The sequence below is a fragment of the Rhinolophus ferrumequinum genome, chromosome 12 (assembly GCF_004115265.2).
Source record: "Rhinolophus ferrumequinum isolate MPI-CBG mRhiFer1 chromosome 12, mRhiFer1_v1.p, whole genome shotgun sequence".
Taxonomy (NCBI): Eukaryota; Metazoa; Chordata; class Mammalia; order Chiroptera; family Rhinolophidae; genus Rhinolophus; species Rhinolophus ferrumequinum.
Genome location: NC_046295.1, coordinates 80,050,687 through 80,276,015, shown reverse-complemented (window position 1 = coordinate 80,276,015; position 225,329 = coordinate 80,050,687). Strand labels below are relative to the sequence as shown.

General features: G+C 47.1%; 3 protein-coding genes and 1 non-coding gene across 13 annotated transcripts; 2 read left to right on the top strand and 2 right to left on the bottom strand.

Moving 5' to 3' along the window:
- Positions 1–7,410: 7,410 nt before the first annotated feature.
- On the bottom strand, positions 7,411–124,663 carry CFAP77 (cilia and flagella associated protein 77). Its single transcript, XM_033123366.1, has 6 exons — positions 124,272–124,663; positions 60,492–60,591; positions 59,723–59,951; positions 34,680–34,785; positions 30,007–30,108; positions 7,411–8,823 (listed from the first exon to the last, which is right to left on the bottom strand). Exons 1-6 carry the CDS (start codon positions 124,458–124,460, stop codon positions 8,701–8,703), a joined length of 849 nt encoding a protein of 282 aa, XP_032979257.1. The 5' UTR covers positions 124,461–124,663; the 3' UTR covers positions 7,411–8,700.
- A 2,919-nt stretch (positions 124,664–127,582) lies between these two features.
- Positions 127,583–154,089, top strand: TTF1 (transcription termination factor 1). Of its 3 annotated transcripts, XM_033123145.1 has the most exons (11): positions 127,583–127,624; positions 132,552–133,600; positions 134,834–135,057; positions 136,384–136,569; positions 137,479–137,557; positions 139,707–139,837; positions 141,386–141,620; positions 143,416–143,505; positions 144,671–144,736; positions 147,986–148,071; positions 149,536–154,089. In XM_033123145.1, the coding sequence occupies exons 2-11, from the start codon at positions 132,570–132,572 to the stop codon at positions 149,715–149,717; spliced, it is 2,310 nt and encodes a 769-aa protein (XP_032979036.1). In that variant the 5' UTR covers positions 127,583–127,624; positions 132,552–132,569; the 3' UTR covers positions 149,718–154,089. The 3 variants fall into 3 exon arrangements, 2 of the variants coding, with proteins under 2 accessions (XP_032979036.1, XP_032979037.1); XM_033123146.1 differs by lacking the exon at positions 127,583–127,624 and having other exon boundaries at positions 131,994–133,600; XR_004424672.1 differs by lacking the exons at positions 147,986–148,071; positions 149,536–154,089 and having other exon boundaries at positions 141,386–141,613.
- A 1,796-nt stretch (positions 154,090–155,885) lies between these two features.
- SETX (senataxin) lies at positions 155,886–215,886 on the top strand. 8 transcript variants are annotated; one of them, XM_033122369.1, is made up of 28 exons: positions 155,905–156,026; positions 156,954–157,050; positions 163,816–163,999; positions 164,980–165,190; positions 167,075–167,184; positions 168,424–168,643; positions 169,420–169,539; positions 171,736–171,907; positions 172,039–172,126; positions 172,628–174,997; positions 175,802–176,794; positions 183,011–183,110; positions 187,429–187,602; positions 188,182–188,414; positions 189,324–189,491; positions 190,027–190,183; positions 195,493–195,594; positions 195,778–195,893; positions 196,289–196,360; positions 197,626–197,697; positions 199,400–199,549; positions 200,624–200,731; positions 202,403–202,593; positions 203,191–203,283; positions 205,303–205,470; positions 206,521–206,619; positions 207,628–207,715; positions 212,868–215,880. In XM_033122369.1, the coding sequence occupies exons 3-28, from the start codon at positions 163,823–163,825 to the stop codon at positions 213,597–213,599; spliced, it is 7,284 nt and encodes a 2,427-aa protein (XP_032978260.1). In that variant the 5' UTR covers positions 155,905–156,026; positions 156,954–157,050; positions 163,816–163,822; the 3' UTR covers positions 213,600–215,880. The 8 variants fall into 8 exon arrangements, with proteins under 8 accessions (XP_032978253.1, XP_032978258.1, XP_032978255.1 ...); XM_033122362.1 differs by having other exon boundaries at positions 155,886–156,031; positions 172,628–176,794; XM_033122364.1 differs by having other exon boundaries at positions 155,904–156,026; positions 172,628–176,794; positions 212,871–215,881.
- Positions 180,716–180,788, bottom strand: TRNAT-UGU (transfer RNA threonine (anticodon UGU)). The gene has a single exon. It is a non-coding gene; the product is annotated as a tRNA-Thr (tRNA).
- Positions 215,887–225,329: the final 9,443 nt, after the last annotated feature.

The following is a 225,329-nucleotide window of genomic DNA, read 5'->3' as shown; positions in this document are numbered from 1 at the left end:
GATTAGCTGAGGGGGGGCCGGGCCGGCGGGAGGGGTCCGGAGCCGGCTGCCGCGGTCGGTGGGTTGGGATGGGAGGTTTTTAAACTTTTCCCCGACCCTTTCCCACAAGTATTCAAATTATTCGTCCGCGGGGCTGTTATAGATCGTTTTTCTTCGCCACCCCCGTTTTTTCCTTCCTCCAGCAACAGAATTGACTAAAACCAGCAGAGAAAGGAGTGCGTGTGGAGAAGCCCTGTCCTGATGGGGGAAAGATTTTAATTTAAGTTGCGTTGTTTTCGGGCGTTTCCGTTGGGTTCTAGATATTTCGAATGTAGGACAATTTGCAGCCCTGTCTCTGCCCTCTTAGGACCCCGCGGCCTGGCAGGGGTGGGGAAAGCCTGGTGGTTGTCCCGAGAAGGGGCCGGAATGATGGCTTCACTGTGGGACGAGAGTGGAGAACGTGGGAAGATCGTGTCTGGGACGTTGGGGGAACCTCGATAAATTCGTGTGGCCCGAGGGAGGAGGCACAGCGCACAAAGAAGGCAAGGACCCCTCCCCCGCCTGTAGCCCCTCCTGTGGCGCGGGGGCCAGGGTCGGGTGTCTTCGTACCTCCGAGCAGGAATGCGCAAGAGCTTCCGAGGGCGAGTGTAGACGTCTGCAAACGGCTTTAGTCCACGCTGAGCCGGAGCTCGCCCCGGGATGTATTTTCAAGGCAGCGCTGGAAACACGGTCTTTTCATTGTGAATAACGCGCCCCCTTGCCCTCCCCACTCCGCCACGGTCTAGTTCCGCGTCTTTTGAGGGTCGGCCTCCGGTGCCCGGGCCCTGCGCGTCCCGCGCCTGAATCCCCTTGACACGACCCCCGGGATCGCGATCCGGGCCAGCGGTCAAAGGGCAGAAGGAGCGGAGCCCGCGGGCCTTCAGTCTCGCCCGCGTACCCCCGGCGCCCGTCGCCGGCCCCAAGCCCGGACCGAGCCCAGGCCTTCCGAGGAGGGCCCGCGCGCTCCTGTTCTCCTCCCCACGGGCCCCTAGAAAACTACCCGGGCCCCGCGTCGAGCTCAGAGTCCGAGACCGCAGCGGAAAGTGAGGCGCCCGTATCCCCCCAAACCCGAGACCCAGGCGGGGGAAGCCCCGCGCGGCCGGGCAGAACAGAAACTTTCTTCTCCCTCGGGCGAAGTCGGCGGTGGCCTCACGCCGGCTCCCCACTCTCTCCCCCTGTGCCCGCCGGCAGATTGGAAGCGGCCCCGCCGCCGGCGGAGTTGGGGGCGAGGACGGGCGGCTCCCCGGGGACGGCGGGCCCGGCTCGGCTGCAAGCTGTCGGGGAGGCAGGAGGGCGGGCGCCGAGGGGCCTAGAGCGACAGGCCCCCGCCCTGGCTCGGCAACCGCTGAAGTGGGCGCCTCCCGCAGCGGGGCCGAGTCCTGCGGTAGTTCATTTTCGTTTGGTGGAAGGGGGAGGCGTAAATCAGGAGGACCCTTCCCTGCCAGCCCCCAGCTTGGGCATGTTCCTGCTCTGGCCACCTCTGGAGACTCTGAGCCTCTCTCCACCCTCACCCCACCCCTGCTTCTTAAGTCCTGGGCCTGCGTCGTCACCTCCGGAGGAACTTCATCTCCGGAGCACCCGAGGTCCCAGCTTGGGTCAACGGGACTCCCCTCCAGGGCCTGTTAGAGGCCATGAGACTCCGGGCCAGGATCCGTGGGATCGGCCCGGCCGCAGGAAAGTCTGTATCCTGCTCTGCCCGCCCGCGAGTCCTGAGCGGCCCGGCCCTGGGCCGACGTGCATCTGGCAAAGCAGAGACCGTTTCTGGCCGGCGAGGTTTTAGGCTTGGGTTTGGATCCCGGACCCAGCGAAAGCAAAGCCTCGGATGGTGCAGAGCGCTGCGCCAGGATCAGAGTGGAGCGAGGGTTTGTGTGTGGGTGGGGTGGGGGGGGCGAACTTCAAACGGAGGAAAAGAACAGCGTGAACCCCAACCCCTGCAGCCCTAGCCGGCTTCGCCCTGCTTCTTGGAGCCCAAGAATATTTAACAGGTTGTTAGTATACCATCATTAGTATTGAATTATTGCCTCTATTACAATATAAGACATTCTGTGCTGTTTGTTTCATTTGAAATTTACTGGAGGATCCAGCCCTCTCTCACTAACATGGTGTTACTCCTGTTTAGGGATTTCCAGCCGCACCACCTGCCTCCTTTCTCTTTTCTCCATCACCTGAGTGGTTGTTGCATCTCAGCTTGTCCACAACCCGAGACGTTTGTGTGTGCTCACCTGGGCTCTTGTTTAGCTGAGAGGAGCCCAGGAGTTAGCAGTTTACTAAGCATCCAGGGGATCCTGGGTGGGTGACCCATCCTCCCTTTGAGAAAGGAGCCTGCTTGGTTCTGGAGGGGTGTAAGCTTCAGGTCCAGCAAAGCTGGGTGTGAACCTTGGCAAGTCACTCAACCTCCCAGAGCTCCATTTACACAGCAGGAGGCAGACCTCTCTCCCCCTCCCCAGCCTCAGCCCCCTGCCCTTGGCTATCTTGGCCCCTCCCCAGGGAGGAAACCGGGCCTGGTGGGAGGGGCTTGGGGGGGGGCCTCAGGAGAAGGAAAGGGATCAGTGTGACAAGGGCACTTCCAGGATCAGTCTCCCAGAACCACTCAGTCTGAACTGAGGGCCCAGAACTGCCACCCCAGCACCCAGGACCCCTTTCAGGACTCCTCCTCCCCAGCCTCCCTTTCTCTCTTGGAAACTCTAGCTTCAAATTGCAGCCCCTGCCCCTCCAGGCCTTTGAAATTGCTCTTTGAAACCTTCAGCCTCTTGATGGACATAAAGCCCTAGAACGTTCTCCTCTCCCCCGCCACCCCGCCCCCAAACACACATAGAGAAGGAGCCCAAGCTCTTCTCCAGGGGCAGGAAGGGCCACTGCGTGGACCAGCCTGACCCCCAGGAAGGCCTGGGCTCTGGCCCTGCTCCCACGTTCAGCAGTGCGTCCCTCTCGCCTGGACCTCAGCTCTCCCTTTAGTACAAAGGTGTCAACATCAGAGGTTTGTAGCCAGGGCAGAAGGTGGGAGAGGCCCAAGGCCTGCGAAGAAGCCAAGCTGCCTGGCTGTTGAATCACATCCTTCTGCAGCCTTCGGCTCTTGCCTTGGGTTTGGCTTTGGGTCAGGAATGGGCCTGGGAGTGCCGGCTTCCTGCCTCCCAGCCCCACCTCCCTCTCCACGCGAGGCCACTCAGCACTGGAGCACGCAGAAGGTTGTTTTGGCTGATTCTGCTCACCTGGCTTAGCTGGCAGGGCTTTTTGAGAGGGATCCTCAGGTCTTGTCTGCTCACAAGTGGGCTGTGCCTTGAGTGCCTGCCTTCACAGTTCCCAGTAGCTGGGCTTCCGTCTCATGCTGGCGGGCGGGGTGGTTGAGGATACAGACTCCAGATCTAGCCAGACTTGAAGTAGGATCCCGGTTCAGAATCTAGGGCTGGGATTCAGGTGAGGCCAACGAGGTGAGTCCCACGAGGCTTGTTTGAAACTTACTGTTTTGTCCATCAGGGATTTTGAAATGTTGATATACAAAATATTGCATTAAAACACATTGTGTGCCTTGGTTACCAAGTTCTGGGGGCAGCCCCGTACATTTGGTGCCTGAAGCCAGGCCCTGAGCTGCCTGGCCAAAGTCCCAGCCCTGCTCTGTGACCTCCAGCAGACACTTCCAAGCCAGGGTTTTCTCAGCTGTGAGACGGGCATGGTGTTGCTCACTGCACACGTCCCTGAGGGGCCTCTGCCCTGGGCTCGGTCCTGGGGAGTGGCAATGACACCTTTCACAGTAAAACTACTGCTAATAACAGAGCGTTTTCTCTGGCAGCTTAGAGCCCCCAGGTTTGTCTTCCAGCCCCCACTGGAGAGGCCAGCTCCCTCCTCTGCTAAGGGCCTCCCAACCCGAATCAGTTTTTAATGTGGGTGGGTAGGGGATGTGGATGACATAGGCCAGGCCTGCGTGCTCATATGTCTCTGCGTTGCAAACAGAGGGGTTGGAGAAGGATTTGGATAATTTGTGGGCTTTGAGGTCATGCTGTTCTCAACCAATTTTGTTGGTTTGGCTCAAAACTCCATGGAGCTCCTGAAACCAAAAAGAGAGCTTGTGTTTTCTTTTCCTGTCTTCCGCCTTTCTTCCCAACTGCCTCACTCCCTCGCTCTCATCCTTCTTCCTCCTCTCTCTCCTTTCCCCTCCTTTTTCTCCCCTCCCTCCTCCCTCTCTCCCTCCCTTCTGTGGCACAGTCTGTCCCATGCTAGATGCTGGCAGTGTCAAGGACAGTGTGACAGAATGGAGCCCCCAGAGGCCATGGTACCCATCAGTCTAATACCGCTTCACCCATTATTTCCGGTTTGTGGCTTTAAGTTTATAATTCACCTGCATTCGGTCCTAGGGAGCTGTGTAAAAAGCCAACCTAGTTTTATTTTTTTCTTTCAATGATTTCAGACATCAAAGGTTTCCCACGTAAAAAGAAATGCAGCAAACGGGCTGTTTTGGTCCATAAGGAGAAATGCAAGAGCTGGTACGTGTGCCATTGGAAGCACAGGCCCACCTTGGCACCCGAGCTGCTGGTCTGCTTGCTGCTATGGAGATGTGCTTTCTCGGAACCCCTAAATCTGTGGTTTCTAAACCAGCACTAGTTGGGGAGCTGGGATGAGGGAACCAAAAAGCCAAACCATCTCTAGCTGGGTCCAGGGACCTCCTGGGGGAATGGATTTGAGTTTGTGGCCTATGAACAGGGCTTCCTCTTCAACTTCTAGTAGGAGCCCCCTGCCAGGCAGACAGCAGAAATTGCCACCGTCCCTGATAAAAATCCTGCACAACAGCCAGACTCCAGAACCCCTCCCCCACTTTCTTCTGCCAAGATAATTATTAATTTTCTGGTTCTATGGCGGGGTGGGGGTGGGGGGGGAGGCAGTAAGAGAATGAATGAATTTGGGTTTTGGTTGAGAATCTGGAAAGAGACTGAAGTCATTGGGGGTTCAGCGTACACAGAAAGCTGGACCTACAGCTAAGAGCTGCTCTAGTCCTGGCTGGGCTGCTGTGTAACTCCACAGCCCTGGGTCTTCTCTGGCAGGACTAGATCTTTCTTGGGCCCCTCCCAGCCCATGAACCCTGCTTCCAAAGGCTCGGTGCAGCACTCTGGTGCCCAGGCCTGCTCTGGCTCCCTGCTCCTGCCAGGTGCACGGCCAGCTTCAGCACCACCTCCCTTCCACCTCACAAAGGACTTGCAAGAATTGCAAGCCAACCAGGGGAGGGTCCAGACCAGCTCTACACCCCCACCCCCACACATACTCTTGGGACTCTTTGTTTGGTTAAATCTCTGATGGGGTGTTGCCAGGAAACCCAGCCAGGAGGTGGAATGTCCCCAAATGCCAAGCAGCAGGGAAAGGAGAAAAACGGGGGCGCAGGCCACACCTCTGGCGATGACCGTCCCCACAGGGCATTTATTGGCGCACAATTAGGAGGACTTGGGATGGAAAGCTAAGCTCTCCCCATCAACGCCCGTCTTTGCGAAGTGGTTTGGAGGGGCTGGGACTTGCAGTAGCACCTGGGTCACTGGCCTGGGCCAGCTTCATGCCCTCACTTGTTGAGAACTCAGGCCTCTTCACCGTGTATTTTCCACATGAGAAGGGGGTGGGGATGGAGGCGGAGGGAAGATAACAAATGATCCCCAAGGCCCCTCTGGGTTGGAACCTTCCAGGACTCTACCCTGGGTCATGAAGGGCAGTCAGAGGAACCCCAGTTGTGTGGGGGGGACCCGTCCGCCAGGGTCAGCTCAGGTGGGGAAAGGTGTTTGGCCGATGCGACAGGATACCTAAGAAGGTGGAATCCGACCTGGGGCTTTGTGCAGGCACAAATAATTAATGAGGAGGGAAGAGCCAAGATGGGGGAGGGACAGAGGGAGGAAAGCCGCGAGGGGAGGGCCAGGAACCTCCCAGGCCTGGGACTCGGACTTGCCAGCGGGTGGCGCTGTAGGACAAGGAGCTGAGGGACTGTCGGGACAGCCGCCTCCATCGGGGCGGGGAGCACCCAGAGGCCTGGTGCTCCGAGGGTGGAGGGTGCTGCCCCCCCTGCCCCCCAACTCCCCACCCCCCTGGACACCTGTCACAGCCCCAGCAAGTCCCACAGCACGCTGTCTGCCTGCTGGGGCGAGAAGTGACGATAAGGCGTACCAGAGGTACGAGAGAGCTCTCCGGCAGCGTTTTCTAGCCAAGTCCACATTTCCCCTTGGCCCAGGTCCTGGGAAAAGCCGGCCTGGAGAGCCCCATACTGTGAGCCTCTCTCTCCCCCTTTCTCTCCGTAGGAAAGCTTGCCTCACCCTTCTGTGGACAGAGCCTAATTTCAGGTCCTTCAGGAAATTCTGTGTCCTAAGGTGCCCCCTTCCTCTTTCCATTGGGGATTTCCGAGCAAAAAAAGTGGGTTCAGTTCAAAATATTAATATTTCTGTCTTGATGCTCCTGCTCACACAGGCTTTTGTTCCTTTGAACGTCCCGCCCTCACCCCTCAATTGTTCCCAGGGTCTGGTTGCCCCTTTTAAGTGCATTTTATTAATAAGAAAATAGTAATTCACATTTATCGATTGCTTAGAAGAGCTACACTCTTTGCTGATCATGTCATATACATTCTTTAATGGAGTCATTATCTAATTTAGCTTGAGCAGACATCCTGTACTGTGTCAGGATTCTGCTCACAGAGGAGGCACAGAAAGGTTAGGACACTTGTTCAAGGTGACTGAGTGGAGCTGGCTTCATGCTCTTGACCGGTGGAGTGGCTGCCCCGCTCAGTGGCCAGGCCCGCTGGGCGCTTGGTGCTCTCACACCAGGCTGGCTCCTTGCTCCCTGTGGGTTGGAAGGCTTCAGGTGGCTTTAGCCAGGATGAGATGGGATGGTTTTTCCCTCTGGCTTGTGTGGTGGGAAGGGGATTTCAGGCCTCTGGGATGGGTTGGCATCTGGGAAGGCCCTAGCTGAGCGAGATTCCTGAGGGGGACAGTGTGTGTGGCATTTTTACGGACTCGGCTTCTAAGGTGCTGCAGTGTGTGCATGATGAGGGGCTGCTGAAGAAATTCACTCCGATCTCTAACCAGCAGACTCAGCTGTCTCCCTACCAGGCTAGGCCTGGAGGGGGGTGAGTCACAGCAGACGTTCAGGAGGTGGGTCATCCCACAGGTATCACTGGGCACTTCCCACCGCTGGGCCTGGATCTGAGACCCCTGACCCCAGGCAACTTCCCTCCTCTGGGTGAAGACAGGCAGTAAACAAGGGATCATTGTTTCGTAGAGAAAACAGGTTGCTGTGAATTTAACCAGACACCATTTCAGGGAAGGCCTTTCCAGTAAGGGGCTTGACTTTTGAGCTAAGACCTGAAGACAAGAAGGGGAGGGCCGGTGGCAATTTGGGACCCAGGTGTCCCAGGTGTCCCAGGCCTGGGCAAAGCAAGCAGAAAGTCTAAAGCAGGAGTGAGCGCTGTGGCTAAGGGACTGCTTGGTGGAGGAGATTGGACTGTGAGGCTGAAGCAGGGAGATGGTTAAGGAACCTTCTGTAATTCTCCAGACAGATGGTGCGGTTCAGAGAGAGGCTTGTTGACGGATCAGGTGTGAGAGGCGAAGGAAACAGAGTAATGAAGGGTTTTGGCTTCCACAGCTGCGTCGATGATGGTCTCGTTTATGAGATGGGAAAGACGGAGGGAGAAGCAAGTGTGGGGAGAATGAAACCCCACCAAGTGTCCTGTCTTCCCTGTGTTGGTTTGAGATGACTACCTGACACTTGAGTGGCAGCCTCAAGGGAGCAGTTGGATAAGTGAGTCTGGAATTCCACGCAGGAATCCTCAGACTAGAAATGGGGTTTAAGATCCAGGAAATGAGCCTGACTGTCCAGGCACCGTCGGGATGTGTTGGAGGAGGTAGGCTACCTTGAAGAGTCTCCGTGTGGTGACGGCGTCATCTGAAGAGTTTGAGGTGGGTTCTCACACCAAGTAAAGCTTCACTGGTTCAGATGACAAATAGCATTTTAATTTAAAATAGATCAGTGTGTAATTTGTGGGGAGAAGCCAAAGAACGTGCAGAAAGATGGAGGTGAGAACTGCCCCGGAGTTTGGCTGAGAAGTTCCTCAGCCAGTGCCCTTTCAGACTGCCCACCACCCGGAAGGCTCAGTCTGAGCGGAGAAGCCCAGGTTGGCCTGCCTGATTGACAGGGCAGATATGGAGGAGGTAGGGGCAGGCCCCCAGGGGGGATAGTGTGTGTGGCATTTTGGTTTGTGAGCGTTAGGTTTTCCTGCCTCCGAGGTCCCAGGGAGACATCAGGCGTCCCCAAAAGAGCCATTAAAACTCGCGTTTGGAATATAAAATAAGGATTTTCAGAGCGTGTTACTGTCGTGCTTTCTGCAAGAAATACCCGGGTTGTTCTTAACACTTAATGGGTAGAGCCTTGGAACCACCCCTTAGCCTGGAGTCTAAAATCTGCCTTGGAATTTGGGTTTCTCTTGTCAGGTGAGGGCTTATGAAGACAGGGTGGGTAGCCTGCCTTAGGAGGTACAAGTTGCTGGGGCTAAGGTGAGCTAGTGTTGGCTAACCAAGGAGGGGGACTCTTAACAAAAATAATTAACCTAATACCTAAATCTGAGGTCCTGGCAGAAGCAGAACCTTTGTAAAAATAGGGGAATGTCTTATGTCATTTGGGGCCAGAAAAGTGAATCCTTCTGGAATTTTCTACTGTGCCAAGAAGGCTTTAGGGGTGGGTGTAGGTGCCCATCCGCAGGGTCCCCTGGCGCACGGCACGCTCTTCCCGGAGAGCTTTGAGTGCTCTCTGGCGATCAGCCTCGGTGGGGAAGGTATCGAGATGGGGGCCCACCTGTGGACAGAAGACAGAAGTAGGTCAGCGGGCAGGAGAGCTCTGGGGGCTCGTCCCGCCTGCCCCCTTCCCCTTCTCTCCCTTGTCTACCCTGCTTCCACTTAGAGTAATAATAAAACAGCTGCAAGGGAAAGAAGTGAAGAGGAAGTGCCATGAGTGTCCTGGCGCTGGGTGGTGACGAGCTAGGGGACAGAAGGCAGCCGGAGCGCGGCTGTCCAGGTACCACGGCCGCAGCGTCTTCCCTTCTACCAGCACATTGCCAGAGAAGACTGGTGCACAATAAATATCGCCTGCTGGGACTGGAGTCACCATGCCCTGGGACCCCATAACCAGTGTCATCCTTCACATGCTGACTTTCCACCATTAACCGCCCCCAACAAGCCGTCCTCTGCCCCGGGGGACTTCCTGGCACTGTCACGCTCCTTCACAGGAGGGAGGCAGTCCCCCAGGAGCAAAGGGGCCGACACACAACAGTACCAGAACCAGGGTTCCGGAACATTGTCATGTCTCCCTCCCAGAGGACACGTGTGAGGGAGACACATCCAAGGAGTGGGAGCCTCTTCAGTTACAATTTTATCCAGTCGGTATTTTAGCCAGCGCTGCCCTCCCTGGAAGTGGTGGTGGGTGAACACCCCCGTCTTCTGGGTCTGTTACTCACCTCCAAGTGTGAGGAAAATGCCGCTAAATGGCATTTCTCCTTTAGGATAATTCTCCTAAGAGAGGCGCAGGGTGGGAAGGGTTCAGGCTCACTTGTTTGTTGACTCCTTCCTTCCTTCCTTACTTCCTTCCTTCCCTCCTTCCCACCCTCCCGCCTGCGTAATGTCTCTACTGAGGCCAGGTGCAGAGCTGATGTAACCTCCTGGTTCCCTGACACCTGCATCTGCTGCCTTGCTCCTGGACACTGTCAGTCCCCTTGCCCCCCTCCCCCCTCCCCGCCACCAATACAAGGTCTGGGCCACCGCTTAGGGTCAGTGAGACCCGTACCTCAGGTCCTCACCTCAGGTCCAGGGAGCCATGCTCATCGTCAGGGAGAGCAGGCACATCGGGGCGCCTCAGGGCCCAACGGAATCCAACATGACAGTTCACCATTTTACAGATGAGGAAACTGAAGCCCAGAGAAGGTTTGGTCCAGGGTTGGCCAAGAAATTGGTGGCAGAGAAACTCTGTTTTAGCACCGCTTCCCACCAACCTCTGGGCACTAAGTTCTAGATTTTTTCTAGAATAATCTGCCGCAGCTGCCACTTTGGCTGAGGGGACAGGGGGCTACAGAAGCTTGTTAGAAACTCGTGAAAATCAACTGATGATGAGTGGATTTAGTTAGTTATTCAGGGACATAAAACCACGTTCTTCATCTCTGGGGGATGTAGACCCTTCCGAGACTGCACAAAGCCTTGGACTCTCTCCTCTGGGGGGAAAGAATACAAGTCCTGACGTACAAAACAGTGCAGACCAGTTTGGGGGGTTCATGGACCCTTCACAAGTCCCTCCACTGACCCACCCTCCATGGCAGCATTTCTGGGAGTCCTCCCAGCCCCAGCCTTAGGTTTCGGGTTTCTTGGACATGTATCAGGACCATCGAAGAGTCTGGAAACCCCGGGCAGGCCCCACCACAGTCTGAGCCCACCCAGACCCAGGGCTCAAAAGCAGTGTTCAACCCATTGGATCGATCGAAACATGATCCTGGTCTCAGCTTAATCTCCAGTTTCAGAAAAATTCCCAAGTGGCCTCTCAAAAGTGATTGAGAAGAAAGGAAAACAGCCAGAAAACAAAAGGCTCCCAAGGTACACCTCTGTGTCCCCTCTGGCAAGGGATGGCTTGATTTTCACACTGTGACATGATTTTCCTGACACCCGTGGTTCCCAGAAGGCAGCGAGAGATGCTCGGTAAGGCTGGCGTATCAGGTCTCCCGGGGCCTCGTGGCCCCCGCCTGACTCGTACGCCCGGCCGTCTGGGACTCCCAGGTCTCCGCCGTCTTCTGTAGCATCCAGAGTGGCAATAGCTCTGTCCCTCCAGTGGCTCTTAACAGGGGAGCGCAGGGCTGTGGTCCTCATCTCTGCCACGTCCACACACCCTGACCCTTGGAGTGGACTGAAGGGTGAGCCCCGAAAGACATGTCCACTTCTTAACCCCTGGACTCTGTGAATGGGACCTTATTTGGAAAAAGCGTCTTTGAAGATGTAATTAAGGATCTTGAGATGAGCACATTCTGATTTATTCAGGTGGACATCCTGACAACCATTCTTATGAGACAGAAGATACAGACAGAGGAGCAGTTCATGTGGAGATGGAGCCATGATTTGGAGAGAAGGATCACCAAGAGCCACCAACAGTTGGAAGAAGCAAGGCGATGGTGGGTGCTGGGTGGTGTTGATTTGGTGCTGATGGTGGGTGGTGGGTGGTGTTGATTTGGTGCTGATGGACTCCTCTAAAAGCTGATTCAAACAGAAGCTTACCCTCATGTGGGACAGGTCTTTAGAAGGAGAAGAGAAATTGGGCCTATTCTGTACCCGTGAAATCCCTAATCCCCAAGCAGAACACGGGAGTCCGTTGAGAGGGGAGTTCCGGCTCTCAGAATGCCACGCACCCGCACGCCCCTCAGCACGATTTGTCCTGGAGGTCCACGGCTGGGGTCCTCAGCCGCTCCCGTCAACAGCGATGTTGTTTCCCAGTGCAGGGCATTTATTTCACACAAGCCTCAGAACATCCAGACATTGTCTCCATTTTACAGATGGGGAAACGGAGGCCCCAAAAGGTTGAGTCACTTGCCCCAGGTCGCACAGACTGAACCCAGCGCGGTGGGACTCTAGGCACAGATCTTCATGCCTAAACTCACTGCCTCCTAACAAATGCTTACGAAACAAGTCGAGTGAAAGTCAGTGCCGGGAACGCTGTGGCTCCTGTCCCACAGGCCCGCTCTCCCCTCCTAAAATAGCAGCTCAGCCAGAGAGAGGATCCTAATTACAAGTCAGGCCTCAAGCTGTGTGTGGTCACGACCTCGTGGACCCCCGGAGTCAAAGGATGAGAGCTGTGGAGCAAGGAATTCCTTCGGAGATGCTTCTAAATTAAGCCATCTGCAGTCTGTCTCCGCCTGGAGCTAAGAAATTGTAACGGCTTTGGCAGGAGACAGCTTTGCTGAATGGAGCTGAGTTGCTCTAAGGTCAGTGCAGGTAAATAAGAGACGAGCGCCAGGGCCGCCAGCAGCCCTGGGAGCAGGACGGGCGGGGGTGGCTCTACCCAGGTTGGCCAAGGCGCTGGTCCGGTTTGAACAGGGGGCATCTAAACAGCATCGCCCAGCTCAGGACCCAGTGCCTCCCCACTGGGGACACACCAGTGAGTAAGACAGGCTGAGATGCTTGTCCACATAGAACCTGCAAGAAGGCACAGGAGGCGGCCGCTAAACACACTCTGCCTGTAATTGTTTCATTCAATTTAATAAGACTGTGGGCTGAGGAACTCCAACTCCATCTGGGGGCAGGAAGGTCTTTCTAGACACGATGAGGTTGCTGGCCAGGGGAAGAGAATGGGAAGAGTATCCTGGATGGTAGGAACCGGCCAAAGCCCTGAGGTGGGAAGAATTGGGGCAAATTAGAGGAAATGCAAGCAAACCAGTGTGGCTGAGGACCAGATAAGGCAGGGGAGGTGAGCAGCTGTCAGATCTTACAAGAGATCTGTAGTCACCCCTGCTCCAAGGAATCCTAACCCCCTCCCTCCCTGGATACTGGATTGGAATACAAGCTTCCCAGGGAGCTAGAGATGGGAGAGGCCTGGGAGATCACTGAATCCCACTCTCCCATCCTACAGATGGCCTGAAGGTAGGAAGCAATTCTCCCAGGGTTTCCTGGAGGCAGAGCTGAGACCTGCAGCCAGCTCACTGCCTTTTCCTCAGGTCCACTCCCTGCCTACTTTTGGTCCCCACTTCGCTGCTGGAACCTGGTTACTAGATTCCATTTCCCAATTGATTCGAAAGCATCTGCACTTTTCTGATCCACTTTCAATGAGCCAACTTTTCATTTGATTGATAACCTTAATTGTGCCTTTGACGTTTTGTTAGTTTTGCTCTTGACTTCATCGTTTTCTTCTTTGAGGTTACTCTGTTGCTCCTTTTCTAGCATCTAGAGTTGTCTGCTTAGCTAATTACTTTTTAATCTGTTTTTTTCCTGTCTTAACACTTATAAAACATGGCATTAGAAACCAAGTGGCCCTCTGAATGTTCTTTTATCTCTCCTCAAGTTTTGAGCATAATTTATTTTTGTTCAGTTCTCTTTTCATCTAATTTCTAAGAAATTTCTGTTTGGATTTCTTCTTTGGTCCTTAAGTTATTTATAAATATGCTTTCAAATTTCTAGGCAATTTTCTAAGTTACATTTGTGACTGGTTTCTAATTTAATTTCTTTGGTGCCAAAGTAATCTGTGTGAACTAGACGCCTTTGTTAATATTTGTTGAGTTTTTGCTTTTAATGCTTGTTTGGAAAGTTTGATCTACTTTCAACAGAAAATCCCTGTGTGGAACGAACGGCACGTGAAGGTGCCCATGTGATCTGGGTTAGGGGATAAAATGTGGCCGTCCTTTCATTTATGTATTCATTATTTCCCTCCATGAATATTTATCGAGTAACCGCTCTGTGCCTGACTCCGTGCCAGGCACTGGTGCAGTGAGAATCTGGAAAGCTTCTGCTATTCTAGAACCAGAAAACTAGTGATAGAAATACAGTTACATAACTAATTATTCAATTATAGTTGTGCTGAGTATTAATGGTACCTGATTCTGTAAGAGCTTATGATACAGAGGCTAAAACTTTCATCTGGGGGCCAAAAAAGGCTTCCTGAGGAAATAACCTACAAGCAGAGTCACAAAAGATAAGGCAGAGATGGCAGGTGAAAGTGGCCTTGGGGTCCCACGGCAATAGAAAAATGGGCAGCTCGTGGAGGGGAAATCTACAGGTCAGCAGTGCAGGAGAAGAGGCTCAGCCTGCCGTGTAACCAGGAAATAGCACAAGAAAATACCATTTCCCACCCATCAGATTAGTACCAAGGGTAGTAATGAGTAAGAACGGGAACCTCATACGCTACTAAGCAGGGACTCGTTGGTTCACGGTGTGGTGTGCGTACGACCAGACTTTCCAGTTAATGGCAAATCTCCCTCCGGTGGTTGGTAAATCCATACAGTGCAATACTCTGTTTGGTTTAAAGTGTGCCTTCCACAGAGGCACTGTCCAACAGGGCAGCCACTGGCGACCAAAATGAAATCAAATCCAACATTTCACACTAACCACAGTCCACATGCTCAAGAACCTCACGTGGCCAGAGGCTACTGTATAAGCAGATGGAGAATGCGTACACCCTCCCGGAAAGTTCTAGGGACAGCGCTGCTCTAAGGTCTACGTGAATCGACACGTATAAATCTCGAAAACACAACGTTGCGTGAAAGAAAGGTTTCATTTACAGAGTGGGACCTAAGTATGATGCCATTTATAGGACAAGTGTAAAACATACGCAGTGATGCCCTCCTTCGTTCAAGCACAAGTCTGACTCCAGTTGAACAGAAAGATCTGGGAGGAAAGAGAGTGCCCAGAAGTCGTGCCTGACACCGCCTTGGGGGCGGGGGAAGGGAGAGAACTGAGCACAGGGAGGGGGGTTACGAGGACTTCAGTTTCAATTTTACACATGAGGGATTATTGCCTTTTCATTTTTGAAAGATGAAAACACAAAGGGGTGTGGTTTCAAACTGCATTTTTGGAGATGTGACTCGGGGGCAAGGGGTGGGGTGAGCAGGGGCTCCCCTCTCCACGTGCGCAATTTAGGGAGAGTTACTCTGTTACTTATGGATTTGTGTATGATTCCATTCCAACCAAGAGCTGCTGTCAAAGGAAGTTTCATAGCCAGTGGTTAGTGACTTTGGCTCGTGCTAACTTTCCGCATGGCCCCTCTTTGGCAGGCTTGTCCTGCCTCACGGAGCTGGAGTCCATCTCAGTGCCTAAGAAAGCATCCAAGACTGAGGAGGTCAAATGTTGGTTATTTCCTTTTGCCTGGTGGCCATGGCCTGGGGCTGAGTGGAACAGCGTTGGTGCATGTGCTAAAGAGTGAGTGGCATTCTGTCTTCTTTTCGTTCCTGTCTCTTCAATGTCTTCTTCCCTCAGCTGGAGGCCTCTGCTGAGATGGGACAGGAGGCAGACAGAGCCTGGGGCAATGGATTTTCCTTTGCGTCTTCCCCCCGCGGTCAGGCCTTGCTGTGGTTTGGAAAGCCATACCCAGACACATCGTGGGGTGTGTGTGTGTGTGTGTGTGTGTGTGTGTGTGTGTGTACAAACCGGCCCAGAAGAACCAACCCTCCACCATACAAGTTCATGGGCTGAGCAGCTTCCCGTCATGCCTGTTAGAGTCCAAACCCCTGACACATGCTACTAAAAGGGGCAGCTGGGCCAGCTGAGTCCTTGGTCCCCTCTCATTAGCCACATGACGGTCCCTCAGCTGGACACCAAGTCTTCCAGTGCCAAGTCTGGGGGCCGAGAAGGCAGGATTTGAGGAAAAAAATAGCCAGGGAAAAAAAAAAAAGCACAAAAAACAAAAATCCTGCCAAAGAGCTAAAAAAAAAAAAAAAATGACAGCTATAGAGATTTTCAGTTTAGTTTTTTTTTTTCCCCCTCAGTGACAACTGCTCAGGTGACTGGGAGAGATATTTTGCTTTAAAAGATTGAGGGGCTGTCTCCTCTAATGAGAGGCACTTGGAGATTATGGATCAGTCCCAGGTCAGTAATTTCTGTCAAGTTGGGGGCAGCTGGAGGTCAGAGGCCCCCGAAGAACACAAATCCATACGAGACGTCATTGGCGAACAGGCTGGTACTAAGCTCTGATGTAGCAGGTTCCTAGGTTAAGTAATTAACGAGGGCGACCATCTCTCCTGAGACATCTGGTCCCCTAGATTGTTATGCTGCTTCCGGCTCTCATTTCTCTGTGGTCCAAAAATAGACGGAGCAAGGACACAGGCCTGACCCTCCCTGCTGACACACGCTGCGTTTTCGAAGAGCATCCAATTCAGCATAGAAAACAAACTTCCTGCCTCCCCACACACACGCCTAACGTGAGACTTCAGGGAACCGTGCCAGGGGAGGTGGGGAGAGCAATGGCCCCTGAGGGTGAGGGGGGACCATTCTCACCCGATGAGACAGGAGACGGAAGCTCAGGATGGTTAAGACACTGGCCCAGGGAGACTCAGCTCCTAAGAGGAAAGCCTGACCTGGGAAACGGGTCTGAGCTCCACTGACCGTAGGGCCAAAGGAAACACAGTCCTGCATGACTTTGAAAATGGGAATTGAGTTGCTGTCTCCAGAAGCCATACCAGTCTCTCAATCTCTCCCAAGGATTAGCAAAGGCCGCAGCTGAGATCAAACTTGAACAGTGACTCTGTTGGCCAAATACTGGCAGAGAAATAGTAGGGTAACATCAAGATGGGGGTTTGTCCGAACTTCCCCAAAACCCACCTCTGCCTCTGCAGCTTCAGGTGAGAGTCATAATGGATAAGTGGGGGAGCTGAGGACACCCCAGACTCTCCCTCGCCATCTGAGGCCATTTCATGGTGTCCAGTTATCACCCTATTCTAGGTTCCAAAGACAGAATCTGGATGATGAACACTCATCTGACTCTAGTGGCCTATTTTTTTTTTAAGTGGCCTGAACCTTTTTAAAAACAGTTTATATAATTCATAAAATGTACCCATTAAAGTATGTAAATCAATGAATTTTAGTATATTGACAGGAGTGTGCAACCACCACCACAATCTAAGTTTAGAATATTTTTATCAACCCAAAGAGAAACCCTGTGTCCATTTGTAGCCATTCCCCATTTTCCTCCCTAAGCTCCTGGCAACCACTTATCTACTTCCTGGCTCTATGGTTTGCTATTCTGGACATTTCATATCTATGGAATCACACAGTACATGGTCTTCTGTGTCTGGCTTCTTTCACTCAGCATAGTGTTTTCAAGGTCCATCCATGCTTAATTAAGCATGTATCAGTGCTTAATTCCTTTTTATGGCTGAATAATATTCTATTATTCAGATCTCCTACATTTTGTTTATCTACTCATCCGTTGATGGACATTTGGGTTGTTTCCACTTTTTGCCTATTAGTATGAATAATGTTGCTATGAACATTCATGTGCAAGTTTTTGTTTGGATGTTTGTCACCATTTCTCTTGGGTGTCCACCTAGCAGTGGAAATGCAGGTCCCATGGGAAATCTATGTTTAGCCTTTTGGGGAACTGCTACAGTGTTTTCCAAAGGGGTGCACCATTGTTTTAATTCTCACCAGCAACGTATGAGGGTTCCAATTTCTCCACATCCTTGCAAACACGTGTTATTATCAGTCTTTTTGATATAGCCATCCTCCTGGGCATGAAGTGGGGTCTCACTGCGGTCTTGGTTTGCATTTCCCTAGTGACTAACGATAGTCGAGTATCTTTTATGTGCTTACTGGTGATCTGTATATCTTCTTTGGAGAAATGTCTATTCAATAACCCATCTTAAAATTAGGTTATTTATCTTTTCTTTACCGAGGTATAAGCGTAATGTTTACATTCATAGATACAGTCCCTTCTGAGCTATATGATTGGCAAACATTTTCTCCAATTTTGTGCGCTGTGTTTTCACTTTCTTGAGAATATCATTTGAAGCACCAAAGTTTCTAATTCTGATGAAGTTCGTTTTATTTTCCCTTAGTGGGTTATATTTTATTTCTTTTTATATAAAAATCATCTTTATGTAGCATAAAATGACCAGGAATTTTAGGATACTTACTGATTTATGTGAGTGGTCGCCCTAAGGCAGGGGTGGTGGCGAGTAGGCTTTATTTCACCTATCAGCTCTGGCAGAGTGATGAGGGCTGATACCCGTGTTCTGTTCAAAATACTCTCATGAAAAAGTGTGTGGTGATTGATTAGCAAGGTCTGCCATGGGCACGGGAGGAAGAGGGTACCATGATTTTCTTCCAAGAGATCAAAATAGAGTCTCCTGTGTAACAAGGATGAAGAAAGACAGAGCCCCTGTGAGAAGACATCCACGTGTTCGTCTGCCCTTCAGCCTCTCACCCTCTGCAGGCCACCTCGGGTCACCTCAGCTGGGATGGCCATGTGGGTAGGTGAGAACGAGGGGAGAACAGAGAGCTTGAAAGCGAGGAGCCGGAGAGGCCGGCAGGAGGCTGGGCAGGGAGCCAGCTGGGCAAGGGCTCCCTGGAGTCTTGTTACTTACAGAGCGGCCCAATTTGGCATGGGTGCAGGAATCAAATGAGGACCAACAAACGCTCCCACAGTCACCTCAGGGGACAGTAATATGTGCCACTTTTGAAATACTGGTTCTGCTTTTTAAAGCCATTAAATCCTTGTCCGGGATGCAGAGCAGAGGGAGGAAGCTTGCTGGCAATGGTTTTAAATGGGGCCCGTGAGAGAAGAGGGAGTCCCTCTGATGAAACGTTGAGTGTGGCCCTAAAACTGTTCTCAGCATCCACCGGCTCAGACCACCCCTCTGCCCAGCACGTCTGGGCTGCTGTCTGACAGGGTGTCGGGGGCACTGGTTTTCTCCTGTTCCCCCACGGAAGCTCCATCCCGGAGGCCTGCAAGCCTTCCGACCCTCTGGCATCTCGGCTTTCCCTCTTGGCTTCTCTTTGAAACACCTCAGCCCAAGAAGGATGTCACACTGGGAGCTGTTGTACAGCAGTCAAATGCCACCAGGGGAGAGAAAGACCCCTTCCCCATTTCCTGGAGACCTGGGAGCCCCCATCCAACACACACGTGGGCACACACACACACACACACACACCCACCCCAGGATGCAAATGATAACCGCGGAGCCATCACTTGTGAAGCTTGACAGAAAATAATGAGAAACACTAAATCTTTTATAAGGTCAACACTCGCCTTAGCCGAGCAGCTGTCAAACAAGAAAAGAATTTAGCGCCGGAGCCGCGAAACTTCCATCGGCTCATTAAGCCCAACAGGGCCCGGGCCTGGCGTGGCGGAGGAGACGCGGGGCCTTCCGTTTTGTGTCAGTAATTTGCGGCGGAGGAGGCAAGAAGAAACGCCAGCGCCAAAGGGGCTTGGGGGGTGGCTGGGGAATCGTTAGCGCGCCAGGAGCGGCCTCGGCTTCTAATTGGAAGCATTGGGCATTATCAACGGAGGATCTGCCTCAGTTCCCTGACAGCTAGTGGGCCCAAAATGATCGCCCACTTGTCAGTGTAAAAGACCATTAAAAACAAACCATTTTGATTTAATTGGAGGCGGTGCACTGTGGGGCCAGGTGAGGAGGCTCGTCAGCCCAGCTCACCCAAGCTGCCGCCTTTCTCCCTCTGTGATGGGGCCGGGGGTGGGCGAGTGTCTGTGTTTTCCAGATTTTCCGCCTTTCAAAAACTGTCTGAGAAAGGAGTGAATGTGGGATGGAACGAGACTTCACAGCGGCAGTGAGGGCCTTTTTCAATGGGGTTGTCAACAAATGCCGTGACAAGCAGAGCTGCCAGGAAGGGAGGGCCCCCCTTTTCTTTTCAGAGCCCAGATGATGGGAGTCTGCCTGGCGCTATTCTTCTGGGAGGAGGCTGTGAGGCGTCCGGCCGCAAATGGGCACCGGGATGGTCCAGCCGGGCGCTGAGCCTGCCCAACCCACCGAGAAATATCAGGATGGTCATGGTACACTAAACTCCAGTGGAGAGTGGGACCTTTTCTTCTGTTTGAAGTTCAAGTGAGAGCAAAGGAGGGAGTTAGTGAAGACGAGCTGGTGAGACCCTTGGAGGAGGCTTCATGGATGGGACAGCCCCCAGCGACTGGGGCTGGTGTCTCAGCCGTGCTCCCCGGAGTGGAGGCCAAGGCGCTGAGGGTGCCAGCTTGAGAATGCTTCGTCCTCGCAGTAGGACGCGGCCACTTGCTATAAATACTAACCTGAGCGCCTGATGGGTCTCCCACCGGGGCGGAGTCTCTGCGCACACACGGCATCTGTCTGTGCACAGCTTTTGAATCAGAAGATAGACTCCCCGATGCCAGGGGCTGTTTTGCATGTTACTTTTTGGTATCACGAATGCTGTGGGTAATTGATAAATATTAATTGCCGCTTGCCAGCTCTCAGAGAGGTCTATATATTCGTATATTAATCTCACTCCTGTCCTACAAGCAGTGATCTCATTTGCTGCCTACTGCTTCTTCGACAAGACAACACACACAGGGCTGGAGGGGCGTCTTCGGGAGAGCAAGGGGGGACACACCAGCCGATCCCTTCATAAACCTCCACTGCTCATGTTGATGAAGGATCAGGCTGGGAGGAGACACCAGATCCCTGGTGAGCATCAAATTCCAGAGCTCCAAATTTTGCTGCTGAATTTAGACAATGGGGATTCCTTAATTACTTTCTCTGGAAATTTACCTGACAGTGCTTTCTCAGGTAGTGCAAGGTGGTTATCCGGGCGCACAGTTCCTCGGCTGACAGAGTCTTTGATTTTGTGCTTGGTTGCAAATTAAGTCCTTTGCTGAGCCGTCCGTACAGTACCCGTCAGTGCTTATCGCTTATTCATATAGGCTGTTGAACAACTCCTGTGTTAGTGCTGGGAAAGCCGGGAACACCTTCAGATGTTCGGTGTCCGGGGCCCACTGCGGTGGGACGCACACGGTGAAGTTCGGTATTGTCTTTCCCCTTTCCTCTGATTGGAATAATGAGCGGGAAGAATTTTGTCAGGTGTCTCTGAAGAAGAAATAGAAGCTTTCTGTGGCTGACAAGGCCGACCCTGTCAAGTCACAAATAGCAATATTAGAGTTAAGTGTCCTCAGCTAGAGAGTGAGGCCATTAATGCCATCTTTTGGACCCTGTTCTGGGGCAACGTCAACAGATAGGAGAACTTCAAAGCTCTTGGGATAACTCGACTACTAGGGGCACCCTACAGACACTCAGCAAACCTTGGCTGGGTGGCTGGGTGGTTGAACAGATGGATGGATGGTTAGGAGGATGGAGATGGACGGACGATGGACAGACGGATGGATGGATGGACAGACAGATGGCTGGCTGGATGGAGGGATGGTTTAGGGGCCTGGGATAAGGCAACAGAGTCCTTAGAAACACATCTGAGATTCAAGCATCCCAAGAAAGAGCCTCTCCATCTACTTGCTCAGCTTCACCTCCAAGTAGAAGAAGCTTTCATTTTCTTCGGCATTTGTACCTGCCACCTTATAAGTGATTTGAATGGGGCCTAATGAATTGCACATGATGTGAAATAAGACAGTCAAGGCTGCATAAAACAGAGACTTTCTGAAGAACAGGTAGAGTCACACCACACAGGTCATTGCCCCGTTCCTGCATAGTGACTGGCACACACAGTAAGCATTTGAGACATGGCGGCGGCGGCTGTCATCACTGTTATTAGTATTACACAAATCTGATTGCACTGTTTTCCTGAAATTGCCCCCAAGCAGGAAATATTCACAGGTTCTTGTATTAAATGATTCAAGCGACACTGAGGGACATCATCAACCTCAATTTTGTTCAAAAATATGCAGAGAGGCAGTTCACGTTGACAAATGGTCTATGACTGTGAGGAAAGGTAGAGAATGCAGCAGTGAGTGGCAGAGGTCACGGTGTCTGGTGGCCCACTGTCACTGCGACACGGTTTCACTTTCCGACATTCAGAACTCGTGCTCCGAGGAACAACGAGGAATCTAGGCATCCATGAAGACAGTGTCGGACTTTGGGCTGTCACCTACAAGGGGGAGCTGATGATTCCATGGCTCCACAGGGACAAACAGAACCAGGAGGTGGAAGGTAAAAGCAGACAGATGTCAACTGAACTCGAGAAAGAAGTTGCTGTGGACCAAATTGTGTCCCCCTCAAGTTCATATATTGAAGCCCTGCCCCCAGTGTGATGGTGTTTGGAGGTGACGCCTTTGGGAGCCATTAGCTTTCGATGAGCTCATGGGGGTGGGGCCCCCATGCTCGGATTCGTGCCCTCCTAAGGAGACGCACCAGAGAGCTTGCTTTCTCCCTCTCCCTGAGGACACGAGGAGAACGTGGCCATCTGCAAGCCAGGAAGAGGGGCTCACCGGAAGCCCACCAGGCCGGCGCTCTCATCTTAGACGTCCAGCCTCCAGAACTAAGAGAAAGAAATGCCTGTTGTTTAAGTCGCCCAGTCTATAGTGTTTTGTTAGAGCAATCTGAGCACATTAAGACAGAAGTTCACAATCCTTAGGGCTGTTTAACAGGCGACAGCCTGTCTCCAACAGGCATGCTTCATTTTGAAGACTCAATGTGCTTCATATCAGACGTATGAAACTAACCAGCTGCCACAGGAAATATATACTGTAACTCTAACTGTGTAAGAAGAGTTGACATTGACCCCAGGAGCTGGGGGAGCTGCTCACTAGAAATGCAGGCTTGGCTGCTACACAGGCCGGGATCCTGGGGGGGACCCTGGAATCTGCATTTGAAACCTCTCCTCCGAGAACCCCAGGCTCAGCCAAGTGTGAGAACGGTTCATTCACAGGAGCAGACGCCAAAGACGTGATTGTGGCCTGGCCAGGCCCATGGCAAGCACTTCACCAGCACGACTGCACTGGACCTTCTCTCTTATTGTTCCCACTTTACAAATGCCGACGCGAGGCCAGGCTGGGACCTGGAGCCGGCTGTGTGGCTTCCAGGACCACAGGTTCCTACCTCCCTCTGCTTGTCTCTGCCTCACACCTTTTGATACAGCGAGCGAACCCCCGTCAATGGCCTCTTTCCTCTTTAGCCTTGGGGCCGAACTGCAATTTAAAAGATGCTCAGGGGTTTTATCAAGGTCTAAAAGCTTTCAGGGCAGTGGGCAGTTTTGTTTATTACACGGGCTTAAATCAGCCAGAGCAGGGCTGCCACAACCCTCTGGACACCTATAAAAGCCTGAGTTCCTGACCGCCCTCCACTTTCCTCGCCAGGCCCTGCATTTAGCCCCCACTGGCCCCTGGCCAGGTCATTGCAAGGCCTAAGTATTTATCAGCTGTTCCAGGGCCTGGAAGCAGCCAGCCAGAGGGTCCAAGCTCCGACTCTGCCACATGAACCTGGGGCACGTGACTTGAAGCGTCCAAGCTTTAGCTTCCTCATCTCTGAGACAGCATGCCTTTTCTCTCCCACATCGCGTCAGAGTATTGACATGAAATGAACTCGTTCATCAAAACACGCAGCCTGGCACCAAAGAGGTGCTCGGATGTGGTGTGGGGTCAAGGTTGTTATTGTGGCTGCCAGCTGGGGATGCCGTCTCGGAATAGCTTCTTGGATGCTCTTCCCTCTACGTCTCCAGCCAGTGGACTTTGGCCAAACTGCCCATATTTTTTTTGCAATGCTCGAAGGGATCATTTCCCAGGACTTCTTTGAGGAGAGGAAGAGAAGAGGCCAGGAAAACATCCCCACCGTCTTGCTTTCTCCCCAGCGAGTGTTCTCTGATGCCAGTGCACTTGGCATCTAGGAGGGACACTGGGAAGGCTGCATTAGCTGCCTGCGGCTTTTACATGCAAAGGCACTAGCCTCTTGATTCATCTCACCTGCACTTTTGACAAACCTTGAGTTTATCTGAGTCAATCATTGGATGCTGTTTATCTGCTGGGACTTGCTGCTGGCCACGTGCTTCAGATCCCATCACACTGGTGGCGTTGGTGCCTGGTGACAGAGGCTGACAAGCGGGAACATGTGGAAATGAGGGATTCATGGGTGACATTGAGGAAGTTATCCCAGAGGTGGCAGACAATAACCTGAACTCTTCCTCAAGCCTGGGAGATTCTCCTTAGATCGTGGAGGATTTATTCTCTTGGGGATGAGCTGGAGGAAGAAATTGGGGACCCCACAGTCCCATCAACTCCCAAAATTCAACAGGAGATTCTCGCTATCTCTAGAGATTAGAAATATATAGCTGATGCCCAAACAAGCTGTCTTATTCTATTTTCTGCTTGATGTTCAGCCCAGAATTTGACATATTTTCGTGCCCAGTGGGGGAGAAGAGCTTTCTGGATTAAACTGAAAGTTCCCAGGTGCTGGTAGGATTAAGGGGACAGCCAGGCTGTGGGTCCCTAAGATGGAGGGCTGGTCCTATGAGCAGTGCCAGCTGCCATGTCCCCTGGGATGCCGGCCTCTCCCTCCGTGCCCTGGGTTTCCCCCAGACTTCTTGAGATTTCTTGAGCTGCTCCAAGAACTTGGATGCTTTGTCCCCATTCCCAGAGCTTCAGCTCTGGCTATTTGTGACTTGCCATTATTCAAGCAGCAATGTCGCCTCATGAGCAGGTGTCTAACAATTCCGTACCTCTGAGGTGTGGGATTATGCAAAATCAATTAAGTCCCTGCTTTTATCCCTCGGGTGAGCCTGCTCCCCTGCGCGGGGATCTGATTTATAATGGGGGGTTCTGTATTTAGGGAAGAAATGTCAGCTGCCTCAGGACCTCTGACTCACTCTTCCTATTGCCCTGTTTCCATGCGTGACACATTCCATTCCTGTGCTCAGTGTCTGACCCGGCAACGTGGATATTCTTATTCTGAGGCAAGAGAGTGGCAGGATTCTTAAAATATATCGCTGGTGCGGGATCTCGGGGAGAGGCAGACCCCCTTCCTGGGTCCGTGAGGAGTGATTTGGGGCTGGACACACCTGGACAAGAAGGGTGTCTTTATCTGAACGCTGTAAGCCCTTTGGAGAGCTGATGGCCGTGGCTGGACAGCCGAGAGCCCGCCTGGGTTTTAGTTGAGTTAACTTTCCAGCCGGCTATGATTTGTGAGAGAGCTTAAAGGTGGGAAAGAAAATCCTTTTCTTAGATTCAGCAGCTTGCACTAATCAGCGGCATCTCTGGGTGTCCCTGCTTGGCTGGCTCCTGATTTCCCCCTCCCCCCCTCCGTCTCCTGTTTTATTAGGGAGCCAGGGGCCCGGGAGACCCGAGGCAGGGTTAGTCTTCCACAAAGAGAGGAGTCTGATCCCAGCACATTGGGAGCACAAGAGCTTGTAAATCAAACTGTTAGCTTAATAGCTTGAGCCATTATTCTAAAGCAGTGGGGCTGAAAGCAAAAGCCAAATGAAAATAGTCAATTTGTTCATATTTTAGTGACTGAATGACTATGTAATATCAGGGGGTGTCAGCCCTGTGTTGGAGGAGGCGGAGTGGTTGGGTGGGAGTGGAGACCTGGACATGCTTGGGCAACACCCCTCCACCCCCGCAAACAATGGATTTTGGGTCTCCAGTTGTAAGGTGGACTTGGCCATGGAGACCTGGACTCGGTGAGTCAGCCGCCGTCACGGTTGAGGCAGAGCGCTGACCTCTGACCCGCATGCCTGATGGGAGCTGAATCTGAGAAACCAGGCGTGGCCAGTAACACGGATGTTTCAGGAGCCGTGGGGGAGGAACTGTGCTGAAGGGGGGCGTGAGCACAGGACAGGCGCCCCGAGGGGAGTGCAGGCGGGGCCCCTGACGTCTGTCCTTGAGCACACACACCTGTAAGGATGAGCTGTCTCTACCCAAACAGGGTCACACGGCACGTGTTCATCCCCCCCAATAATGTCAGGAAAGTACAGACTAAAGTCATGATTTTCAGTGGCTGTGTAATATTTCATAGTATTATACATGATCTCTATAATATCAGTATAATATCATATATTCAAGCCATCGCTTGACTGGCGGCATCCAACCTTTCATCACCGTCGTTGGTGCCGCTGTAAATATTTGGTGCACTCGCCTGTTTGTCTTTGGGCTGTTATCACTGGCCGTCTTTTTGTAAAGAAAGATAATCTATTTGGGGGTGGGAGGATTAATATTAGGTGGCCATAGGCTGTGTGGTTCAGACTGGGTCACTTTTGAGAGTAGACGGCGGCACTGTTAATAGTCCTGCCCCCCAACAGGCCCAAAGGAGGGCTGTCCTGGGCCAGCAGGGGAAGAGCCTGCAAAGGCAGGTGAACAGGTGGGCCGGCTGGTGCCAGGACTGTGTAGACGGGTGATTGTTACGGTGATCGTGCCCACCCCCATGCTTCGGTTGCCAGCTAGGGTTAGTGTCTCCCCACCATTTCAGGCTGCAAACACTGGTCACCCGGGGAGTAAACCTTCTCCAAACTTCCCCATGGAGCCATTCACCTGTGCAGTCACCCGTCTGTCTGTCTGTCAGTCCACCTCACTCCTTGCCAGTCACCAGCACCACAAAGCAGCATATTGTTGGTGCTGAGAACGGGGCCGGCTGCAGGGGGGCTCAACAACAAGACTTGTGAATGAATGAATGAATGAATGAATGATCTCCAGGACCACCCTCATGGCAGCTGCCCTCTATTGGTACCTCAATAGGGGTGCGTTCTGCTAAATGTTGTACACGTATGCTCTCGTCAAATGCTCCCAGCAGCCCTGCGGGGGGGACATTACCAGCCCATTTTATGGAAGAGGAAACAGTCTTGGACAGGTAAAGCCACCCGACAGGTGGGGAGTGGCAGGGTTGCCATGTGACCCAGGTCTGGCTGACTCTGGAATCACGCGCACACACAGACATACCACGCCGCTTTCCTCCTCTCTCGCTCCTTGCTCTGCCCTGGGGACCCCAGCACCCCTCGTAAAGGGCATGTGAGCCCAATGCCACCAGACACAGAGGGTGCCGTCCCCAGCCCAGCGATCCCTCCACTCAGAGGTGAGGTGGGAAGCGATGAGTTTACGCCTCGTCCCCCAAATAGGAATCTGAGCTGTCCCCCAACAGTTGACTCTTGGAGGTTGGGGTCTGCCACCTCCAAGAGCCCCTATGCTGCCTCCCACATGGCTCCTTGACTAGTGAGCTTGGGATCATGGAATCTTAGCTTGGAAGAGACCCTCCAGAACTAGCCCTACCCCTGTGTTTTCAGATGAGGAAACTGAGGCCCAGAGAGGTTCAGCAGCCAGCCCAGAGCTCTTGGCTTGTCACAGTGTCAGTGTCCTGGCAGAAAGGCCACTCGCCAGCTGTTGGCTGTCTCTCCCTCTGGGCACTGGCCGTCCGTGGCAACTGCTGGTTGCAGAGACCAGAAAGAAACACGGAGCCACCGGCAGCCTGTCTCTGCCGGGATCCCGCGGGGCCCGACAAGGTTTCACCGCATTAAGGGATGTGTCTTCTCCTTTTCTTGGTCCCTCTCGGGCTCATGACCCCGCTAAGGGCCCCGTGTAGTGCCGGGCAGCCTGTTGGCAGGGGCGCCCCCCTCGTGGGCTGCTGGGGCTGTGTAGAAGCCAGATAGTTCGGCTGTGTTGACCAAGCCCAAGGCGCGGCCTGCCTGCTGCTTTTCCATGTGAAAGGTGTTTAATTATTTCTGACAGAGTTCAGTGGCGACATCTGTTCGCAAGCGGGGAGAGTCCATTTAGGTTATCCATCACTGTGACAGGTTCCACTTTTTTGGAAGCGCTTTTTCCTTTCATAATGGGGCCAGGCTGGGGAGGGTGGAGTGTTGGACCAGCAGCGCCTCGGGGCACAGACAAAGGCCCTCGTGGGGCTTGGCATGACACTGCTGTGGACAGCAGCAGCCCCACTCTGGACGCTGCCGGCCCTCTGAGTCCAGACCCAGTCAGTGGCTCGGGGGTGGTGGGTGCTGGGACATTTCAGTTTGGGAAGGGGGTTTCATCGGGTCTGATAAAGGCTTTACAATTTTTCTGTCATTCTGGGCTATACTTGTCACTCGTTCATTCATCCACTCCTTCATTCATTCCACAGACATTTACTGACCACCCATTCTATGCCAGGCACCGTGTTGGGCTCTGGGAACACAGTGGGGGCCATATCAGGAATGGTCCTAGTAGGCTCGCATTTTATTGGGTAAGATGGACGTTGAACAACTAATTGCCCAATTAACTAATTAATTGCGGTGTGGATAAGTGTCTGTCGTGAAGGGACATAAAGGAGCCCTTTGGTGGTGGGGAGGTTCCCGCTGGGATGGGGCCAGACAGTGAGGGAAGGAGACCTCAGGAGGTATCACAGCCCAGCTGTAAAGAGAAGAGGCCTAGGCAGCCTGGGGCTGAATCCAGGATCCCCTCCTTACAGGGCAAGGTCCTCACCTCTCTGAGCCTCAGTTTCCACATCACTAGAATGGGACACCATATCTGTGAGATTATGCTTGTCAGGCTCTTGGCACTCTGGAAGAGCTCAATAAGCACGGGCCGTTTCCCCTCAGGGAGTGGACTGAGCAGTGCGTCCACAATGGCGGCACTCTGGGGTCTGAGGATCTGTCCTGGGCTGTCACGGGTGGCGCTCAGGGATGAGCCCTGCTGAGAGTCCTGCAGGGGAACTTGCAGAATCCGTGAACATCCCGGCAAAGATGAAAAGCGCCCAGGAAAGCCGGGGCTTACATTCCCATTCTCTTTCTCATTATTCCTATGACATGATGGGTAGGACATTCAATCTTGGGCCCTGCAGGCAGAGGAACCTGGAGGCCCGGAAATGCAAACCCTGTTGCCTCTCCTCCTGCAAGGGGACAAGGACACTGGTGTGAAATTATGCACATAAATGACTTAGCCCCAGGCCTGGCATCGGATGAAAGTCGGCATTACAGGCTGGCCACTGTCGTCATAATGGTATTTTATAACAACAATTGAAAGACTCAGGGAGACAGACGGAGAGCTGAGTGAAAATAGAAACTCACTCGTGTATTTCTGTGCTCTGACTCTGGCCAACTGTGGGGATATGGGCATGTGACACAGGACTTCCTGACATAGGAGAGTCAGTGTCATCTGGGGTGGGAGAGGGACAGTTCCCTGCTCCGCTTGGGGAGACCCCAGGAGCCCTCCTTTGTCCATGGCCTTGGGAGCTCCAGGCAGGTTCTCAGCCAGACGAAGGGGCTGAGAGGGTCAGGTCAGGGAGTTGGTGCTGCAGAGCAGAGAGTCGTGAACCCCATCCCTCCCAGGCAGCACCCCTGCGATGCCTGTACTCCCACAGATGTCGGGAAAAGGAGAAAAGAGCAAAGGTGGAAAGGCAACGGCCAGAGAGGCCAGGAAGGAGGCTGTGGAGAGAAACTGCTGAGAGAGAGCGAGAGTGAGAGCAAGGGTGAGAGAGAGAGAGAGAGAGAGAGAGAGAGAGAGAGAGAGAGAGAGAGAGGGGGGCCGGGAGAAGGGGTTAAAAAGGCAGGAAATGGGGCGAGGAGAAGCCAGAGCTGAGTGGCGCTGCCAGGGTCGGGGTAGAAGAGCCAGCAAGCAGCGTCTCAGTGGCTCCCACCACCTCCTGAACAGCCCCGATCATGTTCCTGTGCACGGAGGCGGTGTGGGCTGACAGGCGGGGGGGCGAATGGTCAGTGACATATGCTGATGGAGGCCACTTGGGCAGGACATGAGAAGCCACATCAAGGGGGCAAGCAGGCTTCTCCGGCGAAGCTCGGCACCTTGTTCGACTGCATTAGGCTCAGGAAGGCATGGGCCCCTTCATTGTCTAAATTGCAGTTTAACTCAAGACGGCGGCTGGGCCTGCGCTGGCCAGGAATGTGGCTTTGTGCAGCTGTCTTCCTGGGGCCAGGCGCGTGCCCTGTGGCCCCTAGAAAGGCTCACTGGGCCAGAGCTGGGCATGCACAGTGCCCCTCCATGCTGAAGCTGCTGTCCCCAGATCTCCTAGTTCCCGTCCTCTGCACAACGCCCATCCGGGTACCTCTGCAGGGTCACACGGCTGAATGAACACCATCACCATCAATCCTGAAGCTGGAGCATGGCAGCAGCTAGATCACTCTGGGTGCGTGTCATGCCCTCACGTCAGCCCCCCAGTAGACAGTTGCCCCCATCTCCCGAGGGATGCCACCCTGCGGGAGGTTTAGGGCTGGTGGCATAGAGCTGTCTCGCGTCCCCAAGTCCCCAGGGCAGGATGTGGTGTGTCGACGACCCCATCGGGAGGTGGTCCGCCCCTGTGGGCAGACACCCAGGCTCTGCAGGCAGACAACCTGGGGTTAGCTCAAATCCAGCATTCCCCGCATTCGCTGTGTTTCCTGTCTGTGAAACGGGGACATAGCAGCGGCTCCCCTACAATGACGTGAGGACTCAGGGAAGTGGAGCTCACAGCTGGCACTTAGAAGTGCTCAAAATACGTTAGTTAATACCATTAGTTAGTTAATACCACAGTATTATTACTGTCGTCGTCGTTATGCCACGCAATGTGAGCCCAAAGAACTCCGCTGTCTAGAGGACAGGTACAGACTGGGCAAGGGGAGCGACACCTGCCCGGTGGGGAGCAGCGGCAGTGGAGGTGAGACTGACCTTCTGGAAGTGAGGCAAATGCCAGAGGGCATCCAGCTTCACAGGCGGCTTGTGCTTCCTCAGCTGACTGCTCCTGGTCTCATACAGCTTCCCAAGGAACACCTGCAGGCCAGAGAAATGAGAAGGGAGGATGCTTACCTGGCTGCCAGAGAAGCCCTGGCTGAGATGAAGGAAGCTGTGGGCAGAGGGTTGGGATCCCTGGTGTTGCAGATCCACGGGTCACCTTTCTCCTTGACCCGGCCCTTCTCTGAGTCTGATTTCATGGCCAGCCCTGGCCATAGCTCAGGGGGAGGACCACGGGATGCCCGGAGCCTGTTGTTCTGGTTTCTGAGTTGCCCCTAGAACACGTGGGGTTCTGGCATGTAGCCGCCTTGAGGGCAGGAACGGAGGCTTAGGCACCCTTGTAACTCCTCCTCGGCTAATAGCCCTGCCGGTAAGTAGGAGCTCTACCGTGTGTGAATGGAAGTTGCATGAATGGAAGGATTGTTGCCCTCTCTTGGGAGCAGGGCCCCACCGTGGCCCATTTGTGGAAGAGGAAGCAGACTCCTTTTGGGGAGGGCTTTGGGGGCGCAGTTCAGAGCCCTGGAGGTCTCTGCAAGTGGGATCTCAGGGGCGCAGAGGAAGTCCTGCTCCTCCTTAACTGCGTGCCCCGTGCCCACCCACGGATGCCAGCAAACCCATAATTGGGGTGCTAGAGCTCATGGGATATGTGTCGTGCCTGAATTGTGCCCCTGCCAAAGTTATATGCTGAAGCCCTAACCCCCAATGTGGCTTTATTTGGAGGTGGGGCCCTTAAGCAGATAGTTAAGGCAAACGAGGTCGTAAGCATGGGAGCCTAACCTGACAGGACCGGTGTCTCTGTAAGAGGAAGACACAGACCAGGCATGTCACACAGAGAAAAGGCCATGCGGGGACACAGTGAAAAGACAGCTGTCTACCAGCCAAGGAGAGAGCCCTCAAGAGAAACCAACCCTGCTGGCATCTTGACCTTGGACTTCCAGCCTCTGGAACTTTGAGACGATAGATTCCTGTTGTTTAAGCCACCCAGTCAGCGGTACCTTGTTATGGTGGCCCCAGCAAACTAAAGCAGGGTCCAAGGCCTCCTCCCTCCCAACCCTTGGGGGAGGGGCCCGGGGCAGTTCCATGCACAGCCAGACCTTAGCCCCCGTGATGATCTTGTCAAAATACAAGGATCCCTGGGGGAGTTAACAGGTATACAAGGAGTCTTATCTATACCTAGAGCTCTGTGTAGAGTGGGGGCCCTCCCCCTGAAGCAGATGAGAGAGGCAGTCCGGGAGAGGGCAGTGGTGCCCATGTGACCCAGAAAGGATGTGCCACTGCAGAAATGGGCATAAGAAAGGGCCACAAGATCACTGTCACAGGCTTCCTGGTTCTGCAGGTTCATTACCTCAACGTCAGTATGTAACACCTAACGGTTATGAGTCTACACCTCAGGCTCTAGGCCCAGTACCTTGCCAGCATTCATTCATTCATTCAGCAGATGTTTATCAAACATTCATCACATGCCAGGCATTGTTTTAGGAGCTAGGAATACGTCACTGAATAAAACCAAGTCCCTGCCCTCATGGAGCTAAAATTCTAGTGGGAAAAGCAATAAACAAACACAGTAATTCATTTTAAAATGTCAGGTGGTGATAAGTGCTTAAAAAAACTGAAGCAGGGTAAGAGGTCAGAGGGTAACTGGGGGCAGATGAAGTTTTAGGGAGTCAGGAGCGGTGCTCCCGATAAGGTGACATTTGAGGAGAGATTGCAGGTGGGGGAGGAGTATGAGAGGAGGATCCCCGTCCTGCGGGCTGTGACCCCTCAGTCTCCAGGAAGCCCTTACACAGCCTTGTGCCGTGGCCGTTCCCGGGGACAGGGCCATGGAGCCTTCACAGGGCCTGGAGCTGAGCCCAGTGACCGTCTGCAAGAAACGTGCCGGGGCTGTTTGTGGCTGTTCATGCACAGGTTCATTTCCCAGGACGCTGATGCAGCCTGAGCTTGGGGGCTCCTGGTGGCAAAGGGTCCCTCCCACAGCAATGCTTGGAAACGTTGGAATAGCGTCCTTTTCTTGTATACTTTTTCTTAAAGAGGACCGCCGAAATGTTGAAGTTCCAGGCCCCACAAAAGCTGGATCTGCCCTGGGTTTCACCAGGGTAATCTGTCTCTCCTTCAAGGCTGTTTTGTCTGAGGGCAGGGCCTGATGAATTTTTAGCGTCTCCCACGATAAAACCCCTCCTATGCTTCAGGCACACAGGAGACGCAGTCGATAAATAAGCCTAACTGAATTTAATGGAAGAGGCAACCACCCCGTTGAATCCCGTGTATTGATTTATTTCGTTAATCAGTTATATTAATTTTATTGAATGTGTCTGTGGAAAGCTTACAAACCCTTTGGCTCAGGTATACTCTAGAACAGTTTTGAAACTTTAACTTGGAACCAGAGCAGAGAGGCGGTTGAGCCAGGGGTTAACGAGCTGGCCTTCAGGATCGGAGGGACACAGGCAAGTCTTGTCACCTCTCTAAGCCTCAGTTCCCTGCGTTGGAAATGGGGTACCGATGCCTAACGAACTGTAGGATTTTTCTGAGTTAAGCTGTAGGCAGTGTCTAGCCCAAGATGATTGCTCGCTAAACAGAAGCTGTTACCAAGAATTTCATTTGGGGTCATCACCGTCCCAAATCTGGACATTCTTAGCTGCTAAAGAGACAGGCTTTTCCTTGGATGGCGGCAATTTGACCTTGCAAACTGACCACCTTATCGACCCCAATAAATTGTTTATCAGCCCCAGACAACCCTCCCCAGCGTCCGGTGGGGCTGGGTGTTCATAGCCATTTGTTTGACAACGTGGCAGCCACACAGAATCTTGGAACGGGACGATAACTCCGGGGTTGGTTCAACAAGTGTTTTCTGAGTGTCTGCTGTGTGCTAGGCATGGCGTCGTGGGCCCTCATTTAATCTGAGCCCTGTTTTTGCTCAATGAGGAAATTGAGACCCCGACAAAGTGTTAACTCACTCGAAGTCATATCCCCAGAGCTGGCGCCGGGTCCCAACCAGTGCTTGGCGTTGGAGCCATTGACATTAGCTACTGAAGGGGGTGTTCTGTTGAAAAAGGAGGGGCACAGGATACGGGGTTGTCTCTAGAGTCAGAAGAGGGGTCCTCGGAGGCTCAGGGTTCTGTGGGTTTGCGACACTCTGACTTGCTGTGAAATAGCTGCTGATTAAAAAACACGACTCGCAATTGTCGCTATAAAGCAGTTTGTAATGGCAATGCCCCCTCTGGAACTGGTCATTACCACAGCAAGTTGACTCTTTCTTGAGCCATTAACGAATAAACTAGTCACGGGCTGCTTTTAAAATGTTATTACCACACTCTGCTCTTTAACGAGCTGGCATCTTGGATTCCACGACTGCTGAGAACGCTGGAAGGGGCTGGGGCTCCCTGCCATCCACGGGCTTGGGGACACCTGGGACCCTCTGTCCCTCCGTGCCTCTCTGGCCTGTCCTGAGGGCGCCAGGATCCTGGTAAGGCTCTGACTGCTACCCAGGTTGGCCCTAGGACATCTCAGGCACTGCCCCTGAACCCCGAGCTTCCCTGCCATCAGCAGGAGTGGGACCTCACCATTGGGAAAAGCCTGGACCCAGGTGGGACACACCTGGGTCCAGGCCGCTCACTCGGGGGAGCCTCAGTTTCCCCATCTGAAAATGAAACAAACAGACGATCTGATGAGACCCCAATCTCCGGGGGCACTTAGGACAAAACGCAGGGGGACAGACAGGGTATGCGCTCGGCCCCGTTCCCTGCAGTGTGGAGGGACAGCAGTGTGACTGTTGTGACAACCAGAGACACTGAAGTTGCGCTTCTAATGAAACCCATAAAGCGCTAAGTGAACATAAAGCGATTCTGCTTTGAAGGTGAACAGTCTGTCTCTACTGCCACTTGTACCGTTAGCAGTTGGCAGTGTTTGCACGTTGTCTGCCCTCAGCTCCCGTTCCCTGTGTGGGCACCATTGTGCCTGGGAAATGGGTGATACCCACCTGTCGGGGTTTTGAGAAGCATAAAGAGATGGTGTTAACAGGAAGTGTTTATCATGGGGCCTAGTCATTAATTTGAAACAAAGTATATTCCTAAGGTTTCATAAGTGTGCTCTTTATAGCACCCACCCAGAGTGCGTCTCTGTGCACCTTGCCATCTTAACCTTGTCTTGATGGACAGTGCCTGGCACATTTCTGTCTAGGCCAGGTCACGTTAGCCATGATCTGGAAACCATGATCTGGAAATCATGGTTTCCAGATGTGTGAGGTCATGCAGAGGTTCAGTGGAAGTGTCCCCAGGCGGGAATTGGGGACGGGTTGTAAGGTTCTAATCCTACCTCAGGGGCACACAGGGCCAGTTCACCCGTAACCTCAGCCAGAATCTTCCACTCTTGGGTCTTAAGTAGAGGTTGAACTTGATCATCACCAAGACCCTGTCCAGCTCTAAATTTCTGTGAGGCCTGATCAGCACAGCAACAAGCAACTTGACTGCCCCACCCTGTAGCCCTCCACTCTCCAGCCCCACCTCCTACCAGAGATACAGATGCACCAAGTTCAGTCTCAAAGCTTTGCCTGAGCCAGCCCTTCCCTCCCCTCCCACGCTAACAATCGTCCACTCAGGAGTGAGGGCCGCCTTTACCTTGTGCTTTCTTTCCAGTTTAATGGCTTTCTGAGTAGCCTTTTGTTCCTGCACCCACAGCTGCTGGTACCGGTTCTGCAGTAGGTCAAAGAAGGGGGTGGAAGGCCTGTGGGGAGGAAGTCCAGACAGGTTTGAGGTCTTGGCAGGGCCAGCGGCACTCTCCCACGAGGGCACCTGCCTGACTATCCAGGCTACAGGGCAAATCCTTCTCCCCAAGGCTCTGGGAAGCTCTCCCTGGCGTTCTAAAGCCAAAGAAACAGGTGTCTCACATGAGCCATTCAACACACATTTATTGCACACCAACCAAGTGCTGGGCCTGAGATGCTGACAAAGACCCTCTCCTTGACCAAATTTTAGATAAGCTACTTGGAGCCTTCTTCTCGACTAGGCCCTTACCCTTGGGTCGTATCCTTGGCCTGCTGAAGACAGTCTTAGAAAAGAACCTGCTAAGTTAGTCCCTCCACCCCACCATCTGATCATCCAGACCCACCTTTACCAAGAATAATTTTAAGTCAGTTTAGCAAGAATCCCCCTACCCTCCATGTCTCCTCTTAGTAAGTTTTCATCTAATGACCCCCCACTCTGCTCTTTGACTATGAATCCCCACTTGTGTTATATTCAGAATCGAAGTCGCTTTCCTCGTTTGCAATAGTACTGAATAAAATCTGTCTTTACCGCCTTTAGATCAGCTCTTGTTCTCTGACAAGAGTTTGCAGCCAAGCAGCACTTACCCTCTGCAGAGTGTTTCGTATGCCCCCCCCTTCACAACACTAGAAATCGGGTACTGTTATTATCCCATCCTGGAGATGAAAGGGTAAGGTCCCAGGGCAGGGGGGACAGTACTGCAAGTGAGACCTGCTTAGGATAACCAACTAGGTGATGAGGGCGAGTTCTTTGTGGAAGTACCAGAGCTAATAAATGCAGGAGGAATGACAGAATCGAGGGGAAGGGACCCACTGTGTTACAAGTCCTAATAAAATAATGGATTTAGGTAATAATTATCAATGGCTGCTAAAATGATTAGGTGGACGGCAGATGGTGAACTTTCTAATGGATGGGTCAGGTGGCAGCAACTGAACCAAATGATCAATTTTTTTTTTATTGTGGTAAAATACACATAACATGACATTTACCCAAATGATCAATTTTATACTCACTGAAAGTGACAAATAGACACTGTGCTGGGAGTGACACCATAGGAGGTACCCAGCACCACCCACCAAATATTTATGGGGAAAAGAAAAAACAAAAGTGAACCTGAGGATGATCAAATGTCTAGACCAGAACTGCAAATAAAAATATAGTGTGAGGCACCATGTAACTAAATTTTTTTTCTAGTAGCCATGTTAAAAAGAGTAAAAAGAAGCAAGTAGAATTAATTTTACTAATATATCTAAAATATTGTCATATTACTATGTAATCCCTTTAAAATATTAATGAGATATTTAACAGATCGAGTTTTTAGATTTGAATTTAAATCAGTTCAAATGACATAAAATGGAAAATTCAGTTCCTCAGTGGCCACATTCCAGGTGCTGGTTGTCACCTGGGCTGCGGCTGCCCCACTGGACACACAGCTCTCAGACTACCTACCACCGTTTACAGGAGCCGCAAGGGACAGAGGACGCCATCCACCAAGTTCAGAGTATGGGACAAACCACCGGACAAATGACTCAATCACTTCAGCAAAGAACATTGGAGAAAAGAGAGGATGAGGAAGTGAGACAGACTTAAGAAACACACCAACCAAATACAATATGTGGACCTTGTTCAGAGCCTGAATCAAACAAACCAACAGTGGAAAGGTATTTGGGGGGGGCAAGCAGGGAAAATGAACACGAGCTGAGTTTTAGAAGCCATTGAGGAAATACTGCAAGTTATGTTGTGTGTGGTGACGATACTGACTATTTATGTTAAGTCTTTATCTGTTAGAGATACATACTAAAGGGTTTGTGGGTGAAATAATATATTGTTTAGGATTTGCTTTAAAAGAGAAACTCCAGGAAATAATAAAACACATAAAAATAAAATAATGTAAAATGAAAAGATGACAGAAGAATGGCAGGATGTAGCGATAATGGTTGAAGTTGTGAGATGTGAAGGTTGATCCTGTTATATACTATTGCTACACTTTTGTGTACGTTTGAAAATTTTCGTAATAAGAACTAAACAGAAAGAAAAACAACAACAACCAGGGACTAAAGCTTATCGTTTCCCCCATTCACTCCTTTCTGCTCTTCCTTTGGCTCCTAAACAGTCTCAGCCACCTTCTCCACCACTCAATTCAAGTCTGAACTGGTTATTTCCTCATTTCTCTGGGCCAGAGGTTGTCAGATTGTGGTGCTTAAGTATCACCCGGGCCCAGACGTTCTGATTCAGGAAGTGGATGGGGGCCCAAGAAATAGCATTTTTAGTAAATAGAGGAAGTAGTTCTGATACAGGGTGTAGTGGGTTCAATAGTGGGCCCCCAAAAGATATGTTTCCATCCTAATTCTCAGAACCTGTGGATATGACTTTATTTGGAAAAAGGGCTTTTGCAGATATAGTCAAGTTAAGGATCTCAAGATGGAGTAAGCAATGAAATGCTTTTTAGGGCAAGCCCTAAGTCCAATGACAAGTGTCCTTATAAGAGACTCACAGAGGAAGGACTCAGAGAGAAGAGGAAGGCCATGTGAAGACGGAGGCTGAGATCAGAGTGATGTTGCCACAAGTCTTAGAGCTCCTGGGGCCCCCAGAAGCTGGGCGAGTCAGGACTAGACTCTCCCTAGAGACTCCGGAGGGAGCACGGCCCTGCTGACACCGCGATCTTGGAGTCTGGCTTGGTCCAGGACTGGAACAGAATGTGTTACTGTTGTTTTAAGCCACCACATTTGTGGTCATTTGTTATAGCAGCCCAAGGAAATACACAGGGGTTCCTCAGCCCACACTTTGGGAAGGAAACTGCTATGCAGATGAGCGGCGTCCAGAGAAGGTCCTGTGACTGGAAATCATAGAGCCCTTTATAGCGGAAGGAAGCACAGACCGCCTTTTGTAAACTATGCCGTGTGCACGGACCCCCGGACCTCTGGGAGGCTTGTTATCAGCACGTTCTGGGTCAGGGAGTCTGGAGCAGTGGAGGTGCTACATCCAGGACCCACATTTGAGGCTTAAAGCCTCAGCGGTCACCGAGTCCCACCTGAGTGACTGGTCCCTAGCCCCTGAAGTCCCAGGAAGCTGCAGAGAGCATTCTGTGCAGGTGTGCAGGACACTGGGGGGAGGGGACACAACCTGTATCGTTTTCAGATGCGCGAGCACCCCGGGAAAGGGCCAAGCCTCTGCTCTTACCCCTTATTTCACAGACAAGGGATGAGGAAATGGAGGTACTGCGACCCCCGAGATCGTATGGTGAGGACCTGAGGCTGCCAGCCTCGAGCTAGTCTTTGTGTTTGGTTTGGCGTGCACGGTGGTCTTAAAAGACTTTGAAATCCATGTAAACATAACTGTGGGGACAGAGTCCCAGAGAGCATTTTCTAGTCTCTCGGCCTCACGTGGAAAGGTGCTGGCTCGGGTAGTAGATGGCCATCAGCTGTGACTAGTTGGCCATCAGCTGTAACCAGTGAGCCATTGGCCACTAATTTAACTGCCATGGCTGTACTACAGGGTTGGTTAGTTGGTTGGTTGGTTGGTTGCCAGAGAAGCAGACTGTGGATTGCGGTTAGCAAGCGTGGATGGCAGATTGCGGATCATGTGGATCCTACTTCCTGCGTCTCACCTGGCCGCCAGTGGGACTGGGGTGCAGGAAGACCCCTCGATGGGATACTGACAGATGTTTGCTTTTGTGTCTCGACCAGCCAGCAGCGAGAATATAGTGGTATGACTCCCCTATCCATGGCTCCGTCGGTGTTCCTTTTTGGCCTCACCATATTCTGTTCTCCTGCGGGGAGCAGGACCAGAGACCCCGCATGACATTTACATGATAAAAACCCAACTTTCCAGACTCTTGAAAATGTGGAAGTTCTGACCATGTGGGTCTGCACTCCTAGGTGGCGACAATTGGCGGACGCCGAGTGTCAGGTTCCATTAGCCCCAGTCCTCTGCCTTCCCCACTGCCCTTTCGCTAGGCTAGTTCTACTGCGTGCTGGGCCCCTCCAAGTGTTGCATTGTGTGGCTGCAGAGAGCTGGGCAGAGCTGGACTGGACCTTGGACATCCCCGGCCCACCCGCCCACTCCGTCTGTGCTCCTGCTACAGGCTGGCTTCCCCACATGTGGACCTCGTCGGGCCTGGCTGACCCTGGACTCTATCCGAGTGGAGGTTCAGTAGCTTTGAAATGCCACTTAGGCTCAGAGGTGTCTTCACAGAGCAGCCTGCGGCGCCTCTACAAACAGTGGCTCTTTGTTTTCCTGTTCCCTTACCCCTGTGGCGACTTTTATTACTTAATTATTACACACCCCATGCTTCTGAGCAGCCTAATTTATAGCTGTGCTTTCTAATGACACTAGATGGTAAGCGGCACTGTCTTCCCCAAGAGGCCGTTCGCCACAGAAGGGCTATCTTCCCAGCAGCCCCCACTGTATACATCACCACGCACCTACCTCACAGCCCTCCGGCACCTGCGCTGACTGTCTTTGTGTCCTGCTCTGGCCAGCGGTTCTTATTACCTGGGAAGACGCAGGGAGGGGCTCAGCACGGGAGAGTAGCTGACAAACCTGGGTTCTCACAACCCCTGAGCCCTGACTGGCTAACGCAGACCCAGCAGGGTTTGCCTATTTCTACTTGGCTCATTAACTTGGATAAAAAGGTGGGGGAGGCTTGTCTGATGTGGGGAAAACTCAGAAAGTAGATCAGATCACATCATCCCTTCCTTAAAATGCCCTCAATGGCCTCCCGTTCCTTAGGCTAAGCCTGGACTCCCTGCCATGCCCGGCAAAGCCCTCCCCTCTCCAGCTCCTCCCTGAAACTCAGCTGCTTCTGTCTTCAGCTCTCAGCTGTGGAGTCGCCTCCTCAGAGGCTCCAGTGTCTCTCCCCAGATGACCTCCCTCGCAGGGCCACACTCCTTCATTCATTTACTGGTTGATAATCTGTCTCGGCCGTTGAATGCCAAACCATAAGAGCAGGAATGGTTTATGTCTGCTGTGAACTGGCCCAGTGCTGCTCTCAATAATTATTTGTTGTTGAGAGAGAGAGGGATGGAGGAAGAGAAAGAGGGAGGAGACAGAAAAAGTGAGAGTAGGCAAAATTTTAGGCGATATACTTTTCACAATTCAGGGTGTTGTAAGTTCGGCTAGATATGAGTTATAATTAGCTAAAGGAAGTAAATGGATGGAAACGCAATTCAATGGAGGAAGGAAAGTCTTTTCAATAAATGCTGCTGGAACAACTGGACGCCATAGGCAAAAACAAAAGAAACAACTCTCAAATTAAGTCTCACACCTTATGCAAGAATTGATTCAAAATGGATCATAGATTTAAATGTAAAACTTGAAAACTTTTAAAGAAAGGAAGGAGAAAATCTTTGGGACCGAAGGCTAGGCTAGATGATGACTTTTTAGACTTGACACCAAAAGCATGATGTATATGACAGAAAAATAGATAAATTGGACTTCCTCAAAATTAACTTTTTATCTGTGAAAGATCCTCTTAAGATGAAAACTACAGATTGGGAGAAAATATTTGCAAACCACATTATCTGGCAAAGGACTCCTACCTAGAATATCTAAAGAACTCTCAAAACTCAACAAAACAGACAAACAAACAATTCAGTTAAAAAATGGGCATTTCATCTAAGAGGCTATATGGATGATGAATAAGTGCATGAAAAAATAGTCAACATCGCTAGCCATTAGAGAAATGCAAATTAAGACCATGATGACACATCAGTATGCACCTGTGAATACAGCTGAAATAAGAAATAGTGACAATACCAAATGCCGATGAGGACACAGAGAAACTAAACCTCTCATACATTGCTGGTGGGAATGTACAATGGTACAGCCCTTCTGGAAAATAGTTTGGCAGTTTCTCAAAAAAAAAAAAAATTAAACATACACTCACCATATGGGCCCAGCAATCGCACTCCTGGGCATTTATTCCAGAGAAATGGGAATTATGTCTATGCAAAAACCTATACACAAATGGTCATAACAGTTTCATTTGTAATAGCCCCAAACAGGGAACAACCAAAATATCCTTCAATGGGTGAATGGTTAAACAGACCACGGTGCATCCATGCTGCGGGGTACAACCCAGCAGTGGGCAGGAACCAACGGTTACTACACACACAACTTGCATGATTCTCAAGGCCATTATGCTGAGTGACATGGTCTTTCATTCCATGCATATAATATTTTGGGATTTTGCAGGGACTAGGGGTCACTATGGGGTAGTATGGGGGAGCTCTTTGAGGTAGCGGAACAGCTCTATATTTTGATTGTGGTACATAAATCTGCATATGTGATAAAAATGCATAGAACAAGACAGACAGACACACACGCACACACTCTCCAATGAGTGCAGGTAAACTGGTAAAATCTGAAGTCTGTGTATTGTACCAATGTCAATTTTTTAGTTTTGGTATTGCACCATAGTTATGTAAGGTTTTATTATTAGGGGAAATGGGATAAGAGTATGCAGGATCTCTCTGTACTATTTTTATAACTTCCTGTGAATCTGGAAGTTATTATTTAAAGTAAAATATTTTTAAATGCAATCAAGCATGCCAGAGGAGACTGAAATAGCTTTCTACTTTATAGAAGACTACTGCCAAATTATGGTCATTCAAAAGAGATCAAAGAGTATGGAGCCAAATTATTTAGGGAAAAAAGAACATAGGGTGTGTCAGACAATTTTCTAAAATTGTGTGAGTTTTCTGGATTTTAAGACTGTAGTATTCGTCAGCTTATTAAAAACATTAATTTTTTCAGATTTCTTCTCTCATTCTAATTAAGTATTCAGTTTTATGCCTAAATTTGCATTCATGATTTTGAATTTTTTAAAAAAAATATTTTATTAGGGGGCCGGCCTGGTGGCTCAGGTGGTTGGAGCTCCGTGCTCCTAACTCCGAAGGCTGCCGGTTCAGTTCCCACGTGGGCCAGTGGGCTCTCAACCACAAGGTTGCCAGTTCAACTCCTCGAGTCCCGCAAGGGATGGTGGACTCCGCTCCCTGCGGAGATTGAACACGGCACCTTGAGCTGAGCTGCTGCTGAGCTCCCAGAGGGTTCACTTGGTTGGAGCGTGTCCTCTCAATCACAAGGTTGCCGGTTCGACTCCCATAAGGGATGGTGGGCTGCGCCCCCTGCAACTAGAGAAACGACAACTGGACCTGCAGCTGAGCTGCGCCCTCCACAACTAAGATTGAAAGGACAACAACTTGACTTGGAAAAAAGTCCTGGAAGTGCACACTGTTCCCCAATAAAGTCCTGTTCCCCTTCCCCAATAAAATCTAAAAAAAGAAAGATTTTATTGGGGAAGGGGAACAGGACTTTATTGACTTCTAGGGCTTTTTCCAAGTCAAGTTGTTGTTCTTTATTTACTTCCAGGGCCTTTTCCAAGTTAAGTTGTTATCCTTTCGGTCTTAGTTGTGAAGGGCGCAGCTCAGCTCCAGGTCCAGTCGCCTTGTTATTAGTTGCAGGGGGCACAGCCCACCATCCCTTGGATGGGTCGAACCGGCAACCTTGTGGTTGAGAGGATGTGCTCCAACCAACCGAGCCATCTGGGAGCTCAGCGGCAGCTCAGCTCAAGGTGCCGTGTTCAATCTTAGTTGCAGGGGGCGCAGCCCACCATCCCTTGTGGGAGTCGAGGAGTCGAACCGGCAACCTTGTGGTTGAGAGCCCACTGGCCCATGTGGGAATCTAACTGACAGCCTTTGGCGTTAGGAGCATGGAGCTCCTAACAGCCACTGGGCTGTTGAATATTTTTTCTTAAATAAAGCCCGAAACTTAAATAAGCTTCAGGTCCCACAGAACCTGGAACTGCCCTTGAGTGCAGATAAGATTTTTTTTTCAATTATAAGAGACTAGTACATATAACTTTATGCTGATAAATGTAAAAAACAAAATGAAGTGGATGATTTGTCTAGGAAAACACAAAAGATCAAAGTTGACTGTAGCGCATCTATAAAATGTTAGCAAGGCCCTGGTTAGCAGGCTCCGGGACGTCTGTACACTTGAGCTCTCCCCACCTCACTATGCAAAGTATTCCAGGGCTTTCCAGAACTTTTTATGAAAAGCCTCCCAATTCGTTTTCTGACCCCAAACCAGGGCAAGGAAAGTGTATATGCTGTTGGTCAGTCTCATTTCATAACAGCGAATGAAAGAATACTAAATGGAATGTTCCAGATCTAATTGCATGAGGTATTAATAAGCAACGCCCTCTGCTCACCCTGGAGCCACGGAGTGGGGGAGGCGGTCACAGAGCGGCTCACTCTGCCCATCCCATGAGCTTCCCACTGAGCCGCGGAGGAAAGAAACTTTTCTCCCAATGAAGCTGGAAGTTTTGACTATTACATCAGACAAGGCACGTTAAGTAGAGCACCGAGATGGTCTTTTGTAACTGGAAGTGACCAGAAAAGCCATGAATGCCTGAAACTTCCCCTGGGAAAGGGACCGAGAAGGACGTTGACCCTGAGAATGGGTCTGAACAAGGCAAGGAGAACACACGTGTCCTCAAATTGCCCTGCGGCTCCCACTTGTTCACCGCACTGGTCACATTTATACAAGCGATAGTGTGTGTCTTTATTAGAAAATATTACATGGCTGCCAGAAAGAATGAAGTGGTCATAGGGGTAAAGACCCAGAAAGATCTCTGAGACACGTCAAGTATGAAGAAACAAGTTGGGGGAGAGAGTTATGCACGTGTAAGAGCATCCACAGAGGCGTGAATGCATGGAAGACAGACTGGAAGAACCCACCGGTGATGACCCTGGGGTGGGGGGCCACCATGGTGGGAGGGGCAAGGGCTCTTCCCCTTCCTGTCTACTACCTGGTTCTATGTGACTCTTCTGCAATGAATAAAGCAAAACAACAACAACAGCAACAATAAAAATCCATGTCTGAAAAGTCTTGTGACTCGGCTGGGGCCACATAGCCAGTGATAGGTTGATGGCTCCGGGACCCAGACTCCGTGTCAGGATGCCCACACTTTCTGCCTGCTTCCTCCATCCCCAGGGCAACTCTAGAGACAGATATTAATATCCCCATTTGACAGATGAGAAATCGGAGGCCCAGAGAAGTTCATCGTCTTGCCCAAAACTACACAGTCAGTGAGTGACATGTTGCATTTGCATCGGAAGCCTGTGGGTGTACTGCCCTGCAGCCTTGCCCCCTGCAGTACCAAGGCCGAGTGCCAGTGTAGAGATGGCCATTGGAGCTCAGAGGAGAGAACGGTTAATTGAGCAAGGGTGTGGGATGAGAAAAGTCCCCTCTGAGCCTTTTGAAAGGTCTTTGGGGATGAGCAGAAGATGGCCAGGAAGGGAAGTGATGCAAAGGGGACCAGACAGAGGGATCAGGATGAACAAAGACAGGGAATGAGGCTTGGCTGGTGCCACGCCTCCCAGCCCTAGACTGGCCCGATGGGTCCTGGGGAATAACAGCAATTCAAAACTACCTCCCATTTTAATGAGCACTTACTAGACGGAGCCTGCTGTTCAGCACTCCAGCTGCAGTCTCAGTGAGTCTTCATAACTCTGAAAGTGAAGATGAACACTCCCGCTTTCAGATGGGGAAACTGAGGCTCAGAGAAATCCAGCAACTTGCCCAAGGTTTGCTCACGGACACCGAGCAGCCAGGTGGCAGAGCCAGGCTCCAAGTCCGGGTTCCCCCAGCTGACAGGGTGCTCCTAACTGTTGGCTGTGTGTCTGGACCCCAAAGCGGGTCTGCCTGGTCCAGTCACCTTTGTCTAGGCGGCCGGGCCGCTGGTCCCGCTCTGTGCCTGGATGGTCGACTTAAGTTGTGCTCTTCTACAATTTGCTTCTCTGACAGTTTTTCCTCCACACAAGGAAGCCGATCTGTCCTGGCCCCCCTGGTGGCCCCACCCTGGGGGTTTCAGGCGCTCAGGCTTGGGGTGTCCTCAGTTTCTGAGCAGACCCCCTCAGGGACGTTTAGGCCACCGCTGTGGGCTTCGACAAATTATCGCTGATAACCTGGCAGGAACCGCTTGGAAAAGTTCCTCAGCAGCCTGACATTGCCACTAACAGCAGAACCGTGTCAGAACTAAGTCTAATAAAGTGGAAAACGGGGAATACAATGAGGGGAAAGCAGCTCCCACTCGGGATAGGCCTGCGAGAAACTTCAAATTAGTTCAATCAAATCCATCTCGGCTGCCTCGCGATTGATACCCCAGACCAGGGGTTGATCTCCGATGAAGGCAACCGGGAAGAGCAAGGGGAATGGAGATTATCATTTGCAAACATTAGGCTGACACTTTGTGCGTGCGGGGGGGAGGAGGGCTGACAGCTCTGATTTGCCCGTGCGGCTCCTCTCTGCCAAAGAGCGCTCTGTGGATTAGAGGGGGCCCCTTTCATGGCAACCCATCTTCATCTTCGCTGCTCATTAAAACTTTGTGGAGCTGGAGAACTTGGCGGAGGAGAGGAACCTTCTGAGGGACTTCAGGTACACATTTGTTGAAAGGTGTTTGAGAAGGGAGCCTTGGGTCTGACAAACCGGATTTTAGTACGGCTCTCCGTTCACAGCGGGCTAAAATAATTGGTCATCAGTGACTACTAATTCGGTTTAGTAGCCAGAGGCAATTTTTTTCTTCCTGGAAAATCAATGACAGTACGGAGATCTGTTCAACGTGATTCCGCTCCAGACGGGTCCTTATTTGGCGCTTGATGCTTCTTCCAGTAGAGACAGCTATTTTGTTAAAATAAAATTAAAATCCATCTCTAATATGCCAGTGGTCCCAGAGGGCGGGAGAGGCGAGGGCACCCACACAGCCTCCAGGGCTGAAGGAGTGGACAGTGGCTTCCGGGATGGGCAGTGCCTCTGAGGCTGGCGTGAAATTGAGAACATGCCGTGGGCCACAGGCGGTCTGGTTTCGGAGGAGGCTGGAGGGCTGGACTTCTCTCAGAGGTTCAAACTCAAAATCGGAAGCTGGAAGCTGGGAAGACACCCGACAGGGGCCCGACTTCTCTCCTGTCTCCGGGACATGTTCCTTCGCGCTGGGTGGGGCCTGGGAAGGACAGCCTTGCGATCTCCGACAGTTCGATCGTGCACTTCCTGGACGGGCTCATCTGTCACTGTCCAGTGACTTCAGTGGCCATTTCCTGAGCACATTGCTTGTGCCTGAAGTTGCACAGCTGTTTTTCGTGTTGTTTTTTTTAAAACAAGCAGTTCTGACTAAGATTGCCACATAGTACTAAAGCCACCGCTAAATCCATATTTTTTGCTTTTTTTAAATCGGAATTTTAGTTGAGGTCATGGCAGATTCACTGCAGTTGTAAGAAATAATACAGGGGTCCCGTGTATCCCTCACCCGGTTTCCCACAATGGTAACATCTTGTAAAACTAAAGGACAGAATCATATCCAGGATATTGGCATTGAGACAATCCACCCATCTAATTCAGATGTCCCCAAATTACTCAGACTCGCGTGTGTATTTATTTCTATGCAAATTCATCACGTGTAAATTCGAGTACTCACCACCGTAGTCAAGATACAAGACAGTCCATCACCACAAAGATCCCACCAGCTTTCCTGTTCTAACCATGCCCACTGCCCTGCCCCTGCACCCATGTGCCAGGGACCGTTTCATGTCATCCTTACAAGAATCCGCTAGATAGGAACTATTATCATGTCACACGCGCCCCCCCCCATGTTATTGATAAAGAAACTGATTGATAAAGAACTACTGACATTGACGTTGCGCTGCCGATACACAGCTCAGCGAGATGGAATAACGTGTTCAGGATCCGTACCTGGCGATGCTGCACTAACGTGGTTGCAAATAGCCGAGTCGAGGCCGTACCTGTCCTGCAGACCTGCATAGTTTGGCCTGTAACATTTTTAAAACTCTTGTTATCAATAGCTATATATTTTTAAAATCAGAAGAATTCACATGAAAATCCAAATAGCGGGCTTTCCTCGATGAGGCCGTAGGTTGTCCGGTAACACTGGGCCCACATCCTCACATGACACTCGTTGTTTGGAGCTGCCGCCCTGAGACCAGGCACGTGCTCAAGTTTGACGCAGTCCCCACTGCTCCCTACTGCCTCATGCAGGGCCGGCTTTGCCCTCTAACCTGCCAGGCTGCTGCAGGCCTGGGAAATTATACCCTGGCTCCATGCGTCTAAAATAACAAAAATACTTGGTGTCTCTCTTTCTTCCCCAAAGCTCAAACGACTCTTGACTGCTGAACTCACGCCATTTCTCTTGACACAGGAGGAGGTAGTAATAATCCCACTTACAGAGGTAAGAATGGAGGCCCATGGAGATGTAAGGTGTGCCCAGAACGCCTGCTGAGTCTGGAGTCCTTGGGCTTCCAGGCGAGTTTCCCATCCTCCCTCTGCCTTCATCTTTGTTCCCTCCTAAAAGCGGGAGGCTGGAGGGCACCAGGAGACACGGAGAGAGTGAGAGAAAGGAACGAACTCCCTTAGAGGAAGAACCTGAAGGAAAAAACCAGGGCCCAGGGGACATCGTGCTTGGGCCCCAAGACATTCTTGGGGAACCATGAAAATGTTTTAATTTTTTTACGTCAGAAGAAAAAATAGTAATCCAGCCTGGATTAGATTCATCTGTATACCAGCACAGAGGAAGGGGCTCACAAAGGCGAGTGTCCAGTGCCCGGGAAATCACTGCCACCGACTGCCCTCAAGCCAGAAAACAGGCCTAGGACTGGACGAGAAGGTGCATTTTAATACTGTCTCTCCGCCCGCATCGTGCTGAGGCCAGAGACTCTTAGTCTTGAGGCTGAATAAGAATCACCCTGAGAACTTACTGATGGTAGAGATTCCTGGTACCACCATTAGACGTTCTGACCCACTGGGTCAGCCTGTCTGAGCCATCTGCATTTTATGTAGGGGTGGGTACTCCCCACCCTCTAGGTAATTCTGGCCACCGTGGTCTCTGGCACCCTTAGGAGGTTACAGCTCTGAGCCTTTCCTGCAGACCACCCTCCAACCTGGCTGCCACCAGCACTTCCATCTGGGATGGGCTGGCCGGCCACCTCTGGCCCCAAGGGACCACTGCTGCCCCTTCATTCCCTCCCAACCCCCACTGCCTTTTGCTTAATTGTCCATCATTGGCCCCAGGGCCTGTCTTTTCTAACTAGCCTGGAGGAAGGGGTGGTAATTGAGGCAGCCACAGCCTGTCTCGTGGCAGGACTCTTAGAGCTAATTAGAGAAGAGGACCTCTGGGCTTGTGGTTAGTTTTTAATTGTTTGTGGATCCAACATAAAAGCTAATGACAGAGGAGGGAGGCTTAGTTAGCAGCACACTCCTGACTTCTAAATTTGTCTAAGAGGTCATTTGCAATTTGTTAACATTTTTCACAAGGGTGAATTCAATTAGCAGCTCCCTGCACAGGCGCCCAGCGGTGGGTGAAGTGAAGGCCGCATTGGAGCTGGACTGCTTTCAAGAAGTCTCTCCCAACCCGAGCGCCCGCTTCCCAAACTTGGGAGCTCTCCCTGTGCATGCCCACCTCTGCCCCTCCAGAGAGAAAAGGCTCAACGAAGCCAAATGGATGTGGCTGAGAACCAAATATCCTCTAGGCCCCTCGGGGGGAATCTACTTTGCAGGGCGATTCTAGTGCCTGAGGGAAAGGAGAGTAGCCTACTGGACGGCTCTGCCAGGGAGGCGGTCAGGCTGGTGGACAGAGCGCCGGGAGAAGAATCGGGGCGTCCAACATCAGCTGAGGAGGTCACGCTTCAGCCCAGCAACTGCACTTGTGAACATAGACCCCTAGAAGTCCTGCACAGGCGTAAGGTCACGGGGGGCAGGACAAACGACTTGGATGCCCAGCGGTGGGAGACGCAGACAGCTGACCAGGGTGACGTTTGCAAATGGGAGTGAAAAAAGCAAGGCGCCACGCAAAGTGGTTTGTATGGCTGGAACCATACTAAATAATACACAGTACTTAAGAACATCTAATGGTATATAAAAATTGTGAAAACCTGGATGGAAAGCTCCCCTATTTCAAGCTCAGGATGGTCCCCGGGGAGCAGAGGGAAGCGCGTGGGGCTAGGAAGCCATGAGAAGGGGCTTCAAGCTGTATTGCTTCACTTCTTTAACAATAAAGAAAAGGGTAGGAAGCAAATGTGGCCAGACGGTAACGTGTTAAATCATTAAATCCGAGAGGTGGGTTCACTGGAGCTGGTTACGGTGCTTCCGAACTTTTCTATTTGTCGAGTTTCCTCATAAACATAAAGATAGGAGTGGCAAAACTGCTCCTCAGGAAAGCATTTATACCTGTCATCACTTGGCTGATTACAACTCTTCACTGATTACACACCACTTTCGTATATTCATATATTTCAAAATTATAACGGGCAACATGTAACAAAACTCCAGGGCCAGCCATTGTAAAATAATAATTCTAAATAATTCTAATCAATTCTAACAATTCTAATAATTCTAACAATTCTCTGCTCAGTGTGAGGGTCCTGGAGTGAACTGCCTGGACCCGAGTCCCCACACTTCCATTTATCAGCTGTGACCTCTGGCTAAGGGACATAACTTCTCTGGGCCTGCCTCAGTTTCCTCGTGGGTAATTGGGTTACTCTGTGGTTTTCTCAACGGTTTCTACAATGCAGGACTTTCTGTTAAGATGCTTTGATATTGTAGTGGGGTGAATGGTGAGTGGCCCCTGAAAAGGGATGTCCTTTCCTAACCCCCAGAATCCATGTGTCATGCAGGGCGTCCGGCGGGGTCTCTGGTCCCACTCCCCGCACAAGAACTCAGGACATGGTGAGGCCAAAAAGGAACAACCATGGAGCCATAGGTAGGGGAGTCACACCACTATACTGTCACTGGCAGCTGGGTTGGAGACACAGGAACCAGGAGCCACATAATTCTCAACACTCACTGTGCCGCTTGCAGGCTCACCCACCATCTTCTTGCTAGCTCCCCCCTTTTTCCTGCTAGCCTAGCCACGGCAGTTATATTCATGGCTAATGGCTCACTGGTTACAGCTGACAGCCAACCACATCGATCACAGTCGATGGCCACCCACTACCTGAGCCAGCACCCCTCCATGTGATGCCGAAAGCCTGGAAACTGCTTTTTGGGGCTCTGTCCCCACACCATGAATGTGAAGTGACCTTGTTTGGAAAAGGAGTCATTGCAGATATCATTAACGTAAGGAACTTGAGATCCAGTCACCTTGGATTATTTGGGTGAGCCCCAAATCAACGAGAAGTGTCTTTATTAGAGACAAAAGAGGAGAGATGTGGGGAGAGGCCATGTGACGACAGAGGCAGAGACTGGAGCCATGTGGCCACAAGCCAAGGAACGCCTGGGCCACCAGAAGCTGGAAGAGGCGGGAAGGATCCTTCCCTAGAGCCCCCGGGGGGAGTGTGGCCCTGTGGCACCTTGATTTTGGACTTCTGGGCTCCACATTATGAAAGAATAAATTTCTGTGGTTTTAAGACACCAGGTTTGTGGTAATTTCTTACAAAGGCCTCAGGAAACTAATAGCTGGAGCTCAGTGCTCGACAAGTCTGTGCCCAGGAAAGAGTCAGTCATCTCGTGCATTCTTTGGCATTGGAATATTGGCTGTTCCCAACACTGGGGCTGGATCACAAGCAAGCCATCTGTTCTTTCTCATGCAGTCAGTCAACAAACATTTATCGAGCACCTACTATATCCCAGACACTGGGGATACTGCAGTGAGAAAAACCAGATGTGACCCAAAGTCTCCCTGTGCCCCCTTTTCTGCCCTCCTCTGCCCACCCAGAAACAACACGGATTGTTGCCTGTTTTATTTTGCATCTTACTTCCTCTCAGTATCACCCGGCATAATGCCCAGCACAAGTGGGCACTAGATGAACACAGAGCATAGGTGAAGATAACAGATGTGGCCACGTGATTGTGGACAAGTGTCTCTGGGTCTTCGTTTTCCCGTCTATAAAATGGGGATAAGAGAGTTGCCACCTAAAGGGTCATTCTGAGGGTCACATGAGTTTAAGAAATGGAAGCTGGTATTGCTATTAATCAAAATTAATGCAGGACACTGGGGGTGCAGCACGATTGGCTGCTGCCATTGGGCCTCCTGAGGGAAAGGGACTGAGCTGGTTGGAGCTCAGCACGACACACTCATTCTCTCTGGTCAGTCGGTGCGGCAGCAGGATGTGGGGTGATGTGTCTGGCTCAAGTCCTGGTTCTTCACGCAGTGCCAGGGGTGCTGGCTGGCTCCCAACAGTACCAGTTCTTCTACGCCCCATGTCACAGGGAGCCACCGTGTCACCAGAGGAGCAGAAGCAGCCGCATCCCAGCACCCCTTGTGTCGAGGTCAGAGGCTGCAGAGGCGAGAAGAGGCCCATAACCAGGCCAGGCACAGAGCCCACTCCCCACGCTGTGCCCACTGAGGCGGGCAGGTGAGGCCCAGCTCTGGAAAAATCAAACACAGGAGCCGGAGCCTATGTGATGTGACGCCGGGGAGGCCCCAGGGGGCGCGGCCGCCGCCTCGCCGCCTCGTTAGCGCGCTGACCCTGGCCCCGCTGCTCCTGATGGATGACGGGGTTCCAGCGGGACAGGCCCCCCGGGAGTAGCGGCCCTATCCATTACGGCCCATCAGCGCCTCCCTGAGCCCTCCCTGCTCCAAATGCCATGAGCTGTGGGCCAGGAATAAATCTCTGTCTGGGCCGCAGGAGAGCTGAGAGGGGAAAACGCAAAGCATGAAAAATGTCTCCTCCCTGGCCCTGCAACAAAGCTTCCTTGGAGGAAGGCGCGAGCAGGCGTTTGGGAGACGATGGAGCTGGAGCGGGAGCTGCTGGACTGGGGTCCCAGAGAGGCTGGGCTTCCAGGAAGGGAAGGGGGGAGATGGAGTCCACAGACTACACATCCCCCCAGCTGCCTCTCCCTGCCGGGGCCCCTTTTAACAAAACTCCCTCCAGATCAGGCCCACGGAAGCAGGCTGGCTCTGAGGAGGAGGGGCCCCCTGTTGGACCCAGTTTGGGGTGATGTGCAGATCTGGGGTGCCAGCCAACACCTCCACCTCCTGTAAGAATCTGTTCCTATTGCTCAGTGTGAGGGTCCTGGAGTGAACTGCTTGGACCCGAGTCCCCACGCTTCCATTTATCAGCTGTGACCTCTGGCTAAGGGACATAACTTCTCTGTGCCTGCCTCAGTTTCCTCGTGGGTAAATGGAGAATTAATTGGGTTACTCTGTGGAAAGCCGGGTCCCCACTAAGTGCTCGTCAGCACTGCCTCATGATTGCTGTAGCTGTTGTTTGTAGATGCCACCCCGCTGCTGGGGATTCCCTCCACGACAGGCAGATGCACCATCATGGCCGGGGCTCGGGATGAGAAATGACTTCCTCACCCAGAGCCTGGCTCAGCCTCGCAGAAGTGTGCAGCCTGTGGATACAGACAGCAGCTCTGGAAGGAGATGTGGCTCAAATCCTGGCTGTCATGACTGGCCATGTGGCCTTGGGCAAGTGATTCCCTGAGCCTCAGTTTCCCCATATATAACATGGGGATAATAGCCTCTACTTGGTAAAGTGGTGAGGATTTAATGAAATGATGCATGTAAAATTCTCAACGTTGCGCCTGTCAGCTGCTTAACAAGGGCTCTGCAAATGTTAGTGATGAGTATTGCCCCGTCAAAACACACACACCGGTCCTTGTTTTGTCCTCCTAGCAGAGCCTTAGAGAGTTGAGGACTGTCTGTATTTTTTTCTCATTCAGCAAGAAGACCTCATTCTTTTCATATTCTTTGAAAAGAAGACCACACGTGGTCTGGTCTTTCTCCGCCCCACCCCCATCCCAACCACCATCCTGATGTCTCCCCTCTGGACATCCTCCTGTTTATGGGCCTTCCATTAATGTATGATGCCTCACACTTTTTAACTTGATGCTACAAGTGTGACCTGAGCAACAGAATAGAGTAGGAAAGTCACCTCCCTTGTTCTGGACTTGCTACCTCTATTAATCTGGCCAAGGGACACAGTAACTGTTTGAGGCAGCATCACCATGATGGGGAACACAGCAGAGTCTATTAAATGACAGGACTCTCTCTCTCTGAGTCTCGAGTGGACTGTTTCTTCACTTTCAATAACTCTGCCTCAAAGCCTTAAAAGGCCCTGTACCATATTTCTCCCCAACAAATATTTATTGAGTGCCCACTATGTAGGCTCTGATGATATAGCGTTGGACAAAACTGACATTATTCCCTGCCCTCCGGGGCCTGAGTGTCCAGTGGAAAAGACTGGTACAAAGAAGAGAACTGCAGATGCCCCTCAGCTTATGATGGGGTTATGTCCCAATAAACCCACCGTAAGTTGAAAATATTGTAAGTGGAAAATGCATTTACCACTACACTGCAGAGCATCGCTTGTTGACCCTTGTGACTTTCTGGGAGCTGGGGCTCACTATTGCTGCCCGACATCGCAGAAAAAGACCATTTCTTCTGAATGTGCATCGGTTTTGCACCCTCACAAAGTCGATAAATTGTCAAGTCCAACCGTCGTGTTTAACTACAGTTGCTGTCAGGGCTGCAGAGCAGACTTCGGGGCGGGCTGGGGGCATCTTTGCCAGGCTGGATGTATTAATGCATTTCAGGTGAGAGGAGGGCGTCTTTGCGAGGCGCACATACTCCCCCTTGTGGTCGGCCCGTTTCATGCAGCCGGGTTTCAGGCCGCGAACAAATCCAGAGTTGGTCTCCACATCATGGAACTGTGGTCAATCTCTGGGACAGGGGCCTGAGATTGGGGCATATTATTATTGTATAGGAGTTTGGGTGGGTGGCTTGGATTTTGGCCGATGGCTTCAGCAGAAACAAAATCACCCAGAGTGATTGATGGGCCTATTGTAAATTTGTAAAATAAATCAGCTTGGCAGAGAGATTCAAAACACCTGTCAGGCAGCAAACATTTTTTAACAGCCTGTGGAATTTCCTCCATCCTCCACATTTGTCAGTGTCAGGCTGATGATGCGTGTGCTAGCTGGGCGAGCAGCCTCTCAGACAGAGTGCTGGGCTGGCAGCATCGCCTCCCTTTCTCGTGTGTCTTAGTTTCCTATGGTCGGAACATGTTCAGCACCGGCGCTGGAGGGGCCTAGACTAGACTAATTGGTGAGTTAACTAAGTATTCTGTCAAAGTGGCATGTTGCTAGCGGCTTCCTATACAGATTCCAGTGCGGTCGTATGTTCATGCGCATGTTTAGCAAATATTTCCTGAGGACCTCTTCAGCAAGGGCACTGCGGTCAGGGGGGAGGACACTGAGGGTACTGGGGTGAGCGAAAGCAGGCCTGGAGCCTCCAGGGCCATCAAGCTTCTGGACGCACCATCAAGGAGTTTGTTTATCGGGAAGTAGGAGGCCACTGAAGGTGAAGGTGAAGAGAAGTGACACATCAAGAGGGAAGTCACTGGGCTCTTAGGATGTGTTCAGATTAAGTTTAAAGCCTTCAGAAATATCCAAACGGGATAGCCTTACACAACACGCAGATGATTCTATCTCAGCTTCCCTCCTGTGCAGAAAAAACTTACGTAGCGCCCCCCCGCCCCCCCCGCTGGGTCCCCTCCATCCTCATGTTTGTTAGGCAGAGCAGCACCACCATCACAGGTGTGCAGGCCACACCAATCCCCATCCCAGAGCAGAGCAGCCAGGGTCAAATGACTTCACTCCTCTGACCCTCTGTCTCTTCTTCTGTCCGATGAGGATGTAGGAGTTCCAACCTGGCAGTCACTGAGCTGTTCAGAGATATTTAGGGAGAGAATGCCTCTGAAGTGCTCAGCTCAATGTCTGACATGTAATAGTAACAATAATACGTAGTTGCCATTATTAGTTCAAAGCAGGGTCTACCCATCTTCATCTGGCTCATGTCACACACTGACCTGCAGGGGCCTGTTTGCTCCTGGACGGAGTGATGGATCCCCCTGCTGGCATACTTGCCTTTGTGTGTGGCCTGAGGCTCCCAGGCAGGGCAGTGGGAGAGCCCTGGGTGCCCAGAATCTGCCAGGAGCGGCACCAGCTGCCGCCCAGCTCTCCCTCTCCTCCCCTCCGCACCGTCTCTGACTTACCATAATCGACAATGCTGGACCAATTAGGAGCAGTAACTATTAAGATGTGCCAAGGGCATGTGAACATTTGCAAACACTTATTAAAATGCATCAATAATTAAGTGCTTCTTTCATAGTTACATTTCTGGCCTCCAGACATGTCTGTTTATGGACCTTGGGTCGCAGCATGCTTTGAGAGCTGTGTTATGGCCTTACACACTGGTAATGAAAATTTAAAATTCTTCCCTGACTTGAATTCTGAGATTTGACAGTGAAGCGGTAGAGCGAGAATACACGGGCTCTTCCCAGCTGCCTGATGCCAGAAGTGCGGCCTTGAAAGCCGGCCCGCCAGACAGGGTACAAATCCAGGCTCGGCCACCGAGCAGCTTTGGGCAGGGCCTGCACCCTCCCTTTCCTAGCCTGTCACATGCACAGAATGACACCTGCCTGAGAGACCTAATGAGAAATGTCTGCTGCGTGTAAACTCAAGTCGTGGCAGCTTCTGTTAGTGCTGACCCTGCCGTGATCGGAGGGCAAAGGAGGCAGCTGTTAGCTTAGGGATCCAGATGACAAGTGGACACCAGTGGCTGCAAACTCGGTGCCCGTTAGGACCAGGCAGATATGAAAACGACACAGCCGGGCTGGGTGGAGGTTGGAATAGACAGCAGAGCTCCTAGGGAATCTGTCCCAAAGGGGCGCTGGCTTCAGCCCTGGCCCCTGGGGCCAGGCAGGAATGTGCACCCAGGCCGCCTGGGCTTCTGACTTTGTAAGAGAACCGAGACACCCAGGTGTTTATATGAAATCCCTTGACTTTTAAAATGTGGCAACTCATTCAAACTTTTTTCTTTTTCAGTTCCTGCAGGGGCCAGACAAACATCTCTGTGGGTTGACATGTCTACGTGGGCCCCCTTTGCCAGGTATGTGCTTCGGTCTTTAGTTCCTTTTAGCCACAGAGGCTGGCGGATTGAAACGTACCTTTCCAATTTAGTGACAATCTGTAACAAATTGGTGTGGACTGGGAACCAAATCGGCTCACTGGAAAGGAAGTAATTGAATAATCACCGGTTGGGTCCCATCTGGTACCGAGAGGTTGAGTGGGCAGGTGGATGGAGGTGGGGGCTGCCTCTCACATCTGTTTATTTTGTCCATCGTGAACTATATAAAGGATAAGAGGATTTGACATTGGGGGGGGCAGGGGGAATAGCCGTGGTCAGAATTTTATGTCACATGGCAGTTACAACCTCCATTCTCCTAGCATCCTTAGCTTCCAGTGTGGGCTTCTCGTGTATTTAGTCTGAGGTGGGACTTTATTTCCTAACATATCTGTAGTTTTGAGTCGATGGCGCTCGTTTGTTTCTTTGTTTATTTATTTATTGGACCAAATCACCCCAACAACTCCTCGGGTAGTCGGATGTAATCGGACTCGGTTTTAAACATGCTTTTAAAGTAAAGAAATAAATACAATGGAGGCTCGTAAAAGGTGATCATTAGAGAATGGGCCTTGGCCCCATAACTTTAAAGTAATAGCCCCATTACGAAGGGGGGTGACGACTTTGTAGCTACTCTTTGCATTCATGGTATAAGGTTGAGGGGCTTTGGGGGCAGGTTGGGCTTCTCCGTAAAAGCTTTTCCAGCAGCCATTTAACCTCCATTTACGAAGAAATAAAGCGAAATTGATGCTGATTTGGGCCTGCTTTGGGGGATATTTTTGTTCCATAAAAGCCCTTTTGCTCGCAATTTGCTGAGCTGCCCTGTCACATCAGAAAGGGCTGCTGCTGATAAAGATAAAGCTTTATGGCCACAGTATTTGCTGCTAACAGCAACCTAATGCAGCATTTTCATTTTTGTGCAATTAATGTTAACGTCCGCTACGAAAATTGTCATTAAATACCATTTTAAAATCCATTCAATTTGCATATGCAAAGCCCATTTACCATCACAGAAGATGTAGCGGGCACTTCATCACGTCCTTTCCCTGGAATTGTAGCCACTCGATTTTTATAGCAATTGAAGATTTTATATTGAAAGCTAGATGATAATGGATATCCTTTCTGATCCCAGCTGACTTCAGCTTTTCCATTGTATGTGGAAAAATGCTGCCCCAGTACCAGAAACTGTGGGTGTTCACGATGAACCTCTGTCCCAAGGAGGCAAGACATGGAAGAAAGAGCCCGGGACAGGCAGCCTGCCAGCCTGGCTCCAGACCTGGCTCTTGTCTGGTCACAACTTGCCGTCTGACCTTGGGCAAGTCTGAGCTTCTATTTTCCTGTTTTAAACAAGGGCTTTGAATCAGGTGACCACTGATATCTGTGTATTTCAATATTTTATATTTTTCAATATCAGCACTCTAAGTTGAGAATCCAGGTTAAGCCTGGCTGTGAACTTGGGGAGGTTAAGTATGAACTTGGGGAGGTCAAGTACTCTCTTCTTGCCTCAGCTGTCTGTAACCCTACCTATCGCCTGCACAGGGTTTTAATGACAATGAAATGAAATTGACATGGAGAGAGTACGTACCTGAGAGTCCCAGAATACTGGGTTATGCTGTAATTTTTATAATGTTAATATTTACAGATGAGGAAATGGAAACCCTGGAAGGAACGAGAGTTGGAGACAAAGCTGGAAGTAGGACGCCAGGCTGACGCAGCCAGGGCTCCTTCTCCACACCAGGCTGTCTATGAGACACTAGTGGACAAGTCTAGTGAGCTGGTGCACAGCGGGGACTCTCTGTCCCTCTGCACCCTGGCAGTCTGTGAGAAAAAGGGCAAGGAGGGCACACGTGCCGAGGGGCTGCAGGTGAGCGGGCAGGGGCAGTCCGGGAGATACCCAGCACTGCAGGGCCTGCCTTGGGGCGTTGTATCAAAGGTGCGGTAAGGACCATGTACAGACGATTAGTTCATGCAATCCAGAAGTGACTGTCCAATGTGTCGGTGGTGTCACATTCTAGGTTTTGAGGGCTGGTGAATAGAAATTCATTTCTGGTGAGAGAGATGTGAGGCCATGCAGGTAGGAAAACTCACTGAAGAGATGATGCTGAGCGGAACTTTGAAGAACAAGTAGGTTTTACCAGTTAGGAAGGTGAGAAAAGGCAGAGGGAAAAGCATACGAAAATATGGTGGCATACACTGGGGAAAACAGCAGGGAGGTTCCTCAAAAAATTGAACACAGCATTACCATATAACCAGCAATTCCTCTCCTGGGTACGTACCCCAAAGAATAGAAAGCAGAGATTCGATCAGGTATCTGTACATCCGTTCACAGCAGCATAATTCACAATGGCCAAAAGGTGGAAGCAAACTAAATACCATCAGTGGATGATGGATAACAAAATGTGGTCTATACGCACAACGGAATACTACTCAGCCTTTAAAAAGAAGGACATTCTGACACCAGCTACAACAGGGATGAACCTTGAAGACAATGCGGTAAATGAAATAAAGCCTGACACAAAAGGGCGAACATTGTATGATTCCATTTAGATGAGGCACCTGTAATTGTCACAGACAGAAAGGAGAATGGTGGTTACCAGGGACTGAGGGGAGGGAGGAACAGAGAGTGAGTGTTTTACGGGGACAGAGTTTCAGTTTAGGAAGATGAAAAAGTTCTAGAGCTGGATGGGTGGTGGGGATGGGTGCACAACACTGTCAATGTATTTTAATGCCACTGAACTGCACACTTAAAAATGGTGACTCTTAATGTATATTTTACCACAATAAAAAATGATTAGGAAAAAAATAAAATAAAAAGTAAAGAAGGAACAGCTGAAAACAAAAAGAAGAAAGTATGATGGCGTAGCCGAAGGAAGGTATCTAGTCTAGCAACAGCGAGAGGAGGGAAGGAAGGCAGGCCGGGGATGGACTGCCAATGGCCTTGAACGCGGGCAAAGCAGGGCACTGCTACACAAAGGAGCCAAATACTGGCTTTCCAGTCACCGGCATCTGGGTGGGGGCTTTGGGCCGCTGGAGGTCCCAGGCTACTTGCTCCTGGCTGAGAGCAGTTCTTTCGTTTATTTGTACTGTGCAATGTGCAAATAGCAGTAATTTTGTAATGATGATAAGCTTATGCTGCGATGTAGGGTGGGTTAGGAGGCCCTGCTGTAGTGGACATCTGTTGATTTTGCTTGCTGTTTTATTCTGCGTTCCCCCTTCTGGGAACAGAACCCCTACTTCTACACCAGCCCCTGGGGATTGTGGGAACTGATTCCAACCACACCCCCTCCAAGGAGGGGCAAGGGATCAGGCCTGGCCAATCAGAACATCAGAATCCCCTGGCCTCAGCAATTGGTTCAACGGCAGACATGTGACCCAAGACTAGCCAATCAGTGTATTTCACAAACCTTACTCACAGTGGCTGTTTCAGGGATAGGCACGGCACCAAAGAATCTTGATCTCAAGGATTTTATAGTTCCTATGCTCTTCCCACTAGAGTCACTAAGAGACTGGGACATCTGAATGGAACTGCTCCTGGCCATTTTGCCACGTGAGGAAGAAGCTTATCGAGAACAGAGCCAAAACTGGGATGCGTAGCCAAGACATGGAGAGACGCACCAAATGCTGATGACATGGCTCGATTGCCTAGATCCCACTATGCCCCAAGCTTTGCCTCTGGGCTTTGCAATAATGTGAGCCAATAAATTGCCCTCAAAAAAAAAAAAACAAAAAAGGCAGTTTGCGTTGAGATTGATTATATGCAACCACATTTTACTTTTAGAGAATGTCATGCATGCCAAGGTTGGGGCATGAGTCCCCTGCCGGCCTCTGAACCAATCACTGTGACCAAGGTTTATGAAATACATTGATTGGCCAGGCCTGGATCACTTGTCCCTCCCTGGAGTCAAGAGTCATGCTCCCAATATTGTTCTCTAATTTAATCACCGCCTATTGTGAGGAATGGAGCCTAAAGTGCCAACCACCTTACCGTGACCGGATCCCAAATGTCGTATCTGGAGGGAAAGAGGGCAGTTCCTTCTTCATCTTCCGGTCATCCTGGTCACTGATGCGGATGTCATTGAGCTGACGGTAAAGGAGGTTCTCAGGAGCAGTTACCAGGCCAGTTCTCACGGCCCCGCGATTCATGGCGATGTAATTCCGGGTCAGCTCGTGGGGGCAGGGGGTCTGCTGTTTAAACACATGCCAGTGTCCGATGGCTGAAGGCAGGGAGGGACAGACCATGTGCAGAGGTCAGTCTGGGAAGTAAAGCAATCCGTGGCGTCTAAGAAGAAACAGGGGCCCGTGGGTCCTGTACCTTCCCAGTAACCTGGAGTAGAACAGCCCCGCTTGGCTTCCTGGAAAGGGAGGGGTCAGGATTCCCAGGGATTCCAGAGGGAGCCTGAGCATGCTGCCTGGAGCTGGGTTCACCTGGCCTTGACCTCCTTTGGGTGATCACCCTAGCCTTGATTCCTACCCAATCCTGAGCGTGTTCTGTCCTCTCAGCTTAAATGGCACCGCGCTCAGTGTCTTGCCTGAGGACAAGGTCCCACACTGGCGGAGGTTCTTGCAGTTTCCCTGACTCCTTAGACCTGGACCCTGCTCCGTCCTCCCATCTTGGCCAAGCCCAGGCTGTGGTTTCTACCAGAGCTGTGCTGCGGGGCAGGCTCCGGGGCTCTGCCTGGAGCGTGGCCAGCTGCCAAGTGGCCAGCCTAGGTCAAGAGCTCAAGCCTCATGGGCTCCACAGCGTGCTTGCTCACCTTCGGGGACCCCTCCATCCAGTCCCCGGGTGTAGAGTCCGTAATTAAAATTAATTCCAGGCAGACTGTAGCTTCTTTCCCGGGGCTTCCCGAGTTCAGCCTGTTGGGAGAAGGACAGAGAACAAAAGTGAGGAGTGGCACCTCAGACCAACCGTATTATGATAAACTCAGCAATGGGGAGTCACCGGGTGCTCCGAGTGTGGCCGGGCATTGAGCCACCTGACTGTGTGTTCACGCTAAGGGGCCAGTGAGGGCAGCAGAGCCACGCCGGGGATGGTCCGGTGAGAGAGGGCAGTGCAGTCCCTGCTCCGAGCAGCTGTATTTGGGGTCCAGCCTAGGCCTGCCTGGCTGGAAACATCTCAGATGTGGATGTCTGAAGGACCCCGTTCCCTGAGACTCACCGGGAGGCCATGTCGAGGAGGGAGCATCTTTCCTACCTCTTTATTCCTACCCAGTGACAAGGGTCACTGTCGCCCTTGGCAGCTGAACGGCTATTCTCACTCTCTGGGTCTCTGGTGAACTCCTCCCTGACTCCCCCACCCCACCACCAGAAGGGGTTTATAGGAACAAAATTGTATTCTCGACCATTTTATAGATAGAAAAACTGAGACCTAGAGAGGCGGAGTCATTATCTCATTATCCAGGGCTCCTAAGGGGTGGGGCTGGATTTCAAATGCAGGTGTGGCTGGGCTCTGGGCTAGAGCTCTTAGTCGTTAGGTCACACTCCCTGTCAGCAGCTTCCTGAGGTCAGAGGCCCTACCCTGGAAGGTGCTTAGAGTGCCATCATCTTCATCACCATCAATGAGCATTTGCTGGGTTCTGTGTTCTAGACACAATATTCAGTCTTGCATACGTTTCTGTCAGTCCTAACTTTCTCCTTCCATCTCATCTACGTCCCCATCTCTCCAGCTCCCAGGGACCTGGGCACGTAGAGGTAGATAGATGATCAGGGAGCAGCTGTAATGGCTCATCACTGCCTTTGGAATAAACCTCTGGGGGTGGGAGTCCAGGCCCTGCTCCCTCCACCATCCACCCCTGCAGCTGCCTCTCCCAGGCTCCCCCACATGGCCCTGTGGTTTTGGCGGAGTAGCCTACTCCCCTCCCTGAGGGGTCCGTGGGCGGCCCAACCTCCTGGAATGCCCTTTGCTCCTGGCCTGCCCTCCCTACTTGTCGTCATTCTTCAAGCTCCCTCAGGTTCACAGTGGTCTCTCCCTCACCTGGCTCTGGTACCTCTTACTATCTGTTCTGCTTATTTGGGGCTTAGGACTTAAGTGACCTGGATTTCTATGAACACACATGCCAGGCCAGCCTGCCTGGATGAAAAAGTCCTACACGGCCAGAACCATAGCCTCTGTCACCTTCTTCTTCTTGGTGGTACATAGTAGGTGCTCAGTTAATACCTGCGATGAAAACCTCTTCCCCTGGGAAGTCCCCTCAGGTTGCCCTCAGTCCAGACAAGCTTCCTTGTTTGTGGCACCGTAGGGCTCTGATCGCCACCTTCAGGGCACTTTCAAAATTGCACAGTAGTACCTACTACAGCAGGGATGGACCTTGACGGTATGATGCTCATTGAAGAAGCCAGTCACAAAGGACCACACATTGTAGGATCTCATTTACGTGACCTGTCTCGAATAGGCAGACCCACAGAGACAAAGGTATATTAGTGATTGCCTACAGCTGGGAGGGGGACTGGACTGGGACGATGGGGCTGGCGGTGATGGCTAAGGAGATGGGGGGCTTCTTTCGGGGGGGAAACGAAAATGTCCTAAAATTGATTGTGGCCATGGTTGCACAATTCTATGAATATACTAAAAGCCAGTAGACAGTACACTTTAAATGGGTGAGTTGGGGGGTGTGGCTTATATCTCAGTAAAGCCAGTAAGAATTACAAAGTGATTAAGTTGTTAATTGCCTGAGAATCTGTTTAATGTCTGCCTCCCCCAGTAGACGGTTTGCTCAGTCTTTATTTATTTATTAAAGGTTAATTAAAAAAAATTTTTTTTTAAATAGACTTTCTTTTTTAGAGCAGGTTTAGGTTCACAGCAAAATTAAGCTAAAGGTACAGAGAGCCCCCATAGCCCCCTGTCTTTCTATTTTCACCCCTCTTTTTCCCAGGGAACAGCTTAAAACCGATGTAGTAAATAGGGGTTGAATGGATGAATGGATGAATGAATGAATGAAGTGCCTGCTTGGAGACCCTGTCAGCTCTTTTCTACACAGAGCCTGATCAGTGTGCTCCCTCTTCTTTCCCATCTCAAACCCCAGGCCCTGACCTTTCTCGGGAGCTCCGGAGTTCTGAGTTCCAGGTGGGTGCGTGGGGCCTCTGCTGGGTGGTTTGTTTGAATTCCTTGCACACGACTGACTCTGAGCTGCAGACAAAGCTCTGGCTTCTCATTTGTTTATGAAAATGCTCTGGCCTCTCTGGCGACTGCCGGGCAAGTTAATTAAAATGTGACTTCTCCGGGAGAGGCGCCCCTCCCTCAGGGCAGGTGGAGGTGGGCAGACTTCCAGCTGGCAGAGGACCGACAGACAGACTCAGGAGCTGGCTGCCACTCTGGGCGGGTGGAGGGGGCGGGGAAGCAGGCAGGCTCTCCACGCTTTTTAGCGAGGGTTGTCTGAGAATCAACAACTGCCGAAGCACACAGAAGGCTTCGCGGCAAAAATCATCCCATGGGAGGTTCATTCATTCTTTCACTCCACAAATATTCATCTTCGACCTGTTCTGCACCAAGCCCTGTGCCTGGAGTTCAAAGGGGAACAAAGAAGATGCGTAGCCCCTGCCATTAGGAAATTCATCGTCTTACAAAAAGGACAATTGAACAAGTAATGACAGTTAAGTACACCAGGGGAGATTCATGACAGGAGCCCAGGTTGCCTCTAGCTCTAAAAATCTGTGAGTCCATAGAGTGAGACAAGATATTTGCAATGCATGTATCTGACAAAGAACTCTTATCCGTCATATATAAAGAGCTGCTACAAATCAATAAGGAAAAGGCAGGCGATCTTATAAAACCAAATGAGCAAAATATTTGAGTAGGCACTTCATTAAGAGGATGTCTAAGTAGCCAAGACTCATACGTCTAGATGCTCAACCTCTGGGAAATGCAACATAAAAACCCAATGTCTGGTGAAAATGTGGAGTAACCGGAACACTCACGCACTTGGTGGGAGTCTAAACTGGTACAATCACTGTCGAAAACTGTTTAGAGTGCCTATTAGGGCTAAACATATGTCTACCCGATCACCCCCTCTTGGACACCCAGCAGAAGGGAGAGCCCGTGTTCTCCCAAAGATATGCATGAGAATGCTCATAGTGGCTCCATGTGAGAACCAAGTTCCAGAAACAACCCAAAAGGCCATCACGGTGGATAAAAAAGTGGTGACATAATCATTCCATAGAATACTCCATAGCAGTGGTTCTCAATTGGGGGATATTTTTGTCCCCCCCCCCCGACCCCCCCCAAGGACATTTGGTCATATCTGGAGATATTTTGGGTTGTCACAGCTTGGGAGGGAGTACTACCACCTTCCATCTGGTGGGCGGAGGCCGGCAATGCTGCTAAACATCCCACAGTGCACAGGACAGCCCCACCCCCAACAGCCAAGAGCGATCTGGCCCCACATGCCAGCAATGGCAAGGCTGAGGAACCCTGCTGTGCAACAAGGAGGATGGGAGAGCAGCTATACACAACCACACGGGTGGCTCTCACACCACGTGTGGGGTGAAAGAAGCTGGACACGCAAGGCAGGCACTGCTCCACGCAGATGAAGTTCAAACTCAAGCACGACTCATCTGGTTTGGGGAGTCAGAAGCGTGGGTCCCCTTGGGCGGGGAGAGTGGCTGAGAGGGCAGCACAAGGAGGCTTCAGGGGTGCTGTCCTGTTGTTTCCTGACCTGATGTGGGCGACCTTCGCACCCTTTCGCCTGTGACTCCGGCCAGACGTTGAAAAAGCAATGGCTTCTCCCTATCCCCCCAGGAGACGAGTACTGCATAAACACAACGAAAGAGAAACAACAGCAGCACACAAAAGCAACTTACTGGTTCCCAGAGGGTTCTCTGGGACTGTGTTTCTGAGACTTATATGGTGGTGATGGTGGTGGCAGGGTCACCTCCGGAAATCTCTAAGAATGCAAGGCTGGTTTTCTCATGTCCTCTGACTTTTCCAGACTGGCATGTCGTCCTCGAAATGGAGTAGAAGTCCCCAAGAACTTGCTGAGAAGCAGATTCAGCCCCTCCCACCCTGGCAACTGGACTTCCTTCCCTCTCAGCCAGGTTACTCGTAGCCGAGAGGGCCACTTGCAGGAAACCCAAAGGGCCCCTGGGCCTGAGAACACCTGCAGAGCTTTGCACAGGGGGTCTGCCCAAGCTGGAGCTGTGGGAGTTTGCCCTGATCGGTCCCACTCGTCCCCAAATACCTCCCATGCTTGAAATTCCACCCTTGGCAATTTGGTCCTTTAGATTCAGGGGCCGCGTGTCTCAGAGACCCTGCCTTCACATGTAAATACCCCAGTATTCGCCCATTTCCAGCCCATCTGCCCAGTCAGACGAGCTAACTGGGCAGAACATCCTGGCCCCACCCTGGTACCAACACCGCCAAGCACAGCTACACCTGTAATTATGGAGACCAAGAGCTTGGGTCCATGCAGGCGCTTCACCCCATTACTGCCAAGGCTTACAGCAATCCTACAAAGTGGCTACGACTACGTCTGTTTTCAGACAGCTTTAGTGCCTTGTTTGCTCAACGCCACACAGCTAACGAGTGGCCAGGCTGGGTTTGAACCCCCATCTGACAGCAGTCTTTGCTGCCCCTTCACGACTCGCTTGGCATTTAGCATAAACTACCCCTGGCCAGCCACTGTCTTTCGTGTGTACAGATCTTAGCTCTGCAGGAAGGTTGTACTCACGCCCCGCTCTCCCACCCCCAAACACACGGAGCCCATAGCCTTATGTCCAGGAGACCCCAGGTAAAGTCTGTTCTTTGATGTCTATACTGGGGGTTAAGGAAATTATTGTCACTTCAGAAAACACTGTAGGCCTGAAGTGACCTGAATACAGGGCAGCTAAATCATGACTGGGTCAGAGGAGAGGTGGGCAGGAAAGGGAAGAAAGATACAGATCTTGGATTGGCATTTTGAGAAAAGCTGACCTGAAGAAGATTGCAGTGGGGCAGGAAGGGAGGGCAGGAGAGCTGAGGGTTCTCCGAGGGGCTCCCTGGAAACAGGAAAGAGCATTGAGCCAGAGGTGGGAGGGCCTAGCACGAACCCTAGGCCTCCTTCTTCCCTTTTTTCCTTCTTTCCTTCTTTCTTTCCTTCCTTCCTTCCTCCCTTCCTTCCTTCCTTCTTTCTTTCTTACTTACAAAGAAGAGCTGGCTGACAGAGGGGTCTGCAGGTCTCTGGGGACCTCAGGAAGCTGTGCAAAGCCAGCTAAGGACTAACAAACAGGTGCTCAGAGGAGTTCCTGACCCTGAACTTTTGGATGCACAAGCTGGCAGTGACAGACGTCTGAGATCAGCTGCTACTGAAACGCAAGGGAACTGGAGGTCTGACAGTGTTGGTCACCTGCTTTTCCATGGGAACCCCACTCTGAAGTCCATGAAACTGACTAGATGTGGCCACTGATCTCAGCTTTGAGCAGCCACCCATGTTCCCTAGCAGCCAGCTTCACCAGCCCAGAACAGGATGAAAGATTGTACAGAGGCAAAAGGGGACTCCTAGTCAGCGCTCAGGCTGGAATGTGCAAAGGTCCTGGGGCCGATGGCACAGAAGGACTGTCGGGGCACCTGAGGGCTGGGAGCACCCCGCCTGCACCAGGATCCCTCGGAAGCACCACAGTCTCTTTCCTGCAGAAGTAAAGAAAGCAATGGGGAAGAGAGGCAACGTATTGAGCACCTCCTACCTGCAAGCCTCATGTGATGCCTTCTACCCTCATTTAGCAAACCTCTTTATTGAGCACTTACTATGTCCTGGTTGCTCCGGTGCTTCTCCATGAACTCCGCCAACCCCACTGTGAGGTAGGTTTCCCATTTTACAGATGGGAAAATGAAAACGTACAGAGGTTCACACTTGCTCCAAGCCACCCAGGTCACAAATAAGAGAGCTGGGATTAAACTGAGCTCTCTTGAACGTCGTAGCTCTGTGCTTAGGCCCTCACAACAACCCTATCTATGAGGGAGGCCACGTTGTCGCCAATGCACAGATGGGGAAATCGAGGCTCAGAAATGGAACAGACCAATGAACCCCTTTCCTCCTCAAAAGCCAGGCCTCCTTGCATCTCTCATTTCTTATGGCCGAATTCTGAGGTGCCTCGTGCAAAGTCCTCAAGGTCTTTTAAGAGGCACACCTCAGCTTTGCACACAGAGAACTTGGGATATCGAAGCTATTCAAATATGGTTCACTGGCTGAGTCCCTTGTCGTCGAGGTGCGAGGGTCAAGAGGTGAACATGGAGAAAAGTCCTAGCTTTGGGTCTGACCACCCCACCCTTCTCAGCCGCTTTCAAACTGTGCCTTTTTCTAAGCTTCCTCTGTCACAAAGTGGCTTGGCTGGAATACAGCTCTGGGTGACAGCTGTCCCCATCAGCAGACAGCTTCATTAAACCTCATTAAGATGTCATCCCTCTCTGCCTTATTTCTCATCTCTCAGCTCTAATTAAAACCATCTCTCTTCCCGTCCCAGGGGTCCTGGGATTCTCTGGGCTCCTTCTGCACGGCAGCTCCCTCTGCTCCCCAACGTGAAGGACCAGGCCCTGAAACCCCGCACTGGGAACCAGGCCGCTGGGCCGGAAGCCCCCTCGGAGCAGCCGGTCGCCAGCATGAGGACTGCTGAGGCTTTCCAGAGGCTAGCACGGTGGCATTTCCTGCAGGCTTTTGCCTGAGGCATCGGAGCCTCACCAAAGCCCATTTTCCTGGGACAATTTCAAAACAAGTGACCTGGCCTTACGTCTCAAGTCTAATCATTTTCCACTCAATATATCTTAAAAAAAATTTTAACCAGTCCCCATTGCCCACCGGACAGGCTGGAGTGGGTGAAATCAGTGGGCTTTGTTTAGGAGGGCCTAACCTGGGTCTTGCTCTGGACAAGCGGGCCAGTGGTCAGCTCCAAAATGGTGGGTGTTCTGCCTGGGAGCTTGGTGCCCGGGTTCTAGACCTGCCTTAGAGGTGAGGGGCAGCTCTGTGAAGGACTCGCTCCCACTCCCTGGCCGTGGCACAGAATGCAGCTCATCAACCCCCCAGCCAAGTCTCAACTAAATGAATGTTTGTTCGACAGTGGAAAAGCCTGCACTCACTTTCCTGCATCCTATTAAAGCGTAGTTCCGTGAAATCCCAGTTATGGCCTGGTAGTTATTAAATAAATATCTGTATATGGTTGCTCCATGCATGCATATGCACACATACCGTTTTGCTCACGGAGGGGTAGTTCATTATTGTAAAACAACTTAAGATCCTCGAATGAAAAGCACAATATAAATGCAAATTGTGGTCATGATTAGCATAGAGAATATTTATTTATTTCCATAATGAGGACCTCAGATAAACAACCATGTGAAATAAGGTGCATTATGCATCAAAGGGCTCGGGCGTCGTCTTACAAGCCAGAATCTCTGAACCGTGTGCCTGTGTGAGTGGCAGTTGAGCACCACATAATGATACTGGAGCCACCCCGAGAAGACCACGTCCACGTAGGATCAAAGGCGTATAAAATAATGTCAAGTGAAAACAGAAGCCCGGCAGAATTCAAAATTTCGCATATACTATCCTTACAACCGTGTAAAGAAAAGAATTCATTGAAAAAGCACCGGAAGGAAACACGCAACCTAACCGATTAGGAGGGTGTGTGTTAATAGTTAGAGATAGGGGCCTTTGGGGGCAGGGGGAGGGTTGAGATTTCACTTTTATAATTTAAAAAATCAAAAGGCTGAGTTCCAGCCTAAGTATCTATGTTATGACCTGCCAAAGTGCAGGTTCTTGTAGTCATCACAACTCTGCTGTGAGTATATAATGGGGCGAAGGTTGCTGCCTCTGGGCGGGGGAGGGGTGGGCCGGGGGCGGGGCGCCCGTAGGCCTGGCTGGAGGGTAGGGAACCCAGCATGCTAATGTCAGGCAGAACTGAGTCCCGGCTCTGCCACTTTCTGTGTGATCATGGGCAAGTCACTTAATTTGTCTTGTCCCCCGTTTCCCGATCTGTAAAACCTCCGCAGGCCACATAGAGCATTTAGTGGCATCTGGCACAGGATGCGTGCTCAATACACAGTGGTTTCTGTTCCCACTGTTGTTGGTGGTGGTATTTCTAGAAAAGCTCTCCAGCTCAGGCCAAGGGGAGCCCCGGGCAGGGCAGTGAGGACACCTCTCCAGGGGTCTGCCCAGACACCCCACTGGGCCCTCCCTTGGCTCTCCGGGCTCTGGACTGCCTGTGTTTCCCACCCGCCTCGTCCCCCGTCCTCTGGGGCAGCCCCGGCTCCCTTCGTGCTGCCAGTCCCGTTGTTGTAGCTGATGTATGGCCCTTGCCGCCGTGAGGCGGTCACGGTGACAGGGCCTGGCGTTCCCTCCCCTCCCCCTCGACAGCTTGAAACCAGGTCCTTCATTTGCATTTACATGATCTCGCTGTGCAGCTTATGAGATCGAGAGATTTATTTGCTACTTAGCTTGATGTTTGATTACACTCAGAGAAGGCTGCGAGCAGCAAAGTGCATGGATGCATGGCTCCGGGCCCGCAGCCTCTGGGGGTCGGTAACTCAACAGCAGGTTTAGGTGGATGAGGGGGAAGCGGGCAGCCTTCTGAAAAAGGCAAACGTGAGAGGCTGGAAGGAACAAACACCATGATTTGGATTTAAAAAAATTTAAAAGAGCAAAAGCAAGAGAAACTGGCTAGGCGTCATCTGTGATTATGAACTGACCCAAATCGCTCTTAGGAGGAAGCTCATTGTCCTGGGGAACGAACCCCCAGAAACTTTTCCTCCTGGGCAGAATCAGAAGCTCCTAAAGGAGGCGGTGCCTCCAGCACAGGTGGGCGGGGAGGATAGACTCCCGCTTAGAGGTCCGGCTCTTGAATCTGAACGAATCTGAACGTCTGGTTCAATACCAGCTCTGCCACTTACACCTGTGTGGCTTTGACCTAATGACCCAACCTATCTGTACCCCAAGTTCAGATGGATAAAAAGGGGAAAACAACATCCCTTTTTAGGTTAGTGGCTGAGATGAGGCAATGAGGTGGCCTGAGCTCCGCTGTGGACCCAGAGCGGTTGCCCAGGAAAGGGAGCTGTGATGGGGACAAATGACTAGTTTCTGAAGATACGAAGGAAAAAGATAAATGCCCAACAGACAGAAATCACTCGGTGTAGTACTTTGCAGTCCAGTGTCACTTCTGTGCTTTGGGGGTTATCCACTGTGTGGGGTTTCCTCCCAGCCCCTGGGAGGCCAGCCCACAGCTGGGGCGTGCTCAAGGAAGGCGCACTCGTTCTTGTAACGGTCTGAGCTGGGCATAGTTAGGTGCGGAGAGCTGGTTCCGTCTTCCCACGCCCGTCACATTCCAGATGCAAACAGAAGTCATTGGGCAACTTGCTGGGACTTGACAGTTTAGTGTTTAAGAACACGAGTTTGGGGCCACACCGCCAGGGTTGGGATTCTGGCTTCTCAACTCTGTGTGACCGTGAGCAAGTTACTTAACCTCTGAGCCTCAGTTTCCTTACCTATAGCACAGGCATAATGAGAGGGCACAGCTCATAGGGTTGTTGGAGCATGTCACAATGCAGGGCAAGTTCTAGGCAGGGAGCCTGGAAGGTTCCTAATAAAAGGCAGTGCTCCTAGCCAGTGGGTCTCATGTGCCTCGCCACCATTTTGAATTATCAGCGACTTTGTCTCCATTTGTGTGAATGGAGAACGAGCTATAAAATTAATATGTCCATTTGATGGTTCTTTGAAAGTTAAACATAGAATTAATTACCAGATGACCCAGCAATTCCACGTCTAGGTATAGAGCCAAAGGAACTGAAAACAGGTGTTCAAACTAATATGCATACATGCATGTTCGCGGCAGCATTATTTACTCACAAGAGCCAAAAGATGGAAACCACTCAGATGTCCATCTGCTGAGGAGTGAATAAACGAAATGCACTCTATCCATGGACAGTTGTATATTACTCAGCTATAAAAGGAATGAAGCCCTGGTGCACGCTGCCACATGCGCGAACCTTGAAAACACATGCTGAGGGAAAGAAGCCAGATGCAAAGGCCATGTGTTGTAGGATTTCATTTCTATGAAAAGTCCAGAACAGGAAGCAGACTAGTGATTGCCAGGGAATGGAGTGAGGGGAGATTAGAAGTGATTGCTTAATGGGGTCTCCTTTTGGGGTGATGAACATGTCTTAGAAGTAGATAGAGGCGGTGATTGCACAACACTGGGAACATGATAAGTGCCACCAAATTGTACCCTTAAAACTGGTTCGTGGTTAATGTCATGTGAACTTTGCCTCAGTAAAAAGAAAAACTAATACGTCCAAAGGAGGGATATACCACGCCTCCCATCCAAGCACTTTAAGAAGCTCCTCTGTCTTAGGGACGGGAAAGGAAAGAAATGCAAACAAAGTGACTGCTGTTGCACTGCAGGACACTGTGGTGGGAAAACAATAGTTCAACTTTAAGGAACTGAGATTGTGTGGAGTGGGGGCGGGGCACGAGGCTGGGACAGGGGCATGTGGGGCCATGTCCCATCCATCTCGTTGCTCTGATGGTCCAGATGGCGGAAGCTGGTGCAGGCATTTCTGTTAGAGGCTTTCTAGGTTTTCGTGAAATACTTGTTTTAAGGGACGCCCAAGGACCAGTGAAACGTGATGGATTCCACCCCGCGTTATGTCCGTCCTCGGCTTCGTGTGGCCTCACTTTTGGAAGGCTGCTGTGTTTGGGGGTGGGAGGGCCTTGGACTGGGAGAGTCCAGAGACCTGGGTGCTAGTGCTTGTCAGACTCACGTGTACTAGGAACAGTGGAGATCAGTGACTTTCCCACAGTATCTCGAGGCTCAAAGCAGAGCACAGAGAACCTCAGGGGATGATGAGGAAAGGGTCCCAGGAGCAGAAGCCCTCATCCTGACCGGGCCAGGTGGCACCATAATACAAGTGTCAGACATCTTTTGAAGAGTGGGTTTAAGAGAAACGGCTTTAAGAGAAAAATGAGAAGCCAACTCAGAGGCCTTCTCTAGCTTCCACTCAGTGTAGACAGATGGGGTTTGAATCCAGATTCTGATGCTCCTTTACTGTGTGAACTCTTTGAGTCTCCGTTTCTCACCATTTGTGAAACAGAGATAACCGTCACCACCTCAGGATGTAATGACAAGATTTAGATGAGACAATCAGGTGAGGCACCCAGGGGTGCCTGGCACACAGTAGGTGTGCACCAGCTGGGAAGGGCTGTTCCTCTCCAAGGGGCCATCAGTTTGGGAAAAGAAGGAACACCTGTGAGCCTACTTTGACGTGGCATCTGACAAGGAAAGCAGTAAGTTTCCAGACTGCTGAGAAGTAACAAACAAAATAAAAGGTCCCCTCTGTCAAGGTAAGGCTGACAGCATAAGAAATAGGTGGCATATTCATTTGGTCATTTGGTCAGTTCATCTGTCAAAGGTCAAAGCCAGTGAACCACTGAGGGAGCAGATTTAAGAAAGGGGGGCTCCCTACCAAGCAAAAGGGATGGGGGAGAAAGAAAAAGAAAAAGCACAGAATGATCTATGTACTTTTCAAAACTTAAAGCAGAAATCAAAGGGAAACTGAACTGTTTTAAGTTTTGACAGCTGCAGGGATCATTCTGTTTGGTTACTCTATTTATGTTTTCGTTTTCTTTATAAATTCATTGAAAATCAGATCATGTAATAGGGAAGAAAAATGTTCAGTGTCCCCCCCCAACCCCCATAAACCCTGTTCCTTCCTGAGAACAGATGAAAACGCCAGCTCCGGTGACTTTCGTTTTGATGTATATTTCATAATACCTCATTGATTGTAAGTTTTATTTCCATGTCAATAAAAAAACTGGTATTGTAATAAATGAGAAGGAGTTTAACACAAAATGGCAGCTGACCTGTTAGTATAGCAGATAACGGAAGCGGAGGAAGTGAGTGTGCAATGAAGCCTGTTAATAAGGAAGGCTATTGATTTCAGCAGGAAGCGGGGTGGCTGGCGGGCAGAGTCCTGCTGCTGCCCCCCCCCCCCCCCCCCCCGTCTTTGCCGCCTATGGGCTTGTTTCCTGATTGGTCTTGGCTGCCATTTTATAGAGGAGGTGATGTGAGGACCTAAGCAATGCTTATTTGTTTTAGCAGAGGCGGCGGGGAGTAGGCCTGTGAGTGGTACCTTGGAGCATACGAGATGGATAATAAGCTGGGTGTGGAGAGAGGCGTGTAGGGTGTAAGTTCAAGGATTTGGGCTGATCAGGGAGAGACGTGACGGTGAGTGGCGTGCACACACAGGCGTTATTGGTGGCACTTGGACAGGGGTGTTCGAGATGGAAGTCCCTCACAGTGTGAGATGTCCAGGGCTTACGGGTGAGGAGCCACCATCCAGACGGGAAAAGGACGACCAGGGAGGGGCTCAGGTGTCCAGGTGATGTCCCTCAGAGCAGGGCAGGGAGTGTCTAGGTCCGAGAGCTCTGAAGGGCAGCAGTGGCCTGGGGTCTTATGACAATGAGGTTCTATCTTACCAATGGCCAGCAAATGCTGGTGTCATTTTGAGGGGTATGCAAAGCAGGCAGGCCCCCCATGGCTGAAAATCTGCTTCTTTGAGCTATCTTTAAAACAATTGGATGTGTAAAAATTTGAGTTTGGTGCTAGTGGGCTTTTGAACTAACGGGTCTCTGCCTGCTAGGAAGAAATACACAACCACGGAGCCCACACACAGGGGCCGTCTTCGGCTCATTTATGTAGTAAAAGCCCCGCCAATACCAGAGGGGCACCTCTGCTCCCAGATCCAGCCTCGTCACATACCCACTCTTTCACTTTCCACTTCTAGTGTTTTAATGCAGCTCCTTAACTTGTGGGCGCTTCTCACGTAAAATCTGTGTTCAGTCACCTCCCCCACCGCATCGATTCCTGAGCTCCTTAACTCCTAGCTTAAACGTCGCCGCCTTTGGAAAGGCCTCTGACTCTATAGCTCCGGTTCGAAACCCCAGCAACATGACCTTGTTTATTTCCCTTCCCGGGCCCATCTCATGATGACTGATTGTTTGGGTGGTGGTTTCTGTCACGTCTCACTCAGCTGCATGACAGTTGCATGAGCACAAGGGCAGGTGTGTCCCATTCACCATGTTATACCGGTGCCTGGCACACAGTAGGTCTCCAACACACGTTTCTGGAATGCTCACGTGGCTGAGTGCCAGGGAGTGCTGCAGGTGGCTGATGCTCTAGAAGCTCATGGAAGCAGTGCTTCTCCCAGGCCTGGGGTGCCTGGGGCAGGTCTTGTAGAACAGCATGTGGAATCTATTCCAAGATTCCCCAGGGAGGTGAGCTATGAAGGTACAAAGTAGGAAAGCCCTGCCCTGCCCCACTGTGGGCCCCACAAGGAAGGTAGCACCTCCTGGACTCTATGAGCAGTGAAACTAGGCTGTGATTATGACAGGTGGGCAGGAACCAGGAGGAGCAGGAGACTGGAGGCTGAAGGGGAGGGCCAATCTAGGAGGGCAGCCTAGAGGTGGCTCCCTCTCCCCTTCTCTGGCCTCAGTGTTGCCATCTGTAAAATGAGGAAGCAGAGCTAGTGGACCTTGAAAGCCCCCCTGACTCTACTGTTCTCTTTCTGGAGCATGCCTAGATCACTTAGATCCATGTCATCTGATTCTTTTGTTCAGGAAGGCAGAGCAGCACAGTGGGAAAGCTTTAGGGCCGGCCTGATCTGGGCTCCAAGGTCAATGCTCCCACTTGTTAGCTCATCTCTCAATGCCACCAGATTCATAGGCCTGGTGCGAGGAGAGACTAGTCAATGCCCTTCACATGGTAGGTCTCATTACGTATCTCCAGCAGGATGGGTGGCAGTTACTATTAGACTTGACGCTACCTGTTACACCTGCACAGGCAGCACCTGTGCCTGCTGACCGGCTCCTGCCTGCCTGCCCACACTCACTCAAGCAGAATGACCAGCGTACAGCCAATCAGGCCGCCCTGAGATGGGACTCCACCCCTGGCCTCACTGGCACAACTCGCCAGCCACTGTGAGGACCGTCCCGGGTTTGGGAAAAGTCGTATAGATGGTGAGCTGCACCAAATACAACGAGCGGGAAGTATTTGAAGAATGTGATAATGGAGACCTTGGAGCAGACAAACCAAGGCCAGTCCTCCATGGCCCTCCCCACGCACCCACCCACCCACCCACGCGGCTGCATCTACAGCGGAAAGCAGGAAAGGCCGGGGCTCCATGCGTGGGAGAAGGGAATGAACCATGAAAGAGAAGGTCTGAGCTCCCCTGCAGACGTTCCCTGCCAAAGACAACTGAGCGATCTCGGCGGAGGATGAGGGCTGTACTATAAATGACTTACTGGGTGGCTTTTTAGGTGGAATAGGGCTGCGGAACTCAGGTAAAGATTTCAAACATATGGCGCACTTGCTACATGTGAAATCTGTTCGTACTCTGCTTTTAGTCTTGGAAATCACCAAGCTCTGTGCTGCTCCTACAATGAGTCATTAAAGAATTAAGAGTGAGCATACCCGTTATTGCGAAAGACTCCAGTGATGGTCTTGATCCAACGTATAAAATAGACAGATTTGGTGCAACTGACTAATGTTTCTCTTCTCTGCACAAAATCAGGAATGCTAGTCGTACTCAGTGGCTGGAGCGAATGCTTACAAACTGGTATAGACCAGCCTATAATTACCAAAATAGAAGAACAGCAGCATTTTGTAATGAATGACAAGCTGCTGAGCGGAAATCTAATTTGGTCTAATTAAGCAGCCTTTTGTGAGGATTTGTCCTTAGATGAAAAGAGGGAGCCAAGGAGATCTAAATGCAAATGAACTCCATCATTTTGGTTTTAAAGGGCTAGGCTGAGATGCGTGTCTTCACGCCCAGCATCGTCTTCTTCGTGACATGATTAGTCCTCCCGTTGTCACCTCAGACCCGTGCTGGGCCCACCTGCCTTGGAGGAGCCTCACATTTTTTTGGTCCCGTGCCGTTCATATCTTTTCAAATAGGACACCTCACGTCGACAGAGCTGTCAGGGAGCTTTTGCTTATTCGGGGGCAAATTTTATTTTGCCCAAAGTAACAAAAGCCAATGGGGTTTTGCTTCTGAAAGGAATCTGCTCCTGCTCTCTGAGGGCACATCGTCTGAAGTCTGGAGGATTGAACACATGCTCAGTGCCGTTGGCAATAACAGGGCACTTGGGGGCAAAGCAACCCTGCATCTCGACTTGTGAGGTAGACCAGATACCGCCTGAGTTCCCCTGGGGGCTCTCCATCTGAAGACCTGAGGCTGGAGGGGCCACCTCTTCAGCCGGATTGATCCTTGGACCAGGTGGATTCACTCTGGCCCTCGGAGCATGACAAAGCACAGCTCGCCCCATTACCAAAACGCCGGCACGAGCCCCTCAGCTTCATACGGCTACTTCAGAGATAAGCAGAGACCATCTGCCATTCGGGGGTTCCCAAGATCGTCTGCAGCTTCAATAATTCACTGGAAGGACCACTGAGCTCAGATAAGCCACGATACTCATGGTTATGGTTTATTACAGCAAAAGGAGATGGACTGAAATCAGCGAAGGGAAGAGGTGCGTGGGGCAGGGTCCGGGAGAGACCAAGAGAGAACTTCCAGTTGTCTTCTCCCAGTGGACGACGTTTACTTCTCCCAGTGTCACCAATGTGTGACAATATGCATAAAATATTGCCAACCAGGGAAGCTCACTCGGGCCTTGGTGTCTGGGTTTTCTTGGGAGTTGGTCACACAGACATGGTTGGTCACTCATGCAGTTGGCCTTAGTCTCGGTCACCTCTAGAGGATGAGCTGACACCATGTGGAGCACCCACCCCCCATAAATCACATTGTGATCATGAAGCAATGGGCGTGGCCCAAGGCCGCCCGTAAATGAGACACTCTAATCAGTCAGGACCTTCCAAGGGCCTCAAGGTTAGAGGGTTACCTCCTGGAGCAGAGGGAAGGGCCAGTCCTTTCTCTGGGGTGTGCAGGGCGGACAGCCCAGACCTGCTGGGCCAGCCCTTGACAGCACGTGGTCTTCCCAACCACCCCTGCTGTTGGAAGTGCAAGAACTGTGAGACCTGGTAGGTTGGGTGGACGAGAAAGAAAAAAAACAAACTACACTTCACACTGACTCCACTATCTCCCATCGTAGCTCTCCACTTTGTTTTCAAAGAAATCGCAAATGTTTGGGCTTTTTCATCTTCCAAAAGGAGCAAGTGGAATGGGTGAGGGAACAGGTGGCTGTGGCAGACCCCCCCACCTCCGCCAGCTTACAGGCCCCTCTGTGCCCACTGGTTCAGACGGACAGGGCTTGCTCCCAGGCTGCCCGACTGAGCCCGAAGCCCCCTCACTCTTCCTGATGAGTTCAGTCGTTTTCTCCTCACCCTGCCTTGGCATTCAGAATGCCAGAGAAAGAGAGACAGAGGCAGAGACAGAGTCAGGAGGAGGGACCTAAACGGAAGGTGGGGCCACGGAGGCACGGAGCATCCTGCTGAGAGAAATAGAGGAGGAGGAGCAGAAACGTCTCTGGTCCCAAGTACTGATGGGCTGGATGTTTGCGTCCCTTGAAAAGTCGCATGTAGAAACTGAATCTTCAGTGTGATGGTGTTAGGAGATGAGACCTTTGAGAGGTGATTGGGTGATGAGAATACAGCCCTCATGACTGGGCCCTAACGAGAAGAGGCTGAGAGCTCGCTCCTGCCTTTTCTACCATGTGAGCCGGGAAGAGGGCGTTCACCAAGACCAGGACCGTCCCGCTCAGTGGCAACACAAGACATTTGAGCTCTTCAGTCTCCAGTGTCTCCAAAGGTGATTCAATGTAGAGAAAGCTGCAGGCCCAGTTTCACGTGGCTTCTTTATTCTTCCTGCCCCTAAAGCTGCCCCTCTCTCTGCCAGCTCCCCTGGATTTGTCCCTTGACTGGGCACTCGGGAGAGGCAAGGACTAAGGAAGTTCAGAGCACATTATCTGCTTAGCCCCGGAGTGAGCCCCCTCCCCTGGGCAGCGTCCCCTGGGCAGGGAGACTGGAACCAGCCTGGGGTCCTGTGATGTCCCCACCTGCAGACCACCTTAGCATTGGGGCGCAGTGGAGAACGGGACTATAAACACAAAAATCAAATATATGCTCTGGCGCAGATCTGTCTACTCCCCACGGTGCATGGTGTCTAGGTGGCCTTTCCCAGATACCTGGGGAATCTGACTGTCCTTTTCAGAATATCAGAAAAGTCTCATTTTAAAGGGTAGGGGACAGACTGCAAAGGAGAGTCCCAACATTTGCTTGAAAGCTTAAAATGCAATTCCTTGCCCCTCAAAGACCTCAGGCTTTGTTAATGCCGCCAGCAGGTAGCAAAAGTCTTCTTGTCCTGAATCTTCCCCATCCCAACAATAAAATGTTTAAAAGTGTTTGTCTAAAATGATGTGCTTCCTTCATGTAAAACCATCTCAGAAGAATGACGCATCTTGACTATTCTACACTCCAGATTCCCCTAAGAAATCAAATATAATCCTCTTTAAGAAGCTTTAAATAATTTTGAGCTTTCTTATTGACTTATTAAAATGCAGCTTAAAGCACGCCTTCAATGCAATCCTTTTACAAGGGTCGGGATATAAAATTTGAGGAAATATGATTAATAGATCCATTGGAAGCACATAAGTAGTCAGATCCCATTTTGACCATTTCAAAGAAAACTTCCCGTAACGTTTCTGATACCCCTTTCCAACCTGCTCTGTGTCGGGGGTGCCGTGTTTCCCGCCTTCATCTTTTCTCTGTGCACATCCACTCATCACTAACTTGTGAGCCCTACTGGTTCTCTGCAGAAAAATCGGCTGCCACAACTCCACTCACATTTCCTCTGCAACCCACCCCAGCAGCTCCATCTATAAGCTTCCCTCTGGTCTTAACGACTGAACTTTCTTAGAAACCCCTTTGTTAAGAGCTTGAAAGGGCTTAGGTCACTCCGAGGGTGGCCCTTGATCCCTGGCATCCTTGAGCGATCTGAACCAGCACTGTCCTCATGCACCATGAGCCACACATTTATCCCATGTCACTGGAGTCACGCTCCTTCCTGGGATGAATGGACCAGTCACAGTTCAATAATTTTCATGTTTGAGTGAATGAGTGAGTGAGTGAGTGAATGAATGAATGTCCAAGGCCTTCCTAAGTGCATGACTGTCCAACAGAAAGACACACAGAATAGGGACTAGGAAAACTAAACTCTTCCAGGGGAAAGCATGCACTGGACCATATGTATTCCCTCTTTAAATAAGGTATTGATCCTAGAATGCACATTGAACTTTTTTTTAACCAAGCAAGATTTTCATAAATGCCAATTCTTACAAGAGACAAATCCCAATTCTATAAAAGAGTTTTGATATGCGCAGGGCACCCCGACGACGTCTCCAGAGCAGATGATAGGCTTTTGGGTTTCTCAGAAGACCAGCCAACGTGATCCATGGGAAGTCGGGCTCAGAGCCCCAAGAGGGTCAGCGCCAGCTCCCATTGCAACTTGGAGCCATGCACCAGTACCAGGGAAGGCTCAAAGATCACATCCACAGGTCGTCCAGTTTTCACACATCTGGTGGCCTGGAATGGCTCTCTCCGGACACGGGAAGTCATCCCCATGGGGGTACAGGTCGGTGGTGCACTGGGCAGGTTTGGGAGCCATGACTGCCTGCCTGACTGAAATCCAAGCTGTTACTCACCAGCTGAACAACCTTGAGCAAGTGATTTCACCCCCTCTTTGCCTCAGTCTCCCCAGCTGTAAAATGGGATGTCAAATTTAACTGCCTCTGAGGTCTGTTATGAGAATCAGAGAAGAGAATGCCCATTAAGCATTAGAATGAACCATCCGAAACGGTGGTTTTGTGGGTTCAAACTGGGAAAACACCGGCACTTTCATGTGGTTCAGCTCAATCCATCTCCCAGTGCCTGCATGCGCCAAACACGCAGTAAAAGGGAGCCATTTTTATCAAGGCCACGTTCACATCTGCCGGCGCCACGAGCACACTTCCCACTGTGCCACATCTAAGTATCCACATGAGGACCCTTGCAAATGACTTCCTAAATAGTCAGCCCATCTCTTCACAGAAAACTCCCCAAGTGCCATCACTTGACATATAATATTTGACAAACAATATCAGGGGTGTGCCAGACGTTGGGCTCAGCCCTGAAGATATTGAAATGAGCGATATAATTCTTGGTCCCCCCAAACTTGTAATTTCCTGAGGTATAACAAGAAGGAAGCAGGTGGTCATGGCGAGGTCATAGGGGCTATGACAGAGGTCTGCTCCATTGCCAGATTTAGCAAATAAAAAATGCAGGACATCCAGTTAAATTCAAATTTCACATAAACAGCGAGTAATTTTTTGTTATAAATGTGTCCCAAATATTGCATGGGGCATACTTAGTATTCATTGTTTATCTGAAATTCAAATTTAACTAGACACCCTGTATGTTATCTGGCAGCCCTAGCTGGGTAGGAATGACGCAAAGGAAATCCCAGTCCATCCTCAGAAGTCCAAGGGCCCAGGGCTCTTGTCATCTTCATCAGAAGGCACTTAGAATCGAGCAGTGACCCCCGGCAGATTATCAAGTGACTGGGGTCCACATATGTCTAGTCCATTTGGGCTGCTGTAATGGAACGACACAGTCTGGGTGGTTTATGACACATTTATTTCTCACAGCACTGCAGGCTGGGAAGTCCAAGACCAAGGCGCCAGTGGATTTGGTGTCTGGTAAGAATTCACCTCTGGTTGTGGACTGCCAACTTCTCCTTGTGTCCTCACATGGTGGCAAGAGGGCGAAAGAGGTCACTAGGTCTCTTTTATGTGGCACTAACGCCATTCATGAGGGCTCCACCCTCACGACCCGACAACCTCCCAAAGGTCTCACTTCCTAATGCCATCACCTTGGGGGTTAGGATTTCATTTGTTTCAGGTAAAAATGGGGATAACAAGAGAACGTAGGACCCGAGGCTGTTGTAATGACGAGGGAAGACACCGACTGGAAAACGTGGGGCGCCGGGCTTGGCGCCGAGAAAGAGCTCACCACAGGGTAGCCGTTATGATTATAATTACTGCACGCTGAGATGGTTTTGAAATGCCCACTTAAAATAAAAAGGAATATGCATAAGGCAAGAATGTCAATTTCCTGGTTATGCTGTTTCATTAGTTATTTAAGGGGTCACCATTGGGGAAAACAGGGCGACGGGTATTAGGGACTTCTCTGTACTATTTTTGCAACTTCTTGTGAGTCTATAATTATTTCAAAGTTAAAAGTTAAAACAAAGATGGAGCCGATGAAACACACGTCATGAAAGAGAACGCAGAGTCAGTAAAGGGTGGATGGACTTTGCAAATCGCTCTCATTTCCTGGGAGACACGGAGGAGCCCACATGGCCCTTCACCCCCGCCCGCCCTGCCGTGATACCTTCCTTCATTATGCCAGCGCCTCAGAAGTAAACCTCCGTAATTTTCTACACCACATCTATTTATTTAAATGCTAACTCGCATTATGAAGTGATAATCCACACGCGCAGGAGATAATTTATGAAGCATTTAAATTAAGAGGAGCAGCTAATTGGGAGCATGTGTCCTATAAGCCTCGCTAACACCAGAAAACTACAAATTAGGGAGGAAATGGAAGATATTTTCATCTTGCTTTTATATTCTTTTGGAAAGCACTTGGGGGGAAAACATCTCTGTGATTGCACATGGAGTCCCCTCTCATGGCTGGTGTCTGTGGCCGGCTTACAGCGATCTCCTTCTATCTAGGCAAGCTGTGGCTTTTCTCCATGGCCCCCTTCTTTAATAAAGGAGCATCTTTTTTGTCATTAGAAAGCTTCTCAGCTCCATTACAAAATGCAAAGTGGCAAAGACTGGTACTGTTTAGGTGTTTATGCCTGGTTGGAGAAAGAGAGGGAATTTGGGGAAGGGGAAATCAAAATAACAGCTGTTGCATTTAATAGGTGTTTTGGATCTTCCCTTTTGCAAAGGCTGCCTGGGTTTATGTACATAGCCTGAGAGTTAGACTTGGACACGTGGGTGCTCTGTGTGTGTGAGCATGTGTGTGAGTGTGTGTGTGCATGTGCACACACACATACCTGTTGACAAGCATGCATGTGTGTTCATTCACTTCTTCTTTCAAAAGACTTGAGTGAGTATCTCCTATGTGAAAGGGCCTGGGGATGGAGCAGTGAGCAAAAGAGACGCCATCGTGCCTGGCCACATGATGCTTATGTTCTACCCAGAAAGGCAGATATTATAGGATGAAGCATTTAATTATTCCCATGTTAAGTGTTAGAAAAGTGCATGCTGCTCTCGGGGTGTGGAGCGGGGGCCTGTGGCCTGCTCTGGAGAGGTCAGGGTCTTCGCCAAGGGAGACACATTGAGTTGAGAGCTGAAGGGTAAGGAATAGCTGAGTGAGAAGGATCTGGGCAAGGGGCTGGCGGGGAGGGGCCTGGGCCCCAGCATTCCACGTCCCGGGGAGCATGCCCTAGGATGACATTGGAGTAAGGGGCGTGACCTCGTGTAGGGAACACGTAGGGCTCTGGCCCATTTTAAGGGCTCTAATCTGTGGTTCTGAGTCAATAAGGCGCCTTGGAGACTTTAAAGCAGGAGGATAAGAGTGACCTCAGCCTTATCTCAGAACACTTCACTCACAGAGCTTTTGAAAGCATGTTCCCCCTACTTACACCCATTAGGATGGCTACTATGCAAAAAAGAAAAGAAAAGAACAAGTGTTGGTAAGGATGTGGAGAAATCGAAACCCTTGTGCACTGGTGGTGGGGATGCAAAGTGGTGTAGCCACTATGGAAAACAATAGGGCAGGTCCTCAAAAAATTAAACATAGGATTACCAGATGATCCAACAATCTATATCTGGGTATGTACTCCAAAAGAATTGAAGTTGCCTGTTCTGTTCTAGGACCCAGTTAGAAAATGTGATGGGTAGTCCCTTTAAGTGATTCTCGCTTGTTGTACAAGTCAAACAACCAGATATGTATAGAGACGAAGTAGACAATCCCCTTTGCCCCACCCCACCCACTGAGGTCTGTGGTGTTAACATCTGGTGTGTCCTTCTATGTCTTTCTCACTAAAACATACGCACACAGATCAAGACTTATACAAATATGGGGTTTCTCCTACGCAGCTTGACCCTCTCCCTTGCGCATAGAGCAAAAGCCTATGTTTAGGTCTAACTTAGGCTTTTTCATGGCTGTATAATATTCCACTGTGTGGATATGCTATTCTCCGCCCCGTGACGAGTCAGGGTGTTTCTGTTTTTCAGTTTTAGGTGTGTTTTTTTTTACTGCGAATAAGGCTGCAGCAAACATCCTTGTACATATATCCATTCCTGATAGATTTCTGTAGAAGAGTTTCCCAAAAGTTTGAGAATTAGGCAACAGAGGATGTGAATTTGACGTGTGTGTGTGTGCGTGTGTGTGTGTGTATGCGCACACGGAGACAACTTTCCAACAACTTTCCACAAAAGCTCAGCTCCCACCCTAAGTCAAGCGAATTGTCTGGCAGCATTTTCAAAACAGTTACAGTCACCAATCTTTCTCTTGAGCCTTCCACATGGCGACGCTCACTGTCAGTGACGCAGGCTGTTACACGGAGTTAGGTAACCCCACCTTTTTCCATGCCCCCCGTCCAACTCCTGTGCCTGCTGCCCGCAGCCAGGATTAGCAGCTCTCACTGTTGGACTAGAATTTACTCGTGTCTGTGTAGCTAAGGCTGAGCTCATGGCTCTTCTAGGCCCAGCCCGGTGAGGTTGTGCCTCCTCCCTGGTGGCAGCTCCATTGGTAGACACGGGGACTCCAGGGGAACACACCCCCAGCCCCACCTTGTCCTCAGGCCTGATCCCACATTTCAGGCCCAAGCCTGCATGGCTTCCACTGCTACCTGTGGGAGTCTATTGCTTCTGGAAGCCCCCAGGCTGGGGTTGCTGAACAGAAGGCATCGCTTCAGTCTGTCAGTCACCGAGTACGGTGACCTTGCCCTCCTCCTTTGCGTCATTAGGTGGTGCCCCCTTTTCTCCTGTGTCACTAGGAGTGTTCTTTGGACCAGGCTCACTCCTGCAGTGTGAGTAGGCTCCGTCGTGTGGTGGAGAAAAGCCTGGCTGCGTCAGTTACCCAGGGGGGCAGGGGGACACTGAGCTACCAGCCTCATCCAGTAATCCATTCCAGCTTCCTGCCAGGGAGTCAGCTCTACAAAGACAGGCCTGGGCCTTCGCCCAGCACGCTGAACGCTAAGGGGTGCTTAGGAATTCGTGTACCTCTTCATTATTGTTGGGCACCTACTCTGTGTCTAGCGGTCCCGCAGAAGGCTAGATAGTAGGTTGGGGTGGTGTGGAGTAAAATACGAAAGAAGCATATGAGCTGCATGTGCATGGAAAAGGTAGCTGACTTTTTGGGGTGGGTGGTGGTGGAGTGGAAGGTGGCATTCTCAGGTGCTGTATGCGGGAGCATAAGTGAGCCACTCCCGTGGAGGGCGATTTTCAGCACCTGTGACATTAAAAAATGTGCGGACCCTTTGGTCCAGCAACACCCCGACTAAGGTTTTCTCTGTTGAGAAATCCTTGCCTGCTGATACACACACGTCCTGCAGTGTGGTTTTATAGTGCTGAAAGCCTGGAGAGGATGGCGGGGACTGCATGTTTTATGGTCAATCCATGTGATGGAATGAGATGCACCTTTGAAAAAGGAGGAAGTGTTATACCTACTGCTTCGAAAAGATGTCCCAATCCAGACACAGCTCAAGTCAAATAAACGAAGGAAAAATCACTTGTGGAAAAACAATGCGAACAGAAGGGAGGGGAACACTTGCATGCACTTAACGTGTTTTCCGGAGTAAGTCACAAGAGACATCCCACAGAGATCACCCCCAGGAAACGGGGCTGGGTCTCTTCTGTCCATCCCGGGAATCCCCTTCCCTTTCGGCTGCTCCAGCACGGGGTTTGTAAACAAGGCCACGCACGGAGCAGGCTGTTCACGCTGGGACTTGAGAGACCAGCTGTGTGACAGTGACTAATGGCTACTTCTCTGGGCCTCTTTCTTCTGTCGCACAAAATGAAGGAGCGGAGATGTTCGGAGAACAGCTATTAGGTGCCTACCGTGGGCAAGGGGCCAAAGAGTCTGGGTTTCCCTGATTTTGCCTTCTTAATATTTGCAGAGAAAACTGGAAAGGACCCTTGGGGCTTTTATAAAATGCTTACTGCTTGCTCAAGGACGCAGGCTCTAGAGCAGGAAGGGGGGACATCGCAGGCCTCTGCGGCAGGCGAGGCTGCTCCACCAGGGCCCCCGGGGCCCCACGCGGGAAGCCTGCCTCTTTAACAAAGCATTGCCTGCACACCGGTAATTGCCTTGTTATGGGCATTGGTGTCATTGTTCATTGGCCGGTCCCAGGAAGAGCCCAGGGGAGCAGTTCTACCTTTGCTAAACCAATATCCCCCATGACAACCCCATGCGGTCTTCCCTTTGCGGTCCCGGCAGAATAAATCCTCTGTTGCTCTTTGCTGAATGATCATGAAGACATGATTAAAGCTCTAGATTTATAGCTTCCTTGGGCTGGAGAAATCAAGCCACTGCCTCTGCTAGAGCCTGCCCCCTGTGGCTGCTGGGGACAAGGGGGCAGGGAAATGAGAGCTGTCCCCGAGCCGGGGGAAGGATGGTGAAGCAAATGCAATTAACATGTTAGCCAAATTGCAGCAGGTACTACGGGGATGGATGTTGTACCTCATGCTGCCCTCAGGGAGAGAGACAGGCAAAAGTGCTCCCTGGAACCCAGACACAGCCTCGGCCATACATCTCCCCCAATGTGTGGGTTTCGTGTAACAGCTGGCCCTTTGCTCATGTTCCCACTCACGTGTGCTATCTGTAAGCATCCCTGCCTTGCATACGGTTACTTTATAAGTGGGTGTGGCCTGTGTATCCGAGAGATTCCTACGTCCGGAAGGGAAGATTTCTGTGGAGACCAGAGAATGTGTGTTGGGTTATCACGGCTACTGTTTGAAGGACCCATCCTTCGTCCAGCACTTTACCGCATGCCAGGTCCTGGGAAGAGAACTTTGCCAGTGAATCCTCATACTTTTTTAAAATTAAATTTTTCAGTGAGGTGAAAATTACATAAAATTGGCCATTTTCAAGAGTAAAGCTCAGTGGCATTTAGTACATGCACAGTGTTGTACAACGACTACCTCTGTCTAGTGCCAAAACCTTTTCACCTCCCCAAGGGAAGGTCTGTACCCCTAAGCACTTACTCCCCATCTCCCATCCCCCAGGCCCGGGCAACCGTCGATCTACTTTCAGTCTCCATGGGTTTACTTATTCTAGAAATTTCAGATAAATGGGATCATACAATATGTGGCCTTTTCTGTCTGGCTTCTTTCACTCAGCATACTATTTTTGAGGTTCATCCACACTGTAGTGTGTGTTAATCCCTCATTATTTTTGTGGCTGTATAATATTCCATTGTCTGGCTATACCACATTTGTGTATCCGTTGATGGATGTTCATACATTTTTGAGGTGGTGCTATTATCATTTCTATTCTACAGAGGACGCAATGGGGGTTTTGGGAGGTCAGGCCACTTACCCGAGGTCCCATGACTTAGAAAGTAGAGGGGCAAGGGTGTGGCCAGGCTGTCCGACCATTGAGCTGCCCAGGAACTAGGAGGGGGACTGCTAGGGAAAGGGTGACAGCAGAGGAGAGATGCAGCAAATGGGTCTGGTGACTTTTCTGCAGCATCTCCATCTAGCACATCCAGACAAACTCTTCTGTTAACTCTACAGAGGCTGGTCAGTAAATCCTACAGCTCATAAAGCCCTGTAGTGTATGGTGCATTGCGACTGGATGAAATTTCTAGACCTGAAATTCAGGAGCAGTTTCTGGAAGGTCTTCAACAAGCATACACACCCCACGCATCTATCCATCATCCATCCATCCATCCATCCATCCATCCATCCATCTATCCATCCATCCATCATCCATTCATCCATCTATCCATCTGTGCTGAATTAGATGCATGGGGATAAATTAGTCACAGTTTATCCAGATTATCTTTTAATTTTAACACCAAGGAAAGTCACAATTTGATAACCCACAATCTGGCCTGGTTATCAAATCTGTGAGTGTCTTCACCCCTTGTAGTGTTCAGGCCACATGGTGTGACTTTAAAAGGATTCAATCATTTCATGATTTTCCCCCCATCCTCCCTGTACACACCTCCCTTGTTTTACTGCTAGCCTACTGGAGAGAGCAGCTGCTAGGTGTCAAAAAGACATAGCCAAAAGAAGGTTTTCCTCTCTGAGTTTTCCCAAGTATGTGTCTACATCTGTGCTGCCAAAGACGGCAGCCACAAGTCACAAGTGCTATTTAGACTTAAGTGAATTAAAAATCATTTAGAATTGAGTCTTCAGTTGCACCCGTCAGATTTGGAGTGTTCAGGAACCCCACGTGGGAGGTGGTGATTTTACTGGACAGAGCAGAGACGCAGTGCTTCCATCCCCGCAGAAAGTTCTGTTGGACAGCGCTGGTCTACACAATGCCCGTTCCCCGGGGTAATGGTCTCCATTTCACTCTGGCCTGTGTAGACTGGACCTATGATAGGAAATAAACATTTTCTTCTGCTGAATAAAGGTCGTTGTTAGAATTAATATTTGCCTTTAGAGACAAGACCAGGTGGATCCATAAAGCAGTGCCGGGAAAGTTCAGCTGAGAAGCCTGATGTGGAGGAAAGGAAGTGGGCGAGACAGGATCAGCTGAGCCTTCCACGTCCCCTGCCAGGGAGACGGAGGTGGAGAGAGGCCTGCTGGTAAGGACGAGATCAAAGCCCCTGCGAATGCCGCTGCAGCTGTGAGCAGCACTTCCCAGTGACGAGGGGCCGCCGGGTCGCTGCACACGCGCGCCGGCTCCGGGATAACAGGATCCGTCTTTATGTTCTGATTTAAGGCCTGGCAGAATTTTCATTGCTTCACCATGGATCTCACACGCACAGCAGGCTGTTCTGAGCCGGGAGGAAACCGACACCTCACACCCAATGCTTCTCTGGGGCTCCCAGCTACTGAGAAAATGGCATCATAACAGGCAACGAGGGAGGCCTCAGCCCTGGAGCTGTTACACCCCTATGGTGCCTGAGCCCCAGTGACTTGGGCCTGATGACCAGGACCGCCGCATTCCTCACGTGGGACGCACAGACCGGTTTAAGGAAGGAAAAAGAGGTGTTTTAGGAGCCGATTTTCTCCGAGGTGGAAGCCATAGGAAAACATGCCCACTTCCTTCTACTCCTGTCCTGCGTTTGCGTCTTGCTTCCTTTTCTCGCTCTGCTTCCTTGAGAGCAAGCAGCGGCAGTTTGTTTTCGACTGCCGGAGAAGGCTTGAAATATTACAGAGGTGGCGTGTGGAACGCTCCCTGCGGCCCTGCCCCGATGGCACTTGAGCGACATAAAAAGCAAATATCATCAGTAACCCGTCGCCGGAACCCAGCAACACACCGAGAGTTTTCCTCCCTGCCGGGGCTGTTAGCGGCGATGTATTTCTCCCTGCACTAAGCACCACCTTTCCCAAGGCTGCATTACAATGATTTATAAACCCCATTTCTAGGGGAAACGAATAGATCAAAGCGAGGAGAAAGAAAAGGAGACGCGAGCAGCTGGAGGAAGATATTGAAGCATGAAACAAAAACACAAATGAAAAACTAGGCAGTGACACAACTGAGCTATTCCTCGCTGCACTTTTATCAGAGAAAAATAATAGCAAAATCTCAGTTTTGGTCCTTTTGTTTGTTTGTTTCCTTTATCAGATGCGACGTCCCTTCAGTTACTGGGGCTTAGCTGTGTGTGGGCATGCGTGACCCAGGATGGCGCAGGGCAGAGGGCTCTGCCACAGAGATGCTCAAACCTCAGCCACGTCCTCTCCTTCCTCACCTTCAGGGGGTGACCCGATCTAGGGGCCCAGTGGGCACTGAGTGAATAAGAGGGATTGCCCTTAGTCACCTTCTCAATGGGGGCTGCCCAGGGCTGCGATGTGCTCAAGGCATGACCTCTTAAAAATCTCCGGCTGGGTCAGAGGCCTCTTGCCAGCATCTCCCAGTGGGTTGTTACCCAAACTGAATCGTTTCTTTGACCTGCTGTTTTCCATGAAGCCCAGAGGAAGAAGAAACAGACTGGAGGCCCCAGGTGCCGAGCAGGACCCCCGGGAAGGACGCCTCCCCGGAAATCTTAAGTTGATTTTGGCCCCTGTGTCCCAGTCCATCAGTGTGAATGTAAAGACCACTCAAGAGCCAGTGCTCTGAGCACACGGCGGGTATAAGACACGGTCCCTGGTGAATTATTTTTAGAAGCTTTGGCTGAACATGTTTCTGGAGTCTGACTGGGTGCTCAGGAGTGATACTGAGGGGAGGCCCTAGGGAAAGTCAGGCTGAGCGGGCTGGCCGAGGAACAGGCATGTGTGCTAGGCGGAGGGCAGAACACAGCAGGCTGGGACAGGCCTGGAAGCCTGGAGGAGGTGCCCTTTGAAATGGGTCTTGAAGGAACTACTCTGGATAGGGTCCCGCCTTAGTCATCCGCTCAGAGAAGCCTTCCCTGCCCCAGCCCAGCTGTTTACCACACAAGAAATGCTATTTTTCAGTTACTCATTTATTGTCTCTTTCCCCCATTAGAATGTAAGAATAAGAAAGGCACCTTATCTATGTTTCATCCACCACTATTTCCCCAGAGCCTAGGATGGTGCCTGACACTTAGTAGGTGCTTCATAAAAAGGCAGTGACTGACTGACTGACTGACTGACTGAATGAATGAATGAATGCCAGGCACAGGCCTCACACTTTCTCATTTAATTCCCACAGTAATGCCACCAGGTCTGTGTGTTTATCCCCATTTTACAGATGGGAAAACCAAGAGCAGTTAGATAACTTGTTCAAGGTTACACAGCTAGTAGGTGACTGAGGTGGGATAAGAACTCGGGTGTGTAGCCCAAAGCCCACATTCTGGCACCACATTCCATGGCCACCCCAAAACTTAAAGTTAGGACTTACTGCTTTTCATTGACAACCGTGTCCTGTTGGGGGCCGAGTGGAGAGAAATGGGGTGGGGTTGTTTCATTCTTTAAGTGAGAACCCCATGCATAGCAAAGTATGAGTGGGTCCGGCTGCAATGACATATGCCAGAAACAAGGTTCCATCCATCCCTAATAAGGCCTAAGAAAGGTCCAGATAGAATCTGCAAGTAGAATGCGGGGGCCGCCTGCTCCCACCCGAGACGTTGCTAAGCAGTGTCGCGGACTGGAGTTCTTTCTGCCGGCTAATTTTCAGGCTTCTCTTTTAAAGGCCAACCCAACAAAACAAAATCTGTATGGGGCTGTAACCAGCGGACAATGTGCATAGAGTGTCGTGACATTGTGTGTCCTCGGTCCAGGTGGCCCTGGGATGCGCCACTCTGACTGAAGGGGACTTTGAAAGAAGGGCCTTGGCGTGTGGCATGGGTGGAAGAGCTGGCTCGAGTCAGGGGGTGAGTGAGGTCAGCAGGTTGCCCTCGGTCCCTGGTGTAAGTGGCGTGTCCACCCTGCAGGCCTTGTCCTTCCAATGCCACAGGCATTACGGGTACGTCCACTTTCTTAGAAGCCAATGTACCAGTCGCACAGTTCAGAGTGCTAATTTGCTTTCTGCAAGGAGTATTCACTTCTAAAAAAAAGGATTCCCCATGCGGGTCCGTTCAGCAGGGTGTATAAAAAGGTGGTATGTGGAGGTGCTTCTCCACAACACACCTACCACTGAGCATGTGTGGAGACTGATCCCAGCAGCTATATCTTTCCACTGCAGGAGAAGCCCCAGTGACATCTGAACACTTCTGATGGAAAAAGAGGCTTAATTTCACTTTATTCGTGTGGGGAAGAAAAACCAAAGTTTCACCCGAAAAGTTGAAAGAAACCGAACTGACTTACACCGGTTATTTAATATTTTAGAAAGCCCTCAGGTTCCTGGGATGACAAGCTATGCACTGTGTTTTCCACCTGATCTGATTTTTAAATAGACTTTTACAAACCTCCCGAAAATTGGAGTTTATAATTGAAATACTGATAAACTCCTTCCCATAAAGAAGGTACTAGACGCTGCAGCAATAAGCAGGAAATAGGCAAAAAATAATAAGAATGCTTTTCACTGCTTAGCCTGGAAAAACAATGGCAGAGTTTATTGCTTACAAAACACTGCTGCTTTTTCTCAAATTGGATACAAAAAATGAACCCTGAGAAATTATGATGCCCCTAAATTCCAAAGAATGTACATCAATTATTGGGGGTGCTCCCATCATCCTTCTGGCAGCCTACTTATTAGGACCATAATTTATTATTATTATGCTTTGGTGCAAATATGCAGGCTGGTAAAATTCAAATCTATTAAAACAAACGTCCTCCTTTCTCTGAATCAGTAAGGGACAACATTCCGAAAGGAAGAATTGCAAATTAGAAAGCAGATGGTTCTTATCTGCTCAGAAATCGGAGACCAAAAGATAAGTGAAGGAGAAGACATGCATGATAAGCCAGGCCTTCTGAATCTTACCCCAGAACCCAGAAATTGCTACAAAAGTGGGCAGCAAGAGATAGAACTGGGGACCGTCGTCCAGTGCCCGTGGCCCCAACCTCCAGACTGAAGCCCTTTTTATGGAGATATTCCAGTTATTTAAAAAAATGAATCAGCTTCAATTTTAACCAATATTGAGATACATTTCCTTCTTCAAGTGATATGGATTATATGGGCCTTTTTTAAAAAAAAAAAAGCTGAATGTTGGATTTGGGAAGGATTTTAGGAATCACTGAGTTACTCCCTTCCTCTTACACAGGAGGAAACTGAGACTGTTCCTGGCACCCAGGAAAGAGTCTGAGCTAAGAGTCATGCCAGTGGCTCAGTCATCCAGCCTTACCGTTCTGCACATGGCAAAAGAAAAGCCAAGTTGGGGTCAACTGAGCACACACCGTGAATCTGACACGGCGGCATCAAGTGCTTTTCAGATATTTTCTTGTTAGAAATGGAACTTCCTCTTAGAGTGAAAAAAATTTGAGAGTCAGAAAGGGCCCCAACGGCATCTGGTCTACCCTGCCACTCAGGCTCAATAAACGTTCCTTGTGAGGTTGATGGTTCCCAGGCTGATGTTTCATTTCCGCAAGGGGGCACCCCTGCTGCATGAGGCAGCCCGTCCCATTGACCCATGCGTCACAGCCCTGGCCATCTCTTCTTTATATACAACTGATTTGGCCTCCCTGGAGCTTCCACCAGGGTCCTAGGCCCGGACCTGACACCTAGTGGGGACCTAATGTTGGTGACAGTTCAATAGTTCTTCCTTCTGGAACAATACAGAAAAGCCACCTCTGGTCCAATGAACACTTCTTCAAAGCCTTGAAAATCATTATCGATTCAACCTTGGCCCCTTCTGCTCTTTCGACGGGTCCTCCCATGGTTTCTGGGCTGCTCAGCAGCCTGCCCCTCTTCTCCATGCCCAGCACACCCCAGGTGACCAGACTGAGCCCAGGTGCCCTCTGCAGAGAAGGAGGCCAGGCAACGGGTAGAGCCTGCTCGTAACACCAGTGCCCACGTGGCTGCTGTAGGATGACTCTTATGAACAAGCTTGACTTTCCCTCAGGCTCCCAAGAAGACAGTGCCAATGCTCTGGGCCAGGTGTGAGCTGCGGAAGAGCTCTCCCTGCCAGGGCCCCTACCCTACAAGCTCACACCAACCTGGAGGAGAGGACACATGCATGGTAACCAGCCCTGCAGACAGCAGAGGGAGTCCTAACGACCTGAAATGGGAGAGTGGTGGGAACTGTTTAATTTTGGGAAGATCCCAGTGACTCTGTGTGGAGAACAGAGTGGAGGGGGCTAGAGCAGGTAGGGAGATGCCAGATAGGAGGCAGCTGTAATGAGCCTGGGGAGCAAGCAAGGATGGCCTTGAACTTAAGGGGAGTGGTGGGGACAAAGAGATGGATAAAGGGTCTTCAAGAGTGTCATGCAATGAGGAGAGAAGTACAGAGTGGGGTTGCAATGTGGGTGCTGGGCGGCTCAGTAGGCACACTGACTAGTTTAAACGAGTGCTACCCACAGGTGCTCACCTCACAGTGCAGGGCATACAAATCGTATCTCTACAAAGCCATGAATCACCAAATATTACAGGCCTTCAGGCCTTTCACGGAAGTGTTAAAATCACCAGCACCAAAAGACAATGTTTTGTGACAGACCCACTGTCTACATCCACAAGTCCAAACAGAATTCATGATCTTTCTGCAGAGTTGCTCCCATTCTGGAATTTTCTATTTTGGTGAGAGCCCCCACCATTGACAAAGTTGTCCAAGGCAAAATCTTGCTATCTATCCTCAAATTCTTTTCCTTGCCCTCCATCCCCAAACAAGTACCTCCTCCTAAAAGCTCTCCAATCCATTCCTTTGTTTCTTCCCCACCGCTGCTGACTTACCTACGACCCACCTTCCCCTCTCACCCGAACAACTGCAGCAGCGTCTTCCTGGGTCTCCCTGGGTAAACCTAGAGGTTTACCCCTCCAATCCATTATCACTCTGCAGTCAAGTGGTCTTGCAAAATCCAGGTCTGTTCATTTCACTTCCCACTTACAGCCTTTGAAAGCATCACATTGTCTGTAGGGTCAGAGCTAAGATTTCCAGGTGGGCACTGTGGTATAATGGATAAGTGCACGGCCTGTACGGCCAGATGGCCAGGCTTCAAATCTCTGCTCTACTGCTTACTATGTAATGTGGGCATGTTGAGAATCATGCCTCTGTCTCCTCATCTGTAAAAGACATAATATGAGCACCTCTTTCATAGCAGCTTGGTGCCGGGTAGGCAGGATTTAATAGGTGCTCATATTATGTCTCAGCCTATGCCCACATGTTGAGGTCACTTCCTGCTCCCCCAGCTTCCCCACTCCCAGGCCCCACCCTTTTGGCACCAGCAAACTGACCTACCTGCAGTTCTCACAGTTTCCCTGATTTTCCACGTGCCAGTTCCTTTACCTGGAATATTCTCCTCACCTCATTTGCCTACCAGCCTCTTAATCATCCTCCAAAACTCAAGCTGCGAAGTTAAAATACTGACACTAGCAAGTGTTGGTGAGAATGTGGAGCAACTGAAACTCTCATATGAGAATTCTGCTGGTGAGAATGCAAAATGGTGCAGCCCTTTGGAAAACAATGTGATGGAAACTTATCAAGTCAAATATACACTTATTATGTCACCCAGAAATCCCACACCTAGATATTTACTCAAGAGAAATAAAAATACATGCTCACGCAGAAAATGTGTATGTACTATTCATAGTACCCCAGACTGGCAGCAACCCAAGTGTCCATCGTCCAGTGGACGGAAGAATAAACAAATTGTGGTACATCCATAGAATGGAGAACTACCTGGCAACAAACAAGAATGAAGTACTGGTACATGCTACAACATGGACAAGGCTCAAATGCATCATGCTAAAGAAAGAAGTCAAACATGGGAGACTACGAACTATATGGTTCCATTTATATGAAATTCTAGGAAAGGAAGAGCTGTGATGACAGAAAGCTGTCAGTGGGTGCCTGGATGAGGAAAGGACAGCAAGTGAAAAGGGGCACAGGAAACTTTTCAAGGTGAGGAAACTGTCCTGGATCTAGACTGTGATGGAGGAGGTTACATGATTTTACACAATTACCGGAATTCACCAACACTGCTTAAAATGGGTGAATTTTATTGTGTGAAAGTAATACCTTAATAAACAAGAAAGAGAGGAAAAAGTTAAAAGCAACCTCCAGGCTGGCCCCCTCTGTAAAGCCTTCTCTGTAAAGCCCCCTCCAGCTGCCTCGTCCTGGTCATGTCCCAATTGTTGGATTTTCCCCACGACCTTGGCGTTACGTCAGAAGGGTCTACCTGCCAATTAGCCAAGAGGTGGGGGCCTGGGCTCCTTCTTCATCTCTGCTCCCCTGCCCCGTGCAGTCAGGAGACGTCGCTCGTGGGGCACGTCCCGTGTTCTAAGAACTCTGCCAAGGGCTACTTGCATGTCCTCGTGTGGGCCTCACAACAAGCCGGGGAGGTAGGAAGGACGGTCCCAGTGTTACAAAAAATGGAGTCTCAGAGAAGTTGAATAAATACCTACCAACGTCAGACAGCTAAAAGTGGTGGAGCTGAGCTTCAAAACCAGGTCTGTCTGTGTGTCTGTCTGTCTGACTTAAACCTGTGCCTTAAACACAACGTTGTACTACCCGATGCAACACTTGGGAGCGAGGAAGCCATCAGGAACGACGTATCTTACTGACTCTAATGGAATGAAGAAGCCATCCCATTCCTCCCCTGCTCTGTCTTCCCAGGGTCATGCAGCCAAAGTGTTGTGATGTATATCTGTGTGTGCGAGTGTGTCCTTGATACACTAAAATCTGAGCTTATTTCCCTGTCTTCGTTTCTGAATTAAACCTTTTGCTAAATTAGCCCTCCGCCCAGGAGACCGGTATTACCTTGCAAACAGCTAGCACCTCCAAATTGTGGTCTAATTAAGCCACACTCCCAAACAAAGCACATAACAGTGTCACCACACTGACAATGGCGGTCTCCCCCGGCAGCCCCTCCCCGCGTAATGCAGCGGCTGGCTGTAAAACGCATAATCCTCTGCCGTGGAAACTGCACCCCTAAGCAGGTCTTTTCCTTCAGCGGATATCCTTTGAATGTTGTTCGGTTTTATTAAGAAATATTCTAGGGCTGGGTACAGAAGGGGAGGAGCAGGTCAATTCTTTAACCAGCCCAATTTTCTGCTGTGTTCCACCTTTGAGCGTTCTAGAAATCCACTCTTCCCACACGTCCGTGTGTCGGGTGCTTGAAGTTTCTGCGTTTGCTGCCGTCAGCAGCTCAGTGCACACTGACAGGACTGTGAGTGTGGAACCCACAGAGGGAGGGCTGACTCCCGTGGACCGCAGGAGACACCCTGCTTTGTCGGGGGGCGGTGGGGAGAGGCCACACTCCAGAGAGCAGGAGTGAGGACCGTGTCCCTCTGGGGGGTGGAGACAAAGCCCCTGGGCAGCTTTGCAGGGGGACCTGCTTTACACTTCTCTGGGGCCTCCTTTCAATTATTTGCTAGGATTGAAATGGAACCAGAATTAGAATAATATGGCTTTTTTTTCCCCCTCGGGAGGGGTCCCCTGAAATAGAAAATGATCAATTACTTTGACCTAGTTCACTCTCTGCATCCCCCAAAACAGGCAGGTGCTAATTGACAGTTAGAGGTGTGCCACCTCCAGCTGTATTCTGCATCAGGTTTCACTCATTAGTTGATTTTTCAGGGGGAAAAAAAAACACAAAATGCAGAAGCAGTGGCAGAGTGTGCATTCTGGAGAGTCAGCCTCCGGTTTGAATCCTGGCTCCCCACTTTACTGACTGTATGACTTTGGGGTAAAGTCATCCAACCTCCTTAGCCTCTGTTTTCTTCTCTGTACAATGGGAGAACTCAGTCCTCTCTCAGGAGGCTGCTGGGAGGATTGGCTAGAATGAGACAAAGTCAATACACAGCAGCCATGCTCACGTAGCCAATGCAAACGTACGTGAGCCTGCAATGCAAGTTTACAAGGCTGAGCCAGTGGTGACAACAGGGACGACAGGAGGCCCAACTCTTCCTGGGATTTTCTGACCAAGTCTCCTACTTAGAATTCAACCCTCCAATGCAAAGGCTACCGAAGAAAGGAATGAACTTGAGGAATGAACAAAAGAGGGGGGAAAGGGCTTATTAGTTCTGAAATCAAGGCAAGCACCTCCCCCCCCCACTGCCTGCCCTGCCCAAACTTTCTGGTAAGCAATTGACTGCTGGTGACATCTCTTCTTATCCTCACTCTCTCTGGCATGTCACCCCACGATGACCAGGACACCAGGAGGAGAGCCAGGTCTGCCTCCTTCAGTCATCAGGACAACTGCACCATTTGGTGCCTGTTGGAGCGGCCCAGGGGCCACCGGCATGAGAATCTCCAAAATGCAGATTCCTGGGCCCCCTTCTGAGTCAGACTCTCCAGATATGAGACCCCGGGAGCCATATTTTTGACAGGCTCCCCCGGTAGTTGAGAGAAGTGTGAGAAGCACTGTAAGATGTCTCTCCTAGCTTCCTTGGAGCTGGTGTTTCCGTGGTGAAGATGGAAAGTGGGGCCACCCATGCCTGGAAAACTCAGAGACCCAAAGCAGAGGGCAGCCCCTCGGGCTCCAGTCCTCTGTGGTGGCTACTCCCTGGGGCTGCTGCAGCTGACTCCTTAATAGCCTAGGTTTTCAGGAAGCTCTTCTCAACCTGTTTTCCATAGTGAAATAGCTGACAAGTCAAGTTCACGTGTGTTCACGGTGTCTGGGAGCAAACCCAGAGTTTGAGGAAAGTCCCCACCACGATCATTTGCAGGACGATTAAATCAGAATGGCCCTTTGCAATGGGCACTGCTGAGTAAGGGCCAACAGTATCTGCCTGGGTTCAGATGGTGGAGAGTGGTGCCCAACGCCCCCAGCCCAACCCGAAGCCCCCTTCCCCAGGAGAGCATACAGAGAACGCAAGGGTGAGATGAACAAGATGAAACAAACGCTCTTATTAGTTTTGTTGTTTAAAAGTCAATCGCCTGCACAGCCCTGTTCTTAGTGGCACCAGGCACAACAGCCAAAAGGTGGGAGCAACCCTAGCGTCCGTCAATGGATAAACGAATAAACAAAACGTGGTTCATCCATACAGTGCAATATTATTCAGCCATAAAAAGGAATGAAGTTCTAACGCTATGATGCTGAGTGAAATAAGCCAGACACAAAAGGACAATAATACTGCATGACTCCACTTACATGAGGCACTTAGAATAGTCCATCCATATAAACGGGAAGTAGAATGGTGGGGGCCAGGGCCAGGGGGAGGGGAGCTGTTGTTTAATGGGGACAGAGTTTCAGTCTGGGATGAAGAAGAAATCCCGGAGATGGACGGACAGTGGTGACGGTAGCACAACAGTGTGAATGTACTTAATGGTACGGAACTGTATCCTTAAAATGGTGAAGACGGCAAATTTTATGTTATACGCATTTCATCACAATTCTTAAAATTTTTCGAAGGACAAAAAGGCAATAACCTGCAAGAGACTGTATTTTACCAGGAGCAACAAATGATTTGCAGCACAGCTCACGATGGATCCAAACATGGCAGCATTTCAGGAGGCCACAGCCAAGACCGCAGGACTCAGACCCCCTTCCTGCCTCTCTCGAACCTGACCCTGAACCCCTCCCAAACCTGCAGCACGCAGGCGGGGGACCTCCATCCCGGAGGACAAACTGGCGTGGATGTGTTGAGTGTGCTGCTTCTTCATTTCTCGCTCGTTCCTCTTTCCTGGCACATATCCAACCCATAATTAGGCAGATTCTCAAAGGAGAGAGAAGACTTCCTGCCCAAATGACAAGCTGTGGATTATGCAGCTATCTTTCCAGATGTGGCATTTGTCTTCCTGGCAAGGCTGCAGGTGGCTCTAGGTTTACTCGGGGAAAGCTCCACCTGAGCGCCTTATCCTCACAAATACCTTCTTCCGTTGCTTCTGCTTCTGCCCAGAGCTTTCATTTTCAAGACTTCCCTGAGCTGCAAGACCCCCTCTTGGTAGGACATGGGGAGGGGGAGGGGAGGGGCCCAGGCAGAGCCCTTTATCCTGGTGGCTGCTCAGCTCTCATCAGGGAGTGTCCAAGCAGCCGAACAGGTAGGCCACTGTCATCTACCCAGAGCCCAGCGCAGAGCTGACAATAAATGGCTGTTGAACAAACTCAATGTCGATTGAATAAAATGGAAAAGTGGCCCAGAGCTACCAATGATTTCATGCAGTGTTGCAGGCTCAACATGCATGCTTTGCAGACCCTAATAAGTGATCTTAAAGCGCCAGTCTACCGTTCAAATGTGTCCAGGGGCTCCTTGCATGTGACCTGGACTCCTGCTTTCAACGTAACGCTCTGATTTTGCCTTGCAGACCAAATAAGCACCAACAACTGACCTTTGATAATGTAGAAATCCAAAATGGGCACTGTGGCCTCAAGAAGCTCACCAGGGTGGTCTGGTTCACATGAGATAGACACAAACCAATTGTAAACTGAGAGCTTTCTTTTAGATGAGCATGAATGTCCATTAATGAATAAATGAGTAAATAAATTGTGGTACATACATGCAATGGAATAATATCAGCCATAAAAACAAATGAAGCACTTACTGCTATATGCTGCAACATCGATGAACTTCAAAAACATTATGGTAACCAAAGGAAGCCAGACGCAAAAGATCACACATTCTATCATTTGTTTTATATGAACGATCCAGAATAGGCAAATCCACAGAGACAGAAAACAGACGAAAGAACCGGGAGATGGGGGAGAGGGGAATGGAGCGTGATCACTTAGTGGGTACAGGGGTGACGAAAAAGTTTGAAAACTAGAGAGAGGTGGCGGCTACACAGCACTTACTGCCACTGAACTGAATACTTTAAGGGTTAATTGTGTTACGTGGATTTTGCCTCAATGAAAAAAATGAAATAAAAATCCGAGTACCAAATAACCTATTAGTTTATGAGACTGTGCAAAATGATGCAGCACAAATGATAACACAGCTGTGTTTCTTCACATTTGGTTGAGCTTTGCCACGCACTCCCCGTGAGATGCAAATGCCAGCCTGTCCAGGTCAGGACAGTATCCAGTTCCAACCCAATTTTGATTCCTTGTTCCATGTCTGGCTCCCCCCTGGCTTGCAAGGGCAGGTGGAGTTTTTTCTGTCTTGCTCCCTGTATTGCTAGTACCTAGGTTGGCTCTTGGTATTTAGTAAATGCCAAATAAATGTGTGCTGAATAAGTGAATGACTGAATAAGTCAATGACACCAGCAACCAAGTGTCACTTAGCCTGGGCGAAAGGTGGCCGGTGCTCTAGGTCATCCCTTCTCAGCCTGGAATGCACACAGAAGGCTGGGACTTTGTTAAAATGGAGATTCTGGTTCAGTAGGCTTGGAGTGCACACTGAGATTTGGCATTTCCAACAAGCATGCAGGGACGTGGGTGCTTCAGTCCACCAGCCACCTTGGAGCAGCAAGAATCCAGGCATGCCAGACCCCAAGCCTTGCCACTGGTGAAGGAGCGGGGTTTCTGCGTCAAATACCGGGGATATTTGTCTCCCCAGATCTCACCGCTCACTCAAGGAGCCTAAGCGCTTCCTGCTTACCCTGGGGAAGATGATTAAGGCAATTGGCAACTTTCTCCCGTGATTCCAAGGGAGGCTGTCATTTCAAGGAAAGGACGTCCACTCCAATTCGGAACATTCAGTTTTCGATGTTTTCTTGTGTGTGTTGGGGAGAAGGAGAGGGGGAGTCTGTGGCCCCCAAAAGAAACAGGCTGTTCTTCTGCCTTTGTGTTCCCAAGCATGTAAACTCAGTTTGAATCACAGCTAATAAACAGGTCATCTTGTACTTCCAAAATAAAAACATGCCGCATTTCAGTGGAATCGCAACTGTACATTAAAAAGCTGTCAACTTCACTACAATTCCCCTGAACCTTGCTCTGCAGAAAGCTACCTTGTCACTCAGAGTCGAATGCAGTTGTACTGAAATATCTCCTTGTCTGCGTAAATAATGAGTAGAATTGCCTGAGAATATCTGGCCCCAGCCTCCTTTTCCCCTACCCTAAAAGAAACATATGCAAATGGCAGATTTATGGGGTGAGCTTCTCAACACTTCATTTTGAAAACAAAGGCAGGAGGTCCCACCAACCCTGGTGTTATGTATTTAAGATGCAGAGGGGAGTGTCGGGGGTAAAGGGCAAAGAGACAAGGGTGATGGTGATGAAAACAGTGGTCTGTGTAAGCTTCAAACCAAGGAGGCTGGACTGTCACTCAACAGCTATTTTGGGAACACACACAGGTTGCATCAGAAAGTTCCATATATGGAAGATATTTGCTGGCGAAAGATGGCCTAGACCGGAAGGTGTTTGTGTAAAACAGGGCAGCCCACACAGCCTGCAGTGTTCAAGACCTAGGTTCAAAACCACTCCACTGCCTACTGTTTGTGGGATCTCAGTCCCTTCACCTCTCTGAGCCTCAGGTTCCCTGACCCTCAAATGATGATAACGACGACAGCCTCACAGGGTGGTAGCAAATGAGATGATGATTGCAAAGGTACTCCGTGAACCCCCCCAAGTATAATCTAGATGCTGGTCAATGGAAATCCAGGCGTGGGCTCTGGCATCAGCCCACCTGAGGTTTGAATCTTGGCTCCAACACTCACTCGCTGTGTGACTTCAGGCAAGTTTATATACCTCTCTGGGCCTCAGTTTCCACATCTGTAAAATGGGGGTGCCAGTAGTCCCAACACCTGTGGGGTTGTTGTGAGGATTTGATCTGAGAATGCATGTTTAACTAGGGCTTAGCCATAGAAAGGACTCAGTAAATGGGAGCCGATATTGTTATTGTTGCTGCTGCCGTCGCTGACACTCCTTATTGAATGATGACGATGATGGTGATGGTGAAGATGGTGGTGATGGTGGTGATGGTGACTATCCTCAGAACAGGATTATTTAAAAATCAGAGTGGGGGGAAATCATCTAGCATATTTATTCCCTATATATAATTGTTACTACTTTTCATTTTTCGGAGTTCCCTTCCAGGCCCTGTTCATGGACAAAAATAATTTTTGCAAAACTGTAACCCAACCAGGGGTAGAATCTTGTGTGCTGCGCTTCCTCGCACGGATCCGTATATCCTGAGTATTTTCCCCATCACTTGAATTCTTCATAATCATCGCTTTTAATCGCTACAACATTGTAAAATCTCCAACTTTAAATATAGAATGGTGGGATGGTCATGACCAAAGTCTTTAAAAGTTGTATTCTCTTCTGATTGTTCTCGTTATAAAAGTCTCTCTCGTATATCTTCATGCCCTGAAAAGAGCCAGGGGCACAAATTCTTTCTGGAAGCAAGAGTGGGAAACATTGATTTAACTCACTTGGATCAACTGGCCAACTCAACTTTATTTGGCCCAACTTTACTATAGCAGGTTGAATGGTGCCCCCACCCAAAAGATCCGTCCCCAGAACCTATGAAAGTGATCTCATTTGGAAAATGGTCTTTACAGATGTAATCAAGTGAAGGATCTTGAGATGAGATCATCCTGGATTATCCTGGGCCTTAATTCCAATGACATTCCTTGTAAGAAAGATTCCAATTCCTTATGAGAAAGAATAGGAGACACAGACACGACACGACGCAGAAGACCATGTGACCACGGAGACAGAGATTGGAGTGATTCTGTCACAAGCCAAGGAACACCTGAAACCACCAGAAACTGGAAGATGCAAGGAAGACTTCTCAAGAATTCCCAAGGCAATATCTTGATTTCAGCCTTCTGGTCTCCAGAGCTAATGTATTTCTGTTGTTTTAAGCCATCCAGTTTACGATAGCTGGTTATGGCAGCCACAGGAAACAAATATGCCTACCAAATCCATAACCAGACTATCCTGTCTCCATTGCCTGGGTTCTCCCTGGGAATGAGCATCTTCTGCTGAGGGACGGTGAGCCCGAGCACCACAGTCCACTTATTGTGAAAATGCCCTTCGGTAACAAAAAACTCAGGCTCGCCAGCGTCAAAGTCCCACTTGGCAGAATCTACACCAGGTTTAACTCCTTCCTTCTCTCTCTTTCTTTCTTTCTTTTTCTCTTTCCTTCTTTCCTTCCTTCCTTCCTTCCTTCCTTCCTTCCTTCCTTCCTTCCTTCCTTCCTTCCTTCTTTCTTTCTTTCTTTCTTTCTCTAGTCTAGTGGACAGATGAAATCATTAGCTGAAATCACCAAGTATTTAAAGGGTTGAAATAAGGCGGAGGATCCTAAGGTGCCCTCACGGTAGTGAAGGGTCAGATCACACTGGGCTCCATTAAATACCATATTAATTGAATTCTTACCATCTTGGCGAAACCAAACACTGATGGGATCAACGTTAAGGCTGCTTGAGTGCAGTGACCTTGTCTCACCCAAACATCACTCGGTGACTGGCCACCCATCCCAAAGGGCCAAGGCTTTCATAAGCAAACTGGCCTCTTGGATTTGGGGAAGGATACTCTGAAAAAGGATTCAGATTCCTTTCATTTTTAGTTGGTGCAAAGCGAGCACAGAGCACAAGCCAACCCTTCTTCCTAGAATATCGTTACTATTGACAACTGGAGATAAAATTTCAGATCACTAGAGATGTGCTTGGTGATCGCGAGTGCTGTGCAGTGCGTGATGAATTAAGAAAGGGTCTCCCGGCAAATTTTTGAAACATCTCTCTCTTTCAGAAACCCAAAATGGAAGTTGCAGCATTAAGTAAATAAATAAAATAAGTGGGCAATCTCGCGGTGACATTTTCATTAGCCCGCTCTCTTTCTGTCTCATTAGCCTTCGTAGGGAGAGGAAGGATTGTTTTAATTAGCAGGGTTTGAAGTCTGCTTGGGATGCCTCCCCTCCCGCTGTGCCCAGGATTACCCTGTCAGCTTATAAATACAATACAAATCATTACAGCCCACTGACACCACCTCAGAAGGCTACAGAAGAAAGGGGATCCACCCCAGTCCATGTTAAGTGTCTTTGAACAATGTTCTTTCTCTAACCATTCAAGTAGAATGCAAGCGCATTATTGGGCTTTATCAAACAGCTCCATATCCTCTCACAGAAAAGCCCTTTCTAGTTTGGGACCAGCCATGTGTTCCCTTTTCCCTTTGGCGCTCCAGGCTGCCCAGGCAGCGCGAGCCTCTGACACAAAGGCCATGCTCCATGGATGGCGCTTGCAAAGTCCCCATTTGAATTTGCTTGTTAGACGCTCACATCAAAATGCTGACCAGATCCCCCCCCCCCCATAAGCTCCCAGCAGTTTCCTGTATGGCGCTGTTAGGCACTTGGTTGATACGAATTGTTTTTCAACGACACAAATGACACAAAGTTCTACACACAGATAGTTTGTTTCTCCTCGAGGCCCAATGGCAGACTCGGAGCTTTCACCCACCTGTGCAGAGGGTTACGTCTTCCTTCACGGAGAACACCCTGCCTTTAAATCTTAACATGGAAGTGTCTTAAGATTGAACTGCAAAATAAACCTAGACGTTAGTAGAAATGCCAAGTTTACTATTTACCAGGAAACAGTCTCCCAAGTACTCATTAAACTGTTTATTTATTCACTCATTCAGCAAACATTTATTGAGCACCTACTATATGCCAAGAACTGCAGGCATTGGGGATAAAAAGATGAATGAAACCTGGTTCCTGCCCACATGGAACCCACAAGGACAGACATTTTAATACAATACGTTGGCAGCGACGACAGAAAGACACACAATATATAGAGACAAAGGGGGGCACATAAAACATCTTGGAGCAAGCATAGAGTCAGGACAGGCTTTCAGAGAGAGGTCACTCAGTTTAGATTTATACGATAAGGGAGGAATGGCCACATGAAGACAGGAGGAAGTGGGTGTGCAGAAAAGCAGTATCTCAGGTGGGCAAACAGCCTGCCCACAGGCAGGTAACTAGTCACAGCAGGTAACTAGTTCCTGCCATCTTGGAATGAAAGGAAAAAATCTCTGCTCCAAGTATCTCAATACATGAAGGCAATGGGCTCCATGAAATTATGTACAAAGACCACAAGAGGGATTCACAGAAGGCGGCAGAGAGTCATGGAAGGTGGCAGGGGAGAGGTAGGATTTGCACTGGAACTCTGGGGAGGAGAACACATTGTCCAGCCCAACAAGAGAGTGAGGCTGGTGTGCTGGCAGAGAGCAGCCCGTGCAAAGGTGTGGGCACGAGCAGGTGTGATCTCGATAGGAAATCACATACAGCTAAATATTATCAGAGCACAAAGGTAGACAGTGATTCCTGAGTTAGGCAAGGACCAGATCATGAAAAGTTTGCTAAACAGCCTAGATTCTGTCCTGTAGGTGACGTAGGGTCATTAAAGAGGCCAGGCTTACGCTATAGCACCTCCAGAATAAAACAGGGCCACCAGTGCATGTAACTCTTGTTTTCTGAAGTATCTCCCACAGCCTGTCACTGGAGAAAACTTTAAACCACCAATATATTTTTTCTTCCTTCCTTCCTTTCTTCCTTCCTTCTTTCCTTCCTTCCTTCCTTCCTTCCTTCCTTCCTTCCTTCCTTCCTTCCTTCCTTCCTTCCTTCCTTCCTTTATTTTCTTTCACATATTTGCTCACTCATGTGTTCAAGAAACATTATGGCGTGCCCATGCTGTGCCAACCACTGGCTAAGCACTAGAAATAAAGAAATGAAAAAGACATGGTCCCTGCCATGACTGGCACTAGCAGGTCTGTGCAGGTGGAGAGACTGAGAAAGGGACGATTTCAATGGAGTCTGAAGTGGTAGAGACACACACAAAGTGCTAGTAGATAAGGAAGCACTTTGAAGAGAAACTTCTTGAAGGAAGACTTAGGAATGTGTACGAACCAGTCAGGTGTACAGTGAATGGGCAGAGGGTGGAGGTGGGGGCAGGTACAAGAGTACATGCACGTGGGGACATGTCAGGAGCTGTAGGTAGGGCTATGACCAACGAGAAGTGCCGACAGGTATGCAGAGACTCACTGAATCTTCAGACACTTTACTGAAAGCCAGACATTTACCCACAAGAAATACTCAAAAGCAAACCCACGAATTTCCCCAAACTCTTCACTCTCGCCTCTCTCTCATCCCCAGATACGCACACATCCCCACATCGCCAGGTCTTGCCAAATCTAACTCCTAATATCCCTCCAATCTGCTCGATGGTCTCGATTGTTCTCACCTGCATGACTTCATAAGCCTCTAAGGAATGCCCCCATGGCCACCCTGAGGCCCGCCAATCCACTCTCCACTCTGCAGCCGGAAGGGCCTCTGCAGTGCCCATCTGGACGTGCTCCTCTGCCTCCAGGCCTGACCCTGCTGAAAGCCTTCACCGGCTTCCCATGACTCCTGGGCTAAAGGTCAAACTCCTTAACTGGCCTCCAACAAGGCCCTGCATGCTTTTGTTTCAGGGAGACCCGGTTCTCTGACTCACACATTCTCCCCGTACCACGGTCCAGCCGCTCCGGGCCTTGTTCCAGCGCCTGGAGTCCCCATACTCTCTCCCATCCCAGGCTCTTTGCACATTTTCCTCTGAGTGCCTGGACCACCTTTGCCCCTCCACTCCCCTACCTCCATGGAGTCCTCGCCTGGTTCATCTAAATCTCAGCTCAATTTTCATCTTCTCTAAGAAGTCTTCCCTGACCCCTGGTCACGTGAAGTCTCCCAGTTACATGCACCATGAACTTCTTCTTCACTCTTATTACATTTGTAATCTCACGTTTATGTGTGATTCTTTGATTAATGTCCATCTGTCTGATTAGACTGTGGTTCCACAAGGACGATGACAGTGTCAGATTTGCTCACCCATGTCTCCCTCCTGCCTACCCCAGTGCCTGGCACAGATCATGGAAATTCAGTAAACACTAATGGACTTGTTGACTAAAACAATGGATGGATGGATGGATGGAGGGATGGATGGATGGAGGGATGGATGGATAGATAGATGGATAAATGGCGCTGGGGGAGAGATAAAGAAGTACGTTGCAAGGTCTGCCCTCAAGGAGTATCTTACAGATGGTCAGTGATGTAAGTTAGTTACGCTTAAGGGTTAAGTACCAATAACAAGGCAAAAGGACCATATATGGCACAAGACCCTACGTGATTGCTTATCCCATGAGTGGTCCACACCGCGGTGGAGACGAGACCACGGAGCTCTAAATGCTTGCCATATCCACAGCCCCCATCAAGACAGCAGCCTCAAGTTCAACATGAAGGGTACCACTCCAGTGATCATCTTGTTATTCCCACTACAACCCACAGACCAGGAAGAGACCAGCCCCCCCAAGCCCAAAGCAGTCCCCTGTTGAAGTCCTACACCCCAGGACCTCAGAATGTGGCCTGATTTGGCCATAATTTCATTACAAAGGTAATTTGTTAAGATGAGGTCATAATGGAGTAGAGTGGGGCCCTAATCCAATATGACTGATGACTTTATAAAAAGGGGTAATTTGGACACAGGCACAAATGCAGGGAGAACCCTGTGTGGATACTCCCTGGTGGCCCTCTGCAAGCCAAAGAGAGAGGCCTACGACAGATCCTTCCCCACAGCCCTCGGAAGGAGCTGGCCCCGCCGACAGCTCCATCTCGGACTCAGGTCTCCAGAACTGACAGGCAATGAATTTGTTTTGAAGCCACCCAGGTTATATAGTCTTCTGTTAAGGCAGTGCTCGCCAGCCAAAGAAGAGGCAAAACCAGTAGACTGGACAATGACCAGAGGAGTTGTGACGGAGTGGGTGGGATTCCGGCGGGGCACCACGCACAGGAAGAGCTGGTGGGCAGAGAGGAGAGTAGCAGAAAAGCTGAGTGTTCTGGTTGGAAAAGGAAGCAGTGAGCAGGCTGAAAGGGGAAACATCTCAGGAGAGGAAATGTCTTGCACTCATGAAAGAATCCGTCTTCTTGTGCTCTGGGGAAGTCAGTCCTGAGGTGCCCAGATCTGGTCCAGGCTGGCCCACGTGTGCCTTAAAATGTACTCGCCACAGCCTGGAAATAACTAGACTGCAGGCTTTTTGTATTGATAAATTAGTTGTGTTACTTGGCGGCGTCTTCTTTATATTTAGATGAATAACCACGTAATGATCACTTTGGCTGATTTAGATGGTGTCATTTTAAGAAATTATAGTTTAAATCTATCTTCTCTTTCCCTTTTCCCTCTGCCCTCCCTGAATTATTCCTGAAGAGGAAACTAATTAATAGTGGCTTGACTGTTGTACTACAGCCGCTGTACAATGTAGCAAGGCCTGATGGAGTTTTAATTTCCCCGTGGTGAGTCAATATTTGCTTTAAGAAAGAAAAATGTCACCATAAACCACTGCCCCAAATGAATTTGGCAGTGCAGAGGGTGAGAGAGTCTTCTTTTTTAGGTAAACAGTGATGGAAAGCAGATTTGGGATGTGGCGGAGGGGGCGGGGGGTTGTCGCTCTTCACAAATAGGGTTGCTTATGGTTCTGCGGCTCCTTCAGACAATAGCGGCTATTAAATATTTTGCTTCGTAGATGCAGATAACTGTCAGAGACTCACCCACAGTTTTAAAGGGTCTGAAACAAATTCATTATAATTTAGAACAGGAACAATTTATTCCAGCCTACTCATAAGTAGGGGGAAGCAGGGAGGGAGGGGAATATAACACCCCTGTTTGCAGACACTATGGGTGTTTCTTATTTCTCCCAACGAGGGTTGTACGTGGAAACCAAATCCTACTTTTTAAAAAAATGTATTAGACTTTGAAGAATCGTGCTGGAAAATCAAGTTCGGCGAGCCTCTCTCTCGTAATCAGTCTGTCCAAAAATAATGTTGCTTATTCTATTGAAAGATAGTTTCATTTCCGACTCAAAATTGGTATGAAGAATTTGCCTTGCCAAATGAACATTGTATACTGAACTTGTCAAATCCTTTCTCCTGCCAAAAATAAAAGATAACATTGGGTGGCAGCATGTAAAACAGCTCTGAGGAGACCGACAGCAAAGGGAGACAAAGAAATACACGTATTTCTCTCTGTCTGAGAAGCTGGGGTGGGGGACCAGTGGGTACCAGCAGGATGACTGGCCAGCTGGTGAATGCTACAGGTAACAACTGAACAAGTCACTTTCATGTCAATTTTCAGTGGTATAATGACCCTATTCCCAATTAGCTGGAACATGACAAAATCTCAACTTTTATAGCGGCAAAAGCTGCCAGGGAGGAGACCGCCTGAGTGACAAGGCCCTTCATTCAGAAGTTTACGGGTGCACCATGTGGCTGTAATTACTAGTTCTAACACAGTGGGAAATTATTCTTAGCGTGTTAAAAAATAAGTAAGGTAAGTGATCGCTCTTTCATTAGATCTGTACTCATATCACATAAGTGACTTTTTTTTTCCTATTAAAATTGTTGATTGAAGGCCTTTCGCTGTTTATCAGCTCAAAATTACATTTCTGCTCTCTTAGGGCCTGCCGCTGTTAAAATCATACCCGGCGCCTAGTTAGTAACAAGAAAAGACTCCTAAAACTGCAATTTCAGGGGGGGGAAAAAAACACAAGCAAGGAACCCAGATTGTACCTTCTCATCCCAAAGGAGTCACGCGTCTTTGTTCTGCTAAGAAAAATTAACCTCAATCTCAGCTCGGGTCCCTAGATTGATTATCATAGTCATTTAAATACTGTAATCTCATTTTCAGCATCGGGATAAGGCGGGGGGGGGGGCACTGATGGGAGGGTGAAAGGAGCAGGCTGGAGAGAGAAAGAGCAAGGGGGGGCCAGGAGAAAACAGAATAAATTCTCTGACAAAGGGAAGCGGGTCTTTCTGCTCACAGAGCCTATTTCGGATCCTTCCACTTGATTGGAAAAGTTGATGAAGTTTAAATGAAGCAGAATTAGAACCTCAGGCCGCTGAGTATTGACGGGGGGGCCATGCAAGAATGTGCAATTCAATAGCCTTGGTTTCGGCAGAGAACAGGGGAAGGCCTAAGTGGTATAATCTTCAATCGAATCTCACATCCACACTGACAAGGCAGGGTAATGAGTTAGGCCAGATCAGGCCTGTTGGTTAAAGAAATTAATCCCTCCAGCCGCCCAGAGATGGGCTTTGATGCCTGTTGTGTGGGCCCTGTCCCAGCCTATCTAAATGCTAACTAACTATGAGGGTGAGGGGACTGTGCTTTTCATTGCTGGCACTAATCTGATAACAATTTGCTCTCGCTGATTAGGGAGAAGAGGAGGGGACACCTTCTCTTTGAAAGGGTGAGGCCATTCTGGTCAGCCTTGATGGCGGTTTTGTCCCCGGCCATCCTGGCTCCCCGGAAGGCCGGCAGATGCACACATTCAAAATAACCTCTACTCCAGGCGGCCGTGGGAAACCACGTGGCGACGCTCCTTCTCCCCTTCTAGCTCATCTCTTCTTAAAACTATATATGGTGACACCAAATGTGCAGACTCCCTAAGCGCCCTCCACCCCCACCCTGCTGCCAGCACCAGCAGCGCTCCCACTCTGCCTCCTGCATATCGGGATCCCTCCAGACCGACCTCCAAACACCCACAAGCTCATGGCATCCAGTTTCTCACCATGTCTCGCCGTTTCTACATCTAAAATGACCTTCTCTCTCGTCTCCACCAAGGCGAGTCCTGCTAGGCCTTCCAGCAACTTCACTGAGGCTTTTCTGGGCTACTCACTCCAGGCTACAGGCCCTCTCCCTCTTTCTGACTCTGTAATACTCCTGCACGTCTGGCCCACACCCCTGGCCCTATTGTTTCAGCCCTGCGATGTTAACTCCTGGGGGTGTGCGCATGTGCGTAACTAGAGTGTAAGCTCCGAGACTGTTCCAGACAAAACAGTCTCTACCCCCACCCCACTCCTTACCCAAAGGCAACAAATACACCTCGGGTGAAGTGGATGGAGACGGAGGTGATGGAGATGGAGAGGAACTGGCTTCTTCTCCCCCATCAGGACAAAAGAGTCTCCGCGGTGACGGTCAGTGTGGCACAACATATAAGGAACATGACAAGCAGTGGAGGTACACAGGCCACTCTGCAAGCCCCTACTCTGCCATTTACCCTCTGTGTGACTTTTTGGCCATGTGACTGAGTCTTGCTGAGCTCAAAACACCAACCTTACAGAGTTGAGATCACGTCTGTGAAAGTCTGGCACTTTCTGGTAGGGACTCAACAAATGGTCAGTAAGTTCTTTTGATTTGCACAGTGGTTATGATCTTGGGCTGTGGTGACCTGGCCAGCAGCCTGGCTTAGCCGGATGACTATGTGTAACCTCTAGAAGCCTCAGCTTCCCCACCTGTAAAATGGGAATGACAGCTATCCTGTCTCCTAGGATTGTTGCAACGATTAAGGGAGATGAGGCTTAAGAAGGGCCAGCACAGTGCCTGGCACACAGTGGGCTCCACAAAGGGCAGCTGCTGTCCACTGGCACAGTGGGGATGTCAGATGGCCAAATGGGTCTACAGCCGGGAACTTTCTGGAAGCCCAGAGTCCAGGCCTTAGCCTCCGCCTCCCCTCTCCGCTCCAGGGCAAGCCAGGCCCATGAGCAGCCTGGGAGGATCCACCTCAAGAAAGCAAGCAGCTGCCTAAGAAAAGATGGAGCTTTCAGAAACGCCAGACAGATGCTTTCCTTTTAGAAGGAGAGTTTTTGAAAGACTTGCTTAAACCTCTGAATTTATGCCCACTGGGTATGTACAGAGAGAGCAAGTCTTCAGCGACAGTTTATAAAGGTTTTGGAGGCAGCCGTGAAGCCCAGCGCTAAGCCCTGAGGGACCCCTCGGAATCGTTCCAGCAGGTTCCCTCAAACGACTTGGTGAAAATTCGGAGTGTGACAGACTGGGGGCTTGTTTTACTTACAAAAAGTAAACAAATTGCAGCCACTAACCCTAAGCCATTGTCTCGTCCTGCCCACTGGCTCTCTGAACATGCTGCCAGGTAAGGAACCGGGACGCAGTTAGTGTGTCTGTTCCAGCAGAATAGAGTGCGAGGTGAATTCCTCCAGTCCAACCGCAGCATATTCTGCAGCTGGGGTGTGGCCCTCTGCAGACTTGTTGTCCCCATCAGTGCAGGGAGGGAGACGCTGGCCCTGCAGACATGTCCTTTTTTCTGTTGTCTCTCAGCCCTCCGTTCTCTGCCTTGTTTATTTGCTTTGGCTCTTGCAGGTCTCCCAGCCGACTGGGAGCCCCGCCAGATCTGGCCTCACTCCCTGCCCAGCCTCCTCTCAGCATCTGCCTTCCCTGAGGTGTCACCGCAGCCTCCAAAGTTCTGGGTTCCTCTTTGCCGTGGAGACACAAAACCTCTTATTTTGTCTGGAACAGTCGCTACCCACCCAGCCCCCACCCCAATGCATGCGAGCGCACACAGTACCCCCAGCACCTATTAACTGCCCAGTTCTACTGACTGCAGGTCAGACTACAGTGTCGCATCCTCAGGGTAGGACCTCTAGCCTCTGGTTGACACCTCTGGCCTCCCTCACCTCAGTGAAGAATAGTTGCCTTATTGTCTGTCTTTGCCAGGGTTTCGCAAGCTGCCTGCAGGTTGAACTAAGACCCTCTTGTCCACCGAGGGACCCTTGCAAGGCCCAGCACACTGCCTGACACCTAACAGCCCTTCAATAAACATTTTGCAAATGGTTGAATGAGCAAATGAAGGGTAGTTCAGGGTGGTTCTCGGGGGGAAGCCATTCAGGTGTGCAGGATCCAAGGCTTAGTGACATCTAGGGACTCGCCCAAGGTTTCAGAGTCAATGGTGCCGGAGACCGTGAGTTCATGGCTGTGGTCCTGGGCCCTTTGTGCCTGGTATAGGGGAAGCATACAGTGGATGCGTAGTGAATGAATGAATGAACAAATGAACGAATGAACGAACGACATGTATCCTGGAGACATGTAACTTCAGGGTCCTTCTTTGCATGTGGCCCCTTCTAAGACCTTGGACTTAATTTTTTAAATTGTTTATAATTGTGTACTCTACTTCTTAAAGAGAGATCCCAAAACTGCACGAGCTTCAGGCTATACAAAACTTGGGTTGCCCTCTGCCCCCACATCTCCAGCTCCCTACGCACACTTACTAATTTTTGTGGCAACTTTCAGCTCAAGCCGTTTAGTCTGTGACCTTCCCTCGTCTCCCCCATCCAGGCGCGGCTGCCCTCAGTGCTGTACATGGAGACCCCGTGCAGACAGCTATTGCTGCATCTGTGCCACTTTGCTGTTGGTTCTTGTGCCTGCTTCTGTCTACTGGATGGTAAGCTCTCTGAAGGCAAAGTCCACAGCAGCTTGGTTTCGCCCATCTCCTTGTGCCGAGCTCTGGGCTGGTGCACAGTGGGTGCTCCAACGTGCCTGTTATTCTAGCAGTGAGCAAGTGGGTGCATCTCCTGCTGCCTCCCTCACGGTGCTCTCAGAATCCTAGCGCTGGCCGTTCTTGCTGAAAACACCTTGCCCGTTTCAGACGCCATGCCTTGTCCAGGTCAGCCCTTCCCCATGTGCCCTGCCCGTCCCACAGCCCCAGCGCAGCTGCACAAGCTCTCTGCGCTGCCCTGCGTACTCCAACGCTGTTCCCGCCATCACTCCTAAATATGCCACTCTTGCCTCTCATCCCGTCTCCTTCACCTTTAATAACTTTTATTATTGGTTTTAATGTGCAAAGTCTGGTTCTCCCTCAACCAGACGGTGAACTCCTTGGGAACAAAGTCTCAAACCTCTTGCCTTCCCACTAGTGCCTTGCACGCTGTAGGTGTTCAATCAAGATTTACTCGTTGACTGATGGGCTCACTAATAGTTTCCAATGCACATCAAAAATAAATAAATAAATAGCCAACCTCTCTGTTCTCAGCGATCTTCTGGGAGACTAGGAAATATGGCTGCGATTCTACGTAAGGGAAACATTAAGATGGCATTTTAGTGTGGCAACATGGCCAAAAACACTGTCGTTCAGTAAAATCGACTAACGGAGCTGCCAGCAAATCTTCTCATTCCCGCAACTGCAATGCCATGGGCATGAGATCACCTCTCTCCATGGGTTTTGGGGCGCCCCTCCACCTTTGTGGGAGGCTGCGGCATCTGAGCTGCGGGTAACTGGGGCTTTTTCTCTGGTGCGGTGATGCAGCCTGGACACTATGCTATTGGTTACAAATGGCCAGCCACCTGGCAGAAAGCCATGTTGCCCTTCCCTGATGCCGTATCTTGAAATCAAAGAGTTTCTGAGTCTCCACTTTCATTCTTCTGGACAAATACAAAGGATTTTGATCTACACAAAGAAATTTGTCTTGTTCGCTTCTGGGTTCATTGGTCTCCCAAATATGTATTGTTTGGTTCATATAAAAGATCAGAAATCCCTCTTTTGGGCTCATTATCTGTTTTCTACAATGCTTTTGGTGGGCCATTCTCCCTGCTGCGTGCTACTCATGTTGACCTTTCTGCTCATTGACCCGCGTCGGTGAGTTTCTTGACTGAAGTGCCTTGAAATTATTGTGCCTTTAAATTATTGGGTGGAAAAATACAGCTGTTTTCTTTATCAAGTGCATTTATTTGCTTCCCAGAAATGCAGTACTTAGTGACACAATGACAGTGTAAGTTCCACGGTGAGGCTCTGGCTCACCGTGAGTTTAATTTCTAGTGTACCAAATTAATTCCGTTTTAAATCTTAGATGAGTTCACGCTGAGGAAAACAAAACAAAACAAAACAAAACCCTTGGAAGGTGGTGGGCCAGGGAAACAAAGCTTGTATGGTGGTCAGATGACTCAACAAACCTGCCCTATGTTAATTAGTTTATCTGATGAATTATTGAATCACACTATGGATTGCTGGAGAAGCTTTTTATCTTTTTAAACTACAACGTGGGTGAGACTGGAGATAAACAAGTCCCAGACAAAAGCCAGCAGACTTATGGAAGCTATAACTAAGGGGAAGGAAATGGATTCAAAGTGGGGGGAGGTTTAAAATAGCCATAACTGTATAGGTGGGAGGAACAGAAGCAAACAATGGATAGAGAAGCAATTAAAATTAAACCGTCTCATTTCTATAATCTTCATTTTAGGTTTTCAGGCCACCCCAGACCATGGGCGAACTATTATAATAATGAATTCTCCATGCGTTTATGTTTTCTGGTTCATGGTTTCTCAGCACCAGCGCTATTGACATTTGGGACCAGATGACTCCTTGTTGGGGGCTGGGGGCGGGTCCTGTGCATTCTAGGACATTGAGCGGCTTCCCTGGTTTCTACCCACTAATGCCCGTAGCACCCCCTCCCCAGTTGTGATAAATATCTCCAGACATGACCAGATGTTCCCTGGGGAGCACAATTGCCCCCCTCGATGAGAACCACTATCTAATTCTAGAATATCCTAATCTCTTCCATAAGCTAGGGTCTCATTTATTCAGTCTCCGTTACATCCTTAAGAAGCAGGCCAGGTAGGTATGAGCACTTATACTTTACAAATGAGGAAACCGAGGCCTAGAAATTAGGCCGCTTGCCCTAGGACCCTCAGGAGAGCTGGAAACTGGATTGTTTCACCGTTACCAGGGTGCACCCGGCTGCTCCAGGGCACACAGTCATGGGACCTGTAAGATGGGATGGGTGGCAGTATTTTCCAACAGGAGCACAATGGGGAGGAAAAGTAAGTACTTGGGTGGATTGGCGTCATTATAAATTTATTTTATAAGTTCAGATTTATAACATTTACTTAAAGTTGACTGATGAAAATAAGGTTTGTTTTGAGGAACATAAATGGAAATGGAATAACAGGATATTGGACATGGAGAATGATAAAAGTGCCCACTTATGAGTGCCCTCCTAGGCCCTCCTGGACCTGGCATACCTGTGTCATCTCATTAAATCCTCAAATTCTCCAGTGGCCAAGTGCCAACTACTCTCACCCCATTTTCCAAAGAGGAAACCGAGGCTCAAGGAAAGTTAATTTCCCAGGTGAGACAGCACTCACCCTTGCATTCCGCCTGGGCAATCAACTTATTGCTGTACTTTTGTGGTTGTATGAAAACAACAGCTTCAGCCTGGAATCGTTTATAACAGTCGTCACACTGATTCAGGAGCTGGAAAGGAGAGTCAAGGGGCGATTTCATTGAAAGTTGAATTGTGACCGTTGACCAACAAATGCTCACATTGTTTTTTCTACAAGTCAGGAGAGAAGCAGCCAACATTTACACTATACACTAAAACCAAAATGTGGTACAATCGTGACTGCCTTTGCTTGTTTTTGCCCCACCAGCCAGAGTGTCCTGAAACCGGAGTGACGATCCAGCTGATGGGGTCTGAGTTCTAAGGGAGCCTGGTTCGCAGGGGCGGCGACAGAGCACACTGTCCTACAGAAATGGATTCACCCAGCCTGAAAGTCCAGGAAGATCTGTGCTCAGTTACAAGGCTCCCTGTCTGTGACACATTCACCACAGTTTTAGCGCAAACACAGAGCTAACACCCCAAAACTAGTCAAACGATAGCTAACGAGTTGGAGTCTGTTATACTCCAACTCCAATACTAACGAGTGTTAGTATTTCACATAAAATACATTTATTGAGTTCCCTTTTTATTGTACTTTTTAAGCAGTTAAAGATGAATTTTTTTAAAAAGCAGTTTGAAACAGACATTTTATGAGAACTCCAATGCTTCTGGAGATCACTGAACAGCTTGAAAACTACTGCAAGAGAAAACAGAAGTGGAAGTTTTGTCCACAGGGCCAGCTGTAAATCCAGAAAACTTGGTCTTTGACATAAAGGAAAAGTGGCTTGAATTATACAAAAAATAACATCGAGCCTGCAAGACTTTGGAAGGTGCTGGAAGGACTGCTGATGTGTTCACCCCGGACTCAGAATTCTTCCTGGAGGAACAGCCTTCCCCGCGTCCCGCAGTGATCTGAGAACCCTGGAATCAGAGACTGGCTGAGTTCAACAGGCGGAACCCAGGTTCCTAGGTCTCATCTTCATTCACGTTTCAAAGCCAAAACCCCCCTTTCCAGAGGGACAAAGAGGAAGGTGGGACCTGAAACTAATATAAAATATTAGGTTGGTGCAAAAGTAATTGCGGTTTTTGCAATTATTTTTAACCTTTTAAACCGGAATTACTTGTGCACCAACCTAATAATATTGAGTACCAACTATAATTAATCATATATAGTCACGGGATGTAAAGTACAGCACAGGGAGTATAGTCAGTGGTATTGTGATAGCTCTGGACGATGTCAGATGGGTAGCAGACTTGTTGGGGTTATCACTTTGTGAGGGGTGTAAATGTCTGACCATTATGTTGTTTTGTACACCTGAAACTAATAATGATAATAACAACCAAAAAAAGAGGACGGTGGCTCCTGTGTCAGAGCAGCTGCCCCTGGGTGGTGGTGAAAAGCCTGCGAGGGAGCAGCTTGGCTTTCTGAAACGGCCACCGGGCTTTCCAGCCCCTGATCGCTCACTGAGGGATGTGACTGGGCGCCAGAAAGAGGGAGGCTTTGATTTAAAAAGAAAACAGGGATCGAGAGAGAAAGTTGCAAGGAGAGATAAACCCACGGCTTTCCCTAGAAAAATGAAACCTACCCACTGCGGGCCAGCCAAGACGGGCCATTAGGGTGGGCAGCTCGCTTTTAATCCCCCATCTTACGTTTTATTTTCACCTATTACATTGTCATTGAACGTAAAAGGATTGGAGCCATCAGCGGTACCTTCTCTTCAACGAATGAAACAGAATGTAACATTTTCACATTTTCCTCATATGTAATAAAAACACTGACCCACGCCAGGCTATTTGTCCAACTGTGTGTGTGTGCACGCCGCGTTTGAGTTCGTATCTAGCGCTCATGTTCACCAGCATCAATACCTGTCGGAGACGTAAAGCTGTGGGTGGGCATGGCATGGCTGGCTGATTTGGTAGAGCATCCAGTTTGAACACACCGGCTCCAAATAAACGCTTCCTCGTGGTGATAATGACAATGATCCCAGCAGCGGTGCTATGTTTTGTGAACTAGAGTTGGGGTAAAAACCTATGAACACTTAGGACCCAAAGGAGGTGCGATCATTTGGCCCCAGAGCGCTAAGGTTTTTCTAGTCTGCTCTGATCAAAATCTCCCTCTTCACCCTTCAAGGACCAGGTCCAGGTCTGTTCCTTCCGAAAGCCTCCTGAGTCCTCCCCACAAATCTCAACCCTCCTGATACTGCAGTTCATCTGGAACTTACAGGGGGTGACCCACGACATTGCTTGTCTTATTATTTGTGTGTGTGTGTGTGTGTGTGTGTGTGTGTGCGTGTGTGTATGTGTGCGCGCGTGCAGGTGAAAATAAGAGTTAATATCTCCTGAGAGCTTTCTTTAGGGCAGGTGCTGTGTTAAGCAATGTATATGTGCACTATATATGTGCATGTGATATATATATATATATCACATATATACACACATATATATATGGATATAGTATATATATACTCCGTCTCCCCAGTTAAATAGCGAACTCCTTGTGGGCAAGGGCTGAGTTCTGAACTAGTTTCTATGCCCCTCAAAAAGCTTAGGAAGGTGCTGGGCACTTAGTAAACAGTCAATAAACATCTTGGCTGTCAGCAAATCCTGAGAAATTAGTAGAGCTCACGTTGGAAGGAGTGTTGAGTGAAATGACCTGGAAATCAGATTCATCGGGGAACATTTCTGACTGCCTGTTCTACAGATATAATCAATCCGGGCTGTCATTAATTAATCAGTGTACTGTGGCCAAAAATGCATGGGGCTGGAAGTCAGGAGACACAAACAAATCTCATCCCACTTCTGCGACCAGGTCAGAGTGGCACCTGGGACGAGCTTCTTCCCTTGGCTGGGCGTTAATAGCCTCGAAAAAGGAATTAAACTAGATGTCTGCAAGCCTCCTCTCAGCCCCAAAGATGTGATTATATGACTCTATTTTACAAATGCATGCACTTATTTGTGACATAAACTCCCACAGAAAAACAAAATCAGTAATAAATTATGAAAAAATCGGGTGCCATGATCATTTGCACTTTCTAAGGGTACTCAATTCAATAAATTCCACCTCTGTGCAGAGCCTGCCTCTCCAGGGTGACAGAGGAATCAAGGCTGTCAGTGGAGCAAACCAAGTAGTCTCTCCCTATAATTGTATTGACAGGATATCAGCCGAGTTCCGATGGCAGGAAGGGTGCACCCTGACAGGTTCTGTGAAGGAACCTTGAAGGCTGTTGTAGCCGGATTCTAAGTTGAGTCACAGAATTCTGGGGAAATGAGAATCAAGTAGGGAGAAGCTTGGTTCTTTCTCTATTTAATTTTATTCTTCCCAGAGAGCCACATTTGAAGGAAAACTGGCTAACTTTATACTATAGAGTGGAAGCTCTTTCTAATGGAAAATGTTTATGTCTTTTTGTGGCCACATAAAACATGGAGTTGAGTCAATCGGTCCCGCTAATAACCCGTTGGCTTGCTTTTAAATGAGGCAAACAGTCGTTATAGCGGCTTGAATGTCTGAGATTTTCATTTGGTTACTGTTGCATCTTTCAGACCTGTTCTTGAATGACTGATGTGTGTTCATCCTGGCAAATTCCATGGCTATGAAATAGCAGTGTTGGGTTTGTTCAGGTGGTGTGTCTGCATTTTAAATGAAAAAAAAAACAATCCTGATCTCGGTCACTGGAGCAACGACTCCCCAAGATGGTGGAATAAATTACTATTTCTAAGGTGCTATATTCTTCTAATATAGATGCAATCTTCAGGTTCAGACTTAGCCAAAACCAAAATATACTTCAGTTCCAATCATCCTCCTAAAGACACTCAACACTCAAGGCAGAGGGGCTCTCCCACCTCTGCTACACACAGTGAGAAGGTGCACACAACACAGGGGTCTGAGAATCTGCTCTTTCTCATCTTTCACATCTGTGAAACTGATGTGCCACAATGAGCAAATCCACAAGTCAAGCCTCAACACAAATTTTAGCAACCTACGATTTAGAAAAGATTTTTGAAAGGCTCCAAAATCTTGAATACTTTCAATCTTCTTCTTTTCTCAAAAGCTGAAAACCCCAAAGATTTTTTTCTAATTAAAATAATTTTTTAAATATAAGAAGCTGTTTGGAGTGGTAAAAATAATGCCGGGCCAGAAGACAGTGCACAGAGCTTCTAAGCCACACTACTCTGCCAGAACCTTGAGCAAAGAGCCCACCACAGATGGCCTCAGGGTACCCATTTGTAAAGAGGGGCCTGGAAAAGGTAACAGTCAAGGCTTCTTCTCCCTCTCAATGTCTCTGCAACTTTTATTTAGGTCAGGTTTGGGTAGAAAATCTTGTAGCAGTGGTTAATATTGAAATGTGGACATAATCTTAACTGCTTCAGAGAGTACTGATGGCCCATCAAGAACCAAAGGGAGGAAAGTAGAAGGAGAGGCCCTCTGGCCCCTGGCTGCCCTGACAGGGAAAGACCTGGGTGATATCACCAGAGAGGTCCTGGACAGATATCACCAGAGAGCACTCGGACCCCATCGCCGCTGGCCATAGCAGTCTCAGAGCCTGAAGACAAAACCCCTAGTCATCAGTCATCTGCTTATTTTCCACACCTAAATTCGGGTTCACAGATCAGGGATTGAATTTGTCTTGAAAGCTGTTCAACTAGTGCCATCCAGAGGCCATATATTGTCCGTGAAATGGAGTGGGGGAAGCCGAAGGAAAAAAAGGAAGGAAATTTTACTTGTCTATGTAGAATATACATATATTATACATACGTATAGTGTACATATACACATGTATGTATTTATGTGTACACATATAGGTAAAATGTATGTGTATGTATACGTGTATGTATGCATGTGTGTATATATATGCATATACGTATATGATGTAAGTATATATATTGCTTGGGTGAGGTGGGCATCACACACTGCTAATTCACCATGGAGAATAACAACTCCATAATGACATTCATGTCATATTTAGGTAGGAAGGAGTTGCCCACGACTGTGTTTCCCCCAAAATAAAACCTAGCCGGACCATCAGCTCTAATGCGTCTTTTGGAGCAAAAATTAATAAAAATTTATTTACTTTTTGCTGCAAAAGACGCATTAGAGCTGATGGTCTGGCTAGGTCTTATTTTTGGGGAAACACAGTAGTGACTGTCTGTGTGAAAGCGATGACCTAACATCAAAGCAGTTAATCAGAGTTGGGGGCTTGGTTCTCCCCTTGGTCCAGAATGGTGAACCCCATCTATCTGTCCCATCTGTCCACGCAGAGTGGCTCCTTGCACCTAGAAATAAATGAAGGACCTTGTTCTACTCTGAGGGGACCTAAGAAAGTGGCTATATAAGATGAAAGGGGACAAAGTGTGATAAGCCAGCTTCCACAGGTGCAAGCCCGGGAACCTACCTATTAATAGTTTGAGGAAGGCAAGGAAAGAGAGTCCATGTGTCCACACGACCCAATTAACTCAGCTAATTCAAGCACAATGTTTAAAAAGCACAGTTTCCCCGTACCAAAAAACAAAAACCACCAACAAATATCTCTGGGCTCTAATCAGTGCCTGACGTTCAGATAAATAACTGTTACAGAATCCATGGTTACCACCTGCGCCTTCCACCTGATATCAGGAAACTGCACTCAATTCTGAAAGCACACTGCCCTCCAGTGGCACCAGATAAATTTGCTCCGTGACCCATTTCCAATCAGCCAAATCTCAATTTGACTTTTCCTGGACCCTGGGAAAAGTGTTGGGTGTTGGGTGATCACGAGTCCGCAAACGAGACGAAAGTAAGGGAACATGCAATAAAAGGAGCAGTGGAGTTCCGGTCACGATGGCAGAGCAGGTAAACACTGTGCTTGCCTCCTCTCACAACCACATCAAAATGACAACTCAACTACCCAACAACCATCGTTGAGAATTGCCTGAAGTCTGGCTGAACCAAAGCTCTACAACTAAACACAACTAAAGACATACAGAAGAAGCCACCTTGAGACTGGTAGGAGAGGCAGAGACGCAGAACAGGCTGGTCCCACACCAGCGTGTAACCGTTAAAAATCGGCTGTCAAGGTCCCCCACAAAGGAGTGAGTGCCACACCAGGCTCTCTAGACCAGGGTTCCAGTGCCAGGGAGAGAAGTCCCCATAATTTCTGGTTGTGAAAACCAGCGGAGATTGTGGCTGAGTGAAACGGAGGGCAGCTGTACTCCCAAACGCTCCTCTTAAAGGGATTGCTCATGGATTTACCAACAGAATCACTGGCTCTGAGCTCCAGTGCTGGGGCAGCAGGTGGAGTGGTGATAGCGACATAGAGCAGGTAACTGAGCTGTCTGGTTTCGGTATGAGGGCTGGAGGGGCAGCTTTCTCCCAGTTGGAGGAGCTGGCAGAAGCCATTGTTTCTTTGCTAAGCCCTCCTCCTTCCCTGCGTGCAGACTCAGGTGGTGCCATATCTGCCATTCGTTTGCCACGCCCTGGTGATTCCCTGAGACTCGGCCCCACCCAACTTTTGGGCACACCAAAGCCACTTCCAGTGGCTTCTCTATACAAACGGCCTGTCTTGGCCCATGCTGCAGACTTTCACAGGGTCTCTCAAAGGTTCACAGAACCCAGACAGGAAACATCTGGCTTGAGCATGTCCCATACCTCTGGCTGAGCATCCCTAAGCCTGGCACTAGCGGCAGCCAGCGTTGGTGTGTGGCTTGGCCTCTCAAGGCTTCTCAACTGAGGAGAGTTTAAGGGGCCTCTGGGACAACATCAAATGTACCAACATTCACATTATGGGGTACCAGAAGGAAGAGAGAGAGAGCAAGGAATTGAAAATCTATTTGAAGAAATACCAGAAAACTTCCCTAACCTGGCAAAGGAAATAGATATACAAGCCCAGGAAGCACAGAGAGTTCCAAGCAAAATGAACACCCAAAGAGGACCACACCAAGACACATCATAATGCCAAAGGTTAAAAACAAAGAAAGAATCTTAAAAGCAGCAAGAGAAAAGAAGTTAGTTACCTATAAGGGTGCTCCATAAGACTATCAGCTGATTTCTCAACAGAAACTTTGCAGGCCAGAAGGGATTGGCAGGAAATATTCAGTTATGAAAATCAAGGACCTACAACCACGATTACTCTCCCCAGCAAAACTATTATTTAGAATTGAAGGACCGATAAAGAGCTTCCCAGACAAGAAAGAGCTAAAGGAGTTCATCACCACTAAACCAGTATTACAAGGAATCTTAGAGGGACTTCTTTAAGATAAAAATAATAATAATAATAATAATATGAATATGAATATGAATAATAAAATGGCAATAACTACATACCTATCAACAATTACTTTCAATGGAAATGGATTAAATGCTCCAATCAAAAGATAGGGAGCTGAATAGATACGAAAACAAGACCCTTACATATGCTGCCTGCAAGAGATTCACTTTAGATCGAAAGACACACACAGACTGAAAGTAAAAGGATGGAAAATGATATTTTATGAAAATGGAAACAAACCAACAAACAAAAGAGCTGGGGTAGCAATACTTATACCAGACAAAATAGACTTTAAATCAAAGACTATAACAGACAAAGAAGGGCCTAATAATCCCACTTCTGGGTATTTATCTGAAGAAACCCAAAACACTACTTTGAGGGTACATGCTCATCTATATGTTCATTACAGCATTATTTACAATGGCCAAGATATGAAGGCAACCTGGGTGTCCCTGAATGGATGAATGGATAAAGAGGGGGTACATATATACAATGAAATATATTCAGCTGTAAAAAAGAATGAAATCTTGCCATCTGCGACAACATGGATGAACCTAGAGGGTATTGTGCTGAGTGTAGTAAATCAGTCAGAGAATGACAGATGCAATGTGATTTCATTTATAAGTAGAATCTAAAGAACAAAATAAACAAACAAAACAGAAACTCATAGGTACCGAGAACATTTTGATGGTTGCCAGATGGGAGGAGGTTTGGGGGTAGGTGAAAAAGGGAAAGGGATAAAGAAGTACAAATTGGTTGTTACATAGTAGTCATGGGATGTAAAGTATAGGGAATATAATCAATAATATGGTAATAACTATGTATAGTGCCAGGTGGGTACTAGTCGGGGGATCACTTCCTAAATTATATAAATGTCTAACCACTAGGCTGTACACCTGAAATTAATATAAAATAATATTGAATGTCAACTGTAATTGAAAAATTAAAGGGGGGCAAGATAAAGGGGAATAAAAGGATCAAAGTTCCAGGTATAAAACAAGTCCTGGGGATGTAACGTACAGCATAGGAAACATGGTCAATAATATTGTGGTCGTGTGGCACGGTGTCTGATGGTTGCTGGACTTATTTATCATGGTGATCACTTCTTTAGCATAGGGAATATACTTAATTATGTAATAACTGTATAGTGCCAGGTGGGTACTTTTGAATAACTACGTATGATGTACACCTGAAACTAATATAATATTGTATGTTAGATATATATATTTCAATAGAAATCTTTTTAAATAAGGAGCAGCGATCTAGTTAGAAACCGCAGCTCCTTCACTCGTGCCTGCCCGCCTCCTAGGGCAGAGATTCACGCTGTTTTCTTAGTGTTGTAACTCTGGCTCAGAGTTTGATTGGGCTGAAATTAACGTGTGCGGTGGTGCTTCCGGAACAGACACAGAGCACTCACAGCATGGTAGCAGCCCAGCCTGCAGGGGAAGGGGAGGAGGCGGCCCTCACCCTGAGAGAGCAGGCAGGTGGTGAGGACGGTCGCAGTCTGGTTGCGTGCCACCTGCTGTCACCCTCTGGGCTTACCAGCAGGCGCCCAATGAAACAGCAGCCACCAACATTGCAGGCTCATTGAGTGTCAGGCGCTATGCAGGGGTCCCGCAGGGATCACCCTATTCAATTTTCCTACCCAATGTCGTTAATGAGTGCCATTACCATCCCACTTTCAGGATGAGGAAACTGAGGCTCAGAGAGGCAATGCCACTGCCGGTGACCACATAGGAAGTCCAGGAGCTGGAGCTTCTAGCGCTGCGCTTGGACCTGGGCGGTAGGGCCAGGGCTGGACGAATGGACACCCCCGGCCGCGTGGGTGCTCAGTGGGGGGGCGAGCGCGAAAGGATGATGGGCGTTTGGGCGGCTCACCTTGACGATGAGCGGGTTCTGAAACATGGAATCCCGCACGACCCCCAGCCTCTCGTTCTCCATGCCCGGCCGGACGTCCGCCACGGTCAGGGGCCGCCGCGGGGGTGGGCAGATCTGGCTGATCGTGCGGCGCACCGGCTGCTTCTTCCATCGCAAGAGGTCCTGGCAGGAGCTCTTTGCCTCCGGCATCCTGAGGGTCGCGGGGTGGTGACCCGGGGCCTGAATCCCGCGCGCTTCCCTGCTTGGGGGCTGGCGCGGAGCTCGGAGGACCCCACTGCCAGTCCCGGACGGCACCACCCGGGCCCCGGGGTGGACGACGGACGCCGGACTCCCTCCAGAACGGGTTCAGGCAACGTCTTCCGCCCTTTCGTTGCAAGGAGCTCTAAATGTCAATAAAAGCCCCTCTAGTTCCTCAGAGCATCTTCTGTGTGCCGCGCTGAGGATTGGGAAAAGAGAGAAAAATCACGACCACCCCTTAAGGAAGAAAGGCACAGTCCGTCTCCATGGAAACGGGACGCCAACGGTTCTGGCGCGGTAATGGAATCCTGTTTCTTTCAAGAAACTACTGATCGTCACCAAAGTGGACATGTTCAGAGTTTTCTTAAATAGCAGTGAGAAAACCCCAAGAATCACCACGTGTCGTGTTAAGAAAGCGACGGCTCTAGAGGGGCCATTGACACTTGACTTCCAAGTCAAAGATACCGTTTGTATAGGGATACTCCACCCTTCCCTACTCCACTCACAGCCCCTTCCCATTTCTCTTCCTGGCGCCAGCGCGCGCGTGTACACACACACACACACACACACACACACACACACACACACACAGAGGATAGAGTGCTAAATGTTTCACAATGAACTAGAAATCATCATTCCAGGTCTGATGCTCCTGCTAATCCACTGGGTGATCTCGAATTAGTCCACCCTCTTGGATCCTCAGTTTTTGTTTCTGTGAAATGAGCAGCGAGAAAAAGTCTAGAGTTCAAAAAGATCAAGGGTACTCAACTTCGTGCCACAGAATGAAGGTAACTTGAAAAGCATAGATTCACTTAATCAGAATATCTAGAAATGGGATCTGGAAATCTGAATTTTTTAAATTCTCCTCCCACCCTTCGCATTTTTTTATTTTGAAAATGTTCAAAGCTGAGAAAAGTTGGAAAAAGAGTACAATGAAAACCCATATAGATTTCACCTAGATTCACACCAGTCCTTAGTACTTGCCACTTTTACTTTCCCACTGTGTGTGACAAACACACATTGCTGAATCATTTTGAAAATATCTTCAGACAGTATCATATTTGACCCCAAACACTTCAGCATATATCTGCCCCAAACAAGGACATTTCATACATAACCACAATGTTGTTATCATGCCCATGGATTTTCTTTTAAAGATTTTTATTGGAGAAGGGGAACAGGACTTTATTGGGGAACAGTGTGCACTTTCAGGGCTTTTTCCAAGTCAAGTTGTTGTCCTTTCAATCTTAGTTGTGGAGGGCGCAGTTGTCATTGTTAGTTGCAGGAGACGCAGCCCACCATCCCTTGTGGGAGTCGAACTGGCAACCTTGTGGTTGAGAGGACGCGCTCCAACCAACTGAGCCATCCGGGAGCTGTGGCAGCTCAGCTCAAGGTGCCCGTGTTCAATCTTAGTTGCAGGGGGTGGAGCCCACCATCCCTTGCGGGAGTCGGGGAGTTGAACTGGCAACCTTGTTGTTGAGAGCCCACTGGCCCATGTGGGAATCGAACCGGCGGCCTTCGGTATTAGGAGCATGGAGCTCCAACCGCCTGAGCCACTGGGCTGGCCCGCCCATGGATTTTAAGGTGATACAATAATGTGCCTGGTATGCAATCCATATGCAAAGTTGGGAATCTGCACTTTTAAAAAGCTTCCCAGGTGATTGGTGCAGTGTTTTTGGAACTGCTAGCCTGGATGATCTCTAATCTGCCTTCTAGTTCCAATCTTTTGTGGGTTCATTCACCCCCATTATTGTCTTCATTAAATGTGCAAATATCCACACGGCTCAGGGTAAGGGGCTTCACTACAGAGCAAGCTGCACAGAGGACAAACCTGTACTTCAAGGCCTTACACGCCAACAGTGGACAACACTACCACCACCATTTCCAGAGCAGACCAAAGAGACTTCCAACTGTTCACCCAAGTCCTGAAGCAGCACTTGGTTGTTGACGTGTGTGTGTATGATGCGTGCTTATGGTTTCTCCAGCCTGCTTCACTTCCAGACTTCTGCAGAAGTGCAGGTTGTGTACTTTTTAATCAAAGCCACTTGGTAGCTTGCACAGAGAATGTCAGGTGGTACAGTAAGGGGCAGGATAGTGGAGTAGTGGAGAGAGCACAGGTGTGAATCCTGGCTGGGCCACATACATCGCCTTGGACAAGTTACATGAAGCCCTAGTTTTCTGACCCACAGGCGAGGCTGACAAATCTTAATAAAGATACAACACAGGGTTGAGAAGACAAGGTGCCTGCCGATATGGTTCTGGTCACTGTGCAATAAGCCTAAAAGTTTGAGTAGTGTGTATACTGGCCCTGAGTTGATGGCTTGGTTAAAGCTTTACTTTAATCATAAGCTAAGTTTCTTCAGGACTCAGTTGAAATGGGAGGTTTGGAATAGATCTCCAAGGCTCCTTCTGCCTCATCTAAGCTTGTTGTGTATCAGACCCTGCACCAGCTAACCCCTGCCTGCCTCTGACTTTATCTCCCACCACCTTGCCCTTCATTCACTGTGCTCCAGCTGCCCTGGATTTCTTTCAGTTCCTCCAGCAACCAAATGCAGCGCCTATGTATTTGCTCCTAGCCTGGAACAATCTTCCATTTGGATTTCTGCTCATCCTTTTAATTTAGAACTCAGCTCAAAAGTTACTCTCCAAAGAGACTTCCCTCCCATCTAAAGTAGCACTCACTGTCCCCAGTCACTCTCCATCACATTACCCTGTTTTACTTTCCTTATAGGATAATCTGAAATTATCTTGATTGATTTGTTTGTTATCCGTCTTCCTCAGATCAGGGACCTCACCATCTTGTTCGTTCCAGTACTATAGATGGAGCGCAGCAAAAATTTGTTGAACAAATAGGATGCATGCATGAATTAGCAAATCGGTGGAAGGAAGAATTCTGTCTCACTTCCTTAGTTTTAGGATCACGCTCTACCCTACTCCACTCCCAACCACCCATGAACAAAATGGTCAGGTAACCACGTAAGTGTCACAATCCGAGAGGCTGGCCTGTTACCATGGCAGCGGGATGCCGAGGGTGGACCGGAAGTACGTACGCTTACTTCCGCTTCCACAACGGCGGCACTTCCGGATTAGAAGAAAGGTGGGGACGCTTTGGGAAGGTAGGTAGAAGACGCTGTTTTGTTGTTCCGGGTTTTTTTTCCAGATGCGCATGTGTGAATACGGCGGTGGGTGGTCGCTGTCTTCCTCCTCTGGGAGACCCGCCTTTGGCCTGAGGTCTCCGGGGGAGGGGGTGGCGCCTGTTTTCTCCGCGGCCGCTCCAGGCCCCTCCGCGTGGGGCTTTGGGCACCAGAGGGTCGAGGGTCGGACGTCTGATGAGTTCCTCCCTTCTCAGCCCCGGGACGCCCACCCCAGCGCAGAGCAGGGTCTCAGTCGCGCTCCAAAGGTGGCGAGAGAATCTGGGACCAGGCTCGGGCACATCCATGCGGGGCGGGAAGTGGTAGGTTCCGAATAGTGGAGATAAATGCATATCCATTCGTTCCGTATTCATCGAGCACTGGGAACTATTTGGGAGCCAGACAGACAAGATCGCAGCCCTGAGGAGGCCGACCATGTCACGTCTGAGCCAAGTGCAACAGGGAAGCAGCTGGATTGTGGGGAAACACTGCCCACTGGGGAGACAGGGCCCAGTTAAGCCATTAGCGAGGCCTTCTTGAACTGACTTTCAAACTTAGACCAGTTATAGCGCAGAAAGGTAACGCGTAGGAGAAGCTTTCCTGGGAGAGCATAAGCTGCTTTTGCAAAGCCCCTGAGAATGAAAAGGAACATGGTGTATTCTAGGAACTGAAAGAGGGCGGGTTGCCTGAAACCCAGAGAGAAATGAGAGCCCGAGAGGTAGGCGTGGAACACACTAGGTCATGAAGGGCATGGTAGGTCTGCAGAGTTTGGGACTTGATCTGCAGAAAAACAGGGAAACCATCCAAAGTTTATAGTGGGAAGTGACTGTATTTAAAAGGCTGTGCTGAGTTCAAGAAACTAAAAGGAGAAGCTTAAGAGGTATTTACCAAAAAAGAAAGAAACTGATGTAAAGTAGAAGAGTATTTAAAGGAATCGTCTCTGTTCATTGTTATTAAGAGGTCCTGAAAGATGGGCCAGGAAAGTGTCGTTTGAATTTAGCAGCTTGAAGGTCGTGGGCACTCTTACTGGAGCAGTCTCGGGAGTAGTGGGGTGGAAGCTACAATGGAAGCTACCAAGACGTGGGTTAAGAAGTGGGTGGGAGGTGAGGAAATGGAGCGAGCAATTTCTCTCTTAAGAAATGGTGCTGTGAAGGGAAGAAAACAGAACAGCTAGCTATGACTTCAGGGTTGGAGGAGGGTTGCATCCTTGTTTTTGTTTTTTTTAAGTTAAATGAGTGTAAAGATTGTTGGAATGGCACCAGAAGGGAGCCAGTGCAGATGGGAGAGGCTGAAGGTACAGGACAGCGATGGGTTACCTGATGGATCCTGACATCTCTGAGAAGGCAGGAAGAGGTGGGGTCCAGCACACACGTGCAGTAAATGGCCTTTGACAGGAGAAGGGACACTTCCTTTGTGGCAGCAGGAGGGGAAGAGAGAAGGGGGCAGATGCAGGCAGACATGCTAGATTTGGAGGGTAACGTATTTCTTGTCTAATGTGTGTGACTGTGAGGTCACAGGCAGGTTAGTCTGCTGCACTGAGAAGGAAGAATGGAATTAGAAGTTTGTTGAGACATAAGGAGATTTGAAATAATTTCAAGAAGAGTGGATGAGTGAGCTGTCTGGAGCAGTGCTGTCTGAAAAAATAGAATGCAAGCCACGTATGTAATTTAGTATTTGCTAGTAGCCACAATTTAAAAAATAAAAAAAACATAAAAAGGAAAAGGTGGAATTAAGAATGTATTTTACTTAACACTGTTCAAACGATTATTTCAATATGAAAGCAACATACAGAAATTAGGAGTGAGATTATTTTGCTCTTATTGTCCTAAATCTTTGAAACCTAACGTGTGTTTTGCACTGAGAGCACAGGTTGGCCTCGCCACATTTCAAGTGCTCAGCTCCCCTGTGTAGCCAGTCAGTGGCTTCTGTGTTGGGCAGCACAGATCCAGAGGGAAACAGTCCGATTGCCAAGCCAGGTGTAGAGTCGTGCCCATCTGCCCAGTGGGGAGTGTTTTCTCCGTCCGTCCCTAGCGGTTCGAGGGCAGCCGAAGAGAAGGCATTAATTCATTCCAAAAAAATTACTTATTGGGCTCCTCCTATGAGCCAGGAACTATGCTAGACGCCGGGGCTGCAGGAGTGTGTACGACAGACAAAGTCTGCCAGACTCTCAGGCTAGGGAATCAGCTTGCAGGACTCACCCACCCTTCCTATAGCTGAGACCTCGGAGCAGTCATTGATGGGTTTCTGTGCATCTCTGGGTGACCTCAGGGAAAAAGGCCTCAACCAAAGTTCTAGGTGCCTCCATTGAAGGTGAGACCATGAGGCTGGGGGATTTGGCTTGTACGTATCAGTCTCAATGTTCATTCATATCCCCCTCCCTCCAGCCACACAATTCTTACAGGTTCTTTGCTAGCCCGGGTGCCTTCTGTAGAAAATGTGCTTACCATTCAGACTTGAAAGACCACTGATACAGAGATCTCCGGGATCCACTGTTAAGTGAAAAATGTGGATCAGAGTATTTGGATGCTACATTCTGTGTAAAAAAGGAGGGGAAATGAGAACAGCTTGTTTTGATGTGTAAACCATGTGAATGTATTACCTAGTCAAAGAGAAATGAAATCTTAAAAATTGAAACCCAGAAGCAATACAGAACAAGAGAGTTATTAAGACGTGTTTGTGGAATTCTACTTTTCACCATCTCTTATGTAAAATACACTAATGTTACTGAGCTTCAACTGCATAGTGCATGTGCTGGATATGAGTATTGACCTGGGAGCCTCATTTAACTTCATACCAAGTTATTGCAGAATCTTGACTCTTTGCTGGACACTAACAGGCACATTCAGTCTCTTCCTCAAAGAGCTGAGGTCAGTGGATACTTGATGTCCACACTGTTAAGACCCTGGTGGGCGCTGTGCGAATGATACAGTTCTCGGACATGGCCTCTACGTGGTGGAAGTACAGACAAACTGCCCTCTTGAGGTTTCCTTTCTTAGCCGAGACAGACATTAAATGACTAAGTAAATGACTTTATTTTTTAAACTGCAGTTGGGCAAAATGCTACAAAAGTGAAATACAGGTTGCTCTGACAATTAAGTTCGTGAACTCATGCTAGAAAAAGTGCCACATACCTCACTGCTGAATATCTACGGTCTCCTTTGAAGTACTCTCCTCGTGAAGCTATGCACTGGTGCCAGTGCCAGCACCCTTCAAAGCAATTTTGGAATTCTTTCTCTGGAATGGCCATCAGAGCTGTCGTCATATTACCCTTGATGTCCTGAATGTCATCAAAATGTCTTCCTTTCAGTATTTCCTTTATCTTCGGGTAAAGAAAGAAGTCACTGGGGGCCAGATCAGGTGAGTAGGGAGGGTGTTCCAATACAGTTATTTGTTTACTGGCTAAAAACTCCCTCACAGAGCGTGCCGTGTGAGCGGGTGCATTGTCGTGATGCAAGAGCCATGACTTGTTGGTGAAAAGTTCAGGTCGTCTACCTTTTTCACGTAGCCTTTTCTGTACTTCCAAACAGTAAACTTGGTTAACTGTTTGTCCAGTTTGTACAAATTCATAATAATCGCTCTGATATCAAAAAGAGTTAGCAACATCGTTTTGACTCCTGATTTGGACTGACGGAACTTTTTGGCTGTGGAGAATTGCCTGACTTCCATTGCACACTTTTAGGCTTTGTTTCAGGGTCGTATTGGTACACCCATGTTGCGTCACCAGTGATAACACGGCCCAAAACATCGTCTTGCCTCTCCAAAAGGTCTTGGCAAACCTTGACTCTCCTTTGCTTTTGTTCGTCAGTGAGCTCCTTCAGGACCATTTTTGCACACACCTTTCTTATGCCAAGATTTTCAGTTAAGATTTTCCTAACTGTTTCTCTATTGATGTTTACTTGCTCTGCTGTGCTTCTCACAGTCAGCCGACGATTTTGACACACAATTTGATGAATTTTTGCGATGTTTTTTCATCAGTTCTGCTCGTTACTGGCCGTCCTGACCTCTCTTCATCAGAAAAACGATTAATCCATTTGTATGCTGCCGTTTTCTTCATGGCATTATCCTCATAAACTTGGACTAACATGTCCCTGATTTCACTTCCACTCTTGCCAAGTTTAACAAGAAATTTAATATTTGTTCATTGCTCTAATACAAGCTCAGACATTCTCGCGATGGCACACAAAAACACGCAACAATAATAATGAACGCCACTCAGCAAGACACTGCCACACGTTGACATGAACATACCTGTGAGACACTGACATACCAAGGTTATGAAACCTTCCCGAGCTGTTTGTACAGGACTGCCAATGTAAGCGCATGGTGGCAAGTTCGCGAACTTAATTGTCAGACCGCGTATGTATTCAGAAAAGATACATAAAATTGTTTGTGTGTTTTAAACTTAGTATACATGGTACCATAATATATACATCCTTTAACTAGGGAAAGCCTTCTTGAAGAGGTGATATTCAAGCCAAGCTCTAAAGGATGAAAGGAAGCAGGAGGCAAGGACGGTGGGGAGGCAGCGGGGAGTATCCCAGAGAGAGGAAACCGTGTGCTGTGAGACCTTGGGCCAGGGACAGCATCGTGGCGTGTTTGGGGAACCCAGAAAGGCCTGTGTGGCTGGAGCACAGAGTTGGAAAGAAGATAAAAGATGAAGCCGCGAGGGCAGCAGGGGCCTGAGTGCTGGGCACTGTTGTCTGGTGACTGTTGTTTCTGTATCATGAAGGCAGTGGGACCAGACAGTCAATTACAGCACGGCTCCCGTGCCTTTAGAACAACATAACGTTTCTAATCATGACTCCAGGCTTGTCATGGGCCACATGCTTCATTTTTCTGTGATTTTTTTTTTTTTCTCCCTTCTGAGGCTAATGTTTAAAATGCTTTGCACAAATAAACCGTTCTTGTCAAGTTTCCCTGTAGGAATAACATGGAAGGAGAAATGAGCAGACTTGAAATTCACACTCCAGTTTTTGATAAGAAGAAGAAGAAAAAGAGAAAGTATGCTGCACAGGAGGAAAAACGTCGGAGGCATTCCCATGCAAGTTTCAGCGACTCCCCCTTGACAAGTGAACTGCCTGACAAAACAAAGAGTAAAAAAAAGAGAAAGGATTTCCAGCATCTCATTTCTACTCAGAAAAAATCTGAAATCTGTGATGAGACAGAAAAGGCCACTTCTACCACCAGAAAGAAAAAAAAGAGAAGAAACAGTGCTTTGGGGGTAGAGGACGAAACAGGTGTTGTGTACGTCATGGTGGACAAAGAAAATATTGAGAACGTGCCGAAGGATTTTAGAAGAGATGTCGACGTTGTTTACGTAGATATGAGCAAGGAGCAAAAGTCAGCCAAAGAGCCTGAAGCAGCCGCAGTGCACTCAGTTGCCAAGCGACGTAAAACTGAGTCAGAAGAACTGCATCATAAAGTTAGGGAGAAAAAGAAAAAGAAGCGTCGGCTGGAAGCCGAAGCAGCAGCGGCATCCTGGGATCCTGGGCAGCGAGGCCACAATGCACACGTCGCCCTGCCCCAGCCGGAGCCCCACCAGCCGGAAGCCCTGCTTCCTGGGGGCCTGGGAGGCGAAGTCGCACAATTGCCAGGCTCTGCTCATAGAAAGAAGTCTAAGAAAAAAAAGAGAAAATTCTCAAGTGCCCGGGAATGTGAGGTGTTAGCCGTGCCTGAGAGTCTGGAGAGCGTGAATTCTGATGGATCCCACGTGGTCTGTGAGGTGGGGGCTGCAGGAGGTAGGAAGGAAGCCGGCAGAACAAAGAAAAGGGCTAAGAAAAGGAGGCGCAAGTCTTCTGCCGAAGGTGCCTCAATGGCCGATGGTGACCTTTCAGTACTCACCACGGGCTTCGGGGACCCGCCCTTGGGTTCCCTGGAAGGTAGTGGAACCTCGATTGAAGCAATGGTGGAACCCAGGCCGCAAGAGGAGAAAAGCCGGGCGTGTTCGGACGAGATGCAGAGGTAACGGGGGTGGTGTGCCTTCTGTGGGTGCCCGCCGGTTGTGTGGATTCTGCCTCTATTTGCATGTCCTTAGTGACTGGCAGAAATCATAAAGAGAGAGATCATGAAATGTACAGGATGATACGCCCATTTAACCAAGTGACTTGCTTCCTTTCTTCATGCGTAACACTTTAGATTTTCACTAAGAACTACTCTAGCCCTGAAAAATCTATGAATAGGTTTAAAAGGCTTTTAGACCCCCAAATTACCTTTGTCTTTGTGCATCTAGGTAGAAGGAGGAGATAACTTAGAATGTTATAGAGCAGGAAAAAACTTGAACTAGGGTTCTCACAAAGAAAAGAAATTTCGATATCATTATTTATATAATTATCATTTAAGTATGCTGTCTAATGAATAAATGAAGGAATTTTTGTTAACCACTTTATTTCAGTTCTGGGACTTGGGACAGATTTTTCCCCCCTTTTTTACTCAATGGCTTTCTTACATGTGTTAGGTTGTCCTGGCCGAAAATAATTTCACACAGAAGTTAAAGGAGAGAGGGCCCCACTTTGTGTGGCATTGATAATGGTTGTGGCCCCCCTCACGTCATCCTCTGTGCCATCATATCTGGGACAGGTGCAGAACACTGATAATGAGGCAGGAATGTTCTAGAACATTGGTTCTTAATCTGTATTGGACTGTGGCCCTCTGAAAGCTGTTGACCCTTTGCTTAGACAAATGCACACAGCTTTTGAGTTTTTTCCAGTTTCCTGTCTGAGTGTTGAGTGGTTAGCTGATACTAAGAGCAGATGTGGACATCTGGCAGAAGGTTTGGGGATGACCTGGTGACAGGTGCATAGAAAACTGGGCAAAGGGGAACGTGTGGCCGTTATTAACTACAGCAAAAGCAGCCGTAACCATAGAAACCCTGAATATTGATTTAACTAATTAGTAACCATTATTATAAAACTTAACTCGTTGGGAGGGTGGGGGAGAGATGTCTTAGTGTCCATGGGGGTAGAAAGGTGCTCGGTTTATTAGGAAGTCAATATCTAAAACAAAAAACAATTGGGAAATAGTAATATGGGATAACATCTGCTGGAAACAGGGCTTAGGGCCGGTCGTCTCCCTTCAAGGCGGCCTCTGCCATCTGTCCACGTTGGCCCAGTTACATTAAAGTGAGCAGACATCCCAGACCGAATCAGGTCTAATCTAAGTGAGGTGTAATGGTGATCAGTCCACTTTCCCTCTTAGGTTAGAACCTGCAAATGACGAAAGCCATTTGGAATCGACTAAAGAGTCTGGAACAAAGTATTTGTCGGAAGATTCAAGAGAGTCAGATGACCCAGACGTGGATTTGGACTCCGCCGTGAGGCAACTCCAAGAGTTCATTCCTGGCATCAAGGAAAGGGCTGCCACGACAATTAAGCGAATGTACCGTGATGACTTGGGACGATTCAAGGAATTTAAAGCACAGGGTGAGCTGTGGAACTTGGATGTTTGTTGAACTTTCCTGTATGTATAGCTAGCCCCAACTTTCTTCTGTGCATGATTCGGATTTTTGGATTCCCCAGCGGCATCCTTTAGCTACTTTCAGCTTTATCTCCTTCCAGAATTGTTGTCTGAGCTGTAAAATTAGCCAACTGAAGCGTGCTGCTTTTCCTTTCTTTGCCCAACTTCCGGTAGAGAAGGCAAGGAGGATGGGGCTGCAGGAACAGATAGTCCACACACTAGGAGATGAGTCCCGGATGCTGGGGGAAGGAGGGGGTCGGTTGGCTGCAGCACTAGGAAAGATACAGAAGTGAAAAAAAAATCAAAACACTTCAACATCATTAACTTCAATGAGGTGCATTTTCTTTTCTCGAGGTACTGAGTGTGAGCTGGTTGAGTGGGTGTGGTTTCATGGGAGACCCAACTTGGTCTCCTTGATGTCACCGTGTTAAAAGAACCTCCCAGAAAGCTTATCGATTTAAGAATACACCACAAATGGCAGGCTGCATTCCACAAATGAGCGATATTTACCCAGAGCCTGCTGGGTGAGGCCCACTGGTCATTGACAAAAGTAAAAAGAGGGGTTTTAGCCTTACGGAATCAATCATGTTGAAGAGATGAGCTTTAAGAACTAGAGAAATTAAGAGAGAGAAACGTAATTTGTAGAGCGGTGTCTATAGAACAATCCCATTTTATTTGTATTCTGCGTTGAGATTTTTATGAGTATTTTATAAGAGATATTTTACAAATAAGTCTACGCATAGAAAAATATACTGTATAACACAGTAAGTACATAATGAAACTTGACGGCTTTGAGTTACAAAGAGAAATAAAATATCAAGTGCAATGATATTGTCCCCCTCCCCCTGATATATATGCGTAGAGAATGTATGTAAGTATTCAGGCTCGTGCCAGCCAACTCAACACTGCTTAGGGGAGTAGCACGGCGGAGGAGGGTAAAGCGGGGCTCCTTTTAAACTTAATTTCAATACAGTTTGAATTTTTAATGAATGTAGGTTCCTTTTTCGTACAAAAATGTAACTTTTAAAAAGAGTGATGAATCAGGTCAGGTCTCTTTGGAATGGGATGACCAGGGAAAACCTTGGGTGAAGACGGTGGCTTGAGCTGAATGCTGAAGGAAAGCTAGTTCCACAGTGGGGCCTGGGAGGGCGAACGTCAAGTGCACAGGCCGGGGCCACTCCCAGGCAGGCAGGAGCCGGCGGCCCGGCCGTGTACTGTATGGCTGAGGAGCAAGTGGCAGGTTTGCTTTCATTTATTATTGACGATACTTTTTCTCCTGCCCGGAATCCTAGGTGTCGCCATTCGATTCGGCAAGTTTTCTGCAAAGGAAAATAAGCAGTTAGAGAGAAACGTGCAAGAATTTCTGTCCCTGACTGGAATCGAGAATGCAGACAAGCTGCTGTACACAGACAGATACCCAGAGGAGAAAGCTGTGATCACCGACTTAAAAAGAAAATATGCGTTTAGACTGCACATTGGTAAGTGGAGAGCCGTTCAGTCTGCCCAGCCACAGCCTTCCATCGTGCAATGGGAAACCCATGGTGAGGCAGTGGCCCGGGGCATGCTGACCGCCGCTGTGGTTAACTGGATTCTCGCTGGCAGCCTGCATCTCCAGCGATTTGGAATCACGTCTCCCACACGTAGTGCTTTACGGATTTTAGGCAGAATTAGATGATCAACTTCTTGCCTTCCTGTGGGTGCTCATAATGGCTTTGGTTTCTCTGTTCTTCATGCTGTAGTTTTTGCGTTTATTGTACACAGCATGTCCTTATATGCACCAGGGTCTCTTCAATGTGCTAAGTGTAGCCATATAGGTGCTTTGGAGCGGGAAGCCTCCTCTGGGTGTGATGCTTGCACAGGCAGAAGGTCAGGAAGCAGTACAGGATTGGACTGGGGGAAAAAAATCTCTGAATTTAAAGAGGGTGGTTGCTTAGGTGTTCTCTGGGATGCACCAAGGGAAGCAGCATAGTGAGCCCCGTGGAGGGCTGGTTCCATCTCTATGGTGGGAAGGCAAGGAGAGGTGCTTTGGGAACGGTGCTTTGTTACCTTACGGAGAACGGTTGGCATGTATCCCCACCTTAGCCGCCCTTCCCCTTCATTCAGAGTATGTTAAAATCGCTTTGCTTAGGAAGCCATGAATTTCGGGGACCAGAAGCTGGCGCCTCTACATACTAAGCATCCAGTTTTCAGAGATCTCCAAGGAAGCTGGTGATTTTGTACATCTGCTCCCCAAGACAGCTTCCTGCAGCGCATCTGAAATGCCAGACTTCCCGGGGGCCTAGGATAGCTAGTGTTGTGAAAAGGGGCTGTTCTGGGCTCCTTGACGGTCAAGACTGCACTTCCTGCCGTGCTGTGTGCCCCTCTGACCGCCTTTCTTCTGGCTGTAGGTAAGGGCATTGCCCGGCCCTGGAAACTCGTGTACTACCGAGCAAAGAAGATGTTCGATATCAATAATTACAAAGGCAGGTAAGGACGGGGTCTCAGCGCCTGACCCAGGACGTTTTTCTAGTCTTGCTGATGCTTTATGTCAGAATAGCCACAGCCACAGATTAGAAGTAAAAACAGGCTTAAAGGTTTCTGTGCGTGAAACCAGGGCATGTGTCTCTTGTCAGGTGGATGTCTTCGAGGGTCATTACAGTTTCCACCTCTTTAATCTTCTGGTATCTTCCTCCTTCTAGGTCCCTCAGCTTTTTCTTGATACTTTCATTTCAACACCCAGCATGCTCTGCTTCTCCCACCGTTCCTTGGGAAGTTTTCTCTGCTCCCTTGTAAACTCCTGTGAACCCCAACATCCCTTGTCAGTGGGGTTCCCTTCAGCACTGAGCCCAGTTCTCTGGGTGTTCAGTAGATATCTGAAGGTGGCGATGAGCACCAGTGCGAGGTCCGTTAAGCGTGATTCAGTAGCTGATTCAACACTGAGTGATGGGCATTCTCTTCCTTTCTGTCCCAAAGAAAATACCCAATTATAGTTTGATTCCAACATTCTAAATAAAACAAATGTAGGTGAAGTGGTGGCTGTGGGTCAGCTCTCTGCTCCAGGACAAAGGGACGAGCACGAGAGCGGCAGCCCCACCCCTGCAGGCCCTGACGGCAGCCAGTGGCTCGAGGACTCCACCTCTGTCAGGGAGACAACTGAAGTAAATCGAGCAAGACCCGCTGCGTTCTACTTCGCTACGTGATTTAAAACCAAGACACATGTATTATCTGAACTTCAAACACTGACGTGACCTTGGTGTCTTTTTTAACATTTTTACCAAAAGAAACCTTAAGTAGAGGAAAGGTCCCCCACAGACTGACACCTGCCCTCTCCCCCAAGCCCCAGTGTTAGACAACTGAGGACAGAACTTGAAGGAAATTCACTAAAGATGACATTGTAAATGGAGCCTAAAGAAAGCTTTTTGGAAAGGAATGGGGGCAGCTAAGATAACGTTTTTTCCTACCTTTGATGTAAGTGTGGAAATGAAATTTTTAGAATAATGTTAAGTCTGTCATTCTAGTGATAAAGTTCATTCGTTTGTACCATATTATTTGTGTTGTGGTGACCATTTACGCATAGAATATTTTTCCAATGTAAGGAATTCTTAACTGAAAAAAACCGTAGAAAATCAAAGAATTGTAAGGCTCCGAGGGCCTGTGGAGGTTCTGTAGCTGTTTCCTCATGTTTGTACACTCAGGTTCTCTTGGACATCCTCTTTTCTGTGGCTTCCGGGGTCCTTTAAGTTGTTTTTCACATCTCAGAAAGATCTTGATTGCTTTGAGAAGGAAACCACTAGAAAGTACAGTTCGAAATAGTGAAGGATTACGAGTCTCTGTGGGTATGGATGAGTTTCTGAGACCACGAGGATCTTATGTCCTGAGACAGTGCCAGGTCACTGTGGTCAGAAACAGTATTCCAGGCGGGCCGCGTCTGTGTTGTATTAATAATACCATAAACCACCACTTCCCGCCCACAGTCAGGAATTACACAATGTCCTAAAGATTGTTTTTGCTTCACTTAAATATTTAAGGTGTGTATCTCAACATTCACTTATATTGTCGTGTTTTTCTTTTTAGTTCTTTGATATACTTGTTTTTACGTGGGATTAATGTACCTTAAATTCCTTAAATCGTTCCGAATTTATGTCAAGCCATTTGTCACCTTTACCGAATGTCTGTTGTAGTTAAGCATTGTGGGTTCCACAGTGTAGAAAGCCGACAGGGTTTTCTTGCCCTTATAGGAAGGCCGTTCCCACCGCAAGTGCACAGGTCTCAGGTGACCTCGGGGCTGGGCTGCAGGGAGCGCAGGGCTTTGTAGGCACATGAAGAAGTTTGTGTTTTATGGTATGTGAAATGCGGAGCCCATAGGGGTTTGGATGGGGAATGACCTGATCTGATGGCTGGCTCAGTGCTGTGTCCTGAGCCAGGCATTGGCCTATGTGAGCGATTTATTTGGTGAGCACAGTTTAGATGCTGGGACAGGAAGTGACGGGAGCTCTGTTCGCGGGTTGGCCTGGCGCAGAACCGGTTCCTGACAGCCCACCCCATGCAGCTTTCCCAGGACCACAGCAGACTGCGAGGAGAACAGTTTTTAATCTTGGAGTTAATGCAAGATTGTAGTGTTTCCCCTTTCTCTTAGGTATAGCAAAGGAGATACCGAGAAGTTAAAGATATACCATTCCCTCCATGGGAACGACTGGAAAAAGATTGGGGAGATGGTGGCTCGAAGTAGCCTCTCCGTTGCCCTGAAGTTCTCCCAGATCAGCAGTGGTAAGTTGGGGTCTCTAGCGCCCATCTGGGTGAGCCCACCTCGGGGAGTGAATAAGCCCGACAGGCCGTCAGCCCCCACCACCCAGTGCCCAGGAGTCCTTGTGGGCCCGTCTTCTGGCAGAGCCATCATTTTCTAAGCCATTCTCTGCACTGATTCATTTCCTCACGTGTATTGATGAAACCGTGCAACCTTTATTCACAAGACTGCTTGCCACTCTACGTCAGCTCAGTAGCTTTCAGCGCGGCTGTAGCTGCCAAGTGGACCAGTATCTAAGGAGGCCGGTGGGGGAGTCCCTTCCCCAGGATGGGAAGGTGGGGTGCAGTTCAACGGGCCTTTTAGGCAGGGATCATCCCCCAAAACCAGTCTTGGTGAGCTCCTGTCTCTTGCTCTCTTTCATCAAAAGTTTTATTGATTCTATTCTTCACATTAAAAAATCCCCAGCTGCTTTAAGAAGACAGTCTTTAGTCAGTGTTGCGGTTAGCACGTAGGCAGCTCATGTGCTCCCGCCACGCGGGCAGAGCAGTGCAACAGCTGGGCGTCTGTGGCCAGCGGGGGGAGACCCCAGGTGAGTTGGACACCATGCCTTTTGTCCCACCAACTCCAGCCACTGATGCCATATGAAGACTCAGTGTGGCCAGTTCTTCCAGTTTTTAAGAAATAAAGCAAAAATCCGGATTTTTATGTGTGTATGAAATCTAGATGTTTTTTTCTTTTTTTTCCTCTCTCTTTTTTTTTTTTTTAATTGGGGAACATTGGGGAACAGTGTGTTTTTCCAGGATGTCAAGTCGTCGTTTTTCAGTCTAGTTGTGGGGATAGCGCAGCTCAGTTCCAAGTCAAGTCATTTTCAATCTAGTTGTGGAGGGCGCAGCTCACTGGCCCATGTGGGACTCGAACCGGCAACCTTGGTGTTATGAACACCACGCTCTAAGCACTGAGCCAACCGGCTGCCCTAGATTTTTTTTTTTTCCCCTTGAAACTCTCTTGACGTACATATTTATCCAAACTGCTATTGGGGAAAAGTAACAACAACACTGTGGACCAAACCAAAGGTATTTGTAGGCTGCCGGTTGGAGGCCTATTCCTTAACTTGTCTGAACATTGGTTCTTTGAAGAATCTGTGGCCACTTTAGTATTTCATTTTAATTTGCATGTAATTGATAGTTTAGGTTTGTGTAATTGAGATGTTGCCCATTGTCTTCTGAAAAGTGTCTGATGTATCTTTTTTTTTAAGACTATTTTTTTAGAGCAGTGTTGGGTTCACAGTAAAATTGAGAGGAAGGTACAGAGAGTTCCCATATACCCCCCACCCCCACACATGCACAGCCTCCCCCACTATCAGCAACCCCTACCAGAAGGGTATGTTTGTGACTGAACCCACACCGCACGTCCTAATCCCCCAGGGCCCATAGTTGACGTCGGGTGGTGTACATTCTTTGGATTGGGACCAATGTGGAATGACATATATTCATCATTATGATTTCGTTTTTAATATTGTGTTTGAAAGCAAGAGGATTAGCAACTATAAGACCATCCTTTTATGTCTCTAGAAAGAAATCATGGTGCTTGGAGTAAGACGGAAACCCAGAAACTAATCAAGGCTGTTGAAGAAGTGATTCTAAAGAAAATGTCTCCCCAGGATTTAAAAGAGGTGGATTCTAAACTCCAAGAGAATCCCGAAGGCCGCCTGTCCATTGTCCGGGAAAAACTCTACAAGGGCATATCTTGGGTAGAAGTTGAAGCTAAAGTCGAAACCAGAAATTGGATGCAGTGTAAAAGTAAGTGGTAAGTTTTAAGGCTTCTTATATAAATTTCAACAAGATATTCCCCCTATCTCCTTCCCCCCCCACAATTTCTACAGCGTGGGTAGATAGGTGAGGTTACTACGACTATCTGTGTGACCGCCATGTGGGTAGGTTCCATGTCAAGAATGACCACGCGTTCACTGCTCCAACTAACCCAATATCGATATCTGATTTAAGTTAGCACTTAACTAACCCCGATTCATTGTATGGCTTCCTCATAAGAACTTGAACCTTTTTAATACTGAATATTGACTTCTGATTTCTTCACTCTGTCCGTTTGTCCGTTTCTAAGTCCTCAGTACAACAAGGTAGTTACCTGTTTGCCGCATTCAAAACAAAATCCAAAGCTAACATGCAGGAGAGAAATCACAAGTATAGTGATCAGTCTTCTAACTTCTGCTTTCTAATTCTGCATTTCTTCTGTTTTAATCTAAAGTGAGGCAGTCGTGCTCCTCATCTTAGACCTTCTTTAGGTACATCTGCCACATACAAGTATTTTCAGTCCTGATCTTGCTGCGTGTTCTCTGCCCGACGAAGCTTTTCCCAGCCCTGAGCTGGTCCTTGAAGCAGGGATCCTGTAGCTCACAACCCGTCCCTCGTGCACAAAGGGAGCTCAGCTCGGTCATCTTCAATAGCAAATAAGAATGAAATCCAGAGTAGGCATGTTTTATGTTAAAAGCAAACTCTTAAATCATACTGCTGATTGTTTATGTACCTTATAATCCCGTTGTAGGGTATTTGGTTATGTTAATAGAAGACCACACTCAAGGAAATCAGTTCCCAAGAACAGATGTTTTGCGGGGGGAAGTGTATAAGATGGAGGAACCAGAGCCCTTTCTACGCCTACATTTTAGACCAAAAAAGAAGGAGCACTTTTGTGTGTTTATATAGAAAATACATAAATTTTTTTTTTTTTCAAGATTTTATTGGGGAAGAGGAACAGGACTTTTATTGGGGAACAGTGTGTACATCCAGGACTTTTTTCCAAGTCAAGTTGTTGTCCTTTCAGTCTTAGTTGTGGAGGGTGCCATTCATTTTCAAGTTGTCCTTGTCAGTCTTAGTTGTGGAGGGCGCAGCTCAGCTCTAGGTCCAGTTGCTAGTTGCTAGTTGCAGGGGGCACAGCCCATCATCCCTTGCAGGAGTCGAACTGGCATCCTTGTGGTTGAGAGCCCACTGGCCCATGTGGGAATTGAACCGGCAGCCTTCGGAGTTAGGAGCATAGAGCTTTAACTGCCTGAGCCACCGGGCCAGCCCCTAAAATACTTTTAATTGGGTTGCTATTCTCATTAGGAACTTCAGCCAATGTTTCCTTCATCTATTAGCTTTGTGCCTTAGAAGAATAATCAAATCATGTATCACTTTACTAAATTGGGCTTCTTTGGTGTTCCAACAGCTGGTAATGGTAGTGAGAACGATGTCTGTGTTTTATAAACAATCAAATTGAGTTTATATAGTGTCCTTTGGTACCTGCTAATAGGCTCATTCTTTTATTCCCTTTTTTAAAACTTTTTATTATGGAAGTTTTATAACACACACAAACTTAGAACTCCTTGTATCTATCATCCAGTTTCAATAACCATCATCCTTCGACCATTTTCTTATTCATTCCCACTATTTAAAAAAAAATAGGTGTATTATGTATGGGTGGTGGTAAATGTTGGAACTGATGAATTGCAAAAGTTAGATAGTGGTTCTGAAGAAGAGAAAAACATAGGAAATTTTAATAGAAACGTTACTCCTGAAAGTGAACTATATTTTTCTTTCTTTTAACGTAGGACGGAAATTCTAACCAAGAGGATGACGAATGGTCGGGACATATCCCGAGGAGTGAACGGACTGCAGGCCAAAATCAACCTTATTGAAAGGTAGCGGAATATCAAGGGATGCTGTTGGAGCTGTTTTTCTCTCTGGCCGGAGTGTAGTCACATCCCTCTTCCAGCACTTTGCCCATGTGTGACCTTGGGCATGTTTCCTTCCTTTCTAGGTCTTTCTAGGTTGTTCACCTTAAATGAGGATAATCCTAATAGTATCTCCTCTTAGTGTTATTGGGAGAAGAAATGAAATAGTGTGTGTAACGTGGACGGTGCGCTCCACAAATGTAGTTATTTTAGTCTTGGAAGGTTTTCGTGTGGATGTTAGTTATTTCCGTCCATTGGAAAGTGGAGGTAAATATTCAGGCCCAGCCCCATTGCTCTCCAGCGCACATTACTTGGTGCCACTGTGGCTTGGTCTCTGGTTCTGTCTTTGAGTTCCTCGTCTATGCAGAGTCCTCCCTCCTGAAGGAAGGAGAGATGTGAGGCTGCTTTTGGAAACCCACGCGTCTAATGCCCCTGGGCGCATGTCAAATGAGGAACAGCACAGAGCAGAAGAAACCTCTGGGTTCTGGCCACCGGCTCCAGCTCCATTCTCCCTGCTCCGTCAGGCACCTGCTCTAACATCGTTGGCATGCTTCCTCTTTTTCCATACTCGTCTGGTGGGGTGTGCCTCTCCCCCTTTTTCCGCCTACCAGAGAGACAGCATAGACTGGCAGAGTTGAGGAGGGCATCTCAAGTCAGGGTCCCAGGGTTGGCACCGCATGTTTGTCACGGAACCTTGAGCCAGTGACTCGGGCTCTCAGCCCCGTTTCCTGGTCTGTGGAATGGAGATAATCCCCCACCTCGTCGGGGATGTTAAGGGTAAATGGACACAGTGTCTGTCGCATAGTAACTGCTGGGTACACATGTTGCTATAACCATGTGTCTACACTGATTGGCGAAGTTGTGTTTTTATTATGAGAAAGCAACGTGGTTTGCTGGGAGATGCAAAGGGCTCAGGAGGAAGAGAGATGGCCTTTTGGTCTGTAGCTCATTAACTCAGTGACCGTGGGCTAACCTTGGGTTAGCATGCTGACCTCGCTGGGGCTGCGTAACAAGGGAGCTGGCGCAGAGGTGACCGTGCTGGTGCCTTTGAGCCCTTAACCTCTGTGAGTCCGTGAAGGTGTCCATCATGCTGATCTTTGCTTGAAAACTTAATTTTTATGTTTTCTCATAGATTGTATGAAGTAAATGTGGAAGACGCTAACGAAATAGACTGGGAAGATCTTGCTAGTACCATCGGGTAAGAGCACGTGTTTCCTATTAACTAATTAAAAGGTAGGAGGGGACTTGTAACCCCACCCACATACCCCTTGGCCCATAACCAGCCGTTCAGCCACGTCTGTTTTATCACTCCTCCCTCCCTCTCCCGTTCCCTTCTCCCAGGGAATGAAGTTTTTTCCCTTAACCATCTGAGAGCTGGTGACAGATGACAAGTCCTAAGCAACGACGTTATTCCACATAATCCCAGTACAGTTAGCACTGAGGAAATTTGACGTTGCTACAATTCTATTGCATGGAACAGTCAGCATTCGAATTTCACGACTTGTCTCGATAATGCCCTTTATATAGCATTTCCCCGATTGAAAGACTCGTCCAGGATCACACACTGCACTTAACGGTCCTGTCTCCTTGCTGGCTTTCAGTTTAAAGTTCTTCTGCCTTTGTCCTTGATGACATTGAAATTGTGGGAGAGCATAGGCTGGTTGTTTTGTCGAGTCTCCCTCGGTTGGAGTTTGTCTGATGCTTCCTCCCGGTTAGACTAGGGTTTTGTGTTTCAGGCAGGCCCGTGACATAGGTGAGGCTGTATCTTCATCACACATCACATCACACAATGAGGCACGTGATTCTGATTTTGGTCCTTTGGCGCTGGTGGCGTGGGCCACGCTTCCCCAGTGTATTTTATATATAGTTACTTGCGGTGATGTGTTTCTCTTGCTGGTCAGAAGGCTGTGCAGAGCTAATTTGAGATCCTGTTCCTCTTCCAGCTTCCGCCTAGTTTCGCTGTGCTGTTCATTTGCATTTCTCCTCTGAGCAGTGAGTTTGAACTTTCCTGTGTGTATGATCTCTGTTTACCTTTGCATTTTGAATCAGTTCCTGCTACTGAGGAGGGAGGCCACCACTCGCAGTATTTGGAGTCACTGCTTGGTGACCAAGGGAAAGCTAGCCTGCAGAGCACAGTCCCTCTGAGCAGAGCACGTTGTTGAGTGGGGGGTACAGGGATTGGTGGCCTTTGGAAGTGGGGGTTTAGCGGGCTTGGTTGGCCTTCAGTTTTGGGAGGGTGGATGGTGGAGTGAGACTGCTGCAGCCTGGCTGACTTCCAAAAGCATGGCTGCTGGTGTGAAGCAGCATTTACCCTGGTTGTGGGGCTTAGGTATGTACACCTTGGGATGCGGCCAAAGAACAAGCCATCTTTTTCCTTTAACTTGGAGAACTGGAATTTTTAGTGACAGGCCCTGCCAGGAGGCCCTGCCAGGAGGTCCAGACACAGGCCCATAATTGCAAACCTTTTCCTTTTCTAGCTCCCCTGAGGGGTGGGGCACTCATTTACTCTTCAGTGTCGTGGGTCCCTGAGAGGTGACGCTGTCAGGTGCTTTGAAGGAAGGGGACCCTGCTTTGCACCCCACCAACTCCCATCCTGAGAAGTATTTATGTCGACAAATCCCTCCCTTTATGTTATCAAACCACTTTTTAAAAATCTGACTTTTCCAATTAATTTTTGTGTATTGTGTGACATTTTTTCAGATCACATGGTTTCTTAAATTCAAATGATTTAATGATTTTCAGTAAAAATTATATGTATATTTAAAAATGGATTGTTCTAATTAAGATTTACAAACCTCGAAGCTGTAAAATAGAGATTATGGAATCTAGTCAAACACTGTTTGAAATAATGCATTCTCAAAGTTTTAATAGTGAATTAAAACAATGAAAAAGAATTTAAAAAGTCCAATGTCTTCAGGTTCTTAAAGCCTCCCTTGTGGATTACTTAGGCATGATTTAAAGTCAGCGTTTTCACCTAAGAGGTGTAACATCTACTTAGTTTGAAAATGTCCAGATCAAATGTTGCCTCTTCTCTATGCCTGAGCTTGGGGCTGCAGAACATGACGCTGGGCGCAAGGCATTGTGGGAAGGGGGGTGGCATAGGTCTTAGAACCTGGGCTTGGCACACTGACCTGGCCCTGAGTCCTGGTGCTCATTATTTAGCCGTCTTTGGGCAGGTTGTTCCCTCACTTGTCTCGGTTTGCTCATGTACACAATGGTTTGGCAGGACCATAGTGAGGACCTAAGGAGATAATGCAGGAAAGGTTTTTAGCCCCGTGCCTGGCACATGGTGTGGCTGCTGTGATGAAGACGCTGAAGGAGCCCAGTCATCTTTTACCTCTACCTACTTAACAGAAAAATTACCCACTCTAATCTTTAACTGCTAGATTAGTGAATTATTGAAACAAACAAGTCATGCTCTTATTGTTTAAGAAAAAATGTACGACATGAAGTTAATGATTCTCACTTTAAAAACAATTTAAGAGTTGGTGGTATCAGTCTTGCTGTGAATCGAAAGTGTATTTGACTCACTGAAACATTATCAGCATCTGCTTTTTTTAACTTTGTAAAATAAAACATCAGGAGACATCTGCTTTTGAATTGTGACAAATACATGTCTATCCTGAGTGTAGTGGCTAAGAGTATCGGATCTGCAGTCAGACCACCCAGTTATCCCAGCTCTACCCCTTATTAGCTGTAAGATCCTGGACAACTTCTCTATGCCTCAGTTTCCCCATCTCCAAAATGAAGGATAAGAGTAGCAGCTCCCTTAGCAAGTGGTCGTGAGGACTGTTTCTTGCTACATGGAGAGCCCTGAAGGCAGGGCCAAGTCCAAGGTCAGCATCAGCGCATTAGTAGGCGTTGTGCTTTGTCTTCCCGACCAGTAATTTACATTATTCTAATTAATTTTTTCACCCCCCCCCCATGGTTTCTTGAGTTATAACTGACGAGTAAAATTCTATATATATTTGAAGTCTACACCATGATTTGATAAATGTATACATTGTGCAACAGCAGTCAGGTTATAATGAACACATACAGCACCTCACATAGTAGCCCTTCTTTTTTATGGTGAGTACACGTCGGATCTATTCTTTTAGCAAATTTCATGTATGCAATACAGTATTGTTAACTAGTCACCGTGCTGTACATTGGATCCCCAGAATTTATTCATCTCGTAACTGAAAACTTCTACTTTAAACAGAATCCACCATGTACTATTGATTTTCTTCTTTTTTTGCGTGTTTTTTTTAACCAAGTGACAGTAGCATTTCATATGTGTCTTATTTTTAATCACACATTTATGGACATGATGATTTTGTGTTCAGGATTAAGAAAGCTACTTAAGGTCTATGGATGTCACCTTAATCGATGTACTTTACACAGTACTGAAATGACCAGTTTTTAAACTGACACTACCTTTTTCTTCCTCTTTTCCTTTCCAAAGTGATGTTCCTCCATCTTACGTTCAGACTAAATTTTATAAGCTGAAAGCTACCTGTGTTCCCTTTTGGCAGAAGAAGACTTTTCCAGGTCAGTATTTTCAACATTTGAGTAGTTAAGAACATGGTGTATGGTGCCTCCCACTGGTACTGACTTTGGGCAAGTGACAACTGGGAGCCTCAGTTTCTTCAGTCACAAAATGGTGAAAATTGGCAAATTATAATCCCTACTTGACAGGACTTTCAAAAGTACTAAATGAGATAATGAACATGCAAAATACGGTCACCAGGTACTCGGCACTTAGCAAGCATTCCATTCAATAACCCTTAATACCAGCATGCACACACACGCACACACAACACACACTCCGGTACACGTCACCATGTATGACGATTGTACCTCAGCTCTTATTTTCCTGTACCTCAGTCAAGAGACAGTTTGTGCATAGGATAGGCTAGGATAGGATAGTAAGCATAGGATAGTAAGAAGTTTATTAGCAAAGCAGATACACTCCAAAGATTATGGAGCGGGCTGACCCAAGAGAGGGAGAAACAGCCTCCTTATGTTGTGTGAGAGTTTTCAGTTCTGTGGGTGATTGTCTCCGCCTCTCCCTCTCCAGTATCTCACCTTTTCCGAGCTGGCATGCCTCATACTCCTTTTCTGCTCCCAAGGCTGTTTCTCAGGGCGTAACTGTGAACCCATCAATTTCCCAAGATTTATTTGAGAAGCTCATTAAAAAGTGACAAACTAATTGTATGGTCCTGAGAAGCAGGCTATCTATTCGGATAAGCGGGATGCTTTCCCTCCCTCTCCGGCATTTTTTTTTTCCTCCCTTCTTCTAACAACATACCTTCTTGATAAGTAGGGGCAGCTGCAGGGGCCTCCTAACTGGGGCTAGTTCCCTCCTTCTCCTGCTCATGTCTACTTTCTGCCTGCCCTGTCACACACATTCACACATGCATGCACACACACCGCTCCAGAAACAACATCGATGCCAGTTCCTTCTTTGCAGCCATTTGTGGGTGGTTAGATACATACTTCCCAAACTCTGATCACCAGAGTCATGTGGGGAATTTGTTCAAAATACACATACCTGGGCCTCATCCCAGACATACCGAATGCTAATCTCCAGGCTGGGTTGAGAGGCTAGATTTTCCCTAACAAGCTTACAGGAGGGGCTGCCGTGGCTGACCCAGCACCAGTATTTGGGGACCATGTGCAGGTGACACTCTGCCCTGGAGTGTGTGATGAAATACCTCTTGCACGCAGCAGACATCACTTCCTGGGTTTGAGTCCTGGCTCTGTGCCGACTAAGTCCATGACTATGTGCAAGTTTCATCATGTTTCATCATGCCTTGGTTTCCTCATTTGACTACTGGGTGCCTGCTTCTAGGATTTGGGGAGGGTAAGTGAGTGAGTGTAGTAAAGCAGTAAGAACAGGGTCTTGCACGTGTGACAATAGCGCAGGGTCCGACCAACACCAGCGCCCTCTGTTCCTTCACCTTGGGAAGATGCTTTGTACAAATCATTCCGACATTACATGTTTTTCTTTAGAGATAATAGACTACCTCTATGAGACGAGTCTACCTTTGCTCAAAGAAAAGCTAGAGAAGAAGATGGAGAAAACGGGCATTGAGATCCAGACTCCTGCAGCCCCCAAGCGTGTCTTCCTGTTTAGAGACATCTTTTACTCTGACAACGACAGTGAGGGAGAAGACGGAAACGAAAAAACTTAAGCGGATGACACTCCCTGTCCATTTTCCAGCTTTGGTCGTATTTATGCACATGTGGCGGTAGAGCGATTTCCAGCGTTTCTGTTTATTAAGATCCAATGATCAAAGGAAAGGCATGAAAATGACAGCCTTTATTGTGGAGTATTAAAAATTGACATCATCACGTTCAAGTTCGTATAAATGTGAAAAGAAAGAGGAGCATAGGAGTTGATTTAATATTTCTGTACCATTTTATAGAGAAGAATTACAACTAACGGTTTTTAGAAAACAATGGTATCCCAAGCCCCTGTAAAGCAGAAGAGGAGAGTCACATCCTGGGAACATTTCAGTACATGCTCCCAGCAAACTGAGAACGTTAACAGTTTCCCTAACACACGCCGTTTTGCTTCTTGCTTTTCAGTTGTTCATATCTATGTTCTCAGTGAATATAAGTATTAGGAACATGTCGGAGGAAGGTTGTGGACCTTCTGTTCCCTCCAACTGGTTTCAGTTCCCATGTATGTGTCAAAGTGTGCATATCCCATCTTCCAGAGTGCGATTCGAGTGTTTAAAGATACATTTGTTTCATACTGATGCCCTCTCAAAGACAGTCACTGAATTCATCTGGTGTTCAACGGGGGTAGGGGGGCAACAGCACTCTCTTCCATTGCTTCTAGAAAAACTGGCTCTGTTAGACTTACTGAACGATGCTGTGTGGGTCTCAGGCACAACTCCTGCCTAATGGAATTTCAAGGGTCATTTTTTAACACTGGGCTGTCCCATCAGTCAGAAAAGCAAACGCACTCCAGATATTTCAAACAGAAGGATCTAACATAAGGATTTAGGTTACAAAATTGTCATAGAGGATGAAGGGGCAAACAGGAAAGGCTGAATCACCCACCAGTGGGGACCTGAGTGGAAGCTGCTGTAGCCCCCTATGGCCTGCTGCGTGCCCCCCACTGTGATGTCCACTAACGTGTCTCCCCACCCCACCCACCTGCCATGGCCTGCGCTAATGTCCACCCCGCCCCCACCGTGGCCCGCACTAACGTGCCTCCCTCCACAAACTGGGTTGTCTGCTGCTGCTGCCCTGGCAACAGCCTGTGCAGCTGTGTCCCTTCACGGCCCTTCAGCTTCAGCAGGAACCTGTGACTCCTTGAAACACAGTGGCTTCTGCCTCCCACTTGCCTTCTAATCTGTCACACATTCCTCCCACGCAGCCCCTTCGCAGGACCCAGCTGGCAAGGGAAATAAAGTGTCCGGGCTTCTAGGCACGGGAGCGCATAGGAAAGTGGCGGGGAACATTATCCCATGTACAGTGATGTCACCATCTGCACCGAGGTGCAACTTCACTGTCCCCTGAGTGTCTCTCTGAGGTCATTTGTGTCACATCATATGTCATGTTGGTTAGTTCATCTACTAAGCTAGACATTTTCCCAAACCTGCCATTATTGGAGAAGCAAGAACATAGAGAAACAAATTTAAGAGTCCTTGGTCACCAGTGTACCCCTAGTGCCCAAAACAGTGTTGTGCAAATAATAGACGCTCAATAAATGTTCAGTAAGCAAATGAATATTTTTAGCAAGCATTTTGCCTTTAGTCCCCTCCTTCTCCATGCTGATGGAAATGTAAATTGTATGTTCCTTTTGGAGGACAATCTGGTAAAAATACATCTAAGCCTTAAGAATGTACATATTCTGTGAGCCAGCAATTTCGCTTCTAGCACCTGAAGAAATAATAGAACTAGTGCATAAGAATGGCACATTTATAATATGAAAAATAGAAAAAAATGTAAATGTTCCTTAATAGGAAATGTGTTAAATAACAGTATATTCCTATAATGGAATATTATGCAATAATTAAAAATGATGATAGATTCGGTTCACATAAAAAGATGAATGATATTACCAACTAAAATATTTCAGAAAAGTATATATATTTTCTCAATTTTTAAAAGTAAAAAAATAAAGGAAATGGTGTGAATATCAATGCATTAAAATGTGTGGAAGGAATTAAACCCAAAATGTCGATGGTTTTCTCTGGCCCATGGGATTGTGAGTTAATAGGTTAGAACTCTGGATTTGCAAGTGCCAAAAAATCCGACTCAGATAGATCTAAGGAATCTGGGAACTCAAGACTGAAAGTCCAGCGGGAGTGCTCATTTTAGGGAAGGGCTAATCCCGCTACTCAGAGTCTCCAAGATGTGGTTCCTTGCTGATTCTGTTCCCTTCTCCAGAGTCCACTTCATCTTTAGTCCACACACAAGGGGCCCCTTCATACAGCCACGTCTCAGCAGCCCTGTTCCCCATTCAGTGGAAGAAAAGGGTCTGCCCATTCCATTGTTCTTGCTTAAGCCCTGGGTTTTGCTCCAGCCTGTGCCTAACTCTGAACCATCGCTGTATCCACAAAGATAGGATCGGCTTCATCCAATTTGGGCTCCTCTCAGATTTAGCTCAGCATCCCTTGAATGGCTGAGAGGATAAATACCCCAATAGAAAATCAGGGTCCCCTTAGCAGCAGAAGAGGTGAATGGACTGAGGAATCAAACCACAAATGAAGATGACGGTGGGTGGTCACCTGTGCTATGAATTTTACCCCCAAAACTTGTGTACTTTGTAAAAGTTTGATTTTTATAACTTTTTCTCACCTGTATCTCCCACGCGCCCTCCCATGGGGGGAAAAAAAGAGTATACCATACAAATCTTGACCAAACACCCTTTTTACATCTAAGAATCCAGGAGTTTGGAAGGACAAAAAGGGCAGAGTAGACTGGCTGTGTCAGATGCAGGTCCAGGAGAGGAGAAGTTGTAGGGGGATCATGGGTTTGGTTGGGGATGTGCAGACTGCTGCCCTGATGGAGCATGTGTACCCCCAGTCTGTGCTATGAGGAGGGTAGCCAGAAGAAAAAGCCATGCTAAGAGGTGTGGATTTGTCTGTCAGCTCCATGCAGACGAGAGGTGAAGCCATGAAATGGACAACCCCAGTTTAGAGCAAGAAAAAGACAGAGTAAGAACCGCAATGTCTGTACTTGGGAGGAAGTGGAAGAGGAAGAGACACAGGAAGTGAACAAGGTAAAGAGCAAAAAAGAATACTTATCTCACAAGAAACAAAACCAAGGAACAAAATAATTTTCAAACAAGCTTGACTGCACTGTTTCAGTTCATGGCCCAGTTCTTGGTCATTTTGCACTTTTCAATAAGCATGTTTCTTCACTCGTACACTTCACTACCCAACAAAGAGGCCCAGGACTCTGCAGCAGAGAGGAGGTTAAAAAAAATGAGCCTCGTAACCACACCAAGACATGATTCTGGTCACACCCCTGCTCTCAGTTCAACAAGCGTCTTTGACCACACGCAGTGAGCCAGGTAATGTTAGAGGCTAAAGATGCAAGAGTGAACGGTACAGATTTGGTGCTGTTTTCTCAAAGGCTACACAATAACAACACTTTCTGAACAGCATTTCCTGAAGTTCATACCATAGTCACAATTCTTCGGCCTCGTCAAACAGTCTATCATATCAGTCCATAGCTCAGCCCTAGCCTATCCAAGCTGGCAGAGTTCCATTATTATAATCCCTGTACACCCTCAGCTCTTCATTCTCTCCCTTTGTGGTACTTCCCGGTTCAAGACCCCAAACATGGGTGAGCCCTTCCATCTGCCTCCTACCTGTACCTGAATATTCCTAGAAGAAAATCACACGACTGAGCTGGCTGGTTTCACTTTGATGGACTCACAATATTACCAAAGGATCCTACTTTAATTCTCTAGTAAGTTTACGTTGCTTTTCTCCACATCAGCTGTTTTACACATCAGCTGTTTTACACATTCAGTCTTCCCATACCCCTCTTCTGCCCTTTCATGATGCATTGAGAAAAAAGGGAGGATGAATGATGATGAAATCAAGATAAATTATTTAAACATTCTGTAATTCATTAAAAGATCCATTTCAAATAGAAATAATGAGTAATAAATTTTTGGATAGTTGATAATCCAAGTAATGATGATAAATGAGTCACATGATCAAACTGGAAAAAGCACTGAAATTTTTACATAAAATACTGACATAAAACATACAATATGGATCTAAAAATGGCAAAATCTATGACAACCTTGTAATAAGGTGTCATCAATTCGAAGTCTTTAGGTTCAATCTCTCCATGTTATAGCTCATACGTGAGAAAAAGCTTGATCGGAATTTAATTTGGTAATCCTAAAATTTTAACATGATATTAAATGAAATCATTAATTTGAAACTTTTATAAACTCTTAATAAAATGTAATCAAACTTGCTAGAGAAAAGACTGAATTATCTTGGTGTTCTCTGTACAGAAAATGATCTTCAACCTCATTGTTCAGGTAATTAAAATTTATGAAGCCAAAATACATAACTTTTACAGAATTGTGTTTGCTGCTTAAATATTTCGGTTCTTTTTTCTGGATTTTTTATATTTGTGGCTTTTGTCCATTAAAAAAATTTGTAATTTGTGCCATTCATTCCAAATAAATATTAATTTTATTCCCAATTTTGTATTTATAAATTTTTAGTGTGAAAATTTTAAGAACACCCCTCAAGTTGTGTAAGCTTTGGACTTGACTATACCTCGGATCAAACTTGGGACATAATGGTGAATGTAAAAAGCAACTTGACGAAAAATGTGTTCAGTATAATTTCATAAAGTTTAAAAGCATGCAAAACTTAATACATTGCTTACAGATTAAGACCAAATTTGGTAAAAGTATAAAGAAAGACCCACAGAGGGCTCAAAGCAAGATGAAATTAAGACTTTCCTCCTTAAAAATATCAAAAGTCATATTTTACGACCACGTTGTTATAAAGACAAATACATTGTTAAGTATTATAAGATTTTCAACCTAAAATTTCACTTTTTTCTGATTTTTATAGGAAGTTAAAACGTGTCCCTAGCCAACGCTACTATGTCTAATGGCGAAATCTCTTTGTTCAGTATTCAGGGCAATATTGTTTCTTACACTGTAGGGAGTAGCTTGGCATTTTATTATCTTTTATCATATCTACTTTAATTAAAACGTATGTAATCAACTCTTCAAGGATATACACAAGAATGGTTATCTCAGGAAAATAGAAATTCAGGTGATTTTTGCCATCTTGTTTATCTCTCTTTAAAAATTGTGTTTTCAATATCCATCGAGATCTTTATATTAAAAAGTATTACATAAAAATATTATTTTAAAAAGGGTACATATACAATTTATAATGCAATTAAGTTTCAAACAGCTTCATAGCGTGCTTTATATAAACAGTTTGAATAGGGCCTATTTCACAGGGCAGAAAAATCTAGAAGCGAGGAATAGACGAACGGCTTTCGCCTCGTGCTCTAACTGCTCTAACTGCAAGCCCGGGATGGTTAAATTACCATAACGGTCATCCAACTGCCCAATAAGCCACACACCCTTACTGGAATGTTCCGGCACCAGAGCCCAATACCCATCCTTCCTTGGCTTGCTCCTCATTCTTCGGCTGAGGTTCTCCTGGGTAAGACCTTCGCTGACCAACCTGTCTGGATCCGCCCATCTCACCTCTTCTTTCCTTTACAGCACTGATCAATACTACGAATTACTTTGTTTTTCTGCCTTCTCTATTAGAAGTGTCAAAACTAGTGGTGATGCTTCATCATCAGTCAGTAATAGGTGTTAAAAAAAATTGGTAGGCTGTCTCCAATGATAGTTTTACTGTTATCTTCTGTATTGTTTGTCTTTACAATAATGTATCCCTTTTCTTTAATACAAATTATATCTATTCTTCCAATTACATGTTGATTACATATATTTTAGGTCTTTAAAGGACATATAAAGGGAAAAAGATATTCCTTCGCAGTCCGTGAGACACCCCCGTGAAACACCTGAGGCCCTGAAAACAGAAAAGGACAGGACGGAAAACACAGAAGGTAGGCGCCTAAGTCACCCGAGACAGACACGTCAGGGAGCCGCGTGAAGGAAGTCATGGGCGGGGCCGCCTTCACGCCTCGGCGGCAAACCCCACCCTCTCATCGCGCGGGCGCTCCTGATTGGTCGGGCCCGGCAGCCCGGAAATGATGGCAGCGTTCGGCCTCTCGGCCTCGGCCTCCCGGCGGGGCTAGGATGCATCTCTTCCCACGCCCCGCCCCTCGGCGCACCAAAACAAGAACTGGGCGGCTGGGGCGGGGCCTGCGGAGGGCCGAAGGCGCGCTGGGGGCGGGGCCGTCGCTCGCGGCGCCCTTGGGTTGGCTGGCGGGGTGCGGACCCGCACTTTCGCTTGTGGCCGACTGGTGAGCGAAGGCGTGGAGGTGGGCTAGCGGCCGATGCGAGGCCAATTTGGGTAAGGTGAGCAGGGGGCTGGAGGCCGTAGGCCCGGCGGGCGTGAGCGCTCGCGCGGCTGCGTCGAGTAACCGTCGCGGCGCGTGAGGTCCGGGTGGGTGGGGGTGGGGGAGGGGCGGCGCGAGCTCGGCCGCTTTCCTCTGGAGGGTTGAAGGGTCGCAGCGCGGCCGGCGGGGGCATTCCGCCTACCGGCCGGTGGGCAGTTCTCTGCTGCCTCCACCCGGTCCCGGGCGCTGGGACCCCCTTCTCCTGCCGGCTGGTCTACCCTGCGGTATCGTGTGAGCTATTTTCGGTCTGGGCACTGCGTAGTGTTTGGGGGTGAGTGTGTGTGTGTAGGGGGGGGGTCTCGCTGTAGAAAGTCTTCGACCTCTCGACTCCCCTTCCGTCTTCCTGCCCCGGGGTCTCTCCCTTCGGAGAGGGTGTTTCTCCGCCATGGCCACCTGAGCCCGCCCTGCTCCACCTGAAGGTAATGGAGCCCTGATAACCAGCCAAAGGGGCTTTGTCCGCCCTCTCCACCTTCCAGGAGCGACGAGTTGCCAAAGGCTGCCACGGTCCGGAAGGAACCGGGCACGGGGCTTGAAAGGAAGAGAACCCCACGGTTGGGAGGAAGAGTTTGCCGTTAAAAGTTACAGAGACGAGTTACTGACTGACGACCCTAGGGCCGATTTTACCTGCGTTTGCTCGTTTGGAGAAGTTGTGACGTGCCTGAGTGGGGCCTGTTCCCTTTGGAACTGGTCCTCCCTGTAAAGTCTGAATCCCAGTTGCGCCGTTTCTTGTTTTGTTGTGCGCCGGCCAGGCACGTTATCTGATCTCTAAGCGTGAGCTTTTTCATCAAATGGTAACATTTGGCTGTACTTAATAGGATTGATGTCAAACCCAGATGCGATGGACTATAAAAACCACTTCATCAGTTTCTTTCTTATTTCAGAAATGTTCTTTTGGGGCCAGAGTCTGGGTACATAGGAATGCAAATCCTCACCCATTCACAAATAAACCCAGGAATCCACTAAGAGGATCACTTCTCTGTAAGTATCAGCCAGGTAATTTGTTTTAAACAAACGTTTTAAGAGATTTTTTTCAATCACTGGAGTAAAAATGATATATAAAACAGATCCTTGCCCAACAGTTTCAGAATCGCTGAGAAAGGAGCAGGTAGGTGCCAGGGCTGGGAAACAGATAAGCAGCCCAGCCCAGCATGGTAAGTGCAATGGTAGAAATGTTACAGAGTCCTGAGATGATAGAGAAGAAAGTCATCACAGACAGACTGGAAGGGAGAGGAAGGGTCAGACAAGCCCCCATACATGGTGACACTCGGATGGGCTGCATGTGGGTAGTTCTCAAATCTAGCTTTTTATCAGAATCACTGCTGGGGTTCTTATAAAAAAAAATTGAATCTGAATTTTAGCAGTAGTATCTCACCTTTTTTTCTTTGTTTTGTTTCTTTGGTGAGTTTAATGCACCTTCGTGGTTAAGGGCCAGGCAGAAGTAGGAAGGGTAGGGTGGGTGTTCAAGGCAGGTGGCAGAGCTTCCGTAGAGACAGGGAGTGCCAGTGAAGCATTTTAGGAAGAGCGTGAGGGGCATGGCAAGAGATGATGCTGAAGCCAGATCATGGAGGGCCTTGTGTGGTGAGCTCAAAAGTGAATTTTATCCCAGACTGGAGGAGTCATTTGTGCTTTTGAAGTCCAGTTTTTTCTTTGCCTTTTGGCAGCATTTTTTTTTTTTATTAGTTTCAGGTGCACAAGACAAAGTAATACTTAGACGTTTATCATTTATGTCCCTCACACTGTGTGAACCCCCCTCCCCCCATCACTATCCCTCTGACATCGCACAGAGCCATTACATTTCCACTGTCTCTATTCCTAATGCTGTACCCCGCTTCTTGTAGGTATATATGTACATATATATATATATATATATATATATAATTATAGTTGGCATTCATTATTGTTCAGCTTCAGGTGTACAGTGCAGTGATCAGGCATCTACATCATCACTGAGGTGGTCTCCCAAATGGGACACGTGTCCTCGGATACCCTACAAAATCTTTACAACATTATTGATTATGTTCCCCAAATTTTCAAAACCCCATGGCCATCTTGTGGTTACTGACTGTTTTCTAATCCCCTCACCTTCCCCCTTATCCCCACCCCCCTGCCCATCTAGCAATCCTCAGTTTTTCTTCTATGTCTCCAAAACTTGCTGATTAGTTCATTCACTTATTCTTTTCTTTAGATTCCGCATATAAGTGAGATCATATGGTATTTGTCTTTCTCTGTCTGACTTATTTCACTTAACATAATGTCCATCCATGTTGTTGCAAATGGTAAGATTTCTTTCTTCCTTATGGCTGAGTAATACTACATTGTATAAATGTACCACATTTTCTTAATCCAGTCATCTACCGATGGGCATTTCGGTTGTTTCCATGTCTTGGCTATTGTGTATAGTGCTGCAATAAACATAGGAGTGCATAAAGATTTTTGAATTGGAGTTTTGGATTTCTCCGGATAGATAACTAGGAGTGGAATTGCTGGATCATAAGGTAGTTCCATTTTCAGATTTTTGAGATACCACCATACTGTTTTCCATAGCGGCTGCACCAATCTGCAATCCCACCAACAGTGCACAAGCGTTCCCTTTTCTCCACATCCGCGCCAGCACTTGTTGTTTGTTGATTTGTTGATGATAACCCTTTTGACCGGGGTGAGGAGGTATCTCATTGTGGTTTTTATTTGCATTTCTCTGATGGTTAGTGAGGTTGAGCATTTCTTCATATGTCTGTTTGCCATCTGTATCTCCTTTTTAGAAAAATGTCTCTTCATGTCCTCTGCCCAATTTTTAATTGGGTTGTTTGTTTTTTTGGAGTTGAGTAAGTTTTTTATAAATTTGTGATATTAACCCCTTATCAGATATATCATTGGCGAATATCTTTTCCCATTAAGTAGGATCCCTTTTTGTTTTATTGATGGTTTCCTTTGCTGTGAAAAAACTTTTTAGTTTGATGTAATCCCACATGTTTATTTTTTGTCTTACTTCCCTCGCGCGAGGGGATATATCAGTAAAAATCTTACTCCGGGTAATATCTGTTAAGTTTCTTCCTATATTTTCTTCTAGGTATTTTATGGTTTCAGATCTTACATTTAAGTCTTTAAGCCATTTTGAATTTATTTTTGTATATGGTGTAAGGAGGTGGTCCAGCTTCATTTTTTTGCATGTGTCCGTCTTTGGCAGCATTTTGGAGGAAGACTTGGTGGCAGATCAAAAAGAGGCAGAAGAATCTCACGTGGGCTTCATCTGTAATTTATACAAATAATGAAAATGTATTCAAGTAAGGCAGTGGCAGCTCACTTGAGAATAAAGTACAGAGATAATCGAGGAAGTAGACTCTATGGAACTCGGAGAGATGGAGGGCTAAGGGAGAAGGAAAGTATAGGATGATTCCTAGATTATTCGTTTGAAAACTGAAGGGGTGACCATGCCATGGGTGCAGAAAATGCCATAATGAAGGGAAGGACTTGATTCTGTTTCCTTTGAGGCGCCTACCAGGTGAGGAGAGATTGAGTGCACAGTTGGATATGTTTTTGTGGAAGTCTAGGTTGGGCTGTCATTTATTGAGTAGCTGAAAAATAGTTAAGCATTGCATTACAAGTTTTACCTACATTTCTCAGTTTGTGGGCAGCCTCAGTGTCAGTAATAGTTGAAGCACTAGTTTGAATTGGATCACCCAGAAAGAGGACGTTGAGTGAAGAGGTTGGAGTCCTGAGGACAAGCCTTTGGAAACTTTGATATTTAGAGGGTGAAAAAAGGAAGAGGTGATTACAAAGGCGATTGAGTAAAGGACCCTAAAGGAGAATGGTGTGTTGTCTTAGTTAAGGACTACATGGTCAGCATTTTCATATGCTTTAAAGGAGACCAGTAAAGAACCTATTGGATTTGGTAATACAGAGATTATTAAGGACTTTTGTGAATACATTCAGTGAAATGTAAGGGTAGAAACTGGAGTGCACAGGAGCTGAAGAAGTGAATCTAGATTACTTTTTCAAGAAGTTTAGCTGGGAAGGATAGAGGAAAGTGATGGTTATTTGAACTTTCTGGCTAGCTAATACTGAGAAAAGATGTCTCCATTGTAAGCCTACTGAAAGTTACAGCTATACCTCTGATGAAACATCCTGTGTTACTGACACATCAGCTCCCTTGTACGTGGTCGGCATTAGTAAAACCAGCTTATTTTGGTGCTTGGGGAGTGGTTCTTATTTCTGTCCTGCAGCCTGAAGATCCCCTAGACACCCCATCTATGGTCCAGTAATGGTTCCAAGCAATTAAAATCTGATGAAATTAGCAAAACTAATTTCACCAGAAGAACTGAGTTGTGCAAAAAACATACAAAATTCACAGTCATCTACCAGCAATTTTCCCTAAAAAGAAAAATTACGGTATACCCTATTTAGAATTCGTTGGGCTTAGCTGTCAAGCCAGTGATGATTTTAGATTTTGGGACACACCACACACATTACGGCCATTTGAGAGGAATCACAGGAACGTGTTTCTGTGGTCGATGTGCCCTGTAGTACAGTTCTCTTTGTTTCTCGATTCCCTGGGGCTTATCTGTTAGGTGGCAGTAACTCCCATCTATGAGAAAATTTAGTCCTGCGTTTTGGAGGGTGGAAGTAGGCTAATCTCCCAGAGTGAGTGAAATAAAAAGCAGACTGATTTTCTTAATGGAAGGTTTCTTTGGCTAATTGCTCTGTTAAAATGTTGAATACTTTCAAGTTATGATTTGTATTTCAGTCCATTTTTTTAGAGTTCCAGTTGATTGCAGTCTTTTACTTGCCAGATCAAGCTCAAAACAATTGATGTTTGAGAAATTGAATAAGTTTCGCTTTCTATTCCTAGATCTGAGTTCATGCCCCACAGTAAATTACATCATCGGAAAAAAATGGCTCTGCAGACTTTTAGCTTCCTAGTCTTGCGGTATTGGCCTTTTAGGTATAAGAAATTCTTCTTTGAATAAAATAATTCTACATTCTGCAATAACTACCAGTAACTACCACCATGTTACTTGGTAGTCCCTGGTTTGCAGCAGCCTTGGACAAGGTAGGCAAATGTAATTGAATAAGAATTAGTGTCAGGAAAGGTCAGGGCTCTCCAGCTGAACTCATAGTTTTTGTTTTTCGGATGACAGCTCTTACCTCATCATGTTACCTTTTTGCTCTGCTTTTCAGGAAGCTCTTAATTTAGGACTTAGTGAAAATAAATTTTTCTAAGGAAGTTTGGATTGCTCTCACTTTTGTAATCTTTGTAAATGTCTTTTTCTATATGTCATAATTTAATGTTGAAAGCTGTGCTGAATTCTTTTAGGAGCATGAAGAAAGTACACAATTAATATTTGATAAATTTACAAAATCAATTCATGAGACAAATACATGGATTTGATTATGCTTATCCATTTATATATAACTCTTTAGTCATGGGTGTGAGAAGAAAATAAGGAATTTTTTCAAAAAAATCAGTTTGTTTTAAAGAACTGGCATTATGCCACAATAGCTTCAGCAGTAAAATACAATTTCTGTCAAGATGTCGTTAGCAGAGATTACGCACCCTGAATTTTAGGGTGATCTGCATTCAAAAACCTTACTGCCAAGTTTGTATACCCAAATATTCCGTGATTTGGGTCATGTTTCTGCAACTCTTTATTGTCCCTTCTCCCTCCCCGAAGGGAAACATTTTAGACAATTTTTTACAATGAATTTCCCGTGAATTTTAATACTAGTAACATATTGCATACCTCTCTATGTACTGTATGTATATCTGGGCTTTATACATAAAGAGAGTAGGATATTTTCACGTCTTAGCCAGTTTCATCTCTTTGAGGAAGATGTCATCCCTGTATGAGAATGCATGGGTTAGGTCCTTCTAGTTTATGAAGTGAACTTAGGTGGGTCAACACTTGGGTTTGTGCCTTTTTTTTTCCATTAGTCTATTTTAATAGTTAAGGTCAGGTTTCTCAGGATGAGGTTTGTCGGATAATTTCCTGGCCCAATTCCCAATAAATCCTTAGATTCGCAAGATAACACTTGCTCCAATTTCTTTTGGGTGTCGTTTTCTTCCTTCTTGTTTCACATTGGCTGATAGCCGTTTAGATAATACCTGCTTTGGGTTTGTGTGAAGTTTTTCTCATTAATAGACTGGGTGTTACAGATTCTGGAGAAGCATATTGCAGAGGGGAAGTGGTTTCCTCCTCACGTTATGTCAGGATTATATTATCAGCATGACTTAACACTGGTTATGTTAACCTTGATCATTTGGTTAAGGTTGTGTTTGCCAGTTGTCGCCTGTAAAATTACTGTTTTCCCTTTCCATGCTCTCTTCTGTGGAGGGGGAATGCACCAGGTCTGGCCCACACTCAAGATGGGGTGGGATTAAGTGCTGCCCCCTGTGCTGGGGAGTATTGATATGTATTATTTGGAAGTCTTCCATAAGGAAGATTTGCCCCTTCTCCCACATTGGTTTATTCATTCAGTCATTTATTTATACCAGTATGGATTCGTGTATATTTACTTTGTACTGTGGGTTATCATCCAATATTACATTTATTTTGTTCAGAATGTTTGAGCTTTGGCCATTGAGAGCTCTTTCTCGGGTTGGCTCCTGTGTCCCTTTGACTTGCCCCCATCCTTTTCTATTTCGAGGGCTTTCTGGCTCTGTAAAATGCTCCAGGCTCGCCTTGTATTTTTCCTGCCCCAACTCCTCCCTCCTGCTCTCCCTCTGTCATTTACTTATTTTAATGCAAACATTTGCTTGTTGTTTAGCCACAATTTACTGCTTACTGACAATGATCATCCTGTTTTGCTTTTATATGCATTTTAGGGATAAAAATACAACACCTTATTTTCATTACACCTCATTAGAGTTGGAGATCGCCTTGGATTTTGGCTTCCATCCTATTTGTTGATCCTCTCGGTGTCGTGCCATCTGCAGTTCTGATAAACCTGCCTCGTGTATTCTCATTCACATCTTTGACACATTTGGTTTTGGGACTTCCTGGTACCACCTTGCTACTTTGCCCTCCTAGAGACTGCTTAGGATTTGGAAAAGGATTGAATCTTAACCTTTTCACTTGAGTTTGCATGGTGGAGGCTCTAATGGTAATAGAAACAAAAAGTTGGAGACAGTAAAACACTGTATCAGACTTGGTAGCAGTAGGTTAACATTTGTAGCTGTTACAGTATATTGCTGGGCAGTGAGCCTTAGGCAGCAGTTCACTCTGGCAAATTCATGTATACGAAATTCATTGTATATGTACTTCTAAGCAAGGGGAGATCCTCTCTGAGTTTTCATTACTGGCATGGATTAGTATTTAGGAATTTCTGTGTTTCCAGGGATTTCGGGAACATGGCCTCTGGGAATGTGAAAGGTTTCCTGAGCTTTTGATTCTCCTTTGGTATATCATTAGAACACCCCAAAATCTGTCCTTTGGAAACACTGATAATTCTGTCCCAGTGTATTTTCCGTTAATATTACATTGCACAAGTGTGTATTGCCTTATGTTTGAAACTAACAAAATGTTTCATTATACTGTTCACATGTTACAGTTGTTAAGAATGGGCTCAGGTTTGAGTTTAGGCGGTAATTGACAAGCTGGCTAGCCGAAGGTTCTGGATGTGGTGGGGCACATTTTAAGTTGAGGGTGAGGGTCATTAGTAGGAAGTGAACCCATTGTTCACACAGAATAGGCCTGGAGTATTGTTTTGTTTTCTTTCTTTAGTCTTTGTCGTCTTTTCTGGATACAGGTACAGAATGAGCACATGTTGTTGGTGTACACCGGGTGGTGTTTCCACCATTGAGTTCCTAAAGCTCTATGCGTCCAGGACCCAGCCCAGTGAATTTCAAACAGCTGATGAAGACCTCTGCTACTGCTTGGAGTGTGTGACTGAATACCACAAAGCGAGGGATGAATTGCCATTTTTACATGAGGTAATTCACATTGGATGGGTAATATTTTCAGAGCTTAATAACTAGGAAGAGAATACATGTCAACTCTGTGGGAAGCATTCAAGGAACGGATAATTTTTTAAACTTTGAATACACTTCTAGACTTAATTTCTTGCCTAGTATATAGTAGGTGCTAAGTCAGTACTCATTGACTGATGGAATTGAATTGAAACCTAAAGCAGAATTTTATGGCCTCGTACTGTTAGTCATTTTGATATCAAACAATTTAAGGAAATGAAGTGATGGATGGGATTTCTGTTTTTTCGCTCATGTTTTTATGTCAGTATATTTGATTTGATAGTGTTATATCCCTGTGTCTGAATGGCTTGGATTATTGTTTTATTTCTTGATAGGTGATTTTTTTCCTCTTCATCTTTTAATGGGTAAATGGTATAAACCTCTAAGGGCTAGTATGTTTTCCAGTCATAGTAGCCAAAGTGAAACGTGCCATTTTAAGTACATGGCTTTGAATATTTGGTTTATTATATTTGATGAAACGCAGAACACAGACCATAGAGATATGTACAATCTAGAAAGGAGGGGTCGGGATGATGAGTTATGAACCTGTTGAGAAAATTTTTGCATTTACAAAGTTTCCTAGTTATGAAGCCAACCAGTGTCTTCATGCTAAAGCTGACGTTTTAAGGTAGGTACCTATGACTGGGACATAAAGGGGGGACACAGCAGGCCTAGCTCGTGCCTTTGATAAAGAAGCTCCTGTTTCTCATTTTCTTTTTAATAGAGTATAGTTAGGGATGTTGGTATTTATAGCAAAACCCCACATCTCATGCTCTGTGGACTCAGCATGTTCATGTATCATGAAAGGGGCCATGCTTAGTGACTGTTTCCTTCACATCACTCTAATAAGTGGTGTCTAGTACTTTTTTAAATTTCTGAATTTTTGTGCTTAGGAAAAGGATAATAAGATAAAAAGCACACTGCCCGTTTTTCTTTTCCTGTAGGTTTTATGGGAATTAGAAACCTTACGTCTCATAAATCACTTTGAAAAATCCATGAAGGCAGAAATTGAAGATGATGATGAATTATACATAGTAGACATCAATGGAGAGGAGCCGCTGTTTGACATGACTGGCCAAGACTTTGAAAATAAACTTCGAGTTCCTCTGCTTGAAATGCTGAAATACCCTTATCTGCTTTTACATGAGCGTGTTAGTGAGTATCTTGGGTGTCCTGCAAGTTATATCAGTTTTATTATTTCAAGAATCGTAAGAATTTATGTTTATCTGTATTGAAAATCTGTTTGTTAAACATACAATTAGGATACCTAATAATATTTCTCCCAACATTTTGTTATCAGTCTCTAAACATGAACAGTATGTTATATAGTGAACGCCACGTACCCACCACATAGATTCTACAGTTGCTGACATCTTGCTATATTTGCTTTATCACATATTGATTTATCTATCTATTCAGTTAATTTTCATTCTTGTCATTTGTCTATAGCAGAGTTTCTCAACTTGGGCACTGTGACATTTTAGACTGGTTGGTTCTGTGTTGTGGGGGCGGTGCTGTCCGTCGTAGGATGGTTACCAAAACCCCTGGTCTCTGTCCACTAGGTGCCCTAGCAGCACCCTGCTCTACCCCCACCCTAGTTATAAAAACCACACATTTCTCCAGACATTGTCAGGTGTCCCTTGGGAGGTGGGCGCAGGGCTGAGGAAAGGCACAGGCCACCCCTGGTTGAGAATTGCTGGGCTGCAGTAATTTTCTTTCCTCATTATGTCATGGCCTTTTAAGGGCTGCCTAGATTTTGGTCATTTATATTTGCGCTTCTCAGTGTGAATCTCTTAACATTTTCCTGCTCTGTCAAGTCTAACAATACCTGTAAGGCATCTAATATCTCGCCCATATTAGCATTTTCCCGGTAATTGCAAAAGACAGTATTTGGCTGGTTTGTTTAAATTTAGAGTCAAATCAAGGATCATACATTGCATTTGGTTCATATTTCTTACAACTCTTTTAATCCAAAACAGTTTATTTATACGTAACACATTTTTCCCCCCTTAACTGACTTGTTGAGACTATATGGTTGCTCTATAGAATAATGAACTTTTCTGGGGATTTTTCTAATTGCTTTCTTGTGATGTTATTTAAGGTGTGTCTCTATCCTCTGTATTTTCAGTAAACTGTCAAGTTGACCTAAAGATTTGATTAAATAATTCTCTCTAAATAAGTTAAAAATAATTAGATTTTAAAATTTTAACAAGTCATTTTTTCAAACATTTACTAAAGAATACTATATCCAGAAAAGCATATAAGCTTGATGATTTTTCTGAAACTAAACACACTTCTGTAGCCACCACCCTGGTAATGAAACGATATCCACCCCCCTCATGAGTCCCCCTCATGTTTTTCTAGTCGTTACCCCTCCTCCCCAAAGCCAACCACTGTCACTAACAATATTCTTTGAAGCTTGATAAACTAAAGTTGATTCAGCTGATGGGGTAAATGTCTGAGTCTATTCAAGACATTTTTAAAAAAGGAATGAAGAAATTTGCATAAAAGAACAGGAATTAGAACAGTGCTGGCCTAGATAGTCTAGTGGACCAGTGTAGAGAGTTCAGTAGTAAACCAGGTGTATTTGGGGAATTTAGTGTTTAATGATGGTGGCATTTCAAACCAGTGGGGGAAGTGGATTAGTCAGTAAATGAGAGTAGGACAAAATAGCTGTGGACTTTCTTTATCACCTCAGTACCAAATAAAGTCCACGTGAATCAAAATGTAAAGTGCTAATGGAATTGGACCTATAACCATACTTGTAAGATACCTTATGGAGATAATCGTGCCAAGAGTAAAACAGAGATGTATACTAGTAAAGTCAGAATAATTCATAGGAGCCACACTATGACCAAACAGTCTTGCAAATAGGTAAATACTGTTCCTACATTTACACTACTGGCAGTTTATGCCTCACTTTAAAAAAAAGGAACCAGTTTTCATTTACTTATAAAACCTCTGGAGGATCCAGACTTAGGGACTCTTGATAAGCGGTGATATTCGCCTCATGTTTCCTGCCGTGTTTCTTCTGTGTAGATGAGTTGTGTGTTGAAGCCCTTTGTCGGATGGAACAGGCCAATTGCTCCTTCCAGGTGTTTGAGAAACATCCCGGGGTCTATTTGTTTCTGGTCCATCCCAATGAAATGGTAAGTGTGGTAGGCAGCGGAAGGACGTATTTTATTTTTGCACGTACAGTTAGCTATCGGGGAGGGTTTGGGTGTGTATTTTGTTTAAAAAGTTTGTCAAAATTCTTCTCTGTTTGTAACATTACTACAGTTAAGTAGAGGGTGCTGGGGGATCAAAGAAGGAGGAGATCCAAGGGGGTAAGGGAAGACTTCTGACAGGTGATGCTTCAATTTAAAAGGCAAATGAGGGGATAATTTGAACTTCTCTCAGTATGTTGACCGGAAGCAATGAAGGGCAGTTCTCTTGTTTTCCTTGCCCGCCTGCCCCACGCCAAGCATGTGGAAATACTAGTTAAAATACTTGAAAAAATTATTTTGCTAATAGATGAGATTTTTAAAAGTGTGGGTGGGGAGGGGAGCGAGGGGTGGGAAAGAAATTGAGTTCCTAGGTGCTAGAAATGAAGAGGGACGTAAGAATCGGAACAGTAGGCAGGAGCAGAAGCAGAGAGCAGCACCGGAGGGCTGGAACCTGACCCTGCGCTGGTTGCGTAGGTTTCTCCTTTGAGGGTCCTTCTTTTCCTTTTTCAAATTTTCTATGATGGAAAATTACAAACATAAAAAAGTAAAATGATATAATGAACCCCCATATATTCATCACTGAGCTTCATCGATTATCAGTAATACATGGTCAATATTCTGCTCCCCTTTTGGATTAGTTAGAGCAAATCTGAGACACTATAAAATAAGTGTCTCTGGAAGATAAGTGCTGGCTTGCTCGACTGATTTATTGATTTATTGATACTTACTTTTGCAGTCTGGGTGTGGCTGCTGTTTTATATCCTTAGTTACAGGAGTTCTATTGAGCTAGTTTTCAGGTAGTTCTCAAGGGTGGCTCTGTCATTTAGTTGTAATTTTGATGTGGTCATGAGAGGGGGCGAGCACAGCATTTACCTGCTCTGCCGTCTTGACTGGAAGTTGATAAGGACTTTTTAAACAAAACAGTACTATCACCACACCTAAAATAATAATTTTTTAATGTCATGTTTCTAGTCAGTGTTTAGATGAATGGAAATGGTTATCTCATAAACGCCTTCTTAGGGTGAGCTAATTTAAATCTGGGTCAGATAAGGTCCACATATTGCATTAATTAGTATTGTATGTCTTTTAAAATCTATAGGAAACCCTATTTTCTTAACTAGGTTTTTGCTGTATGTCAGTAATTGTTTGTTGAATGAAGTAATGAGTGTGTTATGCTTTTAGGTTCGGCGTTGGGCTATCTTGACCGCAAAAGGCTTGGGAAAAGTGGACAGAGATGATTATTATGACTTACAGGAGGTTTTGACTTGCCTTTTCAAAGTCATTGAGTTGGGACTTTTAGAAAGTCCAGACATTTATACTTCTTCTGTCCTTGAGAAGGGTAAACTGATTCTTCTGCCCTCACACATGTATGATGCTACGAACTACAAAAACTATTGGTTAGGTGAGTATTGGCCTTACACAAGTATTATTAGTATTTTCCTATAGTTATGAGTATCCTGCAAAGGAATTGATCTCTTTTGGTAATCTTTTCAAAATTTGCTAAATATAGGATTTCATAGTTTCCAGCTCTTCTGTCATTAAATTGACAGAACCATTACACATACTGTTTTTAAACATTATTTATCCTAGAAACCATCTGTGTAAGAGGTACATTTTCAAGTATGGCAAATAGATCTTTTATTTAAAGCAGTATTCAATGTAACAAAATATTAAAAGAACAGTTGGCTTTAATAGGGTTTGATCTATTTAAAAAAGAGGTTTAATCCCTCTTTTCCCATCTGTGAAGTATTTCCTGATAGAAAGAGATACTAACTTTGGTTTTCAGCAAGTTCTACACTGACTCAAAATAGGTCCACCCTACTTCATTGATTCTAAGTCTTACAGCCGTGAGTCATTTGGCAGTGATTGGTACTTGAGATGTGGTGATTTTAAAATTGAAGCCGTCTTAGATTTGATGAAATATAAGTTGTGTGGTAGTTATCTTAGAAATTGTTTTCTAACCAAGTTCATATCATGTTCCCTTTTCATTCTCAAATCAGTCTGAAGTCTTGTTACTTAGGAGCAGTTGTATATGGAAACATCAATTAACTGTTTAAGGAACTGGAGACTGTTTTGCCTCATCTTTCTGCCTTGTTGTTCTTTTACAAACTCAACCAGAGAAGGTGGTAGGATGCTGTGACTTAAATCAACTCAAGAAAACTGTAACTGGTCTTCCAGGTATTTGCATGTTGCTTACCATTCTTGAAGAGCAAGCCATGGAATCCCTGCTGTTGGGCTCAGACAAAGAGAATGATTTTATGCAGTCAATCCTTCACACCATGGAGAAGCAGTCGGATGGTAATGAACTTTATTTGCTGAATGCTTTTGAATACTGTGATGATGATGATGCACTTTTAAAATACTGGTGTCACTGCAAGAATTGGGTATATTGTGTGGAGAAAAGAACAATGAACATTTTATGGTTTAGGTCACAGGTTCAGAATTCTAAATTGGAAGCGAACTTTAGAGTTTAATTTAACACTTTTCTTTTATAAAAGAGGAGAGGCTGAAGCCCTGGAAGTCAACTTACAGTTACATGTTGAAACATCTAGTCAGTGGTAGAATCAAGACTAGAACCTACAGGAGATAAATAAATTTCTGAAGACATGGCCGTGAAAATTGAGGAGAAAGCCTCCCCTGTCCTACCGTCGCCCTTTTTCCTGGTTTTTCATTTTCTGGTTTCACTGTCCAACCTGGTGACTGTTGGCAAACGTGGCTATTTGTTGAAATTAATTAAAATCAAATCAAATAAACAGCTACATTTTTTAGTTCTGCTTCACGAGCTCAGTCACCACCTGTGCCTGGTGGCTTCTAGATTAGACAGTGCAGATAAGGAACGTTCTCATCGTCCTGGAGAGTCCTCCTGGGTAGTGCTGTTCGGCTAGGCTAGAAAATAGGGCCTAAAACTTGTAGTCGTGTTGGTTATTAGGCTTTCAACTTTCTTTTGCTCGTGGTTGTATCGAGCTGATAAGGGAGGATTTATGCTTAAATGTTTCTCATCTTTTTTATGAGGGAATGAATCAGTGAACACCAAGCATGTCAGATCCTATGAAAACAATGAATATAATTTTCCCCACTTTGACTTTTCTTCAGGCAACTGCAGTGTGGATATAAACTCTTTTGTGGGAGATTCTAAAATAAGAAAATGTTATTCTTTCTGGTGGCATATATTTTCTTGCTAGATTATTCCTGATTCAGGTTATTACTAATTCATTTACCAGCATTAACTACATAAATTGTTCATTTCTTTCTGTATGCCTTGCACAAAACATTTGGTTCCCTCTGTTTACCCGGCTCCCATAACCTTCAGAATGTGAATCACGTCTTTAAGAAACCTTTCCTAATTGTCTTCACCTAACTGATGGCATTTTCCCTTAATTTGAGAGCTTACCAGACTTAACGTGGTGTGTTGGCTGCAGTAGAGGCTAAGAAAGTATATGAGAAGGTCTCCACGAATGACTGTCTGATAAAAAAGTAGAGTCTAAGAGCCTTGAGGAAAAGGAAGCAGAAAGTTCTAGGGTGACTAAATAGCATTACAGTAACAGAGTTAGAGCACTTACCTCAGAGGAGTATTGGAGATGATATGACCGGGAATGTTGGATGTAGGAGGAAGCTTTTGAGCTGCGCTTGAAGGATAGATAGGATTTTGATTGGTGGTACTAATAGTGAAGGCATTCTGGTTCTCATCTGGGAAAAAGCCAGCCCTCTGTTTTTGCTGTAGATAGGGAATGATTACAGAAGTGGGACAGCTAAAGCTGGAAAGAAACAATAGAGGAAGCTCTTACAAGTGCTTGACTGAGTGAGGGCTTTCAATTTTCTTGGAAGACACCAAGGAGCAATTGAAGGTCTTTGAGTAGAGCAGTCTCTTGCCACTGCATATCTGATAGAGAAGAGGGAAAGGAACTGGAGGTTAGAGCTTGTGAGTAATGGGAATTCCTAAAAATAGATACCAACAAAGCCATGCTGAGATGGCTGGATGAAGGCTGTGTATTTCTGCTTACCCATTAGTGAAGGGTTTTCAGACCTTTACATCAGCCAGATGTCACACACAGCTCAAGGTCACGGTAAACCAGACCTTCTGGTAATGTGAGCTTTGTTTAGATCTGTAAATATCAAGGGTTTCTTTCTTTTTTCCCTTTTTCTCTCTACTTTTGTTGTTTATTGAAGGAAGGGAGTATAAAGTTGTAGGAAAAGTTGAGCTGAGTAGGAAAGATTGTTTCAGGTGTGGCAACTGGTGAGAAAGTTGTTTCCCTAAACTGTCTCAATTTGCTCCCCATTTAAAAATTTCTTAGAGGCATATAGTGTGCTTGAAAAAAAGGTGAAACAACTTAAACATTTGCCAGCTTTTTAAAACTTGTAGTTGGCAGTGCTTTGTGTTAAATTACTTGTTGCTCTGCTTTTTGTTGCTAGTGAGATAAAGAATGCTTCCTGTTCAATATATTTTAGTATCTTCTAATTGTTTTGTTATTTGGCAATGACTTCATTGTATTTCAGATGAGAGGGGGGATCCTTTCTGGCCAGCGTTACACTGTTTCATGGTGATTCTGGATCGCCTTGGATCTAAGGTCTGGGGTCAACTTATTGATCCTTTTGAGGCATTTCTAACCATTATCAACAACGTGAGCTACAACAGAGAGATCCAGAATATACGGAAAAGCTCTGTAAGGTTAGTTCCGTTCGTGTGTCAGGATGTAAAAACTCTATAAGAAAGTCTGTTTGTTGTAACTTACTGAACAATAGGGTTTTCTCTTTTTTCCCCTTCATTTCCGTAATTTCTATTTATTCTTAATATTTAAGGACCAAGTTAGAACCGGAGTCCTATCTGGATGATATGGTGACTTGCAGCCAGATTGTATACAATTATAATCCTGAAAAGACCAAAAAGGTATAAAGCTTTGAGAATTCAGATGACATTGTATTGCCTTTGTATTGTAAGACAGTGTTTTACATAATGAGTTGAATTGCTGATTTTGTGGTAGATAGCTATTGTGAATCACATCAGCTTAAAGGCTGTCTCGTTGAACAGATGGATTGTGCATGGGGGAAAATGGACTTTAACTACCCTGTGCCCACTTTGGAAAATTCATTTTTTTAAGTGCAGTTAGGAAGAGTGGAAAGTGTATGGGATGGGGGGATAAGTGACATGACTAGAAATCGAAACCAGCTAATTAAGGTCAGAGTACATGGAGCTGCTGTAAATTTACCTTTTCCTGAAACCTTAACCTCAGAATTGAACTATTTTTCACTTTACTGGGGGAGGGGGTATGTGTATGTGTAAACCAAAATAGGAACATGGAGCCATATATTTTCTTCTTTACAACTTGTGTGCTAAACCTGTCATGAATGATGCTTGTTTATCTGAATGTCAGTATTTCTTTCCTTGTAGGATTCAGGGTGGAGATCAGCCGTTTGCCCTGACTATTGTCCTAACATGTATGAAGAAATGGAAACGTTAGCCAGTGTGCTTCAGTCAGATATTGGTCAAGACATGCGTGTTCATAATAGCACGTTTCTGTGGTTCATCCCTTTCGTGCAGTCCCTCATGGACCTTAAGGACTTGGGCGTGCCTTACATAGTAGAGGTCATCCATCATCTGCACTCCGAGGTCAAAGTTGTTCTCAATGAGGAAGTAGTCGTGTGTGACAAAGTCACCGAATTCTTTTTTCTAATTTTGGTGTCAGTGATTGAACTCCACAGAAATAAAAAATGTTTGCATCTGCTGTGGGTTAGCTCCCAGAAGTGGGTGGAAGCTGTGGTTAAATGCGCCAAGCTTCCGACCAGCGCCTTTGCACGTAGCTCTGAGAAGTCGTCCAGTAGTGGCTCCAAAGGAACACCGATGGTGTCCTCTGTGTCGCTGCACTCGATGCCATCAAATTCTGTACAGCTTGCCTGTGTGCAGCTGATTCGAAGTCTCCTTAAAGAAGGTTATCAGCTTGGGCAGCAGACTCTTTGTAAGCAATTCTGGGATAAGCTCAACTTATTCCTGCGAGGAAATTTATCTCTGGGTTGGCAGCTGACTAGTCAGGAAACCCAAGAGTTACAAACTTGTTTAACACAAATTATTAAAAACATAAAATTCAAAGTTCCGCAGTGTAACGCTTTTGTGGATCTGACTCTGTGCAAACCCGCTCCTGCATGTAGTTGTAAAGAAGAAAGTGAACACATTGGGAAGAAGTGTAAAAACGTGTACTGTTTGGAAAGTTCTAGCTCAACATTATCTAAGGAACCAGTGAAAGCTGATGCATGTCAAGTGCAAGAGAGTGGGTCGAGCAAAGCAAGTAATACTGTGAAAGAGAATAATGAGCAAAATTACATAGAAGATTCAAAGCTAGAAGACCATCTCTCAGCTGAGTCACGCTTAAAGCAGAGTAGTAAAAACCTTTTCACTGAAGGATCTCATGATCAAGTTAAAAGACATACAGTGAAGCAGAAGTCTGTAAATAACAATTCCTCATATACACCACAGAACTGTCCTTTAAGAAATGGTCCAGAAAGGAGATGTGACAGAGGAAGAGGAATGATAATGTCACCATGTTTGTTGACTGATTCTAGCACTGATTCTCTGGAAAAGGTGTCCACATCAAATGAGGATTTCTCTTCAAAGAATGATATTGGTGAAACCTCAAAAGCAAAATCTGAGGCCCAGAAAGGTGAAATCTGTGCTAAGTTATCACATGTAATACAGCAATACAGGAAAAGTATTTCGGTTGATAATGCTGTGAAATCAGAGGGAAACCTGACTGTATCTGACATGGAGAATTTCTCTTCCAGGAAAACTACAGGAGGTCAGGAAGGGGATAGCTTCCTCCACAATCTCTCTTTAGACCGTAATGGTATTCTGGATAATAAAAATGGAGAACAAAAGTCTCATAACAGTTTGTTGCTGAAAAAGAAACAAGTGAAGAATGAAGAGTTAGATGTTTTCTCTTCCCATGAAAACGATTGCCAAATACAGGAATGTCATACTGATAAAGATTTGATCTCATTTACAGAAATGACCAGTACTTTCGTGCATGAGGCATCTCCTTTTAAAGATCCTGTGACTGTACTTGAATCAAGAGAGAAGGAAATGAGCAAGAGTACCGATCGCGTTTCTTCTAAGTCGAGAGAGCAGACCCTTAGCAGCTGTCCCAAGTCTGATACCTTAACAGATTCCTTGATAGACCTCCACAAATTATCTTTAGTAGCTCAAGCCAGTGTTAGTAAGTTTCCGTCAGATTCACCTGAAAAACACTCATCCCAGCTACAAAAAAAAGTAAAAGACAAAAGAAGTTTCACAGCCAACCGAAAGAATGTCAGAGAAACCTGCCACGGACAAATTATTATTATTTCAGATTCTGATGATGATGGTGATGATGAAAGAATTCTTGATGTTGAGAAACACATTAAACAAGATAAAATATGCATTAAGGAAGAATGTCCACAGCAGCATACTTCAATAGCTAATATGAATGTGGATAGGAAACTAATAAAGAAAGAAAAGACAAATTCTCCTTCACCATTTGAGGAATGTGATTCTCAGGTTTTTGAGTTTGAAAGCCAACAGGATGTGTTTTCAGTGTGGCAAGATCAGAAACCAGACAATAAGAATTCAGTGCAAGAGGATGGAAAAAACTCATGGTTGACCCATATGGCTGATATTACAAATGATTGGGGTTATGACACAGATTATCCTATGTCTGAAGAAGTTACTACAGAAGGACCAGAGGGTGTTGAAGAACATGCAGGACCACAGAGCAGTCGGATGTCTGTTGAGGTATTTTGTGGAACTGAGGTAAAAAAACCAAAGCGAAAACAATGTGAAAAACCTAAGGACGAGGGTTTTCCTTTAAGGCCTTCATCTTCTGACAGAAAGGAGGATCAGTCTGATAAGAGAGAGCTTACCAAAAATCATTTTAAAGGTATAGACTTAAGGACCACAACTGCCGGTTCAAGTATTCAGAGAACCACCACAGTTCCCCTAGAGAAGTCTTCTCCAAAGCTTCATGGTTATTCCAGAAGCATTAGGAGAGTCCCAGCTTCTAAAACTCCTAAGAAAACACATTCAGATACCAAAAAAGGGCACAATAAAAGTTCAAATTACATAAGTTGTAGGACAACTCCTGCTGTAGTGCTACCAAAGAAGTTTCGCCAGTGTCCTGAACCAGCTTCCAAAGCTGAGAAACTTGGTCTGAAAAAGCGTACTCGTAGGGCATGTGAGTTGTCTCAGCGATCTTTAGACTGTATAGTTCAATTACGTGACCACGGCAAAACTGTTGGAGTAGTTGATACCCGAAAAAAGACTAAACTAATTTCTCCTCAGACTCCTGTCAAAAATAAGAAACTGCTTAAGAGTCAAGGTTTTCAGTTGCAGAGGCAGGTGCGACCCAAATCACAGCAAAATAGACCAGGACTTTCTGATGAGAGTAAGGTTACTACAGGAGCAGGGCCACGTGCAGCGTCGAGTGCTGACATTTCTGTGCCCAGATCAGACTGGTCAGGTTCCAGTAGTAAAGGAGGATCTGAGGTAATTGCTAACAGTAATGGAAAACAATTACCAAAACGTGTGTCTTTTGAACAGGAACCTATGAAAGCAAAATACGCTTCTCAGAGGACTGACAGCCCTCATCATTTGAACCAGTGTAATTCTGTGGTGCTAAATGGAAGAACAGCAACGAATGAAATAACTCTCTCTACTTCAGAGGACCCTTCAGGTGGAGGTGACCTAACTGTCCATTTAGAGGTGGCAGCTTTGCAAAAGGGAGAGCCTGAGCCCAGGAGTGACGTGGAGGAAGATAAAATATTTTTAACACAGTGTGACCCTGAAGACATGGATTTGTGTTCACAAATGCAGAATGATAATGATAAACTCATCGAAGTAGTTCATGGACAAGAGACAGTTCAGGTTGAAGATTTTCTCAGTTGGCCCCAGTTGGAGTCTTTGAGTGGCACAAAATGTAAGTACAAAGATTGTCTTGAAACTATGAAAAACCAGGGCGAGTACTGCCCAAAACATATTGAAACTAAAGCAGCTGATGAAGATGTGTTTCGAAAACCTGCCTTGCCTCTGTCTGCATTGAAACCATTGAGACCTTCCACAACGAAGATTTTTAGCTCAAGTACCACCTCACGAACTGCTCATCTTTCCAGGTCTTTGGAAAATGCCCCAACTATAAAAAATAAGACAAATGGGGTCCACTCCGTTATGAAAGCGCCACTGCCAGCCTGTGTGGTGTCTCAGAAACCAGTGGGTGAAATGAAGAGTTTGTGCAACGTTCTTCGCTCTCCAACTCCAAGCAACTCCAACAGGCAAGGTTATAAACTCCCGCTGGGTGAGAGGAAACCTTTCTCGGCTTGTCCAGTAAACATTCTCTTTTCGTCGCAGTCCATCTCTGATGCCTTCATTAAAGAGATCTTAAAATGGAAATACGAAATGTTCGTGAACTTCGATCAGTGTGGGCCCCCAGCAGGTCTTTGTCAGGCCATCTCAAGACCCGTGCCTATCAGATTTCAAGATTATGGAGATTACTTTGATGTGTTTTTCCCTTTGTTGATACTGAATACGTTTGAAACCGTAAGTATTTGTTTTAATTCTGTAGCTGTCCAGACTTAGAAGTCGCTTCTTTTCTTTCCCATGCTGCGTGATAGTGTCCAGGGGCCAATACAGACCTCACTGTGATTTAGATGTAGCTTGTAGATTTCAAATTGAACAGACATTTGTGCCAGACACTGTTCTAGAAGCTGGTGGTACAGGGGAAACATTTTCTTAACCTCTGCACTCTGGAGCTTACAGACAATTCAGAGTGCTAATGCACCAAGTTCAGGGGTAGCCCAGGAGGAAATGGTTTTCAGTGCAAAGGGCAGAGCAGAGTTCTCAGAGGAGACAGTCTCCCACATCCATTTGATTTTAGTTTTTTGATAAGTAATGTAGACCTTTACTCAAGTTTTCTGGGGGAGGTTGGCAAAGGGTAGATTACAATGAACAGAACAAAGCAGTGTATCCTGAATTTCTCCTGACGCATCTGTCCTTCCCATTTCTTACTCCTCATGGCACCTGCTTTTTCCCTGTAGCTGTGTCCCCAACCCATCACGCCCTGTCCTGGTTCTTGTCTCGTCCTCATTCTCCCTGACGAGTGCCAAATAAAATACAGGATTCCCACTTAGGTCTTCACCTCAGAAAAACAGCTGAGAATTCCTTAGTGTCAGCATCCAACAGCATTTGGAAGGGTGTTTTGGTGTTCTCAAAACAGTAAAGGATTTTTACTTTTTCAAATTTCTTAAAAGAAAAACCAAACCCCAGTATGTGGTGAGACTTAAAAACAAAACCAAGAACACTGAAGTCAGTATTCATGTGTTCAGTCACTTGACAGGTCTTTGGGTGCCTGATAGCTGCCGCGTGCTGTTACAGGCCTGGGAGGTAAAGGGAACGAGACAGACGAGGCCTGCGCCTTCTGGAAATGGTCGTCTCCGATCGGGAAGAGGGCTGCTGTGTGATCTGGAGATAGGGCACTTTAGACTGAGAAGTCAGGTGCCTTCTGACTTCTCGGTATTTACACCGAGAGCAGAATGACTAGAAGGGCTGACGATGGGAAGTAGATTCCAGGCAGAGGGAGTGCAAAGACACTAAGGTCAAGTGTGTTGACAAAAGAAATGTATGGCCCAAAGGGGCACACCTGCTACAGTAGGAGGTGATCCAGGGTATTGATGACCCTTCCTTGTCAAGGTCAGTGCCTTCTAGACAGCGTATCAGTGCATCTTGAGGGTGCCCTTGCATCTCTCATATCAATTCATGGCCCAAATTGTAGCCATTGTTTTTAAGACTTAATTATTTTACTCGTGTTTCCGAAGCGTTAGAAACACCTCATTGACGATCCTCAATCTCTGTCCATAACACAAAGTGAAATATTTGTATCTTGTTGTTAAGAGCTCCGCGCTCTAACCAACTGAGCTAACCGGCTGCCCCAGTCTATATTCCTTTTTAAGACTGTTTCCTTTCAGGACATTTTTGCAGCCCTATCCTTTTCAAAGTAATGAGCGCAAGTTTCATTTGTACAAAGTTTAAAATAGTCAAATACTCCTGTAAGGCCCATTATAAAAAACAGCAGGCACCCTCCAACCCCCCCCCCCCAAGTAACCATTTTTGATTCTTAACGGATCCTTTTGATACTTCTGTATTTCTGAATAACATGCCACTATTGTGACTTGTTCATTTTTCAGCTTTAGACATTTTTCTGTTAGTTTCCGCTACAGGAAGTCCCCTCTCTCCCAGCCCTACCTTCACTCACACACCTTTCCTGTTCCCTCATTCTCACTATGGAGTTGTCTTGGAATTTTAGGTCAGTGTTTGTTATTGTTTTGACTATATAAAATTTGTCCACAGCTAAGTCAGGTAGTATATTATAACTACTTTTCCTTTCCTTCCCAACTCTTTATTTTCTCTGGATTTGTTTCCTTTACTTAGTTTCCTATATACTTATTACTAAATTAGCTTCAGACTCTTTGGGATGTTTTAACGATCATTATGATCAGACACATCCGGTAATCTTGGTTTACAGTGGTTATCCTGAAACACCATCCTCACCCTGGGGTTGCATTTCCTCTCCCGTGTGGGATTGGTCTCCTGTACCCCAGGTTGGCTTCCGGGCTCGCGCCCTCAGTGTAGTAAGCCATATCCTTCAAGCTTTCTGAGAAGAGGATGTGTGGGAGGGACATTTTTGAAACCTTGCGTGTCTTAAAATTTAATCACCACATTTGCTTTGATATTTTTTTGTATTTTCCATCATAGCACCGGTAGTCTTGGATAATAAGTTTCATCACTGATGAAGGCCAGTTGTAGATTTAAATACTTAACAACTAAACTGTTACATTTAGATAAAACACTCAAGCCCAAAAGGTAATTTATGTTAGTTTTTTTCCTAATTGAAAACTAAAACAACTTATTTACACAAGTAGTCAGTCTTCTTTCTAAATTTGGGATTGTCCCCTTTATTTCTCAGAAGATCCTCAAGGGTGCTTCTGAATTTGAGGTGTTGGGAAATAAATGGGTGCAGAGGTTTAGAAGCTGGCAGGGTGACATGCTGGTGAGAATTTGCAACCAGTCTAGGTCATTTGGACTTGCGGGGAGTGCTGTTCTCAGTGCTGCCCACCAGTGCTCACGCTTACTGGACATGCTTTCTAGCTGCAGTGTGCCATGTCGTGGCCCCAGGTGGTGCTGGGCCTGGGAATGTGGCTGGTGAGACTGAGGGATGGAGTTTGTTCCCAGCTCTCTGTTACTGATTTCTAGTTTAATTCCATTGTAATCCGAAGGCAGACATATTTGCATATTTGCTGTCCTTTTAAATTGGTTAAGATGTGTTTTATGACCCAGAGGGGGGTCTGTTTTGGTGAATGTCCGGTGTGGGCTTTAGAAGAATGCGTATTTAATCTGCTGTTGTTGGTTGAAGTATCCTATCGATGGCATTTCTATCAGGCTGATGGAGGGTGCTTTTGAATTTAGCTATGTCTACTAGTTTTGTGCCTGCTGGACCAGTCCATTTCTGGTAGAGTGTTAGTCTCCAGCTGAAATACCGGGTTGATCTACTTCTTTTTGCAGGTCCGTCAGGTTTTGCCTCCCTTATTTTGATGCTCTGCTAATTAGGCACATGCATATGAAGGCTTAGCATGACTTCCCGGAATATTGACCCATTTATCATTTTGTGATGCCCCTTTTGATCCCTGATCACTTGCCTTGCCCTGAGGTCTGCTCTGCCACAAATCAATATAGCTACTCCCCTTTCTTTTTTTAAAATTGCTTCTTCTGTTGTGCACGGTTGAAATGTAGACAATGAGAAGTTTTTTCAAAATCCTATCTGGCTTTAGCTGTCAGTCACTAGCTTTATGGCCTTGGGCATGTTACTGGAATGTTCTCAGTTTCTTCTACTGGCAACAGCATCTGCTAACAGGGTGTAGAGGTGTTAAGAAACATGTGTCAATTGCCCTGTGTGATACTATCCCACTTCCTTTTGATTAAGGTTAACATGGTTTATCTTTCTCCATCCCTTTAACCTATAAACGTATCATTATATTTAAAGTGAGTGTCTTGTGGACAGCATATAATTGGGTGTTTTTTTTAATCTATTCTGATAATTTTTTATTTGGTATATTTAGACCATTGACATTTAAGGTGATTCCTGATACCAATAGAATAATTTTTGCCATATATTACTACTTTCTATTTATTGCTCTTGTTCTTTTTTCCTATATTTGTCTTCCATGCTTTCTCTGCCTTTGGGATTTCTTTCTTTCTTTCTTTCTTTCTTTCCTTCCTTCCTTCCTTCCTTCCTTCCTTCCTTTTTTTTAATCTTTTTACTGGGGTATATTGAGGAACAGTGTGATTTTTTTCCGGGACCCATCAGCTCCATGTCAAGTTGTTTTCAGTCTAGTTGTTGGGAGGGCGGGGCGCAGCTCAGCTCCAAGTCAAGTTGATTTCCATCTAGTTGTGGAGGGCGCAGCTCACTGGCCCATGTGGGAATTGAACCCGCAATCTTGGTGTTACAAGCACTGCACTCTAACCACTGAGCCAATCAGCCACCCTCCTTTGTGGTTTTCAATTGAGCATTTTATCTATTTTCTCTTTTTCCTTAGCACTTAACTTCATTTAGTGGTTTCCCTAGCGCTTGCAATATATTTACAACTAATCCATGTCCACTTTCATGGGCAATGTGAGTACCTTATAATAACAAAATATTTCTAATTCTTCTTTCCGATCCCTTGTATCATTACTGTCTTTTGTTTCACTTATACATAAGCATAATCAGCATATATATGTACACATAAGCATACGTAATTGAATACATTGTTGCTATTTTGAATAAACTATTAGAGCAACTAAGTATAAGTAACAGAAGTTTTACCTTCACTTACTCCTCCTTCAATGCTCTTCCTTTGTTTATCTAGATCCAAGTTTCTGACCTATAAAATTTTCCTTCTCTCTAAAGATCTTTTAACATTTCTTGCAAGATAAATTTAATGATGATAAATTTCCTCAATTTTTGTTTGTCTGAGAGAGTATTTCTCCTCTTTTGAAGGGTAATTTTGCAGGGTTCAGAATTCTAGGCTGGTGGTTTTTTCTCTCAACAGTTTAAATATTTCACTCCACTCACTTCTTGTTTGAATGGTTGTTGAGAAGTCAGGTGTAATCCTTATCTTCTCTCCTCTATTGGTAAGGCTTTTTTCTTTTCCTATTGGCTTCTTTCAAGATTTTTCTTTATTTTTGATAATGTCATATTCCTGACTTTTGACTATGATATGCCTTGGTGTGGTTTTTTGGCATTTATTCTGCTTTGTGGTTTTTGAGCTTCCTGGATCTGTGATTGGGTGTCTGACATTAATTTGGGGAAACTCAGTCATTATTACTTCAAATATTGCTTCTCTTCCTTCCTCTCTTTCTTTCTTCTTGTGTTCCCATTATATGCACATTGTACCTTTTGCTGTTGCCTTGCAGTTCTTGGATATTCTGTGGTTTTTCACCTAGGTTTTTTTTTTCTTCTTTCCCTCTGCTTTTCAGCTTTGGTAGTTTCAATGCTGTGGCCTGAAGCTCGGAGATTCTTTCCTCAACCCATGTCCAGTCTACTAATGAGTCCATCAGAGGCGTTCTTATTCTTCATTTCTGTTCCAGTGTTTTTTATCTCTAGCATTTCTTTTTTATTCTTCCTTAGAATTTATATCTCTCCACTTACATTATTCATCTATTCTTGCGTAGTCTACTTTTTCCATTAAACTCTTCACATGTTACAGTTTTTAAAATTTCTGGTCTAATAATTCCAACATCCCTGCCATATCTGACTCTGGTTCTATTGCTTGTTCACTCTCTTCAGACTGTGAGTTCTGCCTTTGAGTACACCTTGTAATTTTTGTTGAAAGGTAGACATGATATACTGGTTAAAAGGAACAGCAGTAAAATAGGCCTTTAGTAACATGAGCTGTGGGGGAGGGGGACATGTTCTGTTGTCCTATGATAAGGGCTCTGTCATTTAATGAGCCTGTGCCTCTGCACTGTGAACCGTATGCGTGTGTCAGTTCCCCTACCTCCGTAGGTGGGACAGGATGGCTGGAATGGGCCCGAGTTGATCATCTCTCTTCCCCCAAGTGTATCAGGTTCTGATAAAACGCCAGCAGTGAGGCTCTGGTATTTCCCCATAGAGCAAGCCTCGTTAAGAAGCTCCGAAGGCTCTGGTGTATTTCAGAATGGTTCCTTTTCTCCTCTCCCTGCTGGAAGCAAAGGGATTTTTCTCCCCATATTCAATGAGGTCCTGCTAGAGCTCTTAGAGGTAAAACTCACCAAAGTGTGGGGCCCCCTTGTGACTGGGGCCCCTGAGAGTTTTTAACACTTGGAGTTTTCCATACTGAGCATCCATCACTTTGTCAGTTACACTTCAGGTTTTCCTTTCCTGACACAGGTTTCTACTTACTGGTTCTGCTCAGATAAGTTGTGATTGTCTGTACCCACCTGTCTCTCCAGGTTGAGGGCAGCAATTTGCCCTTTGACCTCAGTTCGCTGGTTGAATCTACGAAGAGTTGTTGATTTGCAGCTTGTTCAGATTTTTAGTTATTGTTAGGATGGAGTGGCGACTTCCTAGTTCCTTACATGCGGAACTGAAAACTGGAAGTTCCAAATTAATTTGGAGTGTTTCTGTCACCTGAGATTCTAGGTTCTGGATTTTACTATTGCTTACTTTGGAAGCTTTGCGGTTTAGTATTGACTTTCCAGAATGTGCTTGCTTTCTTAATTTGCTTTTATTGCTTTGTATAGGTGGCACAGGAGTGGAGCAGCTCTCCAAATAAAGAAAAACTCCATCAGCTGCGTTTACGAAAATTCCCTGCAGATTATAAAAAATACTGGGAGTTTGTGGGTAAGTCCTTTCTTATGTAACTTGGAACGTATCGTATAATAATCGGGGATTGCTATTTGCGGAAACGTTATCATCATTTGACTTTTCTGGGACATCGGTTTCCTAAGCTAAATTTGTAACCTCTAACAAAGAGTGTTTAAAGTCTTAATTAATGAGGGTAGTTACTGGGACAGTTATAAATATAAAATGTATTTAGCTGAACCATTCTGTAATTAGAAAACCACAGGCCAAAGTATCCATGGAAGCTGGACATGGGAGAGAGGGTGAGTGAAGGGGGCTTGACCAGGGAGGGGTGTGGGGGGGTTATAATAATAGTGGTTATAGATTCAGAGTAAATCTTCCTGATATGTGAAACACTATCTCATTTATGTATTAGTGGTAAATAAACCACCATTCAGAACTCTTTAAAGTAAAAAGTATAAATCCACCACCCCCCCCTCCAAAAAACATCCTACTCCATGTTTTTTCTTTGCTAAGAAAAGAAGCATGTGTATATATTTTGGGGAAAGGTAGTATATATTCAATGTAGAACATTCAGATGATATTAGCCAGCAGTAAAATAAACTTCACCCAGAATTCCCATTATTCAGAGAGAATGCTATGAGCATAGCATGTATCTTACTGTTAGCCTATGAATTGTGTGCGTGGCAGGTGGGGGTGGATGAGGGTCATTTTGCCTATTTTGTGGCCATTCATTTATTCAGCAAACATTTACTGGCTTTATTTATATACTATCTGGTACTGTATGACTCTTGATGCTGGGTGCGTAGCTATAAAGAAAACATAAAACGCCTGCCTTCATGAAGCTTACATTGGACGTATTTTCATTTAAAATATTGTAGATGTCTTTTCAGAGGTATTAAATAATGACAGTATATTTAATATTTTTGTTATTCCATTGTAAGCGTATTTCATAGTCCATTTATCCAGTCATTTCTAGTTAGACCTGTACATTGTTTACAGCTTTTCACTATTAGAAACACTCGAGTAAATCTGTTTGCTACGTCGAACAGATAGACATTTGCAGACTTTTGATTCATGTTGTCTCTGCCTATAAGAAGGAATATCAGCTTCACTTCTAACAGTGGATGTAAGAGTGTATGTCGCCCTCATTTGTTAGTTTAAACTTTTTTTTTTTTTAAATGCATGGAAATGTGTATCTTTGAGGTTGTGGTTTTTGTCCCAGGTCTTTACTGGTCACTTGTATTATTGAGTTTGGGGGACAAGGATAATTGTCCATGCCCTTTGTCCTTTGTTCTATTAGGGAGGTTGTTTTCTTCTTAATTTGTATTCCTGTGTAGTTTTTGAGGCACAGTTTTTATCTTCACGTACTCAAAACTACCATATTTATTTCTTTATAGTTCTGACTTTGGTCTTAGAAATCATATAAATACTTTTACATTTTCTTGCACTATTTTTGTAAATATTTAAATCACTAATTTATCTGGCATTTCTCTTGATCGTATGATAGAATCACTTAGAATTTATTACTCTTGTGTCTGGCTTCTCTCATTTAACATGTGTGTAGCTCATCAATTTTGTGTGCATGTTTGTTTTTTTCCATTGCTGTGGTAATATATCATTGTGTGAATATCACACAGTTTTGCTGATAGACACATTTTTCAGCAGTTTTGACCTCTGTAAGGGCTCCCCCCAAGTCCATCCCCAGGATGGCTGATGCGATAGGAGGACCTGCTGTGTCAACTCTTCCAGCGTTTTATGGATAATGCCACTGTGGTCATTCTCGTATCTCTTAGTGTTTTCGTGAGGGCTTTTTGGTTGAGTCTACTCATATACCCAAAGTGGATTGCCTGATTCAACTTGGGTGGATAATGCCAAGCTTGTTGTACAAAATATGCCCCCCACCAGCAGTGTGTGACAAGTCACACTGCTCCTCGTCTTCACCCACACATTTGTATTGACTGTCATGTGAATTTCGGTGATTGGTGTGTGTGTATTGATGGCCTTTTGAGGTTTTATTTTGTAATGGCCTTTGTAATAATCAATGAGGTTGAGCACCTTTTCATATATTTAGTAGATGCTTCAGTAACCTCTTTGGATAAAGTGCCTGTTGAAGGCTCTTGTTGATTTTCTGTTAAATATCTTGTTTTTTTTTTGTGTGTGTGTGGGGGGTGGGGTTTGTGGTTAGTGCTCTGTGCCTCATTTAAGAAACCTTTGTTCCCTGTTGCAGGTTGTAAATGTATTATCTTAACATCTAAAAGAGGCATCAGCAAACCCCGTTTGCAGATCTGCCCCATATCCTGTTTTGTATTGCCCTACAGGAAGGTTTTTACATTGGTAAAGGGCTTCGGAAAAAAGATGCGAAAAGATGCGATGAACATACTACACACACCGTACGTGGCCTGCAGAGAAAAGCTTTGGCTTTTTACAGAAAACGTTTGCCAACCCTTTTTCTGGAGCATTGATTATTTTATCAACCTGCAGTCGATTTTTGTGCATGAGTGAGATGTAGGAGTCATGTTTAATTTTTTTCCAGATGAAGATGAAGTTATTCCAATGCTGTTTATTGAGAAGAACATCTTTTCTCCATGCTCTGCAATGCCATATTTGTCATAAATCTAGTGGCATTTAATGCATGAATCTCCCTCAGGACTCATTTCTTATTGGGTCATTTGCCTACCCTTGTGCCCATATCACATTGCTTGGTTACTTAGTCTAGCTTTATAATAAGTTTTAATGTCCAGGAAACAAGTCCTCCTACCTTGTTTTGTCTTAAAAATGCCTTGGTTATTAGTGTCCTTTGTAATCCCATATAAATTTTAGAGGAAAAAGGTGAAAATTTGTTAAGAATTGACATCTTTCTAATACGGTATTGATTTTCTAACTAATGTGTAAGGTATGTGTCTTCAATTATTTATATTTACTTTCAGTAATGGAGAGGTTTTGCAGATTATCTTTGGTTAAATTTTCTTTTGGTCAGTTTTAATTTTATTTCAGTGAATATATCTAAAGGATACAGACCTAAAAAGTTCGTAATAAAATAATTTTTATTGCTAAAATATTAACAATTCCTTAATATCAGATAGCTAGTCATTGTTTAAATTTCCCCTTTCCTTATAATTTTTTTCATTCTGTTTGATTTAATTTCCAAATTAGGTTCACTCATTGACACTGGTTGTTATATCTTTTTTTAACTATAATGCTCTCAATTTTTTTTCTTTGTAATTTATTTGTTGAGGAAATTGGGTCATTGATTCTGTAGAGTTACCCACTGTCTGGATTTTGCTGATTGAGCCCCGTGGTGTTGTAGTCTGTTTTTCTATCCTCTGCCTTTCCTGTAAATTGATAATTGGATCTAGAAGTCTGATCAGATTCAAGTTTGATTTATTATTTCTGGCCAAACTATTTCATAAGTGGTGGTATTTTCTTTTATCAGGAGGTTCATGATGTCTGATTTCTCTTTTTGTAACATTTACAGCTGTTGATGCTTAATGTTTTGGCTAATTAATTTACTAACGGACACAAAATGGTGATTTTTTATTTGTTCATTTCTTCACTTATTAGCTGGACTAGTTCTATAAAGAGAAATTTCTCCGTGTTGTTTGGTTACTCAGTGTTTTATTTCATAAATAAAGGTAGAATAAGTACTTGACTCTGGACCAGTTTTCGAAATAATGAGGTATTCACTTCAAGCAGTGATGATGACCAGTGAACTTTTTAAAAATTATTTCAAATGCATTGATAGAAATACACTTTTCTTTCAATCCATTGTAACTGGCTCCTTCGTGTTAGCTCCTGAGCTGCTTAGCAAGGAACCTACAAGTCTTGAAGAACTCTCCGTATATGGGACTCAAGCTATTAAATCAATGGAGGTGAATAAAAAAGCAACCTGTAAAATGAAAAATAGAAACAAAGGAGTCTAATTACATGTGTATATTAAATTTATTACCTTCTTTTGTTTTGATTGAATACTAAAATTTTTTTCCATTTTTAAAAACAACTTTTCATTTTTTCTTCTCTGTTTTGGAAACTATACCTCAATTTATACTTGGTTTGCTATTTTAGTAGTTAGATTTAAACTTACAATGTGCATCCTTGATTTATCAAGGTCTGTAGTTTCAATAGATATTTCAAATGTCTATTTTGGCTTTTTAGCAGTTTTTAAGAAATATTCTATAATATTGTATAATCAGCATTTGAAAATGTTGACTGTCTTCGATTACCATTCTGAAGTATATACGACATCCTTTAGTGCTGTACTCATGCTTGAACTTAGTACAGGGTTTAGTTTCCTTTAAGTTAATCTTATTTAAAATAATTCTGTTATACTAAATGCTGACTTCTTATTGTTTCATAGTTTATCTTGACGAATCTGAACTAGCTAAACAGCTTCATCCAAAGGAGAATGATTTGGTGTTTTTGGTTCTTGAAAGACTGAATGGAGAGAAGAAGGACATGAGGAGAAATCCCCTGAAGGAGTCCCAGGCCTATCACTGTGGTTATATTCACAAGTTCCGCCGCACTTCAGCCAGTAAGTCGGTAGTGAGACGTCGGAGAGAGGCTGTCGAGTCAGCTCATCTTTTAGTTTCCCAGCCATGTGTTTGCTCCACAGCCAACCCTTAAATGGCATGGGTTTGAACTGCGTGGGTCCACTTATAGGTGGATTGTATCCATAAATACCGTAAATGTGTTTTTTCTTCCTTACGATGTTTTTAATGACATCTTTTCTCTAGCTAACATATTGTAAGAATACAGTGTGTAGTACATATAACATACAAAATATGTGTTAATCGACTATATTACTGGTAACGCTTCTGGTCCACATTGAGCTGTCAGTACCCCCCTCACATCCCGCATCCTTTCCCACCTCCTTTGTCTGCTTTCTTTGTAGCACCTACTTAGCACCTGTGTCCCTCTCCGGAAAAGGAAGCTTCTTACGCACAGGAACATTGCCTGGTTCTTAGGAGGCGCTTAGTAAATATTTATTGAATTGTTTAAATCACATGTCATACCAAAGACAGTTATAAGATACCTAATTCTGAATAACCTTTTTAACTGGACACTGTTATTCACTGGTAACTGAAATTGCTTTTCTCTTTCTTGGTAATAGTGCGTAATGGAAAGTCTGAGTGTTCCCTTTTCATCCAGAGTCAAGATAACTTGCCAGTCAATTTAAATGAATTTGTGAAATGTATTGTAATCAGTTCTCTGGTAACTACACAAAGGAAGTTAAAAGCCATGTGTTTGTTGAGTGGTCGGAACCAGCTGGCCAGAGCTATCCTGAATCCAAACCCCATGGACTTCTGCACAAAAGATTTACTGACTAAAACGTCGGACAGAATTGTGAGTGATGATTGTATGCTAACAGGGAAAGTCAGGAAACTTCCTGGCGGGATATTAAAGCACCATGCTGTGTTTATCTGCTCCGTATTCCTGGGTGTCTGCCACAAAGACACATTCACTGTGCACCCAGGCATGTTGTTAGTGCTTGGTTTTCTTCCATATTGCGGAGGTAGATTAGCGTAGCCAGCTTACCTCACGAGGAGAAAGGTAATAGTACAAAATTGAAAATGTGCTTGAAGAGCAATGGTAAAATCTTGGCCGACCAGCCTAGTTAAGGTTAGGTTGTTAAAATTCAAGAGGAGGAGAATTGAGTGGTATTGTTGCAAGTATGAAGATGAAGTTGTCATTCTGTGTGAACATGTTTATCTCACTGTAAGTGCTGTATGTAAGTGCCAGGAAGTTAACACAGAGAAAGGCAAAAGGAATATTTTTGAACCCCTGCTGTATGCTAGGGTTTTTGTGTGTTATCTCAGTCAATTCTCACCTGTCCCAGATTTAATGGATGACAAAGGCGGAGACTAAGGGAGGTTAGGATTTAAGAGACCTAGCTTGTGAGTGAAACTGAGGTTTCGACTCACCTGACCCAAAGTCCATGCTCTTTCCATTATATTGTGTGTGAGGAAAGAAAGTCTTTGAATGTTTTTACTAAGGAGAGAATTGACTAAAATGGAAAGAACCAAAGAATAAATAGAAGAAAAGTGTAGACAGTTTATTGGTATCATCTTTATAAGGCTCACAAATAAAAATACAGTTATAGTATTTGCAGGTGGGCTGAAGTCTACATGCACATATGGTGTAAGGCACTCTCTTTCCAGTTGTGAAAGTGGTTTTTAGATTAAAGGTTGCTTTGGGATCTTGCCTGATCCTTATAGGAAGAATACCTCATTCTCCCTAATGTCTTCTGTATAGACTGCCGACTTGAAAGATTTCAATGAAGACCAAAAGAAAGCGATGGAAACTGCATATGCTATGGTGAAACACTCCCCGTCAGTTGCCAAGATCTGTCTGATTCATGGACCACCTGGAACAGGAAAATCGAAAACTATTGTTGGCCTCCTCAGGTGCCTCCTGACAGAGGTAGAGTGTGTGTGTGCGCCTCAGTGCATCTGTGAACTTGAACTAACTGGCATGGCAATAAGTACTAACGTGCCTTTTCCTTTCACTTCTGTGTATCTCTTTGATGTTGTGTGGAACTTGATCAGCGAAGTGGGTGGCAGAAGGTGAGAAAGTTATAAGAAGTAAAAAGAGCAGGAAATGCTGTCTTGGATGAAACTAAACCCAAAGGCCAGCACGGTGGTCTCCTGGCTTTATTATAGGTTATTCTAGGTCACATCGAATGCCGGGAGGCTATGTGGAATGGCTTCCTGGGCTACACTGTGATTGGATTGAGTATTGAGTAAAAAAAAGTGGATAGTAAGGTGAGGCCCAAAGAAGTTGAGAAGATTTTCATGCCAGAGTAATTTGAATGTCACTGTAAGATGTAGATGCTTTTATTTTTAATTCTTTACAAGGGGAACTTGCAAACATACGTGGAACTAGAGAAAACTTATAAAACTGCATACTGGACCTCATCGTGGTTTTTGTTTGTTTGGTGTGTGTGTGTCAAACCTAGAACCTGAGGAAAGGGCACTCCGATGAAAACTCCAACGCCAAAATCAAGCAAAACCGCGTACTTGTGTGTGCACCCTCCAATGCAGCCGTTGATGAACTGATGAAAAAAATCATCGTTGAATTCAAAGAAAACTGCAAAGACAAGAATCATCCTCTGGGTATGCACTTGGGTGGCTTGATTTGTTCATTTTCAGTTTCATGTGGGCAGCTTTGAACGACAAAGAGGAAGCAGATTCTGGTATTGACTTCTCCCTGGGGCCGTGGCTCACACATCCTCAGCGATTCTTTTAACAAGTAGTTCTGCGCATTCTCTCTGCCCGGCTCTGTGTTGGGTACTGAGGTTTCAGTAGCGAGTCCTCAGAAGACAGTCCGATGAAGAAGTGGGTGGATCATTGGGCAACTAGAATGTAAAGCTGTAAATTCTGTGGTAGAAGTGAAATGGGGCTGATTTTACACAGCTGCGCGTGGCTCTTGATTTAGTCAGAGACGGTTAGGGACGGCTTATGGAGGAAATGATGTCTGAGATGAAACTGAAGCGTAATTAGGAGTTAGCCATGGGGAGCTGAGGGGGAGGGAACCGTAGCAGAAGCTTCCAGAGGGCCAGAGGCAAGAACCTCCTGCAGTTCAGTGTAGTTAGGCTGTAACAGGCCCCACGAAGGCCAGGGTTTGGGATTTGTTCATTGGAAGGCCCCAGTGCCTAGGACAGTGCTTGGCACACTCGGTGAGGGCTTAGATACTTAGTGACTGAAAAGCTAGAGCTGTCACTGTTTATAGTTATCGAATGCTTCCATGTCAGTAATCCTCAGAATAATCCTGACAGCTAAGTCTCAATCCCCCTCCTACCTACGTCTTATAGGAGGAGAGACTGAAGAGTAGACGTGTGAAGTACCCACAGGGGAACCTTCTTTGAGTTCAGTTGAAAGATGGGTGAAGAGCATCACCACAGAGGGTTCAAGACGCTTGAGTGAAGACGTAAAAGACTTTCTGTTCACTTAACCTTAACACCTACTCTCGGAGAACCCGCTTTGAGTGGTGTGGTTATGGCTCTGTATTCGACGGGGTTGTCAAGCTCCAACCACATGGTGTTTTTCTTGAAGTTATCTGACACTGCCTTTTACCAGTTAGGATTTGCTTCGGCTACAGAGACTCCAGATACAGTGACTTGTGTATGAGAAGTGTCTTTCTTACTCAAAAGCCCTGAGACGGGCAGCTCAGCACTGGTGCTGGCGTGATGGCTGTGCTTCAGCACATCTGCAGACACCCGGGCTCTTTCTGTCTTTCTCCAGTGTGTGTGGCCTCGTTCCTTAGTGCACCATGGTCACAGGGCGCTGCTCCAGCGCCAGTAATCACGTCCAGCAGCAAGTGTGAAGCAGACACGAGGACAGGCGCCGGAGCACACTAGTCCAAGTTGCAGGACAGTTCCAGACACTGCTGGTAGTGCTGTGCTCATTTCCTCGGGGCTGGAACTTACTCACAGGGCTACACCCAGCTCGGGAACCTGGGACTGGTCACCTCTGTTCTGAGGGGCGCGCACGGTTTCCTTTGTACTACATACATGTTCTCCACAGACAGAATTCCTTTGATCTTAAAACTTACATTGTCAGTCTGCAACGTGCCCACCCACCATAACATTTGTGAGACTGATGGTTTTACATGTCACTGTATATATCAACACAGCCGTGTATCTCGCCTGCTATAGGCTGTTTCATTGTGTGCGCGCACAGTGTATTCATTGTCCATTGAGAGAAACGGGGGTTCTTTTCCAGTTTCTGTTTTTTCAGATCTTATTGTCGTGAGTAGCCCTATGCCTGTGCGTATTTCTCCAGGCAGGTACAGAAATGGCATTTATTACCACAGCGTATGAATGAATTGGACTGTGTTGCACGCACTTCACAGCCGTGAAAGGGAGCACACTGAACGAAGCGAGCGTGGACTCCTGCCCGTGTCTCCTGTGTTTCCATGCAGCTGCCTGGGGCAGGGCTTTTCACACGGGGGCCGGTGACTGTTAGGTGGGCTATCAGGACAGTTCAGGGAGACCAGAAGCAGCCTACGTAACCAAGGTAAAGTAGAGCAGAAGAGAAGAGAAAAGAGCAGAGTATAGGTAGTGAGGATAAGTACTGTTCTGTGATACCACTTTCATGGCTAAGGGGTAGAGTATACCTTATGCTATAGGTCAAGTTCCAGAGAGCTTATGAGAACACTGATCTAGTGCTTGTGTGCCTGGAAGAGAATCGTGCATCTTCAGTTTCTACACAGTGCCAGATTCTTCTCGAAAGTGGTCGTCCCACATGCCCCAGAGCAGCTGGCTCCTGTGCTGAGTGCTGGGTGCAGTTGGAGCGTGCCTTTCCCTAACTTGTCAGGCGTATACTGATGACACTGTGGCCGGCCAGGCAGGCACGGGGCAGGCGCGTGAGGCAGCCAGGGGGTGGTTTTAATTTTTTTTTGCTTAGAAAATAAATTTTCTGTTAGGAGCTTTTTTCTTCTTTTTTCAGTACTCTTTCACTTCTTTTCACTACTTCCAGTGGTCCTGTGTCCTGTAAGGAAATGACATCTCACCATTACATATGATGTTCATTTGTAGGTTTCCGTATATACCTTTTATCAGGTTAAAAAACTTCCCTTCTCAGAGTTTTTATCATGAATGGGTGTTGAATTTTATTGCATGCATTTTTGGGTTTTTTTTTTTTTGCATTCGTTGAAATGATAAGTTTTTCTTCTTAAAATTTTGATGTGGTAAATTACGTTTTTCTAATGTTAAAATAAATACCTTTGCTTGCTAGAATAAAGCCAACTTGGTCATGTATTACTATTTTTTTAGCACAGTGCTAGATTGCTAATTTTTTTAAAATTTATTGGGGTGACAATTGTTAGTAAAATTACATAGATTTCAGGTGTACAATTCTGTATTACATCATCTGGATTGCTAATGTTTTATTGAGGATTTTAAAAATGACTTCCTAAGTGATGCTAGCCTGTAATTTTTCTTCATCATATTTTTGTCTAGTTTTAGTTTTGGGGTTACATAGACTTTAAAAATGGAGTGGGGGACAATTCTTTTGTTTATTCTGTGTTTTTGTATCACACAGAGATGATCTCTTGAATGTTAATTTGTTTTCAGTGTTGTTTGGTTGGTTTTCTGTTTTTTTTATCTGTCTGTCGGTTGGTTGGTTTTTTGACAGAAGGGTAAGTTTTTACCTACTGTCTGAATGTGTTTAATTGCTATACGTCTATGCAAGTTTTCTAGATTTTAGTGAGTTTTACCAATTCACATTTTCAAGAAAAAAATTCCACTTCATTTTAGGTTTTCAGATATATTGACATAAAGTTGTTCATTGTGTTCTCATTTAAAAAATCTCAGCTGTGTTTCTAAGGGTCACCTTTGTCATTCCCTGTATTATGTATTTAGTCTCTAAGTTCATACTTGGCACAGATCTGTGATTGGACAGTCCCAGAAGAGAATTCATTTTTTTCCCTAGCCAAGCCCAGGCCAGGAGAGGTTCACTTGTTTCTCATCCTGCCACTCTTTTAGGCCCGTTTGCTCTCTAGTGGGCTTTAAAATCCAAGCCTCTGTTATAAAACTTGTAGATCTCGATTAGAATGGTAGTTTTGCCAATGTAGACGTTTGGCAAACTCTGTAGAACTAAAGATTTTTAAATCTCTGGATTTTATTGAATGTAATTTAAATAACACATAAGCACTGAGACCAGACCAGCGCTCGCTCACCCCTCACCCTCTCCCTCAGGGAAGCACAACAGCTCAAAGCTTTCAACTCTGGTTTTCCACTTTCTGTTTTTGGCCCTGAGGAATTTGTCTTACATGCTTATGTATTTCTCTGCAATTTAAAAGATGTCTGTTACAATTTGTGGAGCATTTCTAGGTATTTATAGAGTGAGCTACTAGGTAATTTCATCCACCTTTCTGGTGGTAAGACAAGTAAGTTAGCAGTTTTGAAACCTCAAGTAAATGTAGTCCAGAGAAGATGGCTTCAGATTTGAAGAATGAGCTGAATGAGGAACAAAAATAAGTTGTAGACAAGTGTGTAATAAGTCACTTAGTCATTCAGCGGGTATTTACTGTATTTATTGTGTGCCAGCCACTGTTGTGGGCAGTTACCAAAGCAAAACCCTGTTCTTACCGGTCTTCGATTCAGTGGAAGGCAATGCAATTGATAGGAAAACAAGTATGTGATGTGTGTGTCCCATTGGGATGAAGTGTTGACAAACTGCATGACTGCTATAGTTTAGCCCAATAATGCAGTGGGAGATTTTTAGATTAATAACTAAAATGTGGTAACCTAAAATCAAAACGTGGTCAGTAAACCAGCCAAATGATGTTTACAGGTTTTAGAATTGTCTTACTCCAGAATTTCTGGAGTAGCATGTGATATGGAGCAGAGTTTCGAAAACTTTGTTCTGGGGGCCAGCCCGGTAGCTCAGGCGGTTGGAGCTCCGCGCTCCTAACTCCGAAGGCTGCCGGTTCGATTCCCACATGGGCCAGTGGGCTCTCAACCACAAGGTTGCCAGTTCAACTCCTCAAGTCCCGCAAGGGATGGTGGGCTCCGCCCCCTGCACCTAAGATTGAACACGGCACCTTGAGCTGAGCAGCGTCCTGGATGGCTCAGTTGGTTGGAGCACGGGCTCTCAGCCACAAGGTTGCCAGTTTGATTCCTCGAGTCCTGCAAGGGATGGTGGGCAGCGCCCCCTGCAACTAAGATTGAACAGGGCACCTTGAGCTGAGCTGCCGCTGAGCTCCCGGATGGCTCAGTTGGTTGGAGCGCATCTTCTCAACCACAAGGTTGCCGGTTCGACTCCCGCCAGGGATGGTGGGCTGTGCCCCCTGCAACTAGAAACGGCAACTGGACCTGGAGTTGAGCTGCGCCCTCCACGACTAAGACTGAAAGGACAACAACTTGACTTGGGAAAAAAAAAAAAAAAGTCCTGGAAGTACACACTGTTCCCTAATAAAGTCCTGTTCCCCTTTCCTCGAGAAAAAAGAAAAAAAAAAAACTTTGTTCTGAGTATGCTGCAGAAAATGATTGATGGTCAAATGAGATTTTGTTCTTGAAATTCAAGTATGTGTTCATATATGAAAGTCTTTATATATATCTGAAATACCCTATAGGTAAGAAATCTGTTTTATTTTAATTCACCATTTCCCAAATATATTTTACCGTGGAATGTTGGACAAAACATAATTTGAGAAACATTAATAGAATCTCAACTCTGTAATGTGTGTTTATGCAACTTTGCTAGCTTGTGTTAGTTAGACATAATAAGGACTTGCTTTATAGGGTTGTTACGAAGTATCTGTAAAATAAAGTGTATGAAGCCTCTGGAGCTCCAGGAATCTAGTTGATTGACAGTTCATGTTAGCTCCCTTCACTGATTGTTAAAATATTTGCTTAGAAATAGATATTAGGTACAGAGGTTGCAGGGTCCTTATTAATCTCTGTGATTTTGATCAACAGGAAACTGTGGAGATATAAATTTAGTACGTCTGGGCGCAGAAAAGTCTATTAATAGTGAAGTCCTAAAATTCAGTTTGGACCACCAAGTAGACCACAGAATGAGTAAGTACAGAATAAGGAACATACTAAGGCTGGTTCTGCTTCCTTTTGTGTGGTAGGAAGTAGCTTGGGCATTAAAGGCCATTTGGCAGCCCTGGGGGTAGTCTGTCTAGCTTTGAGAACTGGCTTTTCTTCTTATGCGTGTGTGTGTTAGAATTGGCATATAATTCTTTATCTTTTTTTTAGAAAAAGAATTACCTTCTCATGTTCAAGAGATGCATAGAAGAAAGGAATATTTAGACCACCAACTAGATGAACTTTCCCGCCAGCGTGCTCTATGCCGAGGAGGAAGGGAAATACAGGTATCTGATATTTCTTGATTAATGTTTTTTAATAAATCATAGGTACACAAACTAGTTGAGTATTTGACGCCATGTTTTCATGGTGGAATAGCATAATTTGCATACAAAAATGTGTACAAAAGTGCTATGGCTTACATCAGAAGTTAACAAACTTAATTTGGAAAGGACAAGGTAGTCACTGTTTTTGACTTTGCAAGTCTCTGTTGCAACTCCTCAACTCTGCTGCTACATCACAAAAGCTGTAGGTCGCCGTAAACAGGGATGTGGCTCTATTTCAAGTTAAGTTAGACACAAAGGGAATTCGCTGGCTCATAGGCCTGGGAATCTGGGACTGGCTGGATCCAGAGGCTCAGATGACATTATTTATCCACACTTGATGTGCTTTTCTGTGTCAGCCATTTCTTCTGCAGGAGAAGACGAGTGCCACCATCTCTGGGTTCTGGCATCCCAGCTTAGAAAACGCCGAGGTAGGGAAGGTCTCGTTCCCATTGTCTGTGCGTCAGTTCCAAGGAAGGACTCTGATTAGCTCCTGGGTGTGTGAGCAGGGCTGATCCCTGTTTTCACAGGAATGGGTGCCGTGATTGACCAGGGATGGGATGTGCCTGTCGCTGCTCAGAGGAAAGATTGGGGTGTGATTGCTCACCACATTTGAACCACCTACCGTGTTGCCCCAAAAATAAGACCTACCCCGAAAATAAGCCCCAGTTAAGATCATCAGCCAGACGGACACTTTTAATACATTATGACGATGTTCCAGAAGAAGATGACATGACTGTATTTGAATAAATATAGATTGTTGTACATGAACAAATAAGACAGCCCCTGAAAAGACGCCCTAATGCGTCTTTTGGAGCAAAAATTGATACAAGACCTGGTCTTATGTTTGGGGAAACACAGTAGAAATGAGCGAAGGAATGATGCCCCAAGAGTTGGAATACTAAGCACACAGAAATAGTATACATGCCATACACTGGACAGGACTGAATCTTGCATAGCGTTAAGAATTTACCAAATTAACACAGGGTTAATTAAGTTGAGCGCAGGGTGCTGGATTTGAGGGTGAGGGGGAGTCACTGGATGGTGAGCCGCTGTTTAACAGCAGAGCACAGGAGAGACCGAAACAGAGAAATGCATTACTCACAAGTCCTGGAGGAAGTACGCCTGGAGGGCCAGCCGTGAAGGTCGAGGCAGAGCGCAGACAGGCGGGGCCCGGGGCACATGCCTTTGATAGAGTCCGTGGGTGGAGTGCTTCCGGGTTCCCGGGCTAGAGCCGGGTTGGTCAGTTCAAACCCAAAGAGCGGAGTTTGGTAAGTTTGTGTGTATCTACTGCTGCTTTTGTGCTGTAACAACTCGGGGGTCTTATCTAAGGGACGCACGAGGCATACAGGTTTGGGGACAGGGAGACTGCTGATCTCAAGGGCTGTTGGAGACATCCTGTCAGGAGCTTACCTGTGCCCGTGACCCGGGCTGCTGCCTAGGGCATGTGCTTGTCTGAAGGGGTAAGTTTCAGGCCAGTGCAGGCTGCTGGGCCAAACAGGATGGATGTGGACGCAGCTATTGATATGCAGCATTAAAGAAAGAGTCAGGACTTGACTGGGAAAGAAAGCAAACTGGGCGAATGTTTTTCATTGGTAAAGTATAGGCTTAGCCTTTTGAAATGTGAAGCAATCCATTGTAAAATATTTTAAAATGCTTAGTTCAGTTTTAATGCTGGCATTCTCATTTTTTCCAGAGGCAAGAATTTGATGAAAAAATTGCCGAAGTTTCAAAAGAAAGGCAGGAACTTGCTTCTAAAATTAAAGAGGTAATTTGCCTATAGCATTTTCCTGTTTTTTTCTTTTTCTCTTTAAAATTTGATGATGAAATAGTTCAGGCAACCTGTGGGCTTTTATCAATTGCATTTAAAATTTTTTTAATTATGAAAAATTTCAGACAAATTCAAGAGTGGAGAAAGTGGTGTAATTACATGTACATTTACATTTTTTTCTTTAGCCTAAGAATGAATTCTTACCACGACCTGAGATTTCTAAGAAAGGTGATTATAAAATATCTTTTCCTTTTCTAGGTCTGGGTAAGTATTGAAAACTCTTGTTAGGTGCTGTACTCTCCTCCCTTCCCAAACTGCAAAATCAGTTATGATAATTGTAATCAGATGAATAGTTAATAAAAATAGGTTTGTGGGTATTTCCCCTATTAAAAGAGAAAGAAAATCACATGTGTCTTAATTCAAGTAGCATGACAGTGGCAACTCTGTATTGCATTTCTTTAAATAATACAGTATTTCAGTTGGGGGTCAGAAGAGCTAATATCAACTGGTAATTGTTAGTATTTTTTATGAATTTTTTCTTTTGAATATATCATGATACTTCTCTGTGTGGCTAAAGAAGTGCAGTTGAATTCAATGCATAGCTGCATTGGCAGTTTGTTTACTTAAGTTAAAAACTATGTGGAAACTTTTCATTAAAATTTTAAACTGAGTCCGACATCAATCTTCCAGGGTTAACGATGAAGTCCATCTTCATGGGTGTGCTGCTCTTCTTGGCTGCCCAGCACATTGCTCTGTGGGCCGCCTAACTGGCCGTACGTGCTAGCTTGGCTCCCTGATGCGTGTGACAGTGCTTCACCGTGTGAGGGCTGCAGAGCCGCGGCGCCACTGTCTTCCCAGAGCCCCCACACAGGCCGTGGTGCCCGTGGGTGCGTGTATCACGTGCAGGGACGGAAGTCCTGCTCTCCAGGAGCACAAATGGGCTGTCTGAACCTTTGATAAAAATATGAGTTTATTAAGTGGAACACTAAATGGTATACGCTGTGAAGTGTCACTCACACCGTCTGCTTCGACCACAGTGCACTTGTGTTTTTGATCTAAGGTTGAGAATCCGCGTATGCAGAGGCCCGACTTCAGTGTATGAGGATTTTGGACTCATGGTTGGGAGGTCGGCACCCCTCACCCCCGAGTTGTCCAAGGGTCCACTGTCTGCATTGCAAAAATAGACCAAGGCTGTTTTCTTAGTATAGAAGTAGAACGCTGTCAGTTTTACAGGCATTATGGTTGGTACTAGCCTTTAAAGAAGAGAGAATGACATTATATGTGTAAAACTAACAAAAACATACATTCAAGCTTAGTTCTGACCTTGGTTTTACTCAAATAATTGCTTCACAACTCTGTAGAATGATTGAATCGCTACTTATTCTGATAACCTGCCAACATACATCTGGCTATAAGAATTGTAATCTACTTTGACCAAATCAGACCCCGAATAAATTTGTCTTTGCATGCTTAAGTCATATTCTAAGCTTAGACTGTACTGCAAAGCAGTGTTCTTTCTGGTGGTTTCTGATTCACCTGGATATTTCTGCTTTTTCTCATTTTGAGGTTTTCCCCTAACATTTACTAAGTATTATTCTGTCACGTAATAAATGGTAGATGTTTATAGTAGAGATAGGCCTATCGTAGTCGAGAATTTATATACAACTGAATACTGATTAACCTTTATTTGTTGCCTTAGGTTCAAGGACGCCCGCAGAAAACACAGAACATCATCATCTTAGAGTCCCATGTCATCTGTTGCACATTGAGCACGAGTGGGGGTTTACTGCTTGAGTCTGCTTTTCGGGGGCAAGGAGGTGTCCCCTTCAGTTGTGTCATTGTTGATGAGGTCAGTAAGCCACTCTGACTGGGGCTGTAAGTCTGAGATGAGCAGTGGCCGCTGAATGTGGACAAAGTGGTCTCTTCGCGTCTGATTCTTTTTTTTTAAGTAACTATTTTTATTTATTTCTTTATTTATTTTAAGGAGGGCGCAGCTCACAGTGGCCCACGTGGGGATCAAACCAGCAACCTTGGTGTTATCAGCACCACGTTCTAACCAACTGAGCCACCCGGCCACCCCGCTCTGATTCTTACCTGCCATTGCGTGTGTGTGTGTCTCTTATGTACAAATAGGCTGCTGATGACTCGCCACAGTTACCGTTGCTTCTCCAGTCGTGGGGTTACAGTCTTCAGGAAACCTGCTGGTTCCTCACAAAATTCTCCCGAGGGTTACCTATCTAGCTGCTGCTTGGAATGTCTCGTAACCTTGTGAAGCATTCTGAATGTAACTTTGGACAGCTCTGAGCCACAGTGTTTTCAGCTAACATCCTTTATTCCTAGTTCATTCGTTAGCAGACATTTATTAGGTACCCGCTGTTTGCTAGAATGTGGAGCCAGAGCACAAAAGAGATGGCACGGGAGGGGCTGAGAATCGATCTGGAGCTCCAAGTCCAGTGCTCACCAGAATGAAAGAGTACAAAAAGTGGAGGTGATGAAATGATTAGAGAAAATGTCACTGAATTGAAGAGACGCGTGAGCGTTGGAATTGAAAAGCCTACCGAGGACCGAGGAAGAGAGGGGGCGGGGGTGGGAACCCTGACACGCATGTCCTCAGAGCACAAACCTGGGACATCACATGGCTTTCTAGCTTGTGGCTGGTTCCCACACAGCAGTGTCACCGGAGGGGTGGCTGACTTCACAGCACGTGTGTGGTTTTTAGGGGGTTTTTTGAGTGTTTTTGTTGTTACTTGTTTGTTTTCCTAACTAAATAAAATCCTTCTTTTGATACTTGATGCAGAAGGAGAAAGTGTGGTGCTTTTCTGAATGGTTAGAGTTTTTGTGAATTAGATAAACTGTACATGGATGATAACTAAATCGCAATGCTAATTCAGACTGTTTCTCCATCCTGTATTTTCTTAATAAGGCCGGGCAGTCTTGTGAAGTTGAAACTCTTACCCCACTCATCCATCGTTGTAACAAGCTTGTCCTGGTAGGAGACCCCAAGCAGCTCCCTCCCACAGTTATTTCTCTGGTGAGTTTTTTCCTGATTCTTTAAAGTAGAAGGGTCTTTGGGGTTGTTTTTTGGATGGGGGGGGTCTTTCTTGGATCATCATGTTACTTGCAAGGAAAAATGGGAAAGGCTGAGAAAAGAGAACTACTATTTGAGTCTTCATAGTGTCTCTGAAATGACCCTTTGTTCATAGTTGTGCTTATGTAGACGTGTGACAGAGGACTAGAAGGAGCCTGTTCTGTGTGCATTTGGGCCCTTTTTTTGGGGAAAGGCAGTGTACAGCTATTTTTAAGGGCCGTATCTGATTTATTTTAATATCATAAACACCAAAACAATAATAAAAGAAAATCTTCAAAAGTGAGGAAAAGAATCCCAACCTACTGATTGGCATTTCAATGTGTGCACATTTAGGGACAATGTTAAAAAGAGTTGGTTTCCCCTTTTAGGTCTCTGTCCTTTCGTGCACACAGTGCCTGTGGCCCGCCCACCCTCCGAAAGTGCAGGGGACACGAAGAGAGAGCAGTTGTGAACTCTGATTGTGGGCAGAGCAGCACCTGCATCCTTTGTGATCTCACTTAAGACACTTGACTTTGTTTAAAGGTGGCAGAATCATTCTGGGCCAAAAGTCAGTGACTAGATCAGGAATGTCCTTCCATGTCAGTAGTCTCAGCTTTCTTCTGCAAGTAGATACGTTACCTCGTAGAAGTCCTTTTTCTTTCTCCCACAAGAGAAGATTCAAAATGAGGTTTTGGCTAACCTGAATAGATGAACTTTTCGGGATGTAAATGAAATCATCAAATGTTACTAATATTTATATTATTTAGTTGCACAAACCTATTTCAAATCACATACATACATAATGTTTTACTGAAGAAGTAACGCCTTCTTTTCCCCACTCGCACAGTTTGTGAAACAGGTTTATTCAAATTTTGCACACGTCCTCAGCATCACTCGAGAAGATTCCATCATCTTCGTGTACTTTTCAGAGCACATTTTTGCTTCTAGATGAGTTGATGTCATGCTTTTTGGATCTTTGTGTGATGCTGACATTGGAAAGTATATCTGAAGGCACATCCATGGTAACATTACGAGAGTTTTCTTCATTTGTCAGTTAGGTGACTGTTTTTAACATTGCAGGTTGTAATCCATTTTGGGGTTTATGAAATGAACTTATTGAGTCAGCTGTCTGTTTCCTCCACTAGAATATAAGTTCTGTGAGACTTGATCTCACTCACCTTAGTCCCAACACCGCAGATTTTAGAAGTCAATATGTACAAGAGGGATGGATAAAGCAGTTAGTCTTTAAAAGGGCTTGTTTAATATGACATTGAGTATTTCTGTTTGTTGAGACCATACCCCAGAAGTAATTGTTAAAAATCTGTGTCACTTTCTTTTGCTTCTTTCATCATACAGTCGGGTGACCTCTGACAACATCAAAATAGCTTCGGTTACGGTCATTCACAAGGTCACATCTCTTTCATAAGCAGTATGTGGGTTTTCTAAATAAGGAGAAAATACCTCAAGCTGCATGGCTTCTCAAGGGCCAGGGTCACAAACAGCTTCTTTCTCTGAGTCCTTGGTCGTTGGTGATGGCACCTAAACCTTGCCATGTACATGTCAGAGCTCCGCAATTGTTTTTATAGTAGTGGGAGAAGCACATTCTTAGTGATGGCTGCTGTATTTTTCCCCTAGCAGAAGGCGCAGGAGTACGGCTATGACCAGTCGATGATGGCCCGCTTCTACAAGCTGCTGGAAGACAACGTCGAGCGCAATATGAGCGGCAGGCTGCCTGTGGTCCAGCTCAGCATCCAGTACCGAATGCACCCGGACATCTGTCTCTTCCCTTCTACTTACATTTATAACAAAAGCCTGAAAACCGATAGGTGGGTCTAGTCGTTGCTGGTTAGCTGGCTTTGTTGGTCGGTTAGCTGCCTAGGAAGAATTGCTATTTTACTGTGTTCTTAAGTCTTACCATAAGAAGCATAAAGCCAAGGTTTGATAATTTTCTCTAATTATAAAAGTCATGTTGATGGCAGCAAATGTAGGTAAGCAAAAAACAAGGGGGGAAAGCCACCCATACTTATACCACCCAGAAGTAATCGCTGGTAGCATTTTGGTGTATGTTCTACCAGCCCTTGCACTATGCATATCTTTTTCACTTTTTCTTTTTTTAATTAAAGAAAAAAAATTACACCCTAGTCTACATAGTATTTTATGGCTTGCTCTTTTCACTTCTTCTATTATGAAGAACTTTCCAGTCCTAATTATTACATCTTAAGTACATAGATCATTCCCCCTAGCACTACAATAGAAATAGAATTTGTTTTGTACCTTTCATTAAAGCACATTTTAATAAAAGAAGGTTCTTCGTGCCCCTTTACTTCCCCAGCTCCCTCCCCTACAAAAAAAATGGTAATAATAATTTAAAATTTTTTCTGATAACGTGACTTGGATTCTGAATGTTGGCTCCTTTTTTGTAGGATGACTGAGACCAAGCGGTGTTCATCAGATTGGCTGTTTCAACCCTACCTTGTGTTTGATGTTGGAGATGGTTCAGAAAGACGGGATAATGAGTATGTTCTCTTTCTTCGATCCCCAGTGATGGGCCCAGAATTATTATATATGATTTGTGGTCATATTTATATTCAAAAACACTTTGCGTTATAACACATCTCTTTGCTTAGGGCCAGGGCACGATCTTTTTGACTTCACTGGGTTGGTAGCTTCTTCTTTTTTATCATTCTCTATGTCAGCCTTTGAATTCTTCTTAACGTGTATAATGGGGATCACATTAACTAGCGTTTGGTAGGCGCCTGAGTAGATATGCACTGGGATCGTAGCTGTGAGCAAAACACATGGCCCCAGGGCAAGGTTATCGTGGTCTAACAGGGAAGGCGGACTTCGACCAAATAGTCGCCAAGGGACTTACTGCGCGGCTGTGTTGTGAAGGGTAAGTGTAGATTCAGCTGAAGGAAGTGGGAGACAGGGCGGGCAGTACTGGCAGTGTGTTGGATTGTTCAGGTGGCCTTGAATGACAACAAAGGGGAGCGGTTGTTACTAGTTAGGAAACACCTCCGAGGAGCCAGGGCTGCTTGTGAGGGAAGAGGAGCCCTGGTCTGGAAGCTGTGTGTGTTAGCACCTGTGTATCGTGACGTGAGAGTAAACACCGATTCTGCCTGTGTCGTGCGGTGGCTGCAGAGCAGGTGGTGTCCTCAGGATCAGACATTAGTAGAGGGGGAGAAGTTAGGAATAGAAAACAGCAGCAGGCTGGGGGTTGGCCACGACAGAGGGCGTGTCCAGGCTGCAGTGGGGCCTGCCGGAATGGAGCAGGGCGTTGAGATGGGGGTGGAGGGTCACAGGAGGAATAGCGACCGGAGAGGTGAGCAAGCAAAATAACGCTTCCAAGGAGGGAAGAGAGTGCTAGCTAACTGGGCTCTCTGTGGTCTGGATGCTACGACTCGAAGCTAGGATGCTGGGTCCTTAAGATTCTGAAAGGGAAGCTGCAGCAGTGCAGCCCCAGTGCATGTGGCTGGCTGTGGGTGACGACGCATGTGGTTTGGGAGGTGACTTGGTGCAGGATGGGACCTGGGCCTGCTGCAGGACCTCCTGTTGTTCCTCTCAGACCTGCAGCACGTTAGCCTGTGTGGATGGCATCTCGTCGGTTGTGTGGTGTGTGAGCGACACGGCCGTGGTGGGGGATTAAGAAAGATAATCCATCTGAAGCACTTTTCTCAGTGTTTGGGAGATAGCACATCCTTAATGGTGGCTATTTATTATTCATATCTTCATTGTTACACTTTGTTCGTACGATTGCTGTCCCTGTTTTAAGAGATGTTTAAGAAACTAGTGCTTACACTTTAGCCGACTCCGAAATTTTCTCTCTCACACAACTTCACATTTCACCAGGCAGTTATTTCTATATTCTGTATTTCTATATTCGTATATTTCTATATGTGTACGATATTAATGGTCATAACAGCCTCTGTGAATCACTGCTGACTGAGTAATGATGGAACCTACGTGCCCTCTAATGGAAAACAAAGTGGGACTTAAGTGAGCAACTAGAATGCTGTTGGGGAAGGGGAATGGGACTTTATTGGGGAACAGTGTGTACTTCCAGGACTTTTTTCCAAGTCAAGTTGCTGTCCCTTCAATCCCAGCTGTGGAGGGCACAGTTCCGCTTCAAGTTGTCCTTTCAGTCTTAGCTGTGGTATGCACAGCCCAACTACAGGCCCAGTTGCTGCCGCTAGTTGCAGGGGGCACAGCTCACCATCCCTTGCGGGAGTCGAACCGGCAACCTTGTGGTTGAGAGCCCACGCTCCAACCAACTGAGCCATCCGGGAGCTCAGCGGCAGCTCAGCTCAAGGTGCCGTGTTCAATCTTAGTTGCAAGGGGCGCTGCCCACCATCCCTTGCGGGACTCGAGGAATTGAACTGGCAACCTCGTGGTTGAGAGCCCACTGGCCCATGTGGGAATCGAACCGGCAGCCCTTCAGAGTTAGGAACATGGAGCTCCAACCGCCTGAGCCACCTGGCCGGCCCAGACTGCTGTTAGTTTTGATGTGGTTTTTTTTTTTCCCCCATCTTATTTAGCTCATATGTAAACGTTCAAGAAATAAAACTGGTAATGGAGATAATTAAACTTATTAAAGAAAAAAAAAAAAAGGATACTACTTTCCGAAGCATTGGTATAATTACCCATTATAAGGCTCAGAAGATGATGATTCAGAAGGAGTTGGACAAAGAATTTGATGGGAAAAGGTAAGGCATCTATATTTTTATAGCTGTTTCCATTGTTTCTGTTGAATTACAGAGAAGAAAGCGGGGATAGAAGGAAAGAAGAAAAGGAAACTCTGTAGGGAGTGGTTTGCGGCCATGGCAGGACAGCACAAGGAGTCCAGGATGGTGGGATCCATAGACAGGAGCTGGGTAGGGAACGGGTGCTCTTGTAGCGCTTGTGGACAGAGTGCCTCCTGCTAATTGGAATGTCATCACGTTACACTTGACAGTGGAATTGATGGAGAAACTCCAGGCCTTTCCCTTTAGTTCCATGACTTAGTAATCTGAATTCTAACTCTAGCGAGAAGTCATTTTTTCATTTAGAATAATTTAACCCTTTTAGTGTCTTTATAGGGTGAAGATCATGTTTTTGTCTTCTTTTTACCTCAACAGTAAAATTAAAGTTTAAATATTGGAAATCTATTAACTCAGAAACACACAAACGACCAAAATTGACTCTAGAAAAGAATAGAAAATTTGAACCGACCTATAAAAAGTAGTAATCAAACACTTCCCGACAAAGAACTCAGGACCAACTTTTGTAACTGGATAACTGGATTTCGATACACCTGTACCATCATATATTCAGTCGTAAAAGGAATGCAGTGCTGATCCACGCTGCAACATAGATGAACCTTGAAAACACTACCGAGTGGGAGAAGCCAAACACAAAAGGCCACGTGTTTTGTGATTCCATGTATATGAAATTTCCAGAATAGAAAGTAGATGAGTGGTTGTCAGGGCCTGGGGACAGGGGGAGATTGAGACTGACGGCCAAGGGACACAGGGTTTCTCTTTGGGTGACTGAAATGTTGTGAAATTCGATAATGGTGATGGCTGCACAACATAGTGAAGGCACAAAAACCACTGAATGGTACACACTGTACGATGGTGAATTTTGTGTTATGTGAATTATATTTCAGTAAGGAAAGATACCGTGAAAAACGTTTCTGAAAAACAGTACTATGTAAAGATGTATATTTCGTGATTCTCTGACTTTTTCCAGTAAATGTGTTTCTGTTTTATAAACAGGTTAGCAGAAGTAGATACTGTGGATGCATTCCAGGGTCGTCAAAAAAATTGTGTCATTGTTACATGTGTCAGAGCAAATGCCATGCAAGGCTCAATCGGGTGAGGAACTGTCATTGATTTTTTAAGTTGTGAAATTGATCCACTGTTAGGTTTGCTTCTCTTGATACCTTGTATATTAACCCATGTCACAGTGTAAATCTGTTCTTTTATTTAATAGGAGTGAAATAAATCATTGGATCAAGCGTACTTTGCAGGGGCCTGTTACTCTCCCGTGGGATGTGTCATAATAAAGTGGTTTTTCCTCTTCTTGCTCAGTTTTCTGCTTTGGCTAAGTTTATTCACCTTAACTACTGTCAGTTTATTTACTGAAGATGCTAAGGACACTGGAGTAGGTGACAGAAAACTCCCCTGAGTCTCAGGACCCTGAGATTTTTTTATTCTCAGGAGTAGCAGATGGAATTTACAGACTGTAAATATGTTTCATTGTTCTTAAAAGAAAACAGTGATTTAGTTGTCTCTGCCCCTACCTAGAGTTAGTCTGCATATGCAAATGGAGTCCAGTTATCAGGACCACTTTGTAAATAGTCATTTCTTTTCCAGCTCATTTGCCATTTCGGCGTTACCATACACCAATTCTATTGTTTCTGAGCTCTTCTCTGATCTGTTGTTACATCTGTCTGATGTGTATTTCTCTACTAGTTCCACAATATTTTTAATAACCTCAAATATATTTAAATTTAAGAATAATTCATCTAGTATCGTATTTTTAGGATGTCTTAAGGCTTGGAAATCATACCGCTCGTATTTCCAGTATCTCATTCAAGTCAAAATAGGAAATGGACAGACACTTGCGTCCCTTTGGTAGCAGTCATGCCCTGCAGTCACGACTTGAAAGCACTGGTGTTTTGTTTACTGTTTTTAATGGGAACCGCTTTTGCGCCAGGTCCCCTGTGCTGGGAAGAGCGGGAGAAAGCATCGTGACTGAGGAGGTAGAAGGAGCCCAGGAAAACCTCCAGAAGGCTGCCTGGGTCTCACCCACAGATACGCTCAGTCATTCTGTGGAAAGAAGTAACTTCTTCTTCTTTTTTTCCCCTTTTTATTGTCTAGATTTCTGGCAAGTTTGCAGAGATTGAATGTCACCATTACACGGGCCAAGTACAGCCTCTTCATCCTCGGACATTTGAGGACCCTGATGGTAGGTAATTCTTGGGGACCAGAGAGCTCACAAGTTTGCCCATTGCTACGGATACTGGGCCGAGGTTTAGTTTTTATTCTCCATCAACATGGAAGTGGTTTCAGGGATCCATTATTTCATGAGCCTCTTCCCCCAGTTGTGTATCCTCCAGCAACTTCTTCCTGGAGCTTTTATACAGGGAACCCTCTCCCCCTGTGTCAGCCCAGGCCCAAGTGTCCCCCGTGTGCTCTCAAGTTGACCTTAAAAGAATTTGTTTGCATCCTGGATTGTGCAGATGATGTGTTAAGTCCATACGGGTAAAATGCTTGAACAGTGCCTGGCACTTTGTGAACACTAGTAAATCTGCTGTTGTTGGCCCGGCCTCACTCCCCAGCGAGGGAGTGTGCGTGATTGTCTCCGTTTCAGCGCTTAGAGCAGTGCTGCTGTGCCTGTCACTCGGAAGTGAGTGGCATCAGAGCTCCTGTCAGGACAGATGCTCTTCCAGAAGAGGTGGCCAGGGTCCCTCTTCGTTAGACAGTGGTCCAGCTTAATGTGGTGTTACTACAGCTACGTAAAGCATGTATTTGCTGCTTGTCTCATTTAGGCAGTAGCTTGCAGTTTTTCTCATTTCTCTACCTAACAACCTCATGGGTTACCTTAGGAGAGGAGTCCGGCTTGGTAGACCTTTCCCGTTGGGGTTAGTACCACCAGGGGGCGTCCAAGTGCAGTCTTCCTCATTCAGCTCTCAGGTCTGTGGTCTTCAGTTTTGTTTGTGTGCCCCTTGGGAAGGATTTTAAAAGCTGTGTACCCCCTATTTTTAAGTTTAAGTATTGCTGAAGACTTTGTTTCTAATGTATTATAAATACTGATCTTTAAAATAGAGCTTTTATTTTTATTTTATTGATTTTTTTAGAAGGAATAAAATTGTATGTATCTCGAAGTTCCATGCTAGGAGAATGGAAGTATAAAGGTAATTAGCTTATTCAGGATTGTTTCTACAACTGGTCAGGATAGGTATTTTTTTTCTCCCTCAGCTTTTTAAAGGAGAGTTAGTCTGCATATGCAAATGGAGTCCAGTTATCAGGACCACTTTGTAAATACTGACATTCAGTATTGTTTTATATTAGTTTCAGGTGTACAGCGTAGTGGTTAGACAGACATTTATGTAATTTATGAAGTTCCCGCCCTGACTAGTCTAGTCCCCACCTGGCACCATGCATACTAATTACAGTATCATTGACTGTATTCCCTATGCTTTACTGTACATCCCCGTGACTGTTTGGTAACTACCAATTTATACATCTTAATCCCTTTTTTCATCCTGCCCCCAACCCCCTCCCATCTGGCAATCATCACTTTGTTCCCTACATCTGTGAGTCTGTTTCTGTTTTGTTTGTTCGTTTACTTTGTTCTTTAGATTCCACATATAATTGAGATTGTATGGTATTTGTCTTTCTCTGTCTGATTTATTTCACTAAGCATCATACTCTCTATGAGTCCATCCATGTTGTCGCAGATGGTAAGATTTTATTCTTTTTTTATGGCCAAGTAATACTCATTTTATACATGTACCACTTCTTTATCCAGTCGTCTATTGATGGACACTTAGCTTGCTTCCATATCTTGGCTGTTGTAAATAATGCTGCAGTGAACATAGGGGTGCATGTATCTTTGAATTAGTGTTTTGGATTTCCTTGGACTAATATCCAGGAGTGGAATTGCTGGGTCATGAGGTAGTTCTATTTTTAATTTTGGGGGGAACCTCCATACTGTTTTCCATAGTGGCTGCACCAATTTACAATCTCACCAACAGTGTGCCAGGATTCCCTTTTCTCCATATCCTCGCCATCACTTGTTGTTTGTTGATTTATTGATGATGGCCATTCTGACAGGTGTGAGGTGACATTTCATTGTGGTTTTAATTTGCATTTCTCTGACGATTAGTGAAGTTGAGCATTGTTTCATATATCTGTTGGCAATCAGTATGTCCTCTTTGGAGAAATGTGTATTCAGGTCCTCTGCCCATTTTTTAATTGGATTGTTAGTTTTTTGGGTGTTAAGTTTCATGAGTTCTTTATAGATTTTGGATATTAACCCCTTATTGGATGTGTCATTGGTGAATATCTTCTCCCATTCAGTAGGCTGTCTTTCCATTTTGTTAGTCTCCTTTGCTGTGAAGAAACTTCTTAGCTTGATGTAGTTCCATTTTTTTATTTTCCCTTGCCCAAGGAGATAGATCAGAAAAAAATATTACTAAGAGTAGTGTCAGAGAGTTTACTGCCTATGTTTTCTTGTAGGACTTTTTTGGTTTCAGGTTTTACAGTTAAGTCTTGAATCCATAAAACAAAGCTTTTAAAAATAAATTATTACATCACTCTTAAATGCATCCAATGGAATAGAGATCCCTATTATTCTTTCTGTTCTTTGAAATTGACCTTCCATTCGTATTTGTTGAGGGTAAAATTCAGTGGGGTAATACATTTTTATAATTGAAAGCCTTCCTGTTAACCTCACTATTGTGCTTCTCTGCTACAAAAATTTATGTATAAATTGAAAGTTCTAAATGTTTTTCATAACGATTTGGGGAGATTGTGTGAGGGGTGTACGGAACCTCTCCGAACTTTTTTTGCAACTTCCTGTCAATCTATAGTTACCTCAAAATAAAAGGTTTTTTTTTAAAAAAATTAGTTTTCCTGTGACCATAAGGATCTGAGTATTAAAAAATGATTTCTTGTTACTTGAATAATCTATTACAATTATTATTTTTATACAGTTGAATTTTGATAAAGTTTAAACCTGAAAAGTAGAATGTTATTAGAGCAGTGTTTCTCAGTGGCACCCTGATTACAGGCGTCCTCGTGGGCGCCCCTGTTTTTACTGCTCTCTTCATTTGGCCCCCAGTTTTGACATGCTCTGACAGTGCCCCTTGTGGTCAGATTTGAGATGGACGAGAGTCCTTGTGACTGAAGGAGGAAGTGAAGGGGCAAGAAAGCCCCAGGAGGGCATAGGAAGCTGAGTTTGAAAGTGGAAAATTGATTCCGTTTGCCGTTCTGCATCCTCCTTAGAAAGTCTTTGTGAGTCCCCAGGCCACACTGACACAAATTTGAAAACCACGGGCCTCTAGTTGTGACACTCTCTTCGCTCTAGGAACCCAGGCTCCAAAAAGAGACAGAAAGAATAGAATAGAAAAACTCCTGATTTATCATTTGGGCTTTCACACTTACTTTTGTTGTCCTTGGGGTTTTTTGGGGGGCGGGGGTTTCTTTAGCTCAGTTTCCCTTAGGAAAATGGAATTAATGGTTAAGGCATTTGGTTTCCTCTGAGAAACCAAGACTCACAGCGCTTTCAAAGCTGTTTGTGTGTGATCTCAGGATTGGGTTCAACACCAAGTTCAGGTGCAGTGGATGTGGCAGAAATGGCAGCAGGGCCATCTGCTTCCCTTCTGTGTTTCTGCCACAGGGTAGGAATCTCTAGAGCTTTCCTGAGGGAGGTGGAGATCCAGGCCATGGAGCTGGGGCTGCTTCCATGGGCCTGTCTGGTGTGTGCCAGTCACTGCACTTTATGTACGTGGCTTCCTTTAAGCCTGACAAAAACCCCGTGAAGTCACCATAGTTTGTCAAATTCAAGAAGCCATTAATTATAACGTGCATCATCATTTTATATACTACTGTTAAACAGTGACATGACACTTTATTTTCACCTAGAATTTTTGTTTTATATTTATTGAAAGAACTCTTTTAGGCTTGTTTAGACAGATTTCATCCTGTCACTTGTGTTCATACATAAAAGAAAATACAGATAAAATGAATAGGTTAAGATACTGCTAAAAGTATTCCAATTTCAGTATGTAGCACTGCTGAATTATTTCCCAGTTCAAGGGCACGTGTCCCTGTTCATACATGTACGTCCCCTGTGCAGGCAGAAGGGTTGGTGCCCCAGCATGGTCTGTCTACTGGGTTTTCTTCCAACCCCTGCCTCCATTCTCCAAGTCTTAATGCTGGTACTTTTCTTGTCTCATCAGAAGATGTCTGGGGCCCGGTTTTCAGGCAAGAGCCGGGATGCATTTTTTTTTTTAATGGTTTATTGGCTAAAAGTCAGGGGGGTGTAGTGTAGTTGCCTAGCTGTGACATCCCCAGGAGTAAGGTCACAAACTGCTTCCCAGCCAAGAGCCACCCCACATTCAGAGCTGGGAAGATGGGAGGCCGGTGTGCATTTAGAATCAATTCAAGGAAACTTCCCTATTTTATGGATGAGGAACCAGGCTCAGAAAGGTCAGGTGACGTGGTCACACACAAGGAGGTGCTCGTGGCGGCCTCGGCCTGCCCCAGCACCCTGGGGGATGGCGCCGGCGCGGGAGCCGTTGTCCTCTTCCTTCTCTTTCCTTTGATCTTTTTTTTCCCTCTCTCCCTCATGCTCACTCTTTTCTTTCTAAAGCGTCCCAGGTTCTGAAGGTTATAAAGAAGCAATTTATTGTTGAGGAAAGCAGGAAAGGGAAGAGCGGAGAGGAGTGTGCAGTTGGGTTGGTGTCTTTTTCCTCAGAAGTGTCTGTACCTTCAGCTCCTCTAGAAAACAGACAGAACGCAGCACTGTCTCTGGAGTCGTACTTCAGTGGAGTAAGATGATTTAGTCCTTTGGCATTTGGGAGGCCGTTGGGAATTTGATGAAAGAAAACTATGAACCTTTTTTCTGGAACAGTCACATGCACTTAAACGTTAGGATTTTCTGAAGCCAAGCCTTCCTGTTCCAGAAAGTTAGCCTTCCAAGAGACAGGCAAGACTCGAGATGAGCAGCATGCAGGGAACGTTCTGGGATGACGGAGCCGTTGTGGTCTGTACTGCCCAGGACGCTCACCTCCGGTTACCTGTGGCTGAGCACTGGTGTGGCTGCTGCAACTGCATTGTTAATTTTGTTTCATTTTAATTACTTGGCATGTAAGGAGCGACCCGAGGCTGCATCGGCTGCTTCCTTACAGCTGGTGCCTTTTCCAGTGCCGTGGCTGTGTCATTCTGTGCTCTTTTCCTCTCAGCCCCTGCCTAACAAGGTACCAGATTCTTGAGAACCTACTCGTGAACGTATGTGTCTCATTTGTTCAGAAATGAAGCTGGAGCTTCCTGCTCCCCAAGCACCTGAATGTTTCTTTGGGGTATAATTGTTTCTCCCTCCTTGTTTCAAGGAGAATCAGCATTGGAACCACCTGATTCAGGATGCGCAGAGGCGTGGGGCCATTATCAAGACCTGCGACAAAAGCTATAAGCACGACGCCACGAAGATTCTGAAGCTGAGGCCCATACTCCAGAGAAGCCTGACTCACCCGCCCACCACAGCCCCAGAAGTGCCCAGGTCCCCGGGCGGCTTGCCCGGCAACAAGCCAGACGCTGAACTTGCTAAGACATCTTTTACTTCCCTGTGCCACACACCCTCGGACTCCAAGGAAGCCGCTGTCACTGCTGCTGCAAAGGACCCAGAAAGGCCTCCTGCTAAGGACCAGCTCCGGGACCCACGGCTGCTGAGGAGGCTGGGCCTCAGCCCCGAAGCCCCAGTGAGGTGCCTCAGGGATCCACAGCCGTCGAGCCCCCAGTGTCCGGCAGGACCACCGCCCTTGGGAGAGACGGGCTTCCCCGTGAGCCCCCAGGCTCTGGGCAGCCTCGTGGAGCCGCCCACGGCCCCAGGGAGCAGCCACAGGCCTCCCGGGCCCTGTGAACCTCCAGCTGTTAGCACGGAGACCGCCACAGACCCAAGAAAATGTGACCAGGCAGGGGAGCCCAGCCACCGAAGAGACACTCGGGCTGTCAGTGAGGGGGACCGGGAGCGGTGGAGCCAGCCCCCCAAGAGGAACTCGGGCTGGGACAGCGAGGCCCCGGACGAGGAGGACAGCAGTAGTTCAAAGAAAAGAAAGCTTTTGTAGGTGACGTGGCCTGTCGGCCACAAGCATTGTGCAAATGAAGCTGACCGGCTACTAGCACTGTCCAGACATGATGATTTTCTTCTTAAAGGAGTTTGTGTGCTGTTGGAAAACATGGGGATTGTGTCCAAACCCCGGGGCCTGTTGGTCGTCTCTTTAGTATTTTTTCCCCCTTAAATCAGTTGCAGAAACTCAGGGGCGTAAAGGCCGGGAGTGCCAGACATACACTGTGGATCTCTCGTTCTCCTGTGGCAGGTCAGACCCAAGTGAATGTTTAAAAGTTGGAATGTATATTTGTATAGCACATAACAAAATCGTTTTCACATTTAATCTAGTAAACTGCTATTCTTTCCCCTCCTTAAAATATTAATCATTTTCACCATAACAAACTTTATATTTAAAAAGACAAAACCAGGAGGAAGACACGTCCTTCCAGCCATTGTTACGGCGAGACAGGTCTCTGACAGCCCAGTCACCGGGCGGCTCAGACATCTCTATTTCCATTTAAGAAAACAACGGAGTGTCCTGGGGAGTCAGAAGCAGTTATATTAGGTCAAGTTCTGCAGGTGCACTTAGACAAGGCACCTTGGCAACGGGCTAGCGTGTCCATCTACCTGTTGTAGTAAGCCTGTCATTCTCTAGCTACACTTCTCACTCTTCTTAAAACAAAGGCTGTGAAATGAAGGAGTAGCTCTTGAATTCTCACTCATGCCCCCAGCAAGTTGTAAGCTTCCTGTAACTGGCGGGTGACTAAGCAGCCCAGCGGTTGCCCCTGCTGGCTGTGTACGAACCACCTCGGTTTGCTTGTGCAAGCTGCCCCCTGGCGGGAGGACCCAGCTCATCCATTAGTTCTAGGTACAGCCTGGTCAGTGCCACGTTAACACCTTCCCAAGGGATTCTGGCCACCAGGCAGCTTGGGAACCAGGAGGGCAGGCAGACGTCGGATTGTAGGCAGGAAAGAAACACCCTTGGAAAAGAGAAGGGCGAGTGCTTAGAGCTCAGCACCTGGCAGAGAGCTGACAGGCTTCCTGTGGTCTCTGGAAACCATCTTACCTGATGGGAACACTGCTGTTCTCGAGGGACCTGTGCTTGTGTGAAGGGAGCGTGGCCGTGCTGAGCGCGGCTGTCAGATGTGGACGAGGGAGGCGCTGCCGTCGCAGAGTCCACTTCTCCAGATGCGCGCACAGTGCATGCCAGGTGTGGCGGGCGTGCGCGCACGTGAGTGACAGTGGCAGAACCAGCGCTGGTGAAGGCTGTGCAGCCCACGAGCTACCCCGAAGGTCAACATGTGCCACGTGAAATTTCCTTTGTCCTTTGCTTTTTGAGCAAAAAGAGCTTGTGTTAGTCAGAAACCCTAATGTAAGTAGATGAGGAAGAGCTCGTAAAAACAGTGTCTGGCGGCCAACAGTTTAAACGTCCTACTTCAATGCCCGTGTCCCTCTCACTGCTGCTGAGGGAGCGCGTGTGTCACGCGTGTTGGTGGGTGGAGACTTGGTCCGTGGCCACGTTATCTGAGGAAGCACGGGTCAAGGTCCCACAAGCTTCCTGCGTGTGCCTCGGGCAGGAAAGCTCATTCATTGTTACTTTCAGTTTACTTTCCTGCTCTCGGTAAAATGCTCAGTTTAGCAGATACTTGGAGTGGTGACAGTGTAGTCTAAAAACTCTTAAGTCTGTGAAGGAGGCGTGACAGAAGCAGTTGGCGTCAGGCCTTTCTCCCACTCCGCTCATACAACACCCGAGCAGTCTTATTGCCAGTTAAGTTCGATGCCCGTTCTCACTCGTTCTGTTCACCCTTTGGTTCACCTGGTCTGATGATGCAAGAAGTAGGAGGAGCCCTGCAAACCCTGTCTCAGGAGCAAGCCTGCCCCCACAGCCTCTCCCAGTAGAATTCAGGCATATCTGACCTTGCACTTGAAACTGTTTGTTGTTCCGGTTGGTAAAAGTATTTACGTAAAGCATTACATACATAAATGTGGCATTTCTTGACGTGGCTGTCATAGCAGTGTCGTTGATTGGTAGTTAATCCTGCTGTAAGGTGACAAATGGCGGTTGGCTTCATCCGTGCCGTGGCATTGGAAAAAAGTGCCCTGTCTTCTTTCAATGTTAGTTCTTCCAACATGAATATATTCTACTTATTTTTGCTTCTTTGTATATGATTTGCCTTGGATTTATTGTGTACGGTTTATTTCGCTATGTTCTCATGTATAATCAGGAGCACATTAGATAAGTACATGTGAACATTCTGCAAATGTTTTGTAACAAAAATATACTAAACTATTTTCTAAAATTAATCGTGTGCATTGATAATTTTTTGCTGTAGTTTGACTCTATGCTCTGAATAATTCATAGCTGGGATTTGGCAAACAGTAGGTCTATTGTCTCTGTTAAAACCTAAATTTTAGGAAAAAATGGCAGAACTACAAAGTGGAAACCAACCTGACATGGGTTAGGAGTCCTGTTATTGAACCTAAGGTGCAGTGTACTTACCAGGTTACCCATTTTGCCAGCCATTTGATTTGTTGGTGGGGGTTTGCTTTTATCGGTCTTATCATCCAGCCCCCACCCCACCTCTCCTTGCTTCCCAGCTCTCTTTGGAATCTTATCTATAAAGTAAATCAGGTGCTTTGTTGCCAACCATGGTGGTGTTAGATGGTGGAATTTGGTCCAACAGAAATACGTGTTCACCGTTAGGCTGAGACTGGGCAGGGCTGACGGAGAAGGGACAAGTGAACGGTGACGCATGAAAGGAGCCCCCAGGGGCAGCAGTGGAGGGGCAGAGTAGGTGTCCGGGCCAGGCTAACTGCTGGTGGGTACAGACGTGGAAGGTGACTCTAGAAGCAGTGCCTCGGGGTGGCGTGTGCCTTTGCCATGCCAGCATGTTCGCAGGCCTCAGGTGAGTGGGCAGACAGCGCCAAACTCGTGCTCATTCCGGACACACATGTCCCGGGAGGGTAAAAGGACGCGTTCGGGAGTTAGGTGCCTGATAAACCCGCCAGTGGCCTGAGGAGAGGTGCGTGCTCTGCAACGGCCGTTTCCTCTGGAATTCACTGCTGCTGCCACTGTAGCAATGGTTTTCTAAGTTCCTCCTGACCTACTCAACACACGCAGTCACCACCCCCTCCTGGGTTTCACCATTCATTGTTTGCAGAATAAATAATTCAGGGAGCAAAAATTTAGCTTCAGTGTAAGTAGAATTTACAGCGTCGTGCAGCACCATAGAGACAGTCTGTGCGCAGGGCATAGCTCCATCACTCTTCAAGGACCTGAGTTACTGTCGCCCTGTCCTGTACAGAAGGCACTTGCCAAGTCACATGGCATAAAGTGCCCACAAATGGGGTGTGCCGTCATCACAGCCATGGGAGGCGGTCCCCTGTGCGTGCTGCTGTTTGTCGCAATACCTGGTGTGAGCCTGCTGGCCTCTGGACTCCCTGCCATCCATGGTGTCTTGAGTTCTCCCCTGAAGTCCATGATGTACAGATGGTCACCGTCACCATTGTATAGATGTTAGAATACAGGGGCGTATCGCTGACATGACTTGCCCTGGTGATGAAGCTAAGAACTATAAAAGGCGTAGTTCTCGTGACCCAGAGCCCCTGCTTATAACCACTACAATAGGTACCAGCAAGACCCACGCAGCCGCAGAAACGGGGCAAGGGAGGGAGCTGGTATTAACCGGAAAGGAAGCAGGTCCGCCTTAGCTCCGCCTTTGCCCATGGACAGTTCACAGCCCCCATCGGCCGCGCTTCCTTTTCCTGAAAACCCTATTTGGGGTTTGAATTCTCTTCTGATTCTTTCCACCAATAAATTCTAAAATTCCAGGCCCCAATCCCTGAGGTTCTGGAGAGGAAGAGGCCACAAGTCTTAACCTGTTCCGGCTGCTACAACAAAAGACCAGAGATTGGGCAGCTTATAAACGACAAGTCCTCTCTCTCAGTTCTGGAAGTTGGAGTCCCAGATCAGGGCGCCAGCAGATTCAGCGTCTGCTGACGGTTGTCGTCTCCTGTGTGCTCACATGGCAGAAGGGGCGAGGGAGCTCTCTGGGGCCCCTTGTACGAGGGCACGACCCCATTCACGGGGCTCCACCCTCATCACCTCCGAAGGCCCCAAATACCATCACCGTGGGGGGTAGGGTTTCAACATGAAACGGGTCGGGGGACACACACAAACATCCAGTCCCATTGCAGTTTGTAAGTTGTCACCTTGGGTAGGCGGCCTTCCCAGAGTTCCCTTGTGTTTTCTTCAGGATGGGCCACAAGAGAGACTGAGATTTGGAGGCCAGAAACGAAAGCAGCAGCCCCATTGTTCACAGGCTCTGCAGGTTGGGCCAGAGGCACCAGGTACTTAGAGCTGACGCCCGTTGTCACTTCCCTGCTGCTTGTTGGCGTGGGGCTGCAGCCAGGCCAGCAGCAGGGGCCTCCTTCCCATCTCATTCTTCAGCGTCTCCCATGCCCTGGCCAAGTGGATGTTTGGCTTCACGACAGGTCACACACACCCGCAAAGGTGCAGGCGGGCTGGCATGGTTCCAGCCACCACCACAGGGTCCAGCTTGTCCCTGCTCTCCCTCTTTACATCCATCTTCCTTCCCCAACTGCCTGCCGACTTCAAGCTCCAACATGAAACGTGATGATGACAGACTACGGGCGTGGGCGTTTAACCAACTCCACTGCCCGAAACCAATATATTTATGGTTTACAGTGGTTCTGTTTCATTGACCGAACTCTCACGGACATGGGGTACACTGGTCCCTCCTAGTATTCTCATACTCACGTAGTCCCCTCCTACAGTGAACAGGGCCGACGTGTGACCACGTGGGTAGCGTGGAGGTGACGGCATGAGTGACTGCGGAGGCCAGACGTGCTTTCACGGATCATTTGCTCTGAGGAAGCCAGCTGCCATGCTGGAGGACACTCAGGAATCTCTGTGGGGAGAGGTCCGTGTGAGGAGAGATCCCATGGGGGTGGCCTGAGGCCCCCGCCAACCGCCAGCCAGCACCAGCGTGGGCAGTGGGTGCGCCATCTTGGAAGTGGCCCTCCAGCCCCAGTCCAGCCTTCAGATGGTGCAGCCCCGGCCGACACCTTGACTGCAACTGGGAGACCAAGTCAGAACCACTGAGCTAAGCTGCACTGCAATTCCTGACACAGAACCCGCGTGAGCAAATGATGGGGCCCAAGACCCCCCGGTCAGTGCAGGTGGTTGTACAGGTGCTACACTGGGCACATAAGTGGACGTTCTAGCCTGAGAGTCAGAGGAGGCTGAGAGCATAGGGAGGAGCAGAAGTTGGCATTTCAGACAAAACCCGGGAAGCTTCGATGAAGAAAGAGCTCGGCTAAGTCTGAGAACCCATTAGTGGGGATAGAAATGAGGCCGAGGCCAGTGGCTGAGGAAGGCAGATCCTACAGGGCCTTCGAGGCCCGAGAGAAGTGGAGTCTTATCCTAAGGGCAGTAGGGAGCCCCTGGAAGTGTAAGTAAGAGAGAAAAGAGGTTGAGACTCCAAGCAAAAGTCATAATGAGCACTGAAAGCCCAGCGACAAGTGTAGTTGACCAATGTATGCCAGGGGGATGTGAGAAGTGGCCAGTGAGCCCCCCTGCCCAGGGTCTCCCGTGTTTCTGAGCTCCTCCAGCTCTGCTCAGAGGCCCTGCTGCCTGCAGCTCAGGTTGGCACAGAATCGCCCAAACACACAGCCGGACAAGGAGCCTGCAGATTGCGGTTGCGCCTGCATTGGCCCGTCTTGGTGGCGTAGGTCATGAAAGGTTTTATTTCCAGTTACTTGGGTTCTATAATAATAACTAGACGATGACAAGCGACAGATAGTGCAAAAACTAGTGTTCCCAGGTCTTCGCTCTTCAACCCTACGTTTGAGTCCTCTGCTCTGTAGCAGAGTTCTGCTTAAGAGAAAAAAAAGAACAGGGCAGGGGCAGCCAGTAACTAAGTTCGTTAGAGCACTGTGCTCTTAACAACAAGGTTGCCGGTTCGATTCCCACATGGGCCACTGTGAACTGTGCCCTCCAAAACTACCGTGTTTCCCCGAAAATAAGACCTACCCCGAAAATAAGCCCCAGTTAAGACTGTCAGCCAGACGGACGCACTTAGTACGTTATGACGATGTTCCTTCCAGAAGAAGATGACATGACTGTATTTGAATAAATGTAGATTGTTGTACATGAAAAAAAAGACATCCCCTGAAAATAAGCCCTAATGTGTCTTTTGGAGCAAAAATTAATATAAGACCCGGTCTTATTTTGGGGGAAATACAGTAGATTGAAACAACTACTTGACTTGGAGCTGAGGGGTCCTGCAACAACACACTTAATAAAAGTTTAAAAAAAAAGTTTCATTTAAAAAAAAAAAAATGGCTACTTTCCCTCCACTGCCACCGTCACTGTTCAGGCCACAGGGACCTCTCATCCTGTTTCCTCTGGCTGGGGGATGGCTTTCCTCTGAGGATTTTGGGGACCCCAGGCTGCGTTTGGGCTGCTGTCAGCTCGTAGTGCAGCCCCCTGATTGGGTCAGGCCTTGGGGCTGCAAGGAGAAAAGAAAACCAGCGGGAAGAATAAGCAGGGATTCTCCCACCAGCCCCAGTCCCCCTTAGGGTCCGTTACCAAACACCCCTGGGCACAGCAGTTACCGGCAGGTTCTGAAATAGTTGATGCTGTTTTTTCCTCATCACTTCGGGACCGACCCCTGGAGCTTCCTGTTCTGCCATTTTCCAGAATATCACTTCTTCCTTTTAAAATTTCATTTATAAGTTAAATCTATTAATTTTCTTTTTAAACCCTTCAAATGTCTGACCTCTTCTAGTCTTTAAGCTGCTGTAGGCAATCTTATAAATTAAACTTGTAAACATATTGAGTCCCAAGTTCTTTTAAAAATCCCATTCAATAAAATAAACTTTCCAATTGAAATCTAAACCGAGTTATTCAGTAGGTTTTAAACGGAAATAACAAAACTAATCTTAATATGCCAAATCCTTTTAAAAGGTGTTAAAAACACCTTAACTATCAAATGCTCTTTAACAAATATAATTTGATATAAAAGCATGAGGGCTTTATATGGTTTTAAGTTACTACATCATGTCAAGCTTAGTTTTCAACCTTCCCAAAGTTAGAAAGTAGCCACTAGGGGAAGATCTGATCTTCCCTAGTGAATGAAGGTACGGTTAGCACCCCAAGCAATTTGTGACCCGAGGACTGTGTGCCCACAGTGATTCTCAGGTCCCTGGGGGGCACGGACCCAACTCGTAAACTTCTAGTGAAATAAGTCATATATGTCAGAATGTATAGGATGAAAGGCTAACCATGAAATCAACACCAGCGTACTCGCTACCCAGCATGAGAAATGGGACTTTACTAGCACCTGGCTGGAAAGGCCAGTCGTGCTTCTTGCTGACACTCCTCCCTCGCCCTCCCCCCGGTAGTTGTAACCACCATCCTGAATTCTGTAGAGAGAGTGAGAATACTGTACCCACTTGGCAGGGGCTTTTTTTCTTTGGCTATGGGGGGATGTCAGCTCCCGCTCTCCACACAAGAACGCAGGACATGGCGAGGCCAAAAAGGAACACCCACGGAGCCATAGGTAGGGGAGTCACACCACTATAGTCTCACTGGTGGCTGGGTTGGAGACACAGGAAGCAGGAGCCATATGATCCACAATCCGCCGGCCGCTTCTCTGCCAACCAACAACCAACCAACCAACCCCTTGCTAACTGCAATCCGCCGTGCCAACCAATCCACACTTGCCACCCACCATCCGCTGCCAGCGTAGCCACGGCAGTTATATTAGTGGCCAATGGCTCACTGGTTACAGCTGACGGCCAACTCGCCACAGCTGATGGCCATCCAATCACAGTTGCTGGCCATTTATTATCCAAGCCAGCAGCTTGGGTAATAAATGGTGAGGCCGGGAGCCTGGAAACTGCACTTCTGGCTCTGTCCCCACAGGGGGGATGGAGGAAATGGATAATAACAACAGCTGACATTATTGACACTATGTCCAAGCACTGTTCTGGGCATTACATGTTTTAACATGTTTAATCCTTACAATAGCCCTCTGATATTTTAACTATTTTTAACATCCCCATTTCACAGACAAGGAGACTGAGGCCCCGAGAGATTGAGTAACTTGCCCAAGGTCATCCGGGTGATGGAGGACAGCTTCAAACCCAGGTGGTCGGACTTCAGAGTCTGTGGCCTTCACGGCCAGCCCTTCTGCCTTTGGACCCACCTTCCCCTTCAGGGCAGAAATGTTCGCACTTGGTCAGCTGTGAAATGTGCAGCGCAGGACAGACCCAGGCCTTCGGCGTCGGCTTCAGGGCACAGCTCCTGGAGCTCCCAGGACTCCAGGCCCCATTCCAGCTCCTGGCTGGGTCCCAAGGGCCACCTGCTCAGTCAGCAAAGGAGGTGTCCTCTGGCCAGAAGTCAGCTGCCACCGACGTGCACCCACCTGGCCTTCCGGCCTCGGGCCCACCCTTGCAGGACAGCAACTTCTTCTGTGTCACCAGGAACACAGGCATGGTGACTCTGGGGGCCTGACCAGACCCTGTCACGCCGAGGGGTGCATGGGCAAGGCAGTGGCAACTGTGCCAGGAGCTGGAGCCCTGTTGCCAGCAGACCCCAGGCTCTGGATGGGGAAGAGGACAGTAGGAGGGACAGAAAGTGAAGGGATGGGGTGTTGCATTTCCTTTTTGTCTTAAAAGCCTCCTTTGATATTCAGGATATATTGTTAAATGTCACAAAGCAGGCCAAAGAAGGGTGTGTGTAAGACAAGGGATCATTATTAAAAATCAATCAGATAGAGAGAAAAGGGGGCAGCTGTGCAGCTCAATGTTATAAGCTTGGGATTTGCACCTGGAATCTACTTCTTTCTGGCTGTGTGACCTTGGGCAACTTGCCCACCCTCTCTGTGCTGGATGTCATTGCTTCTTTGTGTCCTTCCTCTGGTTGGGGAAAGACAGTCCACCTCCCTTGATGGGGTGGGAAATGCTGGACACGGGGGTGTGGGCACATGGTGGGTGTCCAGGCGGAGTTGCTAGCTGGAGGCAGACCTGGGGACGAGGGCAGTGCCCGAGGCAGCATCTGGGCCCACAGGCACAGCAGCAAGTGCTCTCCAGCCACTGTGGCAGGATACTGGGCATTGCTCTGGCTTCGAGGAGCCCTCCGCACGCATCTAGGTCCTCCGACGTGGTCTGGGATCCTGAAAGCCTCCCAATAATCTCCTTTTCTGCTTACATCACCTGGCATTGCCTTTGCGGCCGTGCCTAAGCTCTGACTGGGACATTGTTGGGTCCTCAGTGTTCTCAGCCTTACAATAGCGAGTTCTCAGCAACACGAATGGAGTCACTCCCATCTCCCTGCCAGCATCCTTGAAACAAAGACGTCAAACCTCAGCACAGAGCTTAGCACAGGGTTTAACAAATGCTGAGGAGATTGTCTGCGTGTGGGCTTGTTTTATGGAAAAGTACTAGAAGTGTAAATCAGAAAATATTAACAGTTATTAGCTCTGGATGGAGGATGGTGGGTGATTTTAATTTAAAAATTACCATCATTCCACTTTTCTAACTTCCCTACTGTCGTGATTTGTGTCTTAAAAAGGGAAAATTAGCAAGTAAAGCTTTTCTTCCCTGGGCCTTTTGCCTTCAGTCATCTGGCCCAAAGTGTTCTGGGACGTGCTTTGGGTCCCTGGACGGATGACTGGGGGAGACTGGCCCGGAGGGAAGTGAGGGGCCCAGGGAAGGGGTGCAGGCATGGGTGAGCCCCCTCCCATCTTTGCCTGCTCCAGCCTGGCCTGCTGAGAGATGGCCACCGCTGCTCCCCCGGTGCCCATAAATGCCTCATCACTAACGCATGGCAGAGGCACAGGAACCACTGACACAGCAGTCCTGTGTTAGAGGGGACACGTGGGGGCAGAGGCGGAAGCTGCCCAGAGGGGTGGGTGGGTGGGGGGCATTTCCCCTGCCAGCAAAGCCATTCGGATGAAGCCTGGCTCCCCAGGGCTGCTTGCTGCAGTGGGGAGGGGAGAGGAGGAAGGGGACGGGGGCTAGAAGCAGCTAGGTCCAGCCCTGAGTGGATGCCTCCTGCCTGCGGCCCCATGATCTGGTTAAACCCTGGGCTCTGGAGTCAGGCTGTCCGGAGTCAACTCCTGCCCCTGCTTCTTAGCAAATGTGACTTCGAGCAAGTTCTGTCCACACTCTTCATCTCCTCCCCTTCTGTAAAGTGAGTATGGCCACCCCTTCTGCTTAGGTCAGTGGTTCTCAGCCTGGGGCAAGTTTGCCTCCAGTTTGCAATGCCTGGGGGCTCTTTGGGTTGGCACAACGGGGAAGGAAGGAGGTGCTACTGGCACCTAGTGGCTCAAGGCCAGGGGTGCTGCTCAACCTCCTGCAATGCTCACCACAGGCCCCTCCCCCAAGAATTGTCCAGCCCTAAGTGCCAATGGCACCAAGGCTGAGAAACATGCCCGCGGGTGATGGTGAAGGTGAAGTGTAGCCGGGCATCCACAGCAGCTGCGGACAGCGGCTGTGTTATCCAAGCTGTGAAATGGGCGCCTTCTCTTCTTTACCTCTCAAAACTGGAAGTCAAAGCAGGAGCTCTGGGGACAAGAATACACCATCTAAGAAGAAGCTGGACTATGACTTTGGGCTCCGCTAACCTTGTTTTCTCCTTTTCTCCACTGCCTGGAAGGTGTCAGATTTTTCCAAATGGCCACTGGCAACTTTCCCTCCAGCCTCCGGCAGAGGTCAGGGCTGAGCCTCGTCCTCAGGGACTGGGGCTGCCACTCTGATATATGACCTGCTCCACCTCCCTGGCCCTGGCTGGCGCAAAGACAAGTCCCAGGGAAGCTGACACAGCGCTACTCTGGCTGAGAGAGGTCTGGGAGGACAGAGCAGAGCCCCCAGAGGCCCTTCTCCCTCTGGAGTCTTCTGGGGACACACCCAGGGTGACACAAAGGTGTGTGTGTGTGTGTGCGCGCGCGCAGAAGCTTTTGGGGTCTGGCCCAGAGCCCCTCTGTAGGAGTCCCCCGCCCGACTGCTCTGTTGGCCTGTTAACAGCTCACAGCCACTCACCTTCTCTACTGGGGGGTTTCCACTGCGGCCCCCCACACCAGCACGAAGCCAACAACTAGTAGGCGTAGGTGGCTGTCCCCTCACCTCAAGATGTGATTGATGCTCCAGGGCACTGAGGGGGGCGGTGGGGGGCGCAGACCCCTCCCCCTCCCATCCTACTTCCCTCAACAAACCCATGCACCCGATCCCTAAGTTCTGCATCTGTGGAGGGACCAGGCCCCAAGACTCTGTGTGTGTGTGTGTGTGAGTGTGTGTGTGCGCGTGCGCACTCACACAACTTATTGTGTTTCCCTCATGGAGTAATACCGTAATGATTAGGAGGAAGGCGATTGTTGTTTACACGTTGCAGCCGGCATTGGTGCTTATCTCAAAGTAGATTTTGGTCAGCTGCCCCTCTGTACTCATTTACAGGTGGAGGGTGCAGGCACGCCCTGTTCTGGAAACAGTGGCTGGAAATGTCCAGGCCCTGACTCCCTGGCCTAATGCTGCTGAAAGCTGTTGTCTTTGCAGTGGGCAGTGGCTGGATGGGGCTATAATTTAGGAATTGGTAAGCCTGCATGTAACAGAAAACCCAAATTCCAGTGTTTTGCACATCAAGCTTTGTTTTTTCTCACACTTAAGAAGTGCGGGGCCAGGCCAGTGGCTCAGGTGGTTGGAGCTCCGTGCTCTTAACACC

Coding starts and splice junctions, on each gene's coding strand:
- CFAP77 (XM_033123366.1), bottom strand. CDS start 124,460: ATGCCGGAGGCAAAGAGCTCCTGCCAGGACCTCTTGCGATGGAAGAAG. Junction 34,786..59,722: donor ACATTTGGGATCCGGTCACG/GTAAGGTGGTTG, acceptor TCCTCCCCACAG/GCCTTCCACCCCCTTCTTTG. Junction 30,109..34,679: donor AACTGGAAAGAAAGCACAAG/GTAAAGGCGGCC, acceptor TCTGGCCTGCAG/GTGTTCCTTGGGAAGCTGTA.
- SETX (XM_033122362.1), top strand. CDS start 163,823: ATGAGCACATGTTGTTGGTGTACACCGGGTGGTGTTTCCACCATTGAG. Junction 195,894..196,288: donor GAGGAGGAAGGGAAATACAG/GTATCTGATATT, acceptor TTTCTGTGTCAG/CCATTTCTTCTGCAGGAGAA. Junction 202,594..203,190: donor AAAAGCCTGAAAACCGATAG/GTGGGTCTAGTC, acceptor CCTTTTTTGTAG/GATGACTGAGACCAAGCGGT.
- TTF1 (XM_033123145.1), top strand. CDS start 132,570: ATGGAAGGAGAAATGAGCAGACTTGAAATTCACACTCCAGTTTTTGAT. Junction 133,601..134,833: donor TGTTCGGACGAGATGCAGAG/GTAACGGGGGTG, acceptor TTTCCCTCTTAG/GTTAGAACCTGCAAATGACG. Junction 144,737..147,985: donor GATCTTGCTAGTACCATCGG/GTAAGAGCACGT, acceptor TCCTTTCCAAAG/TGATGTTCCTCCATCTTACG.